This window comes from Oncorhynchus tshawytscha, linkage group LG06 (genome assembly GCF_018296145.1).
Source record: "Oncorhynchus tshawytscha isolate Ot180627B linkage group LG06, Otsh_v2.0, whole genome shotgun sequence".
In the NCBI taxonomy this organism is placed as follows: Eukaryota; Metazoa; Chordata; class Actinopteri; order Salmoniformes; family Salmonidae; genus Oncorhynchus; species Oncorhynchus tshawytscha.
Genome location: NC_056434.1, coordinates 61,561,676 through 61,764,573, shown reverse-complemented (window position 1 = coordinate 61,764,573; position 202,898 = coordinate 61,561,676). Strand labels below are relative to the sequence as shown.

Here is a 202,898-nt window from a genome sequence, read left to right as displayed (position 1 = left end):
ATAATCTGCATCATAACCCTACTAGAGGCTGTAACAATCAGTGTCCGACGGATGACGGTAATGTGTGAGGCATCTGAAGCTCCGCTTATACATGGTGCTCGTGTCTTTTGTCCCGATATTGTTCACATTGTATTAAAATGTCACGTGTGCATTGTTCCCAGATTTCCTGGTCCCTCCCTGTATGTCAATTATTTGACTTTCTTTCAAAAATCCCCTTTATTTACTTACATTGACGCCATCTGTCAATGATCCGATAACGATGGATCGTTCCTACAACGGCAGAAGTTGCCCAAAACACTACGCAGAGAGAACAGTTGCAAGTGCTTCGGAGCATGTGTTACCGATAGGATCGAGAGGCATCGCTGCTGTCGGATCAGCTTTCCTCATTCAAATCGTACCTTTTTACTTTACAATTAACGGCCAATACTGTTGACGGATCAGCTCCTAGAGAAATCTATTATCACCTTTTGGCACTTACTCAGTGCATTAACACATTAAATGTATTTAAGGACAAATTTGACAGCTGACAATTAGCAAATTAGAACTCAATTGAAACGTATAGGCCTATGTTGCGTACAGTACTCGTTAATGCAGTCGGTTTTCGTTTCAAGCATCTGCATCCTTTAACAATTGCAAAGACGTTCTGCAGTTATCAGCGGTCACCGATCCGTCTACACTCGTCCGATATCCAGACAATGCATCCCCAACTACCTCCGGAGGTGGTCAGGAAGATCAGATCACACTGTCTTTTGTCTCCATACCTGTAGAAAAAGAATGTGGGCACAGGACGCTTGTCACCAGGTATAATCTGTTGCTGCATCAGCCCTTTACCAGCAAGGGAATAAGGCTGGACTTCTCAATTATTGTATCTGTTGAAGCAGGTTGGGTGTGGTACCGTTCCTCAGACACCTACTACATGTAATATGATGGTTTCTGCTGCACGGAGGGACAGTTCTAGATTATGGATCACTGAACATGCACAAACAGCATGGAAAAGGGAGTGCTTGGAAGAGTTGTCAAGAACAATGGTGCAAGTTGGTCAACCCTTTTGAAGACTTGTGATTTAACATGTCAGATTAGTAGGTGCTTGTGGCAAAAGCACAACTACGGTTTAACTTGCATACACATTTGAAACGCTGCTAAACCCCTAATGACCTTAATGTAATCCCTCTCCTTGATCATTTCACAGGCGCTGGGGACAAAAGGCCACTAAAAATGCGCAGTTTTGTCAGACAACACAATGCCACAGATGTCTCAAGTTGAGGCAACATGCATTATGATTGCAGGAACGTCCACCAGAGCTGTTGCCTGAGAATGTAATGTTAATTTCTCTACCATAAGCCAACCAGCCTCACAAGTGCAGACCACGTGTAACCATGCCAGCCCAGGATCTCCACATCCGGCTTCTTCATCTGCGGAGTCATATGAGACCAGTCACCCAGACAGCTGATGAAACTTAAGGATTATTTGGCTGTAATAAAGCCCTTTTGTGGGGGAAAACTCATTCTGATTGGCTGGGCCTATGCCCACCCAAGGCTGCACCCCTGCCCAGTCATGTGAAACCCATAGATTAGGGCCTAATGCATTTATTTAAGTTGACAGATTCTTATATGAACTGTAACTCAAAAGCTTAAAAATTGTTGCATGTTGCGTTTATTTTTGTTCAGTATAGTTCTCTTGATACGTTGCTTTTCTCACTTCACATCGTTCTATTCCAGTCACACAGTCAAGCACAAATGCAAGGGATGAGAGAAAGGTGGGAAAAGGAGGCCATGCAAAAGACGACAATGTTTCACAGCATCATACAACTATGTTTAATAAGATTTAGTTATTAGTACAGAAAAGGGAAAAGTAAGGTGGGAAGTACACACTTGAAGCAGTAGTAGTAAGCATTAGCAGCATAGAGCTCCCATGTTTTTAAACCAGTTATGCTCGTCTGAATTAGTATATATATATATATATATAATATATCAAAGTCAACAATCTCAAAGCCTCGTCAAGATGGAACCCGTAATCAAACCACAAATACAAAGTATAACTTCGAAAAATAAACGAACAGTGATTTTGTCTGAGAAAAACAACAACTATTGAGCAGGTTTTGAATAATTTTCTTTTTTTGAGATCACAACATAATGAAGAGGCCTAATGACGACCCAGAGAGAACATCCATGAAGCGTAAGTACATACTATCCAAATCTAGTGTTACATGAAATATATAGGTATAATTAAAGAGGATTATATAACAAATGCCTCCACCAAAACACATGATTTTCTTCCTACCAAGTCTTAGCCTTTCAGTTGCACATACAAATGCTTATTATTGTCAGGGTATGAAAAAGGATAAATACTAGACAAATTCTTGGTGGAATGAGTGTAATACTGACCCTTGAGAGAAAGCAACCATTGGGTTAGTAGAAGAGATGAAGGATATCAGTAGAACACCACCTGTACAAACTGGTAGAAAAGGCAAGCTAGAAGTAACATTCTTGAACCAGCATTTGCGTTTTTTAAAAACTTATTGATGACCATACTGTAGTACAGAAAGTGATGTCACAACACTTCATATGGACTACTAGGCTACGTAAATGAAGGCAAAAATCAAGTCACTGTCGTCATCTAAGAACACACCGCATAATATCAAAGAGGATGTTACAGGGTTTCTTGGGTCAAATGTATTTCAAATCTAAGGTCAGTTCATCCACTTCAGCAATCTAGCTGGTTTGGGGAGAGAAAGAAAACATGCCAAAGATTTAGATGTATGACTCCTCTCATTAAGATGAATAGTTTCCAACAAGTCACACCCTCCACTTCACATTTACATTCATACTTAAATACAAAATCTCAATAGTCCACATAGCCAGTTTTCAGGCTCCGACAGGGGTTAACCCACCATCTGAAACTAAAGGGGGGCTCATGTGACATGACGTTTTAAAGGAGTTAATGTGATGTCTCACATCAGTGGAAGTGGTGCGACGTGGCCATTCAACATCATTGAAAGTAACATCATTGACGATACAAGGTGGGGTTATAGTGGTAGCAGCAGAAGCAGTAGGAGGTAAGTATCATTGTCCAGCTTCCACAATATCAGAACATTCTGCTCCATTCTGCCTTTTTATTGTATTGCCTATTAGTTTGTTTCACATTACCAATCACGTAATGTCAACCGTCACTGTTCTTTTTTTGTATTTTTTCTTCTATTATCGTCACACTAATGTAAGCAACATCAGCGAGTTAACATAGGCTTTGCATTTCCAAAATCTAGACACTTGAGAAACAATATTACAAAGGTTTTTCAACTTCCAAAAATAAAATAGTCAAAGAAAACAAAAATATATATTTTTTTAAAGAATTAGCATCATAAGATTAATTTATTTCATGTAAAAATGCTAAATAATATGAATGACATTGACCAGATATGAAAGTCTCCCCCAGAAATAACTTAATGGTTGAGAAATATGTAAAGAAAACAAATAAAAAAATGAAAATATTTAAATATATGTTTAGTCTTTTCTTTTTTAGCAAAAATCTCAAAAAATAATGAAAATGTTCTCAGTACAAAGGCTACATTACTACTGGAAGGTACTAGCATGTAGAGTAAGTAAATAAACAGTAGAAAATGATTTTAGTGAATCACAATGAAAATAAAGATTTTTGCCGCCTTTTTTTTTCTTCTTTTCTTTTTTACAAACAGTACAAACAGTATTGCACATTACAACGAAGAACAGGTTCTTAGCCTTCATTTTTTGACTAATTCAAGTCTTGCGTGAATAGAAGGCCACCACTCAATTGATGCACCTTGGGGACTTTCGATCAAGTTACAGTTGAAATCGAGTTACACTTGTATCTCTTAATTGTAAAAAAAAAAGAAGACATTTTTCTTTCCACCTCCATCTGCTCAGTCTCTTTTTAAACAATGTCAGGCTAACAAATCAAGGTATGTTGCTTTTACAAAACAAAGGGAGCACATACTTTTAGGAAACGTAAAAAAGTGTTCTTAAAAAATAACATGAACAGAAGATCTCTTTCACAATTCTGGTCAGCATAGTAAATTATTGATTATAAATATACAAAAAAGGGAAGCATTTTCAGTTATCTTTCTAAGCACCAAATAGACTTATCCCGTCAAATTTTTTTTGTGGACTAATGGTTTTCCTTGGAAGACTACCACTCATATGTTTGTCTTAGTGACTCTGCGCTTTCACGGGTATCAGACCAGCGGGAAACTCACTCCAACCGCCTCTGTAACAAGGTAGACTCTTCACTTCAGCTAACATCATCATTATATCAAAGTTATAATGCTCTAGCCTCTTCAGTTGTTTAAAAAAAAAAACTATTTCAAATGAAGCAAAATAATGAAAAAAAAAATCAACTCAAACACTTGTTATATATCATCTCTCGAATAAATGTATTTACTTGTTTTTATTTGAATAAACTTAGAAAACATCATTTTCTCTCCTAATATATTTCAAAATTGAGGTATTGCAAAAAAGATTGTGTCAGTCAGAAAGCACACTTTTGTTTTTCTCTCAACCCAAAAAAAATAGCTGACTCTTGAAAACTGTCCAGATAGAAAGAGTAGTGCATAACAAATGTCTATTATAGAGCAAGAACAAACATAGAAACCCTTCTGGGCGGGGAAAGAAATATCACAAAAACACCCAGAATTCACTTTCATAGGGATACTTATTATTACTCATGGTTAGTCTCTTTTTTGTAGTTTTTTCAGATAAAAAATAAAATAAAAATGTCCACCATTTTAGCAGGTCATTATTCTATTTCAAGCTTTGCAGGAAAATCTGGATAAATACGGTAAACCCAGATAGCACACAATGTTCTGGCATCCCCCCCCCCCGTAGCCATGTCGAGACAACGTTACCTGCGGGCTGAGAAGCTCAGTTAACTAAACCACAAATCTCCAGTAGCTTCAATGTTCAGTCGGTCTTCTCATCACTAGCTTTAATGCCTCGTCACCACAACAGTACAAATGTTAAACTTTGCACCTTGAAGCACACAGACATCGGGCTTAATGCTTCGCGCAATATCATCTGTGGTCTCCGTATGTGTTGGTGGTTTAAGTTGAACATATGTTGCCTCTTTGGTTATTTGGGGACATGATCCTACGCTTTGTCAACGGTAGACAGTGGTTCTGTGTTTCTCAGAGTCGAGCTCACTTAAGTCCGTGTCATATGTTCTGTGTGTTTGGGTCAGACTTTGAGTGCATAGGTGTGTGTTTGTGTGTAAGAGAACGAGAACCTGTGTAAAGTGAGTGTGTGTCAGACCTGGGTTCAAATACTATTTTGGTTATTTTAATTACTTTCAAAACATATATTTTTGATTTGAAAATACAAGCAGTTGAATATTGGAATGTATTTGGAAATCCACTTGGAAAGTATTTGAAAATACTCAAATACACTGACTCAAATACACACCCATGCAGTTAATTATTGTATTTGAAAATACTTCAATATAGTAGGCTTTTATAGGAAATTATTTGAAAATACTTTCAAATACTTATAATAGAAGTAGTTGATTCAGGCCACATTATTAGAAAATACTCAAATACACAGAAAATAAGTATAAAAAAAAGAATACTAAAATACACATGTATTTGAACCCTGGTCTGGTGTGTGTGTGAATGTGTGTACGAGAGAACAGAAATACGTGTGCATAAACTAGCTCATGAAGTTCCACATGACTTTTGTCGGACATCAACAACAGTTAAAGCATATCACAGTTCTATAGGCATACTCAGACCTTACTACATATGGTATAAAAAAACTCCACAATTATATTAACAAATCACTGCAAAAAAAGTACTCCACCTATCATAGACAGCTTAAATGATATATCCTACATCTCGTTGGATTCATGATTCATATGACTTTTTCGTCATCTGGTCAGGTTAGCCACCTTGTGCAGAAGCAGTGTTCATACTGCGGCCCTGTGGCTATTGACATATATCGCACTGGAGGTGTAGGATTTTTGACCAGTCTGTCTTCCCTATTGTGTCCAGTTTCTTGCTAGTTGTACGTACATCTATAGCATGTTGTGCAAACATGGGCAGAATTGAATAGTAGGCATGATACTGAAATTATATTGCATGCAGCAACTGAAATTATATTGCATGATTGAAATACTGTATACATGCATCACGGGGCAACCCCCCTTTACCCCACAACATACTAGGCATAATTTAGTAATGGACAACCCCCTCTCATCGTTATAAAAAATAAAATAAAACATTTGAGTCATTTAGCTACTTACAGGAGCAATTAGGGTTTAAGTGCCTTGCTCTAGGGCACATCGACAGATTTATCACAGTCGGCTCGGGGATTCAAAACAGCGACCTTTCGGTTACTGGCCCAACCGCAAGTCTACCTACAATGATAGCCTGTCATCATCCTTATCACCAGGTGCCATCATAATTGCTAGAACACCCTAGCCTGAATAAATTACTACGGTATCTGTTAATACCATGAATTTAGCAGCAAAAGCTATTGCGGCATTACATTAACATAATGCTAGAAAATAAATGTTAAAAAAACAAAGACCTAATCAAAAGCAAAACTAAATCGGATTTCGCTTGAGGTATTCATTTTTACTATTTTCAAAGTCAAAATAGAGAGAAAATATAGCCATGTTATTTTTATCTGGGCTACTGTGGCCCACACTACTGGATAACTGTTTAGTCTTGCTACATCTTCATCTTACTATGCAGTTGTTCTGTATGCATTAATTCTATTTTTGCCTTTGGTAATATTTTTTACAAGGGGCAATATCCTAAAAATTAATAAGTGCATGTTCCTTTCACATAGAATGTAATTATCTATATATATATATAGATATATATATAGATATATATATAAAACAAAACTTTTAAATATATATGTACTGTATAGTCTCACTTCTGCCACAGCTCAGTGGGGTTCTACAGGAGACACTGACCCACCCGGTCATGGAACAGGGGACTCAAACATAAATCAGGTTTCTCTAACATACCATCCCATGTGTGTTTAGTGAGTATTTGTGCCACAGTGCAAATTCTAAGCAGATAGACTTACGCAATACATTTTTCCCCCCCTATTATCATAAGGGTACACTGGACAATGAGTTTGTAGTCAAGCGTTGTAGTTTGAAAAAGAATGAACCGTGTATTTGTAGTTCTCTTCACCGATGTCGTGGTGGTGGGGAGGGGGGGCACGAGGGCTCATCTCGAGCCCCTCAGCTCCAGCGGAAGGACACTTGTCGAGGGCGGTCGCCCCCCTCCTTCACCAGTGGCTTGTGGAACTCTCGGCCCGCCCGGGAGTGGATACTGGCCCAGCAGTACTCGCAGTAGTACTGCAGGCAGGTGACGTTCGCACAGAAGAAGGGGGCAAACTTCCCCCCACAACGCGCCCCCTGGCACTCGTCACACATCTGGTCGTCCAGGACGTAGGGCTTCACCTCAACCTGAAGGTCAAAAGTCAGAGAAAGGAGAAACTTTGGTTCATTAACTTCTTGGCCTGAGGAGTAGATTGAACTCAAACGTGAATATTGATTCAAACTTGAATCTCTATGGTCAGAATGTAAACAAAAGGTAGTCTATACGCTTTAGGCAAAAAGTTTGACCAATTGCAAGATATTGCCATTAGCTCCTGAGTCCGGAAATGTTAATGTATTATTTACCCCTATAATACTACGGTGACTTCCTAAAGGTTCAAAATATCAACTTCTCAAATATGTTTCTGTCTCGGGCGGTTCTTATTTTTCTCTTTAAAAAAAGCACTGCAAAAACTGGTGTGGCGAATATTGTAGATTCAAAATGGCTGCCATGTGTTACACAACATTCTTAGACCACTGTCGGACTCTTTTTGCACCGAAGCAGGTGCGTGTGGACAGGCTATCTAATCTGTGTCTCTATGGAAATGACACTGTGTGTTAGCATGGCCTGGTTACATACAGGAGGTCCCTCCACAACAGCCTGACAGTCAAATCAAATTTTATTTGTCACATGTGCCGAATACAACCTTACATTGAAATGCTTACATTCAAGCCCTTAATCAACAACAGAGTTAAGATCAAAAAGCAGCATTAAAATAACAGTAGCGAGGCTATATACAGGGGGTACCGGTACAGAGTCAATGTGCAGGTTATATACAGGGGGTACCGGTACAGAGTCAATGTGCAGGCTATATACAGGGGGTACCGGTACAGAGTCAATGTGCAGGTTATATACAGGGGGTACCGGTACAGAGTCAATGTGCAGGTTATATACAGGGGGTACCGGTACAGAGTCAATGTGCAGGTTATATACAGGGGGTACCGGTACAGAGTCAATGTGCAGGTTATATACAGGGGGTACCGGTACAGAGTCAATGTGCAGGTTATATACAGGGGGTACCGGTACAGAGTCAATGTGCAGGCTATATACAGGGGGTACCGGTACAGAGTCAATGTGCAGGCTATATACAGGGGGTACCGGTACAGAGTCAATGTGCAGGTTATATACAGGGGGTACCGGTACAGAGTCAATGTGCAGGTTATATACAGGGGGTACCGGTACAGAGTCAATGTGCAGGTTATATACAGGGGGTACCGGTACAGAGTCAATGTGCAGGCTATATACAGGGGGTACCGGTACAGAGTCAATGTGCAGGCTATATACAGGGGGTACCGGTACAGAGTCAATGTGCAGGCTATATACAGGGGGTACCGGTACAGAGTCAATGTGCAGGTTATATACAGGGGGTACCGGTACAGAGTCAATGTGCAGGTTATATACAGGGGGTACCGGTACAGAGTCAATGTGCAGAGTCACAGAGTCAATGTGCAGGCTATATACAGGGGGTACCGGTACAGAGTCAATGTGCAGGCTATATACAGGGGGTACCGGTACAGAGTCAATGTGCAGGCTATATACAGGGGGTACCAGTACAGAGTCAATGTGGAGGCTATATACAGGGGGCACTGGTACAGAGTCAATGTGCGGGGACACCGGTTAGTCGAGGTAATATGTACATGTAGGTAGAGTTATTAAAGTGACTATGCATAGATGGGGAGGGGGGGGCAATAAAAATAGTCTGGGTAGCCATTTGATTAGATGTTTGGGAGTCTTTTGGCTTGGGGGTAGAAGCTGTTTAGTAGTCTCCTGGACCTAAACTTGGCGATCCGGTACCGCTTGCCAAGCGGGAGCAGAGAGAACAGTCTATGACTAGGGTGGCTGGGGTGTTCGACAATTTTTTTGAGCCTTCCTCTGACACAGTGATGTACTGGGCCATACGCACTACCCTCTGTAGTGCCTTGCGATCAGAGGCCAAGTAGTTGCCATACCAGGCAGTGATGCAACCTGTCAGGATGCTCTCAATGGCGCAGCAAAATAACCTTTTGAGGATCTGAGGACCCATGCCAAATATTTTCAGTCTCCTGAGGGGGAATAGGTTTCGTCGTGCCCTCTTCACGACTGTCTAGGTGTGCTTGGACCATGTTCGTTTGTTGGTGATGTGGATGCCAAGGAACTTGAAGCTCTCAACCTGCTCCATTACAGCTCCGTCGATGAGAATGGGGGTGTGCTCAGCCCTACTTTTCCTGTAGTCCACAATCATCGCCTTTGTCTTGACCACGTTGAGGGAGAGGTTGTTATCCTGGCACCACACGGTCAGGTCTCTGACCTCCTCCCTATAGACTGTCTCGTCATTGTCGGTGATCAGGCCTATCACTGTTGTATCATCGGCAAACTTAAAAAAAAAAAACATTTTTTGAACTAGGCAAGTCAGTTAAGAACAAATTGTTATTTTCCTGGGCGGCCCACCAGGAAGTCCAGGATCCAGTTGCAGAGAGAGGTGTTTAGTCCCATGGTCCTTAGCTTAGTGATGAGCTTTGTGGGCACTATGTTGTTGAACGCTGAGCTGTAGTCAATGAACAGCATTCTCATATAGGTGTTCCTTTTGTCCAGGTGCGATAGGGTGGTGTGGAGTGCAATAGAGATTGTATCATCTCTAGATCAGTTGGGGCGGTATGCAAATTTGAGTGGGTCTAGGGTTTCTGGGATAATGGTGTTGATGTGAGCCATGACCAGCCTTTCAAAGCACTTCATGGCTACAGACGTGAGTGCTACGTGTCAGTAGTCATTTAGGCAGGTTACCTTTTATTGTTCTTGGGCACAGGACAGTGTAATGAAGGGTCCTCTTTAAACCCCCAGCCCTGGAGATATATATTGTAAAGCACTGTCTGTCTGACCTCGGCTCAACAAGAACTAAAGTCTGCAACAAGTGCTTCAGAAAGACATGACAAGCTAATTAGCTGAAACATGACTACAGACATGGGCTTTGGAAAGACCACGACAAGCTGCCAAAGCTGGGTATTCATTAGGCACCAAAATTGACTGAAACAGGGAGAGACTACCTGAATGTGCCCAATAAGAAAGGCTCTTTTTGTTTTCCATTGCAATATGTTTTTCCAGAGTGTGCACTAATGAATATGACCCAGAAACAGAATGGCACCCAGGCTATTAAATGCAATTACCACCTTAGTGAGTACCACAATAGTCTGAGGTAATTGAACTATTCTGGCCTATCATTAAGACAATTCCAAGAGGACATTTACTGCTAATGGAATGATTGTGTTGCTTGGGGTGGAACTGAAATGAAACGTGAAAACAAAAGTGGTGCGGTTGGACACCAATGAACGAGGCCTTAGGCCTCAACCACAAGCATGAACATTACTTTACCCTGAGAGAACTTGGGTGTGGCATAGTGGTGGTTGACCAAATGGGGCTATAGTGTGCATGGAGGGAGGGGAGGGAGCGAGAGGGGCCTTTCTGGGTAGAGCCTCCAACGATGTACCCTCCCCAGCCAGTATCCCCTCATTCATTCCAAGCTTCCATTGGTCTCAGACAAATATGGGGATCTGGAAAATAGATTTCTCTCATACCATCTCTATGGCTGATAGTGAGGGTTTGCAGTGCAGAGATCTCATCTATAGCCCATCATGTGCCTTGTTAGTGGTCTTGTGATCTGGCCCCATATTAAAAATGTGTCTCAGAGTTAGGAGTACTGATCTAGGATCTAACTTTTAAGTAATAATCAATATAAGTATATGGAATGGGAGGATCTGATCCTAGATCAGCACTCCTACTCTTGGACTATGTGAATTCGTCCCAGGGTCAATCAGAATGAAGACACCGTCTGCTCAACCAGCCACTGAGGTTGGATATTAGATGATAGCAGCCCAGAGTGAGTGTGGACCGAGCAGCCCCCCCCAATGAGCCTAGCCTCTCTGGGCTGGCAGACGATCAGTCTTGGTTGGTCACGATCGGCCATACTCGATCTGGCTAGCTCGCTCAAAATAACCCGTCAGCAGCAGAGCTGAAGCTAATATACATGTGTAGGGACGTCCTATAATTAAACCCTCCCGCGTCTGGGACTTCTGTTAACCCTCCAGCAGCCAAAGGCCAGGGTGATTACACAGTTCCACAGACCTAACCGGGGCTCCCTGTATTGTAGGCTCGCTGAGCGTTTGGTTGGAAACCAGCGTATAATGACAGCTCTTATGTATAGAAAGACTGAATTTGACTTCAAAATGGTTCAGATCCACAGCAGCACACCATAGGAAAGCCTACAGGGAGGTAAAACTAGGGTCATGTTTATTCGCCACCAACAAACAAAAAAAATGACTGAAACAGGGAGGGACTACCTGTGCTGGTCCAATTAGAAATGCTCCTTTTTTGTTTCTTGTTGCAAAATGTTTTCTGCTGCGTGCCCTAATGAACACAACCCAGTCATTATTCATCTGCTAAATATATCTCCCTGTTATCCAGCATTTAGGGCAACTCCTGAATCACTATTGATAGAGACATTTTGAATACAGTGATAGGTCTCACTAACCCGTTTGTCAATGTCATTGTGCTGCAGTTGAACGAATCGGGCGCTGATGGCAGCGATGTAGCTCTGCTGATTGGAGAAGGCCACTCGGCCCGCCCCCTTGGGGTACTTGAGCTCAGGGTCAGTGTCGATGCCGGCATAGCACACGCCGCCATACAGCCTGTCCATGATCATAGCTAGTTCCACTAGAGGGAGAGAGATAAGAGATGGAGAGAAAGAGCGAGAGAAAGATGGCGACAGAATGTTATGACCGCACGCTTAGTTTGTCTAATGAAAATGGAGGAAAAAAGGTGAAATTCATTTCTGTTGAGACAAACCGATGCGACATTCAACTTGAACAACATTCTTCGCCGACAGTCAGTAACATTCTTGGGACTGTTGTTATAATTAGCATAGGTCACATAGCAGACAGACAGTCAGTGATGTTTGTCCCAAGCATACCACCTAATGGGCCTTGCATGAATACTTTACATGACCACCAGTTGGCTCACTGCCTGGAAACAAAGTGGATTGCTTTCTCACGGGCACAACTTTATTATTTTTAGTCTACGCTAGTCAGCCAATACACAGACGACCCACCAACTTATCCACTGATCAACAGGCACTTTGACCAATCCCCTTACCTGCACGTAAAGGCCGGGGCACGCCCCCCACAAAGATGGTCTTTCGGGGGTCCAGCGGCTGGGAGCCGTCCATCACAAAGTCACTGTCACTTAGGTTCCAGGGGCGGATCTGGACCTGGAGAAGAGAGATACGTAATTCACGAAGGACTGTGTCGGACGAGGAATTCACACTCATACCCTTTTCACATGATTGTGGCAACCTGGCCCATACAACCTTGGTTATTTTCCTTACCGGCATAGTTCCAGCAACCATGGTGAATGTGTAACCACAATGGCATAGTACAGGTCTGCTTGGCTTGGTTTGGCTCAGTAGTGTGAAAAAGGTATTACAGCACAGTGTAATATTGTAGCCTTCACTTACTGGCTTGTCCTTGATAGTTGGGCTGGAGACACACAGGTAAAGCTTGCCATCGTCCTCAATGCAGGCATCAATCAGGGCCTGGACAGAGGTCTCCTCTTGGAACAGCAGGAAGGCATAGCCTGGGAGAAAAGGGAAGGAGGAAGTGTTTAAAAAAAATCCCCATTCACAATAAGTACACTGTGTACTGTCTATATAGTTCTGAATTTGTGAGTGACCAGTTCAGTGACCAGCTGAAGTTAGTAGTGGCTTTTGAAACAAATCTGAACCATTTACGACAGTCTCTAATGGCCCCATAGATTACTTTTAGGGAAAGTGACAAGAGCAAAGTCTAAGAAAGTGAAAATATCCTGTTATTTTCAAGAGTCTATTCATATTCTCAGAGTATCTCCTCTTAAATTTGATTTACTTGAGGTCTGATCCTCTTCAGCAAGGTTTCAGACAGGACTGCACACCCAGTACCTTCCTGCCTGAAAGCTGACACCGCTAAAATGCAAGTCTGTTCCGTTCCACTACTAAAATAGGACGCCATGCAAAATGTATCAACCTAATACTTTCCAAATATTTTTGGGGACAGAGAGATTTGTTCCTATGGGATGATGAGGTCTGGCTTTGCAGCAGAGAGAGCGAGAGGAGACAGAGAGCGAACAAGAGACACACAGAGAGAGAGAGAGAGAGAGCGCAAGCGAGAGACCCAGAGAGAGAGAGAGAAAGCGCAAGCGAGAGACACAGAGAGAGAGAGAGAGCGCAAGCGAGAGAGACAGAGAGAGAGAGAGCGCAAGCGAGAGAGACAGAGAGAGAGAGAACGCAAGCGAGAGACACAGAGAGAGAGCGAGAACGAGAGAGAGATGCACACAGAGAGCGAGCAAGCGAGCGAGCGAGACAGAGCGAGCGAGACACACAGAGAGAGCGCGAGAGAGCGAGACAAGCACGAGAGACAGAGAGAGAGAGAGCGCAAGAGAGAGAGAGACACAGAGAGAGAGAGAGCGAGAACGAGAGAGAGATGCACACAGAGAGAGAGAGAGAGATGCACACAGAGAGCGAGAGCGAGAGAGCAGAGACACAGAGAGAGCGAGCGAGACAGAGCGAGCGAGCGAGACAGAGAGAGCGCGAGAGAGCGAGAGACAGAGAGAGCGCGCGAGAGAGCAGAGAGAGAGAGCGCAGAGACAGAGAGAGCGCGAGAGACAGAGAGCGCGAGACAGAGAGAGCGCGAGAGACAGAGAGCGCGAGAGACAGAGAGAGCGAGAGACAGAGAGAGCGAGAGACAGAGAGAGCGCGAGAGACACAGAGAGCGAGAGACACAGAGAGAGCGAGAGAGACAGAGAGAGCGCGAGAGACAGAGAGAGCGCGAGACACAGAGAGCGAGAGACACAGAGAGAGCGCGAGAGACACAGAGAGAGCGCGAGAGACACAGAGAGAGCGCGAGAGACACAGAGAGAGCGCGAGAGAGCGCGAGAGACACAGAGAGAGCGCGAGAGACACAGAGAGAGCGCGAGAGACAGAGAGAGCGCGAGAGACAGAGAGAGCGCGAGAGACAGAGAGAGCGCGAGAGACAGAGAGAGCGCGAGAGACAGAGAGAGCGCGAGAGACAGAGAGAGCGCGAGAGACAGAGAGCGCGAGAGACAGAGAGAGCGCGAGAGACAGAGAGCGCGAGAGACACAGAGAGAGCGAGAGACACAGAGAGAGCGCGAGAGACACAGAGAGAGCGCGCGAGACACAGAGAGAGCGCGCGAGAGACACAGAGAGAGCGCGAGAGACACAGAGAGAGCGCGAGAGACAGAGAGCGCGAGAGACACAGAGAGAGCGCGAGAGACAGAGAGCGCGAGAGACAGAGAGCGCGAGAGACAGAGAGCGCGAGAGACAGAGAGCGCGAGAGACAGAGAGCGCGAGAGACAGAGAGAGCGCGAGAGACAGAGAGAGCGAGAGACACAGAGAGAGCGCGAGAGACACAGAGAGAGCGCGAGAGACACAGAGAGAGCGCGCGAGAGACAGAGAGAGCGAGAGACACAGAGAGAGCGCGAGAGACACAGAGAGAGCGCGAGAGACAGAGAGAGCGCGAGAGACGCGAGAGACAGAGAGAGCGAGAGAGACAGAGAGAGAGAGCGAGAGACAGAGAGAGCGTGAGAGACAGAGAGAGAGCGAGAGACAGAGAGAGCGCGAGAGACAGAGAGAGCGCGAGAGACAGAGAGAGAGCGCGAGAGAGACAGAGAGAGAGAGCGAGAGACAGAGAGAGAGACACAGAGAAAGAGCGAGAGACACAGAGAAAGAGCGAGAGACAGAGAAAGAGCGAGAGACAGAGAGCGCGAGAGAGAGAGAGCGAGGAGACAGAGAGAGCGAGAGAGACACAGAGAGAGCGAGAGAGACACAGAGAGAGCGCAGAGACACAGAGAGAGCGAGAGACAGAGAGAGCGCGAGAGAGCACGAGAGAGCGCGAGAGAGAGCGAGAGAGCAGAGAGAGCGCGAGAGACAGAGAGAGCGCGAGAGACAGAGACAGAGAGAGCGCGAGAGACACAGAGAGCGAGAGACAGCGAGAGAGCGCGAGAGACACAGAGAGAGCGAGCGAGAGACACAGAGAGAGAGAGCGCGAGACGAGAGACAGAGAGAGAGCGCGAGAGACACAGAGAGAGCGCGAGAGACACAGAGAGAGCGCGAGAGACACAGAGAGAGCGCGAGAGACACAGAGAGAGCGCGAGAGACAGAGAGAGCGCGAGAGACAGAGAGAGCGCGAGAGACACAGAGAGAGCGCGAGAGACACAGAGAGAGCGCGAGAGACACAGAGAGAGCGCGAGAGACAGAGAGAGCGCGAGAGACACAGAGAGAGCGCGAGAGACACAGAGAGAGCGCGAGAGAGACACAGAGAGAGCGAGAGACAGAGAGAGCGCGAGAGACACAGAGAGAGCGCGAGAGACACAGAGAGAGAGAGCGCGAGAGACAGAGAGAGAGAGAGCGAGAGACACAGAGAGAGCGCGAGAGACAGAGAGAGCGCGAGAGACAGAGAGAGCAGAGAGAGAGAGCGCGAGAGACACAGAGAGAGCGAGAGACACAGAGAGAGCGCGAGAGACAGAGAGAGCGCGAGAGACAGAGAGAGCGCGAGAGACAGAGAGACAGAGAGAGCGCGAGAGACAGAGAGAGCGAGAGACAGAGAGAGCGAGAGACGAGAGAGCGAGAGACAGAGAGAGCGCGAGAGACACAGAGAGAGCGCGAGAGAGAGAGAGCGCGAGAGACACAGAGAGAGCGCGAGAGACACAGAGAGCGCGAGAGACACAGAGAGAGCGCGAGAGACAGAGAGAGCGCGAGAGACAGAGAGAGCGCGAGAGACAGAGAGCGCGAGAGACAGAGAGCGCGAGAGACAGAGAGAGCGAGAGACACAGAGAGAGCGCGAGAGACACAGAGAGAGCGAGAGAGAGCACAGAGAGAGCGCGAGAGACACAGAGAGAGCGCGAGAGACAGAGAGAGCGCGAGAGACAGAGAGAGCGCGAGAGACAGAGAGAGCGCGAGAGACAGAGAGAGCGCGAGAGACAGAGAGAGCGAGAGACAGAGAGAGCGCGAGAGACAGAGAGAGCGCGAGAGACAGAGAGAGAAGCGCGAGAGACAGAGAGAGCGCGAGAGACAGAGAGAGCGCGAGAGACAGAGAGAGCGCGAGAGACACAGAGAGAGCGAGAGACAGAGAGACACAGAGAGAGCGCGAGAGACAGAGAGAGCGCGAGAGAGACACAGAGAGAGCGCGAGAGACAGAGAGAGCGCGAGAGACAGAGAGAGCGCGAGAGACAGAGAGAGCGAGAGACAGAGAGAGACAGAGAGAGCGCGAGAGACAGAGAGAGACACAGAGACAGAAGAGCGAGAGACACAGAGAAAGAGCGAGAGACAGAGAAAGCGCGAGAGACACAGAGAGAGAGAGTGAGAGACACAGAGAGAGCGAGAGAGCGAGAGACACAGAGAGAGCGCAAGAGACACAGAGAGCGAGAGACAGAGAGAGCGCGAGAGACAGAGAGAGCGCGAGAGAGAGCGAGAGACAGAGAGAGCGCGAGAGACAGAGAGAGCGCGAGAGACAGAGAGAGAGCAGAGACAGAGAGAGCGCGAGACACAGAGAGAGCGAGACAGAGAGAGAGCGAGACACAGAGAGACGAGCGAGCGACACACAGAGAGCGAGAGACACAGAGAGAGAGAGAGACACAGAGAGAGCGAGAGAGACAGAGAGAGAGCGCGAGAGAGCGAGAGAGACACAGAGAGAGAGAAGCGCGAGAGACACAGAGAGCGAGAGAGAGCGCGAGAGACACAGAGAGAGCGCGAGAGACAGAGAGAGAGCGAGAACGAGAGAGAGATGCACACAGAGAGACAGAGAGAGATGCACACAGAGACAGAGAGAGCGAGCGAGACAGAGCGAGAGAGACAGAGAGAGAGCGAGCGAGAGACAGAGAGGGCACGAGAGAGCGAGAGAGAGACAGAGAGAGAGAGCGCGAGAGACAGAGAGAGACAGAGAGAGCGCGAGAGACAGAGAGAGCGCGAGAGACAGAGAGAGCGCGAGAGACAGAGAGCGAGAGACACAGAGAGAAGAGCGAGAGACACAGAGAAAGAGACACAGAGAGAGACACAGAGCGAGAGACACAGAGAGCGCGAGAGAGCGAGAGAGCGAGAGACACAGAGAGCGCGAGAGACGAGAGAGCGCGAGAGACAGAGAGAGCGCGAGAGACAGAGAGAGAGCGCGAGAGACAGAGAGAGCGCGAGAGACAGAGAGAGCGCGAGAGACAGAGAGAGCGCGAGAGACAGAGAGAGCGCGAGACACAGAGAAAGAGCGAGAGACAGAGAAAGAGCGAGAGACAGAGAAAGAGCGAGAGAGAGAAGAGAGCGAGAGACACAGAGCGAGAGAGCGAGAGACACAGAGAGAGCGAGAGAGCGAGAGAGCGAGAGACACAGAGAGAGCGAGAGACAGAGAGAGCGCGAGAGACAGAGAGAGCGCGAGAGACACAGAGAGAGCGAGCGAGAGAGCGAGAGACACAGAGAGAGCGAGAGACAGAGAGAGCGACACACAGAGAGCGAGCGAGAGACACAGAGAGAGAGCGAGAGAGAGAGCGAGCAAGAGACACACAGAGAGAGAGCGAGAGAGAGACACAGAGAGAGAGACGAGCGAGAGAGCACAGCCAGAGAGCGAGAGAGAGAGCGAGAGACACAGAGAGCGAGAGCGACACACAGAGAGAGAGCGAGCGAGCACACAGAGAGAGAGCGAGCGACACACAGAGAGAGAGAGAGAAGAGAGCGAGACACAGAGAGCGAGCGAGCGAGCGAGAGACAGAGAGAGCGAGAGAGCGAGCGAGACACACAGAGAGCGAGAGAGCGAGCGAGACAGAGAGAGCGAGCGAGAGACACACAGAGAGCGAGAGACAGAGAGAGCAGACAGAGAGCGAGAGACAGAGAGAGACACACAGAGAGCGAGCGACAGAAGCAGAGAGAGCGAGCGAGAGACACAGAGAGAGCGAGAGACGAGAGACACAGAGAGCGAGCGAGCGACACACAGAGAGAGCGAGCGAGAGACACAGAGAGCGAGCGAGAGACAGAGACAGAGAGAGCGCGAGGAGAGACACACAAAGAGCGAGCGAGAGACACACAGAGAGCGAGAGACAGAGAGACACAGAGACAGAGAGCGAGAGACAGAGAGAGCGCGAGAGACAGAGAGAGCGCGAGAGACAGAGAGAGCGCGAGAGACAGAGAGAGCGCGAGAGACAGAGAGAGCGCGAGAGACAGAGAGAGCGCGAGAGACAGAGAGAGCGCGAGAGACAGAGAGAGACACAGAGAAAGAGCGAGATACACAGAGAAAGAGCGAGAGACACAGAGAAAGAGCGAGAGACACAGAGCGAGAGAGCGAGAGAGCGAGAGAGCGAGAGACAGAGAGAGAGCGAGAGACAGAGAGAGCGCGAGAGACAGAGAGAGCGCGAGAGACAGAGAGAGCGCGAGAGACAGAGAGAGCGCGAGAGACAGAGAGAGCGCGAGAGACGGAGAGAGACACAGAGAAAGAGCGAGATACACAGAGAAAGAGCGAGAGACACAGAGAAAGAGCGAGAGACAGAGAAAGAGCGAGAGACACAGAGCGAGAGAGTGAGAGACACAGAGAGAGCGAGAGAGCAAGAGAGCGAGAGACAGAGAGAGCGAGAGACACAGAGAGCGAGAGACAGAGAGAGCGCGAGACACAGAGAGAGCGCGAGAGACACAGAGAGAGAGAGAGCGCGAGACACACAGAGAGCGAGCGAGCGACACACAGAGAGCGAGCGAGCGACACACAGAGAGCGAGCGCGAGAGACACAGAGAGCGAGCGAGCGAGCGACACACAGAGAGCGAGCGAGAGACACACAGAGAGCGAGCGAGAGACACACAGAGAGCGAGCGAGAGACACACAGAGAGAGCGAGAGACACACAGAGAGCGAGCGAGAGACACACAGAGAGCGAGCGAGAGACAGAGAGCGAGACACAGAGAGCGCGAGAGACAGAGAGCGCGAGAGACAGAGAGAGCGCGAGAGACAGAGAGAGCGAGAGACACAGAGAGCGAGCGAGAGACAGAGAGAGCAGAGAGAGAGAGCGAGAGACAGAGAGAGAGAGAGACAGAGAGAGCAGAGACAGAGAGCGAGCGAGAGACAGAGAGAGCGAGCGAGAGACAGAGAGAGCAGAGAGACAGAGAGAGCGAGAGACAGAGAGCGAGCAGAGACACAGACAGAGAGCGAGAGACAGAGAGAGAGAGAGACACAGAGAGAGCGAGAGAGAGAGAGCACAGAGACAGAGAGAGCGCGAGAGACAGACAGAGAGCGAGAGACAGAGAGCACAGAGACAGAGAGCGAGAGAGAGAGAGCACAGAGACAGAGAGAGACGAGCGAGAGAGAGAGCGAGAGAGACAGAGAGAGCACAGAGACAGAGAGCGAGAGAGACAGAGAGCGCGAGAGACAGAGAGAGCGAGCGAGACAGAGAGAGCGCGAGAGACAGAGAGAGCGAGAGACACAGAGAGCGAGAGACAGAGAGAGCGAGCGAGACAGAGAGAGCGAGCAGAGAGCGAGAGACAGAGAGAGCGCGAGAGACAGAGAGAGCGAGAGACAGAGAGAGCAAGCGAGAGACAGAGAGAGAGAGAGAGAGAGAGAGACAGAGAGCGCGAGAGACAGAGAGAGCGCGAGAGACAGAGAGAGCGAGAGAGACAGAGAGAGCGCGAGAGACAGAGAGAGCGCGAGAGACAGAGAGAGCGCGAGAGACAGAGAGAGCGAGAGACAGAGAGAGCGCGAGAGACAGAGAGAGCGCGAGAGACAGAGAGAGCGCGAGAGACAGAGAGAGCGCGAGAGACAGAGAGAGACACAGAGAAAGAGCGAGATACACAGAGAAAGAGCGAGAGACACAGAGCGAGAGACACAGAGCGAGAGAGCGAGAGAGCGAGAGCGCGAGAGACAGAGAGAGCGCGAGAGACAGAGAGAGCGCGAGAGAGAGCGCGAGAGACGGAGAGAGCGCGAGAGACGGAGAGAGAGCGAGCGAGAGACAGAGAGAGCGCGAGAGACAGAGAGAGCGCGAGAGACAGAGAGCGAGCGCGAGAGACAGAGAGCGAGCGCGAGCGACACAGAGAGCGAGAGACACAGAGAGACACAGAGAAAGAGCGAGATACACAGAGAAAGAGCGAGAGACAGAGAAAGAGCGACACACAAAGAGCGAGCGAGAGACACACAGAGAGCGAGCGAGAGACACACAGAGAGCGAGCGAGAGACACACAGAGAGCGAGCGAGAGACACACAGAGAGCGAGCGAGAGACACACAGAGAGAGCGAGAGACAAAGAGAGCGCGAGAGAGCGAGCGACACACAGAGAGCGAGCGAGCGAGCGACACACAGAGAGCGAGCGAGCGACACACAGAGAGCGAGCGAGCGACACACAGAGAGCGAGCGAGCGACACACAGAGAGCGAGCGAGAGAGAGAGCGAGAGAGGGAGAGACACAGAGAGCGAGCGACACAGAGAGCGAGCGAGAGAGCAGAGACACAGAGAGCGAGAGAGACACAGAGAGCGAGCGAGAGAGCGAGCGACAGAGAGCAAGCGAGAGATACCACACAGAGAGAGAGAGAGAGAAACTCGCAGCTGATAGGAAAATAATATATATTGTGTGACCCGAGTGAACAAAAGATCATGCTAAAAAGTAAACAAAACAAGAAAACAATGACACATTTGCAGTAGGCAAGGTATCACAGGGGTATTCCATTCAGTGGAATAAGGTACACTCGCCAATAAAGACATTTGCGGCAACTACTAATAGGCTAGCACCCACCAGAGCCATAAATTCAGCAAACATAGCCATCTCTGATGCACATGATTTGACATATGCTAAATTAGGGGGCCGTGGTCATGTGAGCTGAACAGTGGAGGCACCAGGGACATGCCGTGGGAAGCAGCAGAACAGGCAGCAGGGTGAAGGGATGGAGGGAGGCCCGGGCCCACACATAGACAGTACACACAGTATGGCGCAGAAGACTGTCAGTGGGGCTGCCTCTGTGTGTGTGTGTGTGTGTGTGTGTTTTCTGGTGTCAGCTGACTGAAGGAGCTACGGCATTTTAAATCTATATATGCGGAAGAGCAGAACGCATGGCCGAGGAATGGAGTGGAAAGGGGGAACAGAGAGGGATGTGCAACTGTCGTGTTTTACATTCCTCAAAGGGACTGCTGCTACAGATGAGGGGGAAAAGGAAACAAAAATACCCTGACTCAGCAGATTCAGTGAACCGTGAAAGTGTGTGTGAGAGAGAGATAGAGAGTCTACTTGTAAATGTAGGGGTGTGCGTGTATCAAAGAATGTATAGCTACAAGAATTAGAGCAGGTATTGGCAACTTTGATGGGGTTGGGGGCCACAAAAAAAAATCTCATGTGGGGACGCAGTTGCTCTGAGCCTGCGTACCCACATTTGCACCCCCCCACCCCACACTGCAATTCTACACATTTTGGCATGAAGCGGAAAATAGAATTAGCTGCCGTAGGGGGAGAGAAATGTTTGGAGTTTTTAATGTGATATCTGAGTGAGACTGACTAGCAAAATCAATGGGGGCCGCCCTCGGCTAGGAATTTGACCATGACTACTAAGTTTAGATAGCTGACCACTAGACTCATTTACCAGTCCCCCCCAAAAAAAAAAATTGCTGGCGTGGGATAATTGAGTGACTGACATAAGTATAAAACTGCTGATGCACAACCACATTTTGAAATCGAACCTTGTGTATTCTACTATTCTAACTTGCAACAGTAAGTTCAGACCCCGACCAGAAACAAAGCACTTTTTTCTGAAAGTAGTCAGTCGATTCTTGTTCTGAGAACTGAAGGCTATTCCATGCGAGAAATTGCAAAGAAACTGAAGATCTCGTACAACACAGAACAGCACAAACTGTCCCTAACCAGAATAGAAATAGTGGGAGGCGCCAGTGCACAACTGAGCAAGAGGACAGATACATACGCCTCACAAGTCCTCAACTGGCAGCTTCATTAAATAGTACCAGCAAAACACCGGTCTCAACGCCAACAGTGAAGAGGCGAATCCGGGAGGCTGGCCTTCTAGGCCACAAAGTTTGCTGCTTCAGAGTGTCTTTAGATATTTTTGTCAGATTTTACTATAGAATACTGAAGTATAATTACAAGCATTTCATAAGTGTCAAAGGCTTTTATTGACAATTATGTGAAGTTGATGCAAAGAGTCATTATTTGCAGTGTTGACACTTCTTTTTCAAGACCTCTGCAATCTGCCCTGGCATGCTGTCAAATTACCTTCTGGGCCACATCCTGACTGATGGCAGCCCATTCTTGCATAATCAATGCTTGGAGTTTGTCAGAATTTGTGGGTTGTTTGTTTGTCCACCCGCCTCTTGAGGATTGACCACAAGTTCTCAATGGGATTAAGGTCTGGGGAGTTTCCTGGCCATGGACCCAAAAGATTTATGTTTTGTTCCCTGTGCCACATAGTTATCACTTTTGCCTTTTGGCAAGGGGCTCCATCATGCTGGAAAAGGCATTGTTCGTCACCAAACTGTTCCTGGATGGTTGGGAGAAGTTGCTCTCGGAGGACGTGTTGGTACCATTCTTTATTCATGGCTGTGTTCTTAGGCAAAATTGTGAGTGAGCCCACTTCCTTGGCTGAGAAGCAGCCCCCACACATGAATGGTCTCAGGATGCTTTACTGTTGGCATGACAGAGGACTGATGGTAGCGCTCACCTTGTCTTCTCTGGACAAGCTTTTTTCCGTATGCCCCAAACAATTGGAAAGGGGATTCATCAGAGAAAATGACTTTACCCCAGTCCTCAACTGTCCAATCCCTGTATCTTTTGCAGAATATCAGTATGTTCCTGAAGTTTTTCCTGGAGAGAAGTGGCTTCTTTGCTGCCCTTCTTGACACCAGGCCATCCTCAAACAGTCTTTGCCTCACTGTGCATGCAGATGCACTCACACCTGCCTGCTGCCATTCCTGAGCAAGCTCTGTACTGGTGGTGCCCTGATCCCGCAGCTGAATCAACTTTAGGAGACGGTCCTGGCGCTTGCTGGACTTTCTTGGGCACCCTGAAGCCTTCTTCACAACAATTGAACCACTCCTTGAAGTTCTAGATGATCCAATAAATGGTTGATTTAGGTGCAATCTTACTGGCAGCAATATCCATGCCTGTGAAGCCCTTTTTGTGCAAAGCAACGATGACGGCACGTGTTTCCATGCAGGTAACCATATTTGACAAAGTAAAAACAATGATTCCAAGCACCACCCTCCTTTTGAAGCTTCCAGTCTGTTTTTCAAACTCAATCAGCATGACAGAGTGATCTCCAGCCTTGCCCTTGTCAAAACTCACACCTATGTTAACGAGAGAATCACTGACATGATGTCAGCTGGTCCTTTTGTGGCAGGGCTGAAATACAGTGGAAATGTTTTTTGGGGGATTCAGTTCATTTGCATGGCAAATGAATTGTAATGCAAATAGCCATCATACAAACTGAGGCAGAAGACTGTGAAAATTAATATTTGTGTCATTCTCAAAACTTTTGTCCACGACTGTATATATTTTTTTATCCAAAATCGCACAGTCACACACACTCTCCCTGTTGTGGATTTAAAAGCATAGGATTTGTGTAAACATTGTCTGGAGGGAGGTTCCACCATTGTTAATGGACAAGTTAACTTTTTATCAACCAAATCTGTATTTTTGATCTAAATGGAACGTTATAAATGGCATGTTCAGACACTTTTTTAGCGATTTCACTTGGTTTTTAGAAAAAGTCCAACAAAATGGAATATAACGTTGCTGATAAAGTTAGGAATGACACAATTTAATGTGTACAACACCCAAAGACCTGCATCTTTTGCACAGAGTTTATTCATTTGGGAGTGTTTGAATCCTTTGTTCATGCTTCATCTGTGCCCCTACAACTGCAGAACGAGCATGAGGAAGCCTATATCTGGTGGGTTAAGTTTCTTACAACCAAGCGAAATCGCAAAAATGAAATGTCTGAACACTTCTATCACATGCCATGTACATCCAAAATACAGATTTGGTTAAGGATGGGACCCTTTTTTTCAATTTTCGCCTAAAATGACCCAAATCTAACTGCCTGTAGCTCAGGACCTGAAGCAAGGATATACATATTCTTGATACCATTTGAAAGGAAACACTTTGAAGTTTCCAGAAATGTGAAATTAATGTAGGAGAATATAATACATTAGATCTGGTAAAAGATGATACAAAGAAAAAAACGTGTTTTTTTTTGGTACCATCATCTTTGAAATGCAAGAGAATGGACAATGTATTATTCCAGCCCAGGCGCAATTTCAATATTAACCACTAGATGCAGCAGTGTATGTGCAAAATTTAAGACTGATCCAATGAACCATTGCATTTATGATCAAAATGTTGTATCAAGACTGCCCTAATTGGTTTAACATATTTTCAAGTTCATAATTGTGCACTCTCCTCAAACAATAGCATAGTATTCTTTCACTGTAATAGCTACTGTAAATTGGACAGTGCAGTTAGATTAACAAGAATTTAAGATTTCTGCCCATATCAGATATGTCTAAGTCCTGGGATTTTCTTTGCTTGTTACTTACAACCTCATGCTAATCACATTAGCCTACATTAGCTCAACCGTCCCGCGGAAAAAAGAAAAAAAACAAGTACATTTGTCTTTTAATAAATCCATGGGAGAAAGTATGCTAGTGTGCACACTTCAGGGGAAGGGGAATTCGGGCCAGACAGGCAGGCAAGCCGCAGTGCAGAGGCTTACTTAAACCAGAGGAGGAGAGGAGAGCACAGATCTGCAGTGGCTCGTGCCTGAGATTTATAGAGCTTAACTGCTGAGCTCCCGACCGCGCCAAGGGAGGAAAGGAAAACATACGGCCAGGCAGTCTTGGGCTGTAAAAAATCCCCTTAAAAGATAAACGGCAGGTCCGGTTACCTCACGGTCCTACGGCTAACAAAATGACACACGACCAGGACCGCCCGACTCTTTCCCTCGCCGACGGCCAACACTGTCTCACCAGGCACTCGCCAAACACCAACACATGACCTCACAAACAAGCCACTGCAATTTCACACCTTGACTCAAAAAGTTCCAAGACTCCGCTGTACAAACAATGACCAATTTTCCATTTAATTGACTAACTCCTCTTGGGAGCACAGGGCATCCACCGTGGCTCTCCAAGTCAACTTACTTCACAAATCAATAGCCAACATCAACATTACCTCATAAAATACAGCAGGCATTTTTTTGACAGTCAGTTTCCTACAATCAAAGTTTAAACGATGAGACTCGTTGCGAGACTCGTTTCGAAGTACAGTTAAAGTTTGTGTCTGTTGATTTATCAAGGTTAATGTTTCCGGATTCAGGAACCAGTGAATCTTCCCAGATGTTCAGCCCTAAGAGAGGGGTGCAGAACTCGACCCTGCAGACTGGTCTGGCCTGTATTAGTAAAGCACCTTAGAGTAAGAGTTCTGATCTCGGATCGGTCCCTGCCGTCTTATTCATTATGCTCTGAAAGGCGAAACTGATCCTATAGTAGCACCTACTCGGAGACCCTTTATGGATGCAGGCCCAGGACCAGTAGAGAATAAAATCAGTGAGTACTATCTGTGAAGGATGAAGAGTGGACTCTGGCAAAGCTCATCAGCAAAATCGTCACACAAAAATCAGCTCTTTTCCAGTCTGGAAGCTGTCTCAATTGATCATGACAAACATACAGCCGGAGCTGCCCTGCTGATATTATATATCCTCATAACAGAAAGGGAAAAAAAGAAGGGGGGAGGACATGGAGGAGAAGAGGGGTGAAGAAGAGTGGAAGAGGAGAGAGCAGCCATGAGACATACAGCCAAGCTGTCCTGAAAGTAGGCCTATATAATCCAATAAGAGAAAGAGGGAGGAGGAGAGATATGGAGGAGAAGATGGGTGGAGAGAGAGCAGACAAACCCACAGGGAGCTGTAACTCTGTCACTGAAAGTAAATAAATGTCCCGCTGACAGCAGCTTACATGTGGAGAGAAAGGAGGGAGGAGAGCAAGTAGGGAGGGGAAGAGAGAGACAAGCATCTGCTTTCCTAAAACAAATAGGCATGGGAGCTTGACGAGAGCACAGGCAGTTGAGACCAGGGGAGGTGAAATGAAGCTTCACTAATCATCTCAATTTGTGAGAAATCCCTCAATGCATCCTCGATCATCCCCCCACACATTTTCTCAGTACCACGAGTAGAGATCGCTAAACCCATCCTAGAGGTGAGGGCACTGTATAGGGAGCTTCAGTGGCATCATTACAGAGTGGCCTGACTATCTGCCCCCCTAGCCAGAGGAGGTGCTCTGTCCTATTGTGCCAGCCTATGCCTGCCTCATCCAACAACAGCGTAGATAAGCTCCCAGCATCCAGGCTCTGACACAGACACATTATCCTAAAAGCAGCCACTCGAAAACCCCCAAAGGAGCCCCCTCCTTTCCTCCCTCGTTCCCGCTCTACCTCCGTACGGAGTGGACAGAAATAGCTTCAGCACCGTTTGGAGCTCGTCTCCAATGGTGACGCCCGGGACTACAGGCCAGAGCTCATTGAGCAGGTGTGAGCAGCACCACAGTCATAGTGAGCTCATCGGTTGGTGACATCATCCAGCAGGCAGACAGACAGTCCCCATTCTCTCATCCTGCCTAAGCCCAACACTATCACCATTGGACAAATGTACTAGGAAGTTTAGGAACAGTGCAGTGGCCTGTGAAATGACCTCAGGCCTGTTTATCAGGGATAACTGCCTGTCTGGCCCCAGGCTTGCAACTGATCCCAGTTTAGACCCGAGATGGACCCTGCTCAGGCCTGGGAGCCACAACATGATTCATCCTAATCTCCCAAACCAAAAACTATTACATAATTGTACAGAGACACATAACTGCTCATTTTAATGTGACACAGGATTGAAGAAGTGACTACCAAGTTCCATTAGGTCAGCTTGGAACCATTTTTAACATGGGGAGAGATTGATGACCGCTTAATGGGAATCCCACATCTGAGAAACAGCCATTACAGCCTGTGAAAGGATAGGACACACACACATGCGCAGACACACACACAGTCGTAAGGATGTGCACTCGCACTCCAGCTAAGAACTTGGCTTTAAGGGCGACTGTCCAAGCTCTTTATTAAAAAACATGTGGTGGCCCAACACTACAACACCAACAAATGTGGGAAATTACAACAAGCGGAGGTGGTTTCCTTGTGGCGTACCAATTCTTCCCTCCCTCACTTACAAGGAATTCTCTGACTTTCAAACTCATTCCCCTAAAAGGATGCTGCATTTTCCCCTCGTGAGATTAGGAATACTAGAGAGCCCCGAGCTGAGGCCTATTGAAAATAAAGTTGAACACCCCGCCCCCCAAAAAAAGGAAAATCCAAAATGAGCGCGGGAAGAAACGGGCAATTTTCACAGCTTCCCCAGATGCAGCGTATTACCATATGCCTGAGGAATGTCAGCCATTTCCAACCCTCTGCTTTAATAGTTTCCTTAATGACACATTGAAGTGTGTGGAGGGGCGGCCGGAGTGAAGTGATACAGGGGCCTGGAAGGAAGGGCCCTCTCCCCGCTATGGTCACCTGTCCAAATGAAACCCAAGAGGGCCGGTGGCCAGGGGCAGGAGAAAGCCTTTGCACTCTCCCGGTATTGACAGAAAAACTCTCTCTCCCTCTCTCTCTCTCCTCTGGTCTGAGTGCTCTGGGCCCTTCAGGAGCCTGTAATGAGACACCACAGAGGGTGTGTGTGTGTGTGTGTGTGTGTGTGTGTGTGTGTGTGTGTGTGTGTGTGTGTTTCTATCCCTGAAATAGCAGCAGGAGGCCATATAAATAAATAGACGCCTTAACTCGAGACCTGGGTGATCCTTGAATTCTGGGTATCGTAAACCTTCCCACACAACCCACGCCATAGCAGCGCAGCATGCTCTCTGAGACAATGACTGAACAATACAATTTGTTACTGTAGACTTGTAAAGGAATTGTTGATTGGTTAATGTTGTTGGTTAATCCTATGTCAGGAGGAGGTCTTCCACAAACATTCCTTATTTCTTCATTGAAAAAAAGGTTATTTTACAGACCGGTGTGAACAAACTGTTCTTACCTTTAGGCGGAAAGTAGGACTTGCTCTCGGCTTTGTGGGGCCAATCCACAACCAGGTGTCCATAGCGACGGAAGCTGTTGGTGATCTCATCTGTTGAAATATTTTTTTTAATGAAATTACCATGGTCATGGAGCAATTTCCCATGGAAACTACACAGAAGAAAAATGTTAACGCAACATGTAAAGTGTTGGTCGCATGTTTCATGAGCTGAAATAAAAGATCCCAGAAATGTTCCATACGCTCAAAAAGCATATTTCTCTCAAATTGTGTGCACACATTTCTTTACATCCCTATTAGTGAGCATTTCTCCTTTGCCAAGAGAATCCATCCACCGGACAGGTGTGGCACATCAACAAGCTGATTAAACAGCATGATCACTACACAGATACACCTTGTGCTGGGGGCAATAGAAGGCCACTCTAAAATGTGCAGTTGTGTCACACAACACAGTACCAAAGATGTCACAAGTGTTGAGGGAGGGTGCAATGGGCATGCTGACTGCAGGAATGTTCACCAGAGTTGTTGGCAGAGAATTTAATAAACATTTCTCTACCATACGGCACCTCTAGTGTTTTTTTCTGGAGAATGTGGCACTACGTCCAACAGGCCTCACAACTCTCTGTGAACAGAGTGGTGGTGGGGTTATGGTATGGGCAGGCATAACCTATGGCCAACGAACACAATTCCATTTTAATCAATGGTAATTCAAATGCACAGAAATACTGTGACGAGATTCTAAGGTCCAATCGGAGGCCCATTTCTTTTAAAGTATATGTGACCAACAGACGCATATCTGTATTCCTAGTCATGAAATCCATAGATTAGGGCCTATTTAATTCATTTAATCTGACTGATTTGCTCTTTGAAATAGTTGCATGTTGCGCTTATATTTTTTGTTCTGTATATTTGTCCACATGATGCGCAATTGCATGTCAAGCAAGCCATCAAAAAGTCCGTTAAGAATTTATTTAAAATGATGACCTACTCTGGCCAAACACGGACAAGGCTGAGCCAATTGTGCGCCGCCCTATGGGACTCCCAATCACGGCCGGATGTGATACAGCCTGGATTCAAACCAGGGACTGTAATGACGCCTCTTGCACCGAGACGTAGTGCCTTAGACCGCTGCGCCACTTGGGAGCCCTATTAAACCCTTGTATTGTGGCAACTCATGAATATTCCAAGAGGCCATGGGCACGCATTGTTCACTAATTCTCTGTGCATTTTTTGGGCGCGTTTTGTGTTCTGTGTTTGTGCGCGTTTTTACTCACGTGCACGTCTGAGCCACATTGAGCCGTGTCACCATTCCAGATTCCCAATGTCCTGCTATGCCCTCAGGCCCTACTCACACTCTGTGAGATAACACACTGTCACATCTGCTGCCAGACTGACTGCCAGCTCACTGCCACAAACCCACAGAGCATAACCAGTCAGTCCACAGGCCCAGAGAACCAGCTCCATGACTGATAGACAGCATACAGACTGACAAAACCAGCCCTTTAGGGTGGAAGGGAAAGGGGATACCTAGTCAGTTGCACAACTTACTTCATTTAACTGAAATGGGTCTTCTGTATTTAAACCCTCCGAATCAGAAAGGTGCTGCCGTAAATCAACATCCTCGTCATCGGTGTCCAGGGAGAAGTTGTTCTTAGGGGTTAACTGCCTTGCTCAAGGGCAGAATGGCAGATTTGTCCACCTTGCCGGTTCGGGGATTCGAACCAGTGACGTTTCGATTACTGGTCCAATGCTCTTAACCGCTAGGCTACCTGCCACCCATTTAGCCCACTGAACCAGCAGACCACCAAAATACATCTGCAGACCCTCATCTGGCTTGTATATCTCTCCTCCCTCCTTACCATCCTAGCCTGCACGAAACCCCTAAACGTATTAATCACATGCCATGCAGCTCATGGACATTCTATGAGGAAATATAGTGAATGTACAGTAAGGTGCTAGCCTGGTCCAAGACCTGTTTGTGCTGTCTTGCCAACATCTATGGCCGTTGCCACGGCAAACACTGACAATGTCCATAGGAGATGGCAAGACAACACAAACAGATTTGGGACAGAGGCTAGTGCCACTGCCATCCGTCTGTACCTTCATCTATGTCAGGGGGCAGGCCTCCAACAAACACCTTCCTGGAGTAGCGCTCCATCCGCTCTTCGTTCTGACAGCGCGTGGGCGAGTTCAACCCCGGGGTCAGAGAGGGGTCACCGTGACCGTCGTCCAGGAAACCATCCTCAAAGGGAAATAGCGAAGAGCGACCTGGAAAGAGAGAGGGGGCAGCGAGAGAGAGGGCCGGGGGGATTGAGAGGGAAAGAGAGAACAAAAAAGGATAACAGGGAGAAGAGCGAGGGAGAAGAAAAGGGCACAGAACAGAAGACAGGGAGGATATGAAAGAGAGAGAGAGAAAGAGAGAGATGGTGTTATTATAACTGGTAACAATAGCAGCCTCCTTACAGAGGAAGGTCAAATCACCATCATGCTGCTGCATTCGTCAAACATTGTGGGCCTGCCTGCCCTCCTCGGGCGAGACACCTGTTTTTTTTTTTCAGGTCACCTCTGTACAAAAAGTAAAGAATAAATAATAATGTTATTTATGTTTTTTAAATGATCTTCGGGATCAACCAGATAGAGTATGTAGAAAATATAATTGAACTATATATTTTTAAATAAGATCCACTGAGAACTAACAATCACCAAAGTAGAGTCAGAGTGACACTAAAATTCCAATGATGCATTCAGGAATACTTTTGTCATGGCATGGGGCTCTCACCAATTTTGTTACGTTTGAGTCACTTAGATAGCATAAGCCATAGCAAAATTTGAAGGATTGCATGATAAAACTGCAATTTTTTCTCTCAGCCTCATGGCAAAATTTGTAGAATTGCAGGAAATTAGCTTTAAAAAAACAGCAACATTTTGTCAATGCGGCCAATCCGGCACCTCTGCCACACCCACCATTTATAAGTCCCACTTTGACCCAGAACAGTCCTTCAGAGCCTTGTTCCTGCAGGCAATAGGAACAAGGGGTGGAGAGCGCAGGAGGGATGGCGGGCAAGAGGGCGGACCATTTGCCACAGCAGTAGATTACCTCTTACAGGTGAGAGCAAAGAGGACTGTGTACTGACTGAATGGAGCTGCATGTATCTAAGATCTGGAGGTAGACCATGTTAGAGGCCTCTGTTAGGCATAGGCTACTGTACAAATATGTTTTACTTCCCATGCTAACAGGCACACAGGTATAGACAAATACAGGAGGACTGACAAAGACAATAACCGTCCGATTTGATCGCTGAGTCATAAGCGCCATCTACAAGTGGACTAATGAACTGCCAACAGCCAGACTTAAAAAGTCCTATAATTCTTAGATACAACAAATGCATGCATTGAAACAACAAAGTTTCAAATGTTACCAGGGTTTTCCTCAGTGAGAAAATAGGAATTAGTTGAACACTCCAAATCAGAGAAGAGCATGAAGGCAGCACCCATTCCTTCTATTCAGGACATAGAGTGGGGTAAAAAAGTATTTAGTCAGCCACCAATTGTGCAAGTTCTCCCACTTAAAAAGATGAGAGAGGCCTGTAATTTTCATCATAGGTACACTTCAACTATGACAGACAAAATGAGAAAAAAAATCCAGAAAATCACATTGTAGGATTTTTAATGAATTTATTTGCAAATTATGGTGAAAAATAAGTATTTGGTCAATAACAAAAGTTTCTCAATACTTTGTTATATACCCTTTGTTGGCAATGACAGAGGTCAAATGTTTTCTGTAAGTCTTCACACACTGTTGCTGGTATTTTGGCCCATTCCGCCATGTAGATCTCCTCTAGAGCAGTGATGTTTTGGGGCTGTTGCTGGGCAACACAGACTTTCAACTCCCTCCAAAGATTTTCTATGGGGTTGAGATCTGGAGACTGGCTAGGCCACTCCAGGACCTTGAAATGCTTCTTACGAAGCCACTCCTTCGTTGCCCAGGCGGTGTGTTTGGGATCCTTGTCATGCTGAAAGACCCAGCCATCTTTCATCTTCAATAAACCTTGCTGATGGAAGGAGGTTTTCACTCAAAATCTCACGATACATGGCCCCATTCATTCTTTCCTTTACACAGATCAGTCGTCCTGGTCCCTTTGCAGAAAAAGACCCCCAAAGCATGATGTTTCCACCCCCATGCTTCACAGTAGGTATGGTGTTCTTTGGATGCAACTCAGCATTCTTTGTCCTCCAAACACGACGAGTTGAGTTTTTACCAAAAAGTTATATTTTGGTTTCATCTGACCATATGACATTCTCCCAATCTTCTTCTGGATCATCCAAATGCTCTCTAGCAAACTTCAGACGGGCCTGGACATGTACTGGCTTAAGCAGGGGGACACGTCTGGCACTGCAGGATTTGATTCCCTGGCGGCGTAGAGTGTTACTGATAGTAGGCTTTGTTACTTTGGTCCCAGCTCTCTGCAGGTCATTCACTAGGTCCCCCCGTGTGGTTCTGGGATTTTTGCTCACCGTTCTTGTGATAATTTTGACCCCACGAGGTGAGATCTTGTGTGGAGCCCCAGATCGAGGGAGATTATCAGTGGTCTTGTATGTCTTCCATTTCCTATTTTTTTCTCCCACAGTTAATTTCTTCAAACCAAGCTGCTTACCTATGGCAGATTCAGTCTTCCCAGCCTGGTGCAGGTCTACAATTTTGTTTCTGGTGTCCTTTGACAGCTCTTTGGTCTTGGCCATAGTGGAGTTTGGAGTGTGACTGTTTGAGGTTGTGGACAGGTGTCTTTTATACTGATAACAAGTTCAAACAGGTGCCATTAATACAGGTAACGAGTGGAGGACAGAGGAGCCTCTTAAAGAAGAAGTTACAGGTCTGTGAGAGCCAGAAATCTTGCTTGTTTGTAGGTGACCAAATACTTATTTTCCACCATAATTTGCACATAAATTCATTAAAAATCCTACAATGTGATTTTCAGGAATTTTTTTTCTCATTTTGTCTGTCATAGTTGAAGTGTACCTATGATGAAAATTACAGGCCTCTCATCTTTTTAAGTGGGAGAACTTGCACAATTGGTGACTGACTAAATACTTTTTTACCCCACTGTAAATAGTTTCTGAGTCAGTGTACTTCAATGTTTTTATGATACCTTGTAAAAAAACATGTATTTTTAAACAGCTCCAAATGGACTTGGTTCGATACATGTCAATTCATTAATAATACACAAGTAGTAGTCAATACAGATGCCTATACCATATAAAATCAGGCTTAGCACAACGACTCAGAATACTAGAGAGAAAACAAAGGTTTTGGATACAAAATTCGGAAGTACAGTGCATTCGGTAAGAATTCAGACCCCTTCCCCACATTTTGTTAGGTTTCAGCCGCATTCTAAAATGGATTACATTTTTTTTTAAATCCTCAATCTACACACAATACCCCAAAATGACCATTTCTGGCAAATGTATAAAAAAATTATAATAATAAATACCTTAATTACATAAGTATTCAGACACTTTGCTATGAGACTCAAAATTGAGCTCAGGTGCATCCTGTTTCCATTGATCATCCTTGAGATGTTTCTTCAACTTGATTGGAGTCCACCTGTGGTAAATTCATTGGTTGGACATGATTTGAAAAGACACACCTGTCTATATAAGGTCCGACAGTTGACAGCGCATGTAAGAGCAAAAACCAAGTCATGAGTTTGAAGGAACTGTCCATAGAGCTCCGAGACAGGATTGTGTCGAGACACAGATCTGGGGAAGGGTACCAAAAAAAATGTCTGCAGCATTGAAATTCCGCAAGAACACAGTGGCCTCCCTCATTCTTAAATGGAAGAAGCTTGGAACCAAGGAGCAATCGGGGGAGAAGGGCCTTGGTCAGGGAGATCACTCTGACAGAGCTCCAGAGTTCCACTGTGGAGATAGGATAACCTTCCAGAAAGACAACCATCTCTGCAGCACTCCACCAATCAGGCCTTTATGTTAGAGATGGAAGCCACTCAGTAAAAGGCACATGACAGCTCACTTGGAGTTTGCAAAAGGCACCTAAAGGACTCTCAGACCATGAGAAACCAGATTCTCATCAGGTCTGGAGGAAACCTGGCACCATCCCTACAGTGAAGCATGGTGGTGGCAAAATCATGCTGTGGGGATGTTTTTCAGCAGCAGGGACTGGGAGACAAGTCAGGATCGAGGGAAAGATGAACGGAGCAAAGTACAGAGAGATTCTTGATGAAAACCTGCTCCAGAGCGCTCAGGACCTCAGACTGGGGTGACGGTTCATCTTCCAACAGGACAACAACCCTAATCACACAGCCAAGACAATGCAGGAGTGGCTTCTGGACAAGTCTCTGTATGTCCATGAGCGGCCCAGCCAGAGCCCGGACTTGAACCCAATCAATCATCTCTGGATAGACCTGAAAATATCTGTGCAGCGACGCTCCCCGTCCAACCTGACAGTGAGGCTGTAATCGCTGACGAAGGTGCTTCAACAAAGTACTGAGTAAAGGGTCTGAATACTTATGCAAATGTGATTTTTAAAAAAATACATATGCTAAAATATATAAAAACCTGTTTTTGCTTTGTGTATATTTTTCTTAATCCATTTTATAATAAGGCTATAACGTAACAAAAAGTGAAAAAAGTCAAGGAGTCTGAATACTTTCCGAATGTACTGTAATCATCCACCTCTCCCCAAATTCATTAAATGCAATAACGTTAAAAAAAAAAAGTGTGCAAATTAATATGATTTCATCCAATCACGGCACAGACGAAGGCAGATCATGTGACTTCACACTAGAACCCTCAGCCCTGGAAAGAGACACGTCCGTACAGACAGACAAGCAATTGTGCTCGTGCATCCAATTCATTTTGGCAAGCAGAAACACAGTAAAATTCCAAAAGTTACCTCTTCTGCGGCCATAGCTCCTGGCTGCTTGTGAACAGTGGGAGAGGGAGGGAGAGATGGAGGGAGAGAGAGACAGAGGGGTATGGAAAGGAGAGGGACAGAGACATGGGTTTTGTGGGAAGACAACCAGGCAGAACATCACCAAGGCAACAGTGAAACCACAGACGGCCACACCTAATCATCAGCGATGGAGGCAAACAAGGCTTCATTATGGGTTAGCTGGCAGTAGCCCACAGGAAACCTGCTACTCCTGGGCTAGACTAGACTAGAGTAGGATGAGCGATGTTATAATACGCCTTACTACTGAGAAATATTCACCTGCAATAACAGAGCAATGACAATCATATTATGCAGATTATAATCAGGCAATAAACACAGACTACTACCTAGCTCACATTTCCTTTTCTTTCTGCCCAGCGTCAATATGTATGAATGTGGTTGATAAAGCGACATGCATAGACAGACAGATGTCATGAGTCATTATCATGAACTAGTGAAACAGAGTCTATACAGTGGGACATTTCCACTCCAAGCTGCCCTGTGGACGGAGCCATGGAAGTGCCATCCTGAGTCACAGGGTCCAGACAGAAAAACTGTTAGAGGATGACTGTCCTACCATGTGATAGGGTTGGCTGGCAGATTTCAATTTAGTGAGCATGCAAAAAAGGTACAGCAGACAGAGATAAGCCTTTGTGCCCTGTCTATCCATTTCATTAGTTACGGTGTTCGTGGGCTTTCAGAACAAACCTTTGACGTGTTATCTAAGGTTTAGGAAACACAGTAGAAAAAGGACTTACATGAAAGCCCACAACAAATGTGTCATTTGGTGTGGGTGCGTTTTCACACGTTACATTTCTAAAAATAAAAAAAACTTCCTTGAACGCACCCAACATGCCTGAATAGGAGCCTTGCTGTGGCTGAGAAAAAAGCCTACAAGAGGCAAATAGAGTCTATAACGTTAATGCCAGTAGACAGTGAGGAGGGGCTCCTGGTAATACATCGCCAAACAGACCTTCTTACAGTCAAGTGTCACAGAGAACACAGTCTTCTCCTAAAAACCAATATGGGGCTTTCCATTGTGCTGGTGCCCTTTCCCCACACCCCCCCCCCCAGCTCTTGACAGAGACATTGTACCCAGGCCTTTTCTCTTACTGGGTTTCATTAAAACTCTGGCTCATCTCACCAGAGCACAGTTGTTCAGACCAACGTTCTCCGTTTTATTCTCCCACTGTCAGGGCCTTAAGAGAGACAAAGGCACCTAGCAACAAGGGGAAAATGGTAGAAGGGTGGAACCCACTGATCTAGTGTAGACTAGTAAGTGCTGTTGGGAAACTGTCAGTCACTGTGGCGAGGGAGAATAAGACGAGGAGGATGAGCGTGAGGGAGGAACAGAAATAAGCACATACTAACACGCGAGTGTCAGAGAGGAGATTTTTGAAGGGATGACTGGAAGATCGTCCAGACTGAGGAGCGTGTGTGTTTGTTATGTCTGCACAGCTTCAGGACACTGTTGTACAGAGATGAGCAGTTATTAAAACTGATCTGCTCGGCCCTTACACTTCTCCTAAGCTATCAGTTCATCTTCAACCATAAATCAATGTTGTAGGCCTTACGGTTCATCCTCCATCTCAGCCACAAAAATCAGTGGAAAATGAGAGAATGTGTCAGACAGATTCTCGGCTACAAGGCTTCATACAGCTGAGACAATGGAGAGACGAAGAGTAGACTAACGTTAACCAGCTTTCCTCACATCTAAAGCAGTGTTGACATTGGAGACTACAGCTGCGAGGGTCAATGATGACAGTTTCCAGAGCTCCGTGCAGATCTGAGATCTGTGCTTAAGTTAAACCCTCCAGAACAGCAGTTTAACATCTATTTGAAATGTGTTTTCCAAAAGGACTGATGATGAAAATAACAAGTTGAAGAGAAAACAGACAGCACAGTGTTGTCAAGCTGTGACAGCAGTAAAACAAGTTACTATAAACCTTGTTGGATATCTTCTCCTTTTCCATCCATCATCATTTCCTCTCTTTTCTCACTGCTTCCCCTGCTGGCATCCCCAACCAGGCGAGTGTGGAGAAACCACAGTCGTGTTCCTAAGGCCACGCAACCGAAAACGTTTAAAAACCTTTTGCAATGTTAAACAAAAATGAGCATTTTTTATTGGACAAGTCCATGTAGCCCTCCCCGTTTTAGTCAGTTCTCTCTCATTTGGTGCCTAATGATCATGACCCAAGGCTCGACTAACACTCCCAGATGTCTTGAGCCGAGCTCCACCAGTCACCATGGACACCCCAATCCGCTCTCCTCTCACTAAAGTTTTGACAACGCTGAAAGGAAGAGACTTTTGCCAACTCACTTTCTAACTCGGAGGGAAAAGAGAGAGAGAGAAAAAAACTGGACAAAGGGAGACAAAGTGACATTATGAAAAACAAAATCTCTCTCAGAGACCAAAGGGGGGTAATCTAGTGTTACAGGTCGGATATTTTTAGAACCGGTATTCAGGGGTCGTCGCTGTGGTTTCCCCCCAGCAGCTCTGCGCTGAGAGATAGCTCCCATGCTGGGTTTAATACTTGGGGTGAGAGGTGGGATTAGCAAGGGAGGGCATCTGTGCCCTGCTGTGTATGGGCATGGGCCCTGTGGCGATCCCTGCCTCAACCCTATGGCATATCCTGAGGCATCCTGCATAGGTGTGTTCATGATGACACTACTTCGGAATAGGTTTCTTATTGCAAGTTTCCATACAACAGAGAAGCAACACTTTGCCTGTCAAACCGAATGCCACAGCTAAAGCACAAATACGTACATCCATAATAACATACAGAGGGATTTACAAAGAGAAACGTAGCCTATTGTATGTTCTGAAATACTACTCACTGTTTAATGGCGTAATGTGCTCTGCTCCAGGGTGGTGGAAGTTCAGACCCATGCGTCCTGTAGAAAAACAAGATATTACAGGTTATAACCTGCATGTAGGCCCTACATAAGTGTCTAAAACACAAACCCTCATCACGCTCCACACCAACAACACAAGACGTAGAACTGCTAACACGAAACAGATTTTTTAATGCAAATGTTCTGAGGGGACAAGATGTCGCATACATGTTATATTTTACGTACGTTATAACTGTCGACATAACCTGGTAAAAAGACACCCACGGAAACTAAACTAGTATCATTGAGAAACCAAACCAGGGCAAACGTGTGTGTGATGAACAACAAAAAATGGTGTAGATTAGGCTATGGAAAACAGTCATTCAATTCTCTCGCTCTCATACGTCGCAGCTCACACACACAAACAATGGACACTCCAATGCAAAGAATTTGACAGAGCATGCATTCTGCTCTAGAGACAACGGGAAAGCGTCACAAGGCCTGGCTGTCCGTGTGTTGTGGACATGCCCAGGCATCCTCCACCTCAACACCAGCCAGTGAAAGGACTTCCTGGTACAGACCCTAGTACTGTCAAAAGTACCCCTCTATCATTCTGGCTCGATCACTTTCATACACACAAACAAATACTGCAGTTTTTTATTTTACCTTAATTTGCGTCTTCGAGGCCTGGGTAAGGCCCAAATGTCATAAATATTCCAACTTTGATTAAATATTTCTCAATTATGCTTTTAGATACAAAATGTCAAATATGTCACCAATCCTTCCTTCAAAAAGACCATTCTATTGATAAAATATAGTGAATATCCTCAAAATTGCGGTATTTTGTTGTCCTGGTTTCATGAGGAATCACTCTAGCAGTTTTATAGTTAAGTTATGACTCACTGTATCCAAAGACAAATGAGCATCTATCTTTGACTCCATTTTGTTGCTCCCATCCTATAGACAGAAACTAAAAACAGGAAACGTCCGTGCTCAGGTCTGTTCAACGCTGGTCCGACCAATCTCATTCCACGCTTCAAGATTGCTCCAATCATGTGGACTGGGATATGTTCCGGATAGCCTCAGACAACAACATTGATGTATACGCTGATTCTGTGAGCGAGTTTATTAGAAAGTGCATAAATCCCCAACCAGAAACTGTGGATTGATGTCAGCATTAGAGCAAAACTGAATGCGTGAACCACTGCTTTTAAATCAGGGCAAGGTGACCGGAAACATGAGTGAATACAAACAGTGTAGCTATTCCCTCCGCAAGGCAATCAAACAAGCTAAGCATCAGCATAGAGACAAAGTAGAGTCGCAATTTAACGGCTCAGACACGAGAAGTATGTGGCAGGGTCTACAGTAATTCACAGACTACAAAAATAACACCAGCCCCGCCACGGGCCCGATGTCTTGCTCTCAGACAAACTAAACAACTTCTTTGCTCGCTTTGAGGACAATACAGTGCCACCAACATGGCCCGCTACCAAAACCTGCAGGCTCTCCTTCACCGCAGCCAACGTGAGTAAAACATTTAAACGTGTTAACCCTCGCAGGGCTGCCGGCCCAGACGGCATCCCTAGCCGCGTCCTCAGAGCATGCGCAGACCAGCTGGTGTGTTTACAGACATATTCAATCAATCCCTATCGCAGACTGCTGTGCCCACCTGCTTCAAGAGGACCACCATTGTTCCTGTTCCCAAGAAAGCTAAGGCTGTCGCCCCGTAGCACTCACTTCCGTCATCATAAAGTGCTTTGAGAGACTAGTCAAGGATCATATCACCTCCACCCTACCGGACACCCTAGACCCACTCCAATTTGCTTCCCGCCCCAATAGGTCCACAGACGACGCAATCGCAATCACACTGCCCTAACCCAAGCTCAGTATTTAACTCCATAGTAACCTCCAAACTCGTCATTAAGCTCGACCCCGCCCTGTGCAACTGGGTCCTGGGCTTTCTGACAGGACGCCCCCAGGTGGTGGGGGTAGGAAACAACATCTCCACCCCACTGATCCTAAACACTGGAGACCAACAAGGGTGCGTTCTCAGCCTTCTGTACTCCCTGTTCACCCATGACTGTGTGGCCATGCACGCCTCCAACTCAATCATCAAGTATGCAGACGACACTACAGTGGTAGGCTTGATTACCAACAACGACGAGACGGCCTACAGGGAGGTGAGGCCCCTCGAAGTGTGGTGTCAGGAAAATAACCTCACACTCAACGTCAACAAAACAAAAAGGAGATGATCGTGGACTTCAGGAAACAGCAGAGGGAGCACCCCCCTATCCACATCGATGGGACAGTAGTGGAGAAGGTGGAAAGTTTTAAGTTCCTCAGCATACACATCACAGACAAATTGAAAATGGTGCACCCACACAGACAGCGTGGTGAAGAAAGCGAAACAGTACCTCTTCAACCTCAGGAGGCTGAAGAAATTTGCCTCATCACCAGAAACACAAACTTTTACAGATGCACAATCGAGAGCATTCTGTTGGGCTGCATCACCGCCTGGTATGGCAACTGCGCCACCCACAACCATAAGGCACTCCAGAGGGTATTGAGGTCTGCACAACGCATCCCCGGAGGGCAAACTAGCTGCCCTCCAGGACACCTACACCACCCGATGTCACCGGAAGGCCATAAAGATCATCAAGGACAACAACAACAACCCGAGCCATTGCCTGTTCACCCTGCTATCATCCAGAAGGCGAGGTCAATACAGGTGCATCAAAGCTGGGACCGAGAGACTGAAAAACAGCTTCTATCTCAAGGCCATCAGACTGTTAAACAACCATCACTAACATTGAGTGGCTGCTGCCAACATACTGACTCAAATCTCAAGCCACTTTAATAATAAAAAATGTGATGTAATAAATGTATCACTAGTCACTTTAAACAATGGCACTTTATATAATGTTTACATACCCTACATTACTCATCTCATATGTATATGCTGTACTCTATACCATCTACTGCATCTTGCCTATATCTTTCGGCTATCGCTCTTCCCTATATTATATGTACATATTCTTATTCATTCCTTTACACTTGTGTGTAAAAGGTAGTTGTGAAATTGATAGATTACTTGTTAGATATTACTGCACGGTCGGAACTAGAAGCACAAGCATTTCGCTACACTCGCGTTAACATCTGCTAACCATGTGTATGTGACAAAATAAAATATGATTTGATTAACAACCACACAGTGACAAACTTCTCCAGTCCTTCCTTTCTACAACACTAAACTACTGGCTGGATTGCAAACATATGGGCAGCAAAAATGCTACCATGGACAAACAGGGTTCAAGAGTTTGCGTAATGAAAAGATGGTCCAGCAACTCATCCTTGCCTTTAAAATGGCAGATATTTCTACATCAATTACTCAACAGAACATGTGCAACTAACTAGTTGGCTCCAACAGGGCAACAAGTTTCATCACAGTGCTCAAAATCTGCACTTAGCCTCTCCAGTATGTTAACACAGCAAGGGTGAATGGCAGGGGCAGACATCTGTTTTACTTACACACACACACACACACACACACACACACACACACACACACACAGAAGCGTAACTGTGTTGTAAGCTGGAATGGCCCCAAACAAGACGAGGTGTAGAGAAGTTTCAAAACTAAGCCGCAGCAGACAGATAAGCATTTCAACAGTTTAGACCAGGGTCAAATTCATTAACGCAGAATGAAGCTAAGGGCGGCAGGTAGACTAGCGTTTAAGAGCGTTGGATCAGTAACCAAAGGGTTGCTGGTCCGAATTCCCAAGCCGACTATGTGAAAAATCTAAAGGCTCTTAACCTTAATTGCTCCTGTAAGTTGCTCAGGATAAGAGCTTCTGGTAAATTACTAAAATGTTCTTATTGGACAACTTCTAGTATAGTCCCTTTCTGTTTCAGTTCGTGTTCTTCCATTTGGTGCTTAATGAATACGACCCAGTCCTCCTCCAAAGCTGGAAACATCAGTGGAACTAGTAGTGAGATTTGGGTGAAAACGAGAGAGGGGGAGTGGATAGAAGCCAGTGCAGCTATCGTGTCCTACAGATGAGAGCAGATGTGGATTTCCTCAAGGTTCTCTACGATTCATAATCCAGCACGAGAACAGAGGGGCTTATATGGCAACACTGCGTGGACACGTATCTATCCCCCTTCTTGCTCATGTTTTGTTGCTGTGCAAATCATGTGGCTGCTATATCTTGATTGATTGACATCGATAAAAACCCCCCCCAAAAAACGTCTTCCAAATCTCACACACACACAGTTTATTGTCACCCTCGCTCTCTCCTACTGCCAATTCCAACTGAATGAGAGTAGTGTGGCCATCTTGAGTGTAGAAATCTTATTGTGACATGCCCGAGATAGCATGTCATTTTTCAAAAAAGGATTTCAAAAGGATATTCTATAGAAACTAGCCCCATTCTTTCTCAGAAACTGTAAACTGTCAAAAGATATGGAAGATAACATCCCTAACTCACCCTGAAAAACAAGTATTTTATTCTAATTGATGAGACATGAGCCACACTCAATGTTGACAGCATTACTCGAGTGTTAAGTCACACAGCCAACACTAAATATATCCAGCCCTCTAGCTCTAGCTGCACTGGGAGGAAAGCCTCCATATTTTGCCTATTAAATAGCCTTGGTCCATGGCAGTCCTACCTAAACCAGGGTCGTATTCTTTAGGGCACTACGTAGCAAAGCCTTTTGCAACAGAAAATTAAAATGACAGCTTTTTATTGGACACACATACGTAGTCCCCTCCCTGTTGCGGTCCCTTTTTCTTCCATTTCGTGCCTAATAAGTAACACCCAGACATTCTAGTGGCGACAGAGTGGACAGTTGCTCCTGTAAACCCTAAAATAGCCCTGGGCCATCTGCTTTCCCCAGTTCAGTGGCATGACCTCAGGGCGAGGCCTGGGGTTATTCTCAGACTGTGTGTGTGATCAGTCAGTGGGCAGTGGGATGTCATCCGCCTCCTTCAGAACAAAGCCAGTAAGTCCCTCGTCCCCAGACTTCTGATGAAGTGCAGACTGATACAATTGCAAAACATAGGGATGAGGTGGGGAATACTGGTTAAAGCAGGGGTGTGAAACATTTGGATCCGGTGGTTCGAGGCCTGAATGCTGATTGGCTGACAGCCGTGGTATATCAGACCATCATTTTTTAATGCTCTAATTATGTTGGTAATCTGTTTAAAATATCAATAAGGCACCTCGAGGGTTTGTGGTATATGACCAATATACCAGGGCTAAGGGCTGTATACAAGCACTCCACATTGGGTCATGCATAAGAACAGCCCTTAGCCGTGGAATATTGGCCATATACCACACATCTTCGGGCCTTATTTTTTAAATATACACTGCCGGTCAAAAGTTTAAGAACACCTACTGATTCAAGGGTTTTTGTTTACTTTTACAATTTTCTACATTGTAGAATAATAGTGAAGACATCAACACTATGAAATAACACATATGGAATCATGTAGTAACCCCAAAAAAAGTGTTAAATCAAAATATATTTTAAATTTGAGATTCTTCAAATATCCACCCTTTGCCTTGATGACAGCTTTGCACACTCTTGGCATTCTCTCAATCAGCTTCATGAGGTAGTCACCTGGAATGCATTTCAATTAACAGGTGTGACTTCTTAAAAAGTTAATTTGTGGAATTTCTTTCCTTCTTAATGAGTTTGAGCCAATCAGTTGTGTGGTGACAAGGTAGGGGGGTATACAGAAGATGGTATTTTACCAAATAGGGCTAAGTCCTTATTATGGCAAGAACAGCTCAAATAAGCAAAGAGAAATGACAGTCCATCATTACTTTAAGACATTTCACAGTTTCAAGTGCAGTCTCAAAAACCATCAAGCACTATGATGAAACTGGCTCTCATGAGGACCCAGAGTTAAACACAAGTATCAATGTCAACAGTGAAGAGGCGACTCTGGGATGCTGGCCTTCTAGGCAGAGCTCCGCTGTCCAGTGTCTGTGATCTTTTGACCATCTTAATCTTTTATTAATGCTGGCCAGTCTGAGATATGGCTTTTTCTTTGCAACTCTGCCTAGAAGGCCAGCATCTCAGAGTTGCCTCTTCACTGTTGACGTTGAGACTGGTGTTTTGCTGGTACTACTTAATGAAGCTGCTAGTTGAGGACTTGTGAGGCATCTGATTCTCCAACTAGACACTAATGTACTCAGAACAAAAATAGACTGATGAGTTTCTGAAGAAAGTGCTTTGTTTCTGGCCATTTTGAGCCTGTAATCGAACCTACAAATGCTGATGCTCCAGATACTAGTCTAAAGGCCAGTTTTATTGCTTATTTAATCAGGACAACAGTTTTCAGCTGTGCTAACCTAATTGCAAAAGGGTTTTTTAATGACACAGCTTTATTTACACTAGATGTTCTTGAAATGAGAGTTAAGAGACTTATTTCCCTACAAAAAACATAATACCCTCAACGTAAGGCCAACAGAATACAAATTCTCTCATCAACTACTGTACTAGTAGAGGCTGGATGGACAAAGGCTAAACTAAGCTAATGGTGTGTGTGTCTAACCTTTACCACTTCCAACAAAGCTAAGAACATTATCTCATCTCCCAACAATGATTGCAGACTGTTTAAAGTGCAGAGAAATCCTCTATTGTCGTCAGTGATAGAGCAAACTATTAAAGGTGCATATTTGAGTTAGCCTAGCCTACATTTGGCTGGACTAGGTAAAGTTCAGCTTATTGGTCAGCCTGGCCAAGAGAGCCTGAAGGTCTGGGTGACCTTTTGATGACCTTCTACCTCAAGGTCAGGCTCTGTGACATCTCTCTGACCCAAAAGAAACAGCCTTCACTGCTTTCTCCATCTGACTCCTCTGAAGCTCTAGCTTCTTTCTCAATAAAACCTTATTCTTGCCGCCCATTTTATTATCTATTGATTTGTAATCAACAAACACACTAAGACAAACAGCATTGCTCAATAGATCTGTACTCAAGTTAGAGAGACTGGAGAGTTGAAACTAGTTGAGATGTGTATTCTCATTAATCAACCACAGCATAGATGCCATTCTTTTAGCATGTAGTCCTACAAGGAAACTGACCCCATCTGTCATAAGCCTACACACTTGCTTAAGTCTCCATCCAACCACTGCAAATGCCCACATCACCCCACACACAACCCAGAATGACCCTCTCCCACATACACAATCAAGAGTTTATTATTTTATTCTATGAAAGTCAGTCGTATAATGGCTACTCTTTAGCTTTTTAGAAACAAACAGCAGGCCTATTTGTTATTACTAGGCTACATGTTTCTACGCACTGCTGACATTTATGGTAATGCAAACATCACTAAATACCTTTTAAACCCATAAAATGCCATTTTCAAAAGCTCAAGTTGATTAAAATGCACACAAATTGACAATGGAGACTCTTCGTCGCTGAGGCATACAGTCACATTTGAAAGGCCATGTGAGGCAGAACAGCTGAGCAGCAGATGTGTGTGTGTGGACATGAATGCTTTGAATAGAGCGTCTGATTTGCATGTGGCGGTATATGCTAGTCAGTCTATGGAGCGGTGGAGGCCTAATTCTAACCCTTACGCTCCACACTTGAGCTCAGCGGGCCTGTTTGTTCAGGCCATCCCAGACCTGCCTGCTCCCTTTCAAAACAGAGCGTAAATTCCCCATGCATGCCATTCCGATCAGCTTAAATCAGCAATCAGGAGTTGGAGAGGATCACAAGAATTGAGTGGCAGTCAGTGGCACCCGCTCCTCTCCCTTTCCCTCCCCCTGGACTGAGTCTCTGGACTGACTCCGCTTCAAACACAGAGTCAACTCTATAGAGGCTTGCCCTTCTCACCGCCAGACAGAGGGTGGTTCACATTCACTCCCCTTGTGTAACCCCCCCCATTCTCATCATCACACACCCCTGCATGCCCTCTCATTCCTCACACAGTTTCCTCCTCCACACACACTCAGCACATGTGATGGTAATCCCAAACAACACTCGCCACAGTCAGAGGCTGGCACTAAGGCAGCATTGAATGAGCTGTATTCCGCCATAAGCAAACAAGAAAACGCTCTCCCAGAGGCGACACTCCTAGCAGCCTCTCCTAGGGACTTTAATGCAGGTAAACTTAAATCCATTTTACCAAATTTCTATCAGCATGTTAAATGTGCAACCAGAGGAAAAAGGATCTCTGGAACACTGGTACTCCGCATACAAAGCCCTCCCTCACCCTCCATTTGGAAAATCTGACCATAATTCTATCCTCCTGATTCCTGCTTACAAGCTAAAATTTAAGAAGGAAGCACCAGTGACTAGATCAATAAAAAAAGTGGTGAGATGAAGCAGATGCTACAGGACTGTTTTTCTAGTACAGACTGGAATATGTTCCGGGACTCCTCCAATGGCATTGAGAAGTACACCACATCAGTCATTGGCTTCATCAATAAGTGCATCGATGACATCATCCCCACAGTGACCATACATACATACCCCAACCAGAAGCAACGGATTACAGGCAGCATTCGCACGGAGCTAAAGGCTAGAGCTGCTGCTTTCAAGGAGCCCGGAAGCTTATAAGAAATCCCATTATGTCCTCTTACGAACCATCAAACAGGCAAAGCATCAATACAGGACTAAGATCGAATCGTACTACACGTGCTCTGACGCTCGTCATATGTGGCAGTGCTTGCAAACCATTACAGACTACAAGGGGAAACACAGCCGAGCTGCCCAGTGGCACGAGCCTACCAGACGAGCTAAAACTACTGCTATGCTTGCTTCGAGGCAAATAACACTGAAACATGCATGAGAGCACCAGCTGTTCCGGAAGACTATGTGATCACTCTCTCCACAGCCGATGTGAGTAAGACCTTTAAACAGGTCAACATTCAAGTCCACAGGGCCAGACGGACTGCCAGGACGTGTACTCCAGGCATGCGCTGACCAACTGGCAAGTGACTTCCACAGATAATGCAATCTCCATTGCACTCCACACTGCCCGTTCCCACCTGGACAAATGGAAAACCTATGTGAGAATGCTATTCACTGACTACAGCTCAGTGGTCAACACCATAGTGCCCTCAAAGCTCATCAATAAGCTAAGGACCCTGGGACTAAACACCTCCCTCTGCAACTGGATCCTGCACTTCCTGATGGGCCGCCACCAGGTGATAAGGGGGAGGTAGCAACACATCCACCACGCTGATCCTCAACACAGGGGCCCCTCGGGGGTGCGTGCTCAGTCCCCACTGTACTCACTGTTCACTCATGACTGCACGGCCAGGCACGACTCCAACACCATCATTAAGTTTGCCGACGACACAACAGAGGTAGGCCTGATCACTGACAATGACGAGACAGCCTATAAGGAGGTGGTCAGAGACCTGGCCGTGTGGTGCAAGGACAACAACCTCTCCCTCAACGTGATCAAGACAAAGGAAATTATTGTGGACTACAGGAAAAAGAGGACCGAGCATGCGCCCATTCTCATCGAGTGGGGCTGCAGCGGAGCAGGTTGAGAGCGTCAAGTTCATTGGTGTCCACATCACCAACAAACTAACATGGTCCAAGCACACCACGACAAAGCCTATTCCCCCTCAGAAGACTGAAAATATTTGGCATGGGTCCTCAGATCCTCAAAAAGGTTCTACAGCTGCACCATCAAGAGCATCCTGGCTGGTTGCATCACTGCCTGGTATGGCAACTGCTCGGCCTCCGACCACAAGGCACTACAGAGGGTGTGAATGGCCCAGTACATGACTGGGGCCAAGCTTCCCGCCATCTAGGACCTCTATACCAGGCGGTGTCAGAGGAAGGCCCTAACAATTGTCAGAGACACCAGCCACCCGTCATAAACTGTTCTCTCTGCTACTGCACGGCAAACAGTACCGGAGCGCCAAGTCTAGGTCCAAGATGCTTCTAAAGAGCTTCTACCCCCAAGCCATAAGACTCCTGAACATCTTGTCAAATGGCTACCCAGAATATTTGCAGTGCCCCCCACATCCCCTCTTTACACCACTGCTACTCTCTGTTGTCATCTATGCATAGTCACTTTAATATCTCTACCTACATGTACATACTACCTCAAATAACCGGTGGCCCCACACATTGACTCTGTATTGGTACCACCCTGTATATAGTCTCACTATTGATATTTCACTGCTGCTCTTTAATTACTTGTTACTTTTATCTCTTATTCTTATCTGTATTTTTTTAAACTGCCTTGTTGGTAAGGGGCTCGTAAGTAAGCATTTCACTGTAAGGTGTAACCTGTTGAATTCGCGCATATGACTAATACAATTTGATTTGAATCAGGATTAAAATGCTAGTTATTACAGAAATGTCTTTGAAAGAACAATTAGTGATGGCAAGCATGAAAGTTTAGTGTGGTGGTGTGTTTGATTAATTTGTCAACGAGAACATTGGAAGGACTGAGAAGCTCACTTCTGGTGAGTTTTTAAAAGGACATACTACTCCAAAATGAATTAAAATGGCCCTCGCTACATATTCGTTGCCAAACCCACTGGGTCCAGGTTGTATCTATAAGTCTTTGCTAGCTAAAGCCCCGCCTTATCTCAGCTCACTGGTCACCATAGTAACACCCACCCGTAGCACACGCTCCAGCAGGTATATTTCATTGGTCAACACCTCCTTTCCTCCAGTTCTTTGCTGCCAATGACTGGAACGAATTGCAAAAAAAAAATCACTGAAGCTGGAGACTTCCATCCCCCTCATTAACTTTAAGCATCAGCTGTCAGAGCAGCTTACTGATCACTGGACCTGTACACAACCCATCTGTAAATAGCCCACCCCCATAGTTATTTTTTGCTCTTTGAACCCCAGTATCTCTACTTGCACATCATCATCTGCACATCTATCACTCCAGTGTCAATGCTAAATTGTAATTATTTTGCCACCATGGCCTATTTATTGCCTTACCTCCCTAATCTTACTACATTTGCACACACCTTCTATATATATATTTCTATTGTGTTATTGACTGTACGTTTGTTTATCCCATGTGTAACTCTGTGCTGTTGTTTGTGTCGCACTGCTTTGCTTTATCTTGGCCAGGTTGAGGTTGTAAATGAGAACTTGTTCTCAACTGGCCTACCTGGTTAAATAAAAGGTTAAATTCAAATAAAAAATAATGCCGACAATTTAAAAAATCATTTCCACATCCAGAAATGATTGCATAGTCCATTTTATCAGGTATGCTATTAGCAAGAAGCATTGTCATCTGTAGCCCAACTGATGCAGCATAGCGACTATAAATAAATAGGCTGAAGCATGGGGTTGCCGAAATGCATTTACCTCATTGGGATAATGATTAGCTAGATCCCAATTATTATATTTTAACTAGTTAGCATCCTATTGATGAATTTTAGTTCCAAAGAACTTGCATAAACACAGTGAATATAATGTAGGCCTACCTGCTAGGGTAACTTGGGGTAACCTGCCACCCAGGGTAATGAGACCCCTTTTCTGTACTTCTCACAGAAACCACTTCATGTCACCCCCAACACTTTTTTCCTGGTTGCCACTACTCTTGCTCTACAAAAAATGTAAATCGGTTTCACAATTTTTAAGTTAAAAAAAAATGATTGAGGTATGCTGGCATTTCAACCCCAAGTTGAAATACAATTGACCCGGTTACATTTAGTCCCACTTTCCCCTATGCACTCTCAGCTAATTGCTAAGTGTTAAACATGCTGCTGCTAACCATACTGCTGACAGCCTAACATAGCAGGCGTAAAATAAACACCTGAACTAGATCTCCTACATACTGGTCTTGACGAGGAGGTTCTCTTCTGCACTGTTCAATCAATCTAGTAAATGTGGAGGAAGAGTTAAGATGTCATGTCACCTTGTTAACATACAAAAGCGTTAGTTGGGTCAATGGCTCCCTTTCCATTTCCCCCGAAAACCAGAACAAATCTGTTTTTTTGGGGACTCTGCAGAGGCTGTGTTGTTTCTAAAAACTCTGGGTTTAAAAATGGTGTAGTTTGCTAATATTTAGGAGTTGAGAAATAAATAAACAAACTAACAAATAAAACTGCTGTTTTCCCAGCGATTGCAAGAATTGTTGTGCATCGACTGTCATGCATATTTCCCTCCCTATCGCTCATTACTTGAATACGCCTCGAGAGGAACATTTATCTTGCATAGAACAAAAAACAAGAAGTTGACTACGTTAATAAATAAAAGTATTCTACTACAAGGTTGCCTGATTTGTCTATTCATTACTCATTTTGTTTGCTGAGGAAAAGTAAATGTGGAAGTCTGAGGAATTTTCTTTCTTCATGTTCCATATTTTTTGGCAATTATTTTGGCGTGGTGCAGCGCAGCGCCACAGCTAAATGACTGCAACAGCAACATTGAGTCAGCATCACTTTGAGATAATAACACAGGGAATGGATAAACAAAGTGCAAGCAGGGGTGAAAGTAGATTTCTGCCTGGGACAGGAAACCCATACATCATGTAATCATAGAATATAGAATCCCTATTCATTTCATATGATCTCTGCGGGCCTAGTGATGTGTCATACCACTTAACATCTATTACCCTTTAACGTGGCATTGGCATAAAACACAAAACAGTCATGAGGCTTTCATCGGATTGTCACTTCCCATGAACGGTCGTCCACTCACAAAATAATTCCAGCATGAATTAAATGATGAATTTTTAAAAAAGACACAGCGGTCATAAAACACCTACACATGTACTGTAATGAAATTCTGAGATTGTCATTGGGCCTACATTTAAAGCCTGAATAGGTGCGTCCAACGCTGTGCCTCAGTCTCTGCCACTCATCTCCGCCTTGGCAAAATGTAAGTGTTCTCCTCTAACCACAACACAATTTGGAGCGTATATCACTGGATTCTCAAGTCAATTCACACATTTATCATGAGGTAATGTTAAATAATGGTCTAATAGCCTATAGCTTTCTTGCGATAATGTGTAAATTATTGTGATAATCTCAGTTTTAAATGGTATGGCGTACCCCCACTATTTCTTTAGCCAGGACCATATTTCTGCACCTACTTTTACCCCTGAGTACAAGTGACTGATCTTGGTAGCTGTCCCTTAGCCTGGTCCCAGATCTGTTTGTGCTGTCTTGTAACTCCTATGTTCAGAGTCAGCGTCCATTGTCAATAACCGTTGGCAAGACAGCACAAATAGATGGCTGTCCTGTGCATTACTGTATTAGGGCAGCCAAAGCCAGCGAAGCCGAGGGAGGGGAGGAGGACACCAACAGGGAAGACCTGCTCTGTGACAGGCCAAGTGGCAGCACGCCTCTCTGAAGACAGCCACACACTGTTGACATGAGGAAGGGGAGTAAACAGTGCTGGGCCAGGAATGTGGAACCATCATCCTCCTCCTCCTCCCCCCGCCCCCTCCCCCTCCCACAGGGGAACATTTTCAGGAGAAGTCTCTGTCTCCTCCCCCTTGTTCCAGTGAAGTCGAGCCTGCCCGGGGTGACCTTTGCGGTGATAAAACAATCCTCTCCTGACACAATATTGAAAAACCGAATCTATGCATAAGAAAGCAGCAGGCCGCTACTCATAATACCCCCCTCCCAACTCCACACCTCCCAAGCGTTTCCATTGTCTGGCAGGCTAAGAAAACAACACTGAACATGACAGTGGGCAATAGGCCAACAGGGATCTGAACGCAATGGAGTCCTTTTTCATAATAGGCATGTGAACTAACAGAATTATCTCAAAGATTCTGAGTCTGTGACATACAATGTGACAGACATGTGTTGTTCAAAGAATTTGGGAGGTCTCTCCATTACAAAACAAGATGTTGCTTTTCACAGTGAACTCTCTATGCTCAGATAAAGATAGACCCAGGGCTACTTTTGTGTTTCTCTGAAATAAGGCATTGGAATAATTGCGTTGATAGTTCTTTGTATCAAACAGACACATTTGAACCCATTTCTTTGACGCCAAATGAGTTTGAATTAATGTTATAGTCATCCGGCAGAAGAGGAGAAGCCTGTAAGGGGTAACATTAGCTCGGGTTCATACCAATTTCACTTCCTCCAACATCCTTCCTCCTAACTTAATAACAGGAACAAATACAATCTGACTAGAACCTTCACTGTGCCATAACGGCACCAAATAAAAGACCGTCAATGATTACGGTAGTAATAAATAAATGGTTCACACGCAAACAGACACCTTCAAAAAGGCACACAAAAAGGAGGACACACACACGTGAACAATCAATCACACACGGTCACTCAAAACATTGCAATATACCATGACACAGGTGCCATCAATATAAATATTTATTTACATGTGACCGACCACAATATTAACCCGGGAAACAGAAGCAAAAATGTGATCACGAGGATTTGATTAAAGTCAGGAGAAAATGCAGAAGCAGCTTGTAAGGAATATTTTAAAACGCATACACCACACACAGAGTGCAAGAAAATTGTGTCTGATTTTGCAGGTTAGGCCAGTGGTTAATTTATCGCATAAAATGTATGATCGCAAAAACTAGATTGTATTGGTGATAAAAGGCAAATATAACTTTTTTGACATTTTTTGTTGTTGAAGCCTAAATAAAATTTAAAAAACAAGCGTGGATGTATGAATATTCCTAACCTGCAAAATGATTCCTCCATATAATATCAGCGATACTCATTGGTGGGCCACCACCAAGGTGTGGTTTACCTTTGTCATGATCAGTCCTTATCATATCCATTAAGGAATTCTCCAAAGAGTGCAAGCTAAATGCATCAAAGGGCCGATTCCGGTCCTGCAAGAGAAGAGAGGGGTCAGAGGTTAGACATCTTATCCGTTGGTTATCAAAGTAGAGCACAACAACATCACTACGATTGGACACTGTGAAAGTTATTTAAGACTAGCTTGGAGATAACAGCGATTTTATTTTGATGACTTGTGAGAGGATAAGGAACACTCATCATCCACACAGATGCACAAAAACATACAACCATATCCATTTGTTGAAAGTTCAGCAGTGACCCTGATAAGGAGAGAGCAGGGTTTCAACTAAATGAGGGCCTCTTACAACTCTCATGCCCAAGTCAAAGAAGACAATCATAGACCATACATCCTGATATTACACAGCATAAATCATGGGAAACTCACAGATTTGTGTTGGTCTGATAGGAATGTAAATAGCAGAGGATTTCAAGAGTAGGGACACACCTAGAAAATCAAGAGTAGATGAAACTAGTGCCAAGAATGTTGTGGTTTGTGAGTGTGCTCTTTCCTCAAAACACTCAAGATGTTTCATTTCCGGAGTGGGATATGTTGAAGTTAGGAGTGTGTGTGACGAATCAGCTGATTCAGTTCTCCTGGTTAGCTGACCTGCCATGTGGCCACCCTCTGAACGAGAGTCCTGCATTGTATCGGGTACCCACGGTTAACCAGCAGGCGGTTAACCAGCAAAAAAATATATATACAAAATCAGCTGGCGTGTGGAAAGAAAACATTCTTTCAACCCGTGGGTCAGCTCACGGTTCAGAACAATTATATTGCGGGTCGGAAACATTTTAAACCATTATAAAATTGTATTATTTTACAAACTTAAAAGCTTGTTGTGTTGCAAATTCCATTCTGTGACTGGTGAGGCAGACATCTAGGCTACCAGCCACGCATGCAGTGGATCAGGGAACTGTCCTTTATTTGTGTGGTGCTGAAACGTATGTTTCATCCCCCCACGTGATAATTAGTACCCAAGTGTACTTTCCCTGGCAAGCCTAGCTCACGCGAAAATGGCTCACGTCGGCCTAACCGGAGAAATATGAAAAACACCATTGTGAAATTCCCAATTTTGGTTCAGAAGGATTTTGGAGTCATTGTGGAAAGGACAACAACCCGGTAGATGGCTACACAGCCAGCAAAAAGTGCAAGCCGGTATTTGTTTACGATAGGCTAATACAGTTTATTATCAGTTAACCCATAAGAGTCTAAGCCGGGGGGTTCACAAAAGGCTCACAATTTATTTCTTAAAATGGCAGGTTATAGTAATGATAATAACAAAATAACACCCTAAATAGTTCATTTTCATTCCTTCTTTTCAAGTTACATGTTTTAAATGTCACATGCACAGTGAAAAGTACAGTGAAATGCAGTTCTTGCAAACTCAAAACACAACAATACAATAATCAATAACAATCTATTACTAGAAGAAAAAAAACACGAGAAATAAATATAGTAAATATGAAATACTTTATTGTGTAAGTAAGCATATTAGTGATGGAGGAAGATAGTTGAAGTCGGAAGTTTACATACACCTTAGTCAAATACATTTAAACTCAGTTTTTCACAATTCTTGACATTTAATCCTAGTAAAAATTCCCTGCGTCTTAGGTCAGTTAGGATCACCACTTTATTTTAAGAATGTGGAATGTCAGAATAGTAGTAGAAAGAATGATTTTTTTTCAGCTTTCATTTCTTTCATCACATTCCCAGTGGGTCAAAAGTTTACATACACTCAATTAGTATTTGGTAGCATTGCCTTTAAATTGTTTAACTTGGGTCAAACATTACAGGTAGCCTTCCACAAGCTTCCCACAATAAATTGGGTGAATTTTGGCCCAAACCTCCTGACAGAGCTGGTGTAACCGAGTCAGGTTTGTAGGCCTCCATGCTCGCTTTTTCAGATATGTCCACAAATGTTCTATAGGATTGAGGTCAGTGCTTTGTGATGGCCACTCCAATACCTGGACTTTGTTGTATGCTTGGGGTCATTGTCGATTTGGAAGACCCATTTGCGACCAAGTTTTAACGTCCTGACTGATGACTTGAGATGTTACTTCAATATATCCACATAATGCTATCTATTTTGTGAAGTGCACCAGTCCCTCCTGCAGCAAAGCACCCCAACAACATGATTCTTCCACCCCCGTACTTCACGGTTGGGATGGTGTACCTCAGTTAGCAAGCCTCCCCCTTTTTCCTCCAAACATAACGATGGTCATTGTGGCCAAACAGTTCCATTTTTGTTTCACCAGACCAGAGAACATGTTTCCAAAAAGTTCTATCTTTGTCCCCATGTGCTGTTGCAAACCGTAGTCTGGCTTTTTTATGGCGGTTTTGGAGCAGTGGCTTCTTCCTTGCTGAGCGGCCTTTCAGATTATGTCGATATAGGACTCGTTTTAATGTGGATATAGATATTTTGTACCCGTGTCCTCCAGCATCTTTCCAATGTCCTTTGCTGCTGCTCTGGGATTGATTTGCACTTTTCGCAACCAAGTATGTTCATCTCTAGGAGACAGAACGTGTCTCCTTCCTGAGTGGAAAGACGGCTGCGTGGTCCCATGGTGTTTATACTTGCGTAATATTGTTATTACAGATGAACGTGGTACCTTCAAGCATTTGGAAATTGCTCCCAAGGATGAAACACTTGTGGAGGTAAGCAATTTTTTTACTGAGGTCTAGGCTGATTGCTTTTGATTTTCCCATTATGTCAAGCAAAGGAACAGAGTTTAAAGGTAGGCCTTGAAATACATCCACAGGTACACTTCCAATTGACTGAAATGTCAGTTAGCCTATCAAAAAGCTTCTAAAACCATGACATCATTTTCTGGAATTTTCCAAGCTGATTAAAAGGCACAGTCAATTTAGTGTATGTACACTTCTGACCCACTGGAATTGTGTTAAATAATCTGTCTGTAAACAATTGTTGGAAAAATGACTTGTGTCATGCAAAGTATGACTTGCCAAAACTATAGTTTGTTGGTGAAGAAGAAATGTGTGGAGTGGTTAAAAAATGAGTTAATGACTCCAACCTAAGTGTATGTAAACTTCCGACTGCAACTGTATGTAATGCCTTAGATCACTGTGCCACTCGGGTGCCCCAGTAGAATCCGTCCATCATATTCTACTCAATAGGTGCTATAAGGCCTACATTCATCTGATCTGAATCAAAGTTCCTAGTGAGTTGGAGGAGGGAAGGGCATTGAGGAGTTCGCTCCGTATGGATTTCAGCCTATAAAGTTTAGGGCCATTTGGTATATATTTTGGCCCAGACTACAGAGCTGATTTAGTGAGCTTATTCTGGCCCACTTCCTGGTTCATTGATGGAGAGACTGTTCCAATACGGAGCCTGTTTCGATACTGGTGACCTTAAAAATGATCTACTAGAATGTCTCTGATTCTATCATAAAAGCTTTTAAATCGTAGGTGAGTGAGTAAATCAGCAAGTGAGGGAATGACAGGGTCTAGGCAGGTAACGTAGTGACTTACAGTGTGCTAGCAACACAGGAGTTCAGGCTAGACCTAGCCCTTGGCAGCTGTGTCCTGTGAGTCCACTGCCCTAGCCGTGGGGCCACATTGTTTGCACAGCAGTGCTATTGTCGTGCATTCGGCCGGGTATTCAACAGCGTTATTCCCCCCTCCCTGGATCCGGCACTGCCGTGGCAGATAAAAATCTGCCCACTTGGTACAAACCGTAAACACTTAAAATGCTGAGCTTTTCATTCCGCTCCCCTCTTTTTCCACCACCATGCACTCTTCTGATCCTAAACACAGAGAGTGAGGGGCATCATTCACAGTCAGTGGGGGGGTTCATTAGGCCGATAAGAAACACTCATTTTACTTTTCCATGGCAAAACGTTTTGCTACGTTCTGCCTTAATGAGTACAACATTGAGGAGATACCCACCACACACAGCATCTCCTCTATCAGACCACTCCACTACTGCTTTTAGTGTTGTGTTAATACACCACATAGGATATCCAGCATGTGGGATACAGACTACCTGCCATTGTACCTGCTCCCCATTCTCAAAATTGTCTCTATACATCTGACCCATAATCAGGATATGGCTCCCGAGTGGCGCAGCGGCCTAAGGCACTGCATCTCAGTGCAAGAAGCATCCCCGCAGTCCCTAGTTCGAATCCAGGCTGGGTTTGGCTGGGGTAGGTCGTTAGAAGGGCCATTTGACAAAAAGAAGGAGAATGATGGAATGCATCAGATGACCTGGCCTCCACAAATCACCCGACCTCAGCCCAATTGAGAAGGTTTGGGATGAGTTAGACCGCAGAGTGAATAAAAATCAGGAAACAAGTGCTCAGCATGTGTGTGAACTAGTTCAAGAAAAGCATTCCAGGTGAAGCTGGTTGAGAGAATGCCAAGAATGTGGAAAGCTGTCATCAAAGTAAAGGGTAGCAACTTTGAGGAATCTGAAATATATTTAGATTTTCTCCATACGTGTTATTTCATAATGTTGATGTCTTCACTATTATTCTACAATGTAGAAAATTGTAAAATATTAAAAATAAAAACCCTTGAAAGAGTAGGTGTGTCCAAACTTTTGACTGGTACTGTGTATATAATTTAGATTTTTTTCCCATACAGATCTACTACACATTTTCAAAGTGAAAGAATTTTAATTTTTAATTTTTTTAAATACACCTTTTCCAAATAACAAAATAATAAAATAAGTGCAGGACGCAGCCTACGAGGCAGGACGTAGCCTGAGATCCTCTGGCAGGGCACTGTTGACCATGCCAAAGTCTAGGTTGAAAATGAAAGGAGACATGGCAAATGCCCTTAGGGCCCCTAGAATCAGGCTTGCAGATTCAGTGCCTATTCTTAAAACTCTACTGAATACTTTTATGTATGATTTCAATTATCTTTTTTCATTCTCTTCCCTCCAGGGTCTTTGTTTCTTCATTAGTACTTTTATTTTATGATGCGAAGCACATAGTGACTTGTAATGAAAAAGCAATACAAAGAAAGCTATTCTTATTGATTGCGTATGTCTTCACACCCCGGAGTTAATACTTGGTGAAAGTACCTTTGACAGCCATCACAGCTGTGAATCATTGTGGTGGCAGCACCATGTTATGGGTATGCTTGTCACTGGCAGGGACTCAGGAGTTTGTTGGGATCTAAATAATTATGAAGGGAGCATCGCCCAGTTAAAAAGTTTGAGGAAAACCCGCCTCGGTCTTCTGAAAACCCTGGGATAGAGTCTTATTTTTCAGCGGGACAATTACACAAATTACACGAGTCACGCAAAGTTGGTAGAAAATGGTTCAAAACAGTGGAGGATGCTGAGCGGAGGACGGCTCCTAATAATGGCTGAAACGGAGCGAATGACATCAAACCATGTGTTTGATACCATTCCACTCATTACCACAAGCCCACCCTCCCCAATTAAGTTACCACCAACCTCCTGTGATTCAAAATGATTCATCGCTGTAATGGCTGCCAAAGGTGCTTCCACCGACTACTAAACGCAATAATTTGTATTTATTTGGAAAATGTTCTAGAATTTTTCTTTCACTTTGAAAATGTGCAGTATGTTGTGTAGAGGTGTAGGGAAAAAAATGCTCAATGTATTCCTTTTTAGTAAAATGTGAATAGTGTGTAGACTTTCACTGGTGACTGTACTGCATGCGTTGCCAGGCTAAACTTCAGTGTATTAATCAAACCTCATGCATAACTAACGTTTTATACAGATCAACTTCATCATGGAGGAAAACTGAATTTACGCTAATAAAAAAACAGGCAGCCATCGAAGGTTTCAATGACATTTACACTACTTCTAAGGACATACCAAATTTCATGGCTCCATATCCATCGGTTCAGTTCCTATAGCCCTGATGTGATATGGTGCTATCTAGTGGTGTAGCATGGCCGACTTTGAATGAGGCAATTAAAATCACTGAAGTTCATTAAAGGCTAATTAGTTGAGTCTATATACCATGGTTCATGACAAGACTTCTAGCATCTATTGGTACAAAGTGGCCATATTTTTTCTCTCAAAACCATTAAAAACTAACAATTCAAACAAAACAAAAAAATCTGGAGTGAATCTGACGTATGGTTCATGAGGAGAAGATGATTGCAAGATTTTGAGCATTAGCGTTACATATACAAAGAATGAGTTGTTAAGAGCGGTCTTGTTTTTTTAAGATATAATTACCAAATTAATTTTGGTTCGTTTTAGGGACATCCATGATAGCGATGACAAGTTAAGTTGATAGCCCACTGTGTAGCACATTTACAGGGGTTTAGATTGGCACGTAAAATCTTTTTTTTTGTGTCAATAACTCAGCCATCTTTTGACCAATCCCTTAGCTTTTCAAACTAAATCAAGACATGCACCATGGGCCTGCATTCCAAATTTGGTGTCATTTGTCATATGGTCCATGAATAGTATTTTTAGCATAATCTACTGCATGGGGTCTCCAACAGGTCAATCATGAGCTACCAGTACCTAGCAACCCACCTATGAGTAGCTCGCCAAACAATTCTGAAAGTACGTGTCATAAACAAATCTCAAAATGTATCAGACACTGCAAGTTCCCAGCTACTATCAACGCAACATGATCCCACCCCTGGTTAGCCACTATTGGCTAAAAAAAAGCCAAGTGAAACAATATGACAGTTTACAGCAATATTGCCCATCAGTCTGTGTGGTGCGCACATCTCTATCATTTCTTGCGTAGCTAGTTGATGTGATAACCATCTTGAGGGTTGACAAATACTTTCCCCAAAACCTTCTCAATTAAAATGATAACTGCAAAGTAGGCTTACCTAGAAGAAGTACAGTTGAAGTCGGAAGTTTACATAAACCTTAGCCAAATACTTTAAAATCAGTTTCACAATTCCTGACATTTATTCCAAGTAAAAATTCCCCGTCTTTAGGTCAGTTAGGATCACCACCTTATTTTAAGAATGTGAAATGTCAGAATAATAGTAGAGAATGATTTATTTCAGATTTCTTTAATCACATTCCTAGTGGGTCAGAAGTGTACATGCACTCAAGTAGTATTTAGTAGCACTGCCTTTAAATTGTTTAACTTGGGTCAAACGTTACAGGTAGCCTTCCACAAGCTTCCCACAATAAGTTGGCTGAATTTTGACCCATTACTCCTGACAAAGCTGGTGTAACCGAGTCAGGTTTGTAGGCCACCTTGCTCGCACACGCTTTTTCAATTGCGCCCACACATTTTCTATAGGACTGAGGTCAGGGCTTTGTGATGGCCATTCCAATACCTTGCCTTTGTAGTCCTTAAGCCATTTTGCCACAACTTTGGAAGTATGCTTGGGTTCATTGTCCATTTGGAAGACCCATTTGCGACCAAGCTTTAACTTCCTGACTGATGTCTTGAGATGTTGCTCCAATATATCCACATAATTTTCCTTCTCATGATGCCATCTATTTTGTGAAGTGCACCAGCCCCTCCTGCAGCAAAGCACCCCACAACATGATGCTTCCACCCCCATGCTTCACGGTTGGGATGGTGTTCTTCGGCTAGCAAGCCTCCCTCTTTTTCCTCAAAACATAACGATGGTCATTATGGCCAAACAGTTCCATTTTTGTTTCATCAGACCAGAGGACATTTTTCCAGAAAGTACAATCTTTGTCCCCATGTGCATTTGCAAACCAGTGTGGCTTTTAGAGCAGTGGATTCTTCCTTGCTGAGCGGCCTTTCATGTTATGTCGATATAGGACTTGTTTTACTGTGTATATAGATACTTTTGTACCCGTTTCCTCCAGCATCTTCACAAGGTCCTTTGCTGTTGTTCTGGGATTGATTTGCACCAAAGTACGTTCATCTCTAGGAGACAGAAGGCGTCTCCTTCCTGAGCGGTATGCCGCCTGCATGGTCCCATGGTGTTTATACTTGCATACTATTGTTTGTACAGATGAACGTGGTACCTTCAGGCATTTGGAAATTGCTCTCAAGGATGAACCAGACTTGTGGAGGTCTACAAGGTCTTGGCTGATTTCTTTTGATTTCCCATAATGTCAAGCAAAGAGCCACTGATTTTGAAGGTAGGCCTTGAAATACATCCACAGGTACACCTCCAATTGACTCAAATTATGTAAATCAGCCTATCAGAAGCTTCTAAAGCCATGACATCATTTTCTGGAATTTTCCAATCTGTTTAAAGTCACAGTCAACTTTGCGTATGTAAACTTCTGACCCACTGGAATTGTGATAGATTATTTCACTTATAATTCAATGTGTCTGTAAACAATTGTTGGAAAAATTACACGTGTCATGCACAAAGTAGATGTCCTAACCGACTTGCCAAAACTATAGTTTGTTAACAAGAAATTTGTGGAGTGGTTGAAAATCGAGTTTATGACACCAACCTAAGTGTACGTAACCGTCCAACTTCAACTGTATATCATGAGTAAGTATATAATTTGTATCTATTATTTGTTACTTGCAAACTTTGCCATGAAATGAACAGCAGCAGTACAGAAACATCGCTAGACTGGCACATTAGACAGCACATTTCTCACTCGCTAGTAGGCTTGGGTAGTATACCGGGGTATTTCAAAATAGCCACGGGATGGTTTTTAAATACCCTCAATAGCGTTGAAACAAATTTTACGTTTTTATGAATGTGAATATTTGTAGCTACATTTAAGTAAATATCTGCAGTCAACTTGTGCAATAAGTTGGGAGAAAGAGAGTGCATACTTAATTTCACCTGTCACAATTTTTCATTATGAACCTGACTGGTAGACTCCAGTCACGTGGTGCTTGTATACAAACACACAAAAACGAGAGACTGGAGCATTTTAAGTCACTCACTGTTGTGCAGCCAGGTGATCTAGCAACAGTGTGGAATTCACATCTAAATGCTTATCAGCTAGATATCTTACAACTATTAAGTTAACTGACCAAAAAAATACAAAAGGTTGTGAATTTGGTTTGCTAATTTAGCTAAAGTGGTTAGCTTCTTCCAAAATCAAGTTTCACTTGGTAACAGCAGAGAATCCCCTCCAGGATCAAGAGCCTTGCAGTCTAATATGCATTTTATGTGTGCAGCACACTGTAAAAATAATTTGAGTTACTTGTATACCTTTGAGCTGCAAATACATTGGGTCAGAGACCGTATAAAATGTTCATTAGCATTATTAGCATTTAGCATCATTAGCATTTAGTTAGCATTCTCTATGGGATATGACATGAACTTGTTAGCATTGCTAATCTTCTAAATACAATATGCACCCCTTGTGCTCAGTGCCGGTATTACCAAATATCCCGGTATGGCACAAGGTTGGTATGAAAACTGTATACCGCCCAAGCCTAGTCGTAAATGCATATAAAATGGGCCAGATGCGCAATTCAAGGGGAATTAATACATAACAAAAATCTACATTTGTTATTTGTCTTCAAGACCTAAAAATGTTTTTATTCTGATGTGATTTAAGCATCAACATGGACTCAGAACATCCAATTCCGTTGTTTCTCTATGAACAATTGTACATTTGAGTGTGAAATTTTTCTGGGGCCCAGAAAAATAAAAACAGAAAACTGATTTTGGGAGAAACCAAATCAGAGATTTTATAGGACTTCCCTAAGAGTTGTTTATTAACCTGTTTGGGATAGGGGGCAGCATTTTTATGTTTGGATGAAAAGCGTGCCAAGAGTAAACTGCCTGCTACTCAGTCCCAGTTGCTAATATATGCATAGTATTATTTGGATAGAAATAACTGAAGTTTCTAAAACTGTTTGAATGATGTCTGTGAGTATAACAGAACTCATATGGCAGGCGACAACCTGAGAAAAATCCATCCAGGAAGTGGGCAATCTGAGGTTTGTAGTTTTTCAATGCTTGGCCTATTGAAAACAGTGTCTATGGGATCAAATTGCACTTCCTAAAGCTTCCACTAGATGTCAACAGTCTTTATATCCTTGTTTGAGGCTTCTACTGTAAAGGAGGGGCTCATAAAGGCTCTTTGAGTCAGTGGTCTGGCAGAGTGCCACAAGCTCATGACGCTCGTTCACATGAGAGTTAGCTCACGTTCCATTGCATTTCTGAAGACAAAGGAATTCTCCGGTTGGAACATTATTGAAGATTTGTTAAAAACATTCTAAAGATTGATTCTATACATGGTTTGACATGTTTCTACGGACTGTAACGGAACTTTTGGACTTTTTGTCTGCACCTAGTGATCGCGCATCATGAAGTTGGATTACTGGGCTGAACGAGCTAACAACGAGGAGGAATTTGGACATAAAGTTAATAATTTATCTAACAAATCAAACATTTATTGTGGAACTGGGATTCCTGGGAGTGCATTCTGATGAAGATCATCAAAAGGTAAGTGAATATTTATAATGCTATTTCTGACTAATGTTTTATTTATTTATTTTGTTAACCTCCTTTTCTCCCCAATTTAGTGGTATCCAATTGTTAGTAGTTAATATCTTGTCTCTTCGCTACAACTCCCGTACGGGCTTGGGAGAGACGAAGGTCGAAAGCCATGCATCCTCCGAAACACAACCCAACCAAGTCGCACTGCTTCTTAACACAGCGCGCATCCAACCCGGAAGCCAGCCGCACCAATGTGTCGGAGGAAACACCGTGCACCTGGCGACCTGGTTAGCGTACACTGCGCCCGGCCCGCCACAGGAGTCGCTATTGCGCGATGAGACAAGGATATCCCGACCGGCCAAAACCTCCCTAAACCCGGACGACGCTAGGCCAATTGTGCGTCGCCCCACGGACAATTGGCGCGAACCCAGAGTCTCTAATGGCACAGCTAGCACTGCGAAGCAGTGCCCTAGACCACTGCACCACCCGGTAGGCCATTTCTGACTAATGTTGACTCCAACATGGTGGATATCTCTTTGGCTTAAAATCTGACACTGTGGTTGCATTAAGGAGAAGTTTATCTAGTTCCATGTATAATAGTTGTATCTTTTATCAATGTTTATTATGAGTATTTCTGTAAATTGATGTGGCTCTCTGCAAAAATCACCGGATGTTTTGGAAGCAAAACATTACTGAACGTAACGCGCCAATGTAAACTGAGATTTTTGGATATAAATATGCACTTTATTGAACAAAACATGTATTGTGTAACATAATGTCCTATGAGTGTCATCTGATGAAGATCAAAGGTTAGTGATGAAGATCAAAGGTTAGTGATTAATTTGATCTATATTTCTGCTTTTTGTGACTCCTCTCTTTTGCTGGAAAAATGTCTGTGTGTTTTTGTGACTTGGCTCTGACCTAACATAATCATATGTTGTGCTTTCACTGTAAAGCCTTTTTGAAATCGGACACGATGGGTAGATTAACAAGAAGTTTCTTTAATTTGGTGTATTGCACTTGATGTGTGAAAGTTAGATATTTCATAAAAACGCTGCCTTTTCAGCGGAATGTTGTTGAGGGTTCCGCCATAAGATGTTAACCATTATTTTACATAGCATGAAGGAGAAAGTGTTGCAGAGGAGAGGAGAAGAATGTGATTATTTGAAAGCTATTAGAAAAAAAAGTTATTAAAAAATGTAAGTAACTCTCATGCTAGAAAAGGTTGGAGACCCCTGATCTACTGGTATAGTGTGGCCATCTTTGACTGCAATAACGTTATATTATCAAACTCTTTAAGGATTATTGTGATGAGTTCAAAGATGACATGGAGTGAATCTGACTAAGTCCATTGGAAGACAATTTTTTATGATTATTTTAAGAATTAGCGTTACATTGTCAAAAAAGTGAATTGTTAAAAGTTTCCTTATTTTTAAGATATCAATCCCAAACTTAACAATGTAATGGTAATGTATTTGATGACCGTAAAATGTTTAGAGTTGATAGACCATTGTGAAGTGGATTTACAAAGGATTTAAATGGACATATAAAATCTGATTTCATGATTTATCAATAACTCAGCCATCTCTAAACCGATCCATTAACTTTTCTCAAGCTAAGAAGAGATCTAACATGGTCCTACATAGTATTTCGATTTATGGTTCACGAGAATAAGTTTCCCACAATTTTGGCATAAAATGCTTTGCTAGTGTGCCCTAAAGAATATGACCCTGGTGATACTCTGAAGTGACTTTAAACCACTCTTCTCCAACAGTTTGTGCTTGGTTTGATATCTCCTTTGCCTGAATTTCACTTTAGCAACCAGGGCACTCAGCCTCTGACATGTACCCCCTTGACCTTGTCTTTGTCATAACCACCTCCACCAGCTAGCTAAATAGAGAGCAAAAAGATTAGAGGCTCACTAAATGAAATAAAAAGTGAGATAAATAGTAGCAAAGGGAGAGGGGTTAAAAAGAGAATAACAGACAATAGTTATCTTCATCTACTCAATATGTTTCAATCAGGCTTGAATTTCACCAGGTTCCATTGGCACGTTGTTCCCTGCAACAGTTTCACATTTTGGCTCACACTACCTTCCCCGTGGTTCTTCCTTTTGAGTGAATGAACAAATACTGCCCACTCAGTGAGTACGAGAGCGGATTCACCCATTTGAGGTTGGAGCATGTTCAAAGTAGCCTATAGTGGAGATATGTATTATACTCTAAAACCTCTAAAATGTTGTGCACACATGTTTACATTCCTGTTAGTGAGCATTTTATCCTAAGTCAAGATAATCAATCCACATGACAGGTGTGGCATTTCAAGAAGCTGATTAAACAGCATGATCATAATACAGATGCACCTAGTGCTGTGGACAATAACAGGCCACTGCCGAGGACCATTTCTGTCTGTAATAAAAGCCCTTTGTGGGGGAAAACTAATTCTTAATGGCTGGGCCTGGCTACCCAGTGGGTGGAGATCCATAGTCATGTGAAATCCATAGATTAGGGCCTATTGCATTTATTTCAATTGACTGACTTCCTTATATGAACTAACATTTTTCAATGTTGCGCATACAGTGCCTTGAGAAAGTAGTCGGCCCCCTTGAACTTTGCGACCTTTTGCCACATTTCAGGCTTCAAACATAAAGATCTAAAACTGTATTTTTTTGTGAAGAATCAACAACAAGTGGGACACAATCATGAAGTGGAACGACATTTATTGGATATTTCAAACTTTTTTAACAAATCAAAAACTGAAAAATTGGGCGTGCAAAATTATTCAGCCCCCTTAAGTTAGTACTTTGTAGCGCCACCTTTTGCTGCGATTACAGCTGTAAGTCGCTTGGGGTATGTCTCTATCAGTTTTGCACATCGAGAGACTGAAATTTGTTCCCATTCCTCCTTGCAAAACAGCTCGAACTCAGTGAGGTTGGATGGAGAGCATTTGTGAACAGCAGTTTTCAGTTCTTTCCACAGATTCTCGAATGGATTCAGGTCTGGACTTTGACTTGGCCATTCTAACACCTGGATATGTTTATTTTTTAACCATTCCATTGTAGATTTTGCTTTATGTTTTGGATCATTGTCTTGTTGGAAGACAAATCTCCGTCCCAGTCTCAGGTCTTTTGCAGACTCCATCAGGTTTTCTTCCAGAATGGTCCTGTATTTGGCTCCATCCATCTTCCCATCAATTTTAACAATCTTCCCTGTCCCTGCTGAAGAAAAGCAGGCCCAAACCATGATGCTGCCACCACCATGTTTGACAGTGGGGATGGTGTGTTCAGGGTGATGAGCTGTGTTGCTTTTACACCAAACATAACGTTTTGCAATGTTGCCAAAAAGTTCAATTTTGGTTTCATCTGACCAGAGCACCTTCTTCCACATGTTTGGTGTGTCTCCCAGGTGGCCTGTGGCAAACTTTAAACAACACTTTTTATGGATATCTTTAAGAAATGGCTTTCTTCTTGCCACTCTTCCATAAAGGCCAGATTTGTGCAATATACGACTGATTGTTTTCCTATGGACAGAGTCTCCCACCTCAGCTGTAGATCTCTGCAGTTCATCCAGAGTGATCATGGGCCTCTTGGCTGCATCTCTGATCAGTCTTCTCCTTATAGTGGTCTGATACTCCTTCCATTTCAATATTATCGCTTGCACAGTGCTCCTTGGGATGTTTAAAGCTTGGGAAATCTTTTTGTATCCAAATCCGGCTTTAAACTTCTTCACAACAGTATCTCGGACCTGCCTGGTGTGTTCCTTGTTCTTCATGATGCTCTCTGCGCTTTTAACGGACCTATGAGACTATCACAGTGCAGGTGCATTTATACGGAGACTTGATTACACACAGGTGGATTGTATTTATCATCATTAGTCATTTAGGTCAACATTGGATCATTCAGAGATCCTCACTGAACTTCTGGAGAGAGTTTGCTGCACTGAAAGTAAAGGGGCTGAATAATTTTGCACGCCCAATTTTTCAGTTTTTGATTTGTTAAAAAAGTTGGAAATATCCAATAAATGTCGTTCCACTTCATGATTGTGTCCCACTTGTTGTTGATTCTTCACAAAAAAAATACAGTTTTATATCTTTATGTTTGAAGCCTGAAATGTGGCAAAAGGTCGCAAAGTTCAAGGGGGCCGAATACTTTCGCAAGGCACTGTATACAGTGGGGAGAACAAGTATTTGATAACCTGCAAAATCTGCAGTGTTTCCTACTTACAAAGCATGTAGAGGTCTGTAATTTTTATCATAGGTACACTTCAACTGTGAAAGACAGAATCTAAAACAAAAATCCTGAAAATCACATTGTATGATTTTTAAGTAATTCATGTGCATTTTATTGCATGACATACAGTAAGTATTTGATCACCTACCAACCAGTTAGAATTCCGGCTCTCACAGACCTGTTAGTTTTTCTTTAAGAAGCCCTCCTGTTCTCCACTCATTACCTGTATTATCTGCACCCGTTTGAACTTGTTACCTGTATAAAAGATACCTGTCCACACACTCAATCAGACTCCAACCTCTCCACAATGGCCAATACCAGAGAGCTGTGTAAGGACATCAGGGATAAAATTGTAGACCTGCACAAGGCTGGGATGGGCTACAGGACAATAGGCAAGCAGCTTGGTGAGAAGGCAACAACTGTTGGCGCAATTATTAGAAAATGGAAGAAGTTCAAGATGACGGTCAATCACCCTCGGTTTGGGGCTCCATGCAAGATCTCACCTCGTGGGGCATCAATGATCATGAGGAAGGTGAGGGATCAGCCCAGAACTACACGGCAGGACCTGGTCAATGACCTTTAGAGAGCTGGGACCACAGTCTCAAAGAAAACCATTAGTAACACACTACGCTGTCATGGATTAAAATCCTGCAGCGCACGCAAGGTTCCCCTGCTCAAGCCAGGGCATGTCCAGGCCTGTCTGAAGTTGGCCAATGACCATCTGGATGAACCAGCGGAGGAATGGGAGAAGGTCATGTGGTCTGATGAGACAAAAATAGAGCTTTTTGGTCTAAACTCCACTCGCCGTGTTTGGAGGAAGAAGGATGAGTACAACCCTAAGAACACCATCCCAACCGTGAAGCATGGAGGTGGAAACATCATTCTTTGGGGATGCTTTTCTGCCAATGAGACAGGACGACTGCACCGTATTGAGGGGAGGATGGATGGGGCCATGTATCGCGAGATCTTAGCCAACAACCTCCTTCCCTCAGTAAGAGCATTGAAGATGGCTGGGTCTTCCAGCATGACAACGACCCGTAACACACAACTAAGGAGTGGCTCCGTAAGAAGCATCTCAAGGTCCTGGAGTGGCCTAGCCAGTCTCCAGATCTGAACCCAATAGAAAATCTTTGGAGGGAGCTGAAAGTCCGTATTACCCAGCGACAGCCCCAAAACCTGAAGGATCTGGAGAAGGTCTGTATGGAGGAGTGGGCCAAAATCCCTGATGCAGTGTGTGCAAACCTGGTCAAGAACTACAGGAAACGTATGATCTCTGTAATTGCAAACAAAGGTTTCTGTACCGAATTTTAAGTTCTGCTTTTCTGATGTATCAAATTCTTATGTCATGCAATAAAATGGAAATTAATTACTTAAAAATCATACAATGTGATTTTCTGGATTTTTGTTTTAGATTCCATCTCTCACAGTTGAAGTGTACCTATGATAAAAATGACAGACCTCTACATGCTTTGTAAGTAGGCAAAATCGGCAGTGTATCAAATACTTGTTCTCCCCACTGTATATATATATTACACAAACGTTCAAAAGTTTAGGGTCACTTAGATATGTCCTTGTTTTTGAAAGAAAAGCTATTTTTTTGTCCATTAAAATAACATCAAAATGATCAGAAATACAAGGTGGACATGTAATGTTGTAAATGACTTGTAACTGGAAACGGCTGATTTTTAATGGAATATCTGCATCGTTGTACAGAGGACCATTATCAGCAACCATCACTGCTGTGTTCCAATGACACGTTGTGTTAGCTAATCCAAGTTTACCATTTTAAAAGGCTAATTGATCATAAGAAAACCCTTTTGAAATTGTTAGCACAGCTTAAAACTGTTGTCCCGATTAAAGAAGCAATAAAACGTGCCTTCTTTAGACTAGTTGAGTATCTGGAGCATCCGCATTTGTAGGTTCGATTACAGGCTCAAAATGGCCAGAAACAACAACTTCCTGGTGTTTTTCAGGTACTATTTAATGAAGATGCCAGTTGAGGACTTGTGAGGCGTCTGTTTCTCAAACTAGACACTCTAATGTACTTGTCCTCTTGCTCAGTTGTGCACCGGGCCTCCTTTCTATTCTGTTTAGAACCAGTTGCGTGTTTGTGAAGGGAGTAGTACAAAGCGTTGTATGAGATCTTCAGTTTCTTGGAAATGTCTCACATGGAGTAGCCTTCATTTCTCAGAACAAGAATAGACTGACGAGTTTCAGAAGAAAGTTCTTTGTTTCCAGCCATTTTGAGCCTGTAATCAAACCCACAAATGCTGATGCTCCAGATACTCAATACTCAAGTTTCCAGTTACAATAGTTATTTATACAACATTAACAATGTCCACACTGTATTTCTGATCAATTTGAAATCATATTTTACCAACAAACAAAAAACAAAAAGAGCTTTTCTTTAAAAAACAGCAAATTTCTACATGACCCCAAACTTTTGAATGGTTAGTATATAAGCACAAGTCAAAAGTTGACACACCTACTCATTCATGGATTTTTTACTATTTTCTACATTGTATAATAATAGTGAAGACATCAAAACTATAAAATAACACGCATGGAAGCATGTAGTGCCCCCCTAAAAAGTGTTAAACAAATCTAAATATATTTAATTTGAGATTCTTCAAAGTAGCCACCCTTTGCCTTGATGAGAACTTTGCACACTTTTGGCATTCTGTCAACCAGCTTCATGAGGCAGTCACATGGAATGCATTTCAATTAACAGGTGTGCCTTGTTAAAAGTTCATTTGTGGAATTTCTTTCCTTCTTAATGGGTTTTAGCCATTCAGTTGTGTTGTGACAAGGTAGGGGTGGTACACAGAAGATAGCCCTATTTGGTAAAAGACCAAGTGCATATTATGGCAAGAACAGCTCAAATAAGCAAAGAGAAATGACAGTCCATCATTACTTTAAGACATGAAGGTTAGGCAACCCAGAAAAGGTCAAGAACTTTGAAAGTTGCTTCAAGTGCAGTCGCAAAAACCAAGCGGTATGATGAACCTGACTGAGGACCGCCACAGGAAAGGAAGACCCAGAGTTACCTCTACTACAGAGGATTTCAATAGAGTTAAATGCACCTCAGACTGAAGCCCAAATAAATGAGTCACAGAATTCAGAGTAACAGACATCAACATCAACTGTTCAGAGGGGACTGCGTGAATCAGGCCTTCATGGTCGAATTGCTGCTAAGAAACCACGACTAAAAGGACCCCAATAAGAAGAAGAGACTTGCTTGGGGCAAGAAACATGAGCATTTGACCGGAGGAAATCTGGTGAGTCCAAATTTGAGATTTTTGTTTCCAACCTCCGTGTCTTTGTGAGACGCAGAGTAGGTGAACAGATGATTTCTGCATGTGGTGGTTCCCACCGTGTAGCATGGAGTCAGTGTGATGGTGCTTTGCCAGAAACACTGTCAGTGATTTATTTAGAATTCAAGGCACACTTAACCAGCATGGATACCACAGCATTCTGCAGTGATACACCATGCCACGCCATCTGGGTTGCGCTTAGTGGGACTATCATTTGTTTTTCAACAGGACAAGGACTCAAAACATACCTCCAGACTGTGTAAGGGCTATTTGACCGAGATGGAGAGCTGCATCAGATTACCTGGCCTCAACAATCACATGACCTCAACCCATTTGAGATGGTTTGGGATGAGCCAACAACTGCTCAGCATATGTGGGAACTCCTTCAAGACTGTTGGAAAAGCATTCCTCATGAGAGCTGGTTGAGAGAATGCCATGAGTGTGCAAAGCTGTCAAAGGGTGGCTACTTTGAAGAATCTCAAATATATTCTGATTTGGTTTAACACTTTTTTTTGCTTTCTACATGATTCCATATCTGTTATTTCATAGTTTTGATGTCTTCATTATTATTCTACAATGTAGAAAATAGTAAAAATAAAGAAAAACCCTTGAATGAGTAGGTGTATTTTGACTGGTACTAATATAGATAGATCTATTTATGACAATATTTTAGAACACAAGACAACTAATGACAGATGACACCATTGCCTGCTAGTCACAGTGAACATTCTTCTGACACCGAATCTGTAAATGAGAGATACAGGGATCAGTAATTAGCCATCCCTAAGGTACGTCACAAATTCATATGTTTTCAGTGAAAAACACTCTCCAAAAGCTGTCTGTGAGTCCTAATTTGGACATTGTAGTTGCAATGATTTAGTAACTAGCTGTTCAGGATTTGGGAGACAAAAGTTATTCACAGAACAACAAGTACCACCAGGGAAAACTGTGCTGCAATGAGTTTAAAAGAAATTACAGAAATTAAAGTGAGCATTGTTAGCAGTAGAGGGCAACCGATTAATCGGAATGGCCGATTACAAGTTTTCATAACAATCGGAAATCTGTGTTTTTGGACACCGATTTGGTCTTCTTTTTTTTTTTACACCTTTATTTAACTAGGCAAGTCAGTTAAGAACACATTCTTAATTTCAATGACGGCCTAGGAATGGTGGGTTAACTGCCTTGTTCAGGGGCAGAACGACAGATTTTTACCTTGTCAGCTCGGGGGATTCAATCTTGCAACCTTACAGTTAACTAGTCCAACGCTCTAACCACCTGCCTCTCATTGCACTCCACGAGGAACCTGCCTGTTACGCGAATGCCGTAAGCAGTAAGTAAGTTGCTAGCTAGCATTAAACTTACCTTATAAAAAACAATCAATCAATCATAATCACTAGTTAACTACACATGGTTGATGATATTACTCGTTTATCGAGTGTCCTGCATTGCATATAATCGATGCAGTGCGTATTGTTCTTGCTCCAATGCGTACTGTCCTTGCTCCAATGTGTACCCAACCATAAACATCAATGCCTTTCTTAAAATCAATACACAGAAGTATATATTTTTAAACCTGCATATTTAGCTAAAAGAAATCCAGGTTAGCGGGCAATATTAACCAGGTGAAATTGTGTCACTTCTCTTGCGTTCATTGCACGCAGAGTCAGGGTATATGCAACAGTTTGGGCCGCCTGGCTCATTGCGAACTAATTTGCCAGAATTTTACGAATTCTGACATAGCATTGAAGGTTGTGCAATGTAACAAGAATATTTAGACTTAGGGATGCCACCCGTTAGATAAAATACCGAACGGTTCCGTATTTCACTGAAAGAATAAACGTAGGTATTCGAACCAGAGACCTTTCGGTTACTGGCCCAATGCTCCTAAATGCTTGGCTAGCTGCCGTATCTGACTCAGGGGGTTGAATACTTATTTAATCAAAATATTAGGGTTTTATTTTTCAAACATTTTCGACAAAGGTTAAAATAGTTCTTCCACTTGTACATTTGAATAGTTTGCTGACAATGAATGACAAATAATCCCACTTTGTAACAACAAAATTTGGAAAAAGTAAAAGGCTGTGAATAGTTTCTGAAGTCGCTGTATCTTCATTAAACAATGCCTTTGTATCTGCTTTTGAAAAAGGAGATGTCTCAGGCCCAGTGGTAGGCAAAATAGAAATGGGCAGACGGGATGGCATTTCATTGGTGTGTCTGACGTAGCCGTAGACATCAGAGAAGGCTGCGCTGAGACAGCACCTATCACTGACGAAAAGCACACATAACTCCTAGGTTATCTCCACTGCAGTCCTGGCAAACTAGGCATGGAAAATGGGACTTACATTGGCAGCATTCTAGTACTCTCCTTTAAAATAGTGTAAAAGTATTTAGTTAATGACTCAGAAAGGGACCTTTTCTTTCCCCTTGGCTTTTTTAGATAAGCCTTTCAAAGTAAAAAAAATATATAAAAAATATTTTTAAAAGACCTATAGAATCACAGTTTTACTGAACCGGCACTGTTCATTACTTGGTTGTCAAGTGACTGTAGCCTAGTGCATTCTTTAATTTCTGTCTATAGCTTTTTAAAATAACTAGGCCTGAATAAACTGAACTACTTACTGTCTACGGCACATCAGGCTATAGTGACAAAGTAAAAAGTTTGCACAGTAAAACAAGAGAGGGGGTGGACTCTCAACAATGTTTCATACGTCACTGTTACAATGCAATTATGACTAATAATGTATCGCGAAGCAGATACTTACATAATCATTTGGTTACACAGTATAATCATATGAGAGCAGTGTATCGAAGACCTACCACCCACTAGACTAAATGTCGCCCTTCAATAATCACAATGATTTTCACTACCATAGGGTGGGAAGTGAACTCCAGAGCCATTTCTCAATGGAGTCAGTCCCCCGACCATAGAAATATCATTAATAGAACGGGCTAGGAACCTCTAATCCTGGCAATTTGACAAGTAAACTCATGGGTACACATGCAATGGGTGCCTGGTATTGTGATGCAATAATTGACATGGTAACAGAATGTTCATTCAAATGATTCTAAATGTATTTTTCTTTAAGGTCAGTTGAGTTGCTTCAACAAATCACAGCACAAATGATTGATGGGCACACTTCCTGCTTTGCTCCAATGAGTACACACAAAATGGCTGTCAGTCAACCCTTATGCCATCACGGACTTGAATGGGGAGGGCCGTTCTATTCATTCTATTTCTGCGCTGACACCGATGGAAATTAGGAAATTATGCATAGAAACCTCATTATAAGGTCATAATAGACTAATCAATATCATAACATCATAATAGCCTAATCACATACTAAACAATCCATTATGACACTTCTTTAACATTGTTTAAATGCAACCTATTAGCATACATATGGCTATAGGCTACTTCTACAGTTTCAGAAGTTCTCTCATGATGTGGACAAGTCATCATCATCATATTCTAACACTTGTGCCCCTTGCATTTAATTTACATACCAATATTGTTTATTATGAAAATGTTTAAAATTGGATTAAGGTTTCATTATTAGGCCAAACATACCTGAAAAGGCAGCATATTGTTGCTGTTGTCCATCCTTAAGGCGTTGTCCTCCATCCAAGATTTCTGGGTGAGGAGACCAGCTCTCGGGAATTTTGGGGGTGCTATAACGTTGCTAGAATAGGGCTTTTTCATCGGGGAGATGGGGTTCATGGAAGAAGGCACCCCTACACCGACCCCCACACCGACCCCGACTCCCACAGCTCTTCGCGGGTCCCTGCCTGCCTGGAGACCGCTCCATGGATTGGAGCCTGTGCTCCAAGTGGCATTTTGGTGATTATTCCAACCCGAAGATGAGGCAGGTGAAGAAGCCTTGCTATTCATGACAGACTGGTGACTGTAAGCGTTTCTCTGTGGAAAAGGACCGTGGTTGGGGCTAACAGGGGATCTCCGTTGCTGCGCTGGCTGGTGCTGGGCTTGCTGCTGTGGATGCTGAGACTGTGCCAAGCCAAGCTGAGGTGAGAAATTGCCTCCAAATACCGGATTTATGTGGTGGGGGAAGTTCTGGAAAAGCATTGTTCCGTTCACCGAGGGTATTCCTTGATTAAAATTGTCGTCCACGGTGTTCGTAGTTCCAGTAGACCAAGTGCTACCATATGAGGGGGACAGGGTGCCACCGGTTTCCTGCGGCTGATGAAAACTCAAGCCTGGCAGGATCGGAGACTCCATCGGCACTTTCTCTTTGTTGAGAGCTGAAGCTGCTTGGTTGCTCACACTCGACGGGCTCTCATCTAATGTAGGGGGATCCGAAGGGGTCGGGGTGGAGGGAGGGTCTACTGCTGGATCTAGCTGCTGATTAGGTTGGGCTTTGTTTTTGTCCATCAGTAAATCATCCTGCATGGTTTGCTGAGCTGAAACGGGGAAAACAGATAAGTTATTTACCATTGAGAATGTCATAGACTAGCCTCTCTGGGCTGTTATGATATTTTAGAGAGAACTCCGTGGGGAATTTTTCTGCTGCTGGAGGCAAATTAGTGATCACCCATTTAGAAGAAAATCAAATACTGCTGGTGTATTACAATAACGTGCACTTCAGCAAGAGATTAAATAGTTTCACCCTTTCTGACGCCAGCGATCCACTCGGATGTGTGCGGGAGAGACAGGTGGAGGACACCGATATTCACCATGTCTTGTTTTCCTTTACCCAGAAACTCCGAACTGCAATGTGAGACTGATTCTTGTTCCTGTTTATTTTTCTCCCTAGAACCAACCCTGAATTAATTTGCAAAAAATACAGCTGCTGCGTTCTTCAAGGTTAAAGCCTTGACAAGGTTAAAGCCTTGACAAGGTTAAAACCTTGACCCACCCACTTCTTAGCAAAATTGACTTTTTTTTGTTTTAGGTTTCCGTGACAATGATAAGAGATGATGCACTTTTGTATGGCATTGGCCTAGTAGTAGCCAAGACATGAGCTACATGTTTAAGTGACTTCACAAAACAGCTTGCTACATGGGCTAACAAGCTTCACCCTAAAAGCATGAATGTTATAGAGATTACGATAAGAGGCAGCTTCAATTACTGCATTAAACTTGGTACATTTTTCTGTCACCTTTTTTATATGCAGATTTTCTGAGTAGGGTGCAAATGGGTACTATAACAGAGCCAGCCCTATATGCATATCTATGTTCACAAAATCCTAGAGGAGCAGTGTCGCGCCTCTTCTTTCATGCCTGCCTGCATTGATCAAAATAATATTTATTACATTTAGTTAATTTCGTATTTTAAGGCTATCATAAACTCTTTATAAAAGTTTATTCTGGACGGCCGTTAGCATAATTATAGACACAATTAGGCCCATCGCTGGTAATAAATATTACTAATAGTAAAATCATTCTGCTTTGAATGAGTCAGGATACTGCACGGTTTATTTTCCATTTTAATTATGAACCATTCGAGATAACTGTGGCCTAATAAAGCCACAGTGTGATATTTAGAAAGTATTCAGAATAGGCTAAAACGACTCCCACACAGTAGCCAGCCAAATGTATGTTGAGCACATCATTTTAATTCTCAGGTTTTTAGAATATCCTATTCCTAACAGGTGTGACGTAGACTTCTCGTAGAAAGTAAAATATTGCACAGCATTTTGTACAGTGCTTAATCCTTGTTTTCTCCTCGATGCATAAACGCTGCATGTTCATGGTCACCAAGTAACCAAATACGGGTGCAGTTAACCAGCCTAAAAGAAAAACAATGCACCAATTTCGACAACAAAAAAATCGTATTTTCCTTTCGCGTTGGTTATACCAGACATTAGATACATTCACAAGCGGGCTATTAAAAATTCGTATCCGACCCACAATTGTACAGGTAACGTTATCACCAAACAAACACCGCAACAGCATGCACACCCGTGTCGGTTTTCTGTTTCACATGAAACTCAATTTACCTTTATCTTTCACCCTTTGGGACTCTGCAAATAACGCTATTTCTGTTTGCCTCGTCTGGGTTAAGATATGACAAATGAGTTACCCTTCGTGCGGAGGTAGTCAGCAGTTGCTTCAACAGCTGATCGACTGCGGCGCATGGATGAGGAGGCTTCAGGGAAATGTAGTTTATTAGTGTAACTTGTCCGGAATGCAAAGTTTGGTCGAAAGAAATACTATGGTTTTGGTCAGCTTTTGTTTTGAATGTAGGCCCATACATTTTTGCATTAAATCAGGCTAGCATTTAAATATGACTTTTATTGACTATCATCGTTAACCCATTCATAGCCGGTAAATAGGGTTCGTGTTCCCAAGGCCATATCTCAATGTTTACAGCGCTTGTTTAGGAGGCGGCGGCGGCGGCCTGTGCTAAGTAGCTATCTAGCGTGCTACAAACACCTGTGTGTAAGTGGGGAGAAAGTGTAGTTCATTGATTTGGGGCAAACACAGAATATGGAACTGTGCAAATCTGCCACAGTAAGTGCATCGGTTTTATTTGAAAGATTATTCATCGCTGATATGAAAGATAAGGGCCATACGTTTCAAACCATTTCGCAAGCAATAATTGACGTTTCTAAAACCAGTAAAACACAGCGTCAGAATTGTAGTTCATAGGCAGCCGTGGGCGAAGCTAACTGCTTGAAAACCCTAGAAGGGAGGTTTTCGTGAGCTAGATGTAACTTGGGGATAGTAATGGCTAATATGATGCTCCATTAGCGGTTTAAGAAATAAGGCCCGAGGAGACGTGGTATATGGCCAATATACCACGGCTAGGGGCTGTTCTTATGCACGACGCAACGCGAAGTGCCTGGACACAGCCCTTAGCCGTGGTATATTGCCCATATCACAAACCACCGAGGTTCCTTATTGCTATTATAAACTGGTTACCAATGTAATTAGAGCAGTAAAAAATGTCATACGTGGTATATGGTCTGATATACCACGGGTGTCAGCCAATCAGCATTCAGGGCTCGAACCACCCAGTTTAATACCTCCTCAATTCTTGATTTGGAATACAACCAGTGTCTTCTAAACGTTCATGTCTAGTTGCGAGGTGTCATTTAAATTTAGAAAATGCTACATTAAAAATGAGATCCATTTTTTTTTGCTCCATGAAGTAATCCAGCAATTAGTATGCCACTTGTTTATTTCAAATTCTCTCACTGATCGAGACAGGTGAGTAATCATGACATGCAGCACTTTGGGGTGGACACCCACCTGTCTCAATTAATGAGAATATTTGAAATAGATCAAATGGCAGTGTACACATTGTTTGATTTATTTCATGGAACAAAACATTTAACTGAGCATTTTCTAAATTCAAACAAAACCCCTGCAACTATAGACATGGAAGTAGAAGACATTGTTTGTCTTCCAAGTAGGAAATTGAGGTAATATTGACAAGTTAAAGTTGGTAAAAAAAAAAATCTGTGCTGAACCAAATGGGAAATCTAATAACGCTTATCAGCCAGCTGGAATAGAGTAGTCTGACTAGGCGATATTTTAATAGCTACATTAGACGAGGCTTCTTTTCTTCACCTACCACAGACACATGTAATGAGGGAGGGGGGGGAATGTATCCCAGATCACATTTGCACAATATCTTCCATGACTGCTAAAACTGTTGCAACATTTTGCAGTCATTTTAACCAAGCAAATTTAGAGAATAAAGATACAACTGAGCCATTAAATGAGATGCACTCATATGCACTGCCCGAAGCTTGTGGCGTAATAACGCTACAGAGCGCTATAATAAATGCAACCTACCGCAATACGAAGTATTCTGTAGCCATATGTGTATCTTCATGATGCTCGTCTTCCCAAGTAGGCTTGGTGCCTCTTAGGTAGGTCCGCCTGCACAAGTTAGAGCATTAATTAATTAGATATTTATTTGGGAACATGAAGGAGTAAAACTCGGGTCGGACTACATATCCCAGGCATCCTGTAACTGTGATTTCTCAGCCTCTGACGGGCTTGTTATTGTTGGTGACGTAATACGCACCAGGAGTTCCCGTGCGTTACCTCATAGAGAGAGCCAGTCAATTGAGTCAAGCGGTCGCGCCGAAGCGTTAAAAAGGTGTTTTTAGCAAACTATTAAACTGAAACCGTAGATGAAGCATCGAGTTGTAAAATCATTAGTTATGACTGCAAAGGAACTGGTTTATAGTTCAAGTTTTAGCTAGTTCATTTCGGTTAGACAAGTTAGCCGGCTAGCTAACGTTAACCTCTTCGACTTCGTGCCAACAGAAAAAGCCTCGCCGCTTTCAACAAGGCCAAGCTACCTAGCTACCTAACCTGCATATGTAATTAATACACTCAACACGTTTGAGTGTACTGTTGTTTTACTTTTATTGGCCACATGTCGGAAGAGAGCGCATTGGTAATGCAACAGAATTTGGACAGGTGAGTTGAGTTTACCGTTAGCTAGCTATCTAACCAGTAGCGAAGCTAGCTATTGTAACGTTAGTTGGCTAGCTAGGTGGACCTTGGATTCATGGTTAATAACTTTACTAATTCTTACCTTGTGGCAAGTATTGTGGCAGCTAGTCATATGTTGCACGCTATAGTCATTGTTTCATGCATCTTGGTAACTAAAACCATGTGTTTGGATCAGTGGGCTGGACCATCATCAGATGTGAGCTGGGGGGGTCACGCGAGTTATCTGGCTGAGGATGGCCATATCATCACGCAACCTCTCTTTTTTTGGCCGTTGATTGACTACTCAGAGGACTGATTGGGATTTTGTAGTGTCAAGGTGGTGGAAAACAAACACAAATGAATTGCCTGTTCAAATGTAGCCTTTCATTAAGGTGTGGTTGACCTGTATTACTGCTTTGCCCTTCACACTAGTCAGGGATTGCCAGGGCCACCGCCCAGAACTGGGTATGCTCCAGTCCTGAGTCTGATAACAAGATGCACATTTATTTTGCATGTGCAATGTCCATGTGCAATTACCAGAGGTAAACCAGTTAAAATCTGAAGTTTACCATAATGGCTGGTCTACTACAATATCACTAAATCCAATGTGAAACACTAATGGAAATGCTGTTTTAAATTAGATTGTGCTTTTACATTCAATATGAACTGGGGTATTTGTATTTATTATGGATCCCAAGGCAGCAGCTACTCTTAATGGGGTCCACCAAAATTAAGGCAGTTATACATTTAAAAAACATTACAATACATTCATAACAGATTTCACAACATATGAACTGTGTTCACTCAGGCCACATATCTATAACACAAAATGCATGTGTATATAGTGTGTCTGTTTGTGTTGCTTTGCGGTCCCCACTGTTCCATAAGGTTTATTTGTATCTGTTTTTGGCCACTGCCACGTGACTTGCTGTCTGAAGAAGCGAATGGGGTGGTGTACTTAATCAACTGACCACCGGGTGTAGATGGGCCTAACCTTACAAACATTTTGATCTGGTATGTCAAGTTAACAAAACTGTTCTATACTCTGCTCCGCCTAAACAGGTGGGTTAGGCCTAGATTTTAAACATTTCATCTAATAGGCCTGTGTAGGCTTAAGTCAAGTAATTTAATTTTGCCGTACTGGCCATTGTTTGTCAATGTTGTGACTAATCATTCTCACCTCAGAGGCCATGGCAACAAGCTTGCTTGACCTTCAGAGAGAATCTGGTATTCACTATGAGTTAGTTATCAATCTTCATAGCACCATGATGACTATGGACCTATCTGTAGCAGCCAGCTACTCTTGTAGCTGTTGAATTACTTTAGGCCTACAGTACATGCCAATCAATACTCTGTTGTTGTCTTTGATCAACTTTCCTTCAGTTGGAAAAAAAGCCCTATAACATAGATTACTTTCCATAGAGGTTTTAGGCTAAACCTTGCAATCGAAGCTCATCTAAAATTTAGAGACCTGTGATGAATGCTGTGACTATGGATTGTGGTGGTGATCCAGAGGGAGTTATTGATTTGCTCTGGTTGTAGAGCAGGCCTGTTGTCTGTCTCCTGACCTTGCCAGTGTTTTATTTTCCGCTGTGGGCTGTATTTGCCAGAATGTCCCTGCTTGCGTACGATAAAGCAAATTCGGTAACTGCTTTGGGCACGACAAGTAAAACACACAGGTGAGCTGTTTTCTGTTTTTTTTTTAAATATCATAATTTGTAGCCCTGTACTAGAGCATGTGACATGGCACATTTCATAGTTTGATATTTTGGAATGTGAAAACATGTTTTTTTTTTAGATGACAGGCCTAACTATTGTGCAGTGGAAGGAAGCCTCTGCGATTGCTAAATGTGTGACAGCTCTGCATGCCGCTGCCATGCCAGGGCTCTACACTGACATTTGTTACAAGGAGTTGTTCACTTGTTCTCAAGAAGAAAAATAAATGCATACGAAGAAATATATTTAAGAAATTAATGTTAACAATTGCCAGCTATTACAAAATACAGGTTTTAGAAGCACTATAATTTTTTATTTTTAAGATTGATCCTAACCTAGATTGGGTCTTGGCTTATATGAACCCTCGGTACTTTTCAGGCTTTTATCCTGAAGAATCTCTCCCTTTCTATGCTACCAAGTGTTTGTGTACTACTGGTAAAGTAACCACAAATATTATGATAAATATAATCTATGGTTACTAGGTTGTTAGTTAGCTAGCTAATGCTGTGTAACATGCCTGAGCAAGGTTAGCGGCTCGCAAGTAATTTTCGAACGGCCTGCGACGTGGTTTATGAGTAAAAAATGCGGTCCTGCCAATCTGCGATAGAAAGAAAAACACGTTGCACCGGTATTATGGGTCAACATTTGGTCGGTTTGGGCTAGAAGCGAGCTATTACTGGGCTCTACAGTGTGACCATTTTACTTGCATATGCACCTAAATATTTTTCTGTGCCACCTGACATTTTGTATTTAGGAGCACCGGTGTGCTCTAGAAATATTAAGGATTTTGGCTTTATCTAATTTTTCATTGTGCGCCTAACATGCTCTTTGTAAAAATAAATAATAATAATAATAAATACATTTTTAAAAGTCAGTGTAGAGCCCTGCGTTCTCTCTGTAGTAATGGTGCAAGCATGATGGTCATGAATCTGCTGCCGGTGTATTCTCTATGGCAGTCAGAGGTGCACTGGTGCTACCAAATTAAAATTCCATGCAAAATATTTGGGGGCATATGCTCAGAGCAAAGGCATTAACCCTGAGTTTGACGAAACCGATGGCAGGAAGATGTATGTCACGTTCCCCTCGTTTTAGGCGGTTGTGTTTGTTGCTCTATCAGTAACAAACACACGGCTCCACGTGTTTTTGTCTGGGCCTGCCACTAGCAGCAGGTTCCCCCTGCAATGCAGTGTTTCACGAACGGAGGAGGGAGACACTCGCACACACAACCTCCATGATTCTCTACCCTTTTATTTTGGTTGGTCATTAGCCATACTACGTTATCATTTTCCGTTTCCATCTTTTGTTTTTCTGTAATTATGTCATACAATTCATATATTGTCGACACTGGACAGCAAAATGTGATTTTGATATTCTGAAGCAGGGGTTCTTTAAACTTTTTCAGCCTGGGGCCCAAATGAGAAATTCTGTGTTATCATCGGACCCAAGCTTATGAAGATATGCAACTATGTGTAAATATTATTGGTACATTTCATTACCCTTATGCCTAAAACAAATGCAATATAGACAAAAACAAATACCCATATAATTAGCTATTCATTTAATTTCTCCGTTTTAAATTCAGTAACTATTTGTTTATTCTGAACTGGAATAAACTGATCAAATCACACCGGTTGAAGTTTTCAACAAGCATGTCTATTCTGGACTCAGGTTTTGATAGTGCAACATGGAGGTCATGCTCAGCGTTGAGTCTGTTTCTGTACTTTTTTAAAAAGTATGTCAGAGATAAGAATCCTGACTCGCATAGGTATGTGGTGCTGGACTGGATCAGAACATCGACTGCTTTCTCAGTCAGGCAGGATACCACTTCCTGCTATAGATTACCAACCCAGAACTTTGTGTGTTTGCCTCTATAAATATCTTACTTCAATCAGTTTATTCTAGTTCAGAGTAAAAAAATACTTGTTTTCCAACAGCAACAGTTGCAATTTAGATTTGTTTACAAAATTTCTTCAGTAAGATGTACAGTAGGCCTGATCATTTTGTCTTCATCTGTATTTACTGTTACTTCCGGTTATCAGTAGCTTGCTTTGACCAACGTTACTATAGCTATTAGCTGTATACAAGGCTAGGGGATTGTTTGAAAGAGAAACTCACATCTATGAGAGAGAGTACTCCTTTATTTCTGCTTATTGTTATAAAATGTCAACAATGCCTTGCCAGCTGATTGACTTTTCCACTGTCGGCGCACTGTTTCCTGAAGCATTCTTCCCTGTTCTGAAGGAACTCCCTGTGTTTACCCTCATGCTGTGGATGTTTGGACAGGACATGTCATTTTATTAATTTGTTTGTTTTGAAAGACTTATTACTAAGCACTTCCCTGCACAAAACACATTGTGGGCGCTCCTCGTTATTTCTCAAAGTTGGTATGAAACCAAGAGAGAAACTCATCTGTGTATTTGCGTTTCATGACGATGGAGCTCAGTCAGAACTTGCTAGCTTGAGTCATTTGATGACAGTGGTGAGTGCTGGCGAGTGGGAATGACAAGTCAGTGGCTGACAGCGCATCATCTGCTGCTGAACGACAGCGCTGCAGCGTGTGGGTCGCGGAGTGATCTTGACGAAAACTGCAGAAAAAAAGTTATTGGTTAACGGCGAAGCACACGGGCATCTCCCACTTGCGCAGCTGCCAAACTGAGCAGAGACCGCTGCTAAGCACAGAGTGCACTGAACAGTGAGCACAGTTATACTTGGCCAAATCAATTTCAGTAATCAATTATATAATTATACATTTACTCTGACACGTTGCAACCCACCATTAACAGGTCCACGACCCACTACTTTAAGAAAGAATGTTCTAAAGTCTTGGCTGTTGGTTGTTGTGACTCCTGTTTGAGGTTGGAATGATGGGGTTTGGGGGAGTCATGAAATATGAGCTGTGGCTAGTCTTGTGGCTTTCCCTGGGGAGGCGAGCGTTGAAGGCATACTCATAGGTTTGGGTTAACTGGGTCTGACCCCTGAGCCAAACCGTAAAATATAGACTCCTGCGGATTCACAGTGTAACTTAGGCCAGTCTGACTGGAAACAGATGCCAAATAGCAAGTCCCAGCCTGACATTTTCCCTGCTGTTCGATGCAGGTGGCAACAATACACAAGGGTCATGGCGTATGCGCTTGATTGAGTAGAGGTAGGCTACACAATGTTATGGAGTTAGGTTAGTAGTGTTTTGATCTGTTAGATTGGAGTAGGCCCAACTAAGGATTTGTTTGGAGTTGAGGTAGGCTATATGTTACTTGTTTGTTGTGGCGTAGAGGTAGCCCAAGCATGTTTGGTGTGTAGACTCAGTCTGCATCTAATATATTCTATTTGTTATGGGGTGGAGGCACTAAGGCTGTCAGACATGCGGAAGCCCCCGGACCTTAACCTTCATTGAAGACCTTTTGTGGGCCAGGATCCGGTCGCCTGCCTTTGTGCTAACGGAACCTCCAGTTTTCCCACAGTCACGTGACCGCCGCTGAGTGAAAGGAACCTTTGTGTGAGTGGCTCTGGCCCTTCTTAAAAAACAGAAGCATGACTCGTGAGATGATGAGGTAAAACTAATCGTACCATCACCCTCGTCTTTGTACCGGACTGTGATTCACTCCGTCATGCACCCAATCTCTCAATCAAGTGTGCCTTTTCACTCCATCTTTACCCTGTTTTGAGAAATGGTGCAAAACAAAATGTTTGAAGGTTAACTTAAATCATGGGAGTTGTTGCTGTGTTTTTGTTATTTTCCAGAGCCAGGTTCTCTTCCTGCTGGTTGTACACAAACACAATTGTCCAATAGTCCATAGGTTGCTGTGTCGCAGTAGCAACATTCTTTCAGCCCTGGCAAGGAGTGTTGGGCTTGGAGTGATTAAATGCTGTCCACTACTCGTCACATCCCAAATCTCACACACAGACGCGTGGACATGACTTTAATGGCCCTGTTACCACAGTAACCTCCCGCCCTTGAAGGTGCAGCTGAACATTTAGTTTCATCTGATATTTTGGTTAAAAGGCTACGGTCACAAATGTTTTTATTGAGCAATATACCACATTACTTCTAAATATAGGTGTTGTTTGAATGTTACAGGCAGGGTCCTGAATGTTCTTCAGCTGGTGAACCTCATCTTGTGTAGGGCAATGGCAGCCGGTCTGGCAGTACTCCATGACCTTGGACTCATAGACTCTGCACTTTGACTCTTGCCAGCCCCGTGCTGTCTTTTCCTCTTCTCAGTCTGATGTTGAGCTTGTTCCCCGCTGAAAGCTTTCATCCAATGGGTCTATAGGATCTGTACTAGTAAAGCTGGTGTCAAGGTCAGCAGCGGCAGTATTCGTCTGTAGGACAAACACTAACCAGTCAGGGATTAGCCACATTTGACTACTTTGTCTCCAAGACACACAAGGTACTATATCTACCCACCCCCCTCGTGTCAAGAGATCATGCATACTAACCTTCACCCACAATACCCACCCCCAACATACCATTCAGTTACCAACTCCATTCCCTCCAATTTAGACTTCTAGCTTTGCATAAACGACCAACTAAGGCTCCATAATATAGAGAACTACATTAGAAGTGATAAACACACCAACTATGACAGGAAGACACGGACCATGTTTATGCCTAGCTCCAGTATATTTATTTGCTCATCATGGAGTCAGGGAAATATTGTGCAAAGGTGACTTCCACTAGTTCCTGGTGCTGAGCTTGATGCTGCTGCATGCAGATGTTGATGGGTTCAGACGTTGTAAATAGAACACTTAGGCCAGTCACATTAGCCTCTGCGATAGTTAGTTAGCTAGCTAATGTTTAGATAAAGTCCAGTAAGATAATGTAGCTTGCAAAGTTACAAATCACATCAACAAATGTTTATTTATTTATTTAACCTTTATTGAACCAGGTAGGCAAGTTGAGAACAAGTTCTCATTTACAATTGCGACCTGGCCAAGATAAAGCAAAGCAGTTTGACACGTACAACAACACAGAGTTACACATGGAGTAAATCAAACATACAGTCAATAATACAGTAAAAAAAATAAGTCTATATACAATGTGAGCAAGTGAGGTGAGAAGGGAGGTAAAGGCAATAAATAGGCCATGGTGGTGAAGTAAATACAATATAGCAAGTAAAACACTGGAATGGTCGCTTTGCAGTGGAAGAATGTGCAAAGTAGAGAGAAATAATGGGGTGCAAAAGGAGCAAAATAAATACAGTAGGGAAATAGGTAGTTGTTTGGGCTAAATTATAGATGGACTATGTACAGGTGTAGTAATCTGTAAGCTGCTCTGACAGCTGGTGCTTAACCTCTAGCGACGAGCAATCCCGTATCCGGGAGTGTAATCATAGCCTCGAGCATTACCATAACGCAACTTTTCCTATTCATGAAAATTGCAAATGAATTGAAATAAATATATTCAAACACAAGCTTAGCCTTTTGTTAACAACACTGTCATCTCAAATTTTCAAAATATGTGTTAGTCAAAGCTAGACAAGCATTTGTGTAAGTTTATCATGGCATAATGCTATGCTAGCTCTGCTGGCAGCAGGCAACATTTTCACAAAAATAAGAAAAGCAACCAAATTAAATCATTTACCTTTGAAGAACTTCAGATGCTTTCACTCAGGAGACTCCCAGTTAGATAGCAAATGTTCCTTTTTTCCAAAAATGTTATTTTTTGTAGGCGAAAGAGCTCCCGTTTGTTCATCATGCTTGGCTGAGAAATCGACCGGAAAATGCTACCATTACAACGCCAAACTTTTTTCAAAATTAACTCCATAATATCGACAGAAATACGGGAAACTTTGTTTAGGATCCATCCTCAAGGTGTTTTTAACATATGTATTCGATAATATATCCGTTGAGGCAGTTGGTTTCTCATAAGAAACGATTGGAAAAATGGCTACCTCAGTATTTTACACAAGGTTTTCTCCGAGAGACACCATGTGACCACTCGCCCTATATGGTCTCTTACAGCCATTTTCCAATGGAAATGCCTAAAAAGACATCACAATGCTGTAGACACATTGGGGAAAACGTGGAAAACATAAGCTGACTCCTAGCTCCTTCACAGCCATATAAGGAGTCATTGGCATGAGGCAGTTTTAAAAAATGCAGCACTTCCTGATTGGATTTTTATCTGGGTTTCGCCTGTAACATCAGTTCTGTGGCACTCACAGACAATATCTTTGCAGTTTTGGAAACGTCAGTGTTTTCTTTCCAAAGCTGTCAATTATATGCATAGTCAAGCATCTTTTCGTGACAAAATATCTTGTTTAAAACGGGAACGTTTTTCATCCAAAAATTAAAAGGGCACCTCCTATATCCAACTAGTTAAAGCTAGTGAGTGAGATAAGTATTTCCAGTTTCAGAGATGTTTGTAGTTCATTCCAGTCATTGGCAGCAGAGAACTGGAAGGAGAGGCGGCCAAAGGAAGAATTGGTTTTGGGGGTGATCGGAGAGATATACCTGCTAGAGCACGTGCTACAGGTGGGTGCTGCTATGGTGACCAGCGAGCTGAGATAAGGGGGGACTTTACCTAGCAGGGTCTTGTAGATGACCTGGAGCCAGTGGGTTTGGGGACGAGTATGAAGCGAGGGCCAGCCAACGAGAGCGTACAGGTCGCAGTGGTGGGTAGTATATGGGGCTTTGGTGACAAAAAGGATGGCACTGTGATAGACTGCATCCAATTTATTGAGTAGGGTATTGGAGGCTATTTTGTAAATGACATCGCCAAAGTCGAGGATTGGTAGGATGGTCCGTTTTACAAGGGTGTGTTTGGCAGCATGAGTGAAGGATGCTTTGTTGCGAAATAGGAAGCCAATTCTAGATTTAACTTTCGATTGGAGATGTTTGATGTGAGTCTAGACGGAGAGTTTACAGTCTAACCAGACACCTAGGTATTTGTAGTTGTCCACATATTCTAAATCGGAGCTGTCCAGAGTAGTGATGTTGGGCAGGTGCAGGCAGCGATCGGTTGAAGAGCATGCATTTAGTTTTACTTGTATCAAGCGCAATTGGAGGCCACGGAAGGAGAGTTGTTTGGCATTGAAGCTCTAGAGGGTTGTTAACACAGTGTCCAAAGAAGGGCCAGAAGTATACAGAATGGTGTCATCTGTGTAGAGGTGGATCAGAGACTCACCAGCAGCAAGAGCAACGTCATTGATGTATACAGAGAAGAGTCAATCCAAGAATTGAACCCTGTGGCACCCACATAGAGACTGCCAGAGGCCCGGACAACAGGCCCTCTGATTTGACACACTGAACTCTATCAGAGAAGTAGTTTGTGAACCAGGCAAGGCAATCATTTGAGAACCCAAGGCTGTTGAGTCTGCCGATGAGGATGTGGTGATTGACAGAGTCGAAAGCCTTGGCCAGGTCAATGAATACAGCTGCACGGTAATTGTTTCTTATCGATGGCGTTTAAGATATTGTTTAGGACCTTGAGCGTGGCGTGAATAGATAGCAACTGGCTAATTACATTGATTTGCTTTAGAATGTCTAGCCAGTGTATTATGAAAGCTAGCTAGAATTTGGTTTAGATAAACAAATGTAGTTCCTTAGCTAATGATCTACATTACCGATGCTTGACTTCTTAGTAAGGTAACCAATTAAGTGTTTACCCCAGCAGCCTGTGCTTGCTTGTAGTTTGCACATCCAGGTGCTGAGCACCATACCATAGTTAAACCTTTCGACATAAAAATAAATTGTTTTCGCAAGCTGATGTTCTTTGAATGAGTGGCTGGTCCAGTGAGTAACGTTAGCTACCTTTTGACACCTATTCTCAACAGCATCCACCTTGACAGGGATGGTACTATGTCCTGAAGTGCCTATGGATTCTGGGTATTATGGTTAGCTCACAACCGGGAATTGTAGATGAACAGTTTCTACCGGCGAGATGCAGCATTGCTCGTATTTACATGTAGTGGGGAAATTCTAGTTTTTTATGACATGTTAATAACATATTAACGTCAGTCTTGAATTTGGCCTTTACTACTATAGCCCATAGAAATATATTAAATAACATTCATAAATGGCAAAACAGACAGTTAAAAAATAAATCATAAGGAATAAGGTGTTGAAGTGTCTGTCCTATAGGAGATATAAGCAATGTTAGGACATATTTTAGTGTTTAGGACACATAATAAGCCCCCTTTTTTGGGCACAAAACTATCTCCATATCTCCTGCAAAAAAAGCTTCTCAAATTTTGTGCACATATTTGTTCACATTCTTGTAAGTGAGCATTAATCCATTTCCAAGATAATCCAGCCACCTGACAGGTGTAGCATATCAAGAAGCTAATTAATCAGCATTTTCACTACACAGGTGCACCTTGTGCTGGGGACAATAAAATGCCGTGTTTTTTTTTTAAATGCCGTTTTGTGGGGAAAAACTAATTCTGATCGGCTGAGCTTAGCTGCCAAGTGAGTTGGCCAATGCCTTCCAAGGCCCACCTATGGCTTCACCCCTGCCCAGTCATGTGAAATAGATTATAGTCTAATGAATTTATTTCAATTTCCTGATATCTTTGTATGAACTGTAACTCAGTAAAATCTTTTGAAATTGTTGCATGTCACATTCATATTGTTGTTCAGTATAGTTTGTCGCACAAATGGTTCATATGCTAAAGACAGAAGTTGGCACACCTGCAGTACCAACTACAGAAGAGTCGTGGTTGTCGTAGAGCAAAACGGTCGTACGACACAGACTTTTGTCTCATGGTCTGACAAACACCTAACTGTGCCACCTTCCACCGCAGATGCGGATGGTTGATGCTGTGGATTGAGACACAGCCTATGAAAAATTATATCTCTAGTTTAAATTGACAGATTTCTATGGGGATTTTTTAATGATGTTACTTAGATGGACGCACAGATTAATGGACATATACAGTGAAAGAGCAGCGATGACATTATTTGACAAGTGTGGTTTAATTCAAACCAGTCTCTTGTTTCAAGGCTTTGTTGGTTATTGGTTCGCAGGCCTAATTGCTTTTGAGTTGAGACCTGACTGAAGCTTTTGGTCAGTGCCAGTGTTTTGTTTGAATGTTTAGGCTGTAAAATTGGGCATCGGGACTGTGTTTTGTAGTGTTCGTCTTGTCGTGTGTTCTAGTGTTTGGAGGCCTGTGTTTGTGTTATTTGCTGTGCAGGACCGAGCGAGGCAAAAGCCAGCCAGGGGTTAGGGTTTTGTGAAGAGGATAGCGTTTCGCCAGTTGTATCGTGGCTTGTCATGTGAAGGGGCAGCATTACGGGAACTGGAGCCAGTGTATCTGGGGGAGCACCCACACTTGCCTTTGTTCCCCACGGCTGTGCTCCTGTGGAGACATCGGTCTACCCTTCCAATCAGCTTCCCGTCCTCCCGTTTCATCCCTCTGTCTCTCTCTGCTGCTTCTCAGCTCAGGTTCTACTAATCTCTTTCCTCTGGGCCTTTGTTTTCCCCGGCCAGGCTCATAGTCAGGCTCATAGTCACAACGATATGCTCATGTAGTCAAAAACTAGGTTGATTTTATAACTGAAAATGGCTACTCTGTGACTGGATGCTCTGTGAATCTGGATTAGGAATAACCTCCCCTGGGGTGGGATATTTTTTGACTTCCCCTGATTTTAGGGTAGGAACCCAGCTACAAACGGGCATTTGACCCATTATATCCACCGTAGCTAGCTAACTGTACTGTAACCGTAGTCACAGATAATACAAGAGGACTTGTTGTGGACATCCCAGCAGCGTGTCGTTTCACATTGTGGAGAGGAAATGAGTGGATAGAGTCATAGTGGGAGGATGGATGAGCTTAATATAAGGATGGTAGAGCAGAGGAAGAAGGGTTAAGATCAGACTCTTGTTTCGCCACGTGGCCTCTGTTCCTCCGCAGGCCCACGTTACCCAAGCACCCGACCCCTAGGCTCCACTGAGCTCTCCCTCATGTTTTGTTCACCCCCTGGAGGATGGAAAATCAGCCAGGTATTTACCTAGTTACCTGAGCAAGCGAACGAGACGGGTCCCCCCTGCAGCCTGGTAACAGAGCACACCCTGGGCTGGAGGATTATGACCGATGGCCACAGATTTGCTATCCATTATTCAAGCCTAGTAGCAGGCAAGTTTAATTATACATGGTGGTATTATGGGATTTTGCCATGTTAGACGAGGGCTGGGCAATACAGCCTGAAAATCAAATCTACATTTTTTTTTTTAAATTTATGGCAGATTTTTACGATATCTACATTTTTTGGGGGTGTTATTTCTCTAATATTTGTGCAATTAAAGGTGAAATACACTCTTCAAATAGTCAGCAATAATCTAATGAATTCAGTTCTTGTTAACTTATACCTAGGCTAAATACAGTATAAGCCTTCCACAACCGTAAGACTCAGTAATAATGTAATTATTTTATAATAAATAGTTTAACCTGCATTTCTTTTGCAGTAATTACTGATCTGGCTTTCAAGTTGGTCTATGAAAATGTGCTTTTGGTTACAAATTTAATCAGAACCATGCATAATGCACATTCACTATTTGTAGCGGGCATGATAGAAAATTAATACAGGGTTCATGAACAATCTCTCAAGCACAAGCCCACTTGCTAGTGAGTAGCCAGCTACTCTTTATAGGAGTCTTTATTTAAAGTTTATCCAACTTGGATATATCTGCTAGGTAACAAAGCAGAACAGTGGAATTGTTATGAACACACCCTTCTGTCCGTCACCAACTGTTTGAACAGCATGCTAGCCTTTCCACTTTGTTCAGATGTTGAAATCAAGTGGCCTAGTTTATTTCTCAGCATGAGAACGAGTTGCTAATTTCTTATATAATTGTTTTATGCTTATTGCACATTTTATAAACCAGGCTATTACAGCCTAAAAAGGGAAGCACAGCCGCGAGCTGCCCAGTGACGAGCCTACCAGACGAGCTAAATTACTTCTATGCTCGCTTCGAGGTGAGTAACACTGAAGCATGCATGAGAGCATCAGCTGTTCCGGACGACTGCGTGATCACACTCTACGTAGCTGATGTGAATGTTGACCTGTTTAAAGGTCTTACAAGGCTGCAGGGCCAGGCGGATTACCAGGACATGTACTCAATGCATGCGCTGTCCAACTGGCAAGTGACTTCACTGACATTTCCAACCTTTTCCTGACTGAGTCTGTAATATCAACATGTTTCAAGCAGACCACCATAGTTTTCTTGGGCACAGGGACTAAGGCAACCTGCCTAAATGACTACCAACGCGTAGCACTCACATCTATAGCCATGAAGTGCTTTGAAAGGCTTGTTGTGGGCTGCTCCCAGGTAGTAAGGGTAGATATCAACACATCCGCCACGCTGATCCTCAACGCGGAGGCCCCTCAGGGGTGTGTGCTCAGTCCCCTCCTGTACTCCCGGTTTACTCAGGACTGCACGGCCAGGCACAACTCCAACACCACCATTAAGTTTGTTGATGACAGAACTAGAGTGACCGATTAATTGGCATGGCCGATTTAATTAGGGCCGATTTCAAGTTTTCTAACAATCGGTAATCTGCATTTTTGGATGCTGATTATGGCCGATTACATTGCAATCCACGAGGCGACTTCATGGCAGGCTGACTACCTGTTACATGAGTGCAGCAAGGAGCCAAGGAAAGTTGCTAGCTAGCATTAAACTTATGTTATAAAAAACGATCAATCTTAACATAGTCACTAGTTAACTACACACAGTTGATGATATTACTAGTTTAACTAGCTTGTCCTGCGTTGCATAAAATCAATGCGGTGCCTGTTAATTTATCATCGAATCACAGTCTACTTCGCCAAACGGGTGATGATTTATCAAGCGCTTTCGCGAAAAAAGCACTGTCGTTGCACCAATGAACCTAACCATAACATCAATGCCTTTCTTAAAATCAATAGACAAGTATATATATTTTTAAACTGCATATTTAGTTAACATTGCCTGCTAACATTAATTTATTTTAACTAGGGAAATTGTCGCTTCTCTTGCGTTTCAGTGCAAGCAGAGTCAGGGTATATGCAGCCGTTTGGGCTGCCTGGCTCGTTGCGAACTGTGTGACGACCATTTCTTCCTAACAAAGACCCTAATTAATTTGCCAGAATTTTACATAATAATGACAACATTAACGGTTGTGCAATGTAACAGCAATATTTAGACTTATGGTTGCCACCCATTCGATAAAATACGGAACGGTTCCGTATTTCACTGAAAGAATAAATGTTTGATAGTTTCTGGATTTTACCATATTAATGGCCAAAAGCTTGTATTTCTGTGTTTATTATAATTAAATACATGATTTTGATATTTGATAGAGCAGTCTTACTGAGTGGTGGTAGGCAACAGCAGACTCGTAAGCATACATTCCAACAGCACTTTCCTGCGTTTGCCAGCAGCTCTTCGCAATGCTTGAAGCACAGTGCTGTTTGACTTCAAGCCTATCAACTCCCGAGAATAGGCTGGCAATACTATAGTGCCTATAAGAACATCCAATAGTCAAAGGTATATGAAATACAAATGGTATAGAGGGAAATGGTCCTATAATTCCTATAATAACTACAACCTGAAACTTCTTAGCTGGGAACATTGAAGACTCATGTTAAAGGAACCACCAGCTTTCATATTTTCTCATGTTCTGAGCAAGGAACTTTAAATGTTAGCTGTTTTACATGGCACATATTGCTCTTTTACTTCTCCAACACTGTGATTTTGCAATATTTAAACCAAATTGAGCATGTTTTATTATTTATTTGAGACTAAATTGATTGAATTGACGTGTTGAGTATTGCTCTCTATACCATTTGTATTTCATATACCTTTGACTATTGGATGTTCTTATTGCCAGCCTAATCTCGGGAGTTGATCTTGAAGTCATAAACAGCGCTGTGCATATTCTACATTGTAGAAAATAGTAAAAATTAAAAACACTGGAATGAGTAGGTGTGCCCAAGCTTTTGACTTGTAAATGTGATCATTCTTATTTTTTTATTCACAAATGCGGGTGAAATGCTCCCACTGACGATCCCTGACCACCTGCCAACATGGCTGATGAAATAGACACATTACTCGTTTATGCCAAAATGTACCCGTATTTGGCAGGTGGCGGGGTGTTAATTTTAGGCCCTGTTGGTGATTGAGTTGGAGACGTGCGTGGCCGTGCAGTTATGGGTGAACCTGGAGTACAGGAGGGGGTTGAGAATGCCACTCTGTGCTGTTCCTGTGTTAAGTATCAACATGATAGAGGTGTTGTTGCCCACTTTCACCACTTGGGGATGGTCCGTCAGGACTTCTGGACCCAGTTTCTACTGAATCTATTGGAAACCAAACGGGAGGTGAGGGAGATGAAGAATTTAATGAGTTTTGGGTGGCGAGGGAGACTAAATGAGTTAATGTTTTTTTGTGACCATCAGCTTTGAAATCATTTTGCATTATGGTTTGCATATTATCATAAAGTACTAGGGTAGTGAATTCACCTGTAAGCTAGTAAATATCGTCTTGCATTGTAAAAGTGTTCTAGCCTGTAAGCACATTGTTTTGCGATCCGTAATGAAGTTTAAACATTATCATAAAGTACTAGGGTAGTGAATTCACCTGTAAGCTAGTAAATATCGTCTTGCATTGTAAAAGTGTTCTAGCCTGTAAGCACATTGTTTTGCGATCCGTAATGAAGTTTAAACATATCTACATGCTGTGCTGCATTATTCAAGAGTGTTCATTTCTGTGCAGTGTGAATGGGGAGCTAACAATGCAGCCCAGACAGCTCTAGCAATGAATGAATGAATGAGCAGTGGAGCAGGCACTTTGCTTTACATGCTATAAAGGGGTGCTCTGATAGACTTGATCCTCTTAATCATGTGAGTCACATTTGACAGTAGTACCTAAAGTGTAGGAGGCTCACAGGTTGCTAAATGCCCATTATGACCTACTCCCTGGCTGAGCTGAATACAAGGATAAGGTGGAGATGGCCTATTTAAATTATGGCTTGGCTCCGGATCAGAACACAGCTTTCTGAATGTCACGGAGGAGGGAGATGATGATGCTCCGTCTCCTTGCTCTGACTCCACCCTCTGCTTCTGCTGACTAGAACACAGGTGTTAGAATATTGCTCTACAAGACCTCTGGTATATGTGGAATGCAGTGGAGGCTGCTGAGGGGAGGACGGCTTATAATAATGGCTGAATTGGTGTCAATGAAATGGTGTCAAGCACGTGGTTTCCATGTGCCTGATACCATTCCATTGACTCCATTCCAGACATTATTATGAGCCATCCACCCGTCAGCAGCCTCCACTGGTGGAATGAGTAACAAAGGTACACACACCATATCAATCATGGAGCTATAGTGCATTCGGAAGGTATTCAGACCCCTTGACTTTTTCCACATTTTTTTTATGTTACAGCATTATTCATCAGTGGATTAAATAGTTTTTTTCCTCAATCTACACACTACCCCACAATAAAGGAAAAACAGGTTTTTAGAAATTTTTTGTGTGCAAATTTCTAAAAAATAAAACATACTTTATTTACGTAAGTATTCAGACCCTTTACAATGAGATGTGAAATTGAGCTCAGGTGCATCCTGTTTCTATTGATCATCCTTGATGTTTCTACAACTTCATTGGAGTCCACCTGTGGTCAATTCAATTGATTGGACATGATTTGGAAAGGCCCACACCTATATAAGGTCCCACAGTTGACAGTACATGTCAGAGCAAAACCAAGCCATGAGGTTGAAGGAATTGTCCATTGAGCTCCAGGACAGGATTGTGTCGAGGCACAGATCTGGGGAAGGTTACCAAAATATTTCTGCAGCATTGAAGGTCTGCAAGAACACAGTGGCCTCCATCATTCTTAAATGGAAGAAGTTTTGAATCACCAAGACTCTTCCTAGAGCTGGCTTCCCGGCCAAACTGAGCAATCGGATTAGAAGGGCCTTGGTGAGGGAGGTGGCCAAGAACCCGATGGTCAGTCTGACAGACTTCCTCTGGGGCGAATGGCCTCATCATGCTGAGGGGATGTTTTTCAGTGGCAGGGACTGGGAGACTGACGTATCGAGGGAAAGATGAACGGAGCAAAGTACAGAGATTCTTGATGAAAGCACTCTGGAGCACGTTCAGTCCCTCAGACTGGGGCGAAGGATCACCTTCCAACAGGACAACAACCCTAATCACACAGCCAAGACGACACAGGAGTGGCTTTGGGACAAGTCTCTGAATGTCCTTGAGTGGCCCAGCCAGAGCCCAGACTTGAACCTGATCGAACATCTCTGGAGAGACCTGAAAATGGCTATGCAGTGAGTACATATGTCAATGTGATATTTTTAAATTGGGTTATTATGGGGTATTGTGTGTAATTTAATCCATTTTAAATAAGGCTGTAATGTAACAATGTGGAAAAAGTCCAGGGGTTTGAATACTTTCTGAAGGCACTGTAAACCAGTAGGCTAAATACTTGTAGGCTATAAGAGACAGACTAGTTTGTCATCCAGTCTCCATACACATCACCAGGTCTTATCTCTGGGTGCTGCTATTTGTTACGTTCTTCCTGCATTGATCAAATAATCATTATGGCCATTGTTTTCTATGAGGTGACTGACGGTCGCATGTAAAGACTTGCAGGTAGTCTCTCCCCTTTGCAAATGGTCCTAGACATTCTGATGTGGTCGGCCTTGTAGGCTATGCCTGTAAAAAAAAAAAAGAGTAGGCTGCCTACCCTTTGACGCTGCTAGGTGTGTAGGCATCCACAGCATTTCAGTTCATTTTGCTCACTTAGCAGATTATTTTGTTATTGATCTTGTTTGAGTTGTGCACAGTCACTGCACCAGAGTGTGTCTGCTCTGTATCCCAGGGTACATTTATTCAGTCTACTGTCTGAGAGGAATCTTTGATCAATACACTACACTGTTATCGGTCCCAAGAGCTAGGCCTAGCCTAACAAAATATAATTTCTTCCAAAATCAACCCCAAGTATAAAAGCCGGTGTTTTAGGAGTTGACTTTGTTCTGCTGACTGCCCACTTTCACCGAGTGCTGTCCCCCTGAGGCCATGGCTGAGATTACTTTACTTGGCCCTGGGCTTTGGACAGTGTACTCACAAGTTTTTTTATCTTTATCTCAGATGTAGGGGGATTTTATTTTTTTAATCTTCAGCTGCAGCGCACACTGTGTGTGTGTGTGTGTACATATATAGTGTATTCATACACCTTAAATGTTCCACATTTTGTTACGTTACAGCCGTATTCTAAAATGGATTAAATTGTTTTTATTTTGGCCTCCCAAGTGGCGTAGCGGACTAAGGAACTGCAATGTAGTGCTTGAGGCGTTATTAAAGACCTGGGTTCGATCTCGGGCTGGTCAGCACCCGGCCACGACCGGGAGACCCATAAGGCGGCGCACAATTTGCCCAGCATGGTTAGGGGAGGGTTTGGCTGGCCGCGATGTCCTTGTCCCGTCGCGCTCTAGCGACTCCTGTGGCGGGCTGGGTGCATGCACTCTGGCATGGTTGCCAGTTGTACAGTGTTTCCTCCGACACATTGGTGTGCCTGGCTTCCATGTTCAACGAGCAGTGTGTCAAGAAGCAGTGCGGCTTGGCAGGGTTGTGTTTCGGGGGACGCATTGCTCTCGACCTTTGTGCCTCCCGAATCTATATGGGAGTTGCAGCGATGGGACAAGACTGTAACTACCCATTTGGATTTCACGAAATTGGGGTAGAAAATTATCATATTAAACAATGCTTTTCTCCCCTTATCAATCGACACGCTATACCCCATAATGACAAAGCAAGCATGGGTTTTTACACAATTTTACAAATGTATTAAAAATAAACACATTTACAGAAGTATTCAGAACCTTTACTCAGTACTTTTTGAAGCACCATTGGCAGGGATTACAGCCTCGAGTTGTCTTTGGTACGACATTACAAGCTTCGCACACCTGTATTTGGGGAGTTTCTTCCATTATTCTCTACAGATCCTTTACAACCTTTGTCATGTTGGATGGGGAGCGTCACTCCACTGCTATTTTCAGGTCTCTCCAGAGATGTTAGATTGTGTTCAAGTCCGGCTGGCTGGGATACTGAAAGACATGCAGAGACTTGTCCCGAAGCCACTCCTGCGCTGTCTTGGCTGTGTGATTAGGGTCATTGTCCTGTTGGAAGGTGAACCTTCTTCCCAGTCTGAGGTCCTGAGTGTTCTGGAGCAGGTTTTTATCAAAAATCTCTCTGTACTTTGCTCCGTTCATCTTTCCCTCAATCCTGACTAGTCTCCTAGTCCCTGCCGCTGAGAAACATCACCGTAGGGATGGTGTCAGGTTTCCTCCAGACGTGATGCTTGGCATTCAAGCCAAAGGTTTCAATCTTGGTTTCATCAGACCAGAGAATTGTGTTAATGATGGTCTGAGTTCTTTGGGTGCCATTTGGCAAACTCCAAGCGGGCTGTCATGTGCCTTTTACTGAGGAGTGGCTTCCGTCTGGCTGCTCTACCACAACGGCCTGATTGGTAGAGTGCAGCACAGATGGTTGTCCACAGAGGAGCTCTGTCAGTGCGACCATCATTTTCTTGGTCACCTCCCTGACCAAGGCCCTTCTCCACTGATTGCTCAGTTTGGCCGGGCGGCCAGCTTTAGGAAGAGTCTTGTTGGTTCCAAACTTCTTCCATTTAAGAATGATGGAGACCACTGTATTCTTGCGGAACTTCAATGCTGCAGAAATGTTTTGGTAACCTTCCCCAGATCTGTTCCTCAACACAATCCTGTCTCTGAGCTTTACGGACAATTTCATTGACCTCATGGCTTGGTTTTTGCTCTGACATGCACTGTCAACTGTGGGACCTTATATAGACAGGTGTGTGCCTTTCCAAATCATGTCCAATCAATTGAATTTACCACAGGTGGACTCCAATCAAGTTGTAGAAATATCTCAAGGATGATCAATGGAAACAGGATGCACCTGAGCTCAATTTTAAGTCTTATAGCAAAGATATTTATGTCAATATAGTATTTCAGTTTTTTTTTTAAATGTTTTATACATTTGTAAACATAAAAAAAAAAAAAACTGTTTTCACTTTGTCGTTATGGGGTATTGTGTGTAGATTGAGGGGGGGAAATAATAATTTCCTGAATTTTAGAATAGGGCTGGAACGTAACAAAATATAGGAGTCAAGGGGTCTGAATTAGAGGTCGACCGATTATGATTTTTCAATGCCGATACCGATTATTGGAGGCCCAAAGAAAGCCGGTACCGATTAATCGGCCAATTATTATTATTTTTTTAATTGTTTTATTTGTAATAATGACAATTACAACAATAATGAATGAACACTTATTTTAACCTAATATAATGCATCAATAAAATCAATTTAGCCTCAAATAATGAAACCTGTTCAATTTGGTTTAAATAATGCAAAAACAAAGTGTTGGAGAAGAAAGTAAAAGTGCAATATGTACCATGTAAGAAAGCTAACATTTCAGTTCCTTGTTCAGAACATGAGAACATGAAAGCTGGTGGTTCCTTTTAACATGAGTTTTCAATATTCCCAGGTAAGAAGTTTTAGGTTGTAGTTAATGTAGGAATTATAGGACTATTTCCCTCTACCATTTGTATTTCATTAACCTTTTGACTATTGGATGTTCTTATAGGCACATTAGTATTGCCATTGTATAGCTTCCGTCCCTCTCCTCGCTCCTACCTGGGATCGAACCAGAAACACATCGACAACAGCCACCCTCGAAGCAGCATTACCCATGCAGAGCAAGAGGAATAACTACTCCAAGTCTCAGCGCGAGTGACGTTTGAAATGCTATTAGCGCACACCCCGCTAACTAGCTTGCCATTTCACATCGGTTACACCAGCCCTAATCTCCGGAGTTGATGGGCTTGAAGTCATAAACAGCGCAATGCTTGACGCACAACGAAGAGCTGTGGGCAAAACGCACTAAAGTGCTGTTTGAATGAATGCTTACGAGCCTGCTGCTGCCTACCATCGCTCAGTCAGATACTCGTATGCTTGTATGCTCAGTCAGATTATATGCAACGCAGGACACGCTAGATAAACTAGTAATCATCAACCATGTGTAGTTAACTAGTGATTATGATTGCTTGTTTGATGATTGTTGATTGTTTAAAATAGGTTTAATGCTAGCTAGCAACTTTCCTTGCCTTACTGCATTCGCGTAACAGGCAGTCTCCTTGTGGAGTGCAACAGGCAGGTGGTTATAGCGTTGGACTAGTTTACTGTAAGGTTGCAAGATTGGATCCACCGAGCTGACAATGTGAAAATCTGTCGTTCTGCCCCTGAACAAGGCAGTTAACCCACCGTCCCTAGGCAGTCATTGAAAATAAGAATGTGTTCCTAACTGACTTGCCTAATTAAATAAAGGTGTTCAAATATTTGGGAAAATCTGCCAAATCGGTGTACAAAAATACCGATTTCCAATTGTTATGAAAACTTGAAATCAGCCCTAATTAATCTGCCATTCCAATTAATCGGTCGACCTCTAGTCTGAATACTTTCCGAATGCACTGTGTGTATATATACAATACCAGTCAAAGGTTTGGACACTTATTCATTCAAGGGTTTTTCTTTTATTTTACTATTTTCTACATTGTAAAATAATAGTGAAGACATCAAAACTATGAAATAACACATGGAACCATGTAGTAAGCAAGAAAGTGTTAAGCAAATCTAAATATATTGTAGATTCTTCAAAGTAGCCTCCCTTTGCCTTGATGACAGCTTTGCACTCTCTCAACCAGCTTCATGGGATAGTCACCTGGAATGCATTTAAATTAACAGGTGTGCCTTGTTAAAAGTTAAGTTGTGGAATTTCTTTCCTTAATGCGTTTGAGCTAATCAGTTGTGCTGTGACAAGGTCGGGTTGGTATATAGAAGATGGCTATATTTGGTAAAAAACCAAGTTATATAAATTTAACTTTTAATTTTTTTACTACATGATTCCATAAGTTATTTCATAGTTTTGATGTCTTCACTATTATTCTACAATGTAGGAAATAGTACAAATAAAGAAACTCATTCTAGGGTTTATCTGTGTCCAAACTTTTGACTGGTACTGTATGTGTGTGTGTGTGTGTGTGTGTGTGTGTGTGTGTGTATACACACACAGAGAGGGACAGACTATTATGGCCTTCACAGAATAATTATATTACTCAATAGTGTTTGGATCTTGTAGTCTTTAACCTTTTTTCCATTTTAAGCCTACATTTCATGGTGAATGCAAGGTCACATGTAGTCTGCCTTGTCTTGGGTACATGTTTGTTTTCTCATCCTGTCCCAGAGGAGCTGCCTCTCTCTCTCCCTGCCTGCCACTCAGTGCTTAGGGGACAGGGCTTTGGTTGTGTTTCCTGCCTCTGAACATCCTGTTTAATCAGCCAGTGTGTTGAGTAACTGAGGTTTACAGGGTGAAGGTCACATCATCTGGATGGATGCAAACCCTCTACCTGATACACAACAATGAATTAATTGTCAAATGCACTGAGAATACTTAATTTGCTGGTATAGACGTCGACACCAAAACCAACAGCCCCAGTGTTTCAGCCAATGTGGGTGCGTGCATGGGTGCATCTGCCTTCTCGTGTGTGTTTATGTGTCTGTGGAACGAACACCCCTCTCCTGTGTTTGTGTGCGTTTCAGGAGCTGCTGGGTGTGCTTCGCAACGGACGAGGATGACCGCACGGCGGAGTGGGTGCGTCCATGTCGCTGCCGTGGCTCCACCAAGTGGGTGCACCAGGTGTGTCTGCAGCGCTGGGTGGACGAGAAGCAGAGGGGCAACAGCACGGCCCGCGTGGCCTGTCCTCAGTGCAACGCCGAATACCTCATCGTCTTCCCCAAGCTGGGTATATGATTTGATATGACAGGGGTGGGGTGGGGGGCTATGGGCTGGACTGCAGTTTCCCTGGAATATTAGTTGGAGGTAGTTCGGGTCACAGTTACTGAATGCATGCTTTCACGCTGTTTGTAGGCCACATCATCGAATTGGTCTCACCCTGTCCAAGCTAGTGCCTGTCCTGATTTTCACTTGTATGCTTATCACACATCAGAAGTAAAGAGATTAACATGCATTAACTGCTTATGTGATGTGTTTGTGATTTAGGCCCATGTGAAAAATATTGATGTCATTTGAGCGTTTTGTAATTCCGTGGCAGCTTACCTAACAGATGGAGACAGATCTGTTGCGTCTGTCAGAACACAGTCATGTAATAACAGCTAAATCACTGGCAAATTTGTAGTATCTCACTTTACTTGAACTTCACTGTGAAAAAGTCAGAACAACACTTAACTGCCCTACCTTTCCAATGGGGAAGTAGCATTAGAAGGCAATTTCCATACCTAAATGGACTTCTGAATTGGTCCTTTGAGGACAGACAACTAATGGCTGTTGTTGCTGTCTCCCTAATAACGGTTGCAGCACAGGGACTCAGTGCTGTGAATAAGGAGTGGGAACTGAGAGCTCTAAAAACCACTCAGCCTGTCTCAACTAACTGCATGTTTATTTATTCCCAAAACCAGGGTGGGTTATGTGGTGAGTCTGGTAATTATACTCTTTGAGGGAGAAGTAACACAAGGAATTGGAGCGGGCAGGGCACCCGCCAGATGCTCATTACTAGACCTGGGTTCAAATGTTATTAAACATATTTCAAATAGTTTGCCTGGAGTGCCAGATAGGTGGACTTCTCACTTGTGCGACTATTCTGTCAGTTCCGTTGCACCAGGAAAGCTCAATAAAACTCAGTGAAATAATTTCGAATAGTATTTGAACCCAGGTCTGCTACCCGCTCATTACCGGCCAGCTTCAGCCTCACTGGAAAATGCCAATTTGAAGAGGGGGTGTAGAGAGGAGAGGTGCCCACTGTAATTAACCCCAGCACGTCAGAGTGACGGGGGCACTGATTGTTCCAACACAGGCACTTAGTCATCAAGTAAACATGGCTCTGCATTTGTTCGTTCGGCGATTACAGAACTTTCAGCTACGTCAATCACCGTAAGAGAGGAAACTTTTATGTGAGTGGAAACCCTGGAAACTGCTTTGGGAAATGACACTTGTACATTTTATAGCACCTGGTAAGCTATTAAATCACTCTGCATACATGTCTAATTAGGTCTAGGTACAACCTAAGAAGTAGGGCTTGGACATAAGACAATGTATTCGGGAGGGCAAGCTCTGCTGGTAAGCAGGGCCATGTTGTATTTTTAGATGCAGGCCTGGCTATGCTGTCAGTCACCTGTGTTGCTATAAGTAGTAGGCGTAGCTAAACCTGCAGGACTGGAGCATAGAGATCAGGGCACTTAGTTCGTACTCGTCTCTGGAGCTTCGGGTCAATGGGAAGACTCGGGACAGTTCCTAGTGTCGTATGCCATGTACAGGACAGAACTAATGATGTGTCATTGATAAAGTCATGTCACATGATAAACCGGCACCTGAGAATTCTCAAGCAGTACTTTGTGGACTTCGAACACACATCAGATCAGTGGCATTTGTATTTCCATGTTCACTTTCACTTCGCTCCCCCATTTGAAAGTATCTGGCTCACTGAAAACCATAATTATCCCGTGTCCCATCATGGAAGCGTTTCTACTGCTTAGTATTTCAGATAACATTGACAGAGCATGAATCCATACTTGGGATTTGGTTTGGTGGCAGGCTTTTTGAATGCCATCTCTGATTCGCCGGCATGATTAGTAGATGAGGCGACTAGTTAATCTCAATGTGAATATTTTTGTTCCAGATGGGCATTACTCTCTCTCTTTCTCCCAATATGTTAATGGTTATTGGGTGTATAGAGTAGCCTATCTGTGTTAGCCTGACACTGGGCCTGCTTGCATGTTCAGTAAATAACCTTGTCTCTGTCTTCTCTCCTGAGGCCCACCGTGCCTGCTGCCTGCATGGTTATTTTGGGATAAGTCTGTCTGTCACTCTCTGCCCTTGCCCCCACCGGTACATTTATCCGGTTAACCTTCAAAACAGGTGAAGGTAGAAGAAAAAGAGATGTTGGGCTCGTTGTCCCCCCTCCACACAGGCACACACAGACAGAGAGAGAGGAACTAATCTCTCATTCCCATTCAGTAGCTACTGCAGACTTGTTCTGGACACTTTGTTTTCATCGCCCCCTTTGCTATCCGGCTGATCAGTAGAACTTCTTTATGGTCAGTTGTTTTTTTTGGCCAGCGTCTTCACCAGATTAGTCATCTTGAAATGTGGCCTAAATGTTTATCAAGTTCATCACTTCCCCTACACACACATCCTCAAGTTTTGTTTGTGTTCCTTTTTCTTTTGAATTACCCCAGTGTTTTTTCCAGGCAGTAACAGTGATTAGATGAGGGGTCGTGAGGCAATGGGTTATTTGGACAGGGCCTTCAATGTGCCCTAGTCTGTTGAAAGATAACATCCTTCGTAGAATCGTGTAGTAGGCTTAGGCCTCGATCGCTCATCGTTTATTGAGTCGTGTACACCGGCTCATAGGGGCTTATGTTAACTTCGATTTAACAGCGCGTGAAAGTCCTCTGAAAGCTTTCGGAGACTTTCCCGACACTGGGATGACAACTTCCCGCAGAAGGCCAGGGAGCATACAGATGGGCATTTTTATTTACGCCATCTGCCAAGGCCCAGACCAATCTACTGGTCATCACCCATGTGTGAGGGACGGGGAGAGGAAGAGACAGTGTCCTTCTCCAGGTACCAGAGACTGAGGTAGATACCCACCAGGCAGTGTAGGAGGCAGAGAGAGGGTACAAGATTGGGATGGGATTGTTGGTAGATGGGGAAACGATGTGAGATGGCACGAGAGAAAGAGGAGAGGCCCAGTCATTGAATTGTACCAGTCTGCCTCCTCCCCTAAGCATTCTTCCTTTGCCTACCCCTGTGTTCAGACAGAGGTGTAGAGAGAGTGGGAGGGAGAGAAGGAAATTAGGCCAAAGTATGAGGAGAGCAGCTCATCAACCAACGGCCGGAGAGGAGACCAGGGTTGCCCGCCACTGCTGCTGATGAATAACTAAAAACCCAGGTCTGAGAAATACCCGACGGCCCAGACCGCACCCAATGAATCAGCAGCACACTGACACTGCCATCCTACCACCTGGAGCAGCCATCTGCCCGGCGACTCCCAATTCTCCTCTGTAATACCCTGCCTGCCTGGGGACTGGAAACGCTCAGAGAAATTGCTTTTCTCTGTGTGAAAGCAGTTCCCGAAGCAGCGGATCGGACAGTGAGTTGACAGACAGAATGTTCTGGTGCTCACCTCTCTTAGAGGCTTTTATTAACAGGTGCAGGACTAATTGGCCAATGAACTTTGTACAGAAAATAACAAACAGGATGTTTACAGAGACTTGAATAAATTAAACATTCTCAGTATAAACTATTGCCTATGACAACTCCGGTATAACTCTAAACTAGCCAACATATTACCTGTCCAGCCTGCTCTCCCCCAGGCAAAAGCCAACTGAGTACCTAAACACTCTTTCCAGCAACTCCTTTCAGCTAGGAATGTTCCATCATGATGGCCCCAAAACACATTTCTACCATTAAGGCCTAATTTCTCATGGATATATTAATATAACATTATAAACAACGGTTTTACATAAACACGCACACTTCAATAACTTGTGCCATAACTTCAACTTTAAGTCACGATACACATTCATGAAGTAATTCACCCCTGCAATAATGAATCACTTTGGTTATTCCCGTCAACCAATAAATGTTCCTTGGTGACAAGTGGACTAATCTGCCTCACACCGGCACTTCTACAATGAAGCAGCGTGAGATAGGTTAAATGCTGTGATTATACTCTACCAACACTTCGATCATTCTAATAATATATTTCACATCACTAGAGCATGTACCTTTAAATGGGCAGCTTTATTCACGGTAGAAACACTTAACAAGTTACATTGTTTTAGTAAATGTCGTGCGCAACAAACACTTTGGCGCCTTCATGTCAAAGTATTGTTGGCAAACAAAATGCGCTACTCAATCCAAAATTCTCTTTTGATTTCAGGTTTCTTGACTTTACCGTGAAGAGATACAAAGAGTATTTTTTTCAACCAATAATTTGTTTCATTGTCTGCAAGTCAATAGACATGCGCTCCAAGACACTGACATTTTATGTAACTCCACCGTGGCATCATTAGACTTCAGCAGCCACATTATGACACGGCTTCCAGAGGTCGTGATGTCACACTGTCTGACGTGTGCTTTTTTTTTTTTTTTTTTCCACCTGAACTCAGCACAGTATTCTGCTCAGGCAGACTCGATGGACACCCGAGGATAGTGTGCTAGTATTGCTAGTAAAACAACAGCGCAATGTTGCTGGCTCCTTCCTACAGTCTTCTACTGTAAAGTACTAGTCTGTGTTCTGGGCTTGATCACTGTGGCATAGGCCAACAGTCCCGACACGGGACTAAACAGCTTCTGTGTCTGGATTTAAAGTCACCCATCTGACTGTGCTAAAAGTAGAAGTAAACTTTTAGAAAGGGGGAAAAAAATGTGTTTACTTCTCCATCAGTTGGGAATGGCTTTTAAGGGTGTTTCAGTGACTTTAATCAGCCTCAGAAACATGGCACTTTCGCAGCTCACAGACATTCGAGGACGACTTTCAATTGGTGTAATAAAGGCCGAGCTGAAGAGATGGGTGCTGGGTGGTAAGCTTGCTGACGTGTAGTTATTTTGTCGTTGCGCTCTGCTGATCCCAGCTCATTTGTTAGCCTGACAGGCGTTACTCATGTTCCTACTCTCAGGGCCGGGCCTTAGGTTAGTGCAGCATCACATTGATGGATTTACACCATGGTGGATGTGTTTGGCTATAGCACACCACTCGTGTTAGGTTTTTCTCTGCTTGTTTTGGGCTGTAAACTCTGAGATTTCAAGTAGAAAAGTGCAGTTAGCCGTGGCACTAGTATGGTAAGTTAGCTCTAGTTTTTTTTTTTTTTACCTCAGCAACTGATGATTTCCACCCACGCTATCATTCTGATTAGGCCGGTGGTGTAAAATGAGGAACGGCGTGTCCTTGCTGGCTCTTCTGTGAGCGGGTAAAAAAAAGTGGGTTGGAACAGTGTGCCAACATGCCTGCCCGCCAGTGAGAAAGTGGGATGCAGTTGCAGTTTCTTTTAATTATGTTAATTAGGAATTTGCTACCAAGCGCTGAAATTAATTGCTTCGCTTTCCTTTTTGCCAATAGCCATTAAGTGTGACCCAGTTCCCTCTGGCTGTGGATGGCGTAATGCTTAGGCAGGGACAAATCGGAAGGGATTCCGACGGTGTCATCAAAATATGCCCAGATTAATGTGTTGAAGAGGCATGAGATCAATCTGGTTGGCAAACATAGGTGCACTAAAGCACAACCCTGGAAAGTGGCAGAACTGACAGGATACAGGAAGCCAATGTGTTTAACTACTTTAAGAAATGAAAAGTGTTTGTTCCCTGTTGTGCCTGTTGGAAGCTTTGAGGTGACACGTCACCCTTCCATTGTTCCTTCAGGTCTCTGTTGCACCATCTCTACTGCACCATTGTTCCTACATTTGAGACCTGATTTCACGGCTTTCTCCAAAAATGAAAGCGTCACTATAGGCATTCAATGCAAATATAAAGTCTCTGGTGTTTTAGCCGTTGGCATTGCTGGATTATTTGACCAATTGTGGTCACCACCAATGTAACCTCAAATTTTTGGGGCCACTGAGCAAGTTTCAGCTCTGCTGACTGCCAACTTGAACATTGGGAAAATTCTATGCACCTTCCAGCGAACGTTTACTGTGGACACGGAGGCTGTACCTGCTTTAAGTTTAAACAGTGGCCATGTAGGCTCTGGAGAAAACATTTTAACATGGAAATAGCTGTTCTGTCATTCAGCCAATGTGTAGTGTTCAATTTAGGTCTACATTCCATGAGACTTTTGAAAGAGAGAAAAAAAACCATGCATGGCTTGACATTAACTTTTCATATTTTTATAAATGTACCCCCTTTTCTCCTCAGTTTTGTGATATCCAATTGGTTAATTACAGTCTTGTCCCATCGCTGCAACTCCCTTACAGACTCGGGAGAGGCCAAGGTCTTTAGCCATGTGTCCTCCGAAACACGACTGCCAAGCCGCACTGCTCCTTGACACGCTGCTCGCTTATCCCGGAAGCCAGCCGCACCAATGTGTCAGGAGGAAACGCCGTCCAACTGGCGACCATGTCAACGTGCATGCGCCAATTGTTGCTTATTGCTGACTACAAATGATCTATAACTGGGCTAATAACTCACTAACTAGCAAAGGATATGAACAAATTGTGCACGTGGCTACATGCAGCTCTCGCTTTGATCTCAAAACAAGCGCATCAACTCACGACCGCTCATGCTGTAAACGCAGTCCAGTTCAAAGTAAGTGGCACAGATCCATATATGGCTATGGTATATTTGCATATAGGCCAACTGCAGCTCTGATTGTTAATGCCACACTGGTCTGTAAAGTATGGGCTGAGTAGTGCATGTTAATGCAATAGAATCGTACTCCAAAGGCATTCTGCCTACAACAAAATCTCTTGCGTAGTTAGTTTTGTTTCTGTATGTTGCATTGAAAGCAGCTAATATTGCATTGATTCGGTCCCAATTGCCACAGTAAAGGGAAACGTTGATAGTGTTAACAGGGAAAACTCTAGAACTGTGGTCACCAACCTTTTCTGAGTTTAGATCCCGGAGTCAAAATGCAAGCCGAGATCTACCGCTCATATTTTTCTTTAACAGGAAAAATGTAAGCCTATTCAACATTTACCAATGAAATAGAGTACTGTTGCAATGAGGTTTTGTTAGAGGAATTCAAAATTCCTCTGTATTATTTCCCAATCAGAATTCATCACTCTGTCAATGCATTCGAAGGGTTTGAAAGACCCAATATTTTTATAAGAATGGACAGAGCCCCGGTCTTAAAAGTCAGGTAACAGCGTTTTAATTCAAGAGAGTACTCGTACATACAAATTTTCCCACAGGTTATAAACTGAAAATGACGTCAGCGTTTTCTAAATGTTCTATCTCTTTATGACACTAGTCGAGAGGCCCTATAGTTCTCGAGCCTTCCCTCCTCGCCTGAAGCCAAGGTTAGTCATTGTAAATCAGCATTCTAGACAGTCTGGAGATAGTTCATTCATTTGTACAAAGGAACAGACCGTCATTGTTACTAAACTCCTGACTATATTATATACAATTGGGAATGGGAGCAAGAGAGAGAATTCATATATGTACAGTATATAATAGCATTTGGACTAGTCAGTCCTGATTGAAATGTATACATAATTAGTCATCATTGATAAAAATTCCCTTAACAGGTTTGTGCAGTGAGCTTTAGGCTAGAGGTCGACCGATTAATCGGAAGGGCCGATTTTCAAGTTTTCATAACAATAGGAAATCTGTATTTTTGGACACCGATTTGGCCGATTTAAAAATAAAAATAAAATGTACATTTTATTTCTATTAAAAAAAACGAACTTCTTGGTGACGGGGCAGTATTTTCACGTCCGGATGAAATGCATGCCCAAATTCAACTGCCCGCTCCTCAACCCCAGAAAATAAGATATGCATATTATTCGTAGATTTGGATAGAAAACACTCCAAAGTTTCTAAAACGGTTTGAATCATGTCTGTGAGTATAACAGAACTTATGTAGGAGGCGAAACCCAGAGGAAAAAAACTGATTTTTTTTTAGGTCATTCTCTTTTCAATGTGGTTTCATTGGGAATCCAGATTTCTAAGGGACCTTCTTGCAGTTCCTACTGCTTCCACTGGATGTCACCAGTCTTTAGAAATTGGTTGAGGTTTTTCCTTTGTGTAACGAAGAAGAAGCCCTGTTCAAAATGAGGGTCACTTCGCATGACTAGAAAGGTAGCGTCAGTTTGTTTTCTTCCTGTATTGAACACAGATCATCCCGTCTTCAACTTTATCGATTATTTACTTTAAAAAATACCTAAAGTTGTATTACAAAACTAGTTTGAAATGTTTTGGCAAAGTTTACAGGTAACTTTTGAGATATTCTGTAGTCAAAAAAAAACAATCAATCATAATCACTAGTTAACTACACATGGTTGATGATATTACTAGATATTATCTAGCGTGTCCTGTGTTGCATATTATCGATGCAACGCAGGGGGATGATTTAACAAAAGCACATTTGTGAAAAAAGCACAATCGTTGCACCACTGTACCAAACCTTAAACACCAATGCCTTTCTTAAAATCAATACACAGAAGTATATATTTTTAAACCTGCATATTTAGCTAAAAGAAATGCAGGTTAGCAGGCAATATTAACCAGGTGAAATTGTGTCACTTCTCTTGTGTTCATTGCACGCAGAGTCAGGGTATATGCAACAGTTTGGGCAGCCTGGCTCATTGCGAACTAATTTTCCAGAGTTTTACGTAATTATGATATGACATTGAAGGTTGTACAATGTAACAGGAATATTTAGACTTAGGGATGCCACCCGGTTCCGTATTTCACTGAAAGAATAAACGTTTGGTTTTCGAAATGATAGTTTCCGGATTCGACCATATTAATGACCAAAGGCTCGTATTTCTGTGTGTTATTATGTTATAATTAAGTCTATGATTTGATAGAGCAGTCTGACTGAGCGATGGTAGTCAGCAGCAGGCTCGTAAGCATTCATTCAAACAGCACTTTCGTGTGTTTTGCCAGCAGCTCTTCTCAAGCACAGCGCTGTTTAGGACTTCAAGCCTATCAACTCCGGAGATTAGGCTGGTGTAACCGATGTGAAATGGCTAGCTAGTTAGCGGGGTGCACGCTAATAGCGTTTCAAACGTCACTCGCTCTGAGACTTGGTAGTAATTATTCCCCTTGCTCTGCATGGGTAATGCTGCTTCGAGGGTGTCTGTTGTTGATGTGTTCCTGGTTCGAGCCCAGGTAGGAGCAAGGAGAGGGACGGAAGCTATACTGTTTCACTGGCAATACTAAAGTGCCTATAAGAACATCCGATAGTCAAAGGTATATGAAATACAAATGGTATACAGAGAAATAGTCCTAGAATAACTTCGACCTAAAACTTCTTACCTGGGAATATTGACGACTCATGTTAAAAGGAACTACCAGATTTCATATGTTCTCATGTTCTGTGCAAGGAACATAAACGTTAGCTTTTTTACATGGCACATATTGCACTTTTACTTTCTTCTCCAACACTGTTTTTGCATTATTTAAACCAAATTGAACATGTTTCATTATTTGAGGCTAAATTGATTTTATTGATGTATAATACTAAGTTAAAATAAGTGTTCATTCAGTATTGTTGTAATTGTCATTATTACAAATAAAGGGAAAAAAAATCGGCCGAATTTTTATTTTTTTTATTTTTATTTTTTTTGGTCCTCCAATAATCGGGATCGGCGTTGAAAAATCATAATCAGTCAACCTCTACTATAGGCCCAATACATTATCGCCACATTGGCTTTGCTTGAATTGTCCTGCCAGTGAGTGCAATGTTGTTCGGCACATTTTCTTAATTTACAGAATTGTAAAATGTATTAAATCGTTTTTTCCCTCAATCTACAAACACTACCCCATAGTGACAAAGCAAATGTATTAAAAATAAAAACATATCACATTTACATAAGTTCAGACCCTTTACTCAATACTTCGTTGAAGCACCTTTGGCAGCATTTACAGCCTTGAGTCTCTTTGGGTATGACGCTACCAACTTGGCACACCTGTATTTGGGGAGTTTCTCCCATTATTCTCTGTCAGGTTGGATGGGCAGCATCGCTGCCCAGTTATTTTCAGGTCTCTCATGTGTTGTCTTGGCTGTGTGCTTAGGTTCATTGTTCTGTCAGAAGGTGAACCTTCTCCCCAGTCTGAGTTCCTGAGCGCACTGGAGCAGGTTTTCATCAAGGACCTCTCTGTACTTTGCTCCATCATTGTTAAATGGAAGAAGTTTGGAACCATCAAAGCTCTTCCTAAAGCTGGCTGCCTGGCCAAACTGAGCAATTGGGGGAGAAGGGCCTTGGTCAGGGAGATGACCCAGAACACAATGGTCTCTGACAGAGCTCCAGGGTTCCTCTGTGGAGATGGTTGTCTCTGCAGCACTCCACCAATCAGGGCTTTCTGGTAGTGGCCAGATGGAAAACACTCTTCAGTAAAAGGCACATGAAAGCCCGCTTGGAGTTTGCCAAAAGGCACCTAAAGACTCTCAGACCATAAGAAACCAGATTCTCTGGTCTGACGAAACCAAGATTGAACTCTTTGGCTTGAATGCCAAGTGTCATGTCTAGCACCAAACCCTACAAAACATGGCACCAAACCCTATGGTGAAGCATGGTGGTGGAAACAAAATGCTGTGGGGATGTTTTTCAGCAGCAAGGACAGCGAGACTACCGTAATTTCCGGACTATACGCCGCTACTTTTTTCCCACGCTTTGAACCTCGCGGTTTATACAATGACGTGGCTAATTTATGGATTTTTCCCCGCTTTCACAAGATTCATGCCGCCAAAAAACTGAGCACCGTCACATAATGTGACGTAAATCGAGCACGCTCAAACTTCCCATCATTCTGATTACTGTAGTCATTTTGTCACCCTCATCATGGCAAAGACACGGAGAAATGCATATGATGCAGCTTTCAAGTTGAAGGCGATCGATCTGGCTGTTGGAAAAGGAAATGGCGCTGCTGACAGCGTGGAGCATTGTCAAAAAATCCACTACCATCAACGGGTTTCGAAAGGCTGGACTCCTCCGTGTTGAAGAGGGCAGCGATCCAACATCGGATGAAGCAATTCTGAGGCTATTCAACTCCGACACCGAAGGAGATGACTTCAGTGGTTTCAGTGCACAGGAGGAGGAAGATGGTGACCAATGACTTTCTTGGTAGGCTACTGTTTACTGCTATTTTTTAAAATTTTGTTACAAGCCGTGTTTCGTTTAAAAGCCTATTTATTTTTGTTACAAGTCATGTTTCGTTTAAAGGCTGTGTAAAGTTCATTTGTTTCAATGTACCGGTAGGCACCTGCAGCTTAGACATGTGCGGCTTATTTATGTACAAAATACATTTTTTATTTTTTATTCAGTGGGTGCGGTTTAAATTCAGGTGCGCTTAATAGTCCAGAAATTACGGTAGTCAGGATCGAGGCGAAGATGAATGGAGAAAAGTACAAAACCTACTCCAGAGTGCTCAGGACCCCAGACTGGAGAACAATGATCCTAAGCACATAGCCAAGACAATGCAGGAGTTGCTTCGGGACAAGTCTCTGAATGTCTGTGAGTGGCCCCGCCAGAGCCCGGACTTGAACCCGATCGAACATCTTTGGAGAGACATGAAAATAGCTGTGCAGCGACGCTCCCCATACATCCTGACAGAGCTTGAGAGGATCTGCAGAGAAGAATGGGAGAAACTCTCCAAATAAAGGTGTGCCAAGCTTGTATTGTCATACCCAAGAAGACATGAGTGCTGAGTAAAGAATCTGAATACTTGTGTAAATGTAATAATTCTTTTTTTTATCATACATTTGCAAAAATGCCTTAACTTGACTTTGCTTTGTCATTATGGGGTGTTGTGTGTAGATTGAAGGGGGAAAAACACATTTTAAATCAATTTTAGAATAAGGCTGTAACCTAACAAAATGTGGACAATTCAATGGGTTTGAATATTTGCGATGGCTGTGTGTGTATGTTTACAAACTCAGTAAAATAAGATAATAAGAAATGCCCCTTTTTCAGGATCCTGTCTTTCAAAGATAATTCGTAAAAATCCAAATAACTTCACAGATCTTCATTGTGAAGGGTTTAAACACTGTTTCCCATGTTTGTTCAATGAACCATAAATAATTAACGAACATGCATCTGTGGAATGGTCATTTAAGACACTAACATCTTAAAGGTGGTAGTCAATTAAAGTTGGTTATGAAAACTTAGGAAACTAGAGGCCTTTCTATTGACTTTGAAAAACGCCAAAAGAAAGATGCCCAGGGTCCCTGCTCATCTGCGTGAACGTGCCTTAGGCATGCTGCAAGAAGGCATGAGGATTGGAGATATGGCCAGGGCAATAAATTGCAATGTCTGTACAACACCTGCACAGGATCAGTTACACCAGGAACGCACAATCCCTCCATCAGTGCTCAGACTGTCCGCAATAGCCTGAGAGAGGCTGGACTGAGGGCTTGTAGGCCTGTTGTAAAGGTAGGTCCTCACCAGACATCACCGGCAACAACGTCGCCTATGGGCACAAACCCACCGTTGCTGGACCAGACAGGACTGGCAAAGTTCTCTTCACTGACAAGTCACGGTTTTGTCTCACCAGGGGTGATGGTCGGATTCCCGTTTATCGTCGAAGGAATGTGCGTTACACTGAGGCCTGTACTCTGGATTGGGATTGAGGTGGAGGGTCCGTCATGGTCTGGGGCGGTGTATCACAGCATCACCGGACTGAGCTTGTTGTCATTGCAGGCAATCTCAACACTTCCTGCAGGCTCATCTTGACCTGACCCTCCAGCATGACAATGCCATTAGCCATTATTGCTCGTTCTGTGAGTGATTTCCTGCAAGACAGGAATGTCAGTGTTCTGCCATGGCCAGCAAAGAGCCCGGATATCTATCCAATTGAGCACGTCTGGGACCTGTTGGATCGGAGGGTGAGGGCTAGGGCCATTCCCCCCCAGAAATGTCTGGGAACTTGCAGGTGCCTTGGTGGAAGAGAACTGGCAAATCTGGTGCAGTCCATGAGGAGGAGATGCACTGCAGCTGGTGGCCACACCAGATACTGACTTGATTTTGACCCTCCCTTGTTCAGGGACACATTATTCAATGTCTGTTAGTCACATGTCTGTGGAACCTTTTCAGTATGTCTCAGTTGTTGAATCTTATGTTCATACAAATATTTACAGATTTTAAGTTTGCTGAAAATAAACACAGTTGACAGTGAGGATGTTGTTGAGTGATATACACTGCTCAAAAAAATTAAGGGATCACTTAAACAACACAATGTAACTCCAAGTCCATCACACTTCTGTGAAATCAAACTGTCCACTTAGGAAGCAACACTGGTTGACAATACATTTCACATGCTGTTGTGCAAATGGAATAGACAACAGGTGGAATTTATAGGCAATTAGCAAGACAGCCCCAATAAAGGAGTGGTTCTGCAGGTGGTGACCACAGACCACTTCTCAGTTCGTATGCTTCCTGGCTGATGTTTTGGTCACTTGAATGCTGGCAGTGCATTCACTCTAGTGGTAGCATGAGACGGAGTCTACAACCCACACAAGTGGCTCAGGTAGTGCTGCTCATCCAGGATGGCACATCAAGGCGAGCTGTGGCAAGAAGGTTTGCTGTGTCTGTCAGCGTAGTGTCCAGAGCATGGAGGCACTACCAGGAGACAGGCCAGTACATCAGGAGACGTGGAGGAGGCCGTAGGAGGGCAACAACCCAGCAGCAGGACCGCTACCTCCACCTTTGTGCAAGGAGGAGCAGGAGGAGCACTGCCAGAGCCCTGCAAAATGACCTCCAGCAGGCCACAAATGGGTCTGCTCAAACGGTCAGAAACAGACTCCATGAGGGTGGTATGAGGGCCCAACGTCCACAGGTGGGGGTTGTGCTTACAGCCCAACACCGTGCAGGACGTTTTGGCATTTGCCAGAGAACACAAAGATTGGCAAATTCGCCACTGGCGCCCTGTGCTCTTCACAGATGAAAGCAGGTTCACACTGAGCACGTGACAGTCTGGAGACGCCGTGGAGAGCGTCCTGCTGCCTGCATCCTCCAGCATGACTGGTTTGGCGGTGAGTCAGTCATGGTGTGGGGTGGCATTTCTTTGGGGGGGGCCGCACAGCCCTCCATGTGCTCGCCAGAGGTAGCCTGACTGCCATTAGGTACCGAGATGAGATCCTCAGACCCCTTGTGAGACCATATGCTGGTGCGGTTGGCCCTGGGTTCCTCCTAAATGCAAGACAATGCTAGACCTCATGTGGCTGGAGTGTGTCAGCAGTTCCTGCAAGAGGAAGGCATTGACGCTATGGACTGGCCCGCCCGTTCCCCGGACCTGAATCCAATCGAGCACATCTGGGACATCATGTCTCGCTCCATCCACAGACTGTCCAGGAGTTGGCGGATGCTTTAGTCCAGGTCTGGGAGGAGATCCCTCAGGAGGTCATACAGGCACGTGGAGGCCACATACACTACTGAGCCTCATTTTAACTTGTTTTAACCTCTTGATTCTAGCCATCCGGGATCGTGAATACAGCCTCAAGCTCATTACCATAACACAACGTTAACTATTCATGAAAATGAAATTAATATGCTAGCTCTCAAGCTTAGCCTTTTGTTAACAACACTGTCATCTCAGATTTTCAAAATATGCTTCTCAACCATAGCAAAACAAGCATTTGTGTAACAGCTAGCGTAGCTAACAGCTAGCGTAGCATTTAGCCTTAGCATCAGCAGGCAACATTTTTACAAAAAACAGAAAAGCATTCAAATAAATAATTTACCTTTGAAGAACTTCGGATGTTTTCAATGAGGAGACTCTCAGTTAGATAACAAATGCTCAGTTTTTCCAAAAAGATTATTTGTTTAGGAGAAATCGCTCCGTTTGGTGCGTCACGTTTAGCTAGCACCAAAAATGAAAATTCAGTCATCAAAACGTCAAACTTTTTCCAAATTAACTCCATAATATCGACTGAAACATGGTAAACGTTGTTTAGAATCAATCCTCAAGGTGTTTTTCACATATCTCTTCATGATATATCATTCGTGGAATCCTCCTCTCTCCTCTCAATCACTGGATGACTGCGTGCAGCTTGTAGATTACGCACCAATTTAGACAAAGGACACCGGGCGGACCCCTGGTAAATGTAGTCTCTTATGGCCAATCTTCCAATGATATGCCTACAAATACGTCACAATGCTGCAGACACCTTGGAGAAACGATAGAAAGGGCAGGCTCATTCCCGGCGCATTCACAGCCATATAAGGAGACAATGGAAAACAGAGCTTCAAAAATTCTGCCCATTTCCTGGTTGAAGTTTCATCTTGGTTTCGCCTGTAGCATGAGTTCTGTGGCACTCACAGATAATATCTTTGCAGTTTTGGAAATCTTAGTGTTTTCTTTCCAAAGCTGCCAATTATATGCATAGTTGAGCATCTTTTCGTGACAAAATATTGCGCTTAAAACGGGCACGTTTTTTTATCCATAAATTAAAAGAGCGCCCCCTATATCCAAGAAGTTAAGGACATTACATCAAAGTTGGATCAGCCTGTAGTGTGGTTTTCCACTTTAATTTTGAGTGTGACTCCAAATCCAGACCTCCATGGGTTGATTAAATTTGATTTCCATTGATAATTTTTGTGTGATTTTGTTGTTAGCACATTCAACTATGTAAAGAAAAAAGTATTTAATAAGAATATTTCTTTCATTCAGATCTAGGATGTGTTTTAGTGTTCCCTTTATTTTTTTGAGCAGTGTATATCACACACACAATTATTTGTATTTTTTGGGTGGACGGACATTTTACAGTGTAAACTTAAAACGACCATGTGTGTGTGTGTGTGTGTATGTGTATATGTATATATATATGTATGTATGTATATATATATATATCGATGAGGACAATCCTTCACATCAAAGAGACCTGATGTCCTGGACCCCTCTCTCCCTTTAGTGTCCTCCACTGGTCTCCTGTAAAGCAGGTTGCCTCCCGTCTATGTAGATATTGAATGATTTCCCCTGATTGCTCTGGAATGTGAGAGAGGAGGATGAAAAAGGTTAGATGGAGGTCATAGCTATTACTTGACTGTCTAAGGGGTCATATGGGGGTAGGCTACTATATATGACAGAGTGGCTGCCTAATCTGATCTTGGACACAGGCCTCTTCCCATAGCATTGATTCAGGCCTGTTCTTATAACAGTTAGAGCCAGGTTCACACACATGGTCTCCCTCTAACACTGTGAAGGTGTTCCACAGCCATGGTAAAAATGGCAGCCTTCAGCTAAATAACAATCCATTTCTCTCCTCTGCCTAATCCTCTTTTGCTACACATTCCAGCGCAAATGTTTTCCAGTCAAACCCAATACTTCAAATGCTTTTGCTCTGAACACAACAGGAATGCTGAGTAAAGGAAGCTCATTCTTTTGAGCGTTTCCACGTTGCTGAAATCACATTACTCATTGTACTTTAATAATGTCTCACAACGGTGTGTCTTTCTTTGGTTTATTCTGTGTGCTTTCCCTCACTATTGAAGTTACCTTACTTGTTGAATATCTCACGATTGTGGACTATGTGCGTGCCTACATGTATCTACACTACATGGTCAAAGGTATGGTGGACACCCCTTCACATTAGTGGACTCTGCGATTTCACACCCGTTGCTGACAGGTGTATAAAATCGAGCACAGATCCATGCAATCTCCATAGACGAACACTGGCAGTATAATGGCCTTACTGAAGAGCTCAGTGACTTTCAATGTGGCATCGTCCATAGGATGCCACCTTTCCAAATTCCTGCCTTGCTAGAGCTGCCCCCGTCAACCGTAACTGCTATTGTTGTGAAGTGGAAACTTCTTGGAGCAACACCGGCTCAGTCGGGAAGTGGACACAGAACGGGACCACAAAGTGCTGAAGCCTGTAAAAATCGTCTTTCCTCGATTGCAACACTCACTACAAAGTTCCTAACTGCTTCTGGAAGCAACGTCAGCACAATAACTTTTCGTCAGGAGCTTCATTTCATGGGTTTCCATGGCTGAGCAGCCACATACAAGCCTAAGATCACCATGTGCAATGCCAAGTGTTGGCTGGAGGGGTGTAAAGCTCGCCGCCATTGGACTCTGGAGCAGTGGAAACGCGTTGTCTGGAGCGATGAATCACGCTTCACCATCTGGCTGTCTGACGGACAAATCTGGATTTGGCGGATGCCAGGAGAACGCTACCTGCCCTAATGCATAGTGCCTCCTGTAAAGTTTGGTGGAGGAGGAATAATGGTGTGAGGCTGTTTTTCATGGTTTAGGCTAGGCATCTTTAGTTCCAGTGAAGGGAAATCTTAATCGTACAGCATACATTCTAGATTATTCTATGCTTCCCACTTTGGCAACAGTTTCCTGTTTCAACATGAAAATGCCCCCATGCACAAAGCAAGGTCCATACAGAAATGGTGTGGAAGAACTTGACTGGCCTGCACAGAGCCCTGGCCTCAACCCCATCGAACACCATTGTGAAAAATTGGAAGGCCAACTGCCAGCCAGGCCTAATTGCCCAACATCAGTGCCCGAGCTCACTAATACTCTTGTGGCTGAATGGAAGCAAGTCCCAGCAGCAGTGTTCCAACATCTAGTGGAAAGCCTTCCCAGAGTGGAGGCTGTTATAGCAGCAAAGGGCAGCAAACTCCATATTAATGCCCCATGACATTTGGAATGAGATGTTGGCCGAGCAGGAGATGTTGGACGATACTTTTGACCATGTAGCGTATGTGTTTTTCCTCATTACTGAAGACATCACTTTCTCATTTGTACTTCAAGTAGGGCTACGTTCATTGTACTTAGGACACGGGTTAGTGTCTGCGAGTAGGGTGGATGGTGTATACCACAAGTGTCAAATTCATTCCACAGAGGGTCGAGTGTTTGCACTCCTCCCTGGTACTTGATTGATGAATTAAGGCGCTCTCCTCACCTGGTTGTCTCGGTCAGTGGCGGCCAAATTGGGGCGCGCGAGGGTGCATTTTCAAAATTGGGTAGTGCGTCAGTTTTCCACCAGTCATGTCAGTCATTACATACCTTTTTAGAGAGCTTATTATAACTTGTTAGAAACATTCAGATCAGCTAAAGTTATTTTGTTTTTTTTAGGCCATAGATTTTATTGTAATGTTTTGTTTGAAGCTATCAAATATCACACGAATACACATGAGACATGGCACAATGTATAGAATTGCAAGAAAATGAGCTTTAAAACAGTGAATGTTCTCTGCACCCCTTGACTAAATGTGTAGACTTGCAGGAAATGAGCTTTAAACCTGCAAAATGTTCTCTCTGCCAACAAAGAAGTGTGTGAACAGTGCATGTGCCCATAGAAATGTACGTGCGTGTTTGGGGGGGGGATTGAAGTTGGGCCGGAGTGTAAACATTTGGGATTCCCTAGTCTAGGTCTTAATTGAAAGAAAAAAACAGCAGACAATAGGGCATCCATGGAATGACTGACACCCCCACTAAGCATTCTACAGTACCACCAGGAATCTTATGAACCCTGTTTTTACAATCGGTAACACACTATCTTTCTGTATCCCTCCAGGGCCGGTGGTGTATGTGCTAGACCTGGCGGACCGGCTAATCTCCAAGGCCTGTCCCTTCACCGCCGCTGGCATCATGGTGGGCTCCATTTACTGGACCGCTGTCACCTACGGGGCCGTCACTGTCATGCAGGTGACACCATAAAAATAAAATGCGCGCGCGCGCACACACACGGCTGTGTTTTATTAACAGACTACGGCAGACTACTGCTTGACCATGGTGTCCCCTCTGTCCCTGTGCCCAGGTGGTGGGGCATAAGGAGGGCCTGGACGTGATGGAGCGGGCAGACCCCCTGTTCCTGCTCATCGGCCTGCCCACCATCCCCGTCATGCTGATCCTGGGGAAGATGATCCGTTGGGAGGACTACGTGCTGCGCTTCTGGAGGAAGTACTCCAACAAGCTGCAGATCCTCAACAGCATCTTCCCAGGTCAGAAAGGACACATTGGTAGGGATGCCCACCGTTCCGCAACACCAGTGTTATACTAAAATGGGTGGAGTTCAGCTTATTCATTGTCTGTGTCTGTATGATGAAGAGTGGGTGATAAAGATCTTGATAGATGATGCTACCTGTGTTAAAGACTAAACAAATTTTGTGCACAACATTGAGCTTTTTGTGCGCATGATAAATGTCTGATCATTTATTTTGTGTGAACACTGTGGCTTTCCCAGGGTGTGCGCAGTGTTTGTTGGGGATAAAAGAGTACTACGAGGTGGTCCGTCCGTTGGGGCTGGTGGTGGTGGTGGGTAGGTCCAGTAGAGGGGGGGGGGTTCCCACTGATCTCATCAAGGTAGTGATTGGTGCGGGGAGAAACCCGACAACCTTTTCTCTCTCCAGGCTCAGCTTGCTGGGCAAAAGCACTCCTCTACCCCCAGTCGGCTGCCCGAACTAGAGATACCAACTCAAACTGGTACAGGCTGATGCATATACTCATCACTTGATGAATGTGCTTTTGTGTGTATTGTGCGGCATATCTAGCTTTGTGAAGATGTATTGGCAAAACATCAACACCCACAATGCACCAAACCCCATCCTTACCCTGCCCCCTCCTCTCGGTCTCTCTCAGGGATTGGGTGTCCAGTGCCTCGTATCCCGGCAGAGGCCAGCCCCCTGGCAGACCACGTGTCAGCCACTAGAATCCTATGTGGCGCTCTGGTCTTTCCCACCATCGCCACCATCGTAGGCAAACTCATGTTCAGCAGCGTCAACTCCAACCTGCAGAGGACCATCCTGGTGGGTAACAAAAACAAACATGTGTGTCATGTCAGTCATACACAAAGAGACTGTGGGCCTGGGTTTTGGTCATTGTAGTTCTCCTATTTAGTGATTGCAGGGTTTTTGCAATGGCTATACAGTGCATTCGTAAATTATTCAGACCTCTTGCTTTTTTCCCACATTTTGTTACGTTACAGCCTTTTTCAAAAATTGATTAAATAAAACATTGTCCTCATCAATCTACACACAATACCCCATAATGACCAAGCGAAAACAGGTAATTTTTTTCCTTCTCACATTTATAAAAAAAACAAATGCCTTATTTACATAAGTATTCAGACACTTTGCTATTGAGCTCCGGTGCATTCTGTTTCCATTGATAATCCTTCAATGGAGTCCACTTGTTGTAAATTCAATTGATTGGACATGATTTGGAAAAGCACACACCTGTCTATATAAGGTCCCACAGTTGGCAGTGCATGTCAGAGAAAGAAAACAAGCCATGAGGTCGAAGGAATTGTCCGTAGAGCTCAGAGACAGGATTGTGTTGAGGCACAGATCTGGGGAAGGTTACCAAAACATTTCTACAGCATTGAAGGTCCCCAAGAACACTGCCCCCCATCATTCTTAAATGGAAGAAATTTGGAACCCCCAAGACTTTTCCTAGAGCTGGCCGCCTGGCCAAACTGAGCAATCGGGGGAGAAGGGCCTTGGTCATGGAGGTGACCAAGAGAACCCTATGGTCAGTCTGACAGAGCTCCAGAGTTCCTCTGTGGAGATGGGAGAACCTTCCAGAAGGACAACCATCTCTGCAGCACTCCACCAATCAGGGCATTATGGTAGAGTGGCCATACCATGAGAATCAAAATTCTCTCGTCTGATGAAACCAAGATTGAACACTTTGGCTTGAATGCCAAGTGTCATGTCTGAAAGAAACCTGGCACCATCCCTACGTTGAAGCATGATGGTGGCAGCATCATGCTGTGGAGGATGTTTTTCAGTGGCAGGGACTGGGAGACTAGTCAGGATTGAGGGAAAGATTAATGGAGCAAAGTACAGCTAGACCCTTGATGAAAACCTGCTCCAGAGCACTCAGGACCTCAGACTGGGGCCCTAAGCACACAGCCAAGACAACGCAGGAGTGGCTTCGGGACAAGTCTCAATGTCCTTGAGTGGCCCAGCCAGAGCCCGGACTTGAACCCGATCGAACATCTCTGGGGTTTCTCCTAGTCTTTCCAAAAACAGGTATTCCTAGCTTGTAGCGTCATACCCAAGAAGACTCGAGGCTGTAATCGCTGCCAAAGGAGCTTCAACAAAGTACTGAGTAATGGGTCTGAACACTTATGTAAATGTGATATTTTGACAAACCTGTTTTTGCTTTGTCATTATGGGTTATTGTGTGTAGATTGATGAGGGGGGAAAAACATTTGAATCCATTTTTTAATAAGGCTGTAACATAACAAAATGTGGAAAAAGTCAAGGGGTCTGAATACTTTCCGAATGCACTGTACCTATACTATCTCCTCCCTCCTTCTGGCCCATTCTGAGGTAACTATTCCACAGCCAAGGGGAACTCCCCTACTTTTATTCTAGAACTCATGATTTTAGACCAGGGGTCTTCAACCTTTTCTTGCTGAGGGACCCCCTCCAATGCAAACCGGTGAGACAGGGACCCCCATCATACGTTAGCAAAAAAAATTTTTTCCCACATCTTATCACGTGAATGGTAATGGCAAGGAGAAGTAATCAACATTTTAAAATTAATAGATTTGGCAGATGTCTCCACATTATAATTGGAAGAGGAAGTGTGAACTCTAACACAGCCTATTAACTAGAAAGGTAACTCCAAACTAGAGGTTGACCGATTTATGATTTTTCAACGCCGATACCGATTTATTGGAGGACCAATAAAGCCGATGCCGATTAATCAGCCTATTGTTTTATTTGTAATAATGACAATTACAACAATACTGAATATAATACATCAAAATCAATTTAGCATCAAATAAATAATTAAACATGTTCAATTTGGTTTAAATAATGCAAAAACAAAGTGTTGGAGAAGAAAGTAAAAGTGCAATATGTACCATGTAAGAAAGCGAATGTTTAAATTCCTTGCTCAGAACATGAGAACATATGAAAGCTGGTGGTTCCTTTTAACATGAGTCTTCAATATTCCCAGGTAAGAAGTTTTATGTTGTAGCTATTATAGGAATTATAGGACTATTTCCCTCTATACCATTTGTATTTCATTAACCTTTTGACTATTGGATGTTCTTATATGCACTTTAGTATTGCCAGTGTAACAGTATAGCTTCCGTCCCTCTCCTCGCTCCTACCTGGGATCGAACAAGAAACGCATCGACAACAGCCACCCTCGAAGCAGCGTTACCCATGCAGAGCAAGAGGAATAACTACTCCAAGTCTCAGAGCGAGTGACGTTTGAAACGCTATTAGCGGTGCGCACACCGCTAACTAGCTAGCCATTTCACATTGGTTACACCAGCCTAATCTCGGGAGTTGATAGGCTTGAAGTCACAAACAGCGCAATGATTGACACACAACGAAGAGCTGCTGGCAAAATGCAGGAAAGTGCTGTTTGAATGCATGCTTACGAGCCTGCGGCTGCCTACCACTGCTCAGTCAGATACTCGTATGCTCAGTCAGATTATATGCAACGCAGGACACGCTAGATAAACTAGTAATATCATCAACCATGTGTAGTTAACTAGTGATTTATGATTGATTGTTTTTATAAAAATAAGTTTACTGCTAGCTAGCAACTTACCTTGGCTTACTGCATTCGCGTAACAGGCAGTCTCCTTGGAGTGCAATGAGAGGCAGGTGGTTATAGCATTGGACTAGTTACTGTAAGGTTGCAACAATCTTGCAAACTTACCGTTAACGAGACCGATCCCCCGACATGGTGAAAATCTGTCGTTCTGACCCTGAACGAGGCAGTTAACCCACCGTTCCTAGGCCGTCATTGAAAATAAGAATGTGTTCTTAACTGATTTGCCTAGTTAAATAAAGGTGTAAAAAAATTGGCCAAATCGGTGTCCAAAAATACAGATTTCCGATTGAAAACTTGAAATCGTCCCTATTTAATCGGCCATTCCGATTAATCGGTCGACCTCTACTCCAAACACATTCTTGCTAAGAGCAGCTGTTTAGTTTGTTAAACAAAGGTTAGCCATGTGTTGGCAAAAATGTATGTCCAAGTCATGAAAGCTTACCAGCAGCCAGCGGGAATTGCCACACTGATAGCCTATCCACGGGTGCTTTTTCAAAGTTGAATTGCCTCCAATGAGTGTAATTTGCGAGAAATGAAATGAAGTTGACATCATTAGAAATTATATTCTCCTCTTCTACTGTAGGTATGTAATTCAAAATGTGTTTATTCTGTTGCTAGCAATATTCATACCAAAAATAATGTTTTATATACACTGAATAGAAATATGAATGGGTCCAACATGTAAAGTGTTGGTCCCATGTTTCATGAGTTGAAATTTTAAAAATCCCAGAAATGTTGTGCATAAATGTGTTTACATCCCTGTTAGTGAGAATTTATCCTTTTCCATCCACCTGACATGTGTGACATATCAAGGAGCACGATCATTACATAGGTGCACCTTGTGCTAGAGACAGTAAAAGGCCACTCTAAAATGTTCATTTTTGTCACACAACACAATGCCACAGATGTCTCACGTTTTGAGGGAGTGTGCAATTGACCGCAGGAATGACCACCAGAGCTGTTGCCAGATAATTGAATGTTAATTTCTCTAATCTGCCTCCAATGTCGTTTTAGAGAATTTTGCAGTACGTCCAACCGGCCTCACAACCGCAGACCACGTGTAACCACACCAGCCCAGGACTTCCACATCCGGCTTTTTCCCCTTGTGGGATCGTCTGGGGGTGCTGAGGAGTATTTCTGTCTGTAATAAAGCCCTTTTGAGGTGTGGGGGAAAACCCAATCTGATTGGCTGGCCCTGGCTCCCCAAATCCCACCAATGGCTGTGAAATCCATGGATTAGGGCCTAATTCATTTCAATTGACTGATTTCCTTATATGATATGTAAACTCAGTAAAATATTTTAATGTTGTGTTTTATATTTTTGCGGACCCTCTGCAGCACCCCCAGTTGAATACCCTTGTTTTAGACACACACACCTGAGTGCGCTTCCAGCCAGGTAACCAAAGTGGCAGGGCTTGTCTGTTATATGACCTGCGCTTCCCCTTCTGGACATTCTGTCTCCTCTGCCCCACACAGACCCTCACAATCAGGTTCCCTTTAACCCTCTAAGGTCGATGTCTGCACCCCCGCAGAAATCTAATTAGCATAAATTCAACCCAAAAAATGCCAGTTTAAGCTAGAGATGTATCTCAATCCGCCTATGTCGCACTTCCGCATCTGTGGTGAAAGGTGAGAGCTAGAGCGGTGTTTGTCAGACCAAGACTCCATCCCTCACCCTGACCTTTTGTTCTTTGTGTCCTGTCTGCAGGGTGGGATTGCGTTTGTGGCCGTCAAGGGAGCGTTTAAGGTGTACTTCAAACAGCAGCAGTACCAGAGGCAAGCCCACCGCAAGATCCTCAACTTCCCAGAGGCAGAGGAAGCCTGGACAGACAGACAGACACACTGACACAAAGGGGGAGTGGGTGGAGCAGAACAGTGAACTCTGAGCAGGAACACTGTCGGACAGACACAGGGATCATTGCTGCCCCCTACCTCTTGTACCCCTCCGAGCAGCCTCGCCTCACATTCTGTTTCTGCTCTCTGCGGAGTCATTGTCCTATGCTGCTGACATTTGTGCTGTATGACTATCGCCATGATCTATTGCGTTTTTAAAACACGTAGACTAATACAGACATGCGCGGATGTAGACACACACTCATGCATATTGCACACAGGAATGTGACTTGTTTTTGTGACTGCCGCACTGCAGTAGTTTTTTTTTACATAACCAGTGCTTGCTTATTTTAAGATAAATCTGGGACAGGTGTAAATTATTAGGCAGGAAAGTTTTAGAAATAATTTTGGAAATTGTTTGCCAATGTGAAGGGTTTAATGAGGAATATTGCTTTCCTGTGTTTTCAGGGAAATAAGAATAAACTCTTTATCACTAAGAGATTTATTTGAAGGAACATCTTGCCTGCTGCTCTCTTCAGACATTGCCACTCATGTTTCCATTGTTGAAAATGCATAGTCATCATTCATCTATTTTAGAAGCATAGTATGAACCTCATGAAAGTGAGTCTGTACATATTTAATCTATTCTGCAATTGCTGTATCGGATTAAACCTTTGAAGGTTGTTTTTTTACTCGTATGCCTCAAGTGTTCCCATTAATTCTATTTTTAGTTATTTGTAAGGGATTTCTTTTCCCCAAGCATCTATAACCCTACAGGTCACTTTTTTTTTCTTATGAAATACCCAGTCAGTGCACAGATGTCTTCTACTCATGGGATGAGAGCGAATTCAATGTGCAAGCGGCTCATATAGACCTGACGCATGCTGTCTACTGAATGAAGACGTGATTGACTCATCTTTTAACCCAAATCACAATACGCCACAATTCCGTGCTAAAACCAGATTTGTTTCTTTGTGTGCATTTGCCTAAAGGCAGTCACAGAATGGGTTAAAATTACAACTATAGTTGTAGAACCAGTATAAAAGGTGGTCTAAGCTGCTGCCTCCAGATCACATACACCATGGGTTTGAATCTGGTCCACTGCTATTTGTAGCAACTCTCCATCTTTAGTTTTATTTAATTTTTATTTAACCAGGTAGGCTAGTTGAGAACAAGTTCCATTTGCAACTGCGACCTGGCCAAGATAAAGCATAGCAGTGTGAACAGACAGTTGGCGTAAACAATTAAGTCAATAACACAGTAGAAAGAAAAAAAAGTCTATATACATTGTGTGCAAAAAGCATGAGGTAGGCGAATAATTACAATTTTGCAGATTAACACTGGAGTGATAAATGATCAGATGGTCATGTACAGGTAGAGATATTGGTGTGCAAAAGAGCAGAAAAGTAAAATAAAAACAGTATGGGGATGAGGTAGGTAAAATTGGGTGGGCTATTTACCTATAGACCATGTACAGCTGCAGCGATCGGTTAGCTGCTCAGATAGCAGATGTTTGAAGTTGGTGAGGGAGAAAAGTCTCCAACTTCAGCGATTTTTGCAATTCGTTCCAGTCACAGGCAGCAGAGAACTGGAACGAAAGGCGGCCAAATGAGGTGTTGGCTTTAGGGATGATCGGTAAGATGCTACGGGTGGGTGTTGCCATCGTGACCAGTGAACTGAGATAAGGTGGAGCTTTACCTAGCATGGACTTGTAGATGACCTGGAGTCAGTGGGTCTGGCAACGAATATGTAGCGAGGGCCAGCCGACTAGAGCATACAGGTCGCAGTGGTGGGTGGTATAAGGTGCTTTAGTAACAAAACAGATGGCACTGTGATAAACTGCATCCAGTTTGCTGAGTAGAGTATTAGAAGCTATTTTGTAGATGACATCGCCGAAGTCGAGGATCGGTAAGTTTGGCGGCGTGAGTGAAGGAGGCTTTGTTGCGGAATAGAAAGCCGATTCTAGATTTGATTTTAGATTGGAGATGTTTGATATGAGTCTGGAAGGAGAGTTTACAGTAGCCAGACACCGAGGTACTTATAGATGTCCACATATTCTAGGTCGGAACCATCCAGGGTGGTGATTCTAGTCGGGCATGCGGGTGCAGGCAGCGAACGGTTGAAAAGCATGCATTTGGTTTTACTCGCGTTTAAGAGCAGTTGGAGGCCACGGAAGGAGTGTATGGCATTGAAGCTTGTTTGGAGGTTAGATAGCAACGGGGTCCAAGGACGGGGCGGAAGTATACAGAATCTATCTTGTCCAATAAACAAAAAATGTGAGTGGAACTGCCCCACTCCTTAAATCTAATGGTGTGAAAAGGCATGCTATAAACCAACCACTAGAATATTAATTTAGCATGGTAGATAGATATAATCTCTGGTCAGCTCAGCTTTTACAATCACTGTAAAGAAAATGTATTGTGACTTAAGTTGAATTTATAGTTTCATGGTAGATTATAAATGTATTTTTTCTAACCTTGAAGTGGATGTGTTGAGTCTATTCTAAGGTCCAGATGCACACTGTAGGACAGATTCAATCCAAATTCCTTAGACATGAACAAGGGGCTACTATGGCTGTAAAACAGCTTGAATGAACCACATTTCATAGCATATTGCTGAAAGATTACACTTTCGGTTGATGTATAGTATGCTCTTCGGAGGCAGCTATATCTGGGATACAAATCCAGCGTTGACATATTTCAATAACAGACAACTATTTGTTCCAGTATACAGTGATTTATTAGATAAACACAGGAGAAAATTTAAGACTTAAGCACTCCTGCATTACTGAGCCCTGAACATGTCTGCAATAACTCAACCAGCCAATTTACAGCAGTGTCCACTGACCGTCTCACTGAACCGCCTTCCATTTGATCAGGCTGGTATTCAGTAGGGCACAGCGTAGCAAAACATTTTGCAACAAAATCAAAACAAGCATTTGTCAGACAAGTTCAGGTAGTCCCTCTGTTTGGTGCCTAATGAATGCAACCCAGTATAGCAAAATTAACCTGCACAGTTATTCCCATTTTCGAGTGTATACGGATTACTTATGGAAACTGAGGGAAAACTGCTTGGTTTCCCCCTAAATACATTAGCAAGCAATGACTACTGGTTGCAAGAGACTGTTATTCCTACCAAAGGAACACAGCCTGCAGGTCAGTTATTGGTCCCTACCATTGTAAGGTAAGCACTGAACAAACCAGTGGAATTCAAGGGAATGTTCAGTATATGTCAGTATACAGCTGTACTTCCTTTAGAAAAAAGTTTGAACATAAATCCATAAGAAATGTCAGTTTCTACCTTGTGGTAAAACACATTACGTTAACCTTAGTTGATATGTAGGCCTGAGAACATATGGGAGACATTTGCTGTATCAAAGAGTGGTTGACGCCAGCAGTGGTTTGACTTGGCAAGGCTTGTTAACACCTGAGAGACTAGGCCATGGTATAGAGACAGACATGGCACTGACATGAGTACTATCCATGCATCACATGCCAGTTCCACCTTTCAGTGTGTCCATTAGGCTGGATGAGAGCAAGGACTCAAGAATGCAGTGTCCCCCACTTCTACGTAACAGTAGAGGCCATTAGTGTGTTTAAAGCCACACTACTCTCAGGTTCCCCAGTTTATTGCTTAGTGAGAAGTGCATATTGAGAAACACAGGCCCGACTACACCTTCACCCTCCATACATAGGCCTCTATTGAAACCCTTCAGACAAAATATGATTATTTTAAAGGGTGTCCTGAGAAAAGACTAAATCTGTTTACCCCACCAGACATTCTATAGCAGTCCTTTGTTTTTCCGAAGGATAGCATCTTTAAGATTGCAATGACCCCAATCCTGTTCCAAGTCTGACCAACAGAGGCAAAGTGCAGTTGGCTGACTGTCAAAGTCCAGACACTGCTGTGATATGTGTATCCAGCTGACTGCTCCAGCCACAGTTGTGCATCTATTGGTCCAGATTGGTAGTAGACCATCCCCCACCCCCTTTTAAAAAGGTACAACCTTTGTCTCAAATGGAGAAAGATGGGGGGGGGAAACACCTATGCAATAAATCACTAGTCGAACACAATTCAGATTAAAATATTAACAAGCATAAAAGCTATAAAAAGAAAAATGTATAACTCCAAACAAGTCATTAACATAAATGACAGACATTTAAATATGTTTATTTTTCTTCAATCTCAAATAAAAGCAAACGATTAGAGGGACCCTGAGATGATGCTTGGATAATACAACCCTATAGAGCACTAGTTCAAAATAAAAGTTTCATGGGACACCTCTGCACCAAATGGGCCCTGACATTTTACCAGTTTAAAAAATAAATAGAGTCAGATCTCAAAACCTGTACATCATGGATTAAAACAGAATTGTTTCCATAAGGCTGATCAACTGAAATGGTGTCCAAAATAGTGTGTTTCACATTCATCTTATTTAAACACAGTCTTTGTGATATCAATTCAGGGAGTTGTCACTGTGCCTTGATGCGTCGCACGAGTACATAAGAAAGTACGTGTCCGGCGTGTCTAAAATGATATTATGTACACCCTTTACAGAGCTATCCTCCTTACACCTCAAAAGCTTCACATAATCATCATTAACCAACAGTTTACTCTCACCACAGCAGCATGTCCTTGTGGCTAAATCAACTAAAAACACTTCCATTATAAAGTGTCAAGGGGTACTTGTACTGGTTTACAGGGTTCCCGGCCTTGTAGTTATTACTATTCCTCTATAATAGGAGCCCTGCTTCAACATTCTATACATTATTGGGAATGTGTGTTGGTGGGGTTTTCCATGAGACTAAAATTGTGTGACCTCTACTCTTACACGGAGCTATGATGAGATCCACAGCCAAGTTGTGGGAATCAAACACATTTCCAAGTGCCTCTAGTAGCCTCCAGCCTACCACACACAGATACAAACATACACACATGCAGGCTTAGTCAGATGAGTGTGTTCCTGACTCCTGTTGCCTCAGGGGGACAGGGGGGGGGGACAGAGCAGGGCACCCCCCCACCACAGTGCTCCCATGCTGCTCTGGGGGCAGGGCTGCCCGGTCCTCACAGTTTGGCAGCCATGAAGTTGATGTGGGGCTTGGCCAGGGGAAAGAGGGGAAGGCTCCTCTTGAACTCAGTCATGTCCTGGACCAAAGTAGGCTGTACACAGATGGACAGGTCAGTGTATTACAGCCAAAAAGTTACATAATTCTTCCAATTCTCTATCACAGACACACACTCCTCCTGTATTATAAAAGGATGACTACATTACCTGTGGCAAGGAGGGGGCAGGGACCAGGTTGACGTCATTCTGGGCAGGGAACTCGCCCACGACTGGGCCTAAACAAAACGACAGAGACATTTAAACAACTGTTAAAAACAGTCAAAGCAACACATTCACACTGACAAACTGAACTTCTATCCCCCCAAAAAAAACTCTCCATCACTTGTACAGTACTCACAGGAGTCCATCTCCCTAGACAGGACATGCACAGACACCTTGTGCCTCTTGGGTGCATCCACAGCCAACAGATCCTACAGAGAGAGAGACAAGAGTTAGATAGAGACACTGAGAGAAGAGACAGAATTGAATTGAAGTCACTGTCTGCGAAAAATGTATTATAATGGGGTTAAGAAAGTTTCCAGGCTCCTACATCGGAACAAAGTGGATTCAACAGTCATAAATCTGTGGAGGGGGGGGATATGGTGAAATTTATTACACAATGAAAATATTCTGCATGGGGCCTGTGTTGCTTCTGCTGAGGTAGAAATATATGAAGTCTTTCATTGCTTCGCTATCCTTGGTCCCCTTATCCTCTTGAAACACCACCCTGACAGTGACGCACCCCCTTGTTATGGTTGTGGATCAGTGGCAGTCAGTGCAGTTTAAGATTAGGGAGGACAATATTTTTTCATGAGCATGGCCTTATTTCTATTACAGCATATTGGATGACTGTCATTCATATTTCATTCACCCAGTTGAATGTAAAAGTGATAGGTTTAGGCTACTACATGATACTCAATTTCCCTATACCCATCAGGTTGCTACAACATTTCAAGAGGTCAAGAGAAAAAACAAAAAGAGGTAACAGATAGTGACACATTCAATACCATCTTGCACACTCTTGCCTGCATCTAGCTGATCTAGGGTGTAATCATTAGTTCAACAGATGCAAACGAGAGTTTCTATTGGACAAATTCATGCATGTTTATCCCTGTTTCATTCCATTTGCTTCCATTTAAGAAACTTTTCCCCACAGAATCGGAATGAATGAATACACCCCTGATCACACGTAAACACAGTTCACTTTCATAGCAGCCAAGGCTGCATTCCTTCTCATATCTATGCGCTCTCCTCTCACCTGTTCCTTTTGCTTGTGGACTTTAATGCAACAGCTGTATGTGACCAGATGAAAAAAACAACTTTCTAAGCCAAACCATATTATAACCGCTACCCACAGCTTTGGGCTCTCCGAGGAGCGCAGCAGTCTACGGCATTGCATCGCAGTGCAAAATGCATCACTAAGGACCCTGGTTCGATTCCAGGCTGTATCACATCTGGCCGTGATTGGGAGTCCCGTGGGGCGGCGTATAATTGGCACAGTGTCGTCCGGGTTTGGTTGGGGTAGGCCGTAAGTGTAAATAAGAATTTGTCCTTTACTTGTTATGGCTGCAATCCCACTAACGGGACAAGTGTCATCAACAACCGCTGAATAGCATAGCGCTACATTCAATAAATATTACTATAAATATTTATATTCATGAAATCACAAGTGCAATATAGGAAAACACAGCTTAGCCTTTTGTTAATCCACCTGTCGTGTCAGATTTTGAAATGATGCTTTACAGCGAACGCAATCCAGGCGTTTGTGTAAATTTATCGATCGCACGACAAAACATTAAGTACACTTAGCATCAGGTAGCTTGGTCACAAAAATCAGAAAAGCAATCAAATTAATCGTTTACCTTTGATGATCTTCGAATGTTTTCACTCACGAGACTCCCAGTTACACAACAAATGTTCCTTTTGTTCCAAAAATATAATTTTTATATCCAAAATACCTCAGTTTGTTTGCCAGGTTAAGAAATTCCACAGGAAAGAGCGGTCAAGACAAAGCAGACGAAAATTCCAAATAGTTTCCATATTGTCCACAGAAACATGTCAAAAGTTTTTTATAATCAATCCTCAGGTTGTTTTTAAAATATACAATCAATAATATATCAACCGCAAATGTCTTTCACAGTAGGAGAGAGAAAAGCAATACCTATCCAAACTCTGTTGCGTGAGCAAAACTCATGTGACCAATTGACGCGATGTTATCGTTCTGGCTCATTTTTCAAAATAAAAGCCTGAAACTGAAGACTGTTGACACCTTGAGGAAGCGATAGGAAAAGGAATCTGGTTCATATCCAGCAAAGGGAGGCTATGGAACATTGAGTTTTCAAAATAGAAGTCACTTCCTGTTTTGATTTTCCTCAGGGTTTCTCCTGCAATATCAGTTCTGTTATACTCACAGACAATATTTTGACAGTTTGAAACTTTAGAGTGTTTTCTATCCAATACTAATAATAATATGCATATATTAGCAACTGAGACTGAGGAGCTGGCCGTTTACTATGGGCACCTTTTCATCCAAGCTACTCAATACTGCCCCTGCAGCCATAAAAAGTTAACTGACTTGCCTAGTTCAATAAAGAAATTACATTGTTGTCACCATATTAGCTAAAGTAATGTCATAGTCAACATAGCGAATAGAACTAACGCATTAGTAAACCCGTTACGATCATGCAGCAACGTTAGGGAAAAGGGGAATACCTAGTCAGTTGTACAACTAAATGCCTTCAACTGAAATGTGTCTTCCGCATTTAACCCAACCCCTCTGAATCAGAGATGTGCGGAGGGCTGCCTTAATTGACACCCACATCTTCGGCGCCCGGGGAACAGTGGGTTAACTGCCTTGCTCAGGGTCAGAACGACAGATTTTTACATTGTCAGCTCGGCGATTCGATCCAGCAATCTTTCAGTTACTGGCCCAACGCTCTAACCACTAGGCTACCTGCCGCCCCGATACAATGTACAGTCAAGTAAGAAGTTTAGAACTTACACCGGCGGGCCCCAGTGGCAACAAATAAGTAAAACCAAAAGCTTACCTTGACTTGGAAGAGTTCCAGTGTTGTGTTGGATAGTCATAGCCAGCTAGCTAACATAGTATCCCTTTGTTTGAGCAGGGTGTTTTAGTAGGCTAACTGCATTTGCTAGTCAAGTGAAAGAGAAATATAGCTCTTGCTTCTCGTTCATTTTGGAAGAAATTAGTTAAAAACATTTCTACTATTGTCTCTCTGAGTCAACTAACGCATTGCCGTGCTAGCTAGCTGTAACTTATGCTTTCAGTACTAGATTCATTATCTGATTCTTCGATTGGGTGGATAACATGTCAGTTCATGCTGCAAGAGCTCTGATAGGTCGGAGGACATCCTCCAGAAGTTGTCGTAATTACTGTGTAAGTCAATAGAAGGGGGTGAGAACCATGCGCCTCTTAGGTTTTGTAATGAAGTCAATGTACCCAGAGGACGACGGAAGCTAGCTGTCCTCTGGCTACACCATGGCATGATGCTGTCCTACAGAGTGCTGTTGAGGCTACTGTAGACCTTCATTGCAAAACAGTGTGTCTTAATCAATTATTTTGTGGAGTGAATATAGTTTGATCTAAAAAGGATAACTTTTCAAATGATTTTTTTTTGTATGAAATTCACTGAGGATGGTCCTCCCCTTCCTCCTCTAAGGAGCCTCCACTGTTGTGGATATTCTGTGAGCACAGCATACCGTGTCAGTGTAACCTCCACAGCTATGAATAGAACCAGGACGTGGATAAGAGTGGTGGAGGGTTCTAAATGAAACAAGGTGCCATCTTTCAGGGAGGACAGATTGAACAACACATCGGAATGCAGAAGATGGATGAGCAGCTACTATACTCACCCGGTAGAACTGCATGATGTTTTCTTTCGTCAACGTCTTCAGATAGGCCACTTCAATGTTATCTAGAAAACAACAGGAAACACTTTGGACTAAAGGTTAATGATTTGAGATATCCCGCAATATTTTTTGCGCTAGTTGGCTGTACCTGCACCAAAATTCCAGTATTTTTCCTTCATAGCTTGTTCTCCATCTTCATAAGTGGGCAGCTAATTTGTTTTCAGGACTTTTATTTTCTCATGGCTCTCTCGTCACTCTGCAGCAGACATATAGAGCAATATGTTTGGAATGTCGAAATCGCACTAAAATCACAGTATTGAATTGCAATACATATCGTATCGTCACCTAAGTATTGTGATAGAGGTCCGTAGTAATTTCACTTTCGTAGTCAAAAAGCCAGATCTACCGCTCATTTGTTTTCAACTACTTAAATTTAACCAAGTTAAACAGTTCTGCAGGAATGAGGTTTGTGCAGTAGGCCTAATGCATATTGGCTATATGCCTGGCAATATTGTTCTTCTCAAACCATTTTATAATGAACAAACTCTACGCGAAAGAGATGTCACACTGCATGATGCAAATGGTCACACCAGATACTGACTGATTCTCATCCACACACTTACATTTTTTTACATTATCTGTGACCAACAGATGCATATCTGTATTCCCAGTCAAGAGGAAACAAATGATTAGGGCCTAATGAATTTATTTCAGTTGTCTGATTTCCTGATATAAACTAACTCAGTAAAATCTTTGAAATTGTTGCGTTTATATTTAAAAGCTCAAGCTTTGATGACAAACTAGATCAGTTGGTGTAGCACTTGTGAGGCGCAGCAGAGCATAAATTGAAATAATTTGCTAATAATTTGCTTTTTTATTTTGCTGGACTGATGTTTCCTGCATCTGATGGTCATGGTGCTTTCAAGACAACTCGGAAACAAACGAGGTAAAATCATGATGTCAGTGATCTTCAAGTCGGAGCTCTCGAAAGATGAGTTTCAGACTTGGAATGACGTGAGTTGGATGACCGTTCAAAAAAAATTCCCCAGTTGGATCTCATTTTTCCCCCGCAGAGTTCCCAGTTGTCTTGAACGCACTTAAGTCAGATGTCTAAAGTTATCAGTTGTTTTCAACACGGCATTAGTCTCAGCGAGGGAGGGAAATAGCAGCAGAGGGTCAGCCTCTCATGGTCCCTGCTCTCTCCTTCCTTTCTTCCAGTGAGACTGACCAGAGAGAGGGGACACCGTCTTCCACATGTAGGCTAGTATCAAACCTTGCTGGACGCTATAGGGCACAGTGATTTGAGCAGTAGAAGCACTCGATTTATCCACAGATCTTCCGATTCACCGGGTAGGCAGAGTTTGTCTTTTCAGACAAATAAAAAGGTTCGAAAAAACCTACTGGTGCACAGGGCTTCTGAATCAAGTGCACCTACCGCCAACTGCGCAACACAATTTTGTTATTTTTAATAAAAGGAGCGCAAGCATTTATCGTTGGCTTTTCTACAGAAATGTTGTGACTAGAAATGCCTTGAAGATTGACCAGTTGACAGTGATCGACCTGTTGGTGACCAAGGCCCTACAGGGTCACCAGCCACCCCTACTGTACAATGTCCCACTATTGGCAAGGCTCCACTTTCTATCATGACATTAGTGGTGACAGTTGCTGCCCTGTCTTCTCCCATCCTCCTTCCCTCTAACAATGAGAACATGGTTTTCATCACTTCTCCCTACTAAGAGTTCTAGATCGAGGTTTACGGCAGATTACCAGCAAATCATCCCATTACAATCCATAATAGCACTCAGGAGATGCTGCTTGGGCGAGGTGTGATCCAGGAGTTTATTCTGGGGCCTAATCGTTGCCAATTTCTGCGGCGAAAACAACCTTCCTTTCCCTTGGGGATCCTCCAGAATGTCAATATAAAAATGTCAATATAAATAAATGCATATTTCATTCAAAACACCTAGCCATATAAAAAGGCCTCCTAGCAGTTATAATATGAGGATCAGGAGGAATACACTAGTCAATACACTTTAGTCAACACTAACTACGCAAACTCCCCACAGATATCACTTGGAAAAAGCTCTTAGGCCTCCAGACCAGGTAAAGGAAGGGGTGTGTATGTGCGTGTTGCTCATTGTGTCTGCACATGCTCACCCCTGTCGAAGTTATACTGCTGAGAGATGATCTCCCCCCAGTACTTGGCGCACTCAGCGGCCAGCTTCTTGGGCTTGTCCAGGCGGCGGATGGCCAGGGCCTGGATGTGTTTCTGGAAGGCCTCGTCGTTCATTTCCTCCACAGACATCTCCATGGCTTTTAGGAATGCCTCCACCCGGCTCTCCAGGTAGTGGGGGGCCTTCTCCGACTGGATGATGAAGCGCAGGCCCTGGACCCCGTTAGCGCGCCGCGGACCGCTAAACACTATGTACCCTGAGGAGAGTGAAAGTCAAACAATTCACTGTAAATTCTGGAAAGTGTTTATGTTTAACTGCACACAGTCTACTGTCCCATTTTCACTGCAGGGTTTTGAGATCAACTGTATTTGAGTACTTTACAAGATACCAGTCTCCACTTGAGTGGAGTCTTACCCAACTGTTCCTTGGTGCGCAGTGTGTTGAAGCAAGGCTCAGAGATGATCTGGCAGAAGAGCTCCAGCAGCATGTTGTCGTGGGTTGTCTGCATGTCTGTCTGGTAGTAGATCTCTATGCCACAGTTGTTGTGCACCTCGTTCCTCTGCTGGTACACATACCAGCCACCTGGAAGGCACAGACAGCAGGGTCATAGTCATTAGGGCACATAATGGAAAAGGTTTCAAAATGTTTTGCAAGGGGGGGAAAAAAACAAGAGTTTCTTATTGGACAAGTCCAGGTAGTACATCCCTGTTTCAGTACATTTTGTGCCTAACAAATACTCAGTGGACAGTTTATTAGGTACACCACCCCGTTCACGAAAATAGTTCTCCTGCAGAGAGTAAGTCACGTCCATGGCTTGCCATATAAAGCATGCAGACAGGCATCCAGTTACTGTATGATTGAATGTTAGAATGGGAAAAACATGTGATCTAAGAGACTTTGAACGTGGTATGGTTGACGGTGCCAGGTGCGCCGGGTCCAGTATCTCAGAAACGACTGGCCTCCCTCCTGGGCTTTTCACACATGACAGTCTAGGGTTTACCAAGAATGGTGCGTCAAACAAAAACATTCAGTCAGCGACCACAAACAGGCAAATTAAGACGCAGTACAACAGTGGTGTGCAGAACGGCATCTCGGAATGCATAACTAATCCGTCCTTGTCACGGATGGGCTATTGCATCAGACGACCACACAGGGTAAAAACAAGAGGAAGTGGGTCCAGCAGGTATGCAATCACCAACACAATTAATTGAGTGTCGCCTAGGCCAACAAATCCCAGTTCCTCGAGTTATGCTGATGGCAGTCAAGATTTGGCATAAACAGCATGAGTCCATGGCCCATCCTGCCTGGTGTCAACTGTACAGGCTGGTGGTGTAATGGTGTAGGGAATCTTTTCCTGGCACACGTTAGGCCAATTGAGCAATGTGGCCGTGCCCCGAAGAATCCAGACCCGGTACAGATTGGTGTACCTAATAAACTGGCCACAGTGTATATGACCCAGGGTTTATACACATACTGTAGCATCACAATCTTAAACACACACACATTTACTAACCATGCAATACAGCTTATCCAAATACTGTATAATGCTGCAGGCGCAACTCAGCAAACATTGAGACTTCAACAACCTAGCCAGTTGATGCACCCCCGGCTTAACTGTAAATATACAATTACTAAAGAATGTGTTTGGATAGATTTAAAAAGCATAATACAGGAACGTTATATATAGAGTTCAGCTAAAGGACAGTGGTGACACTCTCCAGTCTCCAGACAGGAGAGACTAAGCCAACATCACACTTTTTGCTGAGTGGCTGTGGATAGGCGTGTTAAAAGCTTTTCATTGGAACTTTCATTTTTTGGGGGGGATGCGCAAAAACCCCCCGGGATGTGCTGAGTTCATTTGGATATCGACTCACCTATATTTGAGTCCTAAATGATCAAGTAGAGTTTGAATGAGGAAAAATGCAGCAGGTTACTTATGCATATCCTTTTCAATGATGAATGATGTGTCAACAGTTCTCCTCAGAATGCAAAAAGTGTGCGACTGAAGATGAATGGAAGTAAGCAGTTTAAGTATGTGTCTGTAAAAGCGTATGTTAAGCTTTTTTGTTGGGAAGCTATAAATCAAATCGATTTGTCACATGCGCCGAATACAACAGGTGTATTAGACCTTACAGTGAATTGCAAAAGGGACGGGGGGGCAATGCAAAAGTTTGGGTAGCCATTTGACTAGCTGTTCAGGAGTCTTATGGCTTGGGGGTAGAAGCCGTTTAGAAGCCTCTTGGACCTAGACTTGGCGCTCCGGTACCGCTTGCCGTGCAGTAGTAGAGAGAACCGTCTATGACTAGGGTGGCTGGAGTCTTTTTAGGGCCTTCCTCTGACACCACCTGGTATAGATGTCCTGGATGGCAGGAAGCTTGGCCCCGGTGATGTACTGGGCCATATGCACTACCCTCTGTAGTGTCTTGCGGTCGGAGGCCGAGCAGTTGCCATACCAGGCAGTGATGCAACCCGTCAGGATGCTGTCGACGGTGCAGCTGTAGAACCTTTTGAGGATCTGAGGACCCACTCCAAATATTTTCAGTCTCCTGAGGGGGAATAGGTTTTGTCTTGCCCGCCTCACGACTGTCTTGGTGTGCTTGGACCATGTTAGTTGTTGGTGATGTGGAAGCCAAGGAACTTGGAAGCTCTCAACGTGCTCCAATACAGCCCCGTCGATGAGAATGGGGGTGTGCTTGGTCCTCCTTTCCTGTAGTCCACATGCATCTCCTTTGTCTTGATCACATTGAGGGAGAGGTTGTTGTCCTTGAACCACATGGTCAGGTCTCCGAGAAGGTCTCCTCCCTATAGGCCGTCTCATCGTTGTCGGTGATCAGACCTACCACTGTTGTGTCATCGGCCAACATAATGATGGTGTTGGAGTCGTGCCTGGCCGAGCAGTCCTGAGTGAACAGTTTGAGGTGAGTAATCTCAGTTCTGATGTCCAGAAGCTCTTTTCAGTCATAAGAGACAGTAGCAGCAACATTATGTACAAAACAAGTTACGAACAACATGAAAAAACAAATAAAATAGTATCGTTGGTTAAGAGCCGATAAGACGGCAGCCCTACCCTCCGACACCGCCATCTCCAAATCCTGCTCCGTTCAAAGGTTAGTTCAGTTTGTGTTTGTTCAGTTTGAGGCTGGCTGGCTGACTGGATCCAGGATATTTCCAGGAGGCCCAGACAGCCATGATTTTCCTCTCCTCTGTGCTCAAGTTACTTAATGTCATTAAGAAAAGAGTGCACAGGCACTGTGTGTGTTGTTGTGCTGTGTGAGTTTGTGTAAGTGGTTAAGGAAAAGTGTGTGTATTGTATTGCCTAGTGATGTCTGTTTCCCCTTTGTAGGTGAGACTTTCTCCCTTGGACATTGGAGGGGCATTAACACTGAGGTGTTACACAAGCACAGGCCAGAAACCTTCAGAAACCTTTGGGTAAGAAACCTTCAGCATGGTCACAATGGGGACAGGCATGACAAAGTTACATGGAGGTGAAGGGAATGATAGGCAGTGCACTTGACCTACCATCTGGCACCTGCACCTCCCTGTAGCGAATCAACTGGCTTGGTAGGAGGGGCTTGGTGTGGGCTTGATTCATAAGCGTGTCCTCGACCATCTGCATCATGTCTAGAGCAGACTGGAGAAAGCGAGATCGAGAGAACAAAGTGAGAGGTGCAAATGACAAATCAGTGTTGTAATCCACCTTTTAAATGTGTCAAGATACCTCCTTTCCATAGCAGATACATATATATAGGTTCGTTCGACTGAATCGGAACACTGCTATAATAATTCTGTCCACACAGTAAAAGCTCCATCTAAGGTAATAGGAGTTCTGCAGTGCACGGTGAGTCTCTATGGTGATGAAATGGACCATTGCCCCCGCTGGTGCATCCAATTCTCTCTCCACTAGACTGTGACATCCCTCTACTGGGTGTCATTACCAGACATAAGGGAGACTGTTCGTCAATGGCTGGGATCTTTTATAAAGTGTCATTTGATCGGAGGATCTTATCAGGGTTCGACAGTGTGTTCACCTTCTGTGACACTGCTAGTGGACAGAAAAGCATTCCACTTAAAACCTATATGGGAGAGGAGCGGCTAACCGTATAAGCAGTTATAGAACATATCCACATTCCATACATCAAACGTCTTGCTGTGTGTGTGTGTGTGTGTGTGTGTCTGCCATTTACAAATGAAGTCAGTCCACTGGAAGGTAACTTCAAACTCACCTCCTTGGTGATGTTGCCATGGAGAAGGGTCTCAATGTGTAGCCGTGACAATAGTTGAGGTATGAAGGCCTTGAGGCGGGGGAGAGTGACATCTGGAAGACAGATTCAGACTGGAGGAATCAATCACAGAGCTATCATTCTAAATCTATACAAATCGGGACAGAATCAATAGCATCAGTCATGCAGGCTGTTGCAGCCACCGCATATCATTCCTGTCGCCAGCGCAGGCAGAAATGTACGTACACAAACACACTCACCCAAACATGGAGACATGCAGACAAACACAACACACTTCCTCTTCGCGTAAGTTGGTCAATCTGAATTCAGTGTCTGACCCAGATTCATTCAGATAGTGGTGAGAGGTGGTGGATGAGCAGCCAGGGATGAGTGACTGGGGAAGGATGGGAGAATAGTAGGGAAGGGGGCACACACAGCAGTAGCTGGTCTGTAAAAACCAGGTACAGGGATCTGTGAAAGACTGGAGACCCAGAGAAGGGCAACAAGGGCACTAACTAAACACATAGGCACTAGGTAGAGCTGGGAAGATAACAGTATCGCGATACTTGTTAGTATCGTGGTTGGGAAACAAAACACTACGCGGATTTAACTTCTTTAGGAAAACAGCCCTAATGTTAGAAACAAACATCAGATTTTATTTGTCGCATACACATGTTTAGCAGATATTGTGAGTGTAGCAAAATGCTTGTGTTCCTAGCTCCAAAAGTGCAGTAATACCTAATACACACAAATTTAAAAAGTAAAAATAAATTTAAAAAATTGCGAAATAGAAATAATAGCCAAGTCCAGAATATAAATACATATACAGTGACCAAAAATACACTGCTCAAAAAAATAAAGGGAACACTAAAATAACACATCCTAGATCTGAATGAATGAAATATTCGTATTAAATACTTTTTTATTTACATAGTTGAATGTGCTGACAACAAAATCACACAAAAATTATCAATGGAAATCAAATTTATCAACCCATGAAGGTCTGGATTTGGAGTCACACTCAAACTTAAAGTGGAAAACCACACTACAGGCTGATCCAACTTTGATGTAATGTCCTTAAAACAAGTCAAAATGAGGCTCAGTAGTGTGTGTGGCCTCCACACTATAAATGACCTCCCTACAGCTCCTGATGAGGTGGCGGAAGGTCTCCTGAGGGATCTCCTCCCAGACCTGGACTAAAGCATCCGCCAACTCCTGGACAGTCTGTGGTGCAACGTGGCGTTGGTGGATGGAGCGAGACATGATGTCCCAGATGTGCTCAATTCTATTCAGGTCTGGGGAACGGGCGGGCCAGTCCATAGCATCAATGCCTTCCTCTTGCAGGAACTGCTGACACACTTCAGCCACATGAGGTCTAGCATTGTCTTGCATTAAGAGGAACCCAGAGCCAAGCACACCAGCATATGGTCTCACAAGGGGTCTGAGGATCTCATCTCGGTACCTAATGGCAGTCGGGCTACCTCTGGCGAGCACATGGAGGGCTGTGCGACCCCCAAAGAATTGCCACCCCACACCATGACTGACCCACCGCCAGACCGGTCATGCTGGAGGATGTTGCAGGCAGCAGAGCGTTCTCCACGGTGTCTCCAGACTGTCACCACGTCTGTCACATGTGCTCAGTGTGAACCTGCTTTCATCTGTGAAGAACACAGGGCGCCAGTGGCGAATTTGCCAATCTTGGTGTTCTCTGGCAAATGCCAAACGTCCTGCACGGTGTTGGGCTGGAAGCACAGCCCCCACCTGTGGACGTCACCCTCATGGAGTCTGTTTCTGACCGTTTGAGCAGACACATGCACATTTGTGGCCTGCTGGAGGTCATTTTGCAGGGCTCTGGCAGTACTCCTCCTGCTCCTCCTTGCACAAAGGCGGAGGTAGCGGTCCTGCTGCTGGGTTGTTGCCCTCCTACGGCCTCCTCCACGTCTCCTGATGTACTGGCCTGTCTCCTGGTAGCGCCTCCATGCTCTGGACACTACGCTGACAGACACAGCATACCTTCTTGCCACAGCTCGCATTGATGTGCCATCCTGGATGAGCTGCACTACCTGAGCCACTTGTTTGGGTTGCAGACTCTGTCTCATGCTACCACTAGAGTGAAAGCACTGCCAGCATTCAAAAGTAACCAAAACATCAGTCAGGAAGCATAGGAACTGAGAAGTGGTCTGTGGTCACAACCTGCAGAACCACTCCTTTATTGGGGGTGTCTTGCTAATTGCCTATAATTTCCACCTGTTTTCTATTCCATTTGCACAACAGCATGTGAAATGTATTGTCAGTCAGTGTTGCTTCCTAAGTGGACAGTTTGATTTCACAGAAGTGTGATTGACTTGGAGTTACATTGGGTTGTTTAAGCGCTCCCTTTATTTTTTTGAGCAGTGTATAAACGCAACATGCAATAATTTACAGCGTTATTGTTCATATAAGGAAATCTGTCAATTGAAATAAATGCTTTAGGCCCTAATCTATGGATTTCACATGACTGGGCAGGGGTACAGCCATGGGTGGGCATAGGCCCACTCACTGGGGAGCCAGGCCCAGCCAATCAGAACGGCTGAGAGTTTTCCCCCACAAAAGGGCTTTATTACAGACAGAAATAATCCTCAGTTTCATCAGCTGTCCGGGTGGCTGGAAGCCAGATATGGAGTTCCTGGTCTGGTGTGGTTACATGTGGTCTGCGGTTGTGAGGCCGGTTGGACGTACTGCCAAATTCTATGGTAGAAAAATGAACATTCAATTCTCTGGCAACAGCTCTGGTGGGCATTCCTGCAGTCAGAATGCCAATTGGGCGCTTCCTCAAATCTTGATGATCTTGGCAAAAGAGAAATAATCTGGTTTGCGCTTAGTGGAACTGTCATTTGTTTTTCAACAGGACAATCACCCATCACACCTCTAGGCTGTGTAAGGGCTATTTGACCAAGAAGGAGTGATGAGTGCTGCATCAGATGACCTGGCCTCCACAGTCACCCAACCTCAACCCAATTGGGATGGTTTGGGATGAGTTGGACCGCAGAGTTTAGGAAAAACAGCCAACAAGTGCTCAGCATATGTGGGAACTCCTTCAAGACTGTCGGAAAATAATTCCTCATGAAGCTGGTTGAGAGAATACCAGGAGTGTGCAAAGCTGTCATCAAGGGTGGCTACTTTCAAGAATATAAAATATATTTTGATTTGTTTAACAATCTTTTGGTTACTACATAATTCCATATGTTATTTCATAGTTGCGATGTCTTCACTATTATTCTACAATGTAGAAAATAGTCAAAATAAAGAAAAACCCTTGAAGAGTAGGTCTTTCCAAACTTTTGACTGGTATTATATGTGATGTAGACATGGACAGTATGTGGATTGAATATATAGTATATCTGAAGAATACATGGATAGAATAGTACATGTACAGCAATAGTTGAGTAGGATGGACGTGGCTACTATACAGTATATACATATGAAATGGGTAAAACAGTATGTAAACATTATTAAAGTGACCAGTGTTCCATTATTAAAGTGACCAGTTATTTTGTCACCAAGAGTCACATTTTCCAAGCCATCCATCACACACACACACAATATTTTACCTAGGGCAGTTTTTTTTTAAAGAAGCAAAGAGTTTGGTCTGCTTCGTGTATTTATTTACATGGAAATTATATAGCGATACTGATATCGTCACAGCCCTAGCACTAGGCAAGTGAAATAGGGACAAGTTTGAGGTAATAATGAAAAGACAGAAATGCAGTCTTTTCCCCAAGGTGAACTCGGCCTCAAGTGTTACACAGGACATTGCGAACGCATAATGTACTGAACGTACAGACAATACATCTGCTCCTCTTCCTACGGTGAGATTTTCACTGCAGAGAAATGACTGCAGCTCATGGAGGAGCTCAAACTGGCTCAGCATTCAAATGAGAGCAGGGGAGAGAAGAGTATGTGCGTACGTACACGTGCCCGTGTGTGTGTGGGTGGGTGGGTGTGTGGAGAACGGCTCACCGTCTAGAGCCTCCTTGAGCTCGTCTTTGGTCCAGGCCACCTCTGTCATCAGCAGACGCAGGTAGTACATGGCATGCTGATGGGGTTGCTCCGCCCTGAAGTTGTTCAGTGATCTCATATACTGGAGGAGCGGTCAAAGGGCAATAGGGGTCAACGTTCAGCCCAATCATATCAGGGGTTAAACACAATACAAGGGTAGTTTGTGTGCGCCATGGGGTCAAACACAATAGCAGAATCAAACAGTCAAAAACCAACATAAGCTTCGATCCGTTATGATTCCATAGCCCGAGTAGTTTTAAACTGGGCGGCGGGGCTCAGCTTACCGCTTCCTTGATGATGTCAAAGCGTTTCTCATCAATCTCAAATGCGGCCATCTTCTCAATGATCTTCTTCAGCAGGATGTGCTGCTTGTCATTGTAGCCCTTCACTGAGAGCTGTGGGAAGGAGATGGAAGAGGAAAAGAGAAAAAAGGTGAGCATAACTTGATGTGGCATAGAGCCTGTAGGAAAGAACAGTAAAATGTGTGTGTAGATGAATAAACAGCCCTATCGGTTAGGGAAACTAAAGGTAGTAGTGTTTTAGACCAACCTCCCAAACCTTTCCTCCTGCCCTGGCCCTTCCTCTAGGACAATGACTCCACTCAGCATAATGCCAACCACTATCTGTCAGAGGACACGGAGTGCTGGCTGAGTCCTGAGTACAGTCTGTGAAATGGCCCCTCACACACACAGCAGAGGGAGGCAGGCTGGGCCATGAAGGTGCCTCTGCTGTGACTTTCACTGACCGTGCTAGCATCCACGCTAATGACTGTGGCATCACACACTAGCCCGTTAGCACAGGGTTCCAACCCTGCATTGCTGCCACTGCAATGACCATATTATGAGTCTGTAGCCAACTACTCAACTCTACAAAGCAAGCATTGCTCATTACCATCAACTGTAAATGCATTACCCTTATTCATCGAGTTCTGTGACCAACTAACAGTAAGTGATGCAGTGAGTGGTGTGTGTATGCGTGTAAATTTACCAAACCAACAACACCATGGTAGGCAGAGCCCAGTCAAGGTTATATATATGAAGCTCTGCTTTGCAATATCATCCAAACATTCGGGCCCCTTCATGAATCGGAAATACCCTCAGGCTACAGCGTTTCGCTCTCGCAATCACCCTCTACCTCCCCTTTCTCGTTCTCGCTGACACACACATACTGACACCAGTTAACTGTAAATCTCTTCCAACATCATTACCCTTGATGAGTCCCCAGTTAGTTTGTGCCGACGCAACTCTATTACTGGTGAAGCTCGGAAAACCTTAATACAAAGATAAACACCCCATCATAAAGTTAGCTAGGTATGTGTGATTGGCCGGACTAGAGAATTCAAAGCATCATTTCCAAAGTATGTAGCATCAACCCATGAGGGATTAGCCTTTAAAATGTATAATCCAAGTCTTAGGTAGTCTCTTATTTATGACCTTGGTATCACATCAGTGGTAAATAACAAGCAGGCAAAATATCCTCATGACTAGTACTATGCTTCCTTCTGCACACAACAAGCTACTGTTTCACAGAGGTAGGCCTAGTTTGGATGTTAACCAAATGTGAGAGGAGGTCCATTTAAAGAGTGAAACCAAACCGCCACAAACCAAAGTTAGAAAGGAGCAGAGAGTGTGAGAGAGAAGACAAGCATCTCGATTCTCCATTAAGCAAAAACATAGCAAAACCTAATTCCAATACTAAGCGATATATGAAGAGAATTGGTCCTTGAAAAACTCAAAGGAGATTGCAAACACTATTAGCTATGTGTACAATGCCAGCTCCAGTCTGGAACATGCTATTGGAATCATGAGTCTGCAGAACTGACAGTAGCTACACATTTTTCAGAGGATAAGCAGTGTTGTCAGCTTTATTCCTTTAGAACTTGTGAAGGAGACACTTACTGTTCTACTATCTGGCTGACATTGACCGCACAGAGAATTTCGAAATGGATGCTTAAAACAACAAAATTTGAGAGAATGTATGAAGTTCTTTCTAGGTCTATTAGATGGGTTGTGTTTTCGGAGTGATTCAGTGAAATCCACGGGGCCAAACGTGTCCTTCAAGACAGGCAGTCTGCTGATATTATAGTTCATATTTTAACCCAGACCTGATCAGTTGAACTTACTCTGTTGTCAGATAAGTATTGGATAAATTCATAGTTGATGTTCAACTTCATATCACTTAAACGGCATTCCTTGAAGACTACATTCGGCAATCCTCCAGTAAAACCACAAGTCCCTACATAAACGGAGAGAACATAGGAAAGGGGACCTTCTAGGACCTCCCCATCTTCCTACAGACAGACTAACACACAGAAACAAATGGCGTAGATAGACGGAAGACAGTCTTCCACACTCAGAACCTTAAGATGGATAAATAAGAATTTGTTCTTAATAACTGGCTATTAGGGGGACTGTCAGACAGACACTGTACTTACGAGGATGGCATTCTTCCCTGAGGCTGCCATAGACCAGCCCGGCAAGGCTGGCTGCATATGTATACTCTTAAATCATCCTTCAATAACCTGAGAAACAGATCAGTCATGTTGCAGTGCAGGGGGTCTGAGTATAGGTAGTGACCCAAAAAAATGTAATAAACATGATTGTTGGTAGGGGAGGTGGGATAACGTGGTCAAAAAGACAGAGCAGGGTGAGAAGATTGATTAAGAAGAGTATGTATATGCAGCCTCGCAACCGGCTTTTCTGTCCACCAAGGAGGGATGGAGTACTTTGCCACTAAATGGTAGGTTAATGCTATGGCTACAACCACTACTACTTAGTGTCTCTCCCATTCCTTTGTATCAGATTAAAAAATAATAATAACTGTCTGACAGAGGACTGTACCAACTTACTTTTTAAAGTCCATACCCAAACAGTGCCACTACGAATGGGAAAAGAACAACTGTCGAGTCTAGCATTTCTGACGAGGCGGTTTCAAAGAAGAAAGGATGAAGGAGGATGCAGCCAGGGCTGATACGAAGGTCCAGGTTGAGAATGCATGAGGGAGGAACAGATGGGTTTGGGATCGCGGTGGCGTGAGGGCGATGGGGAATTTGAATACTTACATACATCCCATAGATGGTATTTTGGAGGTCATAGTTCAAGCCAGCGAGCTCGGCTGCATATGCATACTCGTTGAGGGAGTCCTTGAGGAGCTCCAGGTACAAATAGGCCATGTTACAATGTATTGGGTCCACATACGCAAACGGGCTGTAGGAAAAAAATGGCAGTGATGAATCAACTGTTAGCTACAACACAGCTAGACATCTCTAAATCACTGTCACTGAAAAACAAAAAAGTAGCCATGTTGCTTATACATTCATTGATTAATTCAAGGGAAGGGATCAGCAGGACACGTGGTATCACATGTGGTCCTTCCTAATACGATTTCAAATAGCAGTATTTGAGTCCTATAACTACAATTGTTTGTATGAGGAAAATAATACAAAAGATGTATCACATCGTCGTCTCAGAAACTTGGAACATGGGCTGTGGTTTGTCTACCAACCTGAAGAACTCAAAGTTCAGGCATGCCTTTGGTAGGAAAAACTTGTCATCCTGCTTGAACCACACCTTGCTCATAGCGGTGTCCTAGGAAAAAAAAGCATGATTACATTAGCAACAGATTCCAATGAGGGGAAAGGGCATGCAAAAAGTATATGAAGATATCAGGCTGTAGTACTTGTTTTTAAGGAGGTAGATCAAATCTCTACAACTGCTTTTGAACTTTGTTGGGTTGTGAACCGCAGTCAACAATGTACTGTAATACTGAAGCTAACAGCTCAAAAGAGATTCCAACCTGTCAGCAGTAGTTACCACGTACATCCTCTGATCAGAACACCTTGACAACAACAGTACTAAATACTTCTCAAACCTGACACCGTTTCCTCATTATCATATGAAAGTTTCTGAACAAATTCAGACACCTGAAACATGCAGCTACGCTTTCAGTTCGGTCTAGCTGCTTGGTGAATGAAGTTAAAATAGTTTGATAAATGCAACACCCTGACATTTCACATTTTAGTCAATTAGCAGATGCTCTTATCCAGAGCTAGGCTTACCTTGATTAGAGTGGGAGCGGAGGGAGAGTCCTTCTCCAGAGGGTAGATCTCAAAGCTGGTGGGAATGAACTCGTTCTTCATGGGCAGCTTGAACTTGCCATTGAGGTCAGCATTTCCCCATTTCTGAAACACAGACAATTTAGCTAGTCCTCCTTGCTAAGTTAAGGGTTGGGAATTTATTGATACATGACTAAAGGCTTCTACACATCTATCCAACTATAGCCAATAAACTATAGATGATGCAACCCAGACAAACTGTCCCAGGCAGATTCTACATGACGCAGGATCAACTATGTCCAGTGGCAACCAACTAGACACTAGGGTTTGGCAGTATACCAGATTTTGAAATACCCATAGCATGATTGTCAATACTGTCAAAACTGTTTTTTACTTAGCTACTTTTAAGTGAATAGCTACAGGTTACAAGAAAGCAGATTGCATTCTTCATTTAAACAGTCATATTATTTTTCATTGTAGGGTAAATCCGTTTGAATTTAATCCGTTTGACAGCATCCCTTTTGATTTAAATAGACATGTTCATACATGTCTGGCCATGGAAGAAGTGGTCAGAAAGTGATATTTTTTAACCTGAAGACCAAAACATTCAGGTGATAAAAGTGCTCAAAGTTGACCCATTTTGGATACCCCACTATACCATGAGACATCCACGTCTTCATCACTTGAAAATAGTTAGGTTGAGTTCGATATCATTAAAAAGCTTACAGGGTTGTGTGTTATGCCCGCTATCGGTTGAGAAACAACATGCTCTTGAATACAAGGTGGGGGTGTCATTTCAAATCATAGAAATATAACGTATAGAATGGACCTATCCCTTCAGACAACTTCAGTTTAGCTGGTATACCATTGAAATTGACATTTTAACTTCTAATTACTAACACAAAGATGGTGTACATGTTTATTTTGTCTATATTATTTCAATAGGTTTCCTATGGAGGATTGACACCAATTTAAAACATATTCCCATTTAAGTCAACATCCAATGATGTGTGGACCTTCAACCATCTTTGTGGTACCATTTGAAAGTTGAAATTTCAATTTGAGTACATTTAATCAGCCAAAACATGACACCCACCCTGTATTCAAGAGCATGTGTCTCAACTGATGGTCGGGCACAACAAAAACCTCATGATGTTGAATAGGGTCTAAACTACAACATATGCAAATATGGAAAAAAACATCTTGACTTGACGCAATTTTTGATCATTTACGTTTAAGGTGTAAACAAAATAGTTTGACAACCCTGTTTGTAAGCTTTTAAATGATATTTCAACTGTTTAACTTTACCAGTGATGAAGACATGGATGTGTCATGGTATGGTGTGCAAAATACAGGTAAACTGAGAATTTTTATACATTTTATATCTTGAATAGTTTGGCATTCTGGTCCAAGAAGTCACTTTCTGAGAACCTCTACAATGGGGAAAAAATAATGTATTTGAAGGTTTCGTTCAAATCAAAAGGGGTGCATTCAAAAAGTGATTGAATTCAAAATGGAATAATAAAGCTTGCTAAAACATTGGATTGACCAAGTCACATGTTTCGTTTACAATGAGCACAAATGGAGCAACTTTCATGATTCACTGTTGTACAGCATACGTAAGGTGATCAAGTTATATAATTCACTACTAAAGGTTAAGCAAAAAAATGTAATACATTTTTGGACATTAGATAAAATCATCCCGAGGCTGAATCTAGTTGATTATCTCTGGTCTAAAATGTGCTACATACTCTACAGCTGTGCATTTGGTTGGCCTAGATAGCAAGATCAATAGATTTGAACAGCAGAGAATATTATCTGTCCCGAATCATTAACTCTCTCCTGAATCAGAATTTGTTTTGTGCATGTCTAATATTTAATATTTGTTTTGTATGTGTAGCAAACTGAGTAGCCTTCTGAGATACTTGTATAACTAACTTAAAATGAGCTGGATTGTCTTTATAATTAGCTTGTTCGCTTGCGGTCTTCAGCATTTAGCTAGAATCCGCTTTAGGAATTCTCTAGTACTTTGTTAGCATTTTGGTAAGACGCACATTGGGCTTTTAGGGGTATAAAAAAAATGATAACGCCCCTCTGTGTGCTGTGCATGTAATGCAGTCTACCGCGATACGGTACAAGGGCGGTATAAAAGCAGGGATTTTTCTGCCATTGAAATTCTTTCCGGGTCACCCATGTCAAAAGTGTAAAAAAATATATACATAAATAAAATGTTATATATATATATATATATATTCAAGGATGGAAAAACAATTAAGTGTAAACTTTACGGCTAAAACCAGATATAAAGTATGTAGAAGAGACAATGGGCCTTTATATTTGTTTTATAATATAATCTTTGAGAAATAACAATCACCAAAATAAAAGATAGGCAGTCATGGAGAATTGAAAATTCATTGTTTTGGAATTTCAGTATTGATTTTGTTATTATGTTTGAGCAAAAGAGCACTGCATTAGCAAAATTCAGGAAATTAGCTTTAAAACGGAAAAATCTCAGCTCAATGGCAAACGGTAGGTAGAATTAAAGGAAATTAGCTGAAAAACGCAAAAATGTGTCCACAATGTCAAGATGGGGGCCTTTAAAATTCAGCCGCGCCGAAGGGACGACCACATCCATTGCCACAACCCCTGCCATAACCCCCTTTTTGATCCTGAAAAGGCATGAAAATCTCAATAACAAGGCTGATTCTTTAAAAAAAGAAATCCAGATTGTTTTAATTTAAAAAAATATATATAATATACAGACTGTTGTTGGCTGTAGATACAGTGCCCTCAGAAAGTATTCAGACCCTTTGACTTTCACATTTTGTTACGTTACAGCCTTATTCTAATATTGACTTAAAGAAACTGATCCTCAGCAATCTACACACAATACCCCATAATGACAAAGCAGAAACAGGTTTAGACATTTTTGCAAATACCTCAACATAAGTATTCAGACTCATCGCTATGAGACTTGAAATTGAGCTCAGGCGCAATCCGTTTCCATTGATCATCCTTGAGATGTTTCTATAGCTTGGAGTCCACTTGTGGTAAATTCAATTGATTGGACCCGATTTCACACACCTGTCTGTATAAAAAGGTCCCACAGTTGACAGTGCATGTCAGAGAAAAAAACCAAGCCATGAGGTCAAAAGGAATTGTCCGTAGAGCTCAGAGACTGGATTGTGTTGAGGAACAGATCTGGGGAAGGTTACCAAAACATATCCGCGGCATTGAAGGTCTCCAAAAACACAGTGGTCTCCATCATGCTTAAATGGAAGTAGTTTGGGACCACCAAGACTCTTCCTAGAGCTGGCTGCCCAGTCAAATGGGGGAGAAGGGCATTGGTCAGGGAGTTGACCAAGAACTCGATGGTCACTGACAGAGCTCTAGAACTCCTCTGTAGAGCTGGGAGAACCTTCCAGAAGGAAAATCAGGCCTTCATGGTAGAGTGGCCAGACAGAAGCCAGTCCTCAATAAAAGGCACACGAAAGCCTGCTTGGAGTTTACCAAAAGGTACCTAAAGACTCTCAGACCATGATGAAACCAAGATTGAACACTTTGGCCTGAATGCCAAGCGTCTCGTCTGGAAGAAACCTGGCACCATTCCTACGGTGAAGAATGGTGGTGGCAGCATCATGCTGTGGGGATGTTTTTCAGCAGCAAGGGCTGGGAGACTAGTCAGGATCAAGGGAAATCAAATCAAATTTTTATTTGTCACATACACATGGTTAGCAGATGTTAATGCTAGTGTAGCGAAATGCTTGTGCTTCTAGTTCCGACAATGCAGTAATAACCAACAAGTAAACTAACTAACCATTCCAAAAATACTACCTTATACACAAGTGTAAAGGGATAAAGAATATGTACATAAAGATATATGAATGAGTGATGGTAGAGCGGCATAGGCAAGATGCAGTAGATGGTATCGAGTACAGTATATACATATGAGATGAGTATGTAAACAAAGTGGCATAGTTTAAAATGGCTAGTGATACATGTATTACATAAAGATGCAGTAGATGATATAGAGTACAGTATATACGTATACATATGAGATAAATAATGTAGGGTATGTAAACATTATATTAAGTAGCATTGTTTAAAGTGGCTAGTGATATATTTTACATTTATTCCCATCAATTCCCATGATTAAAGTGGCTGGAGTTGAGTCAGTGTGTTGGCAGCAGCCACTCAATGTTAGTGGTGGCTGTTTAACAGTCTGATGGCCTTGAGATAGAAGCTGTTTTTCAGTCTCTCGGTCCCAGCTTTGATGCACCTGTACTGACCTCGCCTTCTGGATGATATCGGGGTGAACAGGCAGTGGCTCGGGTGGTTGTTGTCCTTGATGATCTTTATGGCCTTCCTGTGACATCGGGTGGTGTAGGTGTCCTAGAGGGCAAGTAGTTTGCCCCCGGTGATGCGTTGTGCAGACCTCACTACCCTTTAGAGAGCCTTACGGTTGTGGGCGGAACCAGGCGGTGATACAGCCCGACAGGATGCTCTCGATTGTGCATCTGTAGAAGTTTGTGAGTGCTTTTGGTGACAAGCCAAATTTCTTCAGCCTCCTGAGGTTGAAGGTCTTCACGATGCGGTCTGTGTGGGTGGACCAATTCAGTTTGTCTGTGATGTGTACGCCGAGGAACTTAAAACTTACTACCCTCTCCACTACTGTTCCATCGATGTGGATAGGGGGGTGCTCCCTCTGCTGTTTCCTGAAGTCCACGATCATCTCCTTTGTTTTGTTGACGTTGAGTGTGAAGTTATTTTCCTGACACCACACTCCAAGGGCCCTCACCTCTTCCCTGTAGGCCGTCTCGTCGTTGTTGGTAATCAAGCCTACCACTGTTGGGTCGTACGCAAACTTGATGATTGAGTTGGAGGCGTGCGTGGCCACGCAGTCGTGGGTGAACAGGGAGTACAGGAGAGGGCTCAGAAAGCACCCTTGTGGGGCCCCAGTGTTGAGGATCAGCGGGGTGGAGATGTTGTTACCTACCCTCACCACCTGGGGGCGGCCCGTCAGGAAGTCCAGTACCCAGTTGCACAGGGCGGGGTCGAGACCCAGGGTCTCGAGCTTGATGACGAGTTTGGAGGGTACTATGGTGTTAAATGCCGAGCTGTAGTCGATGAACAGCATTCTCACATAGGTATTCCTCTTGTCTTGGAGTGTGGAATTAGATTGGTCGGACCAGCATTGAACAGACCTCAGCGTGGGAGCTTCTTGGTTTAGCTTCTGTCTGTAGGCAGGGAGCAACAAAATGGAGTCGTGGTCAGCTTTTCCGAAAGGAGAGCGGGGGAGGGCCTTACATGCGTCGCGGAAGTTAGAATAGCAATGATCCAAGATTTTGCCAGCCCTGGTTGCGCAATCGATATGCTGATACAATTTAGGGAGTCTTGTTTTCAGATTAGCCTTGTTAAAATCCCCAGCTACAATGAATGCAGCCTCAGGATATGTGGATTCCAGTTTGCAAAGAGTCAAATAAAGTTCGTTCAGAGCCAGAAAGATGTTTGTTTCTGTCGGCGCGATGCGTGGAGAAACCAGCTGGCTGCACCGACTCCGATAGAGTCTCTCGAGTGAGCCATGTTTCCGTGAAGCAAAGAACGTTACAGTCTCTGATGTCCCTCCTGAATGCTACCCTTGCTCGGATTTCATCAACCTTGTTGTCAAGAGACTGGACATTGGCGAGACGTATGCTAGGGAGTGGTGCGCGATGTGCCCGTCTCCGGAGTCTGACCAGAAGACCGCTTCGTTTCCCTCTTTTACGAAGTCGTTTTTTAGGGTCGCCGGCTGGGATCCATTCCGTTGTCCTGGGTGAAAGGCAGAACACAGGATCCGCTTCGCGAAAGTCATATTCTTGGTCGTACTGATGGTGAGTTGACGCTGCTCTTATATTCAGTAGTTCTTCTCGACTGTATGTAATGAAACCTAAGATGACCAGGGGTACCAATGTAAGAAATAGCACGTAAAAAAAAAATGCATAGTTTCCTAGGAACGCGAAGCGAGGCGGCCATCTCTGTCGGCGCCGGACAGATGAATAGAACAAAGTACAGAGAGATCATAATGAAAACCCGCTCCAGAGTGCCCAGGACCTATTAAAGCCTTCCACAAAAGCTTTTGTAACATCATAAGCTCTGTCGAGTTAGTGGCCCAAGGCTTTATTTCAGAAAGGTGACTTGAGAACATTCAGTGCTAGTGTCAGTCTTACTGCAAAATTACTATCAAAACTTCACGATTTCTAAACCGTCACACATTTGAACCCCGATACTACACTGAATAGAAAAAAAGTCTGCAAATTATTGAGCAATCTGTGGCTTTACACATCATTCACCACTGGGGTGTTGACAGCAGATCATCAGTGCCTTACTAATAAAATAAATGGCTTGTGGGTAATGGTGTGATAAACCTTAGATCATTTAGGGAATGTGTGACAGCAATTGGATAGACTGACGATTCCTGGAGAATCTGCCGTTCAAACAACAAAAAAGCAGACAACGCCAATTGTTTTGGTATGTGGCTGGAAAAATGTAACCACTCAAATTCATACAGACCTATGGATGCAAGGACTGACAATCCATAATAGCAACATAGCCTCAAAACATGGTTGAAACTATACAGTGTTTATTTACAATTACATTGTTTACAAACAATGGAGTAAAACAGGCTTATTTGTTGGTTTCTGAAGGGGAACACAAGTTGAATTAAGCTCACAAGGCATTTATAAGATGTTCATCAAGAATCAGTGGGTATACAGTACCAGTCAAAAGTTTGGACATACCCTTGGCATTCTTTCAACCAGCTTTATGAGGTAGTCACCTGAAATTCATTTCAATTAACAATTTATTTCCTTAATGCGTTTGAGCCAATCAGTTGTGTTGTGACAAGGTAGGGGTGGTATTCTGAAGATATCAAATAGGGCTAAAAGCCCAAGTCCATATTATTGCAAGAACAGCTCAAAAAAGCAAAAAGAAACCACAGTCCATCATTACTTTAAGACATGAAAGTCAGTCAATCTGGAAAATATCAATAACTTTGAAAGTTGCTTCAAGTGCAGTTGCAAAAACCATCAAGCTGTATGATGAAACTGGCTCTCATGAGGACCGCCACTGGAAAGGAAGAGCAAGAGTTACCTCTACTGCAGAGGATAAGTTCATTAGAGTTACCAGCCTCAGATTGCGGCCCAAATAAATGCTTCACAGTATCAAGTAAGACAAATTTCAACATCAACTGTTCAGAGGAGACTGCGTGAATCAGGCCTTCATGGTTGAATTGCTGCAGATGAACCACTACTAAAACCCGCCAAGAAACACGAGCAATGGACATTAGACTGGTGGAAATCTGTCCATGTGTCTGATGAGTCCAAAAGTGTAATTTTTGGTTCCAACCGCCGTGTCTTTGAGACGCAGAATAAGTGAACGGATGATCTCTGCATGTGTGGTTCCCACCGTGAAGCACGGAGGTGGTGGTGTGATGGTGCTTTGCTGGTGACACTGATTTATTTAGAATTCAAGGCACACTTAACCAGCATGGCTACCACAGCATTCTGCAGTGACACACCATCCCATGTGGTTTGCGCTTAGTGGGACTATCATTTGTTTTTTCAACAGTTCAATGACCCAACACACCTCCAGGCTGTGTAAGGCTATTTGACCAAGAAGGAGTGATGAGTGCTGCATCAGATGACCTGGCCTTCACAATCAGCCTTACTCAACCCAATTGAGATGTTTTGGGATGAGTTGGACTGCAGAGTGAAGGAAAAGCAGCCAACAAGTGCTCAGCATATGTGGGAACTCCTTCAGGACTGTTGGAAAATAATTCCCCATGAAGCTAGTTGAGAATGCCAAGAGTGTGCAAAGCTGTCATCAAGGCTATTTTGAAGAACCTAAAATATATTTTGATTTGTTTAACACTTTTTGGGTTACTACATGATTCCATATGTTATTTCATAGTTCTACAATGTAGAAAAGAGTAAAAATAAAGAAAAATCCTTAAATGAGTAGGTATGTCCAATCTTTTGACTGGTACTGTATATTATGAATAAAAACAATTGGTGTAGTAATTGCAGAGTGCCAATTTAAGCATTGCCAATTGACGATTTAAAAAGACGCCCAGTCAGATCAGGGTGAATCTCAAATCGGTCCTCTATTCCTTGTGTCCTTGTTTCCGCTCCTCTTACTGAAAATGCATTGAATGAAAATGTCAGAAGAATTAAATCCAATCTTCTACAATATGTTTTGAGGATAAGGCAAGGAGAGGACGTGAGGAATCAAATATTTCTGAGATTCACCCATAGGGTGATGAGAATATGGAAAATCTGTCGAGTTTGAACGCATTTCAGTCTCACCTTGATGACTTCCTCAGAGATGGGCTCCTGTTTGTAGTGGGTCCCATACCATTCCTCAGTCTTGTCTGTCTGCCCTTCAAACGACTTTGAGACAACTGCGACTCTGCAGTAAGAGGACGGACATTAACAGGTCTCATTATTAGCATTTATAAACCCCCTTGTCAGATCGTTTTAGAGTCAGACACACTCCATTTTCCCTGAGCTGCCTACGGAAGATTTGTATCGCCCTTATGACATCAGCTCGAGTGCCTTGCAGAGCAGTGTTCTATTTGTAGGATGCCAATAGTAGTGACTGAAGTAGAGTAGTAGTGACTGTAGTGGTAGTAATACTGCAGAATGTGTTATTGAGCTCCCTATTGATTCAGGTTCAACAGTTTCTTAAAGTTCTCTTAATTCAACAGTGCGAGGTTTAGGTGAATGTTAAGTCCAATGCAGCGATTTCATTCTCAATATTAAATCAATACAGGGTAACAATTAAGTACCTTACTGTGATTTTGATTTAACAATGGTCAAAAATAAAAATGTTTCTTAGCAAAGAGCAATTTCTCAAGCAAGAATTTAGCTTAGACTGTCTGGGAGTGAGCTGAGTAGGGATATTGTTTTTATACATTTTTCCTTTGTCATTATGGGGTATTGTGTGTAGATTGAGACACTTTTTTTAAAGAAGGCTGTACCGTAACAAAATGTGGAAAAAGTCAAGTGGTCTGAATACTTTCCGAATGCAATGTTGTAACATTTCTGTGGGGACTTGCTTCCATTCAGCCACATGAGCACTAGTGAGGTTGGGCACTAATTTTGGGCAATTAGACCTGACTCGTAGTAGGCGTTCCAATTCATCCCAAAGGTGTTCGATGGGGTCGAGGTCGGGGCTCTGTGCAGGCCAGTCAAGTTCTTCCATACTGATCTCGACAAACCATTTCTGTATGGACCTCGCTATGCGCACGAGGGCATTGTAATGCTGAAACAGGAAAGGGTCTTCCCCAAACTGTTGCCACAAAGTTGGAAGCAAAGAATCGTCTAGAATCTCATTGTATGCTGTACGATTAAGATTTCCCTTAACAGGAACTAAGGGGCCTAGACCGAACCATGAAAAACAGCCCTAGACCATTATACCTCCTCTACCAAACTTCACTGTTGGCACTGTGCATTCGGCATGTAAATGTAACCAAACCCAGATTAGCCTATGGAGATTGAATGGCTGTGTGCTCAATTTTATATACCGGTCAGCAACGGGTGTGGCTGAAATTGCCTAATCCAATTATTTGAAGGGTTGTCCACATACTTTTGCATATATAGTGGAGATAGGGTCTCCCGAGTGGCACAGCAGTCTAAGGCACTGCATCTCATTGCTATAGGTGTCACTATAGACACCATGGTTCGATTCCAGGCTGTATCACAACCGGCCCATAGGGCGGCGCACAATTTGCCCAGCGTAATCCGGGTTTGGCCGGTGTAGGCCATCATTGTAAAAAATAATTATTCTTAACTGACCTGCCAGGTTAAATAATTAAAAGGTAAAAAAATTATATAGGACATTACAAATATGTTTATCAAAATGCACTTCAAAACAGAAGTGTCATAGGCGTGTACTCTTAGTTGAGTAAAGCGCTGGTACCCTTGCAACACTACTGAGCAGAACTGACCGAGCTGAGCCAAACTAACTGAGCTGAGCCAATCTGGACTGCGCTGGTTTGATAATGCATTCGCCACAGTCGCTGAAACCATGCTGGAAAGACGAATGTGAAAACAGAATAAAACAAGCCGAACTAACCTGACGTATTCTGGCCTCAGCTTGTCCAGCACCATCTCTATCAGGTCTGGCCTGAAGTCCTCCAGTAGGTACTCTGCTGCTAGGATCTCCTCCAGAGGGTAGTACTGCAAAACAAAGGACAAAAGAAAAACAGGTTTAGGTGCTAACAATGGGGGTCTGCATTTTACTGTATCACATGCAGGGGAACACGGTTCACTGGAACACAGTAATAAAGAACGGGTGCTCTGCTTAGTTCGCAAAAAATAAAAGATACGCACACACAGGTAAAGAAAACCAACAGACCAAAATACACTGGACATCCTACCCTCTATGACTGCCTTGCTAACAGTAATATTTTGACTCTAGCAGGAATGTCAGTTTAATTTAGACTGGGGCTGAGTCTGCTGACTCTTTACCCACAAAATAAGAGGCTGGTAGACAAGGCAGTCTGATGACATCATCAAACAGAGCCACGGAGCTGCAGTGCATCACCGTGGAGATGACCTTAAGAAATGGAGAGCACCACCTACGTGCAGTAATCCAGACACTTTGGAGGTGTAGCCACGGGGCCGCTCCTTGTCCTTGAACCTGAAGGCCACTGTGTTTAGATCCTGCGGTGGAGAGACAAGTCACATGTCAATCACATGCAAATAAAGCATATTACATACAACAGAGGATTGAGCAACACAATGAGACAATTCAGATGTAATCCATGTGTACTGTTAAATACACCAGAGGTTTAACTATGAGGCCACCACAAAGACGATTTGAGTCTGTTTCTCAGTCTTGGTCCGGACTTCATTTTGGTTTTGTGAAAAGGACTATGCATAAATAGTTGACTGATTGTTTTCTGACAGCACAACCCTCAATCCTAAAACAGTGAGAAAATTTTAGTCATTTTAGCAGATGCTCTTATCCAGAGTGACTTACAGGAGCAATTAAGGTTATGTCCCTTGCACAAAGGCACAGAGAGATTTTTCAACTAGTCGGCGCAGAGATTTGAACCCGCGACGTTTCGGTTACTGGCACAAAGCTCTTAACCCCTACGCTACCTGCCACTCTGAAACTAGCCAGAGCTCAGAAACTCGAAGTGAGTGGTACTACAGTGCTGTACTTACCTTGCACTCCTGGAAGACCCACTCCTGAGGCCCCTTCATGCGCAGCTTCTGGATGTACTGGAACATGTGGAAGATGATGTCATCCACGTGCACTACAGAAACAAATTACACTTCAGCGCACAAGGTTGGGCATACAGTGCATTCGGAAAGTATTCAGACCCCTTGACTTTTCCCATATTGTTACATTAATTTTTCTAAAATATACAAAAAAATTCCCTCATCAATCTACACACAATACCCCATAATGACAAAGCAAAAACAGGTTTAGAAATTTTTGCAAATGTATAAAAAATAAATAAATGAAATATCATAAGTATTCAGACCCTTTACTCAGTACTTTGTTGAAGTGCCTTTGGCACTGATTACAGCCGAGTCTTCGTGGGTATGACGCAACATACTTGTATTTGGGGAGTTTCTCCCATTCTTCTCTGCAGATACTCTCAAGCTCTGTCAGGTTGGACGGGGAGTGTTGTTGCACAGCTTTTTTCAGGTCTCTTCAGAAATGTTCTATCGGGTTCAAGTCCAGGCACCGGCTGAGCCACTCGAGGACATTGTTCTGAAGCCACTCCTGCGCTGTCTTGGCTCTGTGCATAGGGTCATTGTCCTGTTGGAAGTTGAAACTTTGCCCCAGTCTGAGTTCCTGAGTGATCAGGGGCAGGAAAAACATTCCCAAAACATGATGCTGCCACCGTAGAGATGATGACCAAGACCCTTCTCCCCCGACTGCTCAGTTTGGCCAAGCAGCCAGCTCTAGGAAGCGTCTTGGTGGTTCCAAACTGTGTTCTTGGGGACACAGTTGCGCCTCGACAATCCTGTCGTCTCAGATCTCTACCGACAATTCCTTCAAATTTAATCTCTTCTGCTCTGATATGCACTGTCAACTGTAGGACCTTATATAGACAGGCGTGTGCCTTTCCAAATCATGTCCAATAAATTGAATTTACCACAGGTGGACTCCAATCAAGTTGTAGAAACATCTCAAGGATGATCAATAGAAAAGGATGCACCTGAGCTCAATTTAGAGTCTCATAGCAAAGGGTCTGAATACATATGTAAATAAGGTTTGCATAAATGTCTAAAAACCTGTTTTCGCTTTGTCATTATGGGGTAGTGTGTGTAGATTTATTTATTTAATCCATTTCAGAATAAGGCTGTGATGTAGCAAAATGTGGAAAAGGTCAAGAGATCTGAATACTTTCCGAATGCACTATATGCCACACACAGACAGCTTTATGACATGAGGGTGTGGGCACAAACACATGAACAAAACACAAGCCCTGAGATCCTAATGCTTACGGAGTCCCTCCTCTGTCAGGTCCACATTGATGATGAAGAACATGAAGCCTTTAGCTCCCTCTTTCTGGCCTCCGACCAGCGTGTTTACCCAGCCTGCACAAGAATAAAGGGCAAAGCTCTCATGATCAATTCAAATACAAACACTTCTACAGCATGTACGACCAGTATAAACCCTTGAATAATTAAGACTTACATATTTCTACATTTTATTCATTTAGCAGAGAGTCTTATCCATAGCAACTTATAGTTACTGCATTCACCTTAAGATCTCTAAGTGCGACAACCACATATCTGTCATAGTAAGTATCCCCCCAAAAAAACAAATAGTACCTATCAGCCAAGTCAGTACAAATGTTCTAATAAAAATCAAGTAGGAGTATAGTTCACAAAAAGGGGGGTTGCTGTGGGATTATTTAAGAAAAAGTAGGGTTTCAGCCATTTTCAGAAGATAGGAAGGGACTCTTCTGTCCTTGCTTCAGAAGGAAGCTGGTTCCAGCATTGGGTTCCAGGACCGAGAAGAGCTTTGACTGGGCTGAGCGGGAGCTACCCTCCCGTAGTGGGAGGTCCAAGAGACCAGAGATGGCAGAACTGAGTACTCAGTTTGCAGAAGAGTTTCTACCATTCTATCAAGCCCTAAATATTAAAATGGAGATTCTCTTAATCATAACCCTCTGGCCTACCTTTGGATTTGAGCTCAGACAGCAGGCTCCCTGGGCCCTCGTGGCCTATCAGGTGGCCCAGATAGTGGCCTGGGTTGGACTTGTAGTACTTCTGCAGGTCTGGGATAGGGAACGTCACATACAGGTTCCTAATGTCCTTGATAGGCACCACTTTGTAGAATTGCTATGAAGGAAAATTAGGGATGAGATATTTGAATTGAGAAAACAAAAAGTACCTCAGAAGCACAACTTTTACATGGGATGATGTATTTGATTGTGTATCCATATAATTATTTGTGTCTTGGAGGGAGAAACTAAGGAGCTCACCTTGAGATGCTCCTCCTGGAAGGGGTGGTTGGGGAACTCGGGGATAGGCACATTCTTGTTCTCCACTTCGGCAAACAGCTTGACCACCATGGTGGTGAGCTCATCTAATGACTCTGAATGAGAAAAAGGGCGAGATTAGTTTCATTTATTAAGATACTCAATCTTCCTGGATTCATACTCAAACATTTCAAATGACAAAACACTTCAAATACAATTGAAGTCGGAAGTTTACATACACCTTAGCCAAACACATTTAAACTCAGTTTTTCACAATTCCCTGTCTTAGGTCAGTTAGGATTAGAGGTTGACCGATTAAATCGGAATGGACGATTAATTAGGGCTGATTTCAAGTTTTCATAACAATCGGAAATCTGTATTTTTGGACACTGATTTGGCAGATCTTTTATTTTTTTACACCTTTATTTAATCTTTATTTAACTAGGCAAGTCAGTTAAGAACACATTCTTATTTTCAATGACGGCCTAGGAACGGTAGGTTAACTGCCTTGTTCAGGGGCAGAACGACAGATTTTTACCTTGTCAGCTCGGGGGATTCAATCTTGCAACCCTACAGTTAACTAATCCAACGCTCTAACCACCTGCCTCTCATTGCACTCCACGAGGAGACTGCCTGTTACGCGAATGCAGTAAGCCAAGGTAAGTTGCTAGCTAGCATTAAACTTATCTTATAAAAAACAATCAATCATAATCACTAGTTAACTACACATGGTTGATGATATTACTAGTTTATCGAGCGTGTCCTGCGTTGCATATAATCGATGCGGTGCGTATCGTTGCTCCAATGTGTACCTAACCATGAACATCAATGCCTTTCTTAAAATCAATACACAGAAGTATATATTTTTAAACCTGCATATTTAGCTAAAAGAAATCCAGGTTAGCAGGCAATATTAACCAGGTGAAATTGTATAACTTCTCTTGCGTTCATTGCACGCAGAGTCTGTGTATATGCAACAGTTTGGCCCGCCTAACTTGACAGAATTTTACGTAATTATGACATAACATTGAAGGTTGTGCAATGTAACAGGAATATTTAGACTTATGGATGCCACTCGTTAGACAAAATATGGAACGGTTCCATATTTCACTGAAGTAATAAACGTCTTGTTTTCAAGATGATAGTTTCCGGATTCGACCATATTAATGACCTAAGGCTCGTATTTCTGTGTGTTATCATGCTATAACTAAGTCTATGATTTGATAGAGCAGTGGTGGTGGGCAGATGCAGGCGCGTAAACATTCATTCAAACAGCACTTTCGTGCGTTTTGCCAGCAGCTCTTCATTGTGCGTCAAGCATTGCGCTGTTTATGACTTCAAGCCTATCTACTCCCGAGATTAGGCTTGTGTAACCGATGTGAAATGGCTAGCTGCTTCGAGGGTGGCTGTTGTCGATGTGTGTCCTGGTTTGAGCCCAGGTAGGGGCGAGGAGAGGGACGGAAGCTATACTGTTACACTGGCAATACTAAAGTGCCTATAAGAACATCCAATAGTCAAAGGTTAATGAAATACAAAGTGGTATAGAGAGAAATAGTTCTATAATTCCTATAATAACTACAACCTAAAACTTCTTTACCTGGGAATATTGAAGACTCATGTTAAAAGGAACCACCAGCTTTCATATGTTCTCATGTTCTGAGCAAGGAACTTAAAACGTTAGCTTTCTTACATGGCATATATTGCACTTTTACTTTCTTCTCCAACACTTTGTTTTTGCATTATTTAAACCAAATTGAACATGTTTAATTATTTACTTGAGGCTAAATTGATTTTATTGATGTATAATACTAAGTTAAAATAAGTGTTCATTCAGTATTGTTGTAATTGTCATTATTACAAATAAATAAATGTACATTTTAAAAAAATAAAATTGGCCGATTAGTCGGCATTGACTTTTTTAGGTCCTCTAATAATCGGTATCGGCGTTGAAAAATCATAATCGGTTGACCTCTACATAGGATTACAACTTTATTTTAAGAATGTGAAATGTCAGAATAAGAGAAGGATTTATTTCAGCTTTTCATTATTTCGTCACATTCCCAATGGGTCAGAAGATTACATACACTAAATTAGTATTTGGTAGCATTGCCTTTAAATTGTTTAGCTTGGGTCAAACGTTACAGGTAGCCTTCCACAAGCTTCCCACAATAAGTTGAGGAATGGGCCAAAATTCACCCCTGACAGAGCTGGTGTAACTGAATCAGGTTTGTAGTCCTCCTGGCTCGCACACTCATTTTCAGTTCTGCCCACAAATTTTCTATAGGATTGAGGTCAGGGCTTTGTGACGGCCATTGACTGCCATTGACCTTGACTTTGTTGTCCTTAAGCCGTTTTGCCACAACTTTGGAAGTATGCTTGGGGTCATTGTCCATTTGGAAGACCCATTTGCGACCAAGCTTTAACTTCCTGACTGATGTCTTGAGATGTTGCTTCAATATATCCACATCATTTTCCTGCCTCATGATGCCATCTATTTTGTGAAGTGCACTAGTCCCTCCTGCAGCAAAGCACCCCCACAACATAATGCTGCCACCCCCGTGCTTCACGGTTGGGATGGTGTTCTTCGGCTAGCAAGCATCCCCCTTTTTCCTCCAAACATAACGATGGTCATTATGGCCAAACAGTTCTATTTTTGTTTCATCAGACCAGAGGACATTTCTCCAAAAAGTATGATCTTTATCCCCATGTGCTGTTGCAAACCATAGTGTGGCTTTTTTGAATTTTTATGACGGTTTTGGAGCAGTGGCTTCTTCCTTGCTGAGCGGCCTTTCAGATTATGTCGATATAGGACTCGTTTTACTGTGTATATATATACTTTTGTACCCGTTTCCTCCAGCATCTTCCCCAGGTCCTTTGCTGTTGTCTTGGGATTGATTTGCACTTTTCGAACCAAAGTACGTTCATCTCTAGGAGACAGAACGCGTCTCCTTCAAGAGCGGTATGACGGCTGCGCGATCCCACTGTCACGTTCGTCGTAAGGAGGAGACCAAGGCGCAGCGTGATACGAATACATACTCTTTAATTAAAATGAAGAAACACTAAACAAACTTACAAAATAACAAAACGAACGTGACGCTATATAAACCGAGTGTAGACACAGGCAACTACACAGACAATATCCCACAAAATACCCAATGAATATGGCTCCCGAAATATGGTCCCCAATCAGAGACGACGATAAACAGCTGCCTCTGATTGAAAACCAATCTTGGCAACCATAGACATATAAACCCCTAGACTAGAAAAAAACATACAAAAACCCTAGACAGAACAAAAACACATACCCACCCTCGTCACACCCTGACCTGACCAAAATAATACAGAAAACATGACTACGGTCAGGACGTGACACCCATGGTGTTTATACTTGCGTACTATTGTTTGTACAGATGAAGGTGGTACCTTCAGGCGTTAGGAAATTGCTCCCAAGGATGAACCAGACTTGTGGAGGCCTAGAGTTGTTTTTCTGAGGTCTTGGGTTGTGTTTCGGAGGACGCATGGCTCTCGACCTTCGTCTCTCCCGAGCCCGTACAGGAGTTGTAGCGATGAGACAAGACAATAACGACTAACAATTGGATACCACGTAATTGGGGAGAAAAAGGGGGTAAAATAAAAAAAATACATCCACAGGTACACCTCCAATTGACTCAAATTATGTCAATTAGCCTATCAGAAGCCTATCATTTTCTGGAATTTTCCAAGCTGTTTAAATGCAGTCAACTTAGTGTATGTAAACTTCTGACCCACTGGAATTATGATACAGTGAATAAGTGAAATAATCTGTCTGTAAACAATTGTTGGGAAAAATTCCTTGTGTCATGCACAAAATAGATGTCCTAGCCAACTTGCCAAAACTATAGTTTGTTAACAAGACATTTTTGGAGTAGTTGAAAAACGAATTAATAACTCCAACCTAAGTGCATGTAAACTTCCGACTTCAACAGTATACTGTAACTGTTATGTAGCATTTAATTGCTTGTAGATGAAGCACTGTTTCCATCCTGTAAGTTAGGTTTGGAATCTTGTACAGTAACAAGAGTGGTCAATAATGCTAGCAAAATGTGCCCAGACACTATCAACCGTGTAGCTGTGAAAGCCATTAATGAAGTCATGCCATTGTAAACCCAGCTGCCAAGTACAAGCCCATTTAATTTCACTATAGAGGACATGGTGTCACTAAATGGACCATTTCAACTGGTAATGGACACACCAGTGACACAGCCTACTGTATCCCCAGTGACTCGTTGGATCATGGCTCGTCTGTGGCTCACAGAATTGGAAAGGTGAACAAGGGTTATTCGGGATTTTTTTACTGGGGCTGGTGGGGACACAGTATTAAAGGGGAAATAACTGCAACTGTGAAAGTAGACGTCTTATTTCAATTATTCTCTTTGGTCCTGATCCCTGCTTAGACTGAAATGTACTGTATTACATTCGAAGACAGGGTTTCCCAAACTCATTTTGTTTTTTGGCCTAGCACTACACAGCTGATTCAAATCACCAAGCTTTGATTATTTGAATCAGATGTGTAGTACTAGGGGGGAAAAAAAACAAAAAGTGCACCCAGGGGGAACCAAAGATTTTTGTTTGGAAGAAGTAGGCAGTGGTCTGATGCCGAACAATAAAGGAAATTCACATGAGCTCCACAACGCCTACTCCACCCATGCTCTACCAAGGTTTTCCAGCAGACAGCTTTGACCTACTACAGTATCTATGTTGGTATTGTAATTGAAAACAATGTGTAGGCAGGTTGCTTAGGATTTAAACCTTCTCAAACAACCTAATTAATATTCTTAGAGGTGCTTCCACAATAATGTGATTTGTAAGTTAAAGTATTGGATTCCTCACACAAATGCCACACTAGTCCCATTCTACTACCCTTTTCAAGCTGTTTTTAAATTATATGAAAGCAAGCTTTGCTTTTATACTTTATAAGACCATCATGATTGATTGAGGCATTTTGTCTTGTTGTAATGTGGTGCCTGCCTGTACTTCCTTAAATCTTTTTAGCAATACATGTCATTGAGAAAAAACTATTTCATAACATATTTTTTGGGTCAGTAGGTGCCCAACATAATAACAGGTGGTGGTGTGTTGGACAGTCACACATAGAGGTATATAGAGCCTGTCTCCCTCCATTCCTCATTTCTGTAATCGTTAGCTTACCTGTATAATATTGACATATGCTCAGAAACACGTTTTGCAAACATGATCCTGTTTTATCAATTGCTGTGCTGATCAATGGGCAGTTCATTACCTCACTCAAATGAATATGTAGCTTAAGTTGTGTGTATTTCTAATTCTTTTTGCAATAAAGGTGACACTACAATACACATTTACAATTGGCCTATATCTAAAAACACATACACTGCTTAAAAAAAATCAAGGGAACATTTAAACAACACAATGTTACTCCAAGTTAATCACACTTCTGTGAAATCAAACTGTCCACTTAGGAAGCAACACTGATTGACAATAAACTTCACATGCTGTTGTGCAAATGGAATAGACAACAGGTGGAAATTATAGGCAATTAGCAAGACACCCCTAATAATGGAGTGGTTCTGTAGGTGATAACCACAGACCACTTCTCAGTTCCTATGCTTCCTGGCTGATGTTTTGGTCACTTTTGAATGCTGGCGGTGCTTTCACTCAAGTGGTAGCATGAGACGGAGTCTACAACCCACACAAGTGGCTCAGGAAGTGCAGCTCATCCAGGATGGCACATCAATGCGAGCTGTGGCAAGAAGGTATGCTGTGTCTGTCAGCGTAGTGTCCAGAGCATGGAGGCGCTACCAGGAGACAGGCCAGTACATCAGGAGACGTGGAGGAGGACGTAGGAGGGCAACAACCCAGCAGCAGGACCGCTACCTCCGCCTTTGTGCAAGGAGGAGCAGGAGGAGCACTGCCAGAGCCCTGCAAATGACCTCCAGCAGGCCACAAATGTGCATGTGTCTGCTCAAACGGTCAGAAACAGACTCCATGAGGGTGGTATGAGGGCCCGACGTCCACAGGTGGGGGTTGTGCTTACAGCCCAACACCGTGCAGGACGTTTGGCATTTGCCAGAGAACACCAAGATTGGCAAATTCGCCACTGGCGCCCTGTGCTCTTCACAGATGAAAGCAGGTTCACACTGAGCACGTGAAAGACGTGAGAGTCTGGAGACGCCGTGGAGAACGTTCTGCTGCCTGCAACATCCTCCAGCATGACCGGTTTGGCGGTGGGTCAGTCATGGTGTGGGCTGGCATTTCTTTGGGGGGCTGCACAGCCATGTGCTCGCCAGAGGTAGCCTGACTGCCATTGGGTACCGAGATAAGATCCTCAGACCCCTTGTGAGACCATATGCTGGTGCGGTTGGCCCTGGGTTCCTCCTAATGCAAGACAATGCTAGACCTCATGTGGCTGGAGTGTGTCAGCAGTCCCTGCAAGAGGAAGGCATTGATGCTATGGACTGGCCCGCCCGTTCCCTAGACCTGAATCCAATTGAGCACATCTCGGACATCATGTCTCGCTCCATCCACCACAGACTGTCCAGGAGTTGGCGGATGCTTTAGTCCATGTCTGAGAGGAGATCCCTCAGGAGACCATCCGCCACCTCATCAGGAGCATGCCCAGGCGTTGTAGGGAGGTCATACAGGCACGTGGAGGCCACACACTACTGAGCCTCATTTTGACTTGTTTTAAGGACATTACATCAAAGTTGGATCAGCCTGTAGTGTGGTTTTCCACATTTTAATTTTGAGTGTGACTCCAAATCCAGACCTCCATGGGTTGATAAATTTGATTTCCATTGATAATTTGTGTGTGATTGTGGTCAGCACATTCAACTATGTAAAGAAAAAAGTATTTAATAAGAATATTTCATTCAGATCTAGGATGTGTTTATTTGCATTCCATAAAAAATTTTGAGCAGTGTATATATACACACATGCATACACATTTTAATAGCAGGACACTGTAAAGTCCATGATTCCTCTGAAGAATATAAATTAGGCTGTTTGAGAAGGTTTGAATGCTTTCCGGTTTCAGACCAATGCCTACCTCTCACCGGAAGGTGATTATACAACATTTCCACATGCAAAAAGTGTCCTCAAAAAATTAAATTTTCACTTAAAAATATGTATATTTTTAAATGGATGTGTTTTGTCACAATTTATTGTCCAGGGCCTGGTTTCCCAAAATCATCTTAAGGCTAAGTTCATCGTTAGAACCTTCATAGGCGCTTCGTTAAATCTCAGAGCCGTTTCCACAAAACCATTGTTACTAAAGTTGCACTTGAAAAAAAAAAATGATTTACCGACTGCCTCAGACCACTCGTAGAACAGCTAACTCCGGTCCAGCCTATAAGTGGTTCAGATTTGGTCTGGTCCGGAATGAGAAGTTAAACATTCTTCCTGAGTTGTTCATTTTCTTCAAATGTAAAGACACAACCTAGAGTCGAGCCAATGACTTAAGTAGATTAACATGTTATTTCTACATCCTTCTGAAAGAGATGTTTTCATTTGACAAAAACAACTTCATATCGAAGGAGTGCTTTTGATTTGATGGCGGCACATGCACAGTTCGCTGCGAGAAGACCGTAAGATCCGATGAGGTATTTCTGCGCATAAGCTTAGCTAGCCAACGTCACCATGACATTGCCTACAAGCATGATCTGGGATTTCTATTGGAGGAGCAGTTTCTGCCCATCAATCACTCCAGTGTTTAATTGGTATATTGTAATTACTTCGCCACCATGGCCTATTTATTGCCTTACCTCCCTTATCTTACCTCATTTGCATAGATTTTTTCTACTGTATTATTGACTGTTTGTTTATTCCATGTGTAACTCTGTGTTGTATGTGTCGAACTGCTTTGCTTTATGTAACCGATGTGAAATGGCTAGCTAGTTAGCGGTGTGCACGCTAATAGCATTTCAAATCGGTGACATCACTCGCACAGACCTTGAAGTAGTTGTTCCCCTTGCTCTGCAAGGGCCGCGGCTTTTGTGGAGCGATGGGCAACGATGCTTCGAGGGTTGCTGTTGTCGATGTGTGCAGAGGGTCCCTGGTTCGAGCCCAGGTAGGGGCGAGGAGAGGGATGGAAGCTGTACTGTTACATTTATTCTTGGCCAGGTCGCAGTTGTAAATGAGAACAACTAGCCTACCTGGTTAATTAAAGGTGAAATAAAATAAATAATATTCGTACAATACTTTGCTATAGTCTCGTTTTAATCTGACATCTAGAATTTGAGCTAGGTAGGCGCTATAGCCCCACAATAATAAGTGATATAAGACCCATACTTTTAGTTGGAAGTTTTAGTTCAAACAGCTGAGCAAACAGATGACTGCAGGACTTGGCTGAGTGTTTTGGGGGCTCAGTCCCAGACAGTTACAGGAGAGGAGTGTTTAGAAAAGCACTTCCTAGCTTTTAGTGTGACCTAAGAGAGGATGTGAGAGCTTTTAGCTCTGTATAGCTGACAGGTTATTTCCTCCATATAAACCAGCTTAAGATCTCTGATCCAAGCAGCAACTCTCTGATTGGATACTTTTTCCACCACTGACAATTGTAATACTTGAGTAAAAGTAAAGATACCCTAATAGAAAAGGACTCAAGTAAAAGTGAAAGTCATCCAGTAAAATCCTACTTGAGTAAGTCAAAGTATTTCGTTTTAAATAAACTTAAGTATCGAAAGTAAAAGTGTAAATCATTTCAAATTCCTTATATTAAGCAAACCAGACGGCACCATTTTCTATTTACGGATAGCTAGGTGTACGCTCCAACACGCAAACATAATTTACAAATGAAGCATGTGTTTAGTGAGTCCGCCAGATCAGAGGTAGTAGGGATGACTAGGGATATTCTCTTGATAAATGTGTGAATTGAACAATTTCCCTGTCCTGCTAAGCATTCAAAATGTAACTACTACTTTTGGGTGTCAGGGGAAAAGTATGGAGTAAAAAGTACATCATTTTCTTTAGGAATGTAGTGAAGTAAAAGTAAGAGTTGTCAAAAATATAAATAGTAAAGTAAAGTACAGATACCCCAACAAAAAAAACTTTAGTATTTTTACCAAAGTACTTTGTTACATATGTGGACGTTGGCGCGTACACGAACACACCGGCTAACACCATACACACAACACACCCTTACCTCTTCCGAGCACACACAGTCCCATGAGATTGGAGGAGTAGTAGGTGGAATGGAACTTCAGGAGCTCCTGGCGGATGTTGATCCCATCCTTGGATGGCCTGGTCTCCAGAGTCAACTTGTTACCTGAAAAATCATCCAGATATAATTCTTAAAAAGCTAGTCAATGCATCCATTAATGTTTTTGTAATATATGTACAATGCAGTGAGTGCTTGATCTAAATGGACAAAACACTAGGGTCTTTATCGTCATATGATGTGTTGAAGAAAAAAAGAAAAGAAAGTGTCAGTGGCAAAAATGAGGACATCAAAGCATCAAATCAATTTGTAAAATGCCAGAATGTCATCAAAGAGGACTTTATGAAACAGTCCACAGTGGGAGGGAGAATACATCCACTTATAAGGAAAACAAGCTTGTTCTAAGAAAACCAATGGGTGAACGAAATAAATCCCAACAGTGATGAAATTTCAATTTTGACTAAGGCCCCCAGTGACAGACTGACCACTTTTCTGTCCTCTATGGGCTAGCACTTTACTAATTAGCCTACACAACCACAGCCCAAATCTAGCACTTCATCTGTGGCAGGCTAGCTGGTGGGCATTTCCCTATGCTAAAACAAATAACAGAGCCACACAACATCTAGAACATCTGGAGAGATTGAAACTGTGAAAGGGACCCTTCACCACTTCATGGTCAAAATATTAATAATCTCCAGCACCATAGTGTATACATGTGAAAATGTATGTGTTGAAGTATCCCTTTAGGCATTTCTAAGAAATTGATGTTTTTGTGAAGGCTGTCATGGCTGTGTTTGTCTCCGACATTCGCTTATTATTGAGTGTTTTGGCCCGAGCTCTTCCAGTTTCTGTTATAAGCTGAAAATAAAACTTATATAACTCAACACTGCCACCAGCTGGCTCTTCTTGCCTGGGAGCAACTCTAAGTCTAATCATATGAGAACACAATCAGAGAGAGAAAGAGTCAGCACATTAAAGGCAGAGAGGAATTGAGTTGTTTTAAACAGGACTGCCGGGTCATGTTCATAACGGGAAAACTGTACCTAAATGTTTTGCAACGGAAGAGGAAGTCCTGGTAGTTCCTCCATTTTCAGTCCTGTTTCAGTTTGTTGTATTCCATTTTGTGCCTAACGAACATGACCGTGGGTTGATACTAGCTGGGTTGGGTTGACCCCTGTCTATAGTATGTAAGGTGGCGTGAGGTTTTTACCGGTCCCAAATTTGCTGAACGGGTGGTTGGGGTTGCCAGTGGCCTTCTCCAGCTGGAACAGCCTCCAGGCATCATTCATCAGGTTCTTCTCATGCTCGGAGTCCACAGCGTTTACCTCACGGTCCTTACAGCTCTCGTCAAACAACGGGCACAGGAAGAACTGAGCAAACCTAGATACATACAGGACAATACATTAATTTAACAAGTTAACATGTATACTAAGCAAAAACAGAATAGGCTATTTAGATTAGAACACTGGGGTCATTGGATGAATTTCTTTTGAAAATTAACTTGATTGTTCTGGTGAAGCACTTCAGGTGATGACTGTGCAAAAGGTGTATTAGGTGTGTGTGTGCGCTATTTATGGTTCCAGACCAGAAGTTTTTGACTACAGTAAAATGTGGAAAATCCTACTGTCTGAATTCAGATGTATACTTTTCGTCTGCAGACTCAATAGACAGCAGTGACATTTGACAGACCTGTATGCAAAGCTATTTGAATGCCACTGAGCAAGATCAACTGCCATGCAGAGCAGAACGACTGCAATTAAGTGAATTGGCCAAAGTAAATGCCATCCGCAGCTAGGTTTGCACAGCCTGCAGCTACAGATCATCAACATACGTAGCTGGATGAAGCAGAAATCTGAGATGTCACACAAGCAAGTTGTCCAATTATATATTCAAATGGCATTCTCCACCTGTAAAAACTATTATGGTAGCCCCATACACCCATTTTCAACAACCATCCTTCATTTGTAGCACTATTTTCTGAAGGTTCATGATATGGATTGAAAAATGGCTTCCAAAACCCAGATCACAGACTCCAGTTTTCCATTACGTTCATGAGCGTTTGAAAAGAGAAAGCCTAATAAATAATGAAATGAATTGCTGTCCAGATGGTTTTCATGCATTACCAGCAGCACTATGGCACTATTAGGATGAGAAACTATGAGGCTTGAACAGGTGCTTCCTAGGCAATATTATTACAAAGTGGGTAAGCTTAACCCAAATCTACAGCTAGAGGATACACTAGTACTCTATCCAAAACACATAATTTAGGTAACACAGTTGTCTTTATGGACTGAGGAAAGGCGCGTGTTCTAAAAAAGGCCTCATCATTCAAGACGGGGACCCTTAGTAAACCTGAAGCTTCCCCATCCAATGGTTTGTATTCTAACAGTAACCCTTCCAACTTACCCACGTCTAGTTAAGATGTGAGAGCTAAAGAAACCAATTCCACCCTTGAGGTCTCAGGTACTGGTAGGGGTGAAATTGACACTGGAACTGGTAACTGGAGACTCGTGTCCTGGTGGCTCTCTGGGATTAACGCCTGTGCTGTGTTCAGTACGTTTTTTTAACGTTCTGGAACGTTCAATTGAACGGAAACGGTGCTGCACTGAACAACCAATTGAAAAACTGGGAGGGGGTTGGGTTGTAGAACGCTGACAGCATTAACTCGGCCATTTAAATACGTTGTCACTCGTTGCTACAGCCACACCTTGCCACACCCACCAAACACGCGCAAACATACCTCAAAGTCGGTTCAAGAACGTACAAAAACGTTATTGGGAAAACGTGTTGTTCGGTACAAACTGTTGCGTAACATTGCACAAGTTCAGGCAAACTGAACGCACCTCAGGTAGACCCAGGGGATGGATCCCATATTAATATTTAGAGAACACCCACTTAGTCTACACACGTCATGTGGCTCTATAGAACCTGAGTAGTTCATTATTCAACATCGAAAAACAACAGACGGCTCAGTTGAGTATGTAAAGAAAACTTATTTTATACCACTTCTCTGCCAACTAAAGGCCAGTCCAGTTTGGGAGGGATTTTACAGCAACATAAATTGGATAGTCATAAGGAAAAGCATAATATTTCACACAGACAGCCTAATCGGGTTACAGTGGCACATCCAATCTGTCAAAATGGGAGAGTCATGGGAGAATTTCTATGCCATAACCTGGGTCATATTCAAAAAGCACCTAACGGAAGAAAGGAAACAAAAAGGGGAAGGGCTAGCTGAACTTGTCCAATAAGAAACGCTTGTTGTCCAATAAGTAAAGTCCATGTTGCAAAAAGTCCATGTCTACATTGTGCCCTAATGTACCAACCTGTCTAGTGCTCCCTCCAGGTGCTCATGGGATACGTCAAAGTAGTAGTTGGTGTGCTCGCCGCTGGTGAAGGCATTGGAGCTGCCAGCATGCTCACTGAGAAACTGGCTGTACTCATTCTCCTTGGGGTACTTCTCTGTGCCCAAGAACAGCATGTGTTCGCAGAAGTGGGCAATGCCTGATATGTTCCCTGGGTCCGACAAAGAACCTGAGGTTGCAGACATGTGTCGAACAGGTAATTAGTATGTTTATTTGCTTCCACACACTGCTGCGCATAAAGTAAAACAACGTAATGTGATGTTAAGCTGCTGGCAGCCATAACACTGGAGAGATGCTGTTTTTAACCACAAAGACACTAAAGGATTCAAGCTTTCAGGCTGGCATAGTTCAAATCCTGTTAAAGAGATTGTGGTACTTTTGTATAATTTTTAACCAGTAGTTCTGAAAGTAGCACACACACGAGCCAAAAGTGGTCTGTGAAAATTGTGTACTGTGTCACATATGTGCACATCATTGCGCTCTCTCTGCTGTGTCCACTTAGCCATTGGGCCCAGCCTGCAACCTCATTGGCTAATGCTGGGCAGGCCTCTTGCTAGCTGTCACTTAAATGCGAGGGGCTGAAGCTCATTGGCGAGAACTTGAATTGGTAGGGAGCTGGCCCATGTTGCAGGAAATTTAGGGCACAGCACAGCTTCAAGAAAAGTCGCTTTCAAACTAGGGATTTCGTGGCTAATTGAGGTAAAACAGTAATTCTGCACGTACGAACTACACATTGACACATCCAGCTCAAAGCAGGAGGTTTAAAAAATTGTACCAGAGCATGTTTTTAAATTAAGGGAGAAAAACAGACAGAAAGAGAGTGCTATAAAAGGATACTCTTCAATGTGGACCTGTGAGAAATAAACTAGGAGTGAAAAAGAGAAATGGAAGCATAACATTTTACACGAATACCAGAGACCATGTTAACAGGGGTTGAAACAAATAAAGACAGAAAGAGGTAACATTTAAGGAGAGATTGGGTTTGCTATGGGAGGAGTATAGAGGGGTGGAGACACCTGTAGAAAACTAATGAAAGAGGGAGACCAGTAAGAATATGGCTGGGAGACTGCCTGAAGGCTAGGCTAGAGGTGGTGAATACTGCACCTATGTTGACGTCCAGCCCTGCTGAGGACTTGTCTGTGGTGGGGTCACTGATGAGCACGGCCTTCAGGCCATTGGTGAACTCTAGACCCCTGTAGACCCGTTTGTCCTCTGGAGAGCGGACGATCTCACTGACCACCCTCTTCATGGCAGGGTCTGTCATTCTGAGGGGCAGAGACGACAAGCCTGTACAGCACAGGGCATAATCTTATTATTTTACCCACTATTTATAATTTGACTAGACAAGCAATCTACAGACAGGTGGAAGTTACAATGATTTTTCTTTTTTAACATAAAAGGGGGGGAGTATATTGGCGAGCATTCTGAGTGAAGCAATGTGGATGGACTTCCCAAACTGAAGTGTCATATTTAGATCCCAAATTGGCAGTGCCCTCAATCAAGAATCAAGGTGGAGGATTGACTGCCCTTCATAGGCTGAGCAGGCGCCAGCATTCAGTCAACAGCGGACCGATAGTACTGTGCACACGAGCGCGTCGGTGATTTTTAGAAATACATTGAAAATAAACAATGAATTCAACAGGCAGATATGCAGAATTGAATAGGTTGACCTGGAAATAAGTTTTAAAATATCTGGGTGTATCAACCAGTCCACTATGAAAACAATAGCAAACACATGGATTAACGTTACTAACCACACGCCTCAATAAATTAACAATTTACCGTTTAACAGCTCTGTACACCAAGTAAACAACTCATATGAGTTATAATAGCTAGCTACTGGTTTACTACAAGCTAAGATACTTTGTTCAAAGCACGAGTGTATTTTTCCTAGGCTGGTTTGAGTTTGCAAATTAGCCGCACTGGGATAGCGGGGTGACGCCAGCAGAGATTAATCTCATTAACTGGCTAGCATGATTCCTAGGCTAGCTAGAATGTGTGCGTATCTGGTACACCCAGGCGAGGTAGCTAGACTGGCTGGTTATAAATATATATTTCCTTGGTTAGCTAGCTATTAAAGATAATTTTCTGCCTTGTGTTACGGAGATAGCTATAAATGCTATCCTGCTAATGCTTAGTCAGCTCGCGCTAGCTAGGTAGCAAAGCTAGCTACTGCTGTCAATGTGTGGCTAAGTAACGTTACGGTTAGCTGGTTCATTATTTGCTAATTTCATGAGAAATTTTGAAGTGAATAGTATCTGACATTTAACACTCACTTAAAATGTTGATTAAAGTACAAACTATTCCCCGCAACCAGAAGCTGTCTCGTTAATAACTGGGCCGGTCGACTAAAACATTGCGGCATACTTCAGATAGACAAAATCAGAGAGAACTTCTTCTTCGATAGGTTTTAACGGCGGTTGGCATCCAAGAAATGTTTCATTACTGCCACCTACTAGACTGGAGTACTTTGCTTGAAAAAATAACACATAAATAAATAAATACACTACCATAATCTAACACAACACTCACAAAAAAAATCTAAAATAACAGCACCCTTCTCCACTATTTAAATCTATTTAGTCCTACCTCAGGCCAACAACCTGAAAGGAAGGGACGTTGCCACTTAAGACAATGTAACCCTTCTGATGTCAAGTCTCCCACACACAAATACCTCTCTGCAGCTGCCACCACAACCTACATTTTCTGCTACTTACATTACTTCCCTGCAGTACAGTTTATAACCATTGCTATAAATGCTAAAACTCCAATCTTACTAAAACATATATCACTTGTTGGCCCATCCCTCTGTACTGGTACAGATCTGCTACTCGCACCACTCCTCCCAGAATCCTTCCCCCTTGACCCATCTTCCTCTACTTTCTTCACTAACTCAACACATGAGAACTTCTGCACTACTCTAACCCTGGAAACCTCAACCTGCCTCTCTCGCACTGGACATTTCTGATCACCAGCTACTTGGGCACCTCTACAATTAACACATACCACAACTTTCCCCAATGCTACACATTCCTTTGTCTCATGCCCTTCTGCACACTTCTCACATCTAGGAACCTCACTCATACACACTGCTGCCACATGCCTATAAGCTTGACACCTGCAACAATGTAATGTATTTGGCACAAAGCTCGTACAGGATAACTTATATATCCTAATATCACTTTGTCTGGTTTCTACGCATGAGCTTTGCTAGCCAACATCGCCATGATATTGCCTACAGGTGTAATCTGGGATTTCTATTGGAGAAGCAGTTTTAGTGTCTTTCTACCAATGATTTGTACAACTAAACCAAGATAGACCACAGCCTGTCGTTGCCAATGGGAACAAATGAGTCATAGTGGGCAGAACAAGCAAGGTGGTGGGCAGAGCCAGGCACGCATTTTGACAAATGCCATCGACGCCAGAGATTAACGTAATCGGTAATGAATTGTGAAATTTATTTAATATCAGGGGTATTTACTAAAATGCAATACTATTAATTTAAAGGTCAACACATACAACATGTGGACAAGTATGGTTTTCATGGATGTGTCATGTTTAGATCAGAAAGTCGATTAATCAGCCTGTTTGGATGAATCCACTTCTTTCCAAATGTGCCCATCTACCATCAGTTCATCGCACATAAATGACACTAAAACAAATAATAAATATTACATATACCGGTATACAGTGGTAGCTAGAGTAAAGACTCTCCATTCAGTGGAGCAGTTGTGCTTGTATGCAAAGAGACTAGCCAAGTCATTCCCAATGCAGTTATTGATGAATTTTCAATATCCTTAGCACACTGAACTGTCACTTTAGAATTTGGAACAGAATGTGGTCGTGCTCGGTCCTACTTTTCCTGTAGTCCACAATAATCTCCTTAGTCTTGGTTACGTTGAGGGATAGGTTGTTATTCTGGCACCACCCGGCCAGGTCTCTGACTTCCTCCCTATAGGCTGTCTCATCGTTGACGGTGATCAGGCCTACCACTGTTGTGTCGTCTGCAAACTTAATGATGGTGCCTGGCCATGCAGTCGTGGGTGAACAGAGTACAGGAGGGGACTGAGCACGCACCCCTGGAGGGCTCCAGATGTGTTGCTACCTACCCTCACCACCTGGGGGCGGCCCATCAGGAAGTCCAGGATCCAGTTGCCGATGGAGGTGTTTATATGTAAGATGGCTAAATAAAGAGCAAAATTGGTTACTGGTTATGTTATTATTTGTGCCCTGGTCCTATAAGAGCTCTTTGTCACTTCCCATGAGCCAGGTTGTGACAAAAACTCACACTCATTCTTATGTTTAATAAATGTATCGTATAGTGTGTGTGTGGCAGGCTTACAATGATGGTAAAAAAACAATATTTGAGAGTACGCTTACCCTGGTGCTAGAGGGGGTACGCAGCTGGAGGTTGAATGTTTGAAAGGGTACGGGACTATAAAAAGTTTGGGAACCACTGTTTGTAAAGATCTGGGCCATTCAGGCCGGGTCTGATTGCCCTCTGGTTCATTGAGGGTCAAACCTTTTAGACCCGAAAAGTTGGACCCGAGAAGAATACAATTTTACAGTTCAGAAGACCTATTTTGAGATGAGCACACAAAATTTAGCATTAAGTTTGATTTAGGTACCCTGAAAAGATTTAGATATGTAGCCCCACAGATTTAAAATAAAATATGATTAATCATATAACGTAGACGCTGGGAGTCGAGAAGCAGGTGCAGGTGGTTTGTTTAATATAACAAATAACGTGGAATGACACTGTCATGGAAATTCTTACACGGTGACACTCAAAGACAATCTTAAATAAATCATTATTCATTGTCAGCGCGCTCGAGAGGTTCCAACCAACTCAATGCACCATAGTACACATGTCAATCAGGAGCTCTGCTTGAGCAGACCCAGTAGTTGCCTTATATATGGCTATACACAGGCAAGTTATGTTTGCATGATTTAGCATAATTCTTTCATCCTTACTGTTTTGTTTTATTCATGTCACCGAACAATACGGTTTCATAGCATGTGACAGATCAACACCTCGCAAGGCTTCTTCTCTTTGAGCTGAGACCTTGAAACTGAGATATCTTTTGTTCGTTTTCAAAACAAGGTCTGGGCGTACTGCCAAATTGCAGCTACTGATAGTGAGGATTTGTACGGTCAGCCACTTGCATGAACACAGAAATTGGTTTATAGAACAGCAAATGAATAGAACAAAGAAATTAGTCATAAAAAACCACAAACATTAAAATTCCATTTCATTTCGCTTATCAGCGATTATTAGACTCACCTGGACTCAATCACCTGTCATTACCTCCCCTATATCTGTCTGTTCCCCCTACTCTGTTCCCCGCGTCAGCATTGATTGTCTTATGTCTTTGTATACCCGCTGACGCTGTTCCAATTAAATGTTTGACTCCCGTACCTGCTTCTCTTCTCCAGCGTCGGTCCTGACAAATAGTCAATGAACAGCATTCTCACGTAGCTGTTCCTTTTGTCCAAGTGGGAAAGGGTAGTGTGGAATAATAGGGATTGCGTCATCTGTGGATCTATTGGGGCGGCTTGCGAATTGGAGTGGGTCAACTGTGTCTGGGATGATGATGTTGATGTGAGCCATGACCAGCCTTTCAAAGCATTTTATGGCTACAGATGTGAGTGCTACGGGACGCTACTCATTTACACAGGTTACCTTGGCTTTCTTGGGCACATGGACTATGGTGGTCTGCTTGAAGCATGTAGGTATTACAGGTCAGGGAGGTCGAAAATGTCAGTGAAGACACTTGCCAGCTCTAAGTACATGTCCTGGTAGTCCATCTGGCGCTGTGGCCTTGTGAATGTTAACCTGCTTAAAGGCATTACTCACATCAGCTATGGAGAGCATGATCACAGCCATCTGGAAAAGCTGGTGCTCTTACGCATGGTTCAGTGTTGCTTGCCTCGAAGCGAGCATAGCAGGCATTTAGCTCGTCTGGTAGGCTTGCGTCACTGGGAAGCTCATGACTGGGTTTCCCTTTGTAATCCTTGATAGTTTGAAAGCCCTGCCACATCCGACAAACATCAGAGCAGATGTAGTAAGATTCAATCTTAGTCCTGTACTGACGTTTTGCCTGTTTTGTGTTTTGCCTGAGCGCATAGCAGGATTTATTACAAGCGTCTGGGTTAGTGTACCGCTCTTTGAAAGCGGCAGCTAGATTTGGTCCCTGGGGGCATTGGTAGCCACCTTACTAAATGGCCGCAGACTGTACCGCATTAGTAAATAGATAGCTTATCAAAATACTTGAAATAGTCTATTTCAAGTAAGCAATTTTAAGTAAATAGCTAAAAAAAAAGCTATTTAAAGGATTTTGGGGGGAGGGGGAGGGCCTTATATGCGTCACGGAAGTTAGAATAGCAATGATCCAGGGATTTACCAGCCTTATGTCTTAAGGCCTTGAGATAGAAGCTGTTTAGCAGTCTCTCGGTCCCAGCTTTGATGAACCTCGCCTTCTGGATGGTAGTGGTGTGAACAGTTAGTGGCTCTGGTGTTTGTTGTCCAACATTCAGGCCGCCCCTTAGAGCAGGGATGGGCAACTCCAGTCCTATGGGTCCCCGAGGAGAGGTTTGAAAACCACTAGCCTATTGTAATTTATCTTTTTTATTTTTTATTTATCCTGAAGTAAAAAAAATATTGTTCTTATGTTTGCTTGAAATGTGTGGGTGGGGGCTTTATGCTTACATGGCCAGTCGAGGGAACAAGAGTAAATGTGTAATTTCCTCCAATGTCCGTAGGCATCGGTATGGACCTGTTCTTTTGTTGCACAACTTTGATTAGCGATTCTGGAGCACAGTCATTTTTTTTTTTATTTAAGTGATTTTATATGACAACATAATCCCCTATCAGATCATTCACGCAGCCGTTAATCAAATGTATGTAATCTGGCAGCTCTTGTTATCTTGCTGTTTCTCTGTTTATGGGAAATTCTTCAACTCTGAACTATCTCTGTGTTTTGTTTGCATCGTGAGGAAAAGAGAAGCCACAACGAGTTCCGGGGTCGCTCCTCCCTCAAAACCCTGACCGTCCCCGATAAAAAAAAAAGTTTTAATTTCATCGACTAATGCACAAATTAATTTCAGAACACTAAAAGACAAAACGGACTCTGCAAGACTCCAGCACAACGACGTAAACTACAATGGATTATTCAACCAATGACAGCAAATCAACCAGCAAGAAAAAAGTGGTGGCTGTGGTGGGAGGTGGTTTGGTAAGAAGTAAACGTTTAAGTGGATAATGTAAATGTAAATCAAAAGGGTCTGTCAGTCTGCTGATATATGCTGTTATGAAAAGCTTAGCACAACATAAACTATGTATCTATTTCTAAAATAAATCTATTTATTTATATTTCGTGATACTCATTCAGGACCGTTCATTTCTTGGGGTTATAGGACAACTTTTGGCTTTGTCAATTTGCTACACTGCAGATTCGCTCCTAATAGATGGTGTAAAATGCATGACTGAATAACATAGCTAACAGAATTGAGGTTGGTAACAACCAGTAGTATCACTGGTTATACTTTTCCTAGTAGGCCATTAGAGAAACATCCTGTACAGAGGAGTAAATCCTACCAGTAATTGACTATTTTGATCTTTGACTCTTGATCTCTTTCTCGGATATCGCTTTGCAGTAACCATATCTATATTTTTTTGATCCATTTCCATTTAAAAAAAATCAATTTCCATTTTTATCACAAGCGGTAACCATTTAAATAGATGCTGCCTCCACCATGAACTAATGCAAAAATATGTAAGCCTTTAACAGACTCATTCAACTCTTTCTCTCAGGTCGGCAACTTGAATGCCTGCTACTTTGCAAAAAGAGGTTTTCAAGTAGAGGTCTTTGAATCTCGAGAAGGTAAACACTTGATTATGCCACATATTAAGCACTATCTCTGATTTTGAATAGCTACAAAGCAGTCTGCATTTATTTCGGGAAGTATGCACTGCATGCAGTCATTAGTCACTACAATATTCCGAACAACAAAGCACAATGGCTTTGTCTTGGTAGCTATCACACAGCAATCTAAACATACATTTTAGTTACAAAATAAGTTATTACCATTGGCATATGATATATATGACACTGGTTTCACAAGCATTCACCAGATGCAGACATATTACATTTGGATTGACAAGCAGCTCAACCAGGTCACTATTCACTTTAGCACAATTTATAGTTTATACTGTATATTTTTATTGTGTATGTATTTCCAACATCACTATTTTTATGACTTTTTATGACTTATTTGTGAACATTTTTGATGAAGTGTACTGTACTTTTGAGGAGAGCTTGCGAGTAAGATTTTCACTGTACCATTTACATCCTGTGCACGTGCAAATAAACTCTGATTAGAAGGTGCTTGTGTATGTTAGATTTGAGTCTCATAATTCTTTAATGTTTGAAATTGCTTTCTATCTATGATCCTGACCAGATATCCTCCAAGCCAAAATAGTCAAAGGAAGAAGCATCAATCTAGTTCTGTCTCACAGGGGTCGCCAGACTTTGAAGCACGTGGGAATGGAAGACACGGTATGTTGTCCTGGTTTGTCCGTTGTTGGCTACCACTGTGGGAAATCAAATGTTTTGCCTATGGAACCCTGACCTGTTCACCGGATGTGCTACCTTGTCCTGGAAATGCTGTTTTCGACTCACTCACTCACTCACTCACTCACTCACTCACTCACTCACTCACTCACTCACTCACTCACTCACTCACTCTCACACACACACACAAAGTTGCTGGTTTGCTTAATGACCAAACACCCTCTTTCATATAAAAGTTATTCTTGTTATACGATACAGGCGCATCACACACCCACTCTGGGGGGATAACGTTTTCTGTAACGTTACGTATCGTAGGGGTGGAGTAGAGCGCAGTTCCCTGTCTCTCTCCACTCACAAATGACATCCAGGTTTGACTCAGGGGCTGTTGACATATCATCTTTAAATAAATTGCCACATAGTAACCATGCCCCCCCCCCACACTGTACTGGCAGCTTTTACCCTCGTTAATAAGTCTCTCTCTCTGCTCTCTCGCTCTCTCTCCACTGTACCTGCTGTCTTGACCTCTGAATGCTCAGCTATGACAAGCCAACTGACATTTACTCCTGAGGTGATGACCTTTTGCACCCTATACAACCACTGTGATTATTATTTGACCCTGCTGGTCATCTATGAACATTTGAACATCTTGAAGAATGATCTGGCTTCAATGACCAGTTACTCTAATAATCTCCATCTGGCCAGAAGAGGACTGGCCACCCCTCAGCCTGGTACCTTCCTCCAGGTTTCTTCCTAGGCTCCTGCCTTTTCCTAGCCACTGTGCTTCTACATCTGCATTGGTTGCTGTTTAGGGTTTTAGGCTGCGTTTTAGGCTGTTTCTGTGTAAGCACTTTGTGACATCTGCTGATGTTAAAAGGGCTTTATGAATGCGTTTGATTTGATTTGAATTCCTAGTCTCAAGACCGTATAAGAGATGAAAACGGAAGCAGGCAACCGCTCTTTGATTTTATTTTGATGCGCTCATAATTATGAAATATTTGAAGTGCCTCTACCCAAGCCCCATGGGTACTTACAGTTCTCTAAAGTGTTATTCTGGCAACTGAAGTAAGCTATTATATTATTTTAGTGGGCACGCATTTAGCGCACCTAGGGTGTTATGTATGGCTCAGCAGGCACTGCGTCAGAAGGTTGTTTTACACTTCAATTACTTTTCAGCATGACAGGGTCAGGTTTGCTTCGCCAACTTTTTAAATAAAACTTCAAGGCCAGTCATGATGAGGGACAGAATGAACTTAGGTAGCCCATATTTAGAGCAAAGAATATACACTCTCCTGAACTATGGCCGAACAGATAGATGTGTTTTGAACATTTTGCCAATCGTTGTTAGAGAACTTAGCGATGTATTCCTTTTTCGCTAGGTTTGTCTTCACCACGTTATTGTTGTCGATACACCAATAATGTGCATTTTGTATTCGTGTTTTGATGCTTGTATTTTCTGTCAAATCTGTAATTCAGGACCTCAGCTGTAAAAGCGACCTTGGTCCCTGTTCACAAGGAAAATCTGACCCGTTTTGATTTCTTCTCCAGATTATCTCCAAAGGAATTCCCATGCATTCCAGAATGATCCACGCTTTGAATGGGACACAGTCTCCCATTCCTTATGGCAAGAAAGGCCAGGTAATTCTGCTGCTGCACTGCCTACACACATCACACTGCAAATCCCATTAGATAGATTATTAATACATTTGACAAGCAAGACAAAGGATGGCCATTATCTTGTAAAGCAGCAGTCTGTCAGCGTTTTGTATTACTGATGTATAATTACAGTACCTTAAATGCAGACTTGATGAGAGGCTACATTTGTCACTCCCACTCTCTCTTAGTTATCACTTTGTCGCTGTAGCATAAGGCTCATTATTGAATTGTGGCATGGCATTTTGGGAAAAAAAGGCAATGGAAGCAAATCCCACTCCAATTTGTTTTTGCTCTAGGATGCCCACAAGCCTCAGAAGACTTGTCTGAATGTCCCCTGGTACCAGTTGAAAAGATTAATGGAAGCATATATGGATACAGTTTAGTGCCAAAAATAAGGGGTTAAATAGATGAAAAAAATAACTAACAAATGTTTCCTGATCTTTCTTACATCTCTCAGATATAGGACAGACACTTCAGAACAAACTTCCTTTACATTTTTTTTTTTTTGGTGGGGGTGGGGGGGAGACACTATCTGTTGTTCCATGTAGTGAATGTGTTATTCAATGTGTTTGTAGGGGCTAATTGCAATAAGGACAAAAATAAGGTTTCATCAAATAATTGTTTTATATATATGTTATACTTCAAAATTAAAAATCAAACAGCAAAATTATCCTTGGTATAACCTTCTTAAAACAATTCCATATACCCCATAATGTCCCCCCAATGTACACGGCACCCCCCTTGACCTCAGAAGCCCACCGTGACCAGTACAGACATGGGTTCAAATACTATGTACTCTTTAGAATACTTTGAGCATTTGCTTTAGCCTGCCCGGAGTGCCAGGTGGGTGGCGTTAGCAAATTTGGGGGGAATTTCAACAAGCAAGCTTAATGAAGCACAGCTAAAGTATTTAAAATTATGGTATTTGACCCCAGGTCTGGTCCAGTGTTGTTGAAATGTCCCAACACTGTCACACGTTTAGTTCTGTTATCCATGATAGATAACATGAGCTGTAATTCCGCCCCATAGTATAAAGGTTATGCGCAGGTCAGGACAGGTACGCTGCAATGTGATGACGGAGGGAGGAAATCCCTATTGTGTACACATAGCTGTGATGTGTCTGATGTTGTCTGGAGTTGTATCCTCTGTCTTCTTCTGCCTTTTTAAAGAGGAAAAACTACGATCAGTAATCCCTCTCTCATTAAGAGAAGTGGTGAAGACAGGATGTCGGGGGGCAATGCAGATGAGAGAAGTGAGAAACAAAAGAGAAAAGGCACAGTCAGACATAGAACAAAGGGATGGAAAATAATAATGGGAGGCCAGCTAGGTAGAGAATGGTGGTGGGTGCAGGGGGGATTTTATCCTGCCCAGTTGTTCAAGTAGTAAGGACAAGATGAAAAAGGGCACTTCCGATAGATGTTCCACTAAATCAAATATCCCATGCACGTAACACTTCAAAAGGTGATTTTAATCAAAGGCTTACTCCTGCTATGATCTCAGTTCTTCTTACTAGACAATAGTCAAACTCCCAGATCCTGCTCACATTTCCATCACTGACTGTTTTTAGACTCCCGAGCATCGCCTCCAAAATGTATTTGAAATGTCTTGTTGACTGAAGTATGCACTCTTTTTGTATTAAAAGTGGTGGTGTCAGTGTAAACGTGTCACATTATTCTGTGTAGGCCTAGTTTAGAGTTACAGTAACATCCTGATCTCCTTTCAGTACATCCTGTCTATCGACAGAGCCAACCTCAACAAAGAACTGTTGTCAGGTAGGAGAATGAAATTCCTTATTCCCATGAGTCCTGGAGAGCATGTCAGAGCCTCAATATTGCATGTACTTATTGAAAAGCTGTGTTCTTATCCACTCATCTTGAATGGGAAATAGGTTCATCTTGTATTGTCTACCTGTATGTCCATCTGCCATTTCGAAGATAGATGATTAAGATGAAGAAAAGTTGATCTTATCTTATGTACTTGTAAAAAGTATTGTCTAAAAACTCTTTGTAAAGTTTTAGGTTAAATATAGACATTGTGTCTTTCCACTAACAGTGCCTTCAGAATGTATTTTTTACCCCTTGACCTTTTCCACATTTTGTTGTGGTTCAGCCGGAATTTAAAATGGATCAGGTTGAGATTTGGTGTCACTAGCCTACACACAGTACTAAAATGTTGTTGACATGCGCACACAAAAAGCTCTATACTCACTGTTTTAGTAGACTAGTGCATGTCGTATAACAGGCTTATATCGTCGATCCTTGCTCTCCCGAACAAAAGGTTAACATGTGAAAGTCACATAACAGCAGTCGACTGTGTTTACTGACAGTCATCAATATATGTACAAGCCTGTAGCAATGGTTTTGTCATGTTTTTTATATACTTCTTTATTATTTTTTATTTTTTTATTATTTTTTTAATTGGGAGGGGAGGAAGATCAGCTTTAATATTACAGATAGATTGTGGCTTCCATCAATGTAATTGTCTGCATCATTTCCAATCCCCCATTCTTTTAAATAAATGTTCCTTAATTATGTTCCCCTAACCCCACCACCCCTCCCCTAATTGGAGTAAACTAATGGACAACAACACTTACTATATACATTTTACGGACACAGTATATTCTTTACAATGGTTATCTTTTGTTTGTTTTTAGTCCCATCCTTCAGCCACCCTCAACCCCTCCCATCTATCTCTGAAGAACATCCAGTTTTCTATATCTATTTGCCATATATTTTTCAACTGTGCTGTGATGGTTCACAAACATTTTTAACCTTTCTATTCTCATCATTTCTACAGATTGTAATTTAAAAATACACATTATTGCTAAGAGTATTATTATATTATTGATCAATTGACTATGACTTTTTAAATCACCCAGCAGTGCTATTTGTAGATTTAGCTCCAGGTAAATGTTCCAATTATTCAGCCATTCCTGAACCTGAACCTGAGACCAAAAACAAGCTACATATATGTACAGTACCAAAACAAATGATCTAATGATTCTGTTTCTTCGCAGCAAAATCTGCAGAGCAGGGATGGTTGTATCCCCCATATACAGTATTGGTTGCAAGAATTTTGTATAATTTTGTATAATCATTTAAATAGTTAAAATGGCGCTGGAACAGAAGGCAGACATTTTACGTGTCCACAACCGATTGTGTTTTTTTTGTTTGTTTATCTGTGTTGTTTGTAACTTGTTTTTTTACTATTTTTGTACATAATGTTGCCGCTACCATCTCTACCATCTCTCCAAAAATAACTTCTAGACATCAGGACTGCGATTACTCACCACGGACTAGCATCCCTTTTCTTCTTTCACGACTCTGACGAGCCCGAGGCGGAGGATGTACGGCTCCCTCGGGAACAGGCCCCGACCCCAGTGATCTGCATGAAGAGGAGGCGGCGAAAGAGAGGCCGGAGGGCGGGCTGCCTTCTGAGGAGTAGGAGGCAATCAAGTAAACCCCCACTTCCTCAATTCTGCACGCAAACATGCAATCTTTGGACAATAAAATGGACGAGTTATTGGGAAGATTAAACTACTAACGGGACATTAAAAACTGTAACATCTTATGCTTCATGGAATCGTGGCTGAACGACGACAATATCAACATAGAGCTGGCTGGTTATACAATGTACAGGCAGGATAGAACAGCGGCGTCTGGTAAGACAAGGGGCGGCGGTGAATGTATTTTGTAAACAACAGCTGGTGCATGATATCTAAGGAAGTCTCGAGCCATTGCTCGCCAGAGGTAGAGTTTCTCATGATAAGCTGAAGACCACATTACCTACCAAGAGAGTTTTAAGCTAAGGACCCTGGGACTAAACACCTCCCTCTGCAACTGGATCCTGGACTTCCTGACGGGCCGCCCCCAGGTGGTAGGGATAGGTAACAACACATCCACCACGCTGATCCTCAACACAGCAACCCCTCAGGGGTGTGTGCTCAGCCCCCTCCTGTACTTCCTGTTCACTCTTGACTGCATGGCAATGCACGACTCCAACACCATCATTAAATTTGCAGATGACACAACAGTGGTAGGCCTGATCACTGACAACAACGAGACAGCCTATAGGGAGGAGGTCAGAGACCTGGCCGTGTGGTGCCAGGACAACAACCTCTCCCTCAACATGATCAAGACAAAGGAGATGGTTGTGGACTACAGGAAAAAGAGGACCGAGCACGCCCCCATTCTCATCGACGGAGCTGTAGAGGAACAGGTTGAGAGCTTCAAGTTCCTTGGTGTCCACATCACCAACAAACTATTGTGGTCCAAGCACACCATGACAGTCATGAAGCGGGCACGACAAAACCTACTCACCCTCAGGAGACTGAAAAGATTTGGCATGGGTCCTCAGATTCTTAAAAGATTCTACAGCTGCACCATCGAGAGCATCCTGACTGGTTGCATCACTGCCTGGTATGGCAGCTGCTCTGCCTCCGACCGCAAGGCACTACAGAGGGTAGTGCGAACGGCCCAGTACATCACTGGGGCCAAGCTTCCTGCCATCCAGGACCTCTATACTCGGCGATGTCAGAGGAATGCCCTGAAAATTGTCAAAGACTCCAGCCACCCTAGTCATAGACTGTTCTCTCTGCTACCACACGATACGACTCCTGATCATCTAGTCAAATGGCTACCCAGACTATTCACATTGCCCCCCTCCCCCTCACCACTGCCAATCTCTGTTGTCATCTATGCATAGTCACTTTAATGAACTCTACCTACATGTACATACTACCTCAACTAACCGGTGTCCCTGCACATTGACTCTGTACCGGCACCCCCCTGTATATATTGTTGTTTTTTACTGCTCCTCTTTAATTACTTGTTACATCTCTTATTCTTATCTGTATTTTTTGAAACTGCACTGTCAGTTAGGGGCACGTAAGTAAGCATTTCAATGTAAGGTCTATGTTATGTAGACCTTACACCGATCGGAGCATGTGACTAATGAAATTTGATTTGATTTGAAATAGAAAAACTCTATTTAAATCATTCGTTTTGAATCCAGTGTCGTTTTGTGTATCAGGTCATAAACCCCGTACCATGGAATTGGTACATCAAATCTCCTCCCAACTATTTTGCAATCTATATGGCACAGCTGTACATTTTTTGTTGTCTTTAAATGAAACTAGTATACTTTATTTATCACAATTTTCTTTAACCAATGTTGGTATTTAATGCAGGGCCAACAGTTCCTAACTTTCTCCCCCTTCTAATTCTCTTCACTTTTTACGTTAATGCTACAATTAGTCAGTTGTAATTTTGAGTAGAGGAGATATTTCAATGCATTTTTGTTAGCTGTTGCCCAATGTTTGCAGTGCCATGTAAGTCAACGGCAGAGAATTGTCTTGTCATGACCGTGATATAAGATCTTTTTGTAATTCTTTGTTTTGTAACTGCAGCAGCAGAGACGTATCCCAACATAAATCTGAACTTTGCCAACAAACTACTCGACTGGAGCACTGAAACAGGGGCGATGACCTTTGTCAGGTAAATAGTTCATATTCTCTCACACACACACACACACACACACACACATTTCTTTCTCTCTTCTCTCTCTCACTCCCTCCCCTAAAGTCATTTTGGCTTGACTTGTAAAATGGAGAACTAAGTGCTGTCTAAAATTGACTTGTTCTTGCTTTATTATTTACAGTTGGTCTCTGTGTTCCTGCATTTTATTTTACGTGGCCTTGTGTGTGTATTAAACAGCATACAATGCCTTCAGAGTATTCACACCCCTTGACTTTTTCCACATTTTGCTGTGTTACTTCCTGAATTTAATATTGATTAAATGTAGATTTGTTTGTCACTAGCCTACACACAATACCCCACAATATCAAAGGGGAATTATGTTTTTTGAAAATGTTACAAACTGAATTAAACATGGAAGCTGAAATGTCTTGAACCCCTTTTTTATGGCAAGCCTAAATAAGTTCAGGCGTAAACATTTGCTTAAAAAGTCACATAATAAGTTGCATGGACCACTCTGTGTGCATTAATAGTTTTTAACATGATTTTTGAATGACAACCTAATCGCTGTACCCCACACATACAATTATCTGTAAGGTCCCTCAGTTGAGCAGTGAATTTCAAACACAGATTCAGCCACAAATACCAGGGAGGTTTTTTTTGCCTGGCAAAGAGGGCACCTGATGGGTAACAAAATAAGCAGACATTGTATATCCCTTTGAGCATGGTGAAGTTATGAATTACACTTTGGATGATGTGTCAATACACCCAGTCACTACAAAGATTCAGGTCCTTCCTAACTCAGTTGCCGGAGAGGAAGGAAACCGCTAATGACTTTCACCATGAGGACAATGGTGACTTTAGAACAGTTATTGGCTGTGATAGGAGAAAACTGAGGATGTATCAACGATATTGTAGTTACTCCACAAAACTAATCTAATTGACTGAGTGAACAGAAGGAAGCAGGTACATAATGAATAGAAACAGATAAAAAGGAACAAAATGGAGCTTAGCATAGAGAAAATCCTAGAGGAAAACCTGGTTCAGTCTGCTTTCCACCAGACACTGGGAGATGAATTTACCTTTCAGCAGGACAATAACCTGAAACATGTTATTGTCTACACTGGAGTTGCTTACCAAGAAGACAGTGAATGTTTTCCTGAGTGGCCGAGTTACAGTTTTGACTTAAATCTACCAGAAAAGAATAATGGGCAAATGTTGCGCAAACCAGGTGTGTAAATCTCTTAGAGACATACCCAGAAAGACTCACAGCTGAAATCGCTGCCAAAGGTGCTTCTATAGAGTATTGACTCAGAGGTATGAATACTTAAGTAAATTAGATTTCTGTATTTAATTTTCAATACATTTGCAAAAAATTCTAAAAACAGGTTTCACTTTGTCATTATGGGTTATTAGTAACTTAGGTAGTAGAAGGTTAGTGCACAAGTCCTATTTATAATTCATTACAAACTGACAACTTTATTTACACTGACATTTTTACATGATCACATTTGATGACACATTTTTGTTAACCATAAATAAGGCTCATCATGAATAGCATCTATCTGTGGAATAATGTCCGTACTGTATGGTGTGTCTTAGGGCTGAAGGTGCAAAGGAAGAGATCCAGGCAGACTTGATTGTGGGATGTGATGGAGCGTTCTCTGCCATCCGGAAACAGTTCCTCCGTCAGAGCCGTTTCAACTACAGTCAGACCTACACCCCTCATGGGTACCTGGAGTTCACCATGCCCCCCATCAATGGAGAGGTTGGTCCTCTGATGCTCAGAACATGGCACAGGATCAGACCTGGGGCAATATTCAAAACAGAGTCTCGGAGTAGCAGGGCTAGGATCAGTTTTACCTTTTAGATAATAATGAATAAGGTTATATGGAATGAGCTCTCCCGGTGCAATGGAACTAAAGGTATAGTCCCAAAAGTGCATAGCCCACACATTCACCACTGGCTAAATAAAACGCTCAATGTATTTGAAAGAAAGCAAATACTATTTAAACCCAGATCCGCACTGGAATTTTTTTATAGTTCATTGTATCACCATAGTGTTTCATAAGGCGTTGGGTGACATCTCATTTTGTATGTTGGTCACCTTTTGGTTGATGCAAAGCTGCTGTGTCTATTGTATATGATGTGTTTATGTCTTTATACTGTAATAATGCCCTAATTTAATTTACTTTGCCCCTAGTTTGCCATGAAGCCTAATAATCTGCACATATGGCCACGCAACACGTTCATGATGATTGCTCTGCCCAACTTGGTGAGTGTAAATTAGAGACTGTATGTTTACCCGTATGTCCATTTATCCTTTCAGCTTCATTATCAGCTGCTAAACTTGATAATTGAGCGTAGGCAAGTTTAAACAGGTTGGAGAGATGCATTTGTGAAGTGTGTACAGTATGAGAAAATGTCTCTAAAATAGTCTGTAACTAATGGCTCTAACTAATGTAAAAGACAATATGGACTCATTAGAATATGTCAAAATAGTGTCGTTTAAACATTAGAGTGCATTCGGAAAGTATTCAGACCCCTTCCCTTTTTCCACATTTTGCTACAGCCTTAGTCTAAAATGGAAAAAAACAACATTTTTTCCTCATCAATCTACACACGCCTAAAAAAAACGGGTTTTGAAAACGTACAAATACCGTATTTACATAAGTATTCAGACCCTTTGCTATGAGACTCGAAATTGAACTCAAGTGCATCCTGTTTCCATTGATCATCCTTGAGATGTTTCTACAACTTGATTGGAGTCCACCTGTGGTAAATTCAATTGACTTGACATGATTTGGAAAGGCACACACCTGTCTATATAAGGTCCCACAGTTGACAGTGCATGTCAGACCAAAAACCAAGCCGTGAGGTCAAAGGAATTGTCTGTAGAGCTCCGAGATAGGATTTTATCGGTTCACAGATCTGGGGAAGGGTACCAAAACATTTCTGCAGCATTGAAGGTCCCCAAGAACACAGTGGCCTCTACCTCCTAGAGCTGGCCACCTGGGCAAACTAAGCAATCGGGGGAGAAGGGCCTTGGTCAGGGAGGTGACCAAGAACCCGATGGTCACTCTGACAGAGCTCCAGAGTTCTTCTAGGGAGATGGGAGAACCTTCCAGAAGGACAACCATCTATGCAGCACTCCACCAATCAGTACTTTATGGTAGAGTGGCCAGACGGAAGCCACTCCTCAATAAAAGGCACACGACAGCCCGCTTGGAGTTTGCCAAAAGGCACCTAAAGGACTCTCAGACCATGAGAAACAAGATCCTCGGGTCTGATGAAATCAAGACTGAACTCTTTGTCCTGATTGCCAAGGAAGAAAGCAGGCACCAATCATCACCTGGCCAATACCCTCCCTACAGTGAAGCATGGTGGTGGCAGCATCATGCTGTGGGGATGACTAGTTTGGATTGAAGGAAAGAGGAACTGCGCAAAGTATAAAGAGATCCTTGATGAAAACCTGCTGCAGACGGCTCAAGATCTCAGACTAGGGCGAAGGTTCACCTTCCAACAGGACAACAACCCAAAGCACACAGCCAAGACAACGCAGAAGTGGCTTTGGGACAAGTCTCTGAATGTCCTTGAGTGGCCCAGCCAGAGCCCGGACTTAAACCTGATTGAACATCTCTGGAGAGACCTGAAAATAGCTATGCAGCGATGCTCCCCATCCAACCTAACAGAGCTTGAGAGGATCTACAGAGAAGAATGGGAGAAACTCCCCAAATACAGGTGTGCCAAGCTTGTAGCGTCATACCCAAGAAGATTCAAGGCTGTAATCAATGCCAAAGGTGCTGAGTAAAGGGTCTGAATACTTATGTAAATGTGATATTTCAGTTATTTTTTTTAACCTGTTTTTGCTTTCTCATTATGGGGTATTGTGCGTAGATTGATTAAGAAAAAAAAAAGATTTAATCAATTTTAGAATAAGGTTTTAACGTGACAACATGTGGAAAAAGTGAAGGGGTCTGAATACTTTCCAAATGCACTGTATATCGCACCTAAGCTGTACATGTCCCAATAATGACATAGTGTATTTATACAGTATGTCATGTTGCAAAAGAGACTTCATCACCGTTAGGAAGTCACAGTGTAAACAGGGTTATTTGACCCTTGACCTCAGAACATAGGTCTCTTGGTCCAGCGCCCAATGTTCACTTTACCAAAAATAAATTATTTAGTCACAAAATCTTTTTCCATCATCTTCACATCTCAAATACCCTGGGTCCCACAGGTCCAGCCCTACTTTTTAACAGATGTGAACATAAAAAAAATGTCAGCAAAGCAGATAGTCAGTAATCCCATCTCTCAGCCTCCACAACTGCTACTATTAATACCATTATGATAGTTCTTCCTGACTGATTCAGAGAAAGCTGTTCTGTTTTGTGGCCAGGTTAAAGCACTTAATTCAAGGGTACATTAGTACTGTTACTCAGTACAGCCCCAGTGTGCATTGGGAGGACGGTGAAAAATGCCCTGCTGCCGGGGAAACTCCACGGTAACGACACTCTTAGGACGCATGGGATAGGCTGGCCTGATGCTGATGGATAGCCAGGGCTGACCCGGAAGCTGCTAACACACCCACCATCATCATCTCTCTACTCCACATCCATCAGTCCAAGTGGATTATCCATTTTGGCCAGCGCAGATCACATGACCATGCTGGTGTGGACGTTGATGCATATTAACGGACTAAGTAATGGATTTGCCAATAAGCAACATCCATCAACTAGATGCATGGCATGTTAGCCACTCAGGGAGTTAACGGAAGTCATCAGGTCTCAGACAAGGTTACTGAGAGCATGGTTAACTGAATCCTCATTAATAAGAAAGTGCTCTCATTTCACACAATCAGGTTTTTTACTGCATAGTGTAAAAAATTAAAAAACACGGCCTCCCAAGTGGCGGCGTCCCTACAGACCCGGGTTCGATCCCAGCCGTGACCGAGAGACCCATGAGGTGGCGCACAATTGGCCCAGTGTCGTCGGGGTTAGGGGAGGGGTTAGCCGGTATGTCCTTGTCCCAAGGCGCTCAAGCAACTCCTGTAGCAGGCCGGGCGCATGCATGCTGACAGTCGCCAGCTGTGCAGTGTTTCCTCCGACACAGCCAGCGGCTGGCTTCTGGGTTAAGCGAGCAGTGTGTCAAGAACCAGTGAGGCTTGGCAGGGTTGTGTTTTGGAGGACGCATGGCTCTCGAGTCTGTACGGGAGTTGCAGCAATGGGACAAGACTGTAACTACCAATTTGGATATCACGAAAAAGGGGTAAAAAAGAAGAATAAACTTTCTGTATTTAAATTGAAACTACTAAAACTAGATATAAAGTATGTAGAAAAGATAGTGATCGATATATTTTTTAATAATAAATATTTGACAATTACCAATCACTAAAATAAAAGCTAGACAAAAATCGATGAATTCAGGAGTATCGATTTTGTTTAAATATTTGAGCATAAGAACATAGCATTAGCCATGGCAAAATGCATAGAATTGCAGGAAGTTAACTTTAACCCCCCGCCACTCTCACAACCTAAACCCCTTTTTTGATCCAGATGTTCAGGCTTACTACGTTAATCTCCATATTGTTTGTTCTTAGGACAAGACTTTCAACTGCACACTCTTCATGCCATTTGAGGAGTTTGAGAAAGTTACCACGGGTGACAAGGTCATCGAGTTTTTCCAGAAATACTTTCCCGATGCCATCCCACTAATAGGAGCGTAAGTGATTTTCTCTTCCCCGTCCCTCCATCCTGCTATCCATCCTTACCTCCCTTCATCCCTCCCTCTCCCTATCAATTTCCTGCATCAGGACAGCTCAAACAGCCGCTGTCTCTCGAGCGTGTAATTACTGACCCAACGTCACGTGACCTGGGGAGCTGAGTTTTCAATTGGAACTGAACAGCAAGCTGCAGTTGATAGTGAGATAGGACATGGGTTGATTTGGGTTGATTTGAAATGAGGCAGGAGAAACTGCTGAATTGCTGTTTACTTTTAGAATCCCCCACACACAGTCTAAATTCACAGTTGAATTTGCTTATTTATTTTCAATTAGAGAATGCTACGCCTACAATAAAACACCCCTAGCTCAGTGTGTTTGAAGTCCTAACTGCACTCCTCTGCCAATGCAAGCCTGAAGAATATGATTATATTCTCCTCTTATGAGATACAGTGGTTGAAAAGAGAGCATGTATTACAGTGCAGCTGTATGTGAGAAATCAGCACGTACCACACTATGCATATCAATGTCATAGTGGTCATTCTGTGTCTCACAGGGAGGCTCTTAAGAGGGATTTTTTTCCGTCTGCCAGCCCAGGCCATGGTGTCCGTGAAGTGCTCCTCATATCACTTTGGTGACAAGTGCGTCCTTATGGGCGATGCAGCCCACGCTATGGTGCCATTCTACGGTCAGGGGATGAACGCAGTAAGTAGAAATACATGTAGTATATACAGAGTGGGACAGTGAGAGGGGGAGGAGGATGTAAGATATGAGACCTCCGTGGTCTCTTGTGGATCAGCTAAGAGTATGGTGCTAGCAATGCCAAGGTCATAGGTTAATTGTATGCCACTCAACCACATACATACTCTATGCTATTGATGCATTCACTGTAATTTGCATTTGGATCAAAACAACTGCTCAGTGCCATTTAATTGTTAATATAAGATATGTTGACTCGATGTTATTTGAAACATGTTGTTAACTCATCGTTCAGGGCTTTGAAGACTGCCTTGTTTTCAACGAAATCATGGACCAGCTCAAAGACTTCAGTGAGTAAACACACGTAATATTACAGACTGCAGGGCAAATACGCTTTGAAAGTGAGAGCACCAGAGCATCAGCATCCACGTTCCCCCTTGACGCCTGCTAAATGAGTTTGTTTTGTTAGTGGCGCAGAATATCCATGTTTCATTTCATGCACATGTGCGCGTCTGAGGGTGTTTGGAAAAGGTAGACACATTTCCATTCTAACCAATTACATATAATCTGTTCATTCTAAGCTATTTCTCATTTTTATTTCAGGTGCTGTTCTGCCTGAGTACACCAGAGTCCGAGTCCCAGACGACCTGGCCATGTACAACTACGTTGAAGTAACGTAGTACCCATTTAGATATTAGTACTTAAAAGAAAAATCAATCACCAGGGTCTGAGGCTATTCATTAGGGCATGCTACGGAAAAACTGTTTAAAATGTTTTGCTTTGGAAAACAGAAATGAAGTCCAAGTAGTTCCTCTTTGTATTAGTCTGTCTTCTTACATTTGGTGCCTAATGAATACGACCCAATTTTGCCATACACAACTACAGTGATCAAACTGTACGCCCAGATTTCAGCGACACTGGATCTATAGAACTATATGATGAAAAGTTCCATATAGGTAATGAAACACTTAGTTTAGAAAAGGGATGGTGATGACCTTCCAATTTAATGAAAGCACAAATATGTATACACCATTTAGCAGACACTTTTATCCAAAGTAACTTACAGCCAGGAGTGCATTCATTTTCTTACATACGGGTGGTCCCAAGAATCAAACCCACTATCCTGGCATTGTAAGCACCGTGCTCTACCAACTGAACTACAGCGGGCCAATGTGAGCTGAATATCATATCTGTATAACATTATAGACTATCTACTTACCTTGGCCTCTGTCTGCCTCAATCAATAGCTTAACGGCCGTTCTCATTGATTCAACATCAATTCACAATTATGGCTTTTACAAATGGATAAATATATATAATCTCCAGCATTTAATGAAGCGCCGCTGAATGAATTAGTGGCACCAAGAAGACAAGATAACACAAACACAATAAGACAGGGTGGTAGATAGCCTAGTGGTTAGAGCTTTGGGCCAGTAACCTGAAAGGTTGCTGGATCGAATCCCTGAGCTGACAGATTTTTACCTTGTCTGATTCAGACACTTTTCAGTTGAATGCATTCAGTTGTACAACTAACTACTGTAGGTATCCCCCGTTCCCAAAGGCACTCTGACACAATTAGCACAACTTATTACTGTCATTTCAATTTCATAGCTCTTGTCTTCCAAAATATGCAGAGAGAATATCCACAGTCAGAGCAGGGACATATGTACCTGTACTTGGGTTGGGTTGATTGAGTCCAGAGTAATTGACAGAAAGCCAGCTCTCTCTAACCATCCATCCTTTTAATTCATTTATCTGTGCACAAAGACAGTAATTGGTCTTAGTGTTACTCTCCACGTGCATACGGTCACATTGGCGCTGTAGCCATTCTTCCCAGAGATCACACACGTGAAAACACACACCCACAACGCCTTGGCAAGAGTCCTTCAGAATCATAAGAACACCTGACTACAGAGCAAAAGGTAGCCTTTGCTCTATGGACATACTTGTGAAAATTGGCACCTATTGGTCTTTAATGAGCTTGTTTGTTTGTGGGGGTGAAATGTTGAAGGCTAAAAAAGCAGAAGGTGTATGATACTGCAGGTAATGCATGTGAATGTCATTGCAACGACATGCATTACAGGAGAAATAATGGGCTTTTCATTACGATGAGCACAGATGGTTCGATTTGCTAACAGATGTATTTTGTCAATTCCAGATATTTCATTTTGCTAACAAATTCAGATGTCAATTCCAAATGGTTCCTGTTCCGAAAATACGTTGACAATTTCCTTCACATTATCATGCCAAGGACAATAATTCCCTTATACACCATGGCAAGTGTTTCCTAGTACATTTAAGTCCAGTTGGATAATACATGAAATTGAATACATTTTAATATGATTTTAAGTGTGCATTACTGCGAAGCATTCTAAAACTCTCTTTCTGTGTGTTTCTGTACACATCTCTGTCTCTCACCATACACTGTTCCCAGGTTACATTTACCAGGACAAGGTACCATAAGGTGGTAAAACACTGGCACTGGCAAGACAAAGTAAGAAAGGACATTGTACACGTTCATTCTACACTGTTCAAGGGCCTTTAAGTGCATACATTTTCTTTTAGACAGGCAGAGAAAGACAGCACAAACTATCTGGCCTTGCTGACATTTTGAAAGGGCAAGTATGTGTTAACCTACTGCTGCTTGAGTATTGCTTTCAACAAATGTTTTCAAAAGCAAGATAAGAAAAAGGGAATTGATTCTAACCTGAGTGATCTAGCAAAGTTATAATGTAGAACACTAGTCTTGTTGCAACCAAAAAGAAGATGGTGCATATCCAGGCTGTGTCACATCCGGCCTTGATTGGGTCCTTCATAGGGCGGCGCGCAATTGCCCCAGCGTCGTCTGGGTTTGGCCGGGGTAGGTCGTCATTGTAAATAAGAATTTGTTCTTAACTGACTTGCCTAGTTAAATAAAGGTTAAATAAAAAATATATTTAAAAATAGTTCCCTGTCTGACAAACAGATATGGTCAGTGGCTATTATGATTTGTAGGGGCTGAGGTTGCTAGTCGAGCCTGTTGTCCCCGGCACTGATTCAAGTTGTCTGACCTGACATCTTTGACGTCTGTCGTAACAAATGGATGTGGGATAATGTCAAAGTTTCTTCAAAACGTCACTCGAGTACAGACAAAACGGCACGTGTAGGCGAAGGGACAGAGGAGAAGAAAATTGTTGCTATAGCCAACATTCTTTGAAAATAACATCACAGTGGTAAAATTTACCTTGAAAATGGATGGATGGGATTTTTGGATGAATGTTGGAATTAAGTGGAAAATGAACGTTTTTTTTAATTTTATTTAACCAGGAAGGGCTCATTTAGATTTAAAATTTCCTTTTCAAGAGCGTCCTGGCCAAGATAGGCAGCACCAAGTCATTACAAAAATTACAGACAAACAACATGAAAAACTACAAGTAAATATAGTAAAAACCATAGAATTCACAAGAGTATAACAAAATCAAAAACAGCAAATTAAAAACATTGACAGGTCAGGGAATCAGTCTCAAGATCATTCATCAGTGATTTAAAAATACCAATCGGGACAAGTTCTTCCAGTTGAAAAGTATTTTGTAAGGCGTTCCAAGACGATGGCGCAGAGTACATAAAAGCCATTTTACCAAATTCAGTTTGGACATTTGGAACAGTTAGTAGGATAAAGTCCAGCGAACGAAGAGAGTACCCACCACATTTCTGAACAATAAAAATGCCCAAATAAAAAGGTAGTAAACCCAAAATGGCTTTGTAAATAAAAGTATACCAGTGCCTGAGCCTACGAGTGACTAGAGAAGACCAGCCAACCCTGGTATTCAAAGTGCAGTGGTGCGTAAGGGTTTTGCAGTTTAAAATAAATCTCAAAGTGCCATGGTAAAGGGTGTCAATTGATCTCAAACACTGAGCGGAAGCATTCATATATAAAATATCCCCATAGTCTAGTAAAGGCATGAATGTAGCTGGTACTAGCCTCCTTCTGGCTTCAAAAGAAAAACAGGCCTTATTCCTAAAATAAAATCCCAATTTCAGCTTCAATTATTTTGTAAGTTGTTGAATATGCAATTTAAAAGAGAAGCCATCATCAATTAAAATTCCAAGTTAGTTATATGAGGTTACAACCTCAATCTCCTTGCCCTGACAGGTAGTAATATGTGTAAGGTTCAGAGGTCTATTTCTTGCTTGAGAAAACACCATTAGTTTAGTTTTGTCAGTATTGAGGATAAGCTTCAATTGACACAAGGTATGTTGAACCGTATAAAAAGCAGTTTGCAAGTTCTAGAAAGCTTTTTTAAGAGACGAGGCACAACCGTAAATAACAGTATCAGCATAAAAATTAAATTGGGCATTTTGGACATTTGTCTAAATCATGTATTTAAATAGTGAATAAGAGAGGACTGAGTACAGAGCCTTGGGGCACACCATTAAAGACAGACAACTTAACAGACATAAGCCCATCAAATTGAGTGCACTGAGTTCTATCAGACAGATAGTTCGCAAACCATGCAACTGCATGCTCTGAAAGACCTACACTCGACAATCTCTGCCTTAGTATAGCATGATCAACTGTATCAAAAGCCTTAGAGAGATCAATAAAAAGTTGATTCTCTTGTTCCCCTCAGGTGATCAACCAAGGCCTGTTGTTCTGTGCTGCAGTGTCTGTCGCGGGGGGCTCCTACCTGCTAGTCAGATACCCCCTAGCATGCCAAATATCCCCATCGAGCAGCTGTGGTCCAGGCTGCAGGCCCTCAAGAGTCCCTTCTGAGGGGTTGTGGGTCATACCACTCTGAGCTACAAAACAGTAGAGATCAAATCAACTGACCTCAATACAGATGGGATAAAGACAGAGTTCTGCAACCCAATTACCAATGAGATTTTGATCATGTACTCAATAAAGATTTGATTTACTGTAATTGAAGGCCTGTGGGGAACATTGTGTTAATGTAGACTGAACAAAAATATGTAAAGTGTTGGTCCCATGCTTTATGAGCTAAAATAAAAGAGCTCAGAAATGTTCCATACGCACAAAAGGCTTATTTTTGTAAAAAAAAATTGCACAAATTTGTTTAAATCCCTGTTAGTGAGCATTTCTCATTTCCCAAGATAATCAATCCACCTGACAGGTGTGGCATAGCATGATCATTACACAGGTGCACCTTGTGCTGGGGACAATAAAAGGCCACTAAAATGTTCAGTTTTGTCACACAACACAATGCCACAGTTGTCTCAAGTTGAGGGAGCGTGCAATTGGCATGCTGACTGCAGAAATGTCCACCAGAGCTGTTGCCAGA

General features: G+C 43.0%; 3 protein-coding genes and 1 pseudogene across 8 annotated transcripts; 2 read left to right on the top strand and 2 right to left on the bottom strand.

Annotated features, from left to right (window-relative positions):
- Positions 1-1,790: 1,790 nt before the first annotated feature.
- Positions 1,791-78,760, bottom strand: LOC112252832 (cytoplasmic polyadenylation element-binding protein 3). 4 transcript variants are annotated; one of them, XM_024424481.2, is made up of 11 exons: positions 78,594-78,760; positions 74,404-75,251; positions 52,920-53,004; positions 38,232-38,288; positions 35,355-35,378; positions 30,545-30,712; positions 28,448-28,537; positions 12,843-12,961; positions 12,482-12,596; positions 11,862-12,043; positions 1,791-7,449 (listed from the first exon to the last, which is right to left on the bottom strand). In XM_024424481.2, exons 1-11 carry the CDS (start codon positions 78,631-78,633, stop codon positions 7,222-7,224), a joined length of 1,956 nt encoding a protein of 651 aa, XP_024280249.1. In that variant the 5' UTR covers positions 78,634-78,760; the 3' UTR covers positions 1,791-7,221. The 4 variants fall into 4 exon arrangements, with proteins under 4 accessions (XP_024280249.1, XP_024280251.1, XP_024280247.1 ...); XM_024424483.2 differs by lacking the exon at positions 78,594-78,760 and adding an exon at positions 76,790-76,976; XM_024424479.2 differs by lacking the exon at positions 78,594-78,760 and adding an exon at positions 75,458-75,628.
- A 62-nt stretch (positions 78,761-78,822) lies between these two features.
- Positions 78,823-126,707, top strand: LOC112252833 (membrane-associated ring finger (C3HC4) 5). 2 transcript variants are annotated; one of them, XM_042323479.1, is made up of 6 exons: positions 78,823-79,229; positions 101,571-101,773; positions 120,176-120,306; positions 120,419-120,602; positions 121,240-121,406; positions 125,891-126,707. In XM_042323479.1, the coding sequence occupies exons 1-6, from the start codon at positions 79,186-79,188 to the stop codon at positions 126,026-126,028; spliced, it is 867 nt and encodes a 288-aa protein (XP_042179413.1). In that variant the 5' UTR covers positions 78,823-79,185; the 3' UTR covers positions 126,029-126,707. The 2 variants fall into 2 exon arrangements, with proteins under 2 accessions (XP_042179413.1, XP_024280254.1); XM_024424486.2 differs by having other exon boundaries at positions 120,419-120,620.
- A 3,462-nt stretch (positions 126,708-130,169) lies between these two features.
- On the bottom strand, positions 130,170-177,916 carry LOC112252831 (insulin-degrading enzyme). Of its 2 annotated transcripts, XM_024424477.2 has the most exons (25): positions 177,775-177,916; positions 176,603-176,785; positions 175,460-175,667; positions 173,344-173,513; positions 172,119-172,241; positions 162,968-163,080; positions 162,662-162,824; positions 161,982-162,074; positions 160,686-160,777; positions 160,098-160,178; positions 159,589-159,692; positions 157,818-157,920; positions 149,479-149,601; positions 148,926-149,008; positions 148,483-148,627; positions 145,706-145,816; positions 145,383-145,503; positions 141,387-141,478; positions 140,683-140,794; positions 137,578-137,745; positions 137,147-137,419; positions 134,993-135,054; positions 131,478-131,550; positions 131,288-131,355; positions 130,170-131,175 (listed from the first exon to the last, which is right to left on the bottom strand). In XM_024424477.2, exons 2-25 carry the CDS (start codon positions 176,760-176,762, stop codon positions 131,080-131,082), a joined length of 2,937 nt encoding a protein of 978 aa, XP_024280245.1. In that variant the 5' UTR covers positions 176,763-176,785; positions 177,775-177,916; the 3' UTR covers positions 130,170-131,079. The 2 variants fall into 2 exon arrangements, with proteins under 2 accessions (XP_024280245.1, XP_024280246.1); XM_024424478.2 differs by lacking the exons at positions 130,170-131,175; positions 131,288-131,355; positions 131,478-131,550; positions 134,993-135,054 and adding an exon at positions 135,075-135,245.
- A 4,440-nt stretch (positions 177,917-182,356) lies between these two features.
- On the top strand, positions 182,357-202,624 carry LOC112253512 (annotated as a pseudogene).
- Positions 202,625-202,898: the final 274 nt, after the last annotated feature.

Excerpts from the sequence above, each read along its gene's own strand:
- LOC112252833 (XM_024424486.2), top strand. The coding sequence starts at position 79,186 with ATGTCGGAAGAGAGCGCATTGGTAATGCAACAGAATTTGGACAG. Across the intron at positions 79,230-101,570 it reads ATGCAACAGAATTTGGACAG|GAGCTGCTGGGTGTGCTTCG; the intron begins GTGAGTTGAGTT and ends TGTGCGTTTCAG. Across the intron at positions 120,307-120,418 it reads GGGCCGTCACTGTCATGCAG|GTGGTGGGGCATAAGGAGGG; the intron begins GTGACACCATAA and ends CCCTGTGCCCAG.
- LOC112252831 (XM_024424477.2), bottom strand. The coding sequence starts at position 176,762 with ATGACAGACCCTGCCATGAAGAGGGTGGTCAGTGAGATCGTCCGCTCT. Across the intron at positions 140,795-141,386 it reads ATGGCAACATCACCAAGGAG|TCTGCTCTAGACATGATGCA; the intron begins GTGAGTTTGAAG and ends CGCTTTCTCCAG. Across the intron at positions 131,356-131,477 it reads GTCTAGGGAGATGGACTCCT|GCCCAGTCGTGGGCGAGTTC; the intron begins GTGAGTACTGTA and ends CGTTTTGTTTAG.
- LOC112252832 (XM_024424479.2), bottom strand. The coding sequence starts at position 75,527 with ATGGTGAATATCGGTGTCCTCCACCTGTCTCTCCCGCACACATCCGAG. Across the intron at positions 28,538-30,544 it reads GCCCCCTGACATAGATGAAG|ATGAGATCACCAACAGCTTC; the intron begins GTACAGACGGAT and ends ATATTTCAACAG. Across the intron at positions 7,450-11,861 it reads ACAATGACATTGACAAACGG|GTTGAGGTGAAGCCCTACGT; the intron begins GTTAGTGAGACC and ends TTTGACCTTCAG.